Source organism: Elgaria multicarinata, chromosome 2 (genome assembly GCF_023053635.1).
Source record: "Elgaria multicarinata webbii isolate HBS135686 ecotype San Diego chromosome 2, rElgMul1.1.pri, whole genome shotgun sequence".
In the NCBI taxonomy this organism is placed as follows: domain Eukaryota; kingdom Metazoa; phylum Chordata; class Lepidosauria; order Squamata; family Anguidae; genus Elgaria; species Elgaria multicarinata.
The window spans coordinates 44,540,283-44,751,455 of NC_086172.1; the positions used below are offsets into that span (position 1 = coordinate 44,540,283).

General features: G+C 41.8%; 1 protein-coding gene across 3 annotated transcripts; it reads left to right on the top strand.

The window, feature by feature from the left end:
- Positions 1–60,591: 60,591 nt before the first annotated feature.
- Positions 60,592–192,389, top strand: STK39 (serine/threonine kinase 39). 3 transcript variants are annotated; one of them, XM_063116429.1, is made up of 18 exons: positions 60,592–60,772; positions 107,843–107,955; positions 110,965–111,073; positions 112,442–112,583; positions 113,712–113,767; positions 121,811–121,920; positions 122,009–122,110; positions 124,584–124,717; positions 127,083–127,131; positions 127,226–127,291; positions 147,331–147,453; positions 147,556–147,588; positions 148,606–148,668; positions 149,550–149,617; positions 172,819–172,871; positions 178,512–178,580; positions 187,082–187,146; positions 191,822–192,389. In XM_063116429.1, the coding sequence occupies exons 1-18, from the start codon at positions 60,592–60,594 to the stop codon at positions 191,894–191,896; spliced, it is 1,611 nt and encodes a 536-aa protein (XP_062972499.1). In that variant the 3' UTR covers positions 191,897–192,389. The 3 variants fall into 3 exon arrangements, with proteins under 3 accessions (XP_062972499.1, XP_062972500.1, XP_062972501.1); XM_063116430.1 differs by having other exon boundaries at positions 60,685–60,765; XM_063116431.1 differs by lacking the exon at positions 178,512–178,580 and having other exon boundaries at positions 60,685–60,765.
- Positions 192,390–211,173: the final 18,784 nt, after the last annotated feature.

The window sequence follows — 211,173 nt, forward strand, 5'->3', positions numbered from 1 at the left end:
TTTCAACTCAGCATTATCATTGTTATCCCTTATTGGTACTATTAGCTGTTGTTTTAAATGGTTTTAAACAGGGCTCTTCAACATGGGGCCCGTGGGCACCAGTTTGTCCATGGGCATCGCCCTTGGCACCCACCAGGCGCCTTACTATTCCCAGTTTTTATTTTATTTTTCATTATTTTTCTTAATTTTTAAAATGGGAGGCTGTCATGTCGCATAGCGAAGGGTGGCCCTCCAGAGCCATCTTTATTTGGGTTCAAAAGTGTGGTTTTGTGTTTTGGAGTTCAGACACCCCACTCACCCACCTCTGCCTTGTTCTTAGGTAGGTTGTTTTTCTTTTCGTCTCACCAGTTTTTGTTGTTTATTCGTTCAGTCGTTTCCGACTCTTCGTGACTTCATGGACCAGCCCACGCCAGAGCTTTCTGTCAGCTGTCGCCACCCCTAGCTCCCCCAAGGTCAAGTCTGTCACCTCCAGAATATCATCCATCCATCTTGCCCTTGGTCGGCCCCTCTTCCTTTTGCCTTCCACTTTCCCTAGCATCAGCCTCTTCTCCAGGGTATCCTGTCTTCTCATTATGTGGCCAAAGTACTTCAGTTTTGCCTTTAATACCATTCCCTCAAGTGAGCAGTCTGGCTTTATTTCCTGGAGTATGGACTGGTTTGATCTTCTTGCAGTCCAAGGCACTCTCAGAATTTTCCTCCAGCACCACAGTTCAAAAGCGTCTATCTTCCTTCGCTCAGCTTTCCTTATGGTCCAGCTCTCGCAGCCATAGGTTACTACGGGGAATACCATTGCTTTAACTATGCGGACCTTTGTTGTCAGTGTGGTGTCTCTGCTCTTAACTATTTTATCAAGATTTGTCATTGCTCTCCTCCCAAGAAGTAAACGTCTTCTGATTTCCTGGCTGCAGTCAGCATCTGCAGTAATCTTTGCGCCCAGAAATACAAAGTCTGTCACTGCCTCCACGTTTTCTCCCTCTATTTGCCAGTTATCAATCAAGCTAGTTGCCATAATCTTGGTTTTTTTGAGGTTTAACTGCAACCCGGCTTTTGCACTTTCTTCTTTCACCTTTGTCATAAGGATCCTCAGCTCCTCCTCGCTTTCAGCCATCAAAGTGGTGTCATCTGCATATCTGAGATTGTTAATGTTTCTTCCTGCAATTTTAACTCCAGCCTTGGATTCGTCAAGCCCAGCACGTCGCATGATGTGTTCTGCATACAAGTTGAATAGATAAGGTGAGAGTATGCAACCCTGCCGTACTCCTTTCCCAATCTTAAACCAGTCCGTTGTTCCGTGGTCTGTTCTTACCGTTGCTACTTGTTCGTTATACAGATTCCTCAGGAGGCAGACCAGATGACTTGGTATCCCCATACCACCAAGAACTTGCCACAGTTTGTTATGATCCACACAGTCAAAGGCTTTAGAATAGTCGATAAAACAGAAATAGATGTTTTTCTGGAACTCCTTGGCTTTCTCCATTATCCAGCGGATATTGGCAATTTGGTCTCTAGTTCCTCTGCCTTTTCTAAACCCAGCTTGTACATCTGGCAATTCTCGCTCCATGAATTGCTGGAGTCTACCTTGCAGGATCTTGAGCATTACCTTGCTGGCATGTGAAATAAGTGCCACTGTCCGATAGTTTGAACATTCTTTAGTGTTTCCCTTTTTTGGTATGGGGATATAAGTTGATTTTTTCCAGTCTGATGGCCATTCTTGTGTTCTCCAAATTTGCTGGCATATGGCATGCATCACCTTGACAGCATCATCTTGCAATATTTTAAACAGTTCAGCTGGGATACCATCGTCTCCTGCTGCCTTGTTATTGGCAATGCTTCTTAAGGCCCATTCAACCTCACTCTTCAGGATGTCTGGCTCTAACTCACTGACCTCACCATCTGAGCTATCCCCGATATTATTATCCTTCCTATACAGATCTTCCGTATATTCTTGCCACCTTTTCTTGATCTCTTCTGTTTCTGTTAGGTCCTTGCCATCTTTGTTTTTGATCATACCCATTTTTGCCTGGAATTTGCCACCGATGTTTCTAATTTTCTGGAAGAGGTCTCTTGTCCTTCTACCTTCTGGGAAATGAGTGTTTTGTGACTGGCCATGGCCGCTATGGTAGCCATTTTATGAATGGGCAGCCCACCCCCACCAACAACCGATTAGTGAGAATGCCTGTGACACACTACTCTCAAAATTCCAAGTGTGCCCACTGACCCAAATATGTTATAGAATCATAGAATAGTAGAGTTGGAAGGGGCCTATAAGACCATTGAATCCAACCCCCCACTCAGTGCAGGAATCCACCCTAAAGCATACCTGACAGGTGGTTGTCCAGCTACCGCTTGTAGGCCTCTAGTGTGGGAGAGCCCACAACCTCCCTAGGTAACTGGTTCCATTGTCGCACTGCTCTAACAGTCAGGAATTTTTTCCTGATGTCCAGCTGAAATCTGGCTTCCTGTAACTTGAGCCCGTTATTCCATGTCCTGCACTCTGGGAGGATCGAGAAGAGATCCTGACCCTCCTCTGTGTGACAACCTTTCAAGTATTTGAAGAGTGCTATCATGTGTCCCCCTCAATCTTCTCTTCTCCAGGCTAAACATGCCCAGTTCTTTCAGTCTCTCTTCATAGGGCTTTGTTTCCAGACCCCTAATCATCCTCATTGCCCTCCTCTGAACATGCTCCAGCTTGTCTGCATCCTTCTTGAAAAAACTTCATTTTTGCATGTTAGGTTGCTGTTGGTTTTAATCTTTTTATTATTTCCAAACACCAGTAAATAAAAAACACTAAAAAACAAAATATACGTATAAACACTAAAAAACAAAATATACGTATAAAGACACACCCACAAAAATGAGACAAAACAAAATCAAACAAAACACCAAATAAAATGTTCTTCCAATATTCTCCTCAGCAAAAATATATAACAACGTTGTCATTATTATTATTTTTCTTTATCACTGTCAAATCCAAATCTCTAATTTCTCTCTCAACATTTTCTACACTATTGGTTGAATCCACAGACATACAAGTCATTTTTTTCTTGTCCCTGTATATCTGTGTTTCCTTTCGGTAATTTACTTTACTTTCCCCTTTTGTTCTTAACTCAGAGAAAAGAGATTGTCTCACCCTTATGTTGTAAGTAAGTAATTCTTTTCTTCTGTTGAGGTGAATATCACTGACTTTTTAAGTTGTATTTCATGATAAGTTGTTGTTGTCAGTGGTGAATGCCAATGGACTTTGCATCTTGAAACTTCACAGAGATCAAAATCTTCAAAACGATCATGGAAGATGATTCCCAAGCACTGCACGTTCCCAGCTTTGCTTAGCAGTTTTTTTGTCAGCAAATAATTGTCTGGGAAATAAACCTCGCGTAAGACAGCCAGCGAGCTATGTTAGTTTGGTTTCCCTGCTATTCCCTTTGATCTAGAGAATTTTGCTCGGCTGAGAAGTCCTTCCAGCCATCAATCGGGTCGTTTTGTCTCCCCGTTTGGCACGGAGCTTCAGCCCAACATTGCTTCTTCCACCACGGAAGCGGTGTTTCCTCGCATGTTAGGTTGCTGTTAAGGCTAAGAGGAGCAGGCATGCTTGTACCTTAATAGCCAAAGAGTTACAAATCTTTGAATGCTGTCTACCTGTATACACAGAACATATTTATCAATATTACTTTTATTTTTACTAATCAGTCAACTGCTCAACAATTCTAATAGGATTCTATGGAAAAGGGTGAAAACTGATGTAATATAGAAGGAGAACTTGACACACATTCCTCATCACAGGATGAGCCTGGCTTTATCCCTTTTTTTGCAATTTGACTGATGGACGTGCATACCACCAAACTGTGTGCTGCTTCAGCAGTGAGCCTCCCCCCTCCTCATTTTTAAGGGAGCATCTCATTCATCGCCTTATTAATTAACAAAATGAAACTTCTTTAAAAAATGCAAAACCTTTCTGATGATTTGGGGAAAGGATTGATAACGACATCATAAGCACTAGCTAATCGCTGCTGTGCACAGTTGGCTCTTGCTGTAAATGTTTTAGACCTCAAGCTTGGAAAGGGAAAATATATTTAGATTTAACAAATAAGACACTGCAACAAAAATGTTGCAGCTTGGAGGATTTCTGTTCAGGGTTCCAGCCACTCCAATTTGTAAAATCCATTTTGGTTTTATTTCTTGGGGAGTAGGTATAGGGCTCCATCACACCAGCATTTTATCACACTATCATCATGCCTGGTTTGCCGTTTTGCAGCGTGGTACTCACATGATGTAATGCCTGTCCTGCAGTCACCCTGCCTCTTCCCCTCTATGTCTTTTGTTGGGGGGGGGTGCTTTGAAGGGAGGTCTTGCTGATGAAAGAGGAGGGAGGGGTGGTTCTCTTCCTCCAGCACACTGTGTCGAACAAATGGGCTTGTGCTGACTCATTTGAACAACAAGAACCAATGAACTGGAGGGAGAAGGGGCGGGGTGGAGTGGGAGAGCAAACAAGCAAAAGGAGATTTTACCAGGTCAGTGGCGATACCACAAACACACAAAAAAGGGACCATTAGCTTGACCCTCTAATGAAACAGGTGGAAATCGTGGAGTTAAACCGGGGTGGGGGGAAGTAGGTGTGATGGAACCCATAGAGATGCTTGTACCCATTGAATTATGATTGCTTTATTTTTCTTTATTTTTCCCTCTTATTAAAAAAATGTAAGAGTGGGTGAAATCTGAACAATTAGACTACAAGATGTACAATTTAGTAGTATAATATACCACTTTTTATTCATCAAACAAAAGTGACAGGTCAGTGGGGTACACTTGTGGCCCCTATTTGGGGGCCACAGGCCCCCCTACTTTTAGGGGCCCAAGAAAAAAACTGTTTTCAGGGGTTTAGGGCTCCTGGGGCCCTTCCTGGAGGTCTCCCCACATCCCCGGGACCCCACTCCAGCTGGCATTTTGTTTTTGGGCCGCCATTTTGTGCATGATGGGTTTTGGGGTGGGTTGTGACCCCTCTATACGCTCATCTCATTGGCCCCGACCTTTTGGAAAGGGTTTCAGGTATCCCAAGGCGCTGGACGATGCTTGGGACTCAGGAGCTCGTCCCTCTACCCTGCTATTCTGTGAATGGTGACCCAAGTTTGCCCCCCCCCCCGATTGGCTAGCACTGTTTTGGCGCACATTTTTTAAAAGGGGGCTCTCAACCAATAGGAAACCGTAAAAGGTTATGCCCAGGGCCCTTTCTCAGCAACTTGAGCACTGTCACAAAGCCCTAGAACCACTATACAGTAGTATTTTATTAGGCTAGCAAAACAGAATAGAACTGTGAATACAATGATATAAAAAGGTAGTAATTCATTAAAAGTACAAGCAATTAACTAAATTGTACATGTCCCTCTCATAATAATATAAAATTAAAACATTGTCACAAAGTGAAGTTTTCATTAATTTCAATGAAACAAGAGTACATCTTTTGATCTGAAATGGACTTCCAGAGTGATTGTATTGATATAAAAAGGTAGTAATTAATTTAAAGTACGAGCAATTAATTAAATTGTACTTTGTACATGCATAATAATATAAAATTAAAATATTGTCATACATTATTAAAAGGCATCATATTATATAAATATAATAATATAAAAAGCTAGTAATTAATTAAAAGTACAAGTAGATAAGTTTAAAGCATAAAACAAACAGTATAAAACATGATATAAAATATAATATAAAAGCACAAGCAGGATAAAATCAGCAGCAGTGCAGAAATAAAATTTAAAACAGCAAAGTTAAAATTAAATTTATAATATTTATCAAGCAGTATAAAATATGATATAAAATACAATATAAAAGCACAACCTGGCTAAAATCAACAGCAGTACAGAAATACAAATTTAAAACAGCAAAGTTAAAATTAAATTTTGCTATCCATATACTCTCTCTCTCTTAAAATTCCTTCTCTTGGATGCCTGTGAACGCTTATGTGTTTTAAAAGGTTGTTTATTTATTTATTTATTTATTTATTTAAGGATTTTTATGCCGCCATTCAGCCAAAAAAGGCTCTCACGGCGGCTTACAAAAGTATTTCTTGACAGACCCTGCCCACAGGCTTACAATCTAAAAGACATGACACAAAAGGAAAGGGGATTGGGAGGGAGGAGGAGGAGGGGGGGGAAAGGAAAGCAAATTCAGGCACTACAATCTTAGTAGTTTGTTGTTTCTTTCTTTCTTTCTTTCTTTCTTCTGGTCTTAGCAGAAAAGGACTATGGGGCGGGGGCCGATGACTCAGGAGGTGGGTTTTGGAGCAGCAGCATAAAGTTGGGGATATTATTAAAGCATTAATGCTTCTTATCATTAGAAGGAAGACCAACGGTCAAACATGGACTATTGGCCAGGTCAGAGAATCTATCTAACTAATATTACTGTGTGTGGTGGGAGGGATGGAGAGAGGGAGGCTGTTGCAGCCGTGTGCTTTAAAAGTAGCAGGGGGGTTATCGCAAGTGGGAAGCCAGGGAACAGAGTTGCTGCTTATTCAGGACCTTTATGTGTATTGGGGAGGGGGGAGAAGCGTGAGGGGCTGCTCCTGTGTGTGTGTGTCTGAGAGAGGGCTGCAGCTAGAAGATAGCGTTTCTTTGCTGTGTGTGTTAGGCTCCTGTTTTAGGAAGCATGGGGCTTTTCACACAGAGTCATAGACCCTACTTTCAAGCACCACCAATCCTGCCTCCCCCACCGCTGCACCCTGCTCCTCCTACTGCCCCCAACCCCTGTCATTTTAGTAAATATGTGGCTTTTTACACATCCCTTGCCCCTTCTCTCCCTGCACCAACACACTGTCCCCTCATTTTGCATCCCTGCTCCCCACCCCATAGGTTCGCACAAACCCAGACCCATACAATCCACCAACCTCAACAAACCCCTACCCTGCATCCTGCTCCCCAGCCCATAGGTTTACACTCTATACCCTCTGCACCAACCCCGGTTGTTTTAGTACATGTGGCTTTTTACACATCCCTTGCCTCTTCACACTGCTCCCCTGCTCCCCATAACATAGGTTCACACAAACTCAGGTACCCCTGCTCCACTGCCCCACCCCTCTTTCCTCCACCCTGCAAAAACTGCTCCACTTATTGCCCCCAACCCCTGCCCCATATGGCTTTTCACACACTCCCTGCACCAACCCTCTTTCCCCTCAGCTTGCACCCCTGCTCCCCAACCCATAGGTTCACACTCAATAGCCTCTCTACCACCACCCTCATCACCCCAGAGTCATTTTAGGTTCACAAAAGCCCAGACCCAATGCTCTATAGCCTCTCCACCAACCCCACTATCTTACACCCCAACCCCTGTTTGCCCACCCCATAGGTTCACACTCTATAGCCTCTTCACCAACCCATGCCCCATCTGACTTTTCACACACACCCTTACTCCCTCCAACACCCCAACCCATAGGTTCACACTCTATAGCCTCTGTACCAACCCCATTATCCTGCAACCCATAGGTTCACACAAGCACAGCTACCCCATACACTCTATAGCCTCTCCACCACGTCCACTATCCTGCACACCTGCTCCCCCCAAACCCAGCCCCTCTCCTCCCACCCTACAACCACTGCTCCCATCATCCACACAAACTGCCCCCCTACTGCCCTCAACCCTGTCATTTTAGTAAATGTGGCTTTTTACACAACCCCTGCCCCTTCACACCTTGCACCAACCCTCTTTCCCCTCATCTTGCACCTCTGTTCCCCCACCCCATAGGTTCACACAAACCCAGACTCAAGGCTCCCAGCTAATCCATACACATCCACTGCACCCACCCCTCTTTCCCCACCCTGCAAACCCTGATCCCCCTACTGCCCCCACCCCTGCCCCATTTGAGTAAGCATGTGGCTTTTTGCACAAACACATTCACATCCCCCTGCCCCTGAGCAGACATTCAATTTATTTTTCCCACTGTAATAGGTTCTCACCTAACGAAACAACGGCAACACTCTCTGGCAAGAAATGCAGTCTGTATCTTATCAATAAATGCTCTGATATGATGCAGATAGCTGAGGAAGAATAAAATGATGTTTAGTTACATGCAGAACAGCAGTGAGTATCATGATCAGACAAACTGTGCAATTATCCTTGGAATTTAAAAGGAAGCCAAGGATAAAAAGTAAATTAAATAAAGTTAAATATTACAAGAAATAGCGCCAGTTAGTTTAAAGAGAAGTTCCCACAAAAGATTAAACCCCGCATTTTATGTAAGTTTTTTTAAAAAAATAAAGTTTCCTTCTAGCGATAAGTGGCCAGAAGAAATATTAATGGCTTAAATCCAAAGAACTGCAAGGAGTGTTTCCACATGCACAACTATCTAAAATCTGTCTAAATTTATTTCTAGGCCTCTGTACACCCTGAAAGCCATTTCTGAAGCCCTTTCAGAATCAATGTGGGGTAGGGGGCTTCACCTGTGAAATTGGGTGGACAGGGAACAGCAGCATGCACATATCCCATGCATGAGTGGAAGCGTCCCCTACTTGCACAAGGATCCTTAGCATCCAAACCTGTGTTGTAAGCACTGAGCGTTGCAAAACCTCTCTGAAAGTAGCTTTAATTGACTTTAGCTTTTATATAAATATTACTTTCAGACTACAGCAGTTTGTCCTGTTCTCATTGATAATCCAGTCCGACGCAGACTTGCTTTCGTGGCTGCTGTGGAGTTACTCTGAGATGGCAGGTACCTCCCTTGTGTCTGTTGTGTCAGGAGTGCTTATCAGAGATTAACCAACAGCGCAGCAGCGTTTGACACTCCTGCACGGCTCCTGAGTGCCTTCCCTCCTGAAAGAAAAATACTCACATCACGTAGAGTTTTCTTCAGCAAAGATTTTACTGAGGCATATACGTATAACGTTCCCATACAAAATCTTCCAGCATACACTACAACCAATGACCCTTAACAACTGCACAAACCAGGTCACCTCACTACATAACTCAGACAATGCGGCAAATTCTGCTTCACATGATAACGTTGCCACAAACATTTGTTTTCTTGACTTCCAGGTTATAAGCGAGTTACCAAACATGATTATCATTCCGCTGGTAGACTTTTGGTCTTCCAGACAACCAGCCCAGTCTCTGTCAACAAAACATTAAAGTGTTTTGTTTTCCCCAGACGATAGCCGTAGACAGAGATTTTGTGTGGCCTTCAGATATCTCAGCAATCGTTTTACACCCTGCCAAGCCTCAACTGTTGGGTTAGACACTTGTTGGCTGAGAATACCTACAGCGCAAGCAATGTCTGGCCTTGACCACTGGCTTAGGTATAATAAACTACCAATTACTGATTGATATAACTCAGGGTCTTTGAAACTCTCATTCCCTATGATCTGATGAAAATCTGTGGCCATAGGACTCTGTACAACCTTACAATCTTGCATTCCACAGAGATCTAGCAGTTTTACAATTTTTTGTTTTTGACTGAGCAAATAACTTCCATAATCAGTTTTTGTTATTTCTACACCCAAGTAATGATTGACTTCACCCAAAGATTTCAACTTATAAAAACTTTCCAGTTGGCTTGTGAGCTTCTGAATGTGGCCCGTGGAACTACCTCCCACCAGTAGATCATCCACAAATGCCAAAACAAACATATAATCTTTACCTGTACCTCTCGTGTACAAGCATGAGTTTGCAATGCTCCGCTTGAAACCCATTTCACTCACCAATGTGGAATTTAGGCAATTGTTCCAGCATCTGGCACTTTGTTTTAAACCATACACAGCCTTTTTCAGTAGCGAAACCTTGTCTGGCTGTTTTTCAAAACCAGGTGGCTGCTTCATATATCTCTCTTCCTCGAGCTCTGCATTTAGATATGCAGTGTCAAAGTCAAAATGATGCACTATTTGCCAGTAGTGTGGGTGGGGTGGCATTTGCAGTTCTATTCCAGGCAGAAACATGTCTTGGCTTGACCCTGATGTTACTGTGGTACAAAACTGATATGTTCATAGCATGGCTAGAGACTAAGTTTGTAGTATAGATAGGCCTTAGCAGCAACACTTAACACCAGCCGAATTGTTTCAGCTTTACAGGTGGGTGAAAAAGTTTCATCGTAATTCATCCCTTTCATTTGGCTGAACCCCTTGGCAACAAGACGTGCCTTACATTTTGTGTTGCCAGAAACAAGATTTTTTCTTTTATACACCAAACGACATAATACAGCTTTCTGCCCTTCCGGCAGCTGTGTTAGAACAAACACTTTGTTTTTCCGAAAGCTGTCCAGCTCCGCCTCCATTGCTTTAAACCACTCATTTTTTTCTTGGTCAGACAACTGTAACACCTCCTCAAATGTTTGAGGTTCGTAGTTAACCATGCACACACGTACCTCCTCACCATAGCGTTGTGGGGGTACACCTTTGTTTGCATGTTCAGATCTCCTGGAACAACTGTGCCGTTGCTTTGTTCCCTGCCCCCACCCCACCCTGCTTTCAGAAGACGGAGGCAAAGAATCTGCTATGGGGGTATCGGGTTTCACTGGGCTAGGTGTTAACCCATTCCTCCCCTCCCCTTCATTTTGTCTAACCTTTACACACTGTGGACTATCTGGGAAGCGAAATAACATTTCAGGGTTTGCGTGCACCGTCTCCTAGTTTTGTTCTTCAAAGTCAGCAGACCTTGATACCAGACCCTTTCCGTGCCCCAGGGAAAAACGTCAAGACTTAGTTGTAATTCTCTGATAACCAACAAATCTCAGTTTGATTGTTTTCGGCTCTCCCTTTTTCCTTTGACATTTTGGAATACGCACATAAGCCCACAATCCCCAGGTGCGCAAATGAGATAGATCAGGTTGTTTGCCCATTAACACACAAAATGGGGTATTTTCAATTACACTAGACCACATTCTGTTATTAGCTGACAGGAATGCTTCTCCCCAAAATTCCTGTCCCACTCCAGTATCAAGCAACAAAGCAACTTTGATATTTTGCAATACACCTCCACGTCTCACAATAGCACCATTCTGCCATGGAGCATGGGGATTGATTAACCTGTGCGTTACTCTGTTACTTCTAAACCATCTTAAGAATTCATTGCTTGTGAATTCACCACCACGGTCACTCTGAATTTGAAGGACTCATTTCTGAAACCATTTCTCAGCCCAAGTCACCCAGCTTCTAAACGCATTAAAAGCCTCAGATATTTGTTTCAGTAGGTAGCACCAACTGAATCTAGATTTATCGTCCAGAATCACCAGGACATAACACGCTCCACCCTGACTGGGAGCGAATGGTCCAATCAGGTCGATGTGAACCAGTTCAAACAGCTCTTGTGACACTCTGTCACTTTTTTTGTTCACAGGCTTCATCTTCGATTTAGATTGTTTACACACAGCACAATCCAGAAACCGCTTGCACTCCTTCATTTTTAACCCCTTACACATAGAAGGTATTTTTTTCTAGAACCTTGAAACTTGCGTGTCCCAGACGTCTATGCAAGACATGAACACAGTTGTCATGGATAGAGGAATTACCTGTTTGGGCCACCAATGTGTTCATATAAAACAAGCCATTCTGTAAATGTCCTTGAGAGCATATCTGTCCCTCCTTCTCCACACGGCAGGCATTTCCTTCAAAAACCACAATACATCCTAGGTTTGTCAGGCTAGAGATGGAGAAAAGACAAAACTCAAGGTTGGGGACATATAACACAGATTGCAACTCCCTTCCAAGACAAGATAAAGCCCTACATGGCTTGGGACCACAATACCTGATGGAACGCCTCTCCCGACATGAACCTACCCGTACACTACGCTCAACATCTAAGGTCCTCCTCCAAGTGCCTACTCCGAGGGAAGCTCGGAGGATGGCAACAAGGGAGAGGGCCTTTTCAGTGGTTGCCCCCCGACTGTGGAATGATCTCCCCGATGAGGCTCGCCTGGCGCCAACATTGTTATCTTTTCGGCGCCAGGTCAAGACTTTTCTCTTCTCCCAGGCATTTTTAACAGCATTTTAACAGCATTTAACAACGTTAAGTTTGTTTTTAATGGACCCCACAATTGTTGTTTTTAAATGGATACTGTTGTTTTTATACTGTTTTTATGTTTTTTTAAAAAAAATTGTATACTTTTAATGTTTACTATTTTTAAATGTTGTAAACCGCCCAGAGAGCTTCGCCTGTGGGGCGGTATATAAATGTAATTAATTAAATAAATAAATAAATAAATAAAGATACATAGCACACGCCTTCTGCTTCCATGGCTGACTTCCGTCCATCTGCCAGCGTGACTGAATCGACAGATGTGGCTTCCAGGCTGACGAACGCTCAGGGATCATTGCAAATGGTTCTGCTGCTTGCAGAGTCAATTAGCCAGACTTCCTTATGAGTAGCCCCATTGCAACTCACCGTCACAGACACAAACTGCGCGTAACGCGCCGGCTCATCTTAGCTTCCAGACTGAACTCACTTTTTCCCAGGCTGCAGCTTCACCCAGCAAAACTTATATTTATTTTATTTATTTATTACACTTATATACCGCCCCCATAGCCAGGGCTCTCTGGGCGGTTTACAGAAATTAAATAAACTTCTGAATATGCCCTTCTTTGCCACATCGATAACATCTCCGTGTAGCAAGCGCTCTTTCCACTCTTTCCGTCAGGAAATGCTTAGCCACTTTGGTGGGCTGGCCCCTTCCATGTGATTCATGGTCGAATTTCCTCTCCCGTCCGTTCTCCGCTTGTCGCTCACCACACCTCTGCTCCTCTTGCAAAAGGCGTCCGGTTACATAGTTTAAGTTAAGGTCATCTGGCCTCATGCACTCCATGCCCATGTCCAGAACATTCCAGCTTTTAGGCAGAGAATTTAGGATTATATAAACCTTATTCTCCTCTGTTAAGGGCATGCCGACCTCTTGTAACTGAACAAACAGAGAACGTAATGCTTGCAAATGCTTTGACAAGCTTTCTCCTTCACGCAACTTGAAACGGTAAAGCTGTCGCTCATTCTGGAGCTTGCTGTCTCTCACACATAAATCTGCCTCAGCTTGTCCCAGCACTCCCATGCCATATCTTCTCTGGATATATGTACAAGCTGGCTGTCTTCGAGGCAAAGAACGATATTTGCCTTGGCTCTTTCCTCAAGTGCGTCCCAAGCTTCCGCTTCCTCTGCATTTTGGGCACCAGGACGTGGGACATGTATGACATTCCAGCAACCATCTCTTCTTAGGAACGTTTCCACCTTAAATGACCATGTAAGGTAGTTCCGTTCATTCAACCTCTCCACGGGAACACCGCCTCCTCCTAGATTAAGCTGTACTATCCTTGCTGACCAGACCTGGACCACAGCTGGAGCTGGAGCCTTTTCTGAGCGCTCTGAACCGCTCAGACTTCCAGACTCAGCTTCCTTCTCTTCCAGCATTCGAGGGACAAAGCAATTCGACTTTCACTCAGCCGCGTTCTCTCAGACTTCCACAACAGGAGAATTGCTGTCTGGGCCCATAACCTGTCAGGAGTGCTTATCAGAGATTAACCAACAGCGCAGCAGCGTTTGACTCTCCTGCACGGCTCCTGAGGTGCCTTTCCTCCCGAAAGAAAAATACTCACACCATGCAGTTTTCTTCAGCAACGATTTTACTGAGGCATATACATATAACGTTCCCATACAAAATCTTCCAGCATACACTACAACCAACGACCAGCACCAACCAACCACACCTACATTACATATGTACAGCTTTATATACATTTCATACACAGCATTGCATCAGCCAATTATCCAATTATCAGATGAGTCAGGAGGCCACCAGTCTTGTCCTTGACATTTACAGTCCAGCACTGATGGGTAACACCTGTGTGAAACACTATGCCAATGTCCAGTTTTGCTTTTCACTCCAGGGCTCTTCTGCGGATAAATCCCCCCCCCGACATGTTGGAGGTGCCGTTTTTGCTACATTCACACTAGCATGGGAAAACCTGGATCTGGGTTAGAAAGAATGGTTAGAAGGAATGATTTACACACACTGATGACACTACTCCAAAAATGTTTCATACGACCTTCCTCTTGTCATTTTCTTTGGGTATAAATTCTTAGGAATAGGTTATTCTGCTCAGTGTGTATTATACCAGGTCACTGAGTCTGTCCTTTTCTCTCTTTGCTTGCTCCACCTCTGAACTGTCATACTAACGTACTTATGGTTCCTTACTAACACTATAAATAGCGGAAAGGTAAAATCAATACATTTTCACAACCCAGTTTCACAACCCTGAATCACTTTTAGTCAGGTTTGGCTGTCTTTATCCTGAGAACTGGTTTCTATTTCCCCACACTCTATATTGCTGGAGCTGGGAGTTGCTAAGACTAGGTGGGCGAGACATCTTTGCTTAATAAATTTTAATAGTTATGCAGTATTTGGTCAAGATGTAAAGTTAGATCCATAGCAGTAAGTAAAATTGCAAACCCACAAAGTTGTTCATTCAAATCCAAGTATACAGACTTCACTGTTACAGATGTTATCTTTAACACAATGCGTCCAGGTAGCTATGGCAAGTTGCAGAAGTGGAAATGGATAACGCTAGAGGAGGAAGGGGAAAGCAATAGAGTATAAGCATAATAGAGTTCAGAGTAATATCCTGGTTGGTCACAAATAATTGGGAAAATGCTGAGGGCACAAGATTACTCTCAGGGTTCCCAGTTTTTAGTTACGAATTAAAAATGGGGTGGAAGTTTCAAACCACTTAGGCATGTTTGAGTACCAACTTTTCCAGGGGAAGCTAATGGATGATGCATCCAAATGAGTTTCTGACACAAGTGGTACTCATAGCTAGGATGGGAAGATTCTACAGAACTTAAATGTTACTAGGGCCCCCAGAGCCATTGCAATTTGGTTTAAAATAGAATTTGAAAATAGAGAGCCTAAAAATGAAGCTTCTAAAAAGGTTTTAAGAGATAACTAAAAATTGTTGCACTTGCCTCGAGCTTTGGTAGCAATTTCGAAGTGCTGTAGGATTCCCTACTTGACTACTACCATTGGACACAAAACCGGGAATTTGTACACAGGTCACATTGGGCCTGTTCAGACAACATCCTAAAGCCATGGATAGGCTGCTAACCCTTTTGCAAATGGTTAGTGAGCATGTTTAAACTGTGGTTATCGAGCCACCTTGCTTAGGAATGGTTCACATGACACGCTAAGTCACGGTTCACATGACACACTAAACCATAATGCTTAGCTCAAAATGCTTAACCATCGTGGCTTAGTGTGCTGTCTGAACAGAGTTGTAGCCCTGCAAGGCACCAAAAATCAAAGCAAGGAATTGACAGGATGTGTTGCATTATGTATGGAACCTGACTTTGGACTCAATGGACACTTCCCAGGGTGTAACCCTTTCTTTTTGGGTATACAAGGCAGATGGATCTCTCTAGTCTAGATTTGTAGAGCCTTATTGTCCGTCCCCTGACTGGAATTGTTTAGTGGTTTCCTAGCTTTTGCATATTTTTAACCCCATTCTAAAAGGTTGAAATGCCTCTTTTAAGGCTTACTTAATGGTAGTAAGAGAGTATTATGCTAAAATATGATTATTTTTTTTGGGGGGGGTATTTTTGTACTGAAATGCAGACACCTCCCCACCAGAACTTCTCTGAAATTTATCATTAACAACTTTATTACGGTCATCGACCAGAGATTACACATGCACGAGAGTAGGGCAAAATTACATACAGATTTGAAAAGTATGCCGCAGAATCAATTCTGGAGAGACCTTATTCTCATAGCATTCAAAAAGAATTTTCCAAATGCCTCGATTGTGTCTCTGTCCTCTGTGGCCCTGAAGCAATGAAGCAGTGCATTAATTTCTAAACTGGTGTCAAATAATAATTTCTCTCTAATCTTTGTATAAAAACAACAGAGTAAAACGTGGACAACCGATTCAGTTTCATTGCTTCCACATGGGCACAAGCGATAATGAAAAGTAATTGTCCCTTAAGAAACAAATACAAAATATCTATAATAATTATAGAAGTAGCACTACTAATGTACTCCCCGCTAGTTACTTCCAACTTTAAAAGCTTTATAAAATAACTATCCAGCTTGATTGATAACTGGCCAATAGAGGGAGAAAACGTGGAGGCAGTGACAGACTTTGTATTTCTGGGCGCAAAGATTACTGCAGACACTGACTGCAGCCAGGAAATCAGAAGACGTTGACTTCTTGGGAGGAGAATAATGACAAATCTTGATAAAATAGTTAAGAGCAGAGACACCACACTGACAACAAAGGTCCGCATAGTTAAGGCAATGGTATTCCCCGTAGTAACCTATGGCTGCGAGAGTTGGACCATAAGGAAAGCTGAGCAAAGGAAGATAGATGCTTTTGAACTGAGGTGTTGGAGGAAAATTCTGAGAGTGCCTTGGACTGCAAGAAGATCAAACCAATCCGTACTCCAGGAAATCAAGCCAGACTGTTCACTTGAGGGAATGGTATTAAAGGCAAAACTGAAGTACTTTGGCCACATAATGAGAAGACAGGTCACCCTGGAGAAGATGCTGATGCTGGGGAAAGTGGAAGGCAAAAGGAAGAGGGGCCGACCAAGGGCAAGATGGATGGATGATATTCTGGAGGTGACAGACTTGACCTTGGGGGAACTAGGGGTGGCAATGGCCGACAGAAAGCTCTGGCGTGGGCTGGTTCATGAAGTCTCGAAGAGTCGGAAGCGACTGAACGAATAAACAACAAACATCCAGGTTAAAAAACAAGCTGAGGTGTAGTTTATTGTATCAGGCTACTTGGATAAGGACACAAGGTGCTTTTGGAATATGGTATCTAAAGCTTTATCTGATAAGAAGGCACCTGACTGTTGTAACTCTCTTCTCTGAAATTGTATTTGTGGCCCTTAGGTTGAAAGAGGTTTCATATCCCTGCACTAGGCAAATGAGCCAATAAAGAATGTGGAATGATGGCTTTAGAAGTTTGGGGTAGGAACCAGAGTGCAGCAGGAAAGGATCACAAGAAGGGATCTTGGATAGCAGGTGCATCCAGGATAATCTTAGAGCTGAGCTATGCCTAAAAGTGTAAGGGATGCCTTAGCAAAAAGATTGAACATCTGACTCCCAAACTTGAAGGTAGTGGATTCCTGCATTGAGCAGGGGGTTGGACTCAATGGCCTTATAGGCCCCTTCCAACTCTACTATTCTATGAAGGTTTGGAAATAGGGACATGAATGGCCTTGCGACTGGACTCGGGATGAGGCAGAACAAAGGGAACAATCAATTGACTCTGCGTCATGAAAAGAACTTTCATAGAGATTCCTTGCCATTTGGTTTAGTTAAATCTAACTGGCTGTGCAGGGTGAGAGCTGTGCAATAGAAGATAATTTGCTAATGGGATTTTTTTAAAAAAGGTGTCACAAAGGGTACTCAGGTGGCATCTAAATATATGTTGATCTGTTTGGTGGGTGAGAATGCTTCAGGATTGGGGTATACTTCCCACCTAAGCTCTGGATTAGTTAATTTAAAGGCAACTTCATGGGTTGCTGGCTGAGCCGTAACTCAGCAGTCAGGTAGGCATTTGTATATTTCCATAGTTTCTTGGGAGCAATTCCTTTTAATCTAGTCAATGGAGAAAACACACATACAAGTGTATCATTCCTGGCAGTTTTCCATGCATGTGGTTCTTCTGGATTTTCAGGAACAAAATGGATTCTTGAGCCAAAGTGTCAGGATTGTGTTGACACAATTTCAAAACACAACTTTACATATACAGAGAGCCAGTGGGCCAGTTTGCTTGGCTGGATCATTGTGGGTTAACTACTACTAATCGAGGGTTATTATGCAAGGGTTGTTGAATAACCCACAATGGCTGAGTTTGCATTGCATAATGAAAAAAGTGGCCACATGTGCCCGGCTCCTCATTGGTTAAGTAAACCATACCATGACCCAGCCAGGTCAGTTGAGTCTGAATGTATCTGCAACAGGACTTGCAAAAGGAAGGAGACTCAAAAGCAGGGACAGTTGGTTTTTTCCCTGAAGTGGACTTTCCTGTCCTTTAAGTCTGAGGAAGGATGTTAGAGTCATATATTTAGAACTTATTGACTTGTAAGAAAATATTCCGGGGCTGGGGACGGGGTGGGGACTGCAATTTGTCTTGTAGTTCTGCTAATGCACCAATAATGGGTATCTTACTTCAGGACAGGATACTGCAGAAGAGACGCAATGCCCATACAATTGTTATAGTTCATTGTTGATATTAGCAAGAGTTGTTTTATTTTGACCAATTGGCTACCTCCTGAAGAACAGGAGGTAATAAAGATCAAATTCAATGGGAGTTTGCAACAGAAATCTGAAGGAGGACACTGTGGAAAGAATACCGATGACGACAGCCCTAGAACTATCCAGTGCAACTGAAACTTAAGAGTAAACTTTGCTGCAATAAATCTTATACATTTAAAAACAGTGTGTGATCTGGACTTAAAGCCAGATACTGCCTCTCAGTGTTTGACTTTTGACAAAACTGAATAGTAGTGCCTCTGGCAGGATCTACACTACTGCTTTAAAACTGTTTATAATAGTATGGCAACTGTTGGGGCCCAAGACACACTCCATATATAGTTTTCAAACCGTTTTCAAAGTGTCATATCCTGCTTGGTGTAGATCTGGCCTCTGAGACATGTCCAGGGTTTTATTTATTTATTTCATTACATTTATATACCGCCCCATAGCCAGAACTCGCTGGGTGGTTTACAGAAGTTAAAAACAGTGAACATTAAAAACAAGTATACAAAATTTAAAACCATCAAGAACATAAAAACAACAATATCCTTTTTAAAACAACTATTCTGGGGTTAAGTAAGGGCAAACAAACTCAGCATATGTTGTTAACTGCCTGGGAAAAGAGAAAGCTCTTGACTTGGCGCCGAAAAGATAACAATGTTGGCACCAGTTGAGCCTCATCTGGGAGGTCATTCCATAATTGGGGGACCACCACTGAAAAGGCCCTCTCCCTTGTTGCCTTGTTTTGTTTCCTTGCTTAAAAAGTTCATTGATGGATTGAGCATTAATTAGACCAGGGCACAGCCCGATGAATGAATGTTGTTTTTATAGTGCCCAGAGTATACAAAATACTGTTGTTTTTATGTTTTTGATGGTTTTAAAATTTTGTATACTTTTCAGTGTTTACCATTTTTAACTGTTGTAAACCACCCAGAGAGCTTCAGCTGTGGAGTGGTATATAAATGTAATAAATATATAAAATAAAATATATATGTCCTGGAAGGTTTCTGTAGGCTAGTGCTGATGCTACTACATGGACAATTACCCCTCCCACCACCTCAGCCTGCCCCAACAAAGAGGGCCTTGTAACCGGGAATGCTTTCATTTCATGTCTGGAAAAACAAATCCCTCATAGACTGTCCTTCTACTTTGAACTGAGAATATGCCAGCAATGGGTAGAGCCATCCTACACTTACATTACACCAGGACTGGAGATAATGCTGCTGTATCCAGGGTCCAGGAGAGGAGGGAGGAAAACAGACATCCCAAAAATACAAAAATGGTGTAAAAATGCCCCCAGAGACTACGAGAACACAGCCACGGCCCACCAATCCAGGACCATGCTAGTGACAACACCCACATGCTCCTTTATGCAGAGGAAGCCAATGAACCCATGACCATTGGGGGCGCCAGGACACCCCCTGCATGACCACACATACAACACAGTGCCACCGTGGTCTACTCCATCAGCCCCAATGGCACAGCCAGCAATGACTGCCCATCATGCTACTGCAAGTGCCCAGGCATGCCTATCAGCAGAGGTTTGGCTATGATCTCACATCCCTACAGGCAGGGGCCAGGGCACCCAACAAGGGTGGGTGCAGGAGCCTTCAGTTGCTCATTCCATAGAGGGCATGGGGGTGGAAGCAAGAGTGGGGGGTTCAAGCCCCACCAGGAGGAAGGGAGATAGGAAATGCTCCCACTTACATTTTGCATGCCTGGGGAAAAAAGTAATGTCAGGGAGAAAGTTGCTGGGACTCCAACCCACTCTACAAACTCCACAGAGGAGTTCCCTAACCGCTCTGCCATAGCAGCAGACAGGCATTGCACACATTCTATTTATTTACCGTATTTCTTCGATTCTAAGACACCATCGTTTGTAAGACGCACACTAATTTCACTACCACCAACAGAAAAAAAGCTTTGATTCTAAGAAATAATAAACGCACCCACGATTCTAAGACGCACCCTGTTTTTAGAGATGTTTATATGGGGAAAAAAGTGTGCCTTAGAATCGAAGAAATACGGTATTTACATTTCTATCCTGTCAAATAGCCGAAGCTCTCTGGGCAGTTCACATAATGAGGCATTTGTTTTGCCTCCGCTGCCCCAACACTCTGTCCGGTCATAGATAGGGATGTGTAAAAAAACCCACTCCATCGAGATTTTTAATGGATATGCATGATCCCCCTCTCCCGGAACCAAACACGGAAATGAGTGCCATTTACTATCGGGAAGGGTTTTTTGTCTGACAACATGTGCACATTTTTAAAATGCGCAAAAACACGGTATACGTTTCTTAAATGTGCACAAGTGCATAGGTAGATGCATTCATCTTAAAAATATGCAGAAAAATCTGTACAGTTTTTTTTTCCATTTTACAAAAAGCAAAAAAACAAACAAAACCCAACCCTTGGACAAAACCAGCACAGAAAGGACATGGGGAAAGAAGGACGTCTGCAGAAACAGACTTCATGCACAGGAGTTGCAGGAGGCAGGGTGGAACAGCTCACGTTTCACGTGAAGGAGTGCCTGGTCTGAACCAGGACACAACCCCATAGGGGGACAGGCCCCCACGTCCAAGAACAGCTACGCCAATCAGCAGTATTGCCTGCAAGGGCCACACAGCCCTTTTGGCCACTTCTTCCCCAGCAGCCCATGTGACAACCCCCCTTCTCTACATTGCCTGATAGCCCAGGTAGCATCCCAGCAGGTCTCATCCATCATCCCTCAAGACATATCCCTGTCTGAATGCTACTGCTCCTCAGCCCATCAAGGTCCCTGGCCCTGCCTTCAGAGTCCCATCATGAGTCCAGCTGAAGACAGATCATATTACGGGGCAGGAAAGGGATCCCCACCTAGTCTTCACTGAGCAGGGTCTGAGATGGGGGAGATTCTGAAATGGAATTTCAGCAAGGCTCCTGGGCCTTGGACAGTGGCTTTACTGGCAGGAAGGGTAGTGTCAGGTGCTGTTCCATGGTAGGAACATCACCTGTTCCATAACTGTCTGCCCTGGAGCTGGCAAGGTTACAGGAGCTGCTGGCATCAAGTAGACTGACATACTAAAACAAATGACAGTACTTGCCCATAGGGAAAGCGTACTTGCCCATAGAGAAACATCGGATAATACATGTCCGTAGGGAAAATATACTTCCCCATAGGAAAATCATGCTTGCCAATAGGGAAACAGGATGGTAATTGCGCATAAGGAAATCATACCTGCCCATAGAGAAACTAAGGATATTGTTTGGCCATAGAGAAACCATTCTGGGGTTGGTTGTAGTTAAGGAAGATCCCCATCCCCCTCACTGCTGAGAGTTCCCAGTCCTTAGCAAAAGGATGGGACTCCTGGACCTGATGCTTTACCTTTCATGAAGTCGTGGTAATGGGGTCTGCTCAGTAGTGGTAGGCTGAAATTGACAAGGGCGCGACGGATCTTTCTGCCCGGCTCTGGTGGCTCAGAGCAACCTTTCCTGGGGCTTTGTTTTAGGAGATTGGCCATGTCCCTTTGAGGTGCCAGCGTATGTGGCATCTGGAGAAGCTCAAAGCAGTTACTGGCATATCCAATTCACTTCTCACCCTCCCCAAGTGTCTGCCTTAAGGATTGTTTCAGAAAAAAGAGCCTAAAGCTTTCTAACCATCGTTCAGCTTTAAGTGTGTTTTGGAAACCATTAAGCTTGTCGATCGTATGATTTCCTCAATAAAAGAAGTCTCACTGATGTGAGTGTCTCGTGATGTGAGTGTCTCTTGCCAGCATGTGTGAATGCCAAAGGGAAAAGGCACGAACACAACAAATAGCAAAAGAAGTATGGAATGTCATATCCCAGCTAATATCTGGGAAAATCATTTTTGTGCTATCTTTAGTGACGGCCACACATCAAATTTCTCCCCTGTCTGCCTCCGGACACCCCTAAGGGCCTTGCTAGACCCAGCCGGATAAGCCGGCAGGGAGGCGGGGCGACGGCGCGCTAACATTAGCACGCGCCGCCCAGCCTCCTAGACGGCCGACGCGCAGGGACTACGGAAGCCCTGCAGTGTCGGCCATTTTTGTTGTTGTTGTTAAAGGGACCACGTGCGCCCCGAAGACTCCGGACAAGGTAAGGTTTTTTTTTTACTTAAGCCCCCCCATCCGCCCTCCCTCCCTGTCCCCGTCCTGTGTGTCGCCCTCCACCCTCCCGTGTGTTGCGTGTCGCCCTCCGCCCCCTCGCCCTCCCGTGTGGCGCGTGTGGCGCCCTCCACCCCCTCACCCTCCCATGTGGCGCATATGTCGCCCTCCGCCCCCTCGCCCTCCCGTGTGGCGCGTGTGGTGCCCTCCACCATCCCCCTCTCCTGCCGGTCCGGCCTTCCCCCCCATCTCCCCCCCGGATGCCCCTGGCCTGATGGGCACAGCGCTGAGCGCTGTGCCCAGCCACAGACCTTGCTAGACGTTCCGCAGCCCTGGCCTCAGGCCGGGGCTGCGGAAAAGGCGCGCCATAAGCGACTTCGCTTATGGCGCATTAAGGCAGGCTTCAGTGTGGCCTGGGCCCGGATTCCCCTGTGCGGCATCTGGACGCACAGCAGGGAAACTGGGTCTCAAAGCGCGCTAAGGCCTTGTCTAGCAAGGCCCCAAGTGGCCCAATGTTGACACCAACACTTATTACTCTAGCTAAAGTTGGGCAAGGCTCCTGGTCCAGATGGTATTCCTTCAGAGATGCTGAAATGTAATATCAGCTGGTGGACCCTATTGCTGGCTTCTCTTTTTTCCCTTATATATAAAAAAGCTGGTTTAATTCCCGCAGCCTAACTAAAGGCCTTGGTCATTTCAATTCACAAAAAAGGCCGAAAAGATGATTCACATAGCTACCAGCCTATCAGTCTCTGATCTATAGTCAGGAAGTTTTATGCTAGTTTTCTAAACCTCAAACTAAAAGCATGGATTAGTGATAATAACATTCTGGGAGAAGAGCAGATCGGCTTTAAAGCTGATTGCTCCACTCTCAATCACTGTCTGGTACTGGCCCATTTGGCACATAAACATTCCGTACCAAAAGGAGGCAAACCATTCACAGCTTTTATCCATTTAAAATCTGCATTTGATTCAATATCTTGTGATCGGTCTCTGGAGAGAACAGAACAGTATTCTGTTGAAAGAAGACTTATGTTTTTGTTTCAGTCCCTGTACTACAATACATCTGCCCAGGTTTGATGCAGTAAGCAAGGACATTTCACAAATGACATTGTCTCCTCACGAGATGTTAGACAAGGAGGTGTTCTTGCCCCTGCCTTATTTAATCTACACTTGGCAGTCTGCCCCTATTCGCCTCTATGCTGATGATGCCATTCTGATTTCTCAGACTTGTTTGGGCCTGAAGAGATTTCTGAGTGGCTTTTCTGAATACTGTAAAAAAAAATCTTTTAACAATTAGCTACTCAAAATCTAAAGAACTGGTCTTTTCTAGGAGGAAGGTAATATTACACTGGTCTATGGGGAAAATAGAATTGATCAAGTTGATTCATATAAATACCTGGGCATATCGTTCCATGAAGCTCTAAGTTGGAGAATGCATGAAAAATATGCCAAGGCCAAAGCTGAACAAAATATGGGTGCGCTAATCCAGTTCTTCACGAAGGGTGGGAATTTTTTTACCAGCAGCCACCCGGGTTTTTAAAGCCAAAACTGTGTCTCAGGTTCTGTTTGGGGCTCTAATCTGGTTCCCTCACTCTAAGAGTTCTCTTGAAGGAATTCAACACCTTTTCCTCAGGTTAATATTTGGTGTTCCCAGGTGTATTTCTGGAGCTGCCCTTAATCTGGAGGCTGGGCTAAACTCATTAAAAAGCTTTAGTGTGGATATATTCTGTACACTTTGGGCTCCGTTGCTGCCTTGTGCTTACTCCCAACTCTTTGACCTCCAAGTTATTGTCATATTCCTTTGAATCTCCTTGGACAAATCTATGGTACAAAAAGTCACCATGGTAGGGCTTTCTCCCTGCTACTTGCTATCCATGGACTTAGAAAGTACCAAATCGACTGTTAAACAGAGATTACTGGACATAGACTACCAGGAGCTCCAAGGAGCTGCATGGGGACCATGTTCCCCTCAGTCATTGGGTTTACCAGGTCACTCCTGCAAACATGGAATGCCATACTTGGGATAGCTAACTATCCTTCAATATAGGAAAGCATTCTCCTTAGCAAGGTTCAATGTTCTCCCCACCAAGCTATTAGAGGGCAGATCCAAGAAAATCCCAATGAATTATAGATGCTGCCCCTGTAATAATGCTGAGGTGGAGTCCATCTTACATGTTCTAGTCTACTGCAGTTATTACCAAGAGACCAGGAAAGACCTAATATGTCCTATTATACAGTGTTTCCTTGCTCGCTGTTTAGAGTCTCTTATGATTATTTTACTCCAGGACACCAATAAGTCTATTACTGAGCAAGTGGCCAAATTTCAGAATCTGGCTATTCTCATTAGACCACTCATGGATATTTGATCATTTCTTTAAATTTGTTGATTAGCATTTTTACAGATTTTGTATCCTTCCTTTTTACCATCATGTATGGTTAGGGTTAGGGTTACTTACTAACATGTAAGTACGCGTGTGTACTTACATGTTATAATAATGGTCTGTTGACTGCAAGTAAAAATTGATTGAATAAAAGAAAAAGAGTGGCAAAACAAGGAAGTCAATGATGGTGGTGCACCTAACTGAAGAAAGGTGTTCCCTGAGAGATAAATGTCATGTAAAGTCCTTTATTCCAATAATGGATGCCAATGAAGTCAACCTGAATAAAAGAGCAATCGTATAAGATAACGCTGCAAAAAGATTTACATTTTTGATTGATCTAGAAGCCTCAGAAGAACAGTTGTGTGAAGGTGTAAACCTTCTGGTGAAAGACCATCCTGATGATGTTGAAGTCAACCTGGTTGGGGAAATAAACCCTTTCCATACTTATGTCAAGCAAAATTATTCAGATCAAGGACACTTATGCCACCAGAATCTTTATCAGATCATCTTACAAGATAAGTTTCATTTGGCTTTCCCTAAATAAAGTAATATTGTGGCTATTTTTGAGTCTACTGGTAACAAATTCCTTGGGAGCAAAGTCATTTTCACAACTGAAAATGATTAAGAATGAACTGTGTACATCAATGCTGCAAGAAAAGCTGTCTTCACTAAGCATCTTGTACATAGAAAATGATAAGCTTCATCCTTTATCATTTGGCAACATCATCCATGACTTTGCTCTTTTAAAATCACGAAAGAAAATGTTTTTAATTTGATGTGCAAAGAGAAACAATGGTCTAAGTTACTTTGCTGCTTCCATTTGCTAAGTGTTAATCTGTGTAAACTTCTTGTGTTCCGTTATGTTAAAAGTCTTCAATTTCATACAAGCTAGGTAAGAAATCATAAGGTATTTTAATTTACAGGTATACAATAATGAATACAGGATTACTGCAAGTTTGTATATGTTTGTAACACTTGTATTATTTTTTCTTTACAAGTTGCATTGCTACTTCTGTTAACTAAGTTCTGATCTCTGTAATTGCTCAAGTCTTCAGTTTCCTAAGTGCTGATTAAGAAATCAGAAGGTATTTGATAATACATATAAAGCTTTTTGCAAGAAGTATGTTTTATTTAGGTTTTATTGCATCTTTGCCTTTGTCTATATGCAAATATAATGGTTTATCATTTATTTTTTCATTACCCTTTCTGTTATAATTTAATACACTTTTTAATTTGTATGGTATGGAGCCTCTGAATTCTGTCATGGCTCAGTTTTCTCATGGGCTTGAACTGAAATTGTAACGGATGTCAGGGTCCACCTGACAGCCCTGCAAGGTAGGCTCCTGGACTAAACGTCCTGAACTCCCAGGCAACCTACCACCCTAGCCTTGTCCACAACCGGGATGAGCCAGATGTTCAGGGAATAACACACAGACACACATTTAGGGACCAAAGCAAATTTATTGCAATCACTAAAACTAGCACGTAAGGCATGTAAGAGGTAAAAAGCCTCTTAAAAAGGGAAAGGGAAAGAGGGAAGGGAAATGAGGAAAAGGGATTGAGGTAGGGAGGTGAGGAAAAGCTCCAGCACTTAGCCATTTCCCCAATAAACAATCAAACGTCCCCACACCCAGCCAAAATGACAGCTAGCCTTCTCCAAGATACCCACACACATTAAAACATTAAAAAATCTCTCTAACTCTGAGCAACCCACTCCTGGGTGCCTCGGACCTGATCTTTCCACTTGACATACGCACACACCACCAAGAAAGATGGAGGGTCTTTTTCATGGGGCTTTTTATCTCTTCTTTTGCCCTCCAGCCCCATGACCCTTATTAACCAACCCGTGCCCTTCTTGGGCAACCAAACTCTATAATTGTAGAATCTGCTCAGGGCCGCTCCCAACGAGTCCACTCTGCTCCAGTTGATAGAGAAGGCAGGAGACTAGATCACATGGGCAGGAGGCTCTATTCATCAGCATCGTTAAGCCTAAAGGTCTCTAATTATCAAGCAATGATGGCGAGATACCAATATTTCCTGCTAGAAAAAATTGTATCGCAATACAATATCTTAATGATGATCAAAGGGAACTTACTCGTGTAAGTTTTCTCCAATGAGGCCATGCAACTTGTGAAATAACAAATCAGTACAGCAAAACATCAGGCTGAATGTGGTGTGAAGCTGATTGTCGGTGCGGTAGCACTGCGATGCCATGTCTGGCTGAGGTCTGCAGGGCTTTCACAAGAGGCTAGGACCCGCATAGAAGATCTTCCTTTTGATGGGGAAGGTCTTTTCAATTCTAAGACCGATGAGGCCATGGATTTGGTACAGAAAGCCAAAACTATGGCTAAGAAAATGGGTTTGAATCCTCCAACTCAGCAATTCAAACCAAGACGCTGGTAACGTCAACCATAATCCGAATAGTCTTTTCCCCACTCACTGCGGTAATGGCAGCCATCATCATCTTGGCCCTGTGGGGAAGAAGAAGGACCGAAGGGACAGGAGCAGGCAGAAGTAACATCGGGGCCTGCTCCTGCTGGACTCTTCCCCCCCCCCACAGGGCAAACTGCCATCTTGGCCCTGTGGGGAAGAAGAAGGACCGAGGGGACAGGAGCAGGCAGAAGTAACATCGGGGCCTGCTCCTGCTGGACTCTTCCCCCACCCCCACAGGGCAAACTGCCATCTTGGCCCTGTGGGGAAGAGGAAGGACCGAGGGGACAGGAGCAGGCAGAAGTAACATCGGGGCCTGCTCCTGTTGGACTCTTCCCCCCCCCACAGGGCAAACTGCCATCTTGGCCCTGTGGGGAAGAAGAAGGACCGAGGGGACAGGAGCAGGCAGAAGTAACATCGGGGCCTGCTCCTGCTGGACTCTTCCCCCCCCCCACAGGGCAAACTGCCATCTTGGCCCTGTGGGGAAGAAGAAGGACCGAGGGGACAGGAGCAGGCAGAAGTAACATCGGGGCCTGCTCCTGCTGGACTCTTCCCCCACCCCCACAGGGCAAACTGCCATCTTGGCCCTGTGGGGAAGAAGAAGGACCGAGGGGACAGGAGCAGGCAGAAGTAACATCGGGGCCTGCTCCTGTTGGACTCTTCCCCCCCCAAAGGGCAAACTGCCATCTTGGCCCTGTGGGGAAGAAGAAGGACCGAGGGGACAGGAGCAGGCAGAAGTAACATCGGGGCCTGCTCCTGTTGGACTCTTCCCCCCCCCCACAGGGCAAACTGCCATCTTGGCCCTGTGGGGAAGAAGAAGGACCGAGGGGACAGGAGCAGGCAGAAGTAACATCGGGGCCTGCTCCTGCTGGACACTCTCTCTCTCTCTCTCTCTCTCTCTCTCTCTCTCTTTCTCTCTCCTCCCTCCCTCCCTCCTTGACTCCTTTTCCTTGTGTGTCATGTCTTTATTAGATTGTAAGCCTGAGGGCAGGGACTGTCTTTTTTGCTAAGCCCCTCCGAGAGCCTTTTTTGGCTGAGGAGCGGGGTATAAGTATGATAAATAAATAAATAAAAAAATATCCGCGTTTCCAAAATGATCGAAGATTTCAGCAAAACCACCAACCACAACAGCAGAAGCAAAACAAGGGGTAGTTTTCAACATCTCGCCCTCCATACCAAAGGCGTAAAAGCGACTTTGGTGACAAATGGCGTCTTTGACTCAATTACCACTCTGTTTGGTCAACGCCTCCCAAAGTTTATTTCAGCATGGGCACAGATCACTACAGACGCATGGGTCATCTCTATCATTTCAGAGGGATATTGAATAGAATTCGATACCCTTCCACCTTTAGGCATCTTCAAGATGACTGCACCATCAACACCTTTGAGAGCAGAAGTGATGACTTTGTTAGAGAAGGGTGCCATCACCCTAGTACCAGCATCACAACTGAGCCGAGGATTTTATTCCTGGTACTTCACTGTCCCCAAGGAAAATGGGAATCTCCGACCCATATTAGTTCTTCGTGATCTCAACGCATTTATATCACCCAAGAAATTTCGGATGATCTCTCTAGCGGGAATCCTGCCATTTCTAATCGAACACGCATGGTTTGCCTCAATCGATTTAAAGGATGCCTACTTCCACATCAATATACATGCCCAGAGCCAAAAATACCTACGGTTTGCTATAGGGCATCAAGCATTCCAATTCAGGGTTCTACCCTTCGGGCTATTGACAGCACCACGCGTGTTCACCAAGTGTATGGCCGTGATTTCTGCATACCTAAGACAAAAGAGAATCCAAATTTACACATACATAGACGATTGGTTTGTGGTAGCAAACTCCCATCAATCTCTGATCAGCAATTTGGCCACTATACAAAATCTTCTTGAAGATCTAGGATTGTACATAAACAGGGAAAAGTCATGCTTGACCCCCAAGAGAAGCATAAAATTCATTGGAGCTCTACTCGATGCAACCCACGGCAGAGCTTTTTTGCCTCTGGACAGGGCAAAGACCATAATAAATTTGGCTCAACGGATAATGGCATGAAACAAGGTCAAAGCCATTACAATACAAAGAATCTTAGGTCTCATGGCAGCCACTACAATGGTTGTTCCGTTCGCTCGACTAAAGATGTGTACGACCCTGCTCTGGTTTACCAGAGCTCACAACCCAACAAACAACGCAAGACACGTTTCCCTTCTAGTACCACTGAACGTGTCGAGGTCCCTTCGATGGTGGACATCGACGCAGAACCTACTGATTGGAATTCCCTTCCTGCTACCGACGCCCACAGGAGTCATCACAACCAATGCATCCAATACAGGATGGGTCGCCCATTACAGGAACTTGAAAGTACAAGGTTTCTGGACACACAAAGACAAGAGCAGGCATATCAACCTGCTGGAATTGCTCGCTGTCGAGAAAGCAATCAAGGCTTTCCAAAACCAGTTATATGGCCAACATATCCAGATAACTTCAGACAACACTATGGTGGTGTTTCACAAAAACAAGCAAGGGGGAACCAAGTCAATGCCGTTGGTTCAAACAACTATTAGGATATTGGAATGGTGCATCACTTGGGGCATCACCATCACCGCAGTCCACATTGCAGGGGAACACAATCACCTGGCAGACCAATTGAGCAGGACTGTGAGCACTGTCCACGAATGGCAAATCCATCCACAAGTGATCAGTGCCATCTTTGAAATGTGGGGAACCCCTTCCATCGATTTATTTGCCACGGCACACAACAGCATCTGCAAACTTTTCTGCAGCAGAGCGGGGATAGGACGTCACTCATTAGGGGATGCCTAATGTAAGTCAGTACAACCTACTTGTTTTTAACTGTGCCTTTAAAATTTCCTTTTTTAAATACTCCCACCCATCCTGCACTCCTTTTCTCATTAGGCTCACTTGCCACGGGACCTTACTTATCATAGTTCTGAGTTTATTAAAATCAGCTTTCCTAAAATCCAGAGTACATGTATGGCTACACTCAACTTTTGTCAAGAATTCAAGTGGGACATGGTCACTTTCCCGTAACTGCCACTTTATCCACTAAGTCATCCCTATTGGTCAATATCAAGTCAAGGATTGCCGATCCTCTAGTTCCTTCCTCCACTTTCTGTAGGAGAAAGTTATCACCCACACATCAGGAATTTCTTGGAAGGGCTGCTTTTGGCAGTATTGGTCTCCCAACAGATATCAGGGTAATTGAAGTCCCCCATCACTACTACATCACACTTCCTTGAAACACTGGCATTTTGTTTCTCAAAAGTTTCGTCCTCATCTTCTCCTTGATTGGGTGGTCGGTAGTAGACTTCGATTATCATGTTCTTTTTATTCCTTGCCCCATTTATTTTAATCCAGATGCTCTTGATGGGGCTCGCAGTCTGATCCGCCTGTATTTCTGTGCAGGGATAGGTATTTTTAACATATAGTGCAACTCCACCTCCCTTTCTGTTTCTTCTGTTCTTTTTGAACAAGTAATATCCTTCAATTGCTATATTCCAGTCATGGGAGTCATCCCACCAAGTTTCAGTTATACCTATCAAGTCGTATTTGCCTTCATGTAATAAGAGTTCAAGTTCATTCTGTTTGTTTCCCATGCTCTGGGCATTAGTATATAGACATCGAAGACCATGTGTTTTATAGTCTGGCTTTGTTCCTACATTGTTGCGGACACTATTTTGGGGCACTATTGGAGCTGTTCTCTGTACTGTGGTGCATAGGCCTTCATCCATTGTTGCCTCAACGTTTACGTCTCCCGCCCCCTGGTAACATTCAGTTTAAAGCCCTCCTGATCAAATTCTTCATGCTGTGGCCGAACACATGAGGTAATAGGGTGTGTTGTTAATTGAGGAACTCCACAACCTATTAACCACATAATTGGCAGTTAGCATTGCTTCACCCCAGAAGTAGGCTTGAAGCCCCGAGTCTGTCATCATTGAATCTTTCATGGTTTGAAGAACTGCATTTCTACACTCAGGCACTCCATTTTGCCATGGGGAATGAGGTGCAGTTCACCTGGCTGAGATCCCTTTTCTTCTTAGCCACTTCTGAAAAACATCAGCCATGAACTCACCTCCTCTATCTCACTGCAATTGCTTAACTCTGGTTGAGAATTTTCTCTCCATCCAATTCACCCAATTTTGGAACACCTTAAAGGTTTCACTCTTGTTGTGTAGCAAATAACAAAAACCATATCTGCTATAATAATCTACCAACACCAGGACATACCTTGCCCCTCCTAGTGTCTTACCCAATGGCCGAATTAAATCTGTGTGAACTAATTCAAAAATTTGTTTTGTGACTCTGTCACTCTTCCTTCCAATTGGAGCAACTTTGGATTTCGCCAATTTACAGGTGGTGCAGTCGAGAAATTGGTCACATGATTTTACCTTCAAACCAAGACACGTATCGGGCATCTTGCTTAACACTTTAAAGCTAGCATGCCCCAAGCGTCTATGTAACAAGTGCACACAGTTATCATGCATAGGCTTATTTTCAAAAACATATTTTACATCTCCAGAAACATTAGAACCTTTTTGAAGCATTTCATACAAATTGTTTTTTAATTCTCCTTTAGCTAGCAGATTATTCCCTTCTAGTACTTTGCATTGCTTGTCAGAAAACAAAACAGTATACCCTTCTTTATCCCAACAAGATACACTAATCAAGTTGTACTCTAAAGACGGTACACAAAGCACATTATTTACATTTTTCCAAGACAAGGGATAAATAAAGAACCTTCACCAAGGACATTGGAAGATTTTCCGTCTGCCAGCGTCACCGATTTCTGGTGTGGAGAATGCAAACTTGCAAACAGCTCCTTTCTGTTTGCAATGTGCTGGCTGGAACCACTGTCCATTAGCCAAACGTCATTGGGCTCTTCTACGGCAATCTTGACCACGGAGATCTTGGGCCTCACTTTCTTCTTCTGTGGTGCAGGCTTTTTCTCCACTGGTACTGGACAATCTCTCTGCAGGTGCTTTCTTGATCCACAACAAAAACAAAACTGAACAGCAAACGCCTTATTTTCATCCTGGGTCGCTGCCAATTCGGTGGAAGAATACTTTGGTTTGGCAGACTGCCTCATGCTCCCGTTACTGGACTCAAGCCGCTTATCATCTCTCCAACTTTGCTCTTCTATCAAGCGCCCAGTTAAGTAGTGGAGTGTGAGCTGAGTCTCTGGCATAGCCTCCAAGGCTAGGACAAAATTGTCCCATGAATCATCTAAGGAACTGAGTCCTACATATACTTTATGTGACTCTGCAAAGTTCATGCCTCGCTCCTCCAAGTCCATAAAGAGCTTACGCATCAGGTTGATGTGGTCAGACACACTTGACCCTGACTGCAGACGTGCTCTATACAACTTGCGAGTTAGCAAGACTTTACTTGCAGCAGTGTCTTGCACATAGATTGCTCTCAAGGCGTTCCAACATGTTTGTGCTGAAGTTAGCCCTCTCACATGGATCAGCCAGCTGTCTTCCAAGCACAGAATAATATTTGCTAATGCCTTCTCATTGTTCCTTTCCTGCTCTTCATCTGCCTGGTCTGGGGGGTTGCTTACAGCATTCCACAGATTCTCCCTCCGGAGATAGTGCTCTATTTTGCAGCCAGGGCCGGTGTGACCATAGAGGCACCTCAGGTGGCCGCCTAGAGCACCAAGCTAAGAGAGGCGCCGGCTGGGCGGCGGGCGCAGCGCGCGCAGCACTCATACACGCGTTGGCTGTGAGCCGAGGATTCAGCTAGCCGGGCCTGGGTGGTTGAGATGGTGCGTGCCCCGTGCCCGCCCGGCACAGCTGAAGTAAAGCCAGGGACAGTGGGGTGGGGGGCAGCTCCACGTTCGGACTTCCCAAACGTGCCTGGAAGCCGCCCTCCCAGCAGAGCTGCTCTAGCTGCACGCATGTGCGGCCTCTTCTCTCCCCGCCCCGACGCTCCTCCTCCTCCTCCTCCCCCAGAATGGTTCTGGTTTTGTCCAAGAGGGCCAGACAGCCAGCGCCCCGATCTCGCCCGCCCGCCCGATCTCGCCGTCCACCGCCCCACGAAGCGCCTTCCTCCTCCTGCTCCTCCTCACCTGCTCGCTCGGCTCTGGGCTGCTTCTTTGTTGTTCTGAAAAGAAAAGAATAGTGATATTTTGTATCCTTTCTTGCCTCAGAGATCATGACCAATGTGTTTGAGGTTGGCAGGCAGTCCCCCACTTTACAGTTACCACTGGATAAAGATACTGAATTGCATACTGCTAATTGCTGCTGTGAGGGCACTTTTTTGTTTACTGGTTCTTCTGCCTCAGCTGCTTTCATCCCTTGTCTTCAACTCTGGCTTTTGTTGCATTTCCCAGAAATCTTTATTTCTGAATGCAGATGAATTAGTAGGATTTTTGTTTGTGTTTTGTAATGCTAATCCAAGAAGCCTTGAGCAGTCTGATGAAAAACCTGATTGAGTTGTAATCTCAATATTTTCAATGGAATAATCTGTAGACTTTTGCCAAATGACTTTGGCTTGTAACACTTTGTGTGTAGGATGATTTCCCAAGGGCTGGTTGGATCATGGGGGAGAATATTTGGCAATGTGGGTATGTGAGGGCAAGGAGAAAAGAAGATGGGTATTGCAATCTTAACACAGCCCTAGATGGGATCCACAACTCTCTCTCTCTCTCTCTCTCTCTCTCTCTCTCTCTCTCTCCCTCTCCCTGTCATGTCTAACCCTACTGCTCCTGTTTTGAGAGAAGATGTTTCAGGTAATCAATAAGAATCAGATTCAGAACTAGAAGACGCAGCGCTAGACACCAGCCAGCCTGTACCATGGGGGAGGAAGCTCTCATGGGCGATTCCCCAATTGGGAGTTAGCCCTCTCCAGAGCTTATCTCCTCAAGGCCAAATCCTACACACTCAGTGGGAAGTGAGGTTTTCTTCCAGAGGAGAGCATCTTGACAAGCTAGCTGATGCTACGGTCCGCTGGAAGCTGAAACACACAGCGCGGAAGGAAGGCGTGAGAAAGTCGGTTCAATTACGCCAGAATTGAACCACACCAAGCTCTCTGAAGTTTTGGGTGTTTGGAAAGTGGCTTTCTATTCTTCTTGAGCTGACAATTGTATTGCTTAGTTTGCATCATTTTGCCTAGGGGGACATTTCCAAGAGATTAGACTCTTTTCAGGTAGAAGAGACTTTGTTGTTTAATAAAAGCTTTGTTGATTACTTATCAAGCCTTGTCATTTGCCTCCCAGTTTTCTGAGAAACATGACATTCCCCCTCTTCAGCACTGCAAACAGACCCTGCAAACAGCTCTACATGTGCTTTTTAAAGTCCTGGATCAACTTAAAGCCTTTTATCCTAAAGTTCCTAGAAAGTATATAATTAAGTCCCTAACAAGTATGTAAATTTCGAACTGAGCACAATGATCAGAGATCAGCAGGAAAACAACAACAAAACATTTGTAAAAGATGGAACTTTTGGCTACCAGGAGGAGGCCCTTCTCTGCTGTGGCACCCCGGCTGTGGAATGAGCTCCCTAAGGAGGTTCGCTTGGCACCTATATTATATGCTTTTAGACACCAGGTGAAGACCTTTTTATTCTCCCAGCATTTTAACAGTCTATAAATAAATTTTAACTTGGTGTTTTAAATTTGTAATTTTGCATTGCTGCTGTTTTTATCTGGTTGAGCTTTTATATTGTATTTTATATTATGGTTTTATACTGTTGTTTTATACTTTGAATGTTTTTAATTTTTGTGAACCGCCCAGAGAGCTCCGGCTATTGGGCAGTATAGAAATGTAATAAATAAATAAATAAATAAATAAATAAACTACAGAACCTGAGGAGAGAGTGTTTGCAAAAGATGAGGCAACAATGGATGAAGGCCAATGCACCACAGCACGGAGAACAGCTCCAATAGTGCCCCCAAATAGTGTCCGCAACAATGTAGGAACAAAGCCAGACTATAAAACACATGGTCTTCGATGTCTATATACTAATGCCCAGAGCATGGGAAACAAACAAAATGAACTTGAACTCTTATTACATGAAGGCAAATACGACTTGATAGGTATAACTGAAACTTGGCGGGATGACTCCCATGACTGGAATATAGCAATTGAAGGATATAACTTGTTCAAAAAGAACAGAAGAAATAGAAAGGGAGGTGGAGTTGCACCATATGTTAAAAATACCTGAAATGGTGGTTCAACTGCTTAATGAGGATGGCAAATTGATAACAGATGACAAAGAAAAGGCTGAACTGCTCAATTCCTACTTTTCCTCAGTCTTCTCCCAAAAGCGGGTCTATGACCCCCTAGAAAAAGTGAAGCAGAAGTTGAGGGGGCAGGATTACAGTTTGAGATTGATAAACAAATGATCAAAAAACACCTAATTTCCTTGAATGAGTTCAAATCTCCAGGGCCCGATGAACTGCATCCTAGAGTAATGAAAGAGCTAGCATAAGAACTCTCAAAACCTTTGTCTATTATCTTTGCAAAATCATGGCAGATGGGTGAGGTGCCGGATGACTGGAGGAGGGCTGTCATGCCCTGCATGGAAATGGAGTCGGGAGATGAGGGGGAGCTGGCAGAGGCTGGACCCAGTGCAGAGGGGCCTGGCTCAGGGAATGAGAATAGACTGGCAGAGGCTGTGGCAGAGCCTCAGGGAGAGGTGCCAAGGCCAGCAGGAACCTCTGCCAGCTCTGAGGGCCTGATGCCGGCAAAGACTCTGGAGGAGCCGCAGGGATCTGAGGAAGAGACGGAAAAGCCTGGTTTCAGCCAGTTACGGGCAGAGAAGGCCACCAGACGCCGGTCTAGCCGTCTCCAACAGAAACGCCAGGCAATCAGAAATCAGCTGCGAAACTCTGACTCAGCACTCTGACTGAGGATAAAAGAGCAGGCGGGAGCCCTGCCAAATTGTCTCCCGCCTGCTCTTTTATCCTCAGTCAGAGTGCTGAGTCAGAGTTTCGCAGCTGATCTCTCCCACGGGGATCAATGGGACTTAGAAGTACTTAATTTTATGCTATTCTTGGTTTTTTGTTTTTCAAATGTGAGTGAAAAATGTTGCACAAACTTGGGCAGGATCTACACTACTGCTTTAAAACAGTTTATAACGATATTGACAACTGCTGGGGCCCAGGATACACACCATATACAGTTTTCAAACTGTTTAATTGCCTAAGCACCACATTTGGAGGCAAAATGGGGAGTGATATATAATGGGAAACGGTATATAAATATTGTAAATAAATAAATAAAACTTACAAATCTTATATTATGCTTGCAACTTGCCCTATCAGCTGTGCTAAGGGTGGCTCTCAGAAATTTTGTCAATATCTGCTCACAATCTAAATACTAAATTTGGATGTCTTGTGGGGCAAACTAAAACACATTCTTTCCGCTTAGTAATGTTTTCTTGTCTGTGCTACTTCCCCTTGTACAAAAATAAAACTCTATTATGACACAGAACTGACCCTTTCTTTTAAAAGGTGTATCAAATACACTGCATTTGCTCCATACAGAGCTTGTTATAAAAAGGGTCCAATCCCAGGATCCTCCAATCCACAGTAGGTGGATATATGACAATGGTTACAATTCACTGATCAAAATCCAATGTTGATACTCTTTAATACTTAGTTGGCAAAGAACACTTGTGCTTGTGAGGACTGCCCACTGCTGGAATAACCAAGAATTACTATCCATTTTATAGAATTATTACGTAGTTCGATTTATGAAAAGCTTTTAACAGTATTTCAGAGTTCTTCCAACCCAGGTACTATAAAACTTGGAATACACAATCTGTTCAGTAATGCTTTGTGTTGTACTGAAGGTTGTAAGAGAAGCTGAATTAATCAAATAGTTTAGGAAAATTAGATGATCAGGGACTATTCTGAGCATGGGCTATTCTAGAATTTTGCCTGGTATTGACATCAGTCTGGTCTAGAGTTTTCTGGATTCACTTTCAGAATTAGTGGGTTTTTTTGCAATAAACATTGAGGGTGCAAAAAGTCCTGCAACTCCCAGCGTGCCCCAGCCAATCACTTTGTCACTAAAATTAGTCTATGAGCTCCAAAAAGGAATTAATGTTCTCATATGCAACCAAAACTCCTACGCACACTAAACACATGAGGCAGAAGACCAAGTAGAGACCCATAAACCTCCTTGCATGGGATCCAAAGGTGGGGAAGTTAACTTAATAGTACACCCGGGGACTAAATCAAGAGAGGTTTTGTTCATAGGGGTTTGATTTTCAAGGTCTTCCAGACCAGTTGGAGCATTCGACTCATAAAAGTTAACGACTGGAGCTCAAAAAGCCTCTCTTTTCCCCAAGGGAGAGTTCTTCCAAACACCTCCCTGGCTTCCAGCGCCCTGCCTTCCTTGGCAGGTATATCTTCCCCAAGTTCTTTGCTCTTTCAATCCCTTCTCTTGCCTTTCTTCCTCTCTGTTTGGGCTTGCCTCCTTGGTCATCTGTGTTCGTGGGCAATCTTGCTCTCCCCGCCGATGCCGCCCTCCTTCCCTTACGGTCTACCTTTTATCCTCCCTGCTCCTTTCCCCCTCCCTGCCGCCACCCTCCCACTGCAGGTGAGGCTCACTGGGCCTGATGGGGCCAGCTGCAGGCGCCCAACGGCTGGCAACACCCTCTGTTTGAACCCTCACCATCCGCAGCCTCTCTGTCCTTGCCCTTCCTGCTGTTTTGGGAGCCTGGGCAGGTGCAAGGAAAACCTGTGATCCCATGAGTGACTTGTGAGGCATTTGGTAAGAGGTGGCGAACCCCGCTGATCCCTCACAGCCTTCAGGACGATCCACCGGGATCCCTGGAAAAGTATCATTCAAATTCAGTCCTATCCTCTGAGATCCTTCCCCTACCAGTTCTGTTTCTGATCCAGGTGCCTGCTTTCCATGGGCCCAGTTTCTATGCAAAACCACTGCTTTGGTTTGCCACTGCAGCAAATTTGGAGGTGTCTGCAGGGGGCAGTGGAGGCTGCAGAACTAAATAGGCCAATTGGGGGGGGGCGCATTGCGCACTCCTGGTTTAGCAGAACAGTTCGTGATGCTTGGAGGTGGCTACTTTGAGAATCTAGGATTTCACCACATTTGCCACCACCACCACTACTCCTGTCTCGTTGGCCAGATGCTCCCTTTTACCTCCCTCCTAACAATTCAGGTTCTGCACATGCACAATGAGGACAGCTCCACACTTGATGCATCAAACCTGTACGCCACAACAAACACATAACGTGTGGACGACACGCATGTATCCATGTTCATGCATCTTTAAAACTAGGAAGACCCTATGAAAAGGAGGACGGGGCTCCTGCATCTTTAACAGCTGCATAGAAAAGAGAATTTCCGCAGTGTCATTTGTATATATGGAGAACCTGGTGAAATTCCCTCTTCATCACAACAATTAAAGTGCAGTAGCTATATTAGAGTGACCAGATACAAAACTGGGCAGGGCACCTGCAGCTTTAACTGTTGTGATGAAGACGAAATTCACCAGGTTCTCCATATATACAAATGACACCTGCTAAAATTCCCTTTTCGATACAACTGTTAGTTACAGGAGCCCTGTCCTCCTTTTCATATGGTCACCCTATTTAAAACATCTGCGTACATTGGTCTGAGCTCCCTAGCCCAACCAGAGTTCCCAGATGTGTACATACAGTGTTAAAACATGCATGTCCATAAATGTATATCATCCACTCCTTTGACGGCCTCCATGTGCATTGTGGAACTGTCATAACTTAAGCCAGGGCACTTTCCTAACTTAGATAAAACATACTTTGAGCAATTCCAGCATCCTGCCACAAGAGGACACTGTAGTAAGCTAATGATAATTTCTGGAGCCATGTAAGCTGCAGTTACGGGTCACTTTCCTGAACTCAGTTGTGTCAGTGCTGTTGTTACCATGGCAAGAGCAGAAACAGGCTCCATGATATCCAGCGACTTCAGTTGACCGATAACAGCACTGAGTCATTCACACCAAGTGAATTACCTCAATTACAGGCACTCCAAAATGTAAATATCAGTCCCGGGGCAAAAGATGGATGCATAATTTAGCATTGCTCCTGGAATAAAGAGCCTCGTGTGGCGCAGAGCAGTAAAGTAGCAGTTTCTGCAGCTGAAACTCTCGCCATGGCCTGAGTTTGATCCCAGCGGAAGCTGGTTTCAGGCAGCCGGCTCGGGTCGACTCAGCCTTCCATCCTCCCAAGGTCGGTAAAATGAGTACCCAGCTAGCTGGGGGAAAGGGAATAACAGCCGGGGAAGGCAACGGTAAACCACCCCGCTATAAGGCCTGCCAAGAAAATGTCAATGAAAGCTGGCGTCCCTCCAAGAGTCAGTAATGACTCAGTGCTTGCATGAGAGGTTCCTTTCCTGGAATAAAGCATGCCTAACACTGTGATAGAAGTCCAGAAGAACGTGTTGATACATGAACTCTCTGCCAATGCCACTCCATTAAAACAACAACAAAATCATATGATCCTATAAAGAAGCAATCACCTTTCCCCCCCTGGTGTTTATCAACTATTTGGTTTAACATGACCTTGATTTGTCATAAACCCTTTGGGTTCTGTTCACCCACGTGCAAACAGACTTCTACTTATACAACAGTACTCCTCCTTTGTTGCCTCCCTGCTGCACCCCCAACCTTCCAAAACACATATACACACATACATAGGGGATGCTTGTGGGGGGTGGGGGAGAGGAAGAATTGGTTCCACCAGCAGCGTCTGTTACCTGGGGGCTGGCTATACATAGGGAAAGCCCCGTGCTGGCTGTGGATCTGTGCTGCATTGGTTAGACGACGCAAGTGCAGGTTCGCAGCCACCGTGGGCTTCCCTGTGATGCTGCAGTTTGAAAAAGTTGGGGTAAATTGGGGTTTTACTCCAACTTTTTCAAAGGGAGCGATGTCAATATAAGGCTTCCACCATGTAACGTTGCTGCAGGAGCAACTAGGGTCAACCCAGGGGTGGAGCCAGGTGGAAGGCGAGCAGCAATTGGCCGACCCAGATGGCCGCCCAGAAACCCACGCTCTGTCCTTGGTGTTGGGATTACCCGCCACCGCACGGGAGAGAAAAGGTGTGAGGTTGAAGAGGGAGCCAGTGCCAACTCAGCACCGGGAAAACAGCCCCCTCAATACAAGCCTTAGGGTACAATCCTATGCATGTTTAGACAGAAAAAAATCCTACCAATTCCCAGAATTCACCAGCCGGCATGGGGGGAAATCCTACAAAAGTAGTCCTGCAACAAAGAGGTCCCAACATACCCCAGCCAGCGTGGTGGGCTGGGGAATGCTGGGAGTTGTAAGACTTTCTTTTCTGTCTAAACATGTATAGGATTGCATCATTCGTCCCTATATATAGCTATCTATCGTTTGCTTCTAGAAGTAATTGCTAGCTACAGAATCGACAATTATTAATTATCAAAAAGGCGCTGCATAACATTAAGCAAAGACTGTTTGATTCATGCATTTTTAAGAGGTCTCTTAGTGCTTTTAGCTCAGCTTTCAGTTATGAAGATTTCCCAAGGTGAAGCAAATGTTCTACAAGAAGAAATTAAACTACTACACATTTTCCACTGGCAGGTAAACTTTTGCAAATTTTAAATGCATTGCAGGGAGCAGGACCTTCCCCTTTGGCATCACTCTGCCCTACCAATGCCACTCCTAACTTCAGCCCAATTCAGGGAGACATCGGCAAAGCAACCTGTACACCCATGGTTTTTTTTTACTTGCTTGAGCAGGCTTTTGATTGTAGGAATTTCTTGAACCAATTCTCCATCTGAAAATCTATGCCTGCTTTCCTACGAAGCTTTGCATTTAAAATAATAATCAGGGACTTACCCCAATTTTTTAGGCTGGAGTAAGGCGAACACAGCTCTTCCACCATCTAACTTTGCTCCAGCATCAATGCAGAGGGACTTCTGGGCAGAAGGTGACCGCTGATTGATCGCTGTCCATCCGGGCAGAGGGCAAGGGTTGCTGGCGAGTCACATAGCCACCAGAAACCCTGTGCTCTCCCTCTGCTTCCGGATTATCCACCACCACCCTGCCACAGAGAAAGTGTGGGTTTTTAGCAAAAGCGGCAGCAACCCAGTGCCATATAGGTCGCCCCCATGCCTATAAGGGTTACCTAAACAGTTAATACACACATGTAACCTGGTCAACTCTGGCTATACAGGTCACACCATTGCCCAGTTCTTGATGAGGGCTTGGTCTGCACACACAAAACTTGCACAAACGTTAGGAAACCACCAAATGATTGATTATTGGGGGAAGGGGGCATGATTCTTTGAGGAACCCTAGAGGGCCAGATTGGTACCCCAGAGGCACAGATTTGGCCCTTGGGCCTAACAAGTTCCCCACCCTTGTTCTATGGCTTTGTTCTGAAAAGACTAGAGAGGAACCCTGACTGAATGGGTTGGTGACTATAGGAAGAGGGTGCAAGAGAAGAGCTAACTCGGGGAGAGGGCTGAGAAACCAAATCCCAGCCTCACTTCCCAGAAGGGAAGTCTGTCTGAAAACCAAAGTTGAGAAATTTTCCATGTGAAAACAGTATGGGGGCAATAGATTGCTATGGATCTCATGTGTAAACAGTGTGTGTAGGGTCCTAGCCTTAATGGCTGTTAATGACTGCTAATGTGTTTACTAGGTCATGATGGCACTTGGTGAATGGAGCATTTTTCCAACCATGGTTTGGAATTGGACAACTCAGAATTTACACTGAGTAGCTTGATTAAGATAGTGACTAAGTAATCGGAGAGACATTTTCAAGTCCCAGAGCCCGTTTCTTGAATACCATGAAGTTGCTCCTGATGATTTAATCGGTCAGCAAGTGTTAGTGATAGCTCTTATGCCCTGGCTAATCCTTAACCTTTGCTTAGCCAATCTTCCAGGAGAAAATGGAGATTGTAGAGTTAAGGCAAATCACAAAAAATAAGAGGACAACTCAATATCTCTGTTATAAGGAAGGAAAGAGCTTCACGTGTGTTGACTTTTGAACACAACAACTGAACATATTCTATTGATGAATAATAATGAATAACAACAAGGGCTTTCAGTCCAGGGGAGGCTCATGTCAGTGAAAGGAGGGGAGGCTAATTTTTATAGTTTTCCCTCCCCACTGCAGACCCCTGCATGGACTTTCACATTGTTCCAGTGTGTCTCCTAATCCTTCAGAGTAGATTTCCAGGGGCACAGGAACTCCATTTATAGAAACATAGGATCCAAACTGACACCTATTATTATTTTTATTATTGTTGTTGCGATGATGATGATTACAATAGTGCTCTTATTGCTAAAACTAAAGAAAAATATCAATGAACCAAGTTTCGGCTTTTAATTATGTGGTGGGAGAAAGGGGGTATCTAAGTTCCAGCAGTGTAGGCAGGGACAAAAGATTGCTTGGACTGAACACCAACATAAGGGCTGTCACCACCCCTTATGTCCAACTCAGCCTGAGCCAGGAGACTCTCAGACCTTACAGAACATCCACAAGGCTTATGAAACAGGGGCCCATACAAGCACCCTCTATTTCAACATCCTGAAACTAGCAATAACCAAGATGGAAGCTCTGGACTTTACCGAGACTATGAGCTCCATCACACTTGCGATTTATCGCGCACTCGCCATGCCTAATATGTGGTTTTGCAGCCTGGAACTCACATGATGTCATCCTCGTCCTGCACTCATTTCGCCACTTCTCCTCCATGCTTGGTTTCTTGTTGGAGTGGGGAAGTCTGGATTATTTTCCCTCCCTGCAAAATAAATGCGCCCCTCCCTTCATGTATTGCTGTCGTTGAGTTCTATCTGACCATCCGTTCTTTGTTGGGAGCGTGTGTGTCTAAGGGCGGTCTCACTAACAAAAGAGGAGGGCAGGGTGGTTCTCTGCTCAACCGTGAAGGGGGGGAGAGAGAGGTCCCATTTAACTCTATGTTCTCACCCTACTTGCCCACAGCTCTTCCATTTTTAAAGATAAGAAAGTTTTACTGTGGCCTTGCAGCCAGAGAAGGTATGGCCTGAGACAGCACCCCCAAGTGGCCTAACAAAGATGTGCAGGCCCAATCTTACGGAATGCAGGCTGCCCAAATACAGAATAAGAAAAATGGATTTCTTGACAAATTAATATTCCACTTCCTCTATAAGACTAGATTTTAGAGGCATAAAAGATTCCACCAGTCTAGTGTTTTCACTTGTGATAGAGTTGCGTCATGCCATGACAAACTTTCAGTGTCCTTTCCGAATTTCTCTGTCTCTCTGAGTCCAGATGAAGCTTTTATGCATCTTTCATGGAATTTTAGGGGCGGGGGCTCCAGATGGCACTGGCCTTTTCTACTCCTAAGGATTATCCCAAGAAAATGGAGGGATTGTCCCTGCCTGCTCCCGGGATCTCCTGTGTGTCACTTGGATGCACAGGGATGATCCAGGGATGATCCTGGAGGAAAAGGCAGGTGTAGAAACGGCCTCTGTCTTCCATTCATAACCCTCCAGCATTTCCCCACTGATTCTTCTCTCTCTTTTTCTTACCACTGAAAGTCCATTAAGGAGAAAAAGACAGACCAGCCACATAGGCCTTCTAGCTGATCGTGCCTGAAGTCTGCACCCTCTCTGTTTTCAGAAAGTTGACATAGTTTGACAGGGATCATGGGGAGTGCAGTTGTTGGTAAGTAAACATGGATGAAACTCAACTTTCTAGTCCTTTTAAAATAAAAATGGTATGGGTGAAGTGATAGCTGACAGGGCTGGAAAAGGAATACACAATATATTCAGATTGCTTAAGATGCAGGGCTGGAAAAGAAATACACAATATATTCCGATTGCTTAAAATGTAGGTAGCATCTGCTCCCTCATTGTAATCTCATTTGATATTAGTTATTAATGAAGTTATAAGAAGACCAACTCAAGCAGACGTGCTAAGATCCCATAGCAACCACTCCCATTCTGAGATGAGGCTGTGTTCTGACTAGACATCTGTCCAAATTGTGAAATCCCAACATTCAGTCTCATATTCAATCTCACGTCTGGAGGACAGCATTTTCCACAACCTCTTTGTCTTTTGCATGGAAATCAGCCAAGAGCCCTTGGACTGAGCTGACCTTTCCTGTTATCGAAGTGTACGCAGGATCATCACAGCAGCCAGAAGCTGCAAAGAACTACTTAGTGACCAGGTCCAATCACCTCCAAAAGCCAGGCTACAATTCTGCAGGCCCGGCAGGTGTGTCTGGGAGGACCAACCAGTTGAGAAATTGGGGACTGCAGAAGAAGCAGAGCTGTGCTGGAGAGACCACAAGGAAGTGGCTTTGTTACAGAAAGCTCCATCACACCTGGGGGAAAAAATGCTGGCTACCGTGGCTTCTCCACTCCTGGTTTCCTCGCTCAGTTACTTCCTGTTTGAAAACAGGAAGTAAACAATGAGTACAAGGCCCATTCAGTCCAGCGCTGTAATCATGTTGCTTCTCCCACACACAGCAGGAGAGAGAACTTTTTCTGGTTTTTCTTGCTGCACAAGGAAGGCCAGAAGGGGCGGAAAGTGCAAGAGACACAGATGAGGGACCTGTGAAAAATCCGTGAGTGCTCACTAATGAGCATGCAATAAAACGCTCATCCGATGGAGCTCTGAGTCAGTGAGATAGCTGACATGACTGCGCAAACCCTACTGGGAATCACAAAGCATAACCCTGCACATGGCAGGCACTGGATGCAGAGATTCTGCATGTACACTCAGTGAGACTGTTGATCTGCCACGCTGGTAGGGGATGATGGGAATTGTAGTCCGACACCTGGAGGGCCCCAGGTTGAGGGACGGTTGCCTTATACTATGCCTTCTCTCAAAGTTAACACTGTGATATGGGCATCTGGTTGTGTGTGTGTTTAACTCATCATTGCATTAATTTTAATGTTTTGCTATATTATTGATTTTTATCCTTGTTTGTAACCCATCCTGGGGAAATTATTTATTTATTTATTTATTCCATTTCTATACTGCCCAATAGCCAAAGCTCTCTGGGCAGTTCACCAAAAAAAAAAAAAGTTTTTCTTTTTGTTTTTGAAGGGGAATAAATATCATCCAAAGATCTGGGATCTCAAAACTCGAAGGAGTCAGCAGTAGGGCTGTGTGGATCTTGTTAAATCCATGCCAACTGTGTTTTGCGGATTGTTGGGCGTCTTTCATTCTGTAGTCCATTCATTGGCAGAATCAGTTTTTTCAAACCACAATTTAGTTCTGCTTGCTCTAATTCGCATTAGTACGAATGTACATTAGTTAATGCAAATTAGTAATGTGAATTAGAGCAAATCCCTTCCAAAAGTGAAATCCACAGCATCCGTGTTTGCTGTGGAATCATCCTCCCGAAAATGGCAAGAGAGACAGCTTTGAGCATGGTTTGAAATAGCACATTGCCATAGTGGAACACGTACGCTGGATCTTTTCTTAGCAATAGCTGTTGTGTATGACAAAAAAGAAAAGAAAGAGTACTGATGGGAGAACTTTCATTGTATCCATGGAAAGATGTGGAGGAGCTCCATACACTTCAGGAAAAATTGGATTTGGGGTGCAACTGGTTCTCCATCAGGGGTTGGTGACTAAATACGGCCAATGAAAGGGATATGGTGATAATAGGTATAATTTATTAAATGCCTAAAAATAAAGATGCTGCACAATGTGTAACATAAAATTGACAATGACAATTCTCTGCCTTCTGTCTTCTAAACGTTCTAAAATAAACAGACAGAAGAGGAAAAGGGAGGAAGAGGGAGGGAGGGAGAGAGAGAGAGAGAGAGAGAGAGAGAGAGAGAGAAATGTAGATACCACTACATACAAATTCAGGAGCTAATCAGAATAAAATTATAAGATTATTTATTAATTTATTTATTGCATTTATATTCTGCCTTTTTTCCTCCAAGGAACCCAAGACAGCGTACATAATCCTTTTTATCTCCATTTTATCCTCACGACAATAACCCTGTGTTGTAGGTTGGGCTGAGAGTCTGTCTGCCCCAGAGTCACCCAGTGAGCTTCCGTGGCCAAGTGGGGACTGGAACCCGGATCTCCCGGCCCCCAGTCCAACACTCTAACCACTATACCTCACTGGCTCATTAGTGAAGGACGTGATCCTTTACTAATGATACAAGGACAATAGCAGAGGTGGGGAACCACAGGCCCCAGGGCTTTTCCCATGTTGTCTGGTTCCTGGATCACCTCATTGTGTTGCCTATGGTAGGGTGACCAACTGTCAGGATTTCCCCGGATTTGTCCTGGTTGTTGTTCTTTCCATGGTGTCAGGGGGGATTTTCTATAATTTTCAATTATGTCCTGGAATGACACACCTTCCTCTTTAAGGCTGCCATTAGCATGGCAGGAGGGAGTGACATGCTTTCTTGAGGCACATCATTCCCCCACCCCGAGCTCCAACTGAGGTCTTAAAGGGGAAAGTGGGTCATTCGTGGACATTATAGAAAAGGCCCCAATTGGAGTGGATGGTGGTGGTGCAGAATGAAATCCTTTCCCCTCCTCCACTCCAATCGGGTTCTTTAAGGTGGAGGGGGAATAACGTACTTTCTGCAGGACTCAGAAAGCTGCTTCCACACACACACACTAGGTGTCCTCTTTTTTGGTTTCCCAAATATGGTCACCCTAGCCTATGGCCCAGCGCTGACAATTCTACTGAGTCAAGCCGTTGGTCCATCTAGCTGGGTGGCAACTTTTCTCCAAGGAGCTTTCTAGAGGAGACATTTAAAATGGCCGCGGCAAAAAATCAACCAATCAATCAGCACAATAAGTAAGAGACCAAAGCTTCTAAAATAGAAGATCACTTGAGGAGTAAGCTTGCAAGGTACAGAGAAGGAAGAGCAGAGAACACCGTTTATGCAAAAAAGATTTTAAATCGGTGCCTTATGTATTTAGAAAGGTAAGTTTAAAATGGAAGCTCCCATATGCATAATTCAGATTCCCCCCCCCATCCCTTTCCATCTCTTTCCAAAATGCACAAGTGGTGGCCCAATGCTTTCCCAGGCACAACTCATATGCATTTGGAAGAGATGCAATTTAAACATGCGGGCACCCTTTAAAATGGATGCTATACACATTTTTTTTTACTTGGTTCCAACTACAAAATAGATAACATGGAGCACCCCTTACAGTGAGGGAGGTAGCAAGAGACTAGCAAATATTCATGTCATCATTTCAAAATGCCTTGTGCTGATTTCGAAGAGTTTACTCAAGCAATCGCAAGACTTGCAAAGCACATGGGTTGGTATATGAATTTAATGATCAACAGATTCCAGCCCAGGGTGCCATATGAAAAGCCATAAACAATGTTAAGTCGCGTATAATGAAGAAATGCTGTAATAACATACATTCCAGAGCCTGATGTCTCATTAAAAAGAATGGCTCTATTTATGTTGCAAGCAAACAGAGCTATTGAGGCTGTTACCGCTTTACACATTGCAGGGTTCACAATTTCTGCTCGCAGATGGAAGGTTTATTAAGTCAGAGCTACAAAATAGAGAATACATCTACAACGCCTAATTGAATTGGCCAGAATATAGGTGAAGCCTGGGAAAACTAATCACACTCATGCTCTGGTCAATAAAGTGTGGCTAAAAAGGATGTCTTAGTACTGATTAGGGATGCTTGCACAAATAACTGTATCCTCAGCCCACTGAAGGAAGGGGATTTGTTCAAAGTAATTCTATTTGGGTCAGGCAAAGATCTCTTTTCAGAACCTTGTGGTTCCCCTAGACACCCTGCAGAAGATACCATCATATTTTCATGGGATTGTGGGGTTCATCAGATGAGTGTTTTATTGCACGTTCGCTACTGCCCACTCACATTTTTTCGTCTGCCTGTTAGACGATGCTGTCCGCCTCCCGCGTGCCTTTTTCCCATCACAAAATGGACCCCTTTTAATACGACTTTTTTATTTTTAGGAAATGGAATGTGCTGTCAGTTCCTGCTGTGTGCAAGAAAAGCGGTGTGATAAAAACAGCCCCTGAATGGACCAGGTGGTCTTTATTTACGTCCTCTTTCTTCTCTGGGGTGAAAGAGGAAATATTGTGGGACAGGAGCAGGGGTGGAGAAGCGATGGTAGGAAACTGCAATTCTCTCCCCCATCCCCCACCCCCCATCTGATGATGCTCTGTAGGTCAAATTGACCCTTCTAGGAAACAAAGCACTTGAGGAACTGATTTCACATATCCCAGTATTTATCAGAAATGAATGGGCTCAAGCCAGTGCCAGAAAGGAATGGAAACAACTGAATACGTGGTTAATTTGGATTTCTCTCTCTCTCCCTATTTAGCTTCTTTTTCTTCTAAGCTGCAGTGGTTGTAGTATGTGTGTGTGTTTGTATGACAGAGAGGATGGTGTCTAGTGTGTGGTGAGTTGTGAATGAATGGGTGTCTAGGTTTGTGTGAATGTATGTGTGTGGGAGAGAGTGAATGACTGTAGCTCTGTATACTTTGCACTTTGGCCTCACCGTCTACCAGCATGTGGCACTGACAGATTTCCATGGAGATAATTCAGCCCTCCAGCCCCCCCCCCCAATTCTCCACATCTGTACTAAAGCAGTCAATGATCTAGTTCATGTGACACAGTAAGCCACTGTGGGTTAATACACCCACGGGGCTCTATGACATGTGCTGGCTGCCATTTTGAATATGCAAGCCACAGCTTGTTGTGTCATGCAAACCCTGGAGGCATCTTGGGTTTTTTGAGGGATAAACAACACTTAGATGACTCTAGAAGAAGCCACGGGTTATCTGAGGGTTGTTTAACCCTAAAATAACCCATAATGCCAGGGTTGACACAAAATGACAAGCTGCAGAATGCTCCTGCTGCAGCTTGCATATTCAAAATGGTGGCTGAAATATGTTTCGGAACCCTGTGGATGAATTAACCCATGGTGGCTTGTCATGATTTACAAACCAGCCCAATGTATCTTGAATGCTTTTATATGACTACACTTACAAAAGCTGGTCCAATAAAATCTATGTTATGTTACCTCTTTTCAATAAAGGAAATAGTGTGTAGGTGCTTATGTATAAGTAGGGAGGGAAAGACCTGGAGAACTAGTTTCTGTCTTTAGAAGTCATTTCTAAGGCTCACATATAATTTTGTGTCTAGTATATTAAGCTGATTCTGATTAAGAAGTTGTATCTGGTTGTAAATTGCCTTCATAAAGTTAATAGTCCCAGGGGGTCAAATAAATGCACACGTACTATCAAAGAGAGAACAATAATATAGTTCAGCAAGTACATCTTCACACAATGTATAATTAACATATAGAATCAACTGCTACAAGATGTTGTAATGGCCATGTGCTTAGGTGGCTTTAAAAAGGGATTAGACAAATTCTTGGTGGATAGCTCTATCGATGGCTATTAATCAAGACGGCTATATGGAACCATTGGGTAGGGCCGGCAGCTGGAGGACTGTTCCTGCTGTGTCTGCTGTGTCCTCCTATGGATCCCTATTCAATTTTGCCTTTATTGCTTGAGACGTTAGAGTGCGCCTGGGCACATGCAGCACACTCCTTGCGCATGCCTATGATTGAGAACCTGCAGCCAGGACTGGGGAAACCCAGGTTCTAATACCCACTCAGCCATGAAGTTCAGTGGGTGGCTTTGAACCAGTCCCTGACTCTCAGCCTAACATACCTCACAGGGTTGTTGTGAGGATAATGGAGAGGAGGACGACGACCATATAAGCGTCTTGGCCTTTCTTGGAAGAAAGGAATAAAATAATAACAACAACAACCTGCATTAAATACAATGTAATGTATAGTTTGTGGCTGCTTCCAGTGGGATGTTTTTCATACACAAATGGCACTTCTGGGTAGGAAAAAGCATGCAAACTGCATAGAGATTGCTATATGTGAAAGTTGTACACGTATATTTCACTGCATGAACAGATGGCAAAATAGCAGGCTACAATTATTGTAAAATTATTGTTGTGTATGTTCCACCACTGGCCATTGGAGGGCTCCAGTAAACATGTTAGCTCAGAACAAGCAATCAATATGTCTGCCTAATAAACTACCTCAATTCAGAGATGTGTCTGTATTCTGTATTCATGAAATAGGGACTTACAAACAAAAGAATCTGCATGACATCGTACATATTTCATACATGGGAGCTACTAATATAAGGAAAATGCTGCCTTTGGAGAGGATCTTACTGTGTATAGTTTCCAAGATTTTCTCCTTAATTTCTGATACCTGAAGTTGGTAATAAAAACATTAATAAATGTAAGTCTTTATAGAAACTGTCGTGGCAATGTAGTTGACATGACATGTTTTATTCCATTACCAGTCAAAAATGGGGAGTTTTCAAATACAAACTGAAATATTATGGCCCATCATCATTCATTACTTATACCATTAGTCACCTTTCCAATGTTCTACCTGCAGGCTTATGATCTGATAAAATGATGACGCACAAGGGAAAAGGATCAGGAGGGAAGAAAGATAAGAATAACAATGATAAAGCATTATTCTAAAATACTGTAGTCATTTAGAAACCTAGAAGGGGAACTCCTGCATATATCTCTGTATTATCCCCCTACATTATCCCCTTATTTTGCTTTAGATGGTCTGTCCTACTGAACATCATGTCAATAATAGGACTTGAAAGCACAGAAATATTTCAGGGTGGAGATGGGGAGGCAAGGGGTTTTCTACATGAGGCATTTATTGTGTGCTTGTCATTGCCTACTTATGGTTGTTTGCAGGTTCTTTAGATGAGCCTAGCCCCAGCACTGGACCAGCACCCTTGTCTATTAGAGCCCTACATTCCAGGGAGCCAATGCGCCAATGTTGACAACGTGCCAGTTAATAATGAAGTGTGCTGTACATAGGGCTACCATTGTACCTAGTTTGGAAACTTCAATTAGTTCAAAATTTGGTCACCAGTACATCTAGGGGTGAGCATATTACCTCAACATTAAAATCACTCCATCGGCTGCCAGTTAGTTTTTGGGCAAAGTACAAAGTGTTTAAAGCCCTATATGGGAAATTCACCTACAGTGGTTTCTTGTTACGTGCAAACCAGGCCTTTGTCTTGCCTGCCAGGCCAATTTATAAAGCAGTGATTTCTTTCTCCTCTCTCTCTCTTTCCACACCCTCCTTTTCAAGGTTGTGCTCCCATACAAAAGGAATAATTTAGTGGAGTGCAAACTCCACTTCTTTCTGGAGTCCACCAGGGAGACAAATGAAAGGTGAGGGACCTGCAGCGGGAGGAGAGTAAAGCCTTAGCTAGACCTAAGGTTTATCCCGGGATTGTCTCGGGGTCATCCCTGTTCATGTAAATGACATACAGCATATCCTGGGAGTAGGCAGGGATGACCTGGGGATGACCCCGGGATAAACCTTATGTCTAGCTAAGGCCTAAGTAAGTCTAAGTTCTAAAAGGAAATGTCTGCACCTGTTGGGATGTACTATATTGGGACAAGGGTTTGGGAAATACCATTTGCAGGAAGGCCAGGGAACATGGCCCTCTTAGTGCCTGTTGTTCCAGGTTTGCCCCCCCCCCCTCTAATGCTGGTAGCATCTGGAACTCTCTTCCTCTCTGCAATGCAAGGCAACCTCAGGATTTATTTAGTTTTGTAATTCTATTTCTGAGGTGCCACACAGCAACCCAGAGAGGTGTGAATTACTGTTTTCCTCATAACATTAAGCCCCATGTGTACCTTGTGCTTTCAGATATTTATTTATTTAAAATATTTATATCCCTCCCTATATCATTAAGATCTCAGGGCGGCGTACAGATAAAAACATACAGTATAAAACAATAAATATACACAGTTAAAAACAAATTACACCATGATCCAAGTTAAAACAATATATAATTTAAAAGCAATAGTTAAAACGGTTAAAACAATGTGCCAGTGAGTTTAACCATCAAAGGCTTTGTTAAAAAGCCATGTTTTTACTTGGCATCGAAATGAAATCAATGTTGGTGCCAATCAGGCCTTCCACAGGCCTCCATTCATTATTGCAATCAGACTAGATAAACAGGAACTTGCTTTTCTGATAACATAGGAAGTGCATTTAACGTCCGCCAGATTGTGCCTGATGGGGTGATGAAGGCAGCGTGAGGTGGCTCAGGTGGGAAATGCTCTGCCACCCCTCCCACTTCTCTGAGGGGGCGGGGCTTCAGGAAAGGGCCTCAGGAAGCCTCCACCAGATGGGTAGGGAAATGTACTGTGCTGAACTGGTTCCCCGTCTGTAATCGAGCACTTGTGTGATCTTATGTGGATTGCAGCTGCTTCACTTGTCCCATTCACTTCAATACATGGGACACATCTGAAAAGTAAAATGTGTATGACACTTTCCTCCACTGAAATGAATGAGACAGTCCTTGCAGGTGGATCTGCCCTATTGTAACATCAAAATGTAAATACTACGAAGTTGGGAAAAGTCCGCCTATATTAATGGGTGGTAAAGCTTAAATTTATTTATGGTCTCCATATTTCATAGTCTACTTTGTTGTGCTGACTTACCAACCCTAATTATACAATATAATTCACTTCATTCTATACAAAGTCAGTTTCTCATATGATGTACAATATACAGAGGACAGGATTTGAATGTAAATGTTCATCTGTCTCCTAATTGCTATACATATACCATTATTTAATTGTTCAATATTTTACTTCTTTCAAACAATGAATTTATGAAAGGCAATTCATATGTAAGCAGTCAGTACAAACAGCAGCCTTCTATACTCAGCTTTCTTTTTCAATTGTAGAATTAGAAGCAGCAAAATATACCATTTGAAAGTATTATAAATCCTAATTATTTGAATATGTGCCAAGCGGGGAAGAAAGCTGTCCATAATTCTAGAATTATATGTAGCAGCAGAAGAAAAAGAACCCAAAGGCACTTGCTTGGCTAAATATACTGCAGTCTATGCCATTTGTGTTAGAATTCTAGGGATAAGTATTTTCTTGAAATTGAATGTCTGAATTTCACATAAAGTGACATCAGAGTGGTTGTCCCTTAAGAACATAAAAAGAGCCCTGCTGGATCAGACCAAAGACTTATCTAGTCCAGCACTCTGTTGGCACAGTGGCCGACCAGATGCTTATGGGAAACCCACAAGCAAAACTTGAGTGCAGCAGCACCCTTCCGTTTATATTCCCCAGCAACTGGTTTATATAGGCATACTGCCTCAGATGCTGAGGTAGCACATAGCCATCAGGAGCAGTAGCTATTGATAACCTTACCCTCTCAATGTGCCTTTCTCATCAATATGGCACTGTGGTCTCTGGCCACTGCTGTTCACATCAGTGCACCCACATTCACAGTGCAATCCTATGCATGTTCACTCAGAAATAAGCCCCAATGATTTCAATAGGACTTACTCCCCAGTAAGCAGGCATAGCATTGGAACCATAATAGTAGAATTGCATAGGAAAACTTAGTGTGGAAAGAACTTTTAGGAATAATTGTGCCGTAAATCACCGGCGTTAAACCCAATAAGCAGGAGGGAAATGTCAACAAACAGTCCATAGTCGAAAGCCAAAGTATCCATTAGAAGTCGAATCGAACAACACTGGATTCAGGAAAGTGTCAAAGAATAGTCAGCGTCTGGTCCAATCTCATAAGGTTGGATTTAGGCCTCTGGATAAAACTTTATAGATCTTGGGATTCAGAAGATCATATACATTTAAAACTGTTGATAAACAAAACAGGTCCAAGCTAGTAAGTAACATAGCATCATCTACACAGCAATTTATAGTGTTTTCTTTTTTAAAACCTGAATGAAAATGGAGGAGTTGGCTGGTGTCCACCAAGTGGAGAGTAACCCATTTTTCTGTGTTGATTGATTGTATTTTCCCCAGGCAATCGTTGGCAGAAAAGTGGTCTTTACTAACAATGACTGTGCGCAGATTTGACATGCAAATTTACAACATGGTATCAACACCAACATGTCAAATTCTTATAGCTCAATTACGTACATGTTTATACAAAAGTAAATACCATTGGGCTCCACAGGGAAGTAAGCATTCATAGGATTGCATCTATAAACTTATTCCAGTATCTTTTGTTAATTTGTATTGGCCAGCATTCCTAGTTCACAGATGTTAAAAGTGTTTTTATTACATTTTTACAAGTAAATAGGGAAATCCATATTATATTTATTCCATTAAATATTTTTTACCATCTATACAGGATCATCTGTCACGGCAGCTAACTATCATATCTATATATTTTAAAACAACCCCTTGCCTACTTCCATCATAATTACAAATAAACATCAAAAAGCAAAATTCAGCACAAATAATCTAGAAGAGTGACAAAAACATACAGGACTACCTAAGAGGAGCAAAACAAACTATCAGTTTCCCCTCTAGGGGGCTGTCTTCACAGTGTCAAGTTGGCACTGCTCTGCCGCCAAACCTCACAGTTTGTCGCTAGTAATCTATGAAGGGTGGCAGTGCAGGCTTTCTGACAGCCATTAGGCTTTCTGGGCCTGCCCCCTGCCTGGGTGATGGCAACCAATCAGGGGGCGTCACCCGCCCAGCCACACTTCTGGAGTGAGGATAGACGGGTATGCGTCTTACGTGCCTCACTCCAGAGAAAATGTCAGGTTAATTCCTCAACTTTTCTTCTCCGCAGCTTCGCCAGAAAGCCCTGGTGTGGGTATGTGATGGCTGCTGCATCGTGTAATTGACACAACGCCACCGCGCACCCACCCTGGGGCTTTCCATGTGTTTAGACAGCATGTTGAAATAGAGAAAAGAGGTGACCTATCCACTTTTGGCCCCACCCACTACTGACATGCATCCCATGGCAGATCATGTGCAAGGCAATGTGGCTCATGACAGAAAAAAGGTTACCCATCCCCGGTTTCCTCAGTAACCGAAAAATCTTAAAAGTATGTATTTAAAGTAAGTCCCATTGAGTTGAGGTTTGGGATTGCAGGCCGGAGCTGCAATCGTATACCTTACCTGGAAATAAGTCCCATTGATGGCCCAGTAGACACATATGGGATTGCACTATAAATCATATCACTCCCTTGCATGCATTTGAACTGGCAGCACTGAGCGTTATTTTCTGTGAGAGAGCCCTTCGTGGGGAAGAACACTGCCATGACAAGTTTGTTTGTTGAAATCCTACAGATGCAGCAACCCCAGATTTTTTTTGGGGGGGCAGATGGGGTGAGGAGCGGAGCTGAGAGTGAATGAGTGGGGGAAGCAAGGGAGAGATAGAGCAGAGGTTGAACATGAAGAAGCTAAATGGATTTAGAAAAACAGCAAGATTCTGTAATATTCATAAATTGTGTCTTTTCAGTACACTTCAGATTCTTTTGGAATTTAATTTTTACATTTAATGCCAGACCACCTTGACCGCCTCCCCCACAACAGTAAAATCACTTCTGGGGTCTCTGTACAGATTTAAGATTTTTTGTGAACAGCAACAATCTCCTAAAGGGGATTTTGTGTTTTTAATAGCTGCCCATCAGGCAGAAATTCTTCAACTGCCGTATTGCCAACTCTGGCAATTGCTTTAGTGCACTTGTGCCCAATTTATTTTGAGAGACCTTAAAACCTTAACCCGCCCCCCCACAGTAACCCTGTTCAATTTTTCTGTTGAATTTCTGTCTGCGATAGAGCTGATAGAGTGATAAACTAGTCTCTGTCAAGCAAAAGAAGATGATAACTCTAAGAGCACAAGGGACAGAGGCTGTGTATCAGTAATATCCAGTTCAAACTAAGGTTGCCTTATACCTTATATACACACAGAGAGAAACAGAAGCACTTGTGTGTGTGTGGTGGAATTCACAGAAGTCTTCATTCAAGAAGACTAGTGTGATTTCTTAAACAAGCTCTCTTGCCTGTGAAGCCTCAACAAAAATACAAAAAACAAAGCTGTGCTGCTGGCCAAAAGAAAACTGACAAAATCTATATTAGGTAATACCGTTTCTAGGCCAACTCAGTCATCAAAATATTATTATTATTATTTATTTATATAGCACCATCAATGTACATGGTGCTGTACAGAGTAAAACAGTAAATAGCAAGACCCTGCCGCATAGGCTTACATTCTAATAAAATCATAATAAAACAATAAGGAGGGGAAGAGAATGCAAACAGGCACAGGGTAGGGTAAACAGGCACTGGGTAGGGTAAAACTAACAGTATAAAGTCAGAAATAAAGTATAAAGTATAAAGTATAATGTCAGAAATATGCAAGCTTTAGAAATCTCCAGATCTGTTCATCAGGCAAGATGTTACAAAAGCAGGTTAGTGGGGAAGGCTGGGTGGAGAGAGAAGGCTGACTTGATGCTGAAAATCATGATGACAGACATTCTGGCCGGGTTCAGACAACATGCTAATCAATGGTTGACTTCTATTTTGTTCCTATTACCCGCCCCTCCCTGGTTGATTAGCGTGTCGTCCAAACCCAGCCCATGACTTCAACATTAAGGGCACAGTCCTATGCATTCGCCAGCCAGCATGGGAGTTGTAGTACTTCCCCCCCCTTTCTAAACATTGCACTCTGTTAGCCTTTCCCGTCTCTCCTGTTCCCACTCCTATCCACCCACAATCTGCTTTTTTGTACTGTCTTACCTGATGAAGAGATCTGGAGAACTCAAAAGCTTGCATATATTTTGTGACTTTTGTGTTGGCCTAAGAAAGGTATTACAATAGTATAGATCAATTTTTTTTAAAAAAAAAATGCTCTCATTAAGGACTTCAGCTTACAAACCCTTGACAAATATTTCTCCTGCCCCCTTTTCATATTCTATTTATCTTTTTTATCTTATACACAGGGACTGTTTTAACATGGCCTTCCCACTACTCAGTCTATTTTATTAGGAACCAGGATTCTATTATCAGTTGTTCTCATCTGTGTCTCTATTTGCTGTTGAGTCTCATGATCCCTAAATGATGCCCAGCATTATTTTGACATAACCTTCAAATATCTGTCAGTAATAAGCAAGATTAAAGCATAAGGTCTTTCAGAACATGGATTATATTACACTTTTAATAAATGAATGTGCTAAAGTACAATCTAATTAAGGAATAAGGTTTGGATGAAAAAGAGTACTAAACACACATATTCCAGTTTTCAATAGCTTTTATGATGATGGCATATTCCTTATTGGGGATATTATAAACTCAGTGATGCAGAGAAAGGGTACCAGAAAGTTGTCACTCGGATTGAAACAGAAATACAATTAGCAACCCTGCAGTAGAACTTTTAGAACTCCCAACCATGAAGCGGCTTTTTTATCATCATTGTCACACCTTTGTGTAATTGGAGAAGTGCTATAAAGATTTTATCTAACTTGTTTCAGCTGATTAAACCTGTCATTTCCCTACCACTGCTACAGCACCGTGCATATCACTTAGCAATTAAGATGACTTAGGTGAAGAACATGGGCACCACTGCAGATACACATGTTCACCTACCTAAAAACTGTTTAAACATAAGAATGTGTCCTCAGTGTGCATAAAACGGATCTCCTGGGCTGATATGGAAAAGTAAACTCACATGCTGATGTCAAACGGAAAGACTACATTCGCCTCACAGGAAATAGACTGGTTCTCACACATTTGGCCCCTTTGTTCAGGGCTAGATGACAAACACAGCAATAGCTAGGTACTGGCTCTTAAAGGAAATGTAGTTTCCCCTGAAAAAGCTCTTGCAAAAAAACAAAAAACAAAATAGATACTGATGCACCAAATAATTTCTCTGCTGCTCCGAATGACTGTATCTGTTTCTGCCAGATTTACAGTGCAATTATATGCATGCTTAACTTGCTTCTGAGTAAACCTGTAGAAGATTGCACTGTACAACTTTCGCTGGGTTCAAAAACTGGACTTGATATAACTTGGGAAGAGGGATTTCACAGGAGCCAGGCCAGAAAAACAACAACGGTGGCAAATTGTACTTTTAGACAAGTGTGTTGTGTCACTGTCCGTTGTAATTCCCATTACCTAAATCTGGCCCTGTTAATATAGAATTGTGTGTGAACTATAGCTAAGCACATATGCAGTCCTCGGATTGAGCCACATGCATGGACGGGTGTTTTCCTTCAGTATTGGAAACAGCTGGTACCTAGAAAGTGGCATTGCTGAACTCTCTAAGGATGTGATTGGTCTGCCAGAGTACATATGTCCACCTACCTCATATTTCCAGTTATGGAACAGGTTGCTGTGAATCAAGCCAGATTGTAGGAGAACAGGGTACCACATCTTTAAAAGACTTCACTTGTCTTTTATTAAAGGTTTTTTAATAAAGTTATACGATTCCTTATACAAATATGAACACAAAAAATAGGCATTCGCCACTGAATGACATCTAAAAACAAAGAGCTGAAGCTGAAGCATGCATGAAGCTCATTCCCTGACTTAAAAATCTTCACTTCCTAAATATGTAACAATCTGAAAATATTACTCATCAGGAAAGTGATGGCACTCTGCATATGCTCAGAAATACCCCCTTTTTTTTACATTGCCAGGGCTGTGCCCTGGGACTAGTTACATGTTTCTGCCATAACTCCCATACTGCTACAGTGGGTTGTATGCAATAACAGTCTAACTTAAGTCCCATTCATTTCAATGGGACTACTCTAAGTAGGACTAATATTGGCTGCACCCCGGAGTCTGCTTCACTACAGGTCAGTATTTCATTGTCTTTTTTTTAATGCCTACAAGGTGATTAATATAGTAACCCCACACCTGTGAACATGACTGCTGCTCCACTGTTATGTCATAGTGGAGCAATGGCTAGATTTAAATTATGGGCTACCGTATGACAATTTCTCAGAAAACCTTTCCAACTGTAAAGCATATCAATGAATTCACACCTGCTAACAGATCAATTTAAATGAGAACTACGGGAAAGAAAACCTGAAACGATGATGGAATGAATGGGTACATACAGATGGATAAGATAACTTTCACAAAAATTAAAGGTTAGACTGGAAGATTTTAGAGGAAAATGAACACAATGTAATGCAAACCATCACTTTTCAAAATCTATTTATAAAATAATGATTCACCCACGTTAGACTAGGCACAATTCACGCAAAGGGAGAAAGAAAAAGCAATCTCAACTGGAATTTAAGGACTTCATAAACCACGTGAAAATTTACTTTCAAATCTTCACACCTCTACATTAAATAGAAAAGCTATGTTGAACAGAATGTAGAAATAAAAACCGGTCCAGATGCTGTTAACAACATTCACAAACGATACTGCGAAAACACTAAAAAGGTGTTTTCACTCACTTATAGAAACACCGTCAAATGCTGTGTGCATTTGTGTGAGGCCTAAATTTTCAACCTTGCACATACTACAGCCGTGTAATCTGGTTGATTATGATATTGACCTAGAAGTTATTTATAAGTAATATTGTCACTGCAAAACTTGCAAACAAACAAGCAACGTCCAGAAAGTACCACTTAGGGCACAATCCTATGCGCAATCCTTTTCGACAAAAAAGGCCTACAATTCCCAGCATTCCCAAGCCAGCTGGGGAATGCTGGGAGTTGTAGGCCTTTTTTCTGTCGAAACGCGCATAGGATTGCGCCTTTATAGTACTGACATCTTTTCATAAGTTAAATGCCCAAAGCAGGGATGGATGGTGGGAACCAAGGGGATGACCAGCTCGCCTTTGAGTATTTTAATTCCACCATATATGTAGGATTAATCTCTTTATGCTCAGGAAAGCAACAGAACTCCCCTCTCCCTGCTCCACTACTTTCTTCACTGAAAGGAAATTGGTTACCCACACTGAGCAGGAAAAAAAACATCCAGGCGTGTATTAAAGAGAAACTGATTTGATTTCAGTTAAGCAATACTGAGCATAGGTCCTAGGGGATGCGAGGGGCAGCTTGGCTCCCCACGTTTCTGGCGCCCGCTTCCTCGTCTCCAAAACGAGTTCTAAAAAGCCCCCTTTCATGCCCATCACATCTCTCTGAACGCAGCCCAATCCTTCGCACGCCGGCTCGGAAGCAGTTCCCGCAATGTTCGGGCGCGTACTCCGAAACAAGGCTCTATAATACTACCCATTGAATCACTGGGGCTCGCTCGTAAGTAGACGTGCACCGGGGGATCGGGCTGTCTGTTACAAGCCTTTGAAGTGTGATCCATGCGCTTCCTCAAGCATAGTTCGCAAGCTTGTCTTCCACACCCGACTTTCCGGCCGTGTGCGTGTGTGGCTATTCGCTCATGATCAAGGGCTGTCAAGTCGATCGATTGGCGATTTTCAGGTCGTCTGGCTACTTCTGCTTCCATCGCGTGGAGCAGCCGCAGCCGCCAGCGGCAGTTCCGAGCTCAGCCTCCGCCCCTCGGTGCGCTCCCTCCTCCTCCTCCCGCCCCCCCCCCCCCGCCGTGTGGCTGGCAGGCGGGCAGGATGGGAGAGAGGGAGGGAATGAGCGAGCTGCAGATGAGGGTTAAAGGTGCTGCCGGCAGGGAAGTTTGAAGAAGGTCGCCGCTTGCGCGCTCCAGCAGCATCATGGCGGAGCAGAGCGACTCGCCGGTTCACGTCCAGCAGCCGCCACAGCCGCCGCTGCCAACGCCGCCACAGCCGGCGCCGGCTGCATCGCCTCCGACTCCTGCGCCCGCTCCCGCTCCGGCACCCCAAGCCGTCGGCTGGCCCATTTGCCGGGACGCCTATGAACTGCAGGAGGTGATCGGTCAGTGGCACACAGAGGCAGCGGCTCCCGCCGCCGTGGGAGGCGGGTGGGTGACTAAGGGGAGAGCAGGCAGGCAGGGATGCCTCGTCAGCCGGCTTTGGGGCCTACCGGCGTTTGGTGCTGCTGAAACCCGGAGGCTCTCATTGCGGCGGATGCGCCCGGCACTGCAGTGCCTGATGCTGCTGCAAACTTGACTTCCTCCTCCTCCTCCAGGCACTAGCGGCGGCTGCTGAGAACCCTTTTCTCTCTCTCTCTCTCTCCCCTCCCTCGTTGCAACCTCGTTGGAAGGAGGAGGAGAAGCGGGGGTGGGGTCGTTCTAGAATGCTGAGGGCTAGCTCCTTGCCTGCCTGCCTTGCGGGGTGCGGCACCACAAGCCACCCACCCACCCAGTATTCCCCACGCTCTCCCCTCCCCGTGCACTCTCTGGCTGAGTTCGGACGACACTCTAATCAACTGGGGGAGGGGGGTAATAGGAACAGAATGGGAAACAACCGTTGATTAGCGTGTCGTCCGAACTCAGCCTCTCTCCTCTCTCTCATCGGAGTTTTCTCCTAAGTATTGTGGCTTATGCGATCGTGAATCAGATCGCCCCGAAATTGCCATAGCACTTCCCCACCCCCGGTCTTTTTGGAGTATCGTAGGCGCCCAACTTGCTCCCACCCCTCGCTTTTATTATCACGCCCGAGAGGCGAGATGTAACAAATGGGTGGCCTTTCCTAATCGCTCCCCATCCCCCTCCGGTTACATCGCTTGTCGAGCTGCAGCGTCTCGCTGATATATATCCCAAAACCGTATATCCATTTTAGATTGCTTTTTACAATTTTCTACAAATCTTCCTACCGACGGACTTCAGTTTCGGCTCTTCTTTCCCTCTCCCAAATCTTTTAATCCCTGCCCCACCCTTTTGGCATAATTTTATATTCCTTCCTTCTTAGGCAGTGTTCTTTCCTTTCCTTTTATTCGAATGGCATCGCTGTTGCGATTATAGCTTCACATTTTCGTTGTGGTCCATCGCCCCCCCCCCCCCTTAACCAGGTTAATGTAAGGATCTTGGCCTAGTCCACTACACTAATTTTATGTAGAAGTATTGTTAGCACAACCTGCTATTTTCTTTTATGTTCCTGAGAGGCTGCTCACAAAAAGCCCACTTAGGGGAGGGGGTAGAGGTTATTTGGTCGTTTGGTTTGCTCACTAGATTATGTATAGATAACTCAGCTAAAAACCTGCAAGTACAGCAGAAACTCTAGGCTAAATCCAGGAGTACCATGGCTTTGTAAGCTAGGCCATATCCAGCAGCAGTAACTCCAGTTGGGTAAGCACTGTCTCCAGATCATCTTGCAGTTGTTTTAATATTGATGGCCACCAACTGCTGAAACGTCGAAAATGACATAAAGGGGGAAAAGCAAGAGCCAGCTTTCCTTGCGCTGCATTAACTTGGGCACATGTAGATTTTCCTACATGAATCTACATGAAGCTAAGAATGGACTCGATGCCCTTTTAGGTCCCTTCCAACTCTGCTATTCTATGATTCTGTGAACTATTAAGGAGAAACCATATCTCTTCTCTCCCTCCCTCTTCCGTTTCTTAGCATTTTAACTTGCTCTTTGTCATCCTTGTGCTTTGCCCTCTTACAATGACACTAAAACATGAAGGATGCCGTGCAAGGTGTCTAAACTATTCTGTTTTCTGCTCTGGCAGACATCTCCAAGAGATTTCTCTCCCAGAGTGTGGCATACTGCAGATGCACTTGTGGATTGACAGCAGCTGGAGGATTGTAAAGGGAGAAATAACAGAATTACTTTGTAAAAACGGCTTGCCTGCTTCTTAAAGGCTTAAGCTGCAATCCTATACACACACTTTCCTGGCAGTAAGTCCCATTAAACTCAGTAAGGCTTATTAGTGAGTAGATACATATAGGATTGCACTATTGTTAATTAGATGCTCACAAACATTCTTATAAAAGCATAATTGTTTTTAAGGTGAACACATCAAGAGAACATTCCAGGGACGGTAAGATAATAATACCATCAGCACCAACAAATGTGGTATGCCAGCTTTTAAGTTACATGCAACTTTCCCTCGAGCTGGAATTCTTTGGAAAAAGGAAATAGAAAGGGGAAATTAGTTCTACATGACAGCATGAGATAAGACCTTTCTGCTTTGGTTTCAGCCTTACAGTGGCCACAGAGAAATCTCTTGCAGAGTAACTATGTTAGAACCATGCCTTGTATTGAAAATCTTGCCTTACAAAGAAGCGTTTCTGGAACGAGAACCCAATGGAAGATCTGCCTTGGGAAATATAAAAGCCAGCCAATAATTGGTCAGTTCCTCTAATTGGGGCTTACAGGTCTCTTGTAAGGCAGAGAACAGAGGCTGTAGGTTAGGAGTTAACAATCCATTTGCATTTATGCTAGTATATCTGGAAGCCACTGAGATTGCACTATTGCAAGAGATCAGTGAACTGCTTCTTACAAAGAAGTCCTAAGCATATTTACTTGGAAGTAAGTTCTACTGGGTTCAGCGAACCTTGTTCCCTATAAGTGTGTTTAGTGTTGCAGCCTGAATTCCCCGCTTATAATGATCCTTCCAAAAGTCTTACTATACCCCAAGTTCAATCCCGGAAAAGCTGTGTGCCTAAGTCCCAAAGTTCTAAATGAATTATGGAGTGTATTACTTAAATCAAGATGACTTAATTTATAACCTGGCGGATTTAAATCCAAGTTTCTAATTTAGATTGACTGAACAAGCATGGATATTAATTGGTTGCTATAACAAGTGCAGATTTTAACATGTTGATTTTTGTATTCAAATCTGATTTCATTTAAACCAGGCGCTCTCTTTAAGAGATACTTTATAAATGAACTTTTAAAACAAACTTTCTCTCTCAGTCTTTTCCTTAATCCATCCCTGTATATGTCATGCCTTGCTTTACAAACAAGGAAGATGAGGGCCTTGACTAGTCATTTTAAACTTAACTTCTTCTGACATTAGTTGAACATGTGAAATTCTTAATCTTGGCTCATGCAAAAAGATGTTTGGTACTAATGATCACGTGTATCTCTGTAGATTGTACATTTGGAAGGATATTCAGATGGATCTTAATTTAATCCAGAGGAATGTTGCTTTGAATTAGCTTTGCACTGACCAGGCCACAAAATAGTTTATTCGTGTAGACACAAATGTAGTTGAGAGGTGAGTTTGGCAAATCTTTTGTCCTGGTAGAGTGGTTAACTCTGGGGTTGCTTAAAAGCATGGTTTTATTCTAGTGTAACAATCATGATTACTGACAGAAGCATATTTGAGAGGTCAAAGTCAAGTGCCAGAAGCAAAGTATTTAATTTTTACAGGTCTAATCCAGATGGCACTTAGTATACTGGTTTTGGTTTTGTTTGTTCTCCATATGTAATAGCTTGTAATGGGTTTCCCATTGGCATTTCGTTCATTTCCATTGATGGTGGTGGGGCCTACAGCTAAAGAGTGGCCTCAGGGAGGTCACACAACATTTGAATTGGTGCATAAATACCTTGTACTTAAAACAGGTGTCAAAGCAGCTTTCTGAGATTCCCCAAATAGCCATGCCCCTTCCTCCTGACTGCTGACTGGTTGGTGTTTTACTGGCATTTGTACAATTACCCTCTCTTCCCCCATCCCCATTCGGAAAGGCTGAAATGCCTCTCCTAAGTCTTATTTACTGGAAGTAAGAACTTTGAGATAAAATAGGCTGGTATTTTTGGTGTGCTGCCTCTACACATAGGCCCAACTCAGAAAGTAATGTGCCCCCGAGCTCTTCTGTGAAATGGAATTCTGCCATCAGACTGAAAGAGTTTAGATACTGCTAACTTTAACCAAGAGTGTCCAGTATGCACTTACTACGGTGGTGAGACTTAACCTATTCTGGGCGATCAGTTTGCTTCAGGCAAGAATGTTCATTGCACGTAGCCCTGCCATGGTTGACTTCAAGAGTCTCAACAGCTGTTACTAGCGCTTGTCCAGAAGAAGAGAGATGAGAAGCAGTGGAACAGGGGTGGGGGCAGATCACTGGGCCCACAATCCGATACCTGCCTGAGGACTTCTGGAAGCTGCCAAGCAGAGCTCAAGAGATTGTATATATTTGTACTTGTAAAACCAGGAGCCCCGTAGTCCATCGTCTCCTTCCATATATACCTGCTTGGACCCTAAGATCAACTTCATTGGTCCTTCTCCAGGAGCCCCTGCCAAAGGAAATGCATGGCTACTAAGAAAAGGGCCTTTTCTGTTGTGGCACTCCAGTTGTGAAATGAGCTTTCCAGAGAGGCTCGCCTGGTGCCTACATTGTGCTCTTTCCAATGCCTGTTGAAGACTTTATTTCCCCAGTATTAAAACAGTCAGTTTCTGTTTTAAATCCGGGGTTATTTTAGCTTTTTACTTCTATTTTATACTGTAGTTTTAAACTTTTATAGTACCTCTTACATTGTATTTTATGGTTTTAATTGTTATGAACTGCTCAGAGAGTTGGATGACTGTTGAACAATTTAGTCCTGTAATAAATAAATCCATAGTTATAATACCTAGATTTTTTGTATGCAAAGTGCTTGTGAATCTGGCTCAGCATAATTTGAGAGTAGTAGGGCTTCCAGCATCCAGGACTCCTGTAAATCTGGCTGTTTGTTCTGCTTCAATCATGGTGAGGTAATTTAGGAAATCTTGTAACTCCTCCCTCTACCCCACATGAAAACCCTCCTCATCCCCTGGATTACCAAAAATGTGCTTTGGGATACTGTACTGTTGCATCAAAGGACACATATTGAGCACTGGGACTTATAAAATTTCCTCTTAGAAGCTAGGTGAAGAAGGTCTGTTTGTTCAGGTTTTCTTTTCTAGGAGTTTCCCACAGTACTAGCTCCTTGTCTGTAGTTCACTATAGTTACTTGAAGAGTTAGTGATTTCTCTCGTGGATTAATATGCAGTCTCCTAGGGAGTTGTTAATACAGTTGGCAGACTGGTAGGTTACTTGCAGCTTAAATAGGAGGTAACAGCAGTCTTCTATTTTAGGTTTTGGTTAAACACAGAGGAGTGACTTTGGGAAGGGAGGGGGTAACTATGTACTCTTAGCCACATGCATTCAAGCTGGGACTAGATTAATTCTTGACAACTGTGTTATGATTTTAAGTATAGCCCAAGCTACATGCTTGACAACTGTCATTAAGCTTCCCATCCTTCAAGAAACAGCTGTTTAGTTTTTACACAGATGTTCATCTGTATTTATCTGAGTTCTGCTCATGTGGGTAAAGTTAAGCAAATACTTATGTGGATACTTTTTAAAAATTTATTTATGAGGATGCAGTTCAAGTGAACATCCTGATAATGTTCAGCTTGTTTGCAGGAAAGCATATGGCAATAACTAATGCCGTTTTATTTTCGCAGTTAATTTAAAGCTGCAATCTTCATATGGAGTTGTTCTGAGGCAATAAACATGAGAACAAAGGAAAACAGCATTCTGTGATCCTACAAAAGTTGTTCAAGAGGGTTTTCTTAACTCTATGCTGTTTATATTTTTTTTTGGAGTGGGGGTGGGATAAGAATATGTTTCCCAGTTTTCCCTCAAAGGAGGATTATATTCAATGATGAAATTGTATAAAGGTGTCTCAGTATCCTCTGCTTTCAGGACATAGTTGTTGCTTTGAAATGGATGGAGGGATCCTGGGAAGAGAAAGGGCAGGATCTGTTTTGGTAATGATCTCATGAACAGACATTTGAGAAAGCCTGTGCCTCTTCACCTTTAAGTGAGGATGACACTTCTTTTTAACAACTTCTGCGAATGGTCTAGGACTTACACTGAAGCAGCTATGTGCACCCATGGCCTGAGAACAGCAGCATGTTAGTTTAATTATCCACATGCATAGAACCATAGAATCAAAGAACAGCAGAGTTGGAAGAGACCTACAAGGCCATCGAGTCCAACCCCCTGCTCAGTGCAGGAATCCACCCTAAAGCATCCCTGACAGATGCTTGTCCAGCTGCTTCTTGAATGCCTCTAGTGTGGGAGAGCCCACAACCTTCCTAGGTAACTGGTTCCATTGTCGTACTGCTCTAACAGTCAGGAAGTTTTTCCTGATGTCCAGCTGGAATCTGGCTTCCTTTAACTTGAGCCCGTTATTCCGTGTCCTGCACTCTGGGAGGATCGAGAAGAGATCCTGGCCCTCCTCTGTGTGACAACCTTTTAAGTATTTGAAGAGTGCTATCATGTCTCCCCTCAATCTTCTCTTCTCCAGGCTAAACATGCCCAGTTCTTTCAGTCTCTCTTCATAGGGCTTTGTTTCCAGACCCCTGATCATCCTGGTTGCATTGTGAATCTTGCCATGGCTGGTGTCACTGTTAAAGGCCCAGCTCCCTGGGGCCTAAATTTTCGATAAGGGTCTTAAAATAATAATCTGGCTTGGCAAATACTTCTGTACACTTTTACAATATTAGTCTTGCATATAATTTTGTAACCAGTTCTCAGGCTGATGTTCTCCTTGCCGGTTAGGCCAAGGCTGTGAAGTGGAGTGTAGATGCAACTAATGTACTATTGCCATCATCCTTTTTTTCTGGCTGTAGGAAAGAGCAGTGCTTTGGCTGGAAGTGGCACGGAAGAGAAAATGGTTGTGAGAGGCTGGTCAGGTAACAGGTAGAGTTGGCCACTCAGTTGGTCATGTGAGTAGGGGGTCGCTCTTTATTCCAAGCAAACTACATGGCTGTGCTGTGCCTTCCGTTGCTACCTTTATGGCGATCTCTGCTTTGAAGAAAACCATGTCTGTGTCATTGACAGTTTGATTGAGAAGAAATATAACCACAGTTTAATATTTTGGACTTAAATCGGTCACAGCTTCTCTCCATCCCTTCCCCCCCCCCCAGGGCATTTTATAACAGCATTTCATAATGTTTGAATGGCTGATTCCTCCTTTGGAATCTTTCATTAACATTCATATGAAATTTAATTGAAGCTGTATTGTACTACTATTTGTTTTAGTTTTGAGCTCGGATTGAAAGGCTTTTATAGCTTTCAGGTGCTGGTCCTCTTTGCTTGTTGAATGAAAATAATCTACAGTAAATTCGCCAGAGTATAATGTTAAAAAATTCAAGCAGAGTGGAATTACTTTGTTTGTCCTTCTGTCCTTGTTTTACTGTAATAGTGCATCTTTTCTTTTTATTTGGCCTAATGTTTAGTGTCCTTTCATCTTCTCAGGGCTCAGGCTTTTTTCCTGTGTGTATTGGCACTTTTTTTCTTTGTTTTTAAGGCTTGGATTAGTTAAACATAAAGAAAAATAACTTAATATAGCTTTAATCACTTGCATTACTTGTATCTTGGTGCAAGCAAAAGCTGTTATGCATAAACCATAACCCTCTTCCCAGATCGCTAGATTCTCTTGGGAGAATACTTGCTACTGGCATACATATGACAGATGCATGTAAAACAAAAGAGACGTGTTATCTAATGAAGTTGTAGATTCAAGAAGGCCCTAACTTGTGTACGTGTAACTGGTGTACATAGCTTGCAAGGACCCATACTTCATGGAGCAATTAATACTATTAAAATATTGTTTAACAAAAGCTTAGACTTTTGTTTGAGTATACTTGTTGTCAGTGTGGATTTGGACAATGCTAGCTTTGCGAAGATTGGCACTGGATAATGCAACCGGATTCTTCTTCCTGACAGCTGTATCTGTAACCAGCTGCAGTATCCTTACTAATTATATTGTCTGAGGTAACTGCAGCCAGATGGAACTGGCTCTGGAGGGGCAAGTGAATACACAGTCATATGCTTGAGGGAAAGGATCAGCTATCCTGGGATAATAGGTGCCCTGAATGCACTCTACTTTCAAATGCAAAACTTCCTAGAATAATAATAATAATAATAATAATAATAATAATAATAATAATAATAATAATTATTGAGGAGCAGCAAGAGAAGGAGAAGGCGGTGGCATAATAATATCTAGTAGTACGTTTTCGAGCAGGGGTTGGGAGTGTGTGGTCCTCAGGTATTGTTGGACTGCAACTCCCCTTAGCCCTAACCAGCATACTCAATCGGAGAGCCACACATCTGGTGGGTCACACTTGCTCCACCCCTGTTTTATTACATAAGGCTCTTTGGAACACATTCTGTCTCTGTAATCCTTACAACAACCTTGCCAGGTAGTTCAGTATCATCCCCTTGTGGCAGGTGTTCGAGGCAGGGGGCTGAGGCTGGCTTGCCAAAGGCTATCTAGTGAAGTAATGCCTGCCTGCCTGCCTGCCATGCATGTGGGATGTGTGCGGCCGCCATTTTGAGTATGCAGCTCCAGCTTGGGGGTTGTTGTATTGTGTGAATCTAACAAGCTTGGGTTATGTGAGGGTTAAACATAACATGATCATATTGTGCCAGTATTTTTCCATCTGCACTAGCTTCCAGTCCATTTCCAGGGCTGATTCAGACTGCTGGAACTAACATTCAAAGCCCTAAGCAGCTTGGGGCCAGGCTACTGAAGGATCGTTTCCTCCCATATACACCTGCCCAGACTCTAAGGTCAGCTTCAGCGGTCCTTCGGGAGGCTCTGCCAAAGGAACAGAGGTGGGTGGCTACTAAGAAGAGGGCCTTTTTTTACTGTGGCGCCCTGGTTGTGGAATGAGCTTCCCAGAGAGGTTCACCTGGTATATACATTGTACTTGTTTTGGTGCCAGGTGAAGACCTTTTCCTTTTTCCAAGTATTTTAGTTCTTCAGTTTAATATCTGGCATTGTATTTTTAATTTTTGCACTACTGCTAGCTTCTGTTTGGTGATTATTTTTTATAATACACTCCCCAGGTTCACTCAGCATGACAACTCCCAGGCGGGGCTTGCATATGCATATTGGTGCCTAGGGGTGCCACGGCTCATTGTGGATTAAATAACCCATGGTGAGACGTGGCATGTCGATTGAATCCATTCAATAACTTAGTTCATGAGATGTTGTTAACAAGCACAGCCAATTATAATAGCTCTGGTGATGGTGCTTGATAACAGCATCCAACATAGGATTCTACATGTGTGGAGCGGAAATATATGGGCTATTGATTCAAATGCTGCCAACGTCAGCTTTTCCCAGCTTGATGCCCACCAGATGCGTTAGGCTACAACTCGCATCATTCCCAGCCAACATGGCAATTGATCACGCTGGCTGGGGATGATGAGAGTTGTAGGCTGTCACATCTGGGGGATACCAAGTTGGGGAAGGCTGGCTTGCGTGTTCCCCCCTGCATAAGTAGAATCCTTCGGTTGAGCTGCCAGGAGAGTGATTGCACTGCCATTGCACTGTTCTTTGTAAGCATGTTGTTGATTGGTATATTTGAATAGAGGGGAAGAAATACTTAAATCAATCTCTCCCCTTCCTTCTCATTGTTTATAGAAGTGCTTTTCTTTTCAGAGGCTTCCAGGGTGTTCTGGAAAGAACCTAAGTGAAGATTTTAAAAATCAATTACTTATGAAATAGGTGGCAGATTAATTGTTATGGCGCCTGTGGGGTTAATGTTTCTACTTTGTCCCCTGGGTATGTGACCTGACTTGACTAGTTGGAGTGCCCTGTATGCTGAATTAATATTGATTTTATTCCTGTTGTATGATTAATTACAACTCGTAAATTATCTAATTAGACTAATTACATCTCAATACTCAGTGGACAGATGCTGCTTTGTGAACATCCTGATAAGATAAGAAGTCCAGGAGTTTTGACAGAAGTGTATTTAATGCTAGGAAGGAAGCTTTCCAGGTGAAGATAAAATGGTCTCCATCTTCGTGTGTGTATGTTAGATACATAATCCTGCTTTCTCCCTAAGAAGGCACACAAGGTGACCTTGTGCTAACACTGATTGGTGCCAAAACTGCCCCATCACTATGTGATGAAGTATATATGCATATAGAGGTTGCAGAAACCGCCCTTTTATGAGGTGTTGTCTTCAGGTGGCAGATTTTGGGTGCCATTGAAGGCCATAGAAAGGGAGACGCAATCACTCATGAACATCTGTACACGACTTACTGAAATAAATGGAAACTGCCCTAGAGCACTACTTGTGCTGCTCTCATTTCAATGGGGTTTGCTCAGAATGAACATCATAGTAGATGGTGCCCCGTTCCAGTTAGCTGGAGGGATATGCTGCTTGAATTTTCCATCCAAGTCTTCCCTGTGCTGGAGCACCAGAAAGATATTGTGCTATTTCTGTCCTAGCCATCTGGCATCGATTGTAAGCCCCCTAGGCAGGAATCATATACCTCCTGTCCTCTATACAGTGCCTGTGATACTATTGAGAGCAAATGTCAGTACTGCTACTACAAGCATAAAAATTTTACATGGAATATTCAGACTGCCACACCCATATTAAGTCTTAAAAAGTATGGTGCCATAGGGATGGATGGTATGCTAGCGTACTAAATAGGACCTTAGAAAGGTGCTGGAATGAGAGTGAAAGACAGCGATTACTAGTAACTTCGTAAAACCTCTTGATGGTTTGATCCTACTTGTATTTTCTCAAAGGTTTGCATAGAAATGCAGTCTAAATAATTTACGCTGGCACAGTTTTCAGCAACAGTTTCAAAATGTTGAATCTCTTTTCCTGTGGTTCTCTTTCTCCGTTGTCTATTCGTTTGCTTTTTTAAAAAAATCTTCCTAATACTGAATTATTTTAGCATAAATTGACTCTTATTAAGAAGTCATGGTTGGTTCTTGCGTTGTATTAGAAAACCTTCAGTATTGGTTATCTATTTCCTATCTTCTTTAGTACTCCAGTTTCTATGGAATATTTTCTAGATATCCAAAACAGCATTTAATTAATGTCTTGTGGTGCTAAAGTTGAGATATTTGCCTTGATATCTTAAAATGTAACATTAAGAAATGCCAGGATGAAAAAAAATTATAGGAGGTCACACAAGCTGAAAACATATACTCACTTACATAGGAGTCAGAGTGAACTAAATGAGACTTACTTCTGTGTAGTCATGTACAGAATTGCTCTAGTAGGCGGTAATCCTATACCCACTTACGTGAAAATAAGCCTTGTTGAAATCAATGGAATTTCTTTTGAGTAGACATAACATAGGTTTGCGCTATTAGACTAGAATAGATAATCTTAAATTACTGGTATAAGTGACATGAAGTATGTTGCCATAGTTGTTAGGATCTCTCTTGTAGACGGCAATGCCTTGGTTTTCCATCTTCTTGTAAAGAAATCTTACCTTCTCTGTAAACAGCGGGAGTTAAAGTTCAAAATTGCATGTTATATTTCCAGACCCTGTATCAAAGAATATAAAGTTTGAATGTAATCTGGATATTACAGGTTGGTAGGAAAGAAATTCCTGGGGGACTCTGAATCTGAAGAAGAAGAACCAGGAATTTATCAGCCAACACAGGAACTGGGGGTTGAGGTTCTCCAAGACTCTTCAGGAGTCAAGGATGAATCTTCCCACGAGCTTATTGGCAAGAATGCAGATGGCTCAGGGACCATGCTTCCCTCCTGAGAACTCAGCCCCTGTCTGAGGGAGAGGGGACATCGGAGTTGACTGATCCCAGAGTCTGCTGCAGGGTCAAGCAGGGGGAGTTGAAAGGAGGTGGGAGGCAGTCCCTTAGGGTAGTGGCCCATGAGAGGCTCTTCCCGAAAGATTCTCCCTGAGCTAAAGTGCCTGTTGGATTATAGGAAACATGTTCTGTTTTAGTTGAAGGCAACTGCCTAGCTTTGTTAGCCAAATTAAGCTTAGAGGGTAGCTCCAAGGATTTACACTCTCTTCAGGTATGAAGAGATGTTTATTTGTTGAATAAATCTTTGTGGATTACACAGTAGATGCCTTTATTGTCTCGCATCAGCGGGAGGGCTTGGAATCATGACACAGCCTGAGAACCTCTTTCCATTGTTGCCAGGAGCCTAAAGCCCTCACTGGGGCAAATTTGTTTGTAATTATTATTATTTGAAAAGGTCTGTAATTATTTAATTTATTTATTACATTTATATCCTGCCTTTTTTCCTCCAAGGAACCCAAGGCGGCATACATAATCCTCTCCATTTCTATCCTCACAACGTGAGGTAGGTTGGACTGAGAGGCCGTGACTGGTCCAAAGTCACCCAGTGAGCTTCCATGGTAAAGTGGGGCCAACAAATCAGATCTCCCGACTCATAGTCCAACACTCTAGCCACACTGTAATGAAGGAGTATGATAGGGTTGGGCAATTAGTGGCCCTCCAGATGTTGGACTTTGAGCTCTATCAGACAAGCAGTTTTTTGCATGCTCGTTACTGTGCACTCAACGGATTTTTGCTGGTCCCTGTCATGACATCGTCTGTCTCCTGCATGTCTCCCGCCCCTTCTAGCCTTTTGCACCACAAAAAAAAAAAAAAAAAAAAAAAAAAACCAAACACCCCAATAAGTCTAACTTAAAGACAGAAGTTGTTGCTATCTCCTGCTGTGTGCAGGAGAAGCAGCATGATCAAAACGGCCCACTGAATGGGCCACGTGCACATTCTTTACTTTCTCTTTCAAAAGAGGAAGTAATGAGGGACAAACACGCGGACGGAGAAGCAACAGTAAGCAAATACGATTTCCCCGTGTGATGACACTCTACAACTCTCAGTATGCCTTGCCATTGGCTGTGCTGGCTAAGGCTGATGGGAGTTGTAGGCATAAACACCTGGAGGGCCTACAAGATGCCCACCATTGGAGTAGGTACTGGGCTTCAAGCCTGCCTGAGAGTATTTATTTATTTACCACTCCCTATCCAAGGATGGTCTGTCTTAGAATCTTTGCTCTTTCCACCTAAGTATGTGTAAATAGGTTGTGATTGGGTCTAGTACGCTACATCATCATCATTATTATTAGTAGTAGGTCTGGTACACTACAATACATGTGTAATTATTACTTCTGGGAGTCTGTCCTGATACTGAAAACTGATCCCAGGTTGAACTCTGCTTGTACTAACAGCAATAGAAAGGAGAACCATCAGGCTTCCAGTCCTCCTATTTCGTTTCCTGTGCCATGGTTATTCCATGCTTTTTGTTGCTTTTCAGATGTGCTCCCGATGTTGCCTGCTTTAGAAATGTATTCCCTACACAGTGGGTGCTTTCAGGTTAAGCTTTTATCCTGCTGTTGCCCTGCCTCTTTCACATATTTTTTTTTGGGTGGGGGCAGGGGACCAGACTTTGTTGTCTTCTACTCGTAATGTCCCTTGTTTGCCCACCATTGCTTCTGCCATTCCCTTTACTTCAGAAAACCCTATAAGGAGAAAAAGATGGAAGACCTGCACAGTGCCTTCTATTTGGCAGTGCTAGGACCCCTCTGTCCAAAAGCACCCCATATATATGAGACCTAGGAGTGATGATGGGGGACAGATGACAGATGGGAGCTGGACAACCATCTGTCAGGGATGCTTTAGGGTGGATTCCTGCATTGAGCAGGGGGTTGGACTCGATGGCCTTGTAGGCCCCTTCCAACTCTACTATTCTATGATTCTATGAACAGTTTCTGGTCTTAAACGATTTATTAGATGTTGGAGGGTTTTTTAAAAAAACGAGTAATAACTGCCGTTTGTTCAGCTTTTTCCATCCCAATAATTCTGTTCTATGGACTGCATTGTATACAGCAACTCTAGAGGCCTTGGACTATAGTAAATTCTGATGCAGACTCTTTGGGGGATAAATGAATAAGTGGTTTCTCCTCCTCTTTCATGCACCTCCCCTCCACTTGGGATTGAGACTCATTAATTCGGGCAGAGGCTTTTTGTTTTTGTTTTTCAGTTCTAGTTTTGTTTTTTTCTCACTGCTAGAATGTACTCTCTTGCTGCCTTAATATAGTGCATTTTAGCTTTGGTAATCTATGCCAGTGAAAAAAGACGGGAGGCTTCTACTGGCACTCAGCCTGGAAGGCTAATTAACTAGAGGAGGGGCTAGTATTTTTCCAGTATCTCTCTCGGGGGAGTGGGGAGAGAGCTACATTTAGTATAATTTTTATAAAAGAAACATTATTTCAAGATTATTTTCCCAGTAAAGCTCCTCCTCCTCCTTGCTTTTAGCAAACAAACTTCACTGAAAGTAAGTGAGGAGTGGATGTTGAATCTCCTAAAAAAGGATTAAATAGTAAACTCAAATATGTAGCTGACATTTATTCAGATTTCATACTTAGGTACAGTATTTATTTTTGCACTCTTTGTACCAGCTAGTAGCATGTGCCTGACTTGTTCCTATTACTGGAGTATATCATCCAAAATGGGCCTATGTAAATGCATATCTGATTTTTAAATTTTAAAAATTTAAAAATCAGGGTTGTGACTAGAAATTTATGCTTGACATCTAGGAAAACTTGGTGTTGAGAGCTAGAGCTGTACAATGGCTGAAACCATGTAGATTTGGAACAACTTGCATAGGGGTAGTCTCTTGCAGCAACGAACAGCTAAGAACCTTTAAAGACTAACAAATTAATTATGACATAAGCTTTTGTGGACTAGAAGCCCACTTCATCAGAAGAATGGAATTGGAGAACCATCTCCTGTACTGGCTAGTCTGTAAATGCTTATGCCATAATAGTCTTCAAAGGCGCCATGAGACTCTTTGTAAATTTGGAAGTAGCTGAACATTTATTTTCTGGGTGCAAGGGAAAGATAATGTACACACATACATACACGCAGAGAGAGAGAGAGAGAGAGAGAAGTTGCGATATTGGAAAATGCTGGTTGTTAGAATCCATGCAAAACAGATTGTTCATGCCACTTGCTTTGTAGACCATCTAGGGGAGAGCACTTAAGCTGAATACGTGTTTTGGGTATTTTTTTCTTTTTATCTTGCGGATGATAGAAGTATTTTTTAAAGTTGTATTTGTAAAATATAGTAAATTATACAAATCTTCCCATGCACATGGTGGGAGTATTAAAATGTGTTCAGGATAGTTCATAATCTAAAGCCGACAGGTATTAAATATTAGATCAGAAACATTATCTTTACAAGCTACTAGGAAAGCCAGGCCAAATAAAGTCTCATATTCTCTACCTCAGGTCACTGATGCTCCCCCTGCCACTTCCCAGAAAAGTATCCAACCTCTTTGCCTCTGAAGACTGGCATTGTGTGGTTGTGGGTAAAGAAAGGGTGGTGGACCAGTTCCTGTCTGTGGGCCTGACATTGTCTATATCTCCCAAAAGATGTTTGATGTGGTTTGTGTGTGTGTACACACATAGAGTAGTGTACCACACTTGTGCAGCAGACATAAAAGACTTCTGTAACTGGTTGACAGTTCAAATGTTGCAACAAGATACAGAAGAGGCAGTGTCTCTGGAATAAAGAATCCCAGGCTGGGGGCAGAGAGAGAGATAAACATATGTGTGTGTGTTTGTATATACATGTACACATTCTCACATATAGACACACACACTTAACAACAAATCAGCATTTTATTAGCATTAATTTGTTTCTTGTCCAATTCAGCATGGGCTGTGATCTTAAAATCATCAAGATGAAACTATCTGTGCTTCTAATAACTCCTAAGAAATATTGGAAAGCCCTACTGTTCAGGCAATTGATAAGTTTTAGTAGAATGGACAGGGAGACTTGATGTTTTTTCCTCCTCTTCCCTTCACCTCTCCAGTGAGACGAACGATACTACAAATTAACATGGTTGCATATTTCCGTTAAGGATTGATGAGCTAGTGGGTCCTTAATTTCAAAGGCACATTAAAATACCTGCTTCCTGTTTCAAAACTCATAGAGTGCAGAAGAATTCTACCTGTTAACCAGTCTGAGGCAATATATCCAAGATCATGAAATACAAATTAATTACCCATAATGCATCCTTGACTACTTTATTGCATCAAGGTGGTTAAATGGTGATTCTCCCCCCTTTCGCAGTCCAAACTGTATTTCAGATTATGGTTATGGGTTGAGTGACTGTGATTGAGCCTGGGTTAGAAACTATTCCAGTTTATTTACTGTTGTATTAAAAAGGTGCGACTGTATTTGCCAGTGACATTTTTTGGGCCAAATCAAATATTATGGGCAGCTACATTCGTCTTTACATAAAGTGGAGAATCTGGTTTTATTTTATTTTGTGAAACAGAAGGATGAGTGCAGGTCAGTGGAGTTGAACGTTCTCACCCCAACCCTGCTGCCACCACCGTTCTTCATTCTATTGCTTGAAATGCTTTCATCCTCAGCCTCAATTCTGGCCAGGGGAGAAAGTACTATAGGTAACTAGCACTTTCTTCCCTTGCCAGAATCGAGTGTGTAGCCTATGGGCCACATGCTACCCTCACATCCCCAATGTCCCCTAAATTTGGGGGTACCCCCAAAAATCTAAATTTATTTATTTATTTAAACAAAATGCTGTCCACAGCTGCAACAGAGTGCCAAAATTAGCTTGTTCGTAAGCTGTGTAGCAACTCTGGATGCCATTTTATTTTTTAATTATTATTCCCCCCCCCTATTTTTGGCACTCATGGGGGGATGTTTGTGCGGCCTGCGGGTCATGGGGTCCAGCGGGCAAAAATATTCCATGTACCTTCCAAAGTTGCCCACCCATTGTTTAAACATTTATAGCCCACCTTTTTGCCTTGTTTTATGCAGGTAGCTTACAATTTAGCGATCTTCACAAAAGCAACAGTAACGACAAAATAATAATAAATAATAAATAATAATAAATAATAATTAATAATTTATTTCGCCCCCTCTGGAAAAATCTAAAACAAAAACCCAGTAAAGCATCAGCAACCAAAATCTATTTAATAAAAATACTGGAAGCCTTGGAAAAAGTATTCCATAATTTGGGTATCATCACTGGGAAGACACTTTGCTTCTAACTTCTGAAGGTGGGGATATTCGGGACAGGGCCTCCATAGAATATTGTAATGCATGAGTAAGTTCATGTGGGAGAAGATGTGGTCCTTGAGATAACCCAACCCTAGACCATTTATGGCTTTAAAGCTAAGTACTAGCTGTTTCCATTGCACGTGAAAACAAACTGATAGCCTCTAGGATTTGTTAAACATATGTGAGATGTGATGGGTTTTGTAAAGTTCAGACAGTAATCTGGTTACCTTATTCTTAGCCAGTTTGTTTTTAAATGGAATCATTTGCAAAGCATTGTGGAGGCTGCCAAAGCATGAATAATAGTAGAAAGGATCGTGATCACTACGGGAACACCAACTAAAGTTGGAGGGTTCAGCTTTCACTTAATTTTGATGTAAAAATAGGACCATCCTGCTATATATATGAACAGTGCAGACAGAAGAACAACAAATGTGGCTGTCCCCCTCATTTCTAGTTTGGCCCTGAAAAGGTGAACATCTTTTGATTAATTTTGAATTCTCTTTTCATCCGAAACTGCAATATTTTTTTAAAAAATGAATAAATCTTACAAAAATGTATTGTCAAACTTTTTTGTTTAAATGTTATCTACATTTTTCAGAGTATTGTAAAGCAAATGTCCCAAAGTCTGTTCAGTTTTAACAAAAATCATTCCTAACATTTTAAGCTGGGTCACAGCTTAATGGGAAGCTTAATGGATTGGCATGCTACAGAAATTTAGGATAGAATGAAATGAGAGCTCTGTCATCTTAACTGATTAAATGGAGCAATCCTAACCCGCAAGATCTAGCTTGCTGGAAGGGGTTAGGATGAGACGCAGGGGAGCGCTATCACTTACAGAACAGAAATGGGCAGCAATGAATACTTCTCAAAACCCGCACCCACTTGTTTCTTCTCTCCTGGCCACAATGAGCTGGTAAGGTTTGCATGAGGTTTTAGATCTGCTGTTACATTCTCTAACAACCCCACTTTGGGTTGCATTGAAAGGCAGAATCCAACGCAGGACTTTTTGCTTTGGAAGCAGTAGAATAAATACCTGTCAAGGGTTTACATTGCTATAAACTTGCATCGGTTTGACAATGCTCAGAACCTCAAATATCTCAGAGATCAGATGAACTCAGAAAATCAAGTAACAGAAGAGATAATAAGGAAAATACAGGAATTGGCTAGCAATACAGGAATGGGCTAATTAATTTGCTTACACATTCAAGCTTGTTTGCTAACCTTCAACACTGTTTTGTGAATAGTCCTTTGGTTGAGTCCTGACTAGTTATCTTTTAGTGACTAAATGGGCCTAAAGTTTCTTACCATTAAAATCATAACTAATTTAAATGCCATGGATTTCAATGGGATTAAATCATGCCTAGTCTGGATCCAACCCACTGTAATTACTTTTACATTTGAGGTTTAAATCAATTAACACAGTCTGTATTTCTTTCATTTTATTTCCCTATAACCCACCAGGGTTGGCAACTTGTAGCCCTCCAGGTGTTTCAGGCTACATCAGCTGGCCAATGGTGAAGGAGGTTGTAGGCCCAAACACCTGGAGGATCACAAGTTGCCCATTCCTGCTCTAACTTCACTGCTAATGATTCTCTCTCTCTTGGTGATATATATATCGTCACCTATGTGTGTGTGTATATATACCTGCCAAGTCAGGGTAGCATTTCATGCATCTGATGAAGAGGACTCTAGTGCACAATTTATGACTCATCCTATAGCTGAAGCTCTCAGGGCAACGTACATAATAAAAGCAAAAACAATACTACCAATCATAAAAAACCAATAATAAAGCGTATGTCATAATATTTGTGTTAGTCTTTAACATGCCAAAAGTCTCTTTGTTTTTGCTGTATGAGAGTTAACAAAAGAGTGAAAGGAGGCAGGGTACAGACGTGGCAATGAATAGAGCCAAGGCTTTGAAAGGATTGTGGGTGAAGAGAGAGGAAGAAAGGGGTGAAAGGAAAGAGGTGAGACCAAAACCAGATGGAGCTGACACTTGATGAGTTACTTGGCTGTATCCCAGTTTTATGGTCACACTTGATATCCATTCATGACATTTGGTGTGTGTTTCTTGTGAGTCTATTATTCCCATGCTATCATAGATCTCAGAAATATGGACAACTATGAAAAAGTGTGTGTTTGTGAGAGGGGACGGGGACACACATCAACTTTTTTTGTTTTGCTTTTGACAGACAATGGACCTGTATAAATAATGGATGAACAACTGGAAAAAATAAATAATTTCTTGGTCTGTATGAAGAGTGAGCTTTGAGTTTGGAATTGATAAGCTACCTTTCACATTAACCCTCACACCGTATTAAATTATATTAAAAATTCATCACTACATATCACAGTCCGTGAAATGGCAATCTGAAAATATAACAGCATTATGACAGCAGCAGTTAAGCAAAATTAGCAGAATAAAACACTATAAATATATTTAAAAAGAAGCAAATAATATTAAAACAGCATTAAAATGTCAAATACAAGTTTGAAGCAAGTCTTTAAAGCCCATTTAAGAGTTATCAGTATAGGGGTTGTGTTGTTATCAACATAAGGGAGAGAGTTCCATAAGTTTGGGGCAACCACTGAAAAGGCCCTCTCTTGAGTACCTGCCTGTCTAATGCTTCCTGAAGGGAGACCTGCAAAGCAGGGCTTCAAAAGGCCGATCTTAAGGCATGGGTGATTTCAAATAATTTGAAGATTCTTGAAATAACTTGGTTTCAGCTTGATAAAAATTAAGTAAAGGTATTAAAGAGGCTTGCCCAGTGTGGTGTAGTGGCTAAAGTGTTGGACTGGGAGTTGGGAGATCTGGGTGAAACCCATTGGGTGACTTTGGGCTAGTCACAGACTCTCAGCCCAACCAACCTCACAGGATTGTTGTTGTGAGGATAAAATGGAGAGGAGGAGGATTATGTATGCCACCTTGGGTTTCTTGGAGGAAAAAAGCGGGAAATAAATATTGATATAAATATTAAGTATTTCTGCTGAAAGAAGCATATTGGAAGGATCATCTGTAGGTAGAATACTCGAGTGATATGACCAGCGGTTAGATTCCTGATAGTGTAAGGTGTTGTATTTGCCATAAAAAGGATAGAAGGCAGGATGTGTGCAGATCACCTCACTTGGTGATCTACATGGAGAAGGGTGACAAGACCAAGATTTGCTGCCATGTATTGACACAAGTAGTACTCACAGCAGGGGTACACAAACAACCTTTCCAGCCCCAAGGGCATGTGACATGCACACAGGCACAGACATAGACAAGATGAAGCAGGTGCTATATTAACCAGCCCTTGAATTAGGGGTGGCTAATTTGTGGCACTCCATGTGTTTTGGCCTACGATTCCCATCATCCTTCACCATTGGCTATGCTGGCTAGGGCTGATAGGAGTTCTAGGACATCTGGAGGGCCACAGCTTGCCCACCCCTGCTTATAGATAATGATAGGGCAGTTGGTGCATTTACAAATCGGATAATAAGGTACCTGGAAAGAATATAAGGGAGTTTACTTAGGGAACTTCTATACTACCATCCATCACAAATATATTTGGGTGGTTAAAAATAAAAATATATAAAATGCAGCATACATAAAATAATGATAAGGTTGCATCAGCATCAAATGATTTTTTTTTTAATTGTGAGACACATATTCCCAGTGCTGCAGATGTGATGTCTGGCTTTGTTCTAATGCTTTCAAATTTCAGTTTAAAAGGATGTGAGTTTTGTGAACGTTTTGGACTGTGAGATGGTAAATGAATAAAATGGCTTAACAAAAGTGGCCAAAGGAGTTCTTGCAACTGAGCTTCAAGAAGTGGATGCTCCAGGTTTGCTAATAACTCCTGTCTGCAACAACGAGGTGTTCAGTGTTTCAATTGCATCATTGCTGACTACATTGAGTCACTTGCAGGTCATGGTATTTCTTGGTGGAACAATGAGCTACATCACCAGAGAGAAACCTGTGATTGTTAACACAATCGCCTTATCTTTCATTCTTGGATGAGTCAAAAACATCTGGTCTTGGCTGGTGAGTGGCTGCTTTTAAGAAGATCTTATCTGATTATGTAAAGGGAGATTAAAGTCAGTTCAGGAGTGGTTGTCTTGGCTTAAAAAGTGCATGAGTGTGAAAAAGGAGTGGGGTGTAGAAGGGAGTGACATGGCTATTTCTCACGGTAGTACATGACAGGTCTCTGATATTCAGAGTATTCAACGAGTTCAGCCCTTCCCAATCCAGTGCCCTCCATGTGTTTTGGACTACAGCACTAATCATTCCCAAGCATTGGCCACAGTGGCTGGGGCTGATGGAAGTTGTAGTTCAAAACATCCAAAGGCCACCAGTTGAGGAAAGCTGAACTAGCCGATTTACTGGCTGTAATGCCTCAAAACAATATCTGACAGGAAAAGTTAGTTTCCTGACTTCTACTGCTTATTTTCTTTAGTACTATCTGTCTTCTAGTTCTAGTACTAGAACTTCCACTCTAGAAATTATATGGGGATTCCCACTCAGGCACTAAAGCAGACCTAGACCTACTTAGCTTCAGCAAGATGGCTTCTCAATTCCTGGGTTGTTTGTTTCGCTCCTCCTTCACCTGCTCCCTCCCTGTATCCCAAATGCCTTTGTGGTGCTGTAGTACTGTCATGTGGAGTGACTGGGTTTTTTGACCATTCTTGCTCATTGCCTCTGTAGCCTGGTGAAACAACCCATGAGCAACTCACGGTTCTGGTTTCAAACGTAACTACAGTCCATGGTTCGTTTATGGCTCGTTCCAAGTTCGTCTCTCCTAACTTAGTTCCTATTCGGTGTCTCCCCTCTTCTCAGCTGCCTTTTTCGTGTTCCTTATGGAACTGTCGCTCTGTTGCTTCTAAGGCCCCTGTCATTCAGGACTTGTTTATCTCTAGGTCTCTCCACCTCCTTGCTCTTACTGAAACCTGGCTTCCTGCCCATGATACCGCCATCTCTGCTGCCCTCTCTCTTGGAGGACTCTCTTTCTCTCACACTAGTCGCCCAGAGGGTCGGGGTGGTTGTGTGGGTCTTTTATTATCTAGTTTGTGCCAGTTCCAGCCTCTTTCCATTCCACCTTCACATTGTTTTTCCTCCTTTGAGGTACATGTGGTGAGGCTTTTCGCTCCAGTGCGACTGCGGATTGCAGTTTTGTACCGCCCCCAGGCTCGTCCTCAAAATTTATCTCTGATTTTGATTCGTGGCTGTCCTTTTTCCTCTCTGATAACTGTCCTACTCTTATTTTGGGTGATTTCAATATTCATGTGGATGACCCTCAAGACGCTGCAGCTCTACGATTTCGCTCATTATCTTCCTCTTATGATCTTAAGCTTTGGTCTGATGTACCCACACATTCCCTTGGACACTGTCTGGATCTTGTTCTCACTCGGAATTGCTCTGTTTTGGACTTTTCTACTGCTCACTTTCCGTTGTCAGATCATCACCTAGTTTCTTTCAATATTACTCATAATCCTCCTCCTTCACGTCCCGCTTCCCGCTCTTGTCGTGACTTGCAATCTATCAATTATGAGGCTTTTTCTCAGTCTCTAGCCTCCTCTCTTCCTTCTGTCTTTTCGGCTGTCTCCTTGGACTCAGCTGTCTCCTCTTTTAATTCCTCCTTATCTTCAACTCTTGATACTCTTGCTCCATCTACAACTCGGATAGTTCGCCCTTCTCAACCCCAACCGTGGCTCACCTCTTTCCTCCACTACCTTCGCTCTTGTTCCCGGGCAGCTGAACGCCTTTGGCGTAGGACCAGGGACTGGGCGGACTTTGTCCATTACAAATTTGAACTCTCCTTTTTCTCTTCTGCCATTTCATTGGCCAAACAGCTGTATTACGCAACGTTGATCCAGTCAAATGCTAGGCATCCTCAGCGGCTCTTTGCGTCCTTCAATTCTCTCCTGAAGCCTAATCCACCATCTCTCCCCACCTCTCTGTCTGCTAATAACTTTGCCTCTTTTTTCAATGCTAAAATCCAAACTATTCGCTCTGATCTGGCCAGCTCTGCTCCTCTTCCAGTTCCTGTTCCTCATCTGTCAGTTCCTCCTGCAAATTTCTCTGCGTTTCCTTCGGTCTCAGCTGATGAACTGTCTACAATACTGCGCTCTTCGAAGCCCTCCACTTGTTCTCGTGATCCGATTCCCTCTCGCGTCTTTATTAACCTTATCCCTGCTATCCTCCCTTCCTTGCTTCATATTATTAATTTTTCTCTGTCCTCTGGTTCATTTCCTTCTGCTTTTAAACATGCTACAGTCTCTCCCATTCTCAAGAAACCTACTCTTGATAGGCTATCTCTGTCTAACTACCGACCTGTCTCTTTGTTGCCATTTGTTTCAAAGATCCTGGAGCGTGTGGTCTACTCTCGTTGTCTTGATTTTCTTTCTAGTAACTCTGCTCTGGATCCTTTTCAATCTGGATTCCGTCCTTTGCATTCCACTGAAACAGCCCTTACTAAGATTACCAATGATCTTCTTACTGCCTAGTCTAAAGGCCATTATTCCGTTCTTATTCTCCTTGATCTAACTGCAGCCTTTGACACGGTTGATCATGATCTTCTTTTAGATTCCCTTCATGACCTTGGATTTTGTGGCTCTGTCTATAACTGGTTTGCCTCCTATCTAGCGGGTCGCTCTTTCAGTGTGTTGGCTAATGGCAGCTTGTCTTCTTCTTTTCCCCTTTCTGTAGGGGTTCCGCAAGGCTCGGTGCTTGGTCCGCTGTTGTTTTCTTTATACATGTTGCCCTTGGGTAATCTTATTCAATCTCATGGCCTCCAATATCATCTGTATGCCGATGATACACAATTATATCTTTCTTCTCCGGATCTTTCTCCTGATGTTCACGATCGTATCTCGGCATGTCTCTCAGATATCTCAGCTTGGTTGTTTCATCGTCGTTTGAAACTTAATATGGCAAAGACTGAATTGCTTGTTTTTCCTCCTAAACCTTCTCCTCATCTCTCATTCTCTCTTACTGTCAATGATGTTACACTTACTCCAGTCAAGGAAGCTCGTAGTCTTGGCTTTATATTTGATTCCTCGCTCTCCTTTATTCCTCATATTGAGGCAGTAGCTAAATTCTGTCATTTTTTCCTGTATAATATTGTCAGGATTCGATCATTTTTGTCTGTCTCTTCTGCCAAGACTCTTGTTCATGCATTGGTTATTTCTCGGTTGGACTACTGCAACCTTCTTCTCACTGGCCTTCCTTCTTCTCACATCAGTCCGTTGGTTTCTGTTCACCACCCTGCTGCTAAGATCATCTTCTTGGCTCGCCGCTCTGACCATGTTACTCTGCTTCTGAAATCTCTTCATTGGCTTCCAATTCACTTCAGAATCCAATATAAACTTCTCCTGTTGACCTACAAAGCTTTTCACTGTCTAGCTCCTTCCTATCTCTCCTCTCTCATCTCACACTATTGCCCCGCTCGTGCTCTTCGCTCCTCTGATGCCATGTTTCTCGCCTGCCCAAGGGTCTCTACTTCCCTTGCTCGGCTTCGTCCATTTTCTTCTGCTGCCCCTTATGCCTGGAACGCTCTTCCAGAACATTTGAGAACTACAAGTTCAACTGCAGCTTTTAAAGCTCAGCTAAAAACTTTTCTTTTTCCTAAAGCTTTTAAAACTTGATTTTGTTCTGACTTTATACTGTTAGTTTTACCCTACCCAGTGCCTGTTTACCCTACCCTGTGCCTGTTTGCATTCCCTTCCCCTCCTTATTGTTTTATTATGATTTTATTAGAATGTAAGCCTATGCGGCAGGGTCTTGCTATTTACTGTTTTACTCTGTACAGCACCATGTACATTGATGGTGCTATATAAATAATAATAATAATAATAATAATAATAATAATAATAATATAATGGTTTAAACAATCAGGGTTCACAACCCAACAGTAAACATGATTTCTCCTTCTGGGTTGTTTGTGGCTAACACATCATGGTTTGTTAGCACGTCTCAGTTCGCACATCACGCCAAACCAGAATTCATAACACATGGGTTAAATAAACTATGAGTTAGTGTTATGTGCAAAACAGTTCTTAGAGTCTTTTCTTCCAAACTGAACTCCTGTTCTTGCTATTTGTAGCACACACCTCTGTGCACAGGTCACTGCTTCCTTCCCCCACCCCTTCCCCCAAAGTAATTTTTCAACATTTAAAATATTGCCCTTGCCCTTAAAAAAAGCGGGGAGGTGAGGGTTTGTGGGAGGTTACACAAGGCACACTACTGACTTGGCATTCAGTCCAAGTCAGGTGGATTGCAAGGGCAAGAAGAAGCCAGGCTTGAACCATAGGAGAAAAACACACACAGCCACTTCTGCCTGTCTGTGTGCACCCTGTGTTAATGCTAGGCATACCAAGTTTTTCTAGTTTACCCATGAATTTTCATAGCTTCTTGCCAATAGCCTAGACCATACCTGGAGGCATTGAGGCACTTCGAATATTATAACACATTTTCAAGGTAAGGTGTTTAAATATTTAAAAGCAAGAAGCATATATTGCAGCAAATAGAACAAGAGTCAATAAAAATGTAATGCTGCATCTTGTTCTCCATTCCTGATTGCAATAAAATTAAAAATTCTGGTCTAGATAAGCAGTTTCCTATGTATGGTGTCTGAGAGGTCTTGTTTACTTGAGAAATAGGTGCATGGGTAGAGCTTTGGGTTTGTACAGGAAATGTAGAAGTGTGTCCTGAACATACCCTCTGACAACTTTGATTCTGATCTCTCAGCCTTCAAGATAGATACTGCTTTGTGTTGTCTATTGCATCTTTCCTGGCTCCCTTCGGAGATTGGTGTGAAGAACAAAGATTATTGACCTAAGTATGCACAACCTGAATTCAATATGTCAGCCTGCAGGGTATATATTGTATAGTATTGTATCTTGCATTTCTTCCTGCCTCCTTTTGCCCTCTGAAAATAGGTTTGTTCCCAATTTTATTCTGATATCTTAACTCTGAACATGATTGTGTTACAAACGGATGGAAAGACAAGTCCCACTTTGTTCACCCATCCAATAACCAGAGGATCCAAGCAATAAACACATGTACTCTTAGCCAATAATAGTGTCCTTACAACATCCACTTGGAGCATGGGAAATGTTCCGTTTCGGCAGTCATGCATATTTCCTCTTTCTTAACATTGGTTAAGTGAATCATTTTCCTATTACATCAAAGACTTATGTAATCCATTACTAGATGGTGAATGTGAGAAATTAAATGGTTCCCCTCTATAGGCTGGAGGCCTGGAGAAAAAGAATGCATAGTGGCCTCAGATGCAAACTGATGGAAGAATGGAATATTTCCATGTCCTCTGGCTGAAACAGGAAGGGGACTTCACAAGGAAGGTGATCTGATAGGTGTTAGATCTTTAAATGGAGGTGGAAAATTGGTCTCATATTTAGTTTGTAAAATGCAGATATTCAGCACTGGGGTTTAGCTCGATGGGCATCCCCCATTTTCATGCAGTCTGTTTTTGAATGTCAAGTTTATATTTCTGTACCAAGGATTAATTATTTGTCCTCTATGGAATTGTTACAGCTTTTATCTGTGTTACCATCCTACTCCCCTACAGCGGAGGAAGGCAGTGACTCAGCAGACAATAAAACAGTGAAATTATTTTTAAAAGGGGTGCTCAACCCCTAGTGAACACTTTAGAAGCAGTTATGTGTGGAGTATTCTTCCCCCGCCCTGTACTTATTTCAGCTGAAGGTGAGAATTGAATTCAAGACAGATGTTTGAAGGAACCAATTCCAACTCCACATAGTGTAGCAGCTTGTCTCTTAGTCTCAAAGTGGCTCACCTGTGACCGCGTCTGGTTTCTGTATAGTGCTCCCCATTGTCCGGAGAAGCAAATGTGAAAAGAGGCATTTCAGATTTTCTTTTTTAACCTCTACATTTCCATTTGCAGAACCTGAACTTGCTCTTTCTGGATCTTAAAAAAATGGAACATGAAATAGAGTGTCTAATGATCCCCCTCATTCAGTTAACTTCATGCCGTCCTATTCTGCCTCTCAGCCAATAGTGAGAGCTGCCTGCTTTCCAGTCTGACAAAGGCTACAAGGCCTTCATATCTCCAGGGGACTCTACACATCTTGTGCCTGAAGGCCTAATTTCATGGACATCCCTTATCCTCTACCTGTGCCAGGAGTGGGCCACTTATGGCAGGAGTCCCCAACCCCCGGGCCACGGACCAGTACCGGTCTGTGGCCTGTTAGGAATCGGGCCACGCAGGTGAGCTGCTTTCACCCACCCACCCCCACACCCACCCCATCAAACCTGGGCGCGGGACGCAATCTCGCCTGCCCAGCCGAAGCAAAGCCAGGACACTGGGGTGGGGTGGGGCGGCTTCAGAACAGCGCGCCCGGCCGGAAGCTGCTCTGGGAGAGCGACTTCTGGGTGTGCCATTCTGAAGCCGCCCACCCGCCCACGTCCTGGCTTCGCTTCAGCTGAGCGCCCACCTAGCCAAAGCAAAGCCAGGACGCTGGAGTGGGCGGGGGGCGAGGGGAGGCTTCCCAAAACCATCCCCTCAACACCCCCCCCCCGGTCCCTGGTGCCAAAAAGGTTGGGGACAGCTGACTTATTGCCTTTGGGACATTTTGGCCTGAAATTCCTATCATCCCTCACCATTGGCTATGCTGGCTAGGGCTGATGGGAATTGTAGGCCAAAACATCTGGAAACCCACAAGTTGCCCATCCACGTTCTACACAGCCTTGTATCTACTGAAGTTCCCTGCTTCATCTTCCCTATTGCTTTTGCGATTTTGTCATGGATTTTTCATGTTGCGATTCAGGGGATTAATTTATAAATTCATTATAAATAACTATTTGGCTCTTTAAAGGATTTCCTGCTTGATCATCTGGAAGCAAGTATTTAAATACCTTTAAAAATGGTACAGTTGGTTCTGCTGTGCCATATGTGTGTGTGGATAGGTGGGATAATATGTGTGTGTATACACCCAGACCCACACCCACACACATTGTGGACTAGTGACTGTTACAGAGATATTTGCAAGGTTAATGCATCTTTCTATTTACAATTTTAGCCATTCCTTTTCATCTTGTTAAATTGGTCAGTCTTATTTGTGTTGCAGCTGCTTGTTACTGGAGTACGTCCCCAAGTAATTCTGAGGTAACAGGAATTGCTGGAAATGTACTTAGTGGTATTTTGGTGGCATGGCTAGTCATGCTGAGCTGTTAACACATTTTGTGTTCTTGCCATACTTTATACAGGAGAACTCTACCAGTTCCCCAGATCTTTAATAAGCACATAAAGTCAGTGCAGAATGGCAGGTGCTCTCCATCGTATGAATCAATACATAGCAACACTGAAGAATTTTTTATTGCCTCCTGCTCTGGAAATTGTACAGGGAAAGTGGGGGTGGGGGGACATGAGCTCTGGGAAGGAAATACAACTCGGTTGTACAGCACATGCTTTGCATATCAAAGATTCCAGGTTCAATTTCTGGCAGCTCCAGGTAGGATGGGAAATGCCCTCTTTTCTGAAACCCTGGAAAGCTGCTTCCAGTCAGAGGAGGCAGTACTGAGCTACATCTGATGTGGTATAAGACAGCTTCCTATGTGAGAGACTTTCATTATATCTCCATTATATCTCCCCACTAGGTGATTCTCCCCATCCCCCAAATCTTGTTATGAATAAGACTCACGTCAAACTCTCACCAATTTTGTAACAGTTCTTTACTAGTCAAAACTGCCTTACTGTTTGCTTGGGTATGTATGTTCCAGAGTTTGGTTAAAATCCTTGAACCTCAGCACATGTTGAACCTTATTCACTGAATTGTGCTTCACAGGCTTCTGTCAGGTTGTGTCCTTTAGAGTGTAGGAAATGTTCATACAAATAGGTCCAGAGAGGAATTTCAGGTAAAAATAGGGAAGATACTAACAAGCCAAACATATATATTATTCATTCATGCATTTATCTATTTGTTAGTATTTATATTCCACCTTATTTGATAAAAAGCTATCAAGGCAGTGTACAGTAATTTAATACAATAAAACCTGAACATAACCTGAACATAAAAACAACAACAAAAAACCAAGAACATTAGCAAAAGTAAAACATTAAGACAGCTACATAATTTAAAGGCTTAACTGAAAAGACATGTCTTTGCATCCTTTCAAAAACCAGGAGAGTGAGGGCAAATCGTGGTTCTTGAGGGATCACATTCCACAGTTTGGGGGTAACACAGGACAAAGACCTTTTACATGTGCCTGACAAACAGGCCTCTGCAAATCTTCAAGAGCACCTTTCGGGCAAATCTTACGAACCGGGAAGATGCATAACAAGGTGGTCCCTTATAGTCTTTCAAAAGAGCCATATTGAGAAAATGTGGAAAGCTATACAAACGTTGATATTGACAGAACTGGGGCAGGGGAGAGAATGAAAAAGGAGAGCTGGAATACTTAGAAATAGGCTGTATTATATGAAAATTGAAGTACAAATGTGGGGCTTGCAATCGGCTGCGTAAAGTTTGTGATGCAGGTTGCAAATCAGGAAATCTAATTAGCTTTTGACAAAATAAGGAGGATTTTGTTTGTTTGTTAAGTATCTCTGTTAGATATTGGAAATGGACATTTTGCTTTAGATTTTGTATCTGAGAATTTGTACGTGGTCGATACTGTTGTATTTCACAGGTTGGTCACAAGTTTTAGAGAAAAGCTACTGAACGTTGCACCAACAATAAAAATTCCGCCCCGTGTGACTATACAGGAAACCAAAACGTTGCAGTCAGAGAACTAGCTAGTTAGTTGAAACTGATGTATGAAACACTCCTTCCCGTTTCAGCTCATTGCCCCCTTGTCCCACTTCCGTGAGGCAGCCTGTATCTTGGTGATCATCGCTAGTACTCCTGTCCGCCCACGCTTTGCCTTTCTTCAAGTCTCCTTCTCTCTTATCTTTTCTTCAGGTTTCCCCCCTGCTCAGTCTGTTATATTAATTTAAAATACTTCTGTACCATCTTTAATCAACGATTTTAAGGCAGTCTACAAAAATTCAACAAGTAAATACATACAAACCAGTCACCAGGTAAAGTGCCCTTTAATCATTTAAAAATATGTGAGATAGTAATGATTTTAAATGCCTGGTTAATATTTTTTTAAAAGGTTATTCTTGGGGTGTAAAGTTGGCAGCAGCCGTACCTCTCTTTGAAGGGCATTCAATAGCTGGGATGCCACCAGTGGAGGCCGGTGGCTCTGATGTCCGTGGGGGTGGTGAATCCGCTCTGGGTTTCTGCCCGAACCAGTCAGAACTCTAAAGGAGCTACACAAGATGTGGAGTTCTGACTGAAACCCAGGTCTTAGCTAGACCTAAGGTTTATCCTGGGATCGTCCTGGGGTCATCCCTGTTCATGTAAACGACACACAGGATATCCCGGGAGCAGGCGGGGACGACCCCGGGATGACCCCGCGATAAACCTTAGGTATAGCTAAGGCCCCTGAGTGGATCCATTGCCCCACCGACGTTGGTTTACCAGTCTTCACTGGATGGCCCTACGGGAAAAGCTCTCATAACAAGCATCACATCTGAGGGATGTGGAGAAGGGTGCTGGCCTTAGCATCTTAACTTGCATGGAGTTAATGTGGGCATTGCCTACTCTGTACCATTCTTCTGGCCATCTTGCCTCTGGCCGGCGGATGGCTTGAATATTCCATGCCATCATTCCAGTTCAGCCATTTGGCTTCAGAGGCTTCACCACTACACACACACAATATAATATAGACTACTGCCCCTGCTAAAATGTTAGCTGGCTCTTATGTACAGCTGTCACATAGTGTCTTATTCCTCAAGCACAGTTATTTTTCATGTATCTTGATTTATATCACTCTCTCCAAGCCTGCTAGTGCATAGTTGGGTGATGTCAGCTGACTGGGCCTTAACCATGTCCTGGTCCTCCGGAGCAATACACTGGAGTTTGTTTTGGTCATGGTGTGTCAAGCAAATCAGTATTTTTTGCTGCTGGTGGGAAGGGAGTGTTCTCCTTCGTACTATCACCTTACTTGCATCTTTCCTCCTTTCCTTACCTCATCTGTGTTGGGCCCTTGGAAAGTAGGGCAGGGTGTGTGTGTGTGTGTGTGTGTGAGAGAGAGAGATCTGTCGTCTTGTGGCACACGTTTTTGCAAAAAGATGTAAAGGATAAAATTGTGTCTCTTTAGCAGTGGAAGTTTTACAACTTGGCTAGTCTTACTTTTGTAGACTTGATAGGCTGCCTGCGGTGCAGGGGTCCTGCAGATGTCTAGCCAGTAATGAAACCTGCTTTGCTAAAATTAAGCCCCTTTAATATATAGTCTCCTGCAGTGTGGCATGTCACCAATCCTGTGTTGCACTGGAGCCTGCAACAAGCAACATCCAAACTCTACCTGACCTGCTCTTGCCTTTTTAAATATCCTGTTTGAGCGAGGAAGAGGTCCGGACTGAAAGATGGGACAAGAAGAGATATCACTAGAGTGAACAAGCAGGCTAAGATGAACTTGAAACAAGCTGTAGCTGTGTTTGTTTTTTTCCAAAATTGATAAAGCAGCCTATTTAGTTGTGTGATTTTTTTTTCAAGAGCAGGGACTGTAAGACAAATGGGCTTTGTGTGCCTTAGAACTGAAAGAACAGAATGTGATGGAATCTGAGCACCAAGCTCTCTTTGCATTTAGAACTTTGAAAGTTTCATGTCCGAGTGTGTGGTAGGCAATGCTTCCACTGGGTCTGCATGGACGTTGAGACGACCAAACAGTGTTAGGATCTATTCAGGATAGCATGCCTTACTTCTGTGCTGTTGACACATGTTTTAACTACAGAAGTGCATAATATTTTATTTCTCACCCCTCTTTCTTTCCCTCTTCCTGCCCCGAGGCTCATGTTCAGTGAATTCATGGAGATGGGGAATATCTCAGAATTTTCTTGGCTGTGCTTGCTACTGTACAAATACACACACTCTCCTGTAGGCAGAGGCATCCTGGGATAGGAAAAAAGAACTTTTTAAAAAAGAAATGAAAGAAGAATAGGAGAACACTTCTTTTAAACTGTTCTCTGAAATAAACAGCACAATGTTGGAGAACATTCAGGAATTAATAAGTATGTGTGAACTGTTTGTGGGAACATAAAAAATGCCTTATACTAACTATCACTAGGCAGAATAGGAAGACATTTCTTTGTGGCAGGTTTCTGTTTCTTACAATAAATAAATAAGCCAGGCTATTGGTCCATCTAGCCCAATATTATCTGACACAGGTGATTAGAGGAGGAATAGCACAGATAAGGGATTGGGTTGATGATTGATTTGTAAAGCTGATGTAAATAAATGGTAATCTATAAGGGTACTTGTGACCTAAGAGAATGTGTCTTGCTTGTAATGTTGCTAAACTTGTGGTAACCATAGAATAAGTGAAAGGGAAATGCAAGGCAGCTGGGGAAAAAAAAAAAAGGCCCGGGAGGCCTCAAAAAAGCAAAAACCCTCAGAAGCAAACCTGGTGTCAGATGGAGTATATATTGAATACAAATGCTCAATTTGTCTTAACAGATGTTGCCTTGAAGGGCAACTGCAAATGAAGATAGCTGCATAATACAGTTAATTGGAAAAATGTACACAAATTGTGCTCCAAATCAAAAGTCAACGGCAATAAAACAATGGGTTAATACTGGGGCCCCAATATGCTGCCTGTGGATACCTCTTTTTGTGCCCACAAGGCTCCCCATCCCTCCTGAATTTTAAGAAATTATTAACATTTATTTACAATTATTTTTTAACTGGGAGTTTGCATGCTGCAAAGCAAAGTGCTATCTTCCAGTACCGTCTTTATTTGGGTGCAGAAGAGTCGGTTTTTGGGTTGGAGCTCAGACTCCTACCTCTGCTTTGTACTCAACTTCTTGGACTTTTTACTTTTCTTTTAGTCCCACCAGTTTGCCTTCTGGGAAATGAGTTTTTTGTGAACAGTCAAACCCACCATGGTAACCTTTTATGAATGAACAAGGCTCCTATAGCAGCTATTTTGTGAGAATGCCCAGGACAGTTTCTCAAAATTAAAAATGAGCCCATCAATCTGTGAAGGTTGTGCAGTGTTGGTTGCCACAGAGGCAAATAATGTCACTATTGGGATGATTTGCTTGCATTAGATTACTTTATTGACATAAGGTTGTATCCAATGTTATTCCTACTTAGAGAGGTCATTGAAATGAATGGGTTTTAAGTTAGTCATGGCCAAAGTCCCCTTCATTTCACTGGGTCTGCTCTAAGTGGGACTAACATTGGATACAACTCAGAGAGGGATATATAGTGCTCTAGTCTAACCAATTTCAGTGCTACTTTTTTGCATGGATGTATTGAATGTGGCCATGGCAAAAAAACCTCACATTTTTTTCACAGCATACACACTGCACTGGCAATTTATTTCAGTTTACCCAGCCGTCTCTGCTATGTAAACACCCAAAATGGTTGTGTGAATCGTCTGTGAAGGGGTAGCTGGCAAGAAAAAGTATTTGTTCAGTTGACACTGAAAGTTGCACTGCTTTCGTGAGTGAAATGGAGCTATAGATCTTGCCTCCCTCTTCATTCTTTCCCATGTTTCTAGAAGGAAAAAAAATGATGCTTAATTTTGTAGGCAAACAGTGGAAAGCAAACACTATATGCAGGATGTTTACTTAAGTGAAACCAAGGAACTATATGCCAAGGTCTTAGGGATGGATCACTGCAAGACAAACTTCATTTTCTAAGAGTGTTCTGGTTTGCCTGGTGGTATGATGATCTATTGTTTTAATTTGAATCTCCTAAATCAGCAGAAAGGGCACGGGTTCTCTTCTGCCAGCCCTAACCCAAGGGAAGGGATTTGTTTTAAGGGGGCAGAGTTACCCAAATACATTTCTGCTAAAAGAAAATGGCTGACTGGGGCTGCAGTCACATAAACAAAGGTGATCATTGTTAAGGTCCTTCTGAAAACTGTGTGCCTTATTTATGTACTCTTTTGATAAAATCTTAGTGCCTTGGCATTCATTGGCCCGGTGAGATCAGGTTCTTCCTTATTACTTTCTTAGCAGTTAGTTAGAATATTGTCTGCTGGGGGCAGGGGGATTTTGAATCCGGAGAAAAAATCCATAAATGTTCTCACTACTCTAATTAGTTTATTGATTGTTTCATTGACCACATTTCTGTATCTCTCAATAATAATAATAATAATAATAATAATAAATTTGTTTCTTGTCCGCCTCTCCACTTTGATTGAGGCGGGGAACAACAGTAAATAATAAAATACATAATACTCAATTAAAACATAATATACATTGTTAAAAACATCCTAAAAACATTTTAAGAACATCTCTTTGGAGGATTCATAAAGTTTGTTTGACATGTTGACTAAACTGGAAAAAAAAGTGCCACATTAATTTTACTTGCTGAAATATCTCCATTTCCCTCTCAATAGCTAAAAGTAGTAGGATTGTAATACTTGATTAAGGCCTTAGGTAGACCTACCATAAAGTCTGGGGGAGAGGAGGGGAGACCTTGCGTTGTGAATAACGCGAGATCTCGCCCCCGTTTACACGTAAGGCGTGACGACCTCAAGAAGAGAGGTGTCGCACCCACCATTTTTGTTATTTTTAAAGGGCCGGCAGAGCACAAGCGCTCGAGCAACATAAAGAAAGGTTTTGTGTTTTTTTGTTGTTTAATTGATTTCCCCGCTCCCCCCACCCTAGCCCTGATGGGCACAGTGCTCCTGAGGAGCTCTGCGCCCTGTGTACGGCTCCTGGCTCTGCGGCAACGGGCCACACCTTCCGTGGTCCCAGGCTCAGCCCAGGACCGTGGAAAAAGCGGGCCCAAAGTGTAGGGCTGTATCCCGGGGCCAGGGAGGTATTTTATTTATCTAAATGATTTATATACTGTTGTTCAACAAAGCTTCCAGATTCATTTAGAAAAAGCAAGATAAAATACATACAAAGTAATAAATATCAGCATATTTTTTAAAGGAAAAAAGAATAAAAGAAGGAGAATAAAAAATTCCTAAAAAATAAACGTCTTGGCCCTGGGTGAGTCTCCTTGGGGAAGTAATTTCACAGATGGGGCACCTTCACTGAGAAGGTTCTCTGACTGTCAACTGCTTTATCTTGGATGGCAAGGACACCTGGAGGGGAGACCCTCTGAAGATAATCTCATTAGATGGGCAGGTTGGTATAGGAGCAGAGTTGCTTCAGGTACTTGGGTCCTAAACCATGTAGAGCTTTAAAGATAAGTACTAGCACTTTGAATTGCGCTTGGAAAGATTGGAAGCCAATGAAGTTCTTTCAGTACAGGCAAGATATGTTCCCAACCAATTGGTCCTGTAGCAGCTGTATTTTCGAATCAGCTGCAATTTCTGAACATCAAAAGCAAAGGCAGCCCTCCCCCAACATGTTATAATAGTCAATTCTCAATGTATTGTATCCATCGATTACCTTACTAATTTAACTTGATGAAGCAACATTTTTCTTTGGAAAAATATGGCTTTGGAAAAAGTACTGCTGTCTTCCTGATTTCAAAAGCAAGAGGGCTAGATTTTTAAATCTGAAATAGACTTTAGGCCACACAGGCATACCCAGAGCTTCAACCCTGTGGTTTGTCTACCTAAAGCTAATAAAAATTATGCAAAGGCAAGTCGTAACTAGATCTAAAACCTTGTTACGAACACACTTTTCACCTGTTTTGACTACAGATTTATATCTCAAACTGGCTTTTATTAAGCGGAATAGAAATTTTGCTAGCTTCTATAGAACCTCTTTTGTTTCTTCAGTACTGAACGAAGGAGATAAAAATACAAAATAACCCCAGATGAGTTCCTGATTCAGCATTTTCCTGATGAACCTTTTTATTAACCCAAGGTAAAAGAAATGGAAATGTATGCTTTAACGAAGCAAGGGACAACTACCCAGGTTCTCGTTTCTGTTTTGTTGACTGCAGTTTATTCTGGGATGTCCTTAGAAAGTATTAGAAATGTGTGAAGTACAAATGTCATGACGATGTGATTAATTCCAAGAGTGCTGTCAAATATCTATTGAAGTGTATTTATTTCTTGCCTGGGGTGTTTTTGTTCAGCATGTATAATTTGGTCCATAATCTCTAAAGTGGGGCAAGTGACACACTCATGGTTTGAGAGAACACCACTTTCAGTGTGAGCTGGCCAAATTGGTTTTTACTCAAACAGGGTTCTGGTACATGTAAAGTTGAAATAATTGCGTGAGTGAAATGAGGCCTTTGCTTTAATTCTGGAGTGTTAGTAACAGTACAGTGAGCACTGAAATATTGGAATAAGAGTTGATGTTTATGTTTGGGATACAATTTTACCTCACAAGTTTCAATACCAACTCCCTTCCTTCCATTTTCAAGGGTACGCCAAGGAAAGATGTCATATATTCTAGTGCATTCGGAAGCAATGCTAACCCGTTATTCAGCCTTCTTAGAACAAGTCCTGAAGAACTTTGGCTCCCTCCTCACATTCCCCTTGTCGTGACTAGAAGCTTCTGCTCCTGTTTCACCCGAGCGCTGCAAAATAGGATTGCAGACCTGCCATGGTTTTACGAGGTTGCTAAGAAGGCATATAATACTTGACTCTTGTAGAGTAGTTTTATTACCCTCAGAATAACAAAGATCTGACAAGTAGTAAGGGGGAAATAGTGAGAAATAGCAAGGGAAACTTAAATGTTTATGAAAAATTGAAGGATGGAACACAAACTATGTTGATATATGGAGATACTAAAACTTAGCGTAGGTAATAGCATTTCTCCAAGTCAGCCTTCTCGAATCTGAAGCACTCCAGATATGTTGGACTCCAACTCATGTCATGGCTAATGGCTGGCAGTGATGGAAGTTGCAGTCCAACACATCTGGAGGGCAGCAGGTTGGGGAAGACTGCTTAAAAAGGAGGAGGAGGAGGAGGTCCTAAGTTCAGTTTGCTGCAACCCCACAATCATTTCTACATACCCTATTTCTTTGATTCTAAGACGCACTTTCCCCCCCCCCATATAAACATCTCTAAAAATGGGGTGCGTCTTAGAATCCCAGGTGTGTCTTAGGTTTTTTTTTTCTGTTGGTGGTACTGAAATTAGTGTGCGTCTTACAATTGATGGCGTCTTACAATCGAAGAAATACGGTATGTACGTTTCTACATATATTCCATCTTATCTGCTTTGGGAGAATGAGAATTTCACTTGCACTTTCTGCTTGCTTAGGGAGGATGTGGTGTTAAGCTTTGTGTGATGTAGCTCTCAATTTCCTTGCTTTTTGGTAAGCAGTAGGTTTTCTCATTTATTGAACAGGTACATTAAAGGCGTAATTCTATGCATGCTTAGGCAGAAAAAGCCCTACAATTCCCAGTATCCCCCAGCTGATTGGAGCATGATGATAGTTGTAGGACTTTTTTCTGTCTAAACAAGCATAGGATTGTACCTCAAATGCAGTAATATTGCTATATCATAGCTGTGGTTCTTGAGGCTGTGGCACTGGCTTGCCATGTTGATATTGTATAACATGGTTGGAGTCCATTCTAGGAAGCTTAAAACTGTTATTCAAGGAAGGTCCCTTCTGGCCATTTAATTCAGTAATAATGGGTTTTGGGTTATAGCAGCTTTTGTCTGTGTTTGGCTGGTGCAGCGAACATCTTCTCACTATTTAAGTTTTTTCTACCCTCTTGGTCCCTTTCAGTCATCACTCGGCTTGACTTGTTCATGACTGGCAGTTGTTTGTGTTGCTTTGAAACAATTAGCAAAATAATGAATTCCTAGGTCTGTGTGCACTTGGGAGAAATGAATACTTGGTTTCCAGCTGTGCTCCATAGACGTTTATAGACGTTGACAGCCGCAGACTTCAGTGTGGCAGGCTTGTAGAGTGGCTGAGAGGTAATGTTAAGGAATTAATTCCATCACCCCTCTTTCACTGAATTGGCTGAAAAGCAGAATATAATCAGTACCTTTGTGAAAACCATTTTTCTTCCACAGCTGAAGAATAAATATCTGCTTATTTTGCAGTAATTTAGGTAATAAACTAGTTCTTCATTGTGGTACCTGAGTTCCATCTAGTCATGCTATTGTTTTGTTGCCAGATTTTTTTGATTTTTTAAAAAAATATTTTGTATTTTATTTTTTATTTATCTACTGCAGTTCTAATCCTCCCAATAATTAATGTTTTCTGGGGAAATTACAACCTGTTAAAAAACTAAAATTCTAAAACAGTTAAAAATATAAATTACAATTCACATATTTAAAAGAATAAAATGCAGTATAATAACCAGGAAACAGCACAGTAATCGATGAAACAGCCATAATAGCCTAGCAGTAAGTCTTTAAAAATGCCTGGGAGAAAAGAAAGGTCTTTGCCTGGTGCCAGAAAGATAACAGCGAACCTCTTCAGGGAGTTTATTCCATAAACCTCTCCCACCCACTAACCCACCCCCTGCTACCGTTCTGGTCTGGATCTGGCCCTTTGTGCTAATTCTGGAGTAAAAGGGCGGGGGGGGGGGGGGGGAGAGACACAGCTGCTAGCAATATTTTCAAAGTAACATATGCTTTGACCCAGGTGTCAAACCATTTGGCAAGCTAGATTAGATTTTCAATGCTTCTATTTTTTTTCAGAAAGGGGAGAAGACTGAAGACAGGAATAATGTTAATCTAGAATTCTGTTGTAGTCCTTGCATTAGGCTGAGTTGTGGCCTAAGCCCTCCTAATACTTTTTGGGGGTTGACCGGGTAAGAGTGACTGACGTGGCAAAGTCTCCATGCAATGATCCTACCGCTATTTTTTTGTAATCTCTGAGTGTGTTGTTGTTTTTTTAAAAACTGTGTCCAATTCTTTGAAGTCTGTCTTTAATTGCTGGGGCGGGGGAAGCTAATTGTTCCCAAGATAGAACACTCTTAGTTGCCTGACACTTTTTTCAAGCTGCCAATCCACAATACTCTTTCTGATCTCGCTGATTCTGAACACTAACTCCAACCTATTAATATTAAAATGGGCTCGGTTCTCCGGTGGAGGAAGGTAGCCAGCTAATTCAGGTAAATGAGAAGCAGCTTGTGTGCCTCTTTCACAGCACAGTTGTATCCTTTTACATCTGGAAGATCCGCTCTGTAAATGCCTTTGGGATTGAACAGGAAGAACACTATTATCTTTGCCAATGGATCATATGTTCCCCTGTCAATACTACCTTCAGCTAGCAGGAAAGGAATACAGAGAGCTACTGCAGAAGTTGGCTGGAGTCTGCAAAACAGGAACACTGTGATGAGTGGATGGCTTAAAAGTCTGCTCCATGCTTCATCGTCAAGCAAAGCAGCAGACATTACTACTGGTAATGAAGTATCATAGAATCATAGAATAGCAGAGTTGGAAGGGGCCTACAAGGCCATCGAGTCCAACCCCCTGCTCAATGCAGGAATCCACCCTAAAGCATCCCTGACAGATGCTTGTCCAGCTGCCTCTTGAATGCCTCTAGTGTGGGAGAGCCCACAACCTCCCGAGGTAACTGATTCCATTGTCGCACTGCTCTAACAGTCAGGAAGTTTTTCCTGATGTCCAGCTGGAATCTGGCTTCCTTTAACTTGAGCCCGTTATTCCGTGTCCTGCACTCTGGGAGGATCGAGAAGAGATCCTGGCCCTCCTCTGTGTGACAACCTTTTAAGTATTTGAAGAGTGCTCTCATGTCTCCCCTCAATCTTCTCTTCTCCAGGCTGAACATGCCCAGTTCTTTCAGTCTCTCTTCATAGGGCTTTGTTGAGCAGGGTGCATCCTGTTCCTGTCACTTGTAGGGTGCTAGAGCTGGACCTTGAAGTTACTTCTGTGTTCCTTGCTAGCAGTTTTGAAAGGCAATTGCCAACGTGGAAACAAGTTTCAGAATAAATTCACCCCAGGTAACTGCAATACATAGACAGGCCAGCAGTTCAAAGGGAGTGCAACTCAAACAATATATGATTTGCAGAGCCTAATGCTTTTAAGTGCATAGGCCAGCTTTTGGCACCCATTTGTGACTAATACTCTATATCCTGTAATAGGAGTTACTTACCCTTTAAATGTCCCCTAAACATTCTTAACACCTCTTTGTTCTTGTTTAGTCAGTATAATTATGGGGTTGGAAAAGGCCACCTTCATGCTACTGTTTAAATCCACTATATTTCTCATTAGGTGTGTGGAGACTGGGGCCAGATCTACACTACTGCTTTAAAGCGCTTTATAACAGTTATAAAGCGCTTTAACTGCTTTAAAGCGCTATAAAACTGTTATAAAGCGCTTTAAAGCAATAGTGTAGATCCGGCCTGGGACGCAAATACTCAGGACCCAATCCAATGAACTAAAGCAAGTTGTGTCCACATTTCTAGGGGCACCTGTATACAATGTAATCTGGTGAGCTCTCACATCTGGGGTAATTTGGTTATCTGCATCATTCTGCTAAGTGGTAAAGAGCATTTTACCCCATAGTGGTGGTGGGGAAACTAGGATAGACTGCCTGGTGTGAAGAAAAGGAGGGGTTTGCCCTGGCTCCCAGCAGTATAGGCAGGGACAAACAATTACCTAGGTAAACTGCCACTACCCCTTATGCCTGCTTCAGACTGAGCCAGATTTTACAGGATACTCCTAGGGATTAAGAAATAAAGTCAGCACCTTCCATTTCAAGCCCTAGACCTAAAACTTTAAACAGTAGCAATTTGCCAAGCAGAAGATTCAGGATTTAGTACGAAGGCTTACTTGGAAGGAATCGCACACAATTCTTGATCTAAGTGTTAAATTTATTTAGACTGGAAAAGGGGAAAATGGAATTAAAAAAGCATATAAGAACCAGAGTAACTTTTCAAAACAATACTTCAGGCAGAAAATAATTAAAAAAATACTTCTACCTGTCCATACATACCTAAGACATACCTTTTTATCTCCAACTGTGATACAGAGAATCACGCCAAAAACAAGACAGGGATGAAAACATATGAAATCAAATGAAGATGAAGAGAAAGGGCAGCAGTCAGACGCCACCCCCACCCCCGACTTTATACTCAGGAGCATTTGACAAATGTGAGGTTAGCCTCCGTATCCAATCACTAGCTGGCCAAATAGTTTCCCTGGGCTTTGGGAGTTTGGGGGTTGGATTGGTGAAAGTTCTCATAGAAACATCGTAGAAATAATTCAATCTAATTGGCAAGAGTCCTGCTCCAGCCTTGAAGCTGAAGCAGCACAAGATAACACACACAGGTGGTAGTTTAACGATTGCGTGCAGGCCCATCTTCATGAAATGGAGTTTTTACAGGCAGCTAGAACACAAACGGAAAATGGATTTCTTGATACCTGGTAAATTGGTTGTCTGTGTCACTTTGAAGGGCAAGCTGTGACCCAAGTATGGTCTTGCTGAATTTGCTGACAGCTAGGCAGGAATTGTGTAGCTGTGTTCTCTTATAGGAACTTCCTTGTTGAGTGAGAGTTGAGTGAGACATATTGAAAGAGACTTATGAGGCTTGATTAACAATGACCTATTGTGATCTATTGTTTATATAATGGTCTAATGACTAGCTCTTTCTGATAGTGTGCCAGGACAATCCTTTTGTACCATGCAAGGTGGAATATGTAACAGTTAAGCCTGTTGTAGCACCTGCAGAATTGGTCTCATCCACTCTTTTTAGACTGGTACATTGTTCAGTAGCTTAGAATATGGAATTTCTAAGGGCCAACACAGACATTGCTTTAAATGTGTGTCTAGCAGCTATGTGCTCTTTTCATGTTCACTCTTAGAGTAGGTTCAGGATCTGAACCTTTAAAGTCCCCCCCCCCCCCAATGCTGGAGTCCTGATCTAGATCAGGGCCCCTGTGCCTACTGTAGAGGTTTTTTTTTATTATTTTAAGGAGAAATTGCTCCTAGGCACAAGTTTAAGGAAACGTCTGCTTTGGCCCTTAGGCAGGTATAATATCTAAGGTCTACATCAGATGTAGAATCTTGTCTGCTAGATGATAAATAGGACTAGGGGCTGCGTTTTTAAGTTTTTGGGGACTTGGAGTACATCCACCGCAACATGTTTGTGACGTGCCACATTTAGTTTTGCTAAATGTCACGGTTGGCTCTGTTTTTGTGGGGAAGAGATCAACTTTTTTTTCCAAGGGACAAGGCACGTCTTGTTTAATACTTACAATATACCCTCCTCACTTTTTTTTTTTTTTTTGCATGCTTGCGGAACAGCAGGGGGTTATACTGGGATTTTTAGGTAATAAAAGTGATGTGAGTCATGTACTCTGGTGGGCTGGGTGAGGGCAAAAGAGGAGAAAAGTTTCATGAGATGCACTCTCTGCTGCATTTAAGCAGACAGTGGGCCACTCCCTGCCCTGCAAGAGACCTGGTCTCCCTTTTCCCACCACCTCCCCAGTTAGCCTGCATAGACTATGTCTAAACTTGGGGTTCTAATCTGTAGTAAAGCGCATATGGAGAAGGAATCAGTACTGAAGACGTCTCTCCATTGACTCTCCATGAATATTGACAGCTTCTTGAGACCAACTATTTTCAACAGACAATTTGGCCTGAAGCTTTCCTGTAGAACTGCTACTGGAGTCTTCCTCTCGCAGCAGATGTTCTCAGCATCTGCCTTCCGGGATTATAGTTATTCTGCTTCTTGAGCCTCTTCTCTTCAATGCTGCTGAGAGCCTCTTCTCTGGCTGGCTTTAGTTTCAAAACTGATTCTTGGGATGTGGTGCTTGGTCTTTTATTCACTCCACCCAGAACCCTTTAACTCAGAGGTGGGCAACTTCCATGGGTTTCAGGACCACATTTTCCCCACTGGGGGCCACACCTTTGCTTGCCACTGAATTTGGTGTGGAGGCAAAAAAGTGGTAATTTTGCTTGAAAATTAGGAACCAGAGCTCCAGGAGTGCAGTTCTCGCTTGCTCCCCCCATGTCTTGTTTTCAAGCAGAATTACTTCATTTTTATAGTGGGGGCTGTAGTGTTTGCACTGCTATCCAACTGAGAATTCGCTTTCTCTAAGGCTTTCGTCAACCTCATGCAGGAATCATCTTCTCTCACACACACTGGGTTTCGCTGCCACCAGGACCTTTAATGTTCAGGCCCAACCCTTGACTCAATCCTCTATCTGTGAGGACACACAGACTTTACTCTATAACCTTGTACTGTTCCCTTTATTATCTCTCTCTTATGTAGCCTAGAGCAGAAGGCATAGGATTTTATAAGCAAAGAAAGCTTCATGAATTACAATAATAAATTGTTGAATAATAAGCAAGTAACAGTTAATGGCTCTATCAATATATGTTCTTCCAAATACATTACTCCAATAATCGCTTTCTCAAACAATCCTTGCACAATCACCACAGACCTTCACTGAATCCTTAACCCACTCACTCTCTCCTTCCCAAAATCCTAACTCTGATCTAAACCCAATCTCACCCCTATCTTATCCCAATTCATCTCATTCTGTCCTGTCTCTCTCATCTCATCCCTGTTTCTGATCTAACTCCTCTGTAATCCTGTCCCTGTCTGCCTCACAAAGGCTCAGCACCTGTTTTATATAGCACACACATACTGCACCCGGTCCTTTTCACTCTCTCAGCCAGTCAGCTCACACCTGCAAATCCACCATTCTCACCCTAGACATACTTACCAAAGCGTAGATCTATAACAAGAATACACAGGTATATACATAAACTCAGTCTGTACAGATGTGCAGCAGAGGCTGCCGAAAAGGCTATTGGGGTACATGTGGCCTGCAGGCAGTGCGTTGCCTACTCCTGCTCTACTGAATCCCATTTTGATATCTGGCAGACTACCACTCCGTTATACCTGCCTATGCTAGCCAATGAGTGCAGTTGAAATGTTGCCTTATGGTCCTGTCACTGCCCGACATTTGCTGCCATCCTTGATTCCACTATTCAGTATAAAAACAAAGGGACTGAACATGGTTGCTTCCTTAGTAACAGTTAAACACTTGTCATTTTCTAGATTTATTTATTTATTTATTGCATTTATATCCTGTCTTTTTCCTCCAAGGAACCCAAGGTGGCGTACATAATCCTCCTCCTCTCTACGTTATTCTCACAACAACAACAACCACCCTGTGTGGTAGTCTGGGCTGAGAGTCTGTGACTGGCCCAAAGTCACCCAGTGGGTTTCCATGGCCAAGTGAGATTAGAACTCGGGTCTTCTGATTCCCAGTCCAACACTTTAGCCACTAAACCACACTGGCTTTGTGCTGATATGCTGTAATATAGATAGCAATGGCTGAAACCAATTTTTCCTTGATACTGATTTGGCTTATGCTCATATTTTGTGGCACATTGCTTTACAGCGATTCCTCTTTCTTTGGGCCTTTTCCCCCCTGCTGATATGTCTGTCCCACTTGAGAGCAAGTCTTCTCAGTAGGAAAATCCTGGTGTCTTAATGTAGTGTTGGACTCACCTGCTAGAACAGGAACTCTTTTCTCAAGAGTCTTGTTCTTGAGAACTATTATGTGAGTCTTGTGAACCTAAATGCATTTATGCTGAAGTGTCCTGTTAATGTTCTATAATTACAGATTAGGATTGTGATCTGAAGTCTGTATGCTTGGGTATATTGCAGTAACTTTTCTCCACTGTGCAAACAGAGCTTCAGAAACTGGGTGCACTCAATCTTGGTTTCCACATTTCTTTGAATGGTTAAAAATTATCGGGGGAGAAAATGGTTCAATGGATTGGAGTATATCAGAGCACTTGTTGCTATATTGTAGTGTTGGTTTTGTCTGTGTATTTTGGTAATGTAACCAAGTGGATATGCTAAGTTAAAGCTTTGTCTTCAAAGCGTGGCAGAGTGAAAATTGCATACAAAACATCCTACTTCTAAATAAGTAGGCAAACATCAATTAAAAAAAAGACAATAACTTCTAGTCATGCGGTATTGTGTCAGTTCCGTTGTTGGGAGGGAAGAGCACCCTATTGTTCTGGATTAGGCACGTAACTGAATTACCATTGTAAAGCCTTTGTAACAAAAGGCTTTTTATGCACACATTGTATTAATTTCACAGGCAGTGTTTGAGAAGGCCAGTTGGGGCATCTCTAAAATGTGTCCGTTCACTGGTAGAATTTAAACATAATAATAAGTGGTCTTAACGGTAACATCAACATCTGATTTATGAATTATGCAAGTCTTACGTATAGGAGTACTGAGGGTCATGTGTTATTTTAAAACTTGGTTTATCCACGGATGATGATGATGAGGAGGAGGAGGAGGAGGAGGAGGAGAATGGTAAAGTCCTTGCAAAATATTCCTCTTTGCTTTTACAAATTACTAGCTTGCATCAAAAGGATGCACTCATTTGGAAGCTGCTATGTAAGAAGGCTGCTTCTAGGACAGACCTGAACAAGGAACAGTGTTTTGCTAACTGGATTCTGGATTTTTTTTTTCTCCTTTCAAAAAATAATTCTGGTAGTCCTTATAAAGCGCTTCCATATTTTTGCAGTGAAGGCAGTTATGCCAGCCTCTTCTGCAATGTCTAGGGAAGGGGTAGGGGCCTCCAGTTTTGTTGGACTACAGTTTTCACTACCCCTAGATAGCATAGCCAATGGTGAGGGAAAATGGGAGTTGCAATCCATGTTCCCCATTCCTTTTCTACATTTCAACAAATCAATATCTCCATCAGTTCTCTTAAATTAAATAACCCTTTGCCTAGTAGTCACCTCAAATGAATTTGAATCTAAAATGCATTTCCTTCAAGCTCTGCTTTATTCATTAAGCTTTTGTTTGCAGTCTGTTGGGTAGGGAAGTATGTCAGTGAAACTGCAGGCAGGAGAGTCCAGAGTATGCAATTGTGAAGAGGCAGAAGTTGTGTAACTTGAAAATGAGCCCTCTTGCTTGGGCTGACCTAACTCTCTCTCTGCTGAGAGTATGGAAAACTACTAAAGAGATTAAAGCATACCAAATTAAGCTTGTTCAGTGTAAACTTTTCAACTGGACTGTTCTATCGTATTGTTATAAGTGCTGTTCTATTGCAAGAAGAATAGCGTGACATCAAACTTTTTCTACTAGTGAAGGGAGAACTGAAAATGGGGAATGAATCAATACAGCAGTGAGAAAACGTTTGTGAACCCTTTAGGATTGTCACATATTTCCAACCTAAAATGTTATTAGATCTTAATCTAACCCCATAATTCTAGATAACCTGATTAAACAAATGACACACAAACACAATGTAATTATAGAACTTTCTTTGCCAGATTCTCAGAATAAGTGGGAACTAGATAGTATAGAGGAAGTCAGGGTCCACCTGACAACCCTGTGAGGTAGGCTCTTGGACCAAACGTCTTAAACTCCCAAACAACCCACCTCCCTGCCTTGTCCACAACCAGGACGAGCCAGATGTTCATGGGAATAACACACAGACACACATCCAGGGACCAAAGCAATTATATTGCAATCACTAAAACCTAACACATAAGGCTTTGGTTGATAAAACAGCTTCCTAAGACAAAGGAAGGGAAAGAATAGGGAAAGCTCTAATACTTAACCATTAACCCAAGAAGCAGTAATACATCCCCACACCCAGCTGAACGACAGCTGGCCTTCTCCAGAGTACCCACACACGTTAAAACATACAAAACCTTTCTAACTCCGGGCAACCCCCTCCTGGTTGCCACGGACCTGATCTTCCCACTTGACATACACACGCGTCTCCAAGAAAGATGGAGGGCCTTCTTCATAGAGCTTTTCATCTCTTTTTGGGACCCTCGGTCCCATGACCTTAGCAGACCAACCAGTGCCCTTCTTGGGCTCTTGCCCACCGTCTCCCATAGGAGCCAAGCCACCTCTTGTTCCCATAGCTGAATCCCGTTAGTTTGTCCACCGCCCAGGTGCCGGTGGGACTCGAACTGACTCGAGGCAGAGATGACCTTGGCTGACAGCCACCAGAACCTGGCACAGCCAGTTTGAAACTTTAGACCATAGATCAGGCATAGGGGCAGATTTTACAACCCCACAGCAACAGTGAAGTTAAAGGCACAGATTTGCACGCCTGTCCTTCACAGATAGATCACCAGTAATTGGCTTACCGGTGGACTGCTTACATTTTTAAAGACCTTGCTCTATGATACATATAGAATGCTTGGACAAAAAAAAATTCCTTTGGCTGTGCATTGCAAGGGGAGCGGGGAGAGGTGGGCAAACTCATTAACCTTGATAGCCATTGCTGATCTCCACAGTGAGGAAGCCCCCGAGAAGCTCCTGAGGAATCCCAGGGTTTTGTGGGACACTGTTTGAAAATTACTGTTATTAATAGTCAGCTCTAAACACCTTTCTTTCTTTTGTGTCTTTCAGGTAGTGGTGCTACAGCCGTAGTCCAAGCAGCACTATGCAAACCCAGGCAAGAACGTGTAGCAATAAAAAGAATCAACTTAGAAAAATGCCAGACCAGTATGGATGAATTACTTGTAAGTAAACGAAGCAAATATATCTACTTATTTCCATAAATTTCTAAAATTCTTTATCCTAATCTGAAAAAGACCACATGGATATATTTGCTGAAGGCTGTAATGAATGCTTCATTTTAAGCATTTAATTTCCTCTCTGGTTTGTCTTTAATAAGAGAGGAAAGTTCCAGAGCTCTATCACACCAGCATTTGTGGCATACAAAGGACTCAGATGATGCCATCCATGTCCTGCCTTAATCTTGCCTCTTCCCCCCCCTCTTTGCGAGGTTTCCAAGTGCAGGGAAGGAACAGTTTTTCTAGCAATGCGCTCGACCCTCTACGTGTATTTTTATCCCATCATACACAATCCGATGTTCTGAGGGCGGGCAGCATTGCTGATGAAAGGGAGGGGGCATGCCAGAGCGAGGTGTCCCTGTGAACAACCAATAGGTTGTAAGGGGAGGTACAAATGAGATCTGCGGGGTGGGGGGAAACAGCGATTCCGAGGAGAGGGGTGAAGATGAATGAAACGTAAGGCTTTCAAACGCTAAGTAAATGGAGGGGGATAATACAAGGGTGTGATGGAGCTCCCACTTGCAGAGACTACAGCTCTGTGGTTAAACTTGATTTTGAGGCTTTGTTTAGAAATTACTTTATTATTGTGTGTCAGTGTGTAAGCTTCAGATGAATTTGGAGATAATGCAGCTTCATGGATTCACATTAATTTTTGTCAGCTTGTTTACAATCAGATATTTTGGCTGGAGATCCACTGATTGAATAATATTTGGAAATCTTTTGTTTGATTTCCCCCTTCCCTTCCCCCTCCTCAGAAAAATAGAGCCTACAACTTGTACTTGTTGTACTACTGTTATTGAGTAGCATTTCAGCTGCCCCTGTTCAATACAAACAACTGAAGCAAGCGCAGAGCCTGTTTAAGATATGTCCATTGCCTTCTAAACATGATTTACTTATTGCATTACTCCCTCGTTCAACCTTTCAACTGAGAAGGTTTTCTTTCAGTGAGTTTCTAGGAAGGTGAGTTCTCTGATAAGTTGTGTTGGTTTTGGCTACATGGGTTTTTGATGCCTTGTCATCTCTACATCTCCAATGTATTGTAAGTGCTACCTACCAATGGGCCCATATGCTTCAGGAATCCAGTACTTGGGCCCATCCCTTAGTTCTTTCTACTGTCTACCTCCTCATTGACCCAGAAATGTCCTTTTTCTTCCAGGGCTTGTTTTTTCTCTTGCTCAGTATTCAGAGTACTTGTGCGTAGTGTTTCATCTTAGCGTCTTGCCAAATTCATTAATTGGAACAACCTGTCCTGGCAATTTGATTTCATTGTTCTGCAATTGAGACATCACATGTCTACTGCATGGCAGGGCATTTAAAGAGTGCAATTCTTCTACTTGAGGTGCTTCCTACACGCACTTAAGTTCTTACAAGATTTTTTTAAAAAAACCCTCATATTTAAAAGAAACGGTAAAAGAGAACTGCTTCAGGGATGGAAGCGGGGGCAGGGAAGATGTATCTTTGTGACCTCGCAGGCATCCAACAATCAATGCTGTTCAGGCTTTTGCTTGAAAGCTTGCAGGACTAATTTTTCAGAGTTTGATCCTGGAGGTGGAAAGGTAAATTTTTAATTAGATATGGTGAGGCCACTTGCAAAACTCTGCTGCCTTAAAATTATTGCTCTTTACCGTTCGAAGGCAATCACCCTTCTCAGGCATAAGAAAAATGACTATTGTATGTGGTAAACAAAATTTAAAAAAGGAGGGCTTTGTCTTACCCCCAAAAAAAGGGTGTGTGTATTGTACCTAAAAATTCAACGGCTTGGAGCAAAGGTGTTGTATGTAAAAATTCAACTGTTCAGAGCAATCCACTTCTTTAGGGATGCTTTGAGCTAGGATTGGGAGAGAATTTTTTTGTATTTTAATGTGATCTTTCCTGATTTTGTATTTTCGAATCACTATGGGAACCAAATTCAGGTATCCTTTGAAATGTACACTTCTCTGATAAAAAAATGCACACAGAAATGTGTGTTTTAGGGAAAATGTTATTGAAAATGAACTATATTAGAAAAATCGCTTGCAGAAAATGTGCATATTAGGCAAAAACGCACACAAAAATGCATGTATTAGGAGACGTACACAAAAATATTTATGAATTGTCATGCAAACTTAAATGTTTTCAATATTTGACATGAATCGAAGATTGGAAAAATGGGAAACTGAGAAAAATCACAGTTGACCATCGTCCATCCCTACTTTGAACAAAGAAAGACATATTTAAACCTAAAAAAAGAAGGAGAAGAAAGAAAACAGATTGCATAATAAGTACTAATTCAAGTGTTCTGTCTCTAGGATACAAAAAACCTTTTTTGAGAAAACATGCTGCTGATAAAAAATTAAAATAAAGCACATTGCTAGCATTCAAACTGATTCACAAGGAAAAACTTTCATGCAAATATTATAATGAAACTCATAAGATTAATATTTTTTATCTCTAAAGAATCTTTCACTTGGGACTGGAGAAATAGCAGTATTTTTCTTGAACCGTAAAGGGTTATATCGAATCAAACATAATGGCTTCTGTTAGAGGAATAATTATGACTCCCTCTGTGCATCCTCAAAGTCTGCTTTTTAGGGATGGTGGACAATAAATATTGTTAAAATGTAAAGTTGTTTCCTACCAAAACTATTTCATCAAATAATGGAATAGCGGCCAGTTGATAAGTTTCCTCTGCTTTGCCTTTTTATGTTTTTAAGAAAAGTCTTACTCTTAAAATTGTCCTTCGAGTTCCAAAATGTATTCAACTTGAGGTTTATAACTTTCAGTGTTTGAGAATGTTTGTACATATTTTTCCTCTTTGTGAGTACTAATTTTTAAAAGATGTCCATTCTAGAACATAATTTCCCAGAGTCTACAAATGTATAACACCCCCACCCCACCCTGTTGAATAGCTAGAATAACTTTCATTAAAAAAATGTCTTTGCCAAAATACTATGTCATATTTTGCATTACTTATAGAAAGAAATTCAAGCCATGAGTCAATGCAACCATCCCAACATAGTTACATATTATACATCTTTTGTGGTCAAGGATGAGCTTTGGTTGGTTATGAAACTGCTTAGCGGAGGTAAGTCTATGTCTTATAATTTATTTATTTATTTATTTATTTATTTATTTTATTACATTTATATACTGCCCCATAGTTCAAGCTCTCAGGGCGGTTTACAAAAGTTAAAAACAATGAACATTTAAAATAGATATAAAAAAATGTAAAACCATCAAAAGCATAAAAACAATATCTATTTAAAGACAATTTCAATTTAAAACAACTATTCTGGAGTCAATTAAAAATCCAGCATATGTTGTTAACTGCCAGAGAGAAGAGAAAAGTCTTAACCTTGCGCCGAAAAGATAACAATGTTGGCACCAGGTGAGCCTTGTTGGGGAGATCATTCCATAATTGGGGGGCCACCACTGAGAAGGCCCTCTCCCTTGTTGCCATCCTTCGAGCTTCCCTAAGTTAACTAAGATAATGTGGTAGTATATTTATATTATCTTACCTAATCAATCTGTGACCTTCAAGCACTGAAATAAAGTGTTTGATTCCTTTGGTAGCATTCTTCTTTTTATCTTCCACTTCAAGCTTGCTCTTATGCTGGTGAAGCACATTATCTAAAACTCTTCAATAAATCTGTAATAATATTATTAACTAAATCTTTCAATAACAGTGCTTACTTTGTATTTGTAGTAGATGTTTTTTTAAAAAAGAATTTCTAAATAAATCTATTTGCTACATATTTTTAGGTAGGCCTGAGCTGAAAAACGGAGTGGGTGGTGGGATTTTTTTTTTGCAAGAAGGTTTTGTCTGCTGTGAAAGTGCATAATGTTTTGGCGATTTTGAAAGTGGGGAGAGTGCTGAAGAAGTTAGGCAAAAATGCTCCCTGTTTCACAGCGAGGATAATGCTGATGCCCTTATTCTGAACTGGCTTCATGATCTTGAGATAGTTAAATGTGATTGGCTACATAGGCCCCATTCAGACAACATGCTAAACCATGCTGCTTAAACACAAAATGGTTACTGGCATTCCGTTAACCATTTTGTGGTTAAGCAGCATGGTTTAGCATGTTGTCGGAACGGGACCATAGTGTCATATGATGTTGCCCTGCTCACTATGTGGTTTGGCTGAGATCCTATCCCAGAAAGAAGCAGCCCAGGTTTTAAAGAAAAACATGACATTGAAGCATCTGTCAAATGGGCAGTGAAAAGGTGATTGTATCTGTTCAGAGAACAGCTTGGCTCATCTGAAACCGCAACTTCCATGCCAAAAAGTGTTCGTGGGAGAACTTTCAGCACAACCAGCTCTATACATATGAGAAGGTTTAGACTACAAATCAGAAAAGCTTAAGTGTATATAATTGATCTTGAATTGCAAGATGATTCCTAAAGAGATTTAACTTCCTTTCTCTTTTGTAACCTTGTTTTCTCCAATTGTAGGCTCAATGCTGGATATAATTAAGTATGTTGTCAACAGAGGAGAGCACAAGAGTGGTGTTCTTGAGGAGTCAATAATAGCAACAATTCTTAAAGAGGTTTTGGAAGGCTTGGACTATCTACACAGGAATGGACAAATTCACAGGTACAACATGTGTCTTATGGGTCGTTGCAATGCAATTTCTCTTTCATGATTTACTTCCTTTCTGATTGGTTCCCAGAACTTGATGATTTGCCTGTTGTTTAGGGAAGCAGGGAGAAAAATGAAGATGTTGAGCTGAGGTGCTTCATGTCTTGGTAGTCACTTTGGCTCTCTTCCATTACATCAGGAATAGGCAACCTTTGGCCCTCCAGATTTCACCTATATATCCCAGCATCCCTTAACATTGGCTATGCTGGCTAAGGCTGATGGGAGTTGTGGCTGCCAGATGGTTTGGCCTACAAGTTGCCCGCTCCTGCCTTACTTTATCTTCAAAGTTAAACTGGGGAAAATCGTGAACCTGGGAGGTGACTTCATGGCACTGGGTTGGCGCCACATCCCTGAGAAACCCTGTGCTGTCTCTCCCCCAGGGTGGCGTCAGGTAATCCCAACACCAAGGAGGAAGTGTGGTGTTTCTGGGCAGTCATCTAGGAAACGGAGCTGCCCCCGCCCTCTTCCTGGTGGAAGGCAACCAATCACAGGTCGCTTTCCACAAGGCAGTGCCTGGCCATGCCTCCGCTGCGACTCTGGAACAAAACAGAGGGGCTGTCCTGACACCATCTTGCACGTCCTCGCCTTGCTTTGGAGAAAAAAGTCGGGGTATGTCCCCAACTTTTTTCCTTGAAAGCTTTGGCAGAAAGCCCTGGTGTGGGTGCGTGATTACAGTGGCGTTGCATAATCGACGCAGCGCCACCACGCACCCACCCTGGGGCTTTCCGAGCATTTAGAAAGCCTCTGGTTTAGCTGTAGCAGACTGGGCGCAGTGCAAAGGGTGTATTGAAGTTCTATATTATATATAAGGAAGCTTTGTTCTGTAATCTGTAGCACTGCAGAGACTTTTAGCCCAGCATGTAATCTAAATGAGAAGCTTTAACTGAGTGGCATAATATCAATTTTTTACAATCTCATTTTAAAAGTGCCAATTTCTCCATTAATGAGAAGATCATATAATCAGCATGTTTTGAGTGATTTTTAATTTATCCTGTGGCATGTTTCTCCACAAATATTCCATTGAGTGTGTTCATATGCTCATTTACCTGAACTTAAATACTTCCTATTTGTTCATGTTTATAGGGATTTAAAAGCTGGTAATATTCTTCTGGGTGAAGATGGCTCTGTACAAATAGCAGGTAATAATCATTATCATCAAAGTGTCAAAATGTGTACGGAGAATCTGAAATGTGCTAAGAGAACCAATTAACATTTTTAAAAGGTTAAAATTCATCAGATTGAAGAGCATGGTATTCATTTGGCAGGCCCCCACACTAAAGCATTCAGTGTTCATAGCAAAACGTTTCTGTGGTAGGTGTCAGTGAATTTTGCAAGGCATATAGTGCTAATGTAGGAGTGGCGGTTAAGGATGTGAGCTGGCAATCCTCTGTTCAAAATTCCCTTCCTGCCATGAACTTACTAGAGGGTCTTAGGTAACACCCCCTTTTTTCAGTATGGGAATAATATTGATCTTGCCTGTATGTAGTGACATTACGAATAGAAGAGTGAACGGTTTTTGAGTTAAAGTTATAAGGGCGCAATCCTATGTATATTTAGACAAAAATAAGCCCTACGTCTCCCAGAATGTTGGGAGGTGTAGGACTTACTGCTGTTTAAACTTGCATAGGATTGCACCTTAAATGAAATATTTATTTTTACCATGGCCTCTATCAATATCGTGAAGTGCTTCCCCTTGCTGTTCTCACCACTGAAGTCTGCCCCCCCCCCCCGCCCTCTTCAGCCGAGATCTCTTTCAGATTGTCCCTTAATCCTCTGGAGCAGATTTGGGTGTGCAGGGAGCATGTTAGGTGTGGAGGAGAATCCATTCAGCCAGTGGTTTTCATTCTGTTAGTGAACAGACAGTTCTGGATGCACCCCCATTGGTCCATTGCTCTAAGAAGAGGAAAAACCAGATGCTTCGTTTCCTTAGCCTTCTAACTTAGCATTCAAGATTCACAGGGAACGTTTTTCATTGACAAGCCTTGGCAATTCGAATTTGTACCTGTTTTGTATGTTGTTGAAAGATTCTGCCAAGTTAATTCAGCATGGCTACTTACTAATCCATCATGTGATCTATGTTCCACAGTAAGGAAGGCCGTGTATACTTTGTGCTTTCACGTTGGCACAGTGTTAAGGTGTTAACGGCATAAGAAAAGTTGAAGTTCTGTGAATTGTTTAAACTGTGTACATTGCTGTGCGTGTATGTGTTTTCATAATTTTGCTTTGCAAGACAGAGTGATGAAGAGTTTGACAAGCTGCTGAAGTCCCACCTTTAGGACAATGGAAATCTGCTTATCAGCATTTTGGCTCTGAGCCTTCACCAGGTGTTGCCCTACAACTTGGAAGCAGTCTTAAATATTTGCAGCTTGTGACTGACATGAAATACATGTAGCATGTCAAGTCATTGGTCTGGTTTGGACAATCCTATCTTGGCTTAAGGTGACATATGAAAGAGCTTCTTTGCCCACACATGCAGTCCATTCAGTCTCCTTTCATAACATGAGCAATCAAACCAGGAAGCCTCTAATTAACCATAGTTCCCTGTTTGTATGAAACAGGAAACTATGGTTACCATCTTCAAAACAAGCCAGTATATTGGAGCACAGTTTGAATTCTGGTTTGTTCTAAAGATGCTAATGATAACCTCTGATGAAGCAGGACATTATAGGTAATTAGTTTTTGGAGGGGTAACCACCAAGCAGCCACATCACATCTCAGTCAAAACGCACGGCTCCCATCGCTTCTCTGTCGTCGCTCTGACATCATCGCTTCCTGAAAACAGGAAGTAATTAGGCCCATTAGCAGCAACCGGACTTTTTCTGGGGGGGATTGCGGCGCAAGAAAAGCCAGAAGGGGCTGAAGACGCACGAGAGGCAGACGACAACATGTCTGCAATCCGAGTGCCCAGTAACGAGCGTGCAGTAAAATGCTCGTTGGATGGAGCTTTTAGTCTAATCCACCAAAAAAGGGTCATTGTGGTTAAAGACCGCTAGAGTCCTCTTTATCAGATGCATGAAGTATAAACCTAAATTGGCATACCCACAGGTTGGGTGAAGGGAACGGAAAGGAATGAAATCAAGTCAGAGGCAAACAAAATGGAAAAAGAACAGACCGTGTTGGTTTTGTAAGAGATTACAGTAGTTAAAAGTGATTAGCGTTACAATTTATGATAAGGCAGTGTTGACGATAACACAAGCATCCTGGCATTGGTAAACTAACTAATAAATGGAATGTGATAAAAATCCATAATCTTTATTCAAAGCTCAGGTGATAGAATTCTGGAATGAAGGGGCTATTTATTAAGTCAAGATACAGTTGTCCCAAAGTGTCCATTGTCTTAGGGTTAACATAAATATAGAAGAAAACCTGCCTAATATACTTGTGGTACCTTCCCCCCTCCCCCATTTTCCATGTATATACACTACTTTAATTTATTATTTTGAGTCCACAGGTGTGTGTTTGTGTGTATGTGTATAACAACTGTGTTAGTTTAAAATTCTGGGAAGATTTTTTGTGTTGGGAACTTGAGGCTCAAATAGGAATATTAAGACCTAACCAGTGTTGAGGTTGCCAATGTTCGTAACCATAGTTCTGTTGGAGAAAGTTTGTTTATGACCTGAGATTTATGGTGGTCTGGTCTGGTCTCCCCACCACCACCACCTCCCCAATAAATCCTAATCTCTTCAATTCTTGACTTTCCCTTTCCCCTCTAGCTACACCTAGAACTCTTGCCATTTAACATGCTGGGAAGGAAACTGAGGGTCTTGCTTCAGTAAAACAGAATGCAGCTACTTACACTGGTGTCAGTTTGTTTCAAGTACCAGTGAGCTTGAACTGGTTGCATAAGCAGAGCAATTTCATTAGTAGAGTCTAAAAAGAAGCTGATAAAGGTTCTTTGCATCTAGTGAAAGTGTGTTGTGTTCTTCTGATTGGTGTCTCACAAAGAGCTTTTTGATAAAGCTGCTCTTTATCTTTCTGGAGAGCTGCATTTTCTTCCTTCGTGGTATGCTTGAAATTCCTTTGCTCTCCTACTGTTTCAGTTCTGGTTGTAGGCTTCTTGATATGAATCTCTTTGGAGAAATCAAGGCAGTTCATACCAAAAAAATTAAAAAAGAACGAAAAAAGGCGTGCACAGGCTTTGAGGATTTGGTGTATCTTTAGGCACACTTTTTGCTTTTTTGTTAAATTGGGCTTTTTAAATAGTGATGCATACAGACTCGCTGTGTAGAGGCTAGTGTTAAAAAGAAAACCATCCCCATTGTGGCTGACAGCTACATGGCTTTGGCATCCATTCAGAATTTCTGGTCAATATACCTCTGCCCCTTTCCCAGCATGGTTGAGGTGATGTCTCGGATGTCATGCGAGCTCCGAAGATGTTCAGAGTGCCTCCAAAGGACAACATGATTGAAAGGATGACCCTCTCCTCTCTTTGGAGTCAGAAAGAAAACGTTTTATCATCTCTCAACGTTGAGGGGTAGGGGAACGTTTGGAGCAGGGCATGGCATTTGCTTGTTAGAAAGTTGCATGGCATTACACCACTTCAGAATGTAGATGGGCGATCGCACACTTGCTTTCATCAACATTTACACAGACTTAAACCATAAAATGCTGATAAGATTTGCTAGAGTGTACACTCTCCCATTTAAGTAATGTGAGAAGCAGCCTTGAATATCTGAACAAATCAGCTTGCTGCTCTGGTTGCAAAAATGATACAGTAAGGGCCAGTGAATGTTACGGTTAATGGTGTGGTGCTGAAAGGCCGAAGTGGTACTTCCATGTAAACCCAACAACTAAGAGCTGTGACTGAGAATGTTGTTTAGGTAAGTGTAGATTTTAGCATTGCAGCCCAGTTGTCACCAAGAAACTGCTTTTGTTTGAGTTTAACAGAGTGCAGTGTTTAAAATCATGTCAGTGTCATTGGAACTAGTGAGATAATTCTTCTTATTGGTGTAGACAAAAACTTGGGTTTGTCACATTTTTGTGTTTGTGTTTTCTGAGGTTTGATCTATCTCCCCAGGTACAAAAAGAGAGTTTAAGGTGTATATTAAAATAAAACACAAGGAAAACAGTTATTTGAATTTAATTATTTTACTGGTTTAAAGCAGCTCTTGTCAAAAAATGAAAAAGCTTACTGTGAAGGGTGGCTTTATTACATGCTTGTTTTATGTTTAGTAGCTGGATGTGTCTGAGATGTGCAGCTCATATTTAATAACTCATAATAAAGAGTTGTGAAATCTCAGACTTCACAACAGCCCATATTCCCTGCTCCCCTTACAAACATTTTAAAGATTTATGACACAGTTCAGCAAAGATTGCTGCCAATTCGGCAGAAGCCTCCGAACCCCAAGGTTTCCAAAAATCCTACACCCTGCTGGGCTGTTGCTGGCAGGGCAGGAAGAGCGACAAAGGCGATTTTGCCTCCTGTTCGTTCTCACAAAAAAAACCCAAACCCGACTAGATGGGCTTTTGAGCTGTTTTGCTCACTTATCACAGGTGGGTGGGTATGGCAACTGACTAGCCTTTTCTTTCCCTTCCCCACCTTTTCAACCTCTACCGGAACACCAATCCCCTATCGACGTGCCTGGTCACTGAGGTCATCCAAGGAAATGCTCCTTGTGGTTCCGCATAGACCTGTCATCTGATTCGAGTTCACCAGGGGAAGAGCCTTCAGTGTGGTGGCCCCTCTCCTATGGAATTCCCTGCCTCTGGAGGTCAAGCAGCCGCCAACTTTGTATTCCTTCCAGTGCCTCCTGAAAACATCATTGTTCCTTGAAGCCGTCCCTTAATGACCAGCTGTGGTTTATTTTGCACTTTGTTTCTTTTTAAAATCTACTTTTAATGTGTTTTGATTTTGTTTTTATTCTATCTGTTCACTGCTCCATAATTTTGAATGAGGAGCGGTATATAAATATTGTAAATAAATAAATAAAACTGCAACCTCTATGAGGTTGTCTGAGGTGACCATGGAAAGCAGCTGATGCTGCCCTTTCCACAGCAGCTGTGTGGGAGGGGGCAAGGATATGATGTCATATTCCCCCTCTCTAGGTCTTAGAAGAGTGTCTATGGCTGTCATGTTTCTCAAAAACCTCCTGCCTTCTTGGGAGACATTAACAAGGTTTGCTAAGTAATCTACAAAGCTTTATTCAAGCAATAGACATTTCTTCCCACCCGGAGAAAGTCTAATCTGTAGGAACTTTCCCCTAGGCAAAACTATGCAAACTTTCAAGAAGAATGGAAAGCCCTTTCTTCAGACGTGTTAACTTCAGAGAGACTAGTTCTGAGGCAGCTTCTGACGGAATGTGAGCTGGGCTGACTTTCTCTCGCCATCATTTAGCGCCGCCCGTTTTAGTCTGCGGCGTACTCTACGATCGGCTAACCTCTCCATGCACTCCCCCTCAGAAGAATGTTGGCTTCCTACTGACTGTGTATTATTTGCCCTTGACGAGATAAGCTCTGGAGAGGGTTCACTCTTAGCTGGTGAAGAGCCCGTGAGAGCTTTCTCCCCCACTGGTACAGGCTGGCCTGTTCCTGGCGTCGACTCCTCTACTTCAGAGTCTGATTCTGATTGATCACCTGAAATTCCTTCTTCCAAACCAGGGGGAGCAGGGATAGACATGACAATGGCCTTGGGAGGGGAAATCAGAAACATCCTATGGTCCCTGGGACACTCTCCTAGGGACCATAGGATTGGTTGGTTAGTTGGCCTTCCTAATTTTTCTGCATGTGTCTTTAGTCTTAACACATGAGTGCACTCTTGCATGTCTTAGCAGCATTTCAAGGTGGATGCAGATGTAATGTTGACGAGGTAATGGACACACTTATTGACGGTTTTCAAAGCGTCACTTCTCAGGGAGCATTTTTGTGGAATACAAAACGAGTACATCAAATACAAAGAGTACACATACATTTCATAGCAATCTTCCTTTTTTTTGTGAAAGTGGGTTCACATGTTACGGTTTTGCTTTGTATAGTTCAGTAATTTGATAGCCTTTGGCTCCCTCTTCATTCCTTATAGCAGATCTGAACACTTCTAAACAAAGTGTGCACCTAAGACTGGTTGGTGGGTTTCAATCCAGGTTTAGTACTAACAGTAAATATAGTACAGGGAACTTTGTATCTATTTCTTTCTTTTATTGATACAAATATAAATTTTCAACTAAAATTTATTTATTTATTAAATTTATATACCATCCCATAGCTAAAGCTCTCTGGGCGGTTTACAAAAGTTAAATACAAGTAGTAAAGTATTCAAAAGCAATTAATGTAATATTTCTTAAGGATTTTTTTGCTGTTACAAAAGAGAGCATTGCTGAGAGCAATTTGCTTATTGAGACTTCTCTATAGAATTGTCTGGCGGTAACACAGGAATGGGCTTTGATATCAAAGAAGCTATCTTTTCCCCAAATCAGACCATATTTATACAGTTTCTAAATATTACCTCACTGCCAATATACCAATACTATTTTCTGTTTCATAAATCGAAGTTCACAGTTTGCCTTCTAAAGGAACCTTTCATGATCAAAACACACATACAAAAACTTAAAACATACACTTGTCAAGTCAGATACAATTAATTATGATATATGTCTTTGGCAAAGCTTTTTCTTACTCAGAGGTTTACTAATTAAATCGAAGTACATTAATTTTTCTAGACATCTCTATATAAGACTTAATGTTTATACCTTGCACAATATTTTTTTGCTCATTACATTCACTCTGTCTCTGAATAATATAGTTTGATGTCTCTCTTTTCATCTTTGGTGATGAGTTATAATTCAGTATTTTCTCTTTGGATATTATCCAAACTGCTTTGCCAATTACATTTTACTAACTTTTACCTAAAGTTCATAGTGAGTCCCCTTCATATCTTCCCTACTGGTATCACTTACATTTTTTTTTAATTCTCTAGATTCCCAGTTACCTTTTATGCAGCATGCTTAATTGCCTGGAACTTTCAGCTCTAAGACAAGACAAGACAAGACAGCTTTTACTTTTTGAAGGAGGTAGAAATAGTCACTTTCCGCAGTAATAATTTTGAGCACATTGAGGACTGTGCCACCAACCTTTTGTGGCAGATCCTGGACACATGTGCCTTTTTGACATCATTCAGTACCTAAGTGTTTTCAAATATCATTATTTGCATTCGATTACCAAATACCTTGAAGTGGCCTTTTATATTCTTTTTAAAATTATACTAATTGAGATTTAAGGGAGGCAAAATTAAATTGGTTGCAAATCTGCATTGTAATTGACTACAAACTGTCATGCCTCTCAGTGTGGGGCTGAATCACGTGTGTGTGTACTTAATTTAGTACTTTTTAGTAGATGAAACACAGCTGAATATGTAATGATCTCTTCCACACGTTCAAGTTATTGTTTGGTGTCATAGTTGTCAACATACATGTGAACATTAAACATATGTGTTTACTTGGTTTGAACATACATGTATGCTTGGTTTGGCCTAAAATTCTTTTGACGCAAGAGTGGCCTGAGTGAAGCTACGGGAACTATTGATAGCTTTTTGTCCATTTGTTACCCTTCTGCTTCCTATCAACACCTGGTTGGCCACTATAGGAAATGGTCCATGTAGTCCAAAATCTCTTGGGTCTGATCCAGCAGGGCTGCTCTTCCGTTCAAAGTGGCCCCTTTATTTGCATGCACAGCTGCTACACTTGACTTGCCACACTTGATGTCTTAATCAGTTTCTCCCACAACACTCACATGATTATTAACGTTCTTTCTCTCATCTTGCAAGTTCATACATAACTTGAAGCAGAATACGAATTAACTATGTAAGCTTCGCCTTTTTCCTCCTACTCCTTGGAACTTTGATGCATGCCTAAAAATAAGTCTTTAAATTCTCAATGGAATGTGTGGAAATGCTGACCCAAAACGCTAGATTGAAAGAAATAGCCTTCTTGTTAGTGTTTGTGGTTAATGTATATTTTAATACATTAGGCCAAATATTGCTTAAAAGGTATGATTCATAAGGGAGAGAGGCGTTGTAGGAGTTACAACACTTCTATAAACTGCATAGTGTTACATCTACTGAGAAAACAGTACTTCACAGCTTCATTTAAATGGAAGCTTCATACTTTTATGTAGAATCAGAGTTAAAATAGCATAGTTACCACACCATGCTAATCAAATACTAAAAGGATTTCTGTCTTTTCTATTTCTAGACTTTGGTGTTAGTGCATTTTTAGCCACAGGAGGTGATGTTACTCGTAACAAAGTAAGAAAGACGTTTGTTGGTACTCCGTGTTGGATGGCTCCTGAAGTCATGGAACAGGTACGTAAATTATGATTCTTGTGTGACAACTTCAGTTAAGAGTTTTAGTGCTATATTAACTTGTCTGTTTTATGTTTTCCTGCAATAGGTGAGGGGCTATGACTTCAAGGCTGATATCTGGAGCTTCGGAATAACAGCCATTGAATTAGCAACAGGAGCTGCACCTTACCACAAATATCCTCCAATGAAAGTAATCATATTTGGAAACTTAGCATAAAAAATAATGTTGCCAAAATAAAAAGTAATTTAGGTTTCTTATATTAGTTCTAGAACTATGCGAGTAGAACCTGCAACAACATGAATATCGTTACCTAGGAAAAACAGTGGTTCTGTTCAGGGTGTCAGCTAGCCATGCCCTCCTTTGTGATTCTGTAAGCTGTAAGAGACTGAAGCAGTGCAATTCATTATCTTTTTCCCTCACTAGTCCCCCCACTAACACTCAGCATATTTTGCAGCTTCTGGAGACCACCAAGTATGGTCAGTCCTCACTGGGCAGGATTTTTGGGGTGCTGCTGCTGTCTCCTTTTGGGATTAAACAAAAATGTTTTGAACTTCTGCATGTCCCTATCATTCACCTGAGCCTGCTGATACTTTCCTGTTTCTCTGTGGCCCTGTTTTTGGCTCCAGTCCAGCCAGCACTTAACCACCTGAGTACATTATTAGAAAGAATTGATGGATATTTTAAAAATGTTCAAATTTAGGCAAGGTGTCTGGGCCAATGCTTGCTGGTTATTTACGTATGAACAAGTAAAACATGATCCTCAGAATTCTGTCATCTAGTTATATCAATTTTGAATAAGACTCCTGCTGACACCAGAGTGAAAATCAGCATCAGATTGGCATATCATTATGTCGGCAATGCTGTACAATTTAGAAATGCAAACCTCAACCTTCACATTCTCGATTTATTCACGGAAAATGAGCTTTTACTTATGGGGAACAAGCTAGTGTTTTGGTTTACACTGCCTGATTGCTCCCATTCGGCTCCTCCTGCCAGCAATAGTGGCTAAACAAACTATGGATTGAGAGTCCAAATTGGGATCCCAAAGGCAAACTCTGCCTTATGATTCTTCAAATACCTAGGATCCAGCACCACCTATTTAAGAACTAGGGATGAATATAGCATTTTATATTCCTAAGCGACAGCCTTAAACCTATGGGTGCCTGAACAGTCAGATACTTTGAATATTTTCAGCCCTACTCCCATATCATACTACATTTTTCAAAAGCATGTCTTATGTTTCTCCTTTCCCCCCTCCCCACATTCGAAAGTAAAATTGCAGAATAACGGATTGACGAATAAGTCGCTATAGCAGTATGCCTGATTTCTGTGAAATGGTATGCCTGTTTGGTTAATTATACTTCACTAAAGCGTGGAGATTTTGAGCCTGGACTACTGCAGACATAACTAAGAGAACCATAGGGTCCCATGTCACTTCCCTTCCCTCTCCAGCATGAATTTCCTCTGCTGGCTAGGGATGTATGAAAAAAAATGTTTCAGTTAATTTTTGATCAGGATTGACCCAGTTCTCAGCTTCCAGACTGAATGTGGGCTCGGACTGAACACAGACTCAAATGTAAACTGCAATCAAAGTCTGTACATTTTTGAGCTTGCAGTGTGATTTGCAGACTCCCCCCCCACACACACTAATGTGTTTGACAGCATGCGTGCATTTGAAAAAATTGTTTTAAAAATGTGTATAAACACACCTTAACCAATGGAGAAGAAGAATGCATACATTTCAAAGAGGCACACAATTGAAAAACACACACACAAATATCCATGAAATTTCCTGCCAAAAGACTAAAACCAAGATTGCAGTCTGATGCAGAAATAGGATGGAATGACCTTTGAGGTGGAATTTGGAAAATTTAAAGTTTGCGTTTTGCTTGTACTCCTTGTTAGAGCTTATTTTAAAAGCTTGCTAGTTTTCAAAACTCTAGTTAACAAACTTTAGTTACTGTTAATCATAGTTAACTATGGTTAAGTCCTGTGCTATTCTGCAGTCCATTCTTTTGAGAGCATGGTGGTCAACACTCCCCCCCCCCCCCCGCCAACCACTTAGACTCATTTTGGATCTTTGAATTTATCATTCCCGGTCAAGAAGCTATCCCCCTTTAATATCTGACTTCAAAAGTCCTAGTATATGTTCTATAAAGGTGTGTGGCTATTCAGAGTCAAGAACCTTATATTCTGTTCTGGGGGGGCCTCCTGTATCGGGTGACCATATGAAAAGGAGGACAGGGCTCCTGTATCTTTAACAGTTGCATCGAAAAGGGAATTTCAGCAGGTGTCATTTTTATGCATGCAGCAACTGGTGAAATTCCCTCTTCATCACCACAGTTAAAGCTGCAGGTGCCCTGCCCTCTTTTAAATCTGGTCACTGCTCCTGCAGCTTTAACTGTGGTGATGAAGAGGGAATTTTACCAGGTTCTCCAGATATACAAATGACACCTGCTGAAATTCCGTTTTCTATGCAACTGTTAAAGATGCAGGAGCCCTGTCCTCCTTTTCATATGGTCACCCTACTCCTGTATGTTTCTAAATTACAGATTGGTATTTATGACATAGACCTTGTAAATGAATATGAGTTAAAAGCAGTTGTTGAACTTATTTGGTTGGCTGAGACCATTTTTTCTTCTCGCTTTTGGTTTTAAAATAGGTGTTAATGCTGACATTGCAAAACGACCCTCCAATATTGGAAACGGGTGTGGAAGATAAGGAAATGACAAAGAAGTATGGAAAGTCCTTTAGAAAACTAATTTCACTGTGTCTTCAGAAAGATCCTTCTAAAAGGTATGTTTCTTTAAAAGAAAAAAATGAGTGAAAATGGTAGGTTGGCCTTTTTCTAGAGATGGGTAATCTAGCTTTGTTTAACTCAGAAGTTCTCTGATTTCTTCTGTATTATTTATTTATTTATTTTATTGCATTTTTATACAGCCCAATAGCCAAAGCTCTCTGGGCGGTTCGCAAAAATTAAAATCATTCAAAGTATAAAACAACAGTATAAAAACATGATATAAAATAAAATATAAAAGCACAACCAGCATAAAATCAGCAGCAGTGCAGAAATACACAATTTAAAATAGAAATTTAAAACAGCAAAGCTAAAATTAATTTATAGACTGTTAAAATACTGAGAGAATAAAAAGGTCTTCACCTGGCATCTGAAAGAATATAGTGTAGGTGCCCGGCGAACCTCCTTAGGGAGCTCATTCCACAGCCGAGGTGCCACAGCAGAGAAGGCCCTCCTCCTGGTAGCCACCTGCCTCACTTCCTTTGGCAGGGGCTGTAAATAAATAAACAAACAAATAAATAAATAAAGGGGAGAGCTCTCAGATATTCTTTCTGAGCCAATCATAGGGATCGGGGAAAATTAACTATCTGTTTCTGCCAGCCCTTCATATCCAAAGCCATCACCTACAGCTCTCATGTTCAAAATACACTCAACCTCCTCTTTTCATACCTTTTTAAGGGCTGATGGCAGGAGCAACAGTGTAGGTGTGTAGTGAGATATGTGAGCAATTCTCCCCCCGCCCTTCCCTCCTTCTTTCTCCATTGCCCTGACATGCCAAATACCAGCACCCAGCTCTAGGTCCTGATTGGGGGAGCGCATGACATGTAGTTCTCCCAAAAGTTACTGTAGTTGTTTTGGAGCATGGAGGGTGATGGAGACTGGCAGGTGAACGAAACTGGGAATTATTCTCTGAAAATCTGAGTTACTAGAGAAGAATTTGGGGAGGTTTAAATTTTTTGCCTTTTATTGAGTTGGGATGTCATGAGGTGCTAAAGTTTTTTTCTGAGCCTGGCTTTCGAGAACTTCACCAGCATCTCTAGTTTTTAATTTAGTATAGTGTATCTACAATGAAGGGATGGGCCACCTCTGGGGGTCCAGGGGCCAATTCCCCCACAGAACGCACTGGGAGCTGCTCTGCCGAATCTGCTGCCAACTCTTTGATGTTGCTGTAAAACTAAACACTGGGGAGTGCGTGCCATGTTTTACAACTCAACTCCATGTTTTTTTTGGCCACTGCTTCCACAGCAAATTCAGTGGGGATGGGAGGATGGCCGGGTGGGGGGGCATATGCGGCCTGTGTGTTGCTCAACCTGCTAAAATTTGAATAAGCTTTTCTCAAGATAAAGTATGTTCCATTGGTTCGCTACTGTGATCTTATTTGAATGAATTGAAATAAGCCATGTATCTTTTTATTTATTTGTTTTTAACCAGCACAAATAGAGCAGTTGTGATCACAACTGAGAAGTGGGGTGGGGGTGGGGTGGGGTTCTTGTGCTTAAAATGAATAGATGAGGGGTGAGTGTGCACAAGCTAACCTTGTACATTGCCAGGAGTCTCTGGTTTTCTTCTCTTCTACTCTGGGGACTATTTGCATATGGTCTCTGATTCCTTGGCCTTTTACTTTCTCTGTACTCATCTACACCAAGCAGAATATAGCACTATATAGCACTATGAAAGTGGTATATAAAAGGCAGGAGCCACACCAAGCAGGATATAGTGGTATGAAAGCAGTATATGGTATGTGTTAATGGGCCTCAACAGTTGTCAGTGCACTTCAATACCACTATAAAGCAGTAGTGTGGCTTCTGCCTTTTATATACTGCTTTCATACCACTTTCATAGTGGAATATCCTGCTTGTCGTAAATGAGGCCTCTGATTCAGTCTAAATCCCCAGTGCACATGCTTAAGAGCCAACATAAGTATACAGAACAGGGCAGGTAGTATTTATTTTAAAGTATCTATTGTTTCTTGCCTAAAATAGTAAATAGGGTAAAAAAAATATTAAGGCAATATTTTGGTCCCTCTCTAAGGAGTAATTCTGCACTTTTCAATGAACAGTTGGTACAGATTGACAATGCATTTACATCAAGCTGTTTAAAGCAGCTTTTTTGATCAGGAGGGTAAATTAGAAAGCACACGTTTCTAGATTGTAAGGTGTTTTACCTTTCTGGATACCATTCTGGATACCTATCACCAAAACAAAAATAGGTTTAGTTATCGGAAGTCTTATGTTCAGAAAGTTCTAACATCATCTAGCAATGCTACTTACGTTAACATTAGCGAAGAACAAGGTCCAGGATTGTCTGTATTGAAAGACATCTTTCTGTGCCTGCTCTGTTCTAACCTTTTAATCTATCTTTCAGGCCTACAGCAGCTGAACTTTTAAAATGCAAATTCTTCCAAAAAGCGAAGGTAAAATACGTAATCCTACATATAAATCTGCTTTGTCTTAATAACATTGTGAATTTGGGTCTGGCCTTAATTGTAACATTGTTGTCTTTTCCAGACTAGAGAATACTTGATTGAGAAACTGCTTACAAAGACACCTGACATAGGACAAAGAGCAAAAAAGGTAAGGTTCCTTATATATTAATTCCTTAGACAGTGGAAGCCCTAGTGAGCCTCTCTGCAAAAGAGTGTTGCTCTAGCCAAAGGAGAGTTCAGGAGCAAGCCATACTGATGGTTGGCTTTCAGAGCACATTCAGATTCGAAGTAAATACTTTTTAGAATTCGACATCCTAAACATGAAATACATGGCAGATATTGCCTACAGTGCTGATAATTTGGGTGAGGTGAGTGGTTAGAGCGATTCGGACACAGTTTAGCCATGCTGAACGGACCAGTGTGGCCCCTAAGAGCAGTGCTGTTAATCTGTTGCATGGCAGCTGGATCCTGTCCTGACAAACTTTCTTCAGCCCAAAGAACAGCACTAGGACAGATGCTGGTATTGGCCCAGCTTTGTGCTAGGCAGGGAGGGATTGGATATCCTAGGACTGACCTGGGTTAGTAGCATTTTACTCCCTGGGCTGGTAGCCAAGTCATCTGTTGCAAGAACAGACAACGTGTGTGTGTGTGTGTGTGTGTGTGTGCGTGCGCGTGCGTGCATGTGTGTGTGTATGTGGATAAAGCAGCAAAGTGGTAATCCTAGAAACATGTAACATCTATTAGATCCATTCCTGAAATAATTGAATGGAATCTGGGACTTCCCCTCTGGCAATTTTGGATTTTTCCCCCCACTGAGCTGCTGCAATATTTGGGAAAAAGAAAAAGCTCTCTCAAAATCTGACTGAGAGAAAGGAAAAATAATAATTGTGGGCCTACTTGCAGGTCTAGGGCCAAAATATACATTACCTGAAACCACCACCAGTCCACATCTCTTCTCCCTGTTCTCCCAGTAATGTTTAGTTCAGCCTTCCCCAACCTAGGTCCCTCCAGATGTTGTGAACTACAACTCCTATCATCCCCAGTGGTCAAGGCTTATGGAGGTAGTAGTCTAAACATCTGAAGGAACAAAAGTGGGTGAAGACTAATTTACTTTAAGTTGCTATACTACCTTTTAGTGGACGAATGCCAACAGTGCTTATTGGTGATAATTAGTTCTAAATGTGAAAGCTGAGGCACTGCAATGTTTTTCTTCTCCACCTAGAGTAAAGGTGACAGGCTTATTATATTCACAACTGTAAATGATATAATGTGCAGAGCTGTTGTCTTAAACATTTTCAAAATGCTGCTTTTAATTTGGTGACTGAAGAGTGAACTCTTAAATGGAATTTCCCACCAGTAAAGATAAAACAAGTTTTTAATGTCTAGAAATTACCGCCAGCATTTCCTTGCTCCCTGCTCCACAATGTGGTCATCTGTATAGCTGGGTGTGTGTGTGTGAGAGAGAATGCTGAAAATGATGACGTCGTGTTACATATCTGCTTGGACTAGACATTACTGAGGCAGCAGATGGATGAGATCCACACCTTTTGGGTAATGTCTAATTTAGGCCATTGTGTGTCATTGGGAAAAGAGAAACAAAAGAAATTCAAACCAGTCCGTGTTCAAAACGTTTTTGAACCTGGTGAATTGTGACAGAATAACACTTACCGCACAACAAAGCCATTGTCTCTTTACTATTTCAGGCACTTAAAGATTTTAATTTAAAAATGGTATAAATGTTCTTATGGTTGTATTTTTGGCGAAGGCCATAAAAACCTTTTTTATTTTTAAGCTTCATATCACTTCCTTTCTTCAGCCTATAATGCTTGGTATATATCCCCTTAAACCCTTTCTAACTTCATGGCCACCTTCTTCTCCAAATATATGTCACTTTTGTGATGGGCCCTAATAGAGGCATAGCAGAACTGTTTTCATTACTTTTCCACACATTGATTCCAGTATGGAGGAAACTATTTCTAGCAGTTGTATTACGGACAGATAAGGTGTGTGTTCAGAGATGGCCACTAGATGGAGTTAATGGATTGTCCATTATCTTTTCCAGCTTGCTTGTAGATGCATTCACATTAAATAACTCCTGATTATGGTAGCATTTCCTTGCCAAATGATTTTTGGATCTTAGCACACAGTTGACCTGTTACCTTTTAGTGGATGAATAGCAACGCTGCTTATTGGTGATAATTACTCCTAAATTTGAAAGTCAAAAATCTCAATAGTTTTCTTCCCTGCCTGAAATAAAGATAGTAGGCTTATTTTCAGAGTTGTAAGCAGGGCTGTTGCAAATGCTGCTTTTAATTTGAGGAGAGGGAGTGAGAATTCTTCAGTGGAGTTTCCCACCTTTAAAGATAAATCATTTTTTAAAAGCCTAGCAATTATTTAAGATGTGTTCTTTTTCCTTTTCTTTAAAATAAACAGCTAAGTATACATCTAAAAATAGAGCAACACTATTTTTTTGCTTTCTGTTAGCAGGAAAGGTTTCACAGGCAAGTAAATGGCAGTATTACCTGTTGGAGATAATTTTTCTCTCATTACATATTTTTGAAGGTGTCTGCTATTCTCTTGAATAATTAAAATAAACAGAGGTTGTGGTCTAGCCAATATTAAGCATTGGCAAGTCTAAAATTGCAATGTGAGACATTTAAACATGGCCATAATTCTCCCATCGAATTAATAAGACTTGAAAGTGCAAAGTCTGGACTGCAACTCCTATCAGTCATAACTAGTATAGCCAATGTTGATGGATGATGGGAGTTGTAGTCCAACAATATCTGGAAGGCCACAGGTTCCCCATCCCTGTCCTAGGCAGAGAAGCCATAGTTAAATGGAACGACTCTGCCTAGTAAGCACTGTTTGAGCTCCAGATGGTGGATTAATTATAATTCTTCTTTGTGGTCTCTGTGCATCACACATATGGGCCTCTGCACCTGTGCAGAGCATCGTTTGGGAAACATTCCATAGCTGAGGAGAACAGTTTTGGCAGAAACCCCTCCCCTGCATGTCCCACCTGTTCCCTCAGTTGTTCTTCCTTAAATCTCCGTAAGGTTTTAGACAGTGATACCGGAAGGCCTGCATCCTCCCATATGAGCTGGTCTACATATTAAGGCCTCAGTGTCTGTCACAAATTTATGTTTGGTTGGAACAAGGCTGTGCCTGGGCTCTAGAACCTCCTGCCCAGAAAGGTCTGCCTTGCCCCTTCCTTAATGGCCAATTGATGCATTGTAACAACAACAACAACAACAACCCTTCTCTTTAGGAAGCCTTTGGGGGCTTTAGAAGCCTCGGTGTTACAATTGTGAACCGCCCAGAGAGCTCTGGCTATTGGGCGGTATAGAAATGCAATAAATAAATAAATAAATAAAATAAATTTGACTTTCCAGGAAAGGTGGTTTTTTTTTTAATATAATTTAAATAGTTCCTACCAGAACTAATATAGTTTCCCAGGCAGTGTAAATTGCTTGCATGAGTCTCCTTGATTTTTTTTTTTATCATTATAGCTGCTGCTTTTAATGGTTTTTTATCAGCTTTTATCTCCTACTCTTTTATTTTTATTGTATTAATGTTATTTGCTTCAAGCTTCCCACCCCCGCCCCTTTTAAAAGAATGGCAGGCTATAAATACTTTGAATAAATACCTTTCTAACATAAACTGCAGTTGGTACAGGTTGCAAGAACCTTGAATGGCTGTTTTAGTTAAAAATGTATGTATTACAGATGTTCTTCGTCTCTGGTGCCTTGCGCTTTACATAATTTTGAATCCTTCTAAATTAACATTGTTTTTTAGAGACTCTTTCAGGTGATTCTAATAAATTGGCTTACCCCACATTTTGCTTCCCATGCTTGCTTTAATGCAGGGGAGGGCAGCTTCTCCCAGGTCCCTGCTGTGGACCATAGTATGCAGGATGCCATGAAGTTCATGGGGTGCCGTCCAAAAGAGCCAAAAATGCTCATTTGCCATTGAAATTCAGCCGTAAACTGCTCTGTAGCGCTGCAGAGTACAACAGTGTTGTTTCCAAACTAACTGTAACCCTTTTGGTGCTCTGTAGCAGCTGCATAAACTAGCCAAATTAAGCTACAGTTGGCACTTTGGGCACTCCATTGCTGCTACAGATGCCAGCCTTTTAAAAAGAAAAAATGAAATATTTGGGAGTGGTGGGTGGCGGGGAGAAACAATGGGCCCTGTTTTAATGTGAGAGGTGGGCTGGTAGGATGTGGAATGCCCAGGGTTGAGCCTAGAGGCAAGGCCTAGATTCCTTCCAGAGTCTGTTCTTGTTAGGTATCTCTGGGCATGTCTACACCAGCCCTATATCCTGGGATTGTCCCGGGATTGTTCCTGTGCATCCAAATGCCAAGTGCAAAAGCAAGGAAAACCCCGTGGGGAGTAAAAAATAGCCAAAGGCTATTGAACCAAGTAATCTTCAAACATAAATATTAGCAAAAGTTTTATTAAAGTGCCAAGGTGCCTACGCATTTCGAACACAGTTGCGTTCTTCCTCAGGGCTTTATCTAAAAAACAAAGAAATCCTTTGTATCATAATATTTACAATTAGAGGCATTTTACAAGTATCTGTGCCTTAAAAAATTATAATATCTAATTAGAAAAACTTTAAAACCATATGTATAACCAGACATACAAATTGCAATCAAAAAGGTGTAATACATCATCATTCAGCTAATTAGAGTATATATGCAAATCACATCAATTAAAATCACATCAATTAAAAGATTTATCATTCTGGGTTATAGAAATAATCAAGAATAAATCTGATAGGATCCTTTTAGAGAGAGAGTCCAGATGGATCATCAGGCTTAATACAATCAACCCCTCTGCCCTCAATGAGTCTTTGGAACTATCGGCATTGTTATAAGAAACATCTGTTTCCAACTAGTTGTCAAGGTCTCTTTTCCCTCTAGATATATCTCACTTCTTCCTGTATCATGCTAGTCTAGCAGCTTTCTGTAGACAACTTCACGAATGCTGTAAGTAAATACTGTTGTTTGTTATTGTAACATAAGATGATTTGTTCCTAGTTGGTATAAAGTTTGCATATATACGCTAATTAGCTGAATGATGATGTATTACACCTTTTTGATTGCAATTTGTATGTCTGGTTATACATATGGTTTTAAAGTTTTTCTAATTAGATATTATAAATTTTTAAGTTACAGATACTTGTAAAATGCCTCTAATTGTAAATATTATGATACAAAGGACTTCTTTGTTTTTTAGATAAAGCCCTGAGGAAGAACGCAACTGCGTTCGAAATGCATAGGCACCTTGGCACTTTAATAAAACTTTTGCTAATATTTATGTTTGAAGATTACTTGGTTCCACCCTTGCCTTTGGCTATTTTTTACTCATCCAAATGCCACACAGGGTTTCTAGGGAGCAGGCAGGGATGATCCTTCCATTTCCCTGGGATAACCCTTAGGTGTAGAAAGGGCCTTTGTCTGCCTCGGTTGAAATACCTGACCATATTGTGGGTTAAACTGATTTTAGATTAGGCTGAACAGCAAATTCTCTTTTCTAATCCAATCGAACAGTCATGCTTAGTAGGTAGAAAGTAGAGGAGGGATTTTGTTTCCCACTTAGATACCTGGCTTTTTGGTCTCAGGTTTAAAAAATCAATTTTGGTTTAAGACAGCTGGTATATTTTCACTTATCTTGTATCAGCCTTTCCCAGCATGGTGTCCAAGATGTTTTGGACAGCATCTCCCCTGAGTCCCAGCCAGCTGGGCCTGTGGTTGCATATGATAAAAGTTGTTGTCCTCAATATTTGGAGGCATCAAGTTTGGGGACACTTGTCCGATGTCAGGGCTGGAGAATGTTGGTCACTCCAGATGTTATTATTATTATTATTATTATTTATTTATTTATATAGCACCATCAATGTACATGGTGCTGTACAGATAACACAGTAAATGTTGTTGGACTGCAACTCCCATCAGTCATAACTAGTATAGCCAATGTTGATGGATGATGGGAGTTGTAGTCCAACAATATCTGGAAGGCCACAGGTTCTCCATCCCTGTCCTAGGCAATAGTTGACCATTGTAAGTAATTCTGAACTCCTGAATGCTAGCTGTGTAGCTTTTTGCATGAGCTCTTGATCTGCTCTGCTTCAAGAGTGTTGCTTAACTTGACCTAATATGTTATTCTTAGATCACAAAAGCTATTTTTCACTTAACGAGAATGATGTAGTTTTTATTTACAACTGCCCATTATTTAACTATGATTATACAGAGAAGCAATAGTTAAGGATAATTATTTCTTCTGTAGTTTAGTACTAAAACATACAGCAGAGGGCAGCAGTGCACTTAATATTGGTTGAAAAGAAAAGTACAGATAAAGGATTGGATCTTCCATGTTAAAAGAGTTACTTTATGATTTAAATGAAATTATAGTGGTGCTAAAATTGCTAACTTAGGGCGCAATTCTGTGCATGTTTAGATGGAAAAGCATGGCTGGCTGAGGAAGGCTGGGAGTTGTAGGACGCTTTTCTGTCCATTCATGCAAAGGATTGGGCCCTTGAAAGATTTATCCCCTTTCAATTCTTGTCTATTGCATGCTATTGCAGAAGCAACTATATAAGTAATGTGGAACACACTGGATTGGAACCAAAGTTATGGTAGTGAAAAAAGTACAACAGATAGTGGCATTTATTTATGTTATTTACAAGATTCATATGCTGCTTCATATCTAACAGGATTCCTGAGTAGTTAACAATAAAAGAAAAAACCAATATCTATAAAGCTGAAAATATGTGTGTTGGATGTATGTCCAGAAATGTTTACCTACTTCCAGATGAGTTAGAAACTTGAAATTTGGCACACCGATATGTCTATACAGTGTACCAGAAAAACCTAAAAACATGAAATTTTGGGTTTTAAGTATTTTTAAGAATTTAATAAAAAAACCTAGGCTTACACCTACAACTCCCAGCATGCCTTGTCAGAACACCCAGTATGCCTTGGGTGGGAGGCCAGACTTACCAGCCTTTGACAGCCATTGTGAGTGTATTGGCAGTCACTGTGTGCCTTTCACAACCCAGACTCCCAAGGTCGGTCTCGAGCAGTCAACCCAATTCTACATAAAAGGAAACAACCCTTCCACCCACCATACGTGGTTTTAAAATCATAACTAGATAAAACAGCATGACTTTGAGATTCTGAACGTGCTCAAAGGCACCCTGTCTTGATATCGCTGTTTTCTCAGAATCTGGGGGAGGCACTCTGCAAATGCCCAGAAACAGGTCCGATGAAGAGGGGCAAGTGCCCAGCCCTTCAGCACGAGCTCCTGATGGAGCACTTGGTGAGTGAGAAGCGCAGTCCAAGCAGGACTTGGCTGGATCTGGCCACGGCCACTGACAGCTGCTTACCTTCCCTCCTCGGTGATAGTACTCTTTGACGATCTATTGAGGAGCAGCATTGGCAATGAGAGGAGGGAAGCGCCTCTAAGAGAATGCGGGCACCTGCAGGCTACCAAAGGCATGCTGGGAGGTGTAGTACTGGCACGTAGAGTGGCTGATTTTAAATAAAGCATGGGTTAGCAAACCAGATCACTATCTCTCAATCTTAAGTCCACTCCCACTTTCCTGACCTCTCAGTAACTGTCTTTATTCTCCTTTCCTCAACTGCATTTCTCCACTGCCACTCACCCTGACCACCATTCCATTTTAGCCTCAGCTGTCAGTCATTCCTCCATTCACTCTTCTGTTTTAATGGTATAGTCAGGCTTTCATGTAAAAATCATAAAATGTATTCAATAATTCATGCATCTGTCTTGGAATGTTATGGTTTACTTATAACAGGAAAAACAAACAAACAACCGCAGCATTAAAAAAATCATCAAGTTAAAAGGCCTTATGGGGGAAAAGAAATTCACTTGGCACTGGAACGCCATTAATGCAGTCACTAGGCCGGCTGGCCTGGGAAAAAGAAATTCATAAGCAGGTTGCCACAACTAGGAAGGCCCGCTCTCCAGTTGTCTCCCACCACTCCTCAGATGGTGTTCAAAGATTAACATGTTATTCAGGGACCTAGGCTAATGCCTACAACTCCCAGTATGCCTCAGGCAGGAGGGAAGACTTATTGGGGTTTGGCGCCCATCATCTGGAAGTGGCTTGCCATTCTGGGCCTGAAGGGAGAGCGCTAGGAGCCGGCTGCCTCAGTTGCTAGGCACAATTGGGAGCGGGAGAGAAGGAAGGCACAGCTCCGAGCCCGTCACTGATGTCAATGACCAAGCTAACCTTCAGTCAGTCAGCCGGCCTCCTTATGGCCTACTACGGGACCCAGCTATGCAGTGTAGCGTGGACCGGCTTAGCCAGACTTCACTTCCCGTGAGCCTCCTCAGCAGGACTCCCGTTGGGCAAGTCAACCACCATGGCAAAAGGCATGCCAGGAGTTGTCGTTTACAATTTGTGCGGAGACAGGGAAAATCTTGGCAGCTTCTTCTTCAGGCCCAAGTAGGCCCAACGAAAGAGGGCAAGTGCCTGGGTTGGCCCCAGTGCTTCAGTACAGCATCCTGCTGGAGCACTTGATGGGCTAGAAGCACTGGCCGAGGCAGGCATAGGCCTTTGACTGGCCATCCTTGGAGGCTTTCCAATGCCCACCAAGAGTCCCGAGCAGAAGATGGTTGAGCGGGCCATGAAGAGCTGTGGTTTCAAGGTGGCCCTGGCCTGCATCGGGGGTGAGAGAGAGAGAGAAAAGATAGAAACAAATTTAATTTGTTTTAAAGTTACCTCAAAGGCCAAGCACCAGCCTACTTTTCGGGATTGACATGAGGATGAGAGAGGAAAAAAGAAACAAATTTAATTCCTCACAGACTTATATTTTTGATGGCCCAAGCAATGCTGGGTATATCAACTAGACAAAATATAAAACTGAAGTATTTAAAATCAAATTATAGCAGTAAAACCATGGCGGTCAATCAGGGAAGGCTTGATTAAATAAAAAACGTCTTCAGCAGGCATCAAAAACAAAACAACATCAGCACGGCCTGATATCTACATGCATGGAGTTCCACAGAGAAGGAGCCACTACCCTGACACCAATTGGATACAACTCACTGAATGTGTTTAATGGGTGCTGTATAGTATTTCACAAATGCTTTCATTGTAGGTCTAAAAATAAAGGCTGAAGAGTCCCTATTATTATACAATGACCATGTTCAGATGACACACTAAGCCACAGTGGTTAAGCATTTTGAGCGAAACATTATGGCTTAGAGTGTGATGTGAACTATGACTTAGCATGTCGTGTGAATCATTCCCAAGTATGGTGGCTACATAATCATGATTTAAACATGCCCACTAACCATTTGCTGCAAAGGGGTTAGCAGCCTTTCAATGGCTTAGCGTGTTGTCTGAACAGACCCAGTATTATAAGGCATGTTGATAAACTATAGTCCTGTAGTTTTAAGAGAACAGCATCTCCATGTTAAGGTTGTTTTGTTGTTGTTCGGTTTTAGAGTAGCGGACGAGGGCTTCCAAGTATAATATGACAGTTGCCCAAGTCTTGAGCCATACATTAGATTGCGTGTCACTATTCTCTTTCTAGCATGTGCTTATGTATAGAGCTTGAGGCTAGAACAATGTACTGCTGCCCTGGAGTTGTTGAATAGTGTTTGAGTTGTGGAATAGTATTTGAGGATTAAATATTGGCATTGTTCAGCAGATCACTGGAAAGGTTCTGGGAAACAGGACTGCCTTCCCCTCCCATTTTAGCAGAGTGTGCTTCATTACACTCAGTCACTTGTTGAAATGTTATTCAGAGAGTAAACAGCTAGCTTGAGCTACCAACCTATATTAGGTGTACAGATTTTTAAAATGTAAAGTAATGATTTTCTTACTACTGGTTATATGAATGAAAACTAAATTTAGGAATTCTAGAGCATTTATATGACTTTCTTCCCCCTTCTCTTGTGCTCTTTGTAAACTGCCCAGAGAGCTTCGGCTATGGGGCGGTATATAAATGCATAAATAAATAAATAAATAAATGTGTGTGCATGTATTCCATTTTTGCTTTTGTGCTCTGCTTCAGCTGGAGAAAAGTCATTGGGACATAATTAAGTTCACCACTAGAGGGGGCAGTCAGAACAAATAATTTCGGAGCCTAGATTGAAATAGGGATGTACGAAAAGTTTGTTCCTGTTCGCAGATCGTGCGAACATGCCACATTCGCAACCCCAAACACAAATGTTAATAGGAGCACAATTCTTAGAAAATGTTTCCAATTTCCCGAACTTGTGTTTCCATTAAAAAGTTTGCACTTGCACAAATGCGGGCTTCCGAATACGTGTGAAGGCACACTTGCTTAAATCCTTCCATCCATATTTTCACACTTTTAGGTGAAAATGCGAGTTTTAAAAAAATGCGTACTTTTTTTTTATTTTCAAAAACGTGCATTTTTCCTGATTGGTGGTATGGGGGTTGGGGGAGGCGACGCTTGCGTTCAGGAACGCAAACAAGGTGAAGCAATCTTCGAGGAAGAATTCAGAGAACCTCAATGGATTCGAACATTCCATGTTTGGCCTTCCCTAGTTTAAATGAAATACACACCAGGTTGTCAGATTTTGGTTTAATGTAGAACAGAAAAACGAGGCAACTACTGATTGCCATTATTTTTAGATCCCTTACCTTTAATTGTTGTTTTTGTTTTTGCATGTTTTACCATTGCAAATTCTTGTAATTCAATATTTAATTGGAAAAGTAGAAGATGTCCTGGTAAGGTTTCTCAGGAAAACTTGTTAGAGGGATACAATTTCCATTCCCCCCTCCCAAGGTCGTCGGAGTGACTACAGCTTCAGGAGTGGGAAGCTACCATATCCTGTCATTCTCCCAAGAACCACAGGGTTGTTCCCTTTATATATTTGTCAGAGATAAAACATGCATCCCTTTAATTTCCTCATTTGCAAAGAGGAAACCAATCCAGTGTTTCAAAATCTCAAATTATTTTTGAAAATCATTATTGCCAAGCACAGTAAAAATGGCAATTTACATTTATTTCCCTTTTTAAAACGACATTCCCTCTCCCATAACTTTTTATGGTTAATAACAAGCAACAGTGTGACATCATCAGTAAAAAATAAAAATAAAAATGAAAGGACCACTGTTAAAAGCATTTTTACTCTTTCTCCATAAATTCTCCTAATTGCCTTAATTAAATGGGATGATATTCATTTTTTATAAACATCTTTTATGGTAATTTAAATGTATTTAATTACAACTGAACAAATGAATATTTGATGAGTTGCTTGTACTGCAACAATGGCTTCAATTTGTGTGTACTCTATATTGAATTGCAGTAGTTTATATCTGAATGAACCAAGTTTCATAATCCAAGACTGCTTTTAAATAATTGTGTTTTTCTAGTTTAAAAAAATAAAAAAGTAGTGGTGGTTCTGGAGCTGCTGCTTAAAACTGACAATTTACATTCTTCAATAGGGATTGAAAAATCAGTTATGTCTAATCGTACAGTGATCTGGGAATTTTTTGTTTGTTTGTTTAATACCTAAGTATTTTCAAGCTTTTCCATCCATGCCCTTGGGTTTCCACCTAATGGTAATGTTGGCTCCTATCAGTTTTCATTCTAATATAAAGATATTTAGAATAACTTTTTTCTATCCTTGCTTATGAAAGCAATGTGCGGAGCCCTTTTTACATCTATGCGGATTCTAAAAAAGCCCCACTTGCATACCAACTATGAGATTTCAGACCAGTCCAGTCTTTCTTGAGATCTGTTTGCCGCTCATTCCATTACAATTCAGCAACTGACGGCCACAAGCACAGTGAACCCCAAATTATAAATGTCTAAGTCACTCTGCTGTAAGTTTTCTTAACCTGGTGTGGCTTGTTCACCTGCCAAGTGGAGAGAGGAATTTCACACGTTGAGGGTGTCATATAACGCAAAGTAAAATGGCTGTCTGTGGGCTTGTGGTGCGGCTGGAACTAACATAGCTTTGCATCTCACCATCGATTTCAGTACTGAGGCAGCATAAGCTCCAATACTAAATTTTAAAGAGGTAAAGAGAATGATACTCCATCCTGCCATCACCACCTACCTGTGAGGCATGGAGTTAAAGGAAAGAGATGGTGTGTACAAGGTTCAGTACTATAATGTAGGTGAGGAAAGGCTTGTGGCAAACTTAATTCACAAGAAGGTTGGAGAATGAAGTGCATCCACAGATGAAAGCCTTAAGGTAAATGTGACGCTGAGTTGTCTATTGGCCTTCACTTCCTATAGCAGTAGGTTTTCTTGGCCAGGTAACTGGTTCTCTTTCTGAATGGCGCACCTGTTTTCTGACCCTTCAAACACGTAATATGGGAAGCCTTTACGTGTATTCAGTCTGTTAGAGCTGGTCGAGGCCGTTTCCCTTTAAGCAGCATTTCCCCAGCTTGATCTCTTTTTGCTTAAAGCTTGATCTCTTTTTGCCTGATGGGAGAATTAAGTGGGCAGGTGCTCCTACTCCTCCCTTGCTCAAGACGACTAAATGTGGGTTTTGTCCCGGCTCCTCGCAAGGAACCAGGACCCATCGGGGGTGGGTGGGTAAAAATTAATATTTTTTACAAAAATTCTTACTTTTTCGGTGGAGCGCTCCTGCGCTTTTTTCCGATTAAAAAAAAAAATCCAAAATGGCAGGCGTGACGTCCTCTTCCTCCTGGGATGTCGCGCACCGCATGTAGACGAGGGGGATGATCTTGCGATCATAAAATTGCGAGATCATCCCCCTTCACCCCCCTCGTCTAGCCATGCCCTAGGTCAGCAAGCTTTTTACTTGTTTTCTTTAGTGCCTAGTTTTTTCCCCTTCTTGTTTTCTGTCCGATCCTATTCTATTCTAATAATATTTTTTGTCTCTTAATTCGGGAACTGGAAGTTTATTCCAAACCAAGCTCAGGAGAAGGTTTCCATCCCCCTCCACACAGCCTAGACCATCTTTCCCCAACCGGGCGTGCCTTCCAGACATTTTGGACTACAACTTCCATTGGTCATACCTGCAGGGGCTGATGAGAGTTGAAGTCCAAGACATCCAGAGGGGAAGGGTGGCCTATACTATTTGGGCATATGCCACCGAATCGGCTGAGGAGGTAGGTAGGTTAAGGCAGGCCATGGATTAGCCAATGGAAACCAGGGGCTTGGCTGGCTGTCCACCTACTCTCAGGTAGTATATCTCAAAAACTGGGTGCTTGTCCCATCTCAAGGGTGTTAAGTAGGACCACATGGTGGCAGTTTTCTCATCATGGCTGGCAAAACAAACCCCAAATCATACAATACGTATGTAACAGCATAGAGAGCTTGTGGAAGAGACGTGTCTTTTCTGTGTTTATTGACTTGTTGCTCCTTGACATTTTCCGGTGTCTGCTGTCCTGTGTCCCTGCCTCATTTGAGATGGGGTTAGTTTCTGACAAGCTGCCTAATCCTAAAGGTGACCTTCGGGATCTTCGCCCACGCCCACGTGAGACCCCCTGCAGTCGTATTTGCTGCCCTGAATTGCTATCTTTTCTTTTTAATAGCAGAACTAACCGACAAAATGACCTTTGTTAGAAAATGTCTGGTGTCTTCTCACATACACACTGCTTGAATTATAGCCAAAAAAAGTGGCGGAGGGAGGGAGGGGGGAGAAATCACACAAAAGCGCTTCCAGACCTGGTAGAAACTTGTTTTTATTGTATGGGTAACTTGCTTTTTGCCACTTTCTGTCATTGTGGTGGGCTTTCCCCCTCCCCCTCTAATTTGCCCTGCATTCTCTGTTCCGGCTTACATTCATATTGTCTTCTTCCACAGCTGTGGTGTTGCTGGCAGAAGCTTGTGCATTCCCGCCCCCCCCTCCCTACACTAACAGCTTTCTCTTGCAGATTACAGTGTGCTGAACTGCTTTTGTGTTAGGTACAGTTTAAATGTCAGCCGTTGAAATTCATTTTTTTATCACCTGTATGTTCTTCTGATTCATGTGAACGGCGTCCTCTAATATGTGTTAATTTGTCTTTATAAGAGTGAAGGTTCTTATTGTTTTCTTTATTAAAGTTGCAAATAAGTTCCCCTTTCATGCTGGAAGCAGCTTTTGTTACTGGGAGATAATAGGACCAAAATTAGAAGCTCTATTTTTTCCCTCCCCCTCTGCCAAATGAATGTTAATTCTGGTGCATGCTATGACACAACATGTCCTGTTTCCAGTACCAGAATTATCTAAAACAAAGGGGATGGAAAGGGTGGCTTTGCATTTTCACTATGACATCCTCAACAAAACCACAACGCATCTGCTGCTTCTCCTCTTCCACCCATTACCAGCGGCCGCTAGTGTCCTCTACTTAGCCATGTGGCAGCTATTGCAGCAGCCTTTTTCTCCAGTCGCCTTTTAAGGGGACAGAGATGAGTAAAAAGCACATTGGACTTACTTTAAAACCACTGGATATTATGCTTTAGGAGTACTTGGAGGACAAGGAAGAAAGGAGCACTGGCAGTATTGTTTTTTGTTATTTATTGAAAATATTTATATCCTGCCTTTCTGCCTGATAATAGGCATCTAATGTAGCTGACAAAAGTAAAAATCAGTATATAATATATTTATTTTTTTATTTATTTATTACATCTTTATACCGCCCAATAGCCGAAGCTCACCTTATATGCTGGTGCTGTTTCAATATCTGTTCTTTGAAGTTTCCTTCCTGGGTCCTGTTTGATTCCTTTTGAGGATGACAAATGATATGAGTGCCTAATCATGGGAATAGGTCATTATTAGTATGAGGAGAACAACCCACGGCAGTAAACACCTTCATAGTTTCCAGATCTCAGTTGTCTTCTTCTTTTTATGACTCCTTAATGATGTCTAAAACAGTTAGGGCCTCTCTATTACTTAATCCAGGGATGGGAAATCTCTTCCCGTAGAGGCTTGGACTCCATCTGTGGGCCCCTGCCTCTTGGAGGCTACTGGGGTTGGGGTGAGAAGAGCAATCCCTGCTGTTATCTCTGACCAATGATTAGAGACAACCGTGGGGATTTCCTCGTGCGCCAGTTGGGAGGGCAAGTGACATGCAGAGAAATTCCTGCTCCTAATTCCGATCACTGGTAATGGGCAGATTCACTTTACTTGTTCTCCACTTGTCCTTCCAATTGGAGGGGGAGTAGCTAAGTTCTTTACCTGCCCTGCGTATTCCCCAATGTGGGAAGGTGTGGGGCAGGCAAAACTGCTGTGGTGCGGGACAGAAGAGCTCTCCTTCTGCCAGTGTTTCTGTCATGGTGGGTTTGGTGCACAGTGGCTTTCCCCGGCCAGGCTTCCTCCAGTGTGAATCAAAGCCAAATGACCTCAGCTGAGTGGGTGAAATAACCTTTTCAGAGCAGCTTTGCTGTAAACATAAGTGGCATATTTATGTATGTAAGGAATAATTTATAGTTCCCTCCCTGAGACCCAAAACTTTATAGCAGTGTTTCCCCAGATTAACCTTAAAAGAGTAATTGAATTCTTGCTATTCACATTTCCCAATCAAAGGGATGGTGATATAAACATCGACCATGGTTATGTCCAAGGGAGAAGGGAGGTTGGCTGCCCCTGCATGGCTTTGTGCTGAAAGCAACAGTAGAATATATAAAATTATGCTTATGTATGTATGCCTTTTGTTTTGGCATCTTTTTGTTCCATGAATAATGTACAAATGTAGTATATCAGGATATTGCATTGTATCTAGCGCAATAAGGGGGACTTTTATAATGGTGAGACACAAAAGAGCAGCAAAAACGATAAAAATGAATAATTAAATGTGTTTTAACTGCCCAGAAGAGCATGGTTAAGAATGCATGTCATTTGTCATCCTCAAAAGGAAACAAACAGAACTCAGAAGTGTTGCTTCTGATCGTCCATTCAACAACCCAGCCTAACACTTCCCTTGAGAAAAAGCAATTCTCAGGCATTTTTAGTAGAAATATTTGGAAGAAGAAAATCTAGACACATCCCCTTTATACATGGAAGTAGCACAAACATTTTAAATTCTTAAGTGTGATCTTAGGTAAAAGCAACCAAATGAAATCACTGGTGTATCTCCCCCCCCCCCCCGCCCCATGGTTTAACGATGAAAGGATAAGAAACTTAAGTTGCAATTTAAGGAAGGCTGTGGGATCTCTATTACCAAAACCTATAAAACTGTCTTAGACCATATATGGGAGAGGTGTCCAGAGTATGTGGCTGCTTCTCAAGGTCTTTTGGTCAAACAAAGAAGCAACCACATGATGATCCATTTATGTAGCAGGTCTGTGAGTTGGCAGCATAATTTTATTGTGGTGCAGGGAAGCATTTTATTGCAGTATAGGGAAATCCTGCATGGTCAGCAGTAGGACCTGCTACTGAGCCGCTATGCGTATCAACTCGAAATGTGGAGAAGCTTTCCACATAATAGGGAGTATCATGGCCTTGAGTGTTTATTGGACCTTAATTCCTGATATAATAATTTTTGTTTGTATTTAAATTCATGCCTTGGAGATGCAGCATTTTGATAGCATCTCTTTGTGTAATATTATTTATTAAATTTATATACCGCCCCATAGCTGAAGCTCTCTGGGCGGTTTACAAAAGTTAAAAACAGTGAACATTGAAAAGTATACAAAATTTTAAACCATCAAAAATATAAAAACAACAGTATAAAACAGTATCCATTTTAAACAACAACAGTTCTAGAAGATAACTGATAAACTCTTCATGTTTTCCGCTAAGGTATGAAGCCTGAAGTTCCCCTTTGGACCAAATGGCTAATGGTGATAGGAGCCATCCTCTAAAGAAATTCAGGACAGTAACAATATTTTGTTGCAATAGTTGATGATTTTTCTTTCCTTTAATTATGGTCACACACATGTTCCTGCTGGTAATAGTTATCTACCATTTATGTACATTTCAGCCCAGGTCCACTTTCAGAGAGAGGAAAAAAAGCTTTAAAAAAAGCTTAGGTTCAGGAAGAGGTCTATTAAGGAGCAGGGTTAAGGTACTGGATATGGAATAAGGGTTGAAGGATATGTCATATTTCAGAGACATGTTGCTTGCTGTCATTCTGTGGAAGGCAGCCTAGATTTTCTTCGTGTAATGTCTAAGTTGTATACTGGATTAATTTCTTTTTGTTTGTTTTTTATTTTATTTTTAAATTTTAAACATCACAAACACAAAATCTTTACACAATATATGATACATACAAACAAAGGTATACACAAAAAAACTACACTAAAATACAATAAAAAAATTTAAGGATGAGGTTAATATATATTTTGGGCCCTCTTCATGCCAGAAATGCCAACTAACTTCTTAATTACTATTAATATGTTAATCAAATTCAATTCTTTCTTATGACTTATCTGAATCTCATACATTGGATTCACAGAATCATACTCCATTTCTCTCTAATTCTTTAATTACAATTAATACATCAATCAAATTTACTTCTTCTCTTTTTTATTTTCTCTTTTTTTTCTTTTCTTTCCATGTCTTAATACTAAAATCCACAAACAAATACATCATTTTTCTCTGCACTCTTGCAAATATTCTATCAAAGGTTTCCATTCCAACATAAACATAGTTGTTGCTCTTTCTCTCATTATCGCTGTGAGTTTTGCCATCACTGCCAATTCCAGCATCTTCAACTTCCATTCATCTGTTGTTGGTATTGTTTCATTTTTGTGCATATAACAGTCTTGTTGCCGCTATCATGTACAAAAATAAAGTTCCCCCCTTCTCTTTTAGTTGTTTGTCCATTAATCTGAGTAAGAAAGCTTCCGGTTTCATTTCTATATTTGTCTTTATTATTTTTTGAATTGAAGAATGTATTTGGGTCCAAAATGTTTTGGCTTTTTTACAAGTCTACCTAAGATGATAAAAAGTTCCTTCTTCCTTGCGTTTCCAACATTTTCCTGAGGCACACTTACACATTTTAGCTAATTTTACAGGTGACATATACCATCTGTACATTGTCTTACAAAAATTATCTTTAAGTCTTGCACATAATGTAAATTTTAAACACTTTCCCCACATACTTTCCCACTATTCCATTAAGATGATATGTCCAAAATTTTGTGCCCATATTATCATACAGATTAATTTCTTTTTGTTGACCACCTTGAGATGTTGGTAAAAAGGTAGAACGTAAACCCCTCAATAAAGAAAGTACTGGATTGTCATTCTGAATAGAGAGTCTGTGGCGTTCATAATCCAACCACACCTTTTTTAATGGATAGTTCCCCCTTCTCATCGATCTGTATGTAATGCTGGCTGCTTCTACTATTGCGTAAAGCTTCCTTCTCTCTCTCCTCCACCACCAAAACAAGTTTCTCAGTAAACCCTTGGCAATTCAAACTAATTAATGAAAACAAACAAACAAACACATACTCTAGTGTATCTGCTGATTATCGAGCAGTGCTTTTAGTCACCTTGTGAGCGCTGAGAATTTTTGTCAAGGAGTCTGGTGATACATTTTTTGATCAAGCAGGCTGAGTCATAATCCCTGGAAAACTAATAAGATACTGGAAGTGTGCTGTAGCATCAGGGTGCATCTTGACTTTTAATTCTAATATGTAGGGTACATTATACTTGTCTGCATGATCTCCATGCATTTGCAGTCTGTTGCCCGGATACTTTTCTTAACATGAATGAATCTGCTTTGAATCTTACACATCAGATGCAGCTACTTACAAAGATGCGAACTTGACTGGAAAGGTCAAAAAGGCTGTTGTGTAGGCTTTATCACTCTCTTTTGTTGTTGGTATTTTTCTATCTTCATTATTCCCTTTACCTATAATAAATCTGTTTGAGATGCAAATACATGTGGAAATGGGGAGGCAAACACAGACGCAGCTTGGAACCTTGTTTATGTCTCGAAGTTTAATATCTGTATGATCACAAGGACAGCTTGAATTGCTTCAGGCTGAATTCCTTCTCTGTGTGCACACCGAGGAAGGGAAGAGATTAAGGGCCAAACCTAAGATGATACATTAAATGCATAATTGTATTATTAGTATACCTTTTAAAAAATAAATAAATAAAAATAAGCAGCCATGGGGGCCTTTTGCCAGGTGAAAACCCTCCCATGAAGCTGTTATGGGTGGTAATAACATCTTGAGTAGGCAGCTTGTTCACTGCAAACCTGGCGCTCCGCCCCATAGTTCCAATATTGATCACACACACACCCCGGCAGCTGGTATTCATTAAAAAAATGGAGATACAATCATGCATTTAAGGGATGATTAATACTTTTTTAAACAAGGTACTAGCCTGTTTGCCCACAAATACATGGGCTTAAAATACACAAATACATGGGCTTAAAACGCTTCTTATCTGTTGTTCTTAATGCAGCTGCTACTTTAAAGGCAAACAGCAAATGGTTTGCTAACTTTCCTTTGCATTTCACTTGAATTGTCACCTTTTAATTATTCGGCTTAGGAGCGGCCTGGAGAAAGCAAAACTGAACAAGGGAATATGGGCTGGCTTGTGAGTCACTGTAACAGTTGACAGGCCTCATGCAGTGATCGGCTCTTTAAAACATACATGAAATAAAAGCACTCGCCACTGGGTACAGAGCATGTGTGATTTTTCTGGGTTTTCTTTTGGGGTTGTTTGGTCTTTCGGGAGGGACCAGATTCTCACTGGATATGTGATGCAAATCAGCACCTGATCATCTGGGAGCCACTTGTACTACCTCCAGGTTACTAGGCGAGTGGTTATTTTCAAGCCTGGTATCTAATATTCTGGTGATCAATGTGCACAGATTCGGTTCTGCTGAATTTGTAATAATAGCGTCCTCTAGAGCAGAGTAGGCAGAAAGTAGAGCTCAAGATTTTTTGGGACTTCAACTGCCAACGTTTCTGACCATTTGCCATGCTGGCAAGAGCTTCTGGGATTTAGTCCAAAACTACCTTCTCTCTACCCCTGCTATAGAGCCTTCCTTGATTATCTGTAACTTATTCTTAAAAGCCAGGCCTTAGGTTGGACTATCAGAATTGGCCTTTGGTTGTCAGTCTTTATTCTACAAGAAAAATAATTCTGTGAGCCTTTGAGAGCCTGTGGGATGAGCACTGTGCAGTATAAATATTTTAAAAAATATGTATTTTTTCACCTTTTATATATTGATCAAAGCAAAAACAAGAGGACATTAGAAGAAAAACATAACGAGGGAGAAAAACATTTTCTTTTGTTCTTGTGTTTTCTTAGGTTAGGAGAGTACCGGGATCTAGTGGCCATCTCCACAAGACAGAAGACGGGGATTGGGAATGGAGTGATGATGAAATGGATGAAAAGAGTGAAGAGGGCAAAGCTGCTTTTTCCCAAGAAAAGGTGACTCTTGTTAACTATGTGATTATTGTACTTTACTAATGAAAACATTCTTCATTATGACATTTAACATGCAACTAGTAACTATGGTTGCTTGTCTTCTAGTCACGAAGAGTAAAAGAGGAAGAGAATGCTGTGGTAAATATCTCTGTTTATTTTTCTTACGTTTTGATTAAGTAGATGTTAACTCTAAAATTCAGCAGTATTTTACAACTTGAAGTTCTTGGTCTGTTTTTCTCCTCTTCGGCACAGGAGCAAAATATATAAAATATGCAGAAGATGTAGATTTTAGGGGGGGAAGTATAAAAATAGGACACGGCTTTTCTTAAACTGATTTGAAAAGGCAGTGTGCTAAATTAACTAATATCATTCATGCATAGTTCTACAGTACTAGTAGTTTTAAGAGGATTATATTTATTTAACTTTTTGTATGATACTTTTAAAGTAACATCAAAGTGACTTGAACCTGTAAAATTGAAATCTAATAGCAGAATATAAGCCCATTTTTAACAAATCAAAAAGTCACTCGATTTTCATAGCAACATAGGAAGCTGCCTTGTACTGAGTCAAACCATTGATCCATCTAGCCCAGTGTTGTCAACACTGACTGGCAGCAATGGCTCTCCAAGGGGCTGTCTGTTCTAAGCCCCGCAGTGGCTTAGAACTGCGTTGCAGTTATACGACACAGACTCACAGCCACCATAGGGCTTTTTGTCAAAGCTGCATGGTAAAAAAAAGTCGAGAACTTACCCCGCAAGATTTCAGGCAGAATGGTTTCCTGCCGTTCTGTAGATGCCAGAGACTGAATCTGAGACTTTCTGCATGCAAAGCATGTGGTTACCATTCCTTTCTCCCTTCTTTCTGGAGACCCCTGAGCTCACAGAAATATGTTTGGGTGGGTGGGTACCCCAGAGCACAGGGGGATGCAGGAGAAAGGAGGAATTTGCAGAAAATTGCCTCCCTCTCCCTTCAATTCATAGATGCCTCTGCTGGATTAAAGAGCCTTCCCAAATGGAAGATCAGCCTTGGATACAACACACTGTGTTTTATTCTTGATTTTAAAGTTCTTCCTTGAAGTTGTGTGATGTTGATGCATTAAAACAAAGTAAAAAATGCTTTGTGCTTTCTTCTAAAGATTTCAAATCTTTTAAACAGATTTCCATGAATTCCAGCAATATCCCTGATCAAATACAGAATCTGTCTATAAAAAGTCCTCAGGTACTGTCAACTATTTAAATAATTTAAATGTGGGTTAGGTGGACGGTGTGGGTGGATTTGTACAATCAAATTGACATGGTGATTGTGTGGTCTGAGTAGATTTGGCATCTGGTGAAGTATTCTCATGATAGCTTCCCTGCCATTCCAGCTTGCAATTTACTAGAGATTGTGTCATAACACATCTTTTTCAACATCTGTCAGATATTCCGTCTATGTATTAACCATGCAAAGTTGGTTGTGTGCATTGGCCTTGAGAAAAATGGTTATTATGGTTAAGGAGTAGAAATTGTGTCCCTCTTCGAAAAGTCACTGCCAGCTAAGGTGAAATATCAGCTATAGGTGCTCAATCTTATATTTTATATGTTGAAGATAGAAACAAAGTCCATTGCTAGGTTTCTGATTAAATGTAATGCTCCGTTAAACTAGCAGGCAGCATAGTTAATACCACTGCATTAAGCTGTGAGAATAGCTTCAAACAAGCACACTTAAAGGTTTAAATTCTCAGTTTATCAGATTAATTTGGAGAATAGATTTAACTGGTTGCATTGTATCGCCCATTAGCTGAAGCTCTCTGAGCAGTTTATAACACAAAGCTTAAAATAATACAATACAGTAACATAGTAAAACATAATATAAAACCATAAGTTTAAAACAGAATCAAATCAAGGTAATAACCAAGATAACTGTACTCATTACCTTCTTAATTTACACCACTTCAATATCTGGATTTGAGTTGTTCTTTGTAAGATTAGTGGTTACTCCAGGGTCAAACAGGATAACTACCTTAAGAAATTTGACCCTATCTCAGTTGTCAACCCCTTCCAAAATGATGTGTTACACCTCTTACAAACGCGTACTACCCTCTCTTTTAAAAAATTTAGACTCGACCTGCTGTTAGCAATGAATATGGTGAAGTTCCATGTGCAGTGAATCTTGTTTTAAGACTAAGGTAAGAAGCTTCATCTATTTATTTTCATATCGGGGTGTTTTTTTTTGGTGTGGTCAGCTCTATCCATTATTCCCATCATTAAACTTTCATAATATTAGCAGAAAATAAGTGTTAACACAGTTAGTCTCCCAGTATGACCAATATGAATGGTGTTCCCATGACTAATTGCTCTCTTTTAATTGCTTAGTAAAATAGAAAGGGGGAAAAGAAATACTAAATATGAATGTAGCTTCAGGCTAAAGGTACCCTTCATTAAGTATTTTCTTTCCCCCCCTCCTTTTTCATTCCGTTGCAGGATCACAGTGAGAGATTTTTAATGAGTTTCTTTCACACTTCAGCAGTCAACCTCTGACGGAAATAAACCGCGCTGTATTACAACTTGTCTGCTTAGAACATTTTTACTGGGCAGGTTTGATCAGCAGCTGAGGAGGGGAAATGACTGATATATTTTCAAAGAACTCTCAGCCTTTTAGAAAAAGATACAAATATGGTGTCAGACTTTATAGTTCTTTAGAAGTAGACAAACATTGCTTTCCTTTTTTTTTTTTTAAAAAAAAAAAAGGGTTTGTAGCCTCTTAATTGCTTCTTAACTAGCAAGTTTTTCAGAGGCCTAATTAATTTTCACAAAGCTAGCTTAACATGCTTTTCATGTCGTCCTAACCTAGTTTCTCCTCTAACCTAACCTAAAATAACAGGGAAAACCGAAACTTCTTCAAAGTTGATCTGCTTTATTCCTTCTTTCATTGGAAGGAGGTGGTAATTTCCCCCCATTGACATCATAATATGGTACTGTGAGAAAGTTGAATGATCGTCTCTTAGCAGTAACCTCTTGGAACTGGAGAGAAATCATAGATCTGGAAGATCTGCCTACAAATGCTTCTGTCCTCCTTTTTTACATGCTAGTTTCTCATGCCATGTGGCCCTGCAAAAGCCGTTTAGCAGGTGCTAAGAGTATCCTTTTTTTATTCTATTTTGTTTCACCTCCAGTGTAGTCTGTGAAATGAAGAGTTGGACATTTTTCTTCTGAGAGGAGATGTTAGAGTTCCAAGTGTAAATAGAGATTGTTCATTTCACCAGAAGATGCTCACACAACTTATTTTGCCAAGTATGAAAAGAGGAAGCAAAATTCACTCAGGGTTTTCTCTTGTTACTCTATCCCTCCCCTTTCTAAGGCATGCCCTAGCCAATTGGGAGACCTGGGCTAGAGCTACACTACTGCTTTATAGTGGTATTGAAGTGCATTGATAACTATGAGGGCACATTATACATTCCATCTACTGCTTTTGTTGTGTTATTCCCTGCTTTTTATTCCTCATTATCCAAAATACTGCAACAAATGTTGTTGTGTGTCCTACAAGATATAAATGCGCAAAAGGGATATAACGTTACCATGATGAGATTGTAATGATTTGACACAAGGTGTATATCTGGCCTGAGAGGCAGAAAGATGCTGCAGGCTCTTGTTCCCTGTCCCCTTTCTCACTTGAATCCCCTCTCTACAACCTCCATTGGTGATTGCGTTTGAAATTTCCCTTTAGCGTGCCTGACCAGATATCTTCGTAATGAACCAAAACTCTTCTCTAGAGACCCGTTGCTCACTCATTCCATCACCGCCTAATTTATTTATGTTAAATGTAGCAATCTGCCCTCAATGCACACCTTTCTCTACCTGTGAACTTAACTGACTAGAGGATGATATCCTCATCTTCTACCTTCCACTATATTTTGCTCTCTCAGTACTTCAGGATAACTTTTGTTTTGGCTCTATACAAATTCTTGTATACAGATTTTGAATACAAAAGAAGATGCAGCCTTTGAATCTGGTTGGTCAAAGCCCGTTCAGGTGCTCGGAAAGAGGACAGTGCTGCCCTAGATATGTATGTGGAGGGATGGCTTGATGGAAACCACCCTATATCAAAATCTCCCTCCACATGCTAAGCTTAGCACTAGTGGAAGTGGCACAATCCCTTCAGGACTCGTCCAGGTGCCTGCCTGGTGATGGTTGGGAATCTGCTCTGTTCCAGGCTAGAAGGGCATCTTCTGTGAGTGGCTGTGGTTTGAGTTTACTCGTCTTTTGTGGTCCCTCCTTTCCCTTTCTGGTGCATTTGTCGATAGCAGTTCATGCTTATTGGTACATTTTAATCCACAACAACATTTCCCATCTTAGCAAGCCTCCTTCTCAGGGAGAGGAGTGGAGAAGGAGAACAATGGGCCCTTCGGCTCACAGGGGCTTAATGTAGTCTCTCTTCTTTCTTCCTGCAGTATTTAAAGCACACTTTGTCTTCAAGGCACTGCAGCTTTCAGCATGATGGTGCTGATCTCGAAGACCAGTAGCCAAATGTGAAAATAATGCCTGAAATGGGCATTGATGGCAAACATTCCTCCTCTTCCTCATTATTATTATAAAGCACCATCAATGTACATTGCATTGTACAAAGAGCAAACCAATAAAACAATTCCCTGCTCAAATGGCTAACAATATAAAAATGTAAAATGAAAGTTAATAGTAGTTAAAACTGAGGGGGAATGCAGGGGGTAGAAAAGGGACAAAAAGAAAAGTTTTTAACTAAGCCTTAAAGACTGAGATTGATGGAGCAGTCCGCAGATACTCCAGAAGGCAGTCGAGGAGCGAAGATCCCTGGAAAGGGGTATAATGAGAGAGAAGAGCGGAAAGATAAGGGGCTAAATCCTGTAGTGCTTTAAAAGTTAGAACAAGGAGCTTGTGTTACATCCTAAAGGGGATAGGGAGCCAATGAAGGGACTTCAAGGGTGGGGTGACGTGGTCATAGTGGTGGGCCAGATAAATGATCTTAGCTGCAGAGTGCTGGACAGAAATCAGTGAACTAATGTGAGCCTGAAGGAGACCAGTCAGGAGACGATTACAGCAGTCGAGCTGAGAAATAACCAAAGCATGGACTAAAGTCATTGCAGAGGGAACAGTTAAAAAAAAAAGGTCTGATTTTAGTTACGTTATAAAGGAAAAAATGACATGACTTTGTAACAGCCTCAATATGAGGAACAAAGGAAGAGAAGAGTAAAAAATGAAACCAAGGCTGTGTCCCTGCTCTATGGGACAGAGAGAACATTGTGCACAGTAATAGAAAGTGTATATTGGGATGAAAGTTTAGGAGGAAAAATGAGCAGTTCAGTCTTGGTCATATTAAATTTCAGGCAACGAGGAACACCAACTGAGAGGGGAAATGAGGAAGATATAAAACCTCCAAATATCACATTAAAAGAATGACCTGACAAATAAGAAACAAACCAACTAAGAACAAAATCAGAAAACCCCAGATCTTGGAAAGAGTCCAACAAAAGTTCGTGATCAACTGCTCCAAAGGCTTCAGAAAGATCGAGCAAGATAAGGATAGAATAGAGGCTTAGTTGCAAGAAGATCACAAGTGATCTTTGTGAGGGTCATCTCAGTGGAGTGCAAAGACCGAAATCCAGATTGAAATGGGTCCAGAGCAGAGGTTTGAGAAAGCAAGTCAAGGCAGCGCTGGTAAACAGCACGTTACAGGACTTTTGAGATGAAAGGTAGCAAAGAAACGGGATAGTAATTAAAGAGGGAAGGCAAATCAAGGGTGGGCTTCTTAAGAATCGGAGGGAAAATAAGCGTGCTTGTATGCAGCAGAGAGCGAGCCAGAAGAGAGAGAGAGAGAGGCCTGAGCTAGACTGGACTTTTTCGTGGGGCAAATCCTGGGATCGTCCCTGTGCGTTCACATGACGCACAGGGTATCCTGGGATAAAGGAGGGATCATCCCTCCCTTGCCCTGGGATAGAGCCCTCCCCTTTGGGCCTGCTTCTTCCGCGGTCCTGGGCTGAGCCGGAGACCGCGGAACGTGTGGCCCGTTGCCGCGGTTTGACCTGGCTCCTCACGATTACTCACGAGGAGTCAGGAGCGCTGTGCCCATAGGGGTTAGGGTGGGGGGAGCGGGGAAACTAAATTAAATTTTAAAAAACCACTTACCTTCAGCTCACAAGCGTTCGTGCGCTGCTTCTCCTTTAAAAAATAAAAAAATGGCGGGCGCGACGCCTCTCCTCCTGAGGTCGTTGCACCTCACATGTAAACGGAGGAGGGATCTCGCGTTAAACACAACGCAAGACCTTCCCTCCTCCATCCTGGATTATAAGGTAGGTCTAGCTAAGGCCAGAGAGAGAGAGATTAATAATGTGAAGGAGAGAAGGAAGAACTGTTAATGGTTAGCTCCTCAATGACCTAGTAAGCTAGGCTTTCTCACCCTTTGATCCAGCATTTGAATCTCTGTACCCATCCAGGTCTTGAGGTTATTCACCATTTTACCCTGTAATTCTGTACACAGTTGACTTACTTCTGAGTAAATGTGCATAGGATGTTTGTTAGTCTGTTTCTTATTCTCTTTCTCTCCTCCCCAGAGAAAACTATTTGAGCACTGTAGGGAAAAAGAGGTTTAGTTTTTATTGTAACTCCTTTTATTGTAACTTCACATTGTGGGCCTTGTGTAGAAGTCTGTGTACATTCTTCTTCCAGAAGGAAAGGGCAGGCAATGTTTCTATTCCAGCTGAATTTACAACAGCAGTCGAAGATAAGGGGTTTTATTTGTGCTACTTCTCTATTTGTTATAGAGAAATGGTCCAGCCACCATAGAAACTGCATAACTTGTGCTGCTATTCACAGAATATGCAGTTTGGTGGCTTTTTCTTTTTAAAGCTTTAGTAGTAAATCTAGTCGCCACGAACAAAAGCTTGAGAGCACAGTAAGATACAACTATTCTATCACATGTGTTCAGTCTCGCTCTTCCTTCTGTCACTCTTTTCTACATAGAAAGAGATGCTTACATTTTGTCCCCACACAGGCAAGATCTCTCAGTTTTATGTGATCTGTTTTGTAATGTGTTGTGTTGAGCTGTATTAATACCAAGTTTAAGCAGCTAAATTCTCTTATGATCTTTGGCTTTACACACTACCTGCTGAGCTGATCATTAAAACTAGTTGTTGATATGATATGGAGTGCACCTTAGAGTTGCCTTCCCCAACCTGGTAACCTCCAGGTATTTTGGACTGCAACTCCCAGCAACTTTTAGCTGTCCATGCTAGCTGGGGATGCTGGGAGTTGTAGTCCAACACATCTGGAGGACACCGGGTTGGGGAGGGCTGTGCTAGGGTCTGTTAAGATGAGAGCTAATTTTGCCAAGGAGTAATTAAACCAGCCACTACATGTTAAACATATTCTCTTGGGAAGTCTTCTGGTTTTATGATCAGTCTTCAAATAAATCTGATAGGGAATTTCTGTTGCCTAGGGCAATGGATATTATGATACAGAGATTTTTCCTGGAATATGGCATGGGATATATTACCTGCTGATCATGGATTCCAGGAACAATGTGCCACCAAGGAAATGATAAGTTTACAAAGTTCCTGGTATTAAAACAGAGCTTTTAGATATAGGACTCTATGGTCAGGCATGTCTTTTCATCATGTACTTTAAAATCTTAAACATTTTTTACATCTGATATAAGGGAATTAAACATACAAAATACATAGTGGTTACAAGGAACACTTAGTTTAAGAACTTTTAGTTTTAAGAATAGTGCCTTTAAAGATTTTAAGTTTCTTACCCCACGACATTTCTGAGCTGGGAGCAAAATGGCAACCTGTGAGAACTGATGTTTGGTTCTGAAGTTCCTGGATTTTGCCTCTCATATTTAAACGATTTCTCTTTATACTCTTACATGATTTTTTTTTTACAAAGAACACAAAAGATAGAACTTCAAAGCAGCACACTCTGACCATGAGTTATTATTTCCCCCCAAATTCCCAGTTTTCTTACTGTGATCACACCTTTTTCCTAACTTGCCTTTCCTGAGTGCAGCTGGGGAAATTTCATCTTTGCCATAGCAGGATCCTAGGTCAGTGAAAAGTCACAGCATGTCAGCACAAATGCTTTTGTTAGAATGCCTTGCTAGAATCAAAATAATTCAAACGTAATACAATATGTCTTAACATTCCATTTGTGTCTTTATAAAAGTTATAAAGTGATGAGAGGTAAGCATATGAGAGATATATGTAGAAGACAAATAACTCTAATTTGGATAATTGTTTGCAAGGGGGCCTATTAGGCAGGTTGGTGGAGGAAATTTTCACATGCAAAGGCTTCTGGGGCAAACTTTTGTCACAGGATGCATTTTAAAATAATGGTTGCTTTATTCTAAATGATGGGACCTCTTCTTTAAAAATGATCTTGTAAAGGAAAGCAGATAGACTGCGCTGTGTAGAAGACACATGGATGAAGTAGTGGAGAAGGGAGTAATTTTAGTTGTTTTTATGATGCACTAAAGTTAAAAGACAAGGGGCCTTGGCTGACACCTGGAGAAGGGAGGAAGACAGATAGCCCGGGTTGGGCGCCAGGACACCAAACCTTATCTGCCAAAAGGCCTTGAGTGATCACAGGGTAGAGGGAGGTGTGAAGCGGAGGCAATAGAACAGAGCCCAAAGGGGACAGAGGGACTGAGAGGGGAAAACGAGTATAAGTTGGGGCCCACCCCTAATGCCTGGTGTGTCTGTTTTCTGGCAAGGAGGAGAGGAAGAACTGTGATGTGGGGGCCAGGCCTTTACAAATCTATCCTTCAAACCGCTAGTGACAAACTCTTCTAAAGATATTTGTTAGGTTCTAAGTGAAGCAGTTCACTGTGTAAAATTGGTAATGTGCAATAAATAGCAATTGTTATCTATTTCCCTTACCTCTCAATTATTGGAATCAAAATCCTTGGTTTTTGGTTGAAGTTAAAGCAGGTTTTTACCAAGCTCATGCATGAACACACTTTCAGAGTTTATCAAGTGTGCACAGAGAGGACAGTACTAGTGGATATAATCCAGCTTTTCCCCTCCATGTGAACGGAGAATTGTTTTGTGAAATGCATAGAATGTGGTGCATCAAGAATTTCTATGGTCAGTAATGAGGCACCGATGCTGAAGGGTTCCTGTCTTACCAGGTTGTCCTTATAGCTGTTGCCTTAAACATCTCCCTTTATAGAACTCCACACTGGGCTACTAGAGAAATACTGGTAGCTAGAGAAGATTGAATTGTAGTGGCGGTGCTGTGGGTGTAGTTGTGATGTATGCAAAGCATACAGTAATTAATTGAAATACTTTTCTGTCAAGTCTCCAAACGTGTATGATGCCTGTTAAATGGGAGAGGGAGGGGGGGAATCTGACCGTGCGTTCCAGAAACTCTTTCGCAATGTTTGTGCTCCTGCTTTAATTTGCACGATTTGGCTATATGTTTTTTTCTTGGCATTCTGTGATAAAAAGAAAAACCCACCACTGCCCTCTTAATACGTAGCTAGAAGACGATTCTGCGTCATCAGCCGGTGGTATGTTCGTTATGATTTTTTATAATGCGTCCTTTATCTCTGATTAACTTTGGGAATCACATAGATCTGCTGTGGCACCCCGGCTGTGGAATGAGCTCCCTAAGGAGGTTCGCTTGGCACCTACATTATATGCTTTTAGACGCCAGGTGAAGACCTTTTTATTCTCCCAACATTTTAACAATCTATAAATTTTAAATAACATGGTTTTAAATTTGTAATTTTGCATTGCTGCTGTTTTTATCTGGTTGAGCTTTTAAATTGTATTTTATATTATGGTTTTATACTGTTGTTTTATACTTTGAATGGTTTTAATTTTTGTGAACCGCCCAGAGAGCTCCGGCTATTGGGCGGTATAGAAATGTAATAAATAAATGTAATAAATAAATAAATAAGATCCAGAATGCTTAAGCTAGAATAGTAGCGAATGTTTTGGCTGCAGGAATGAACTCTGCTATACGTAGACTTTAGCTAATAAGGCTTGGTGAGACAATGGATTCTCTTAATGGTTTCTATTATTCACTAAGTTGAGTGAGTTGAACATAATTGCATAACATGAATATAAACTAGTATGAAAACAAAAGCCATGTTTTCCTTTTAGTGGAATTCTGAATTGTGGAACATAGTTTCAAAGTAAGTATATTAAAGTCATTCATTTTGGACAATGGGAAGTACATATGCACACACATATCAATCTTCTTTTTATAATTTTGTATACTTATGTCCTGGGGTTTTTTTACTTCCAGTTGGAGGTGCCCAACTGTTTTGCTTACTGCTTTGCTTACATTCCAAAATGGTAAAATCACCTAGTAAAACAATGAGGAAAATGAGTCAAAGCTGTAATAGACCAAGAAAGCAACAATAAAACCAAAAGCTGAAACAAAAGGAGAAGCCAGGCCTGAATAAAAGGAATCAGCAACTAACACATGTGATAGATAAAAGGGTTTTGGAAAATGAATATCTCCAAGTGGCACTGTAACACTGGAAAGTGGTGGACAAATTTCCTGAGGCAGGGAGTTCCATAGATTTGGTACCATAACATAAAAGCCCTTATGTATGTCCTTACCAGATATACTTTGGAATACAGAGGAAAATTCAGAAGAGGTTCTCATCAGTTTACTTTCAGGAGCCCACAGATTCATATGGTTCAGGTTCTCTATGGTCTGAAGTTGGTTTAATAAACTGGCTTGTTCCATAGTTCCTTGTCTTGATAGCTCATGCCATGAAAGGACTGTGTGCGTGGGCAAAAGGCTGCTCAGAACTCAGATACAATTGTCCAAATTCAGCCACTGGAATGCAGCTCTGGGCAGCAACTTAGTCTCTGCAATAACATGGAGTTTAACCTATAGTCATAGAAACAAGATAGGTTCTCAGATGAAATTTCAACCTATACAAGTTTATCAAATGTGCAAGAACACAAACTTTTACCAATGTACTCAATTTTATTAAAAGTTATTTTCAGTACACTTTCATTTGACTTCTAGAAAGTCTCTCTTCCCCCCATCTCCCTTTCAGGTATATTGCATCATTTTTATCAAGGTTTCCCTGAACAGTAAAACTTAAATCAAACCATGATAACATATCTTATAGTAAAATTGACTTTGTGACACTCTATCAGTAAATCACCATCCACAGAGACAGTGAACTCATTATAGTGGCCTTGAAATAGAAGTTGGGAGAACTGTAAAAGATTAATTTTATATTTCTCCATCTTTTGTTCTTGTGAAGGGGAAAAAAACCCCTTTTTGAGCATCCAGGGATTAATATATTCATCTGCCCCCACAAATGTTACATAATAACGGGGGCTGTGTTTAACTTCTGCAATTATTTCTAGAATGAAGAGCAGACTGAAGAAAAACAAGCAATACAATTATAAAAGAGGCTTGGGAATAACTAAAAAAGAGGTAGAGTTTAAAGAAACAGTCATTGATAACAATATTACAGTGCCCCTACCCTATCCCAGCAAAATTCTGAGGGTACATAACTGGATACAGAAAACTTTGATGCAACCAGAATAGGAGATTTAAGAAACGGGGTGGTGGTGGAGGAGAGTGATGGATGAGATAAGGAGGAGTGGAACATGGGGTGGAGAACAAGCCAGCTTGCCTCTACTGCAGTATCCAACCTGCTCGAGTTGCCTGCATCTGGCAACTGCATCGAGTTGCCCAATCTGAAGCTTTACCTTGGTAGGGAGCTTTCCTTTTGAGTGTCTCATTTTTCGGGCTCATGAGCTGAGGCCAGGGTCTTTACTATTTACCATGCCTGTAATGGTGTCATCTGCATGGTGGAGAAATTTGCAGCATTCCAATTTGACCAAAACCAGGACATGTGGCATGAACACTTGAGGAATGTACACCGACCAAAGATCCAGTTCAGAGGCCAATTTGAAGGCATAAGAACATAAGAAGTTCCATGCTGGATCAGACCAAGGGTCCATCTAGACCAGCACTCTGTTCACATAGTGGCCAACCAGCCATTGGCCAGGGACCAACAAAGCAGGACATGGTGCAACAGCACCCTCCCACCCATGTTCCCCAGGAACTGGTGCATACAGGCTTACTGCCTCAAATACTGGCAGTAGCGCATAACCATCAGGACTAATAGCCATTGATAACCTTTGCCTCCAGGAATTCTGCTTTGCCTTGGGTATTGAACCTGAGTCGAGAGTTGGAAATCTGAGGCTTTGTGCCTTTCACCGACTATCATGGCAAATTTTATAAAATGGCTATTATGGCTTCTCTGTTTGTTAGAATTGGTTGAAATTGGCAGCCATAGTGGCGGAGATTACGCTTTCCCAATTTCAGAATAATAGGTGTAGGGTTTTTGCCTTTACTTTTTTATTTTATTTTTAAGGGAATGGCTGATAACTTTTTTTATTTCTTGGCAGAATTGGATGAAATTGGCAGGGGCAGTTGCCGTTTTATAGGTGACGAAACCTGCCATGTTTGAGATGAAAGTGCAGGGATTCTCATGCAAGATCAGCATTTACATTTTGAAAGTATCCAAAAAATGACACATTTAAACCCCCCCTCCCCAACCCTATGAACATGGCTCTGAAAAAAGTTAGTCAGCATTGAGGATGACCCTCAGTAAGAAACTTTCCAAGTTTCAGAAGGATAGGTGCAAGAGCTAAGGGACTTATGATAATTGGAAACCAATTTGAGGCCTTTAAAATATATATAGTGAAGCGTGGTGGTGTTAGAAAGGCAGACATTGTGAACAAAGCCTTGTGCAGGGTCAAGCTTCATTTTTTGTCACTTCAGAGACAAGCTCGCTTCATCTCAGGAAGCGCCAGAAATGGTTTGGGCTTCAGCAGAATCTGATGCATAGCTCTAACACACTGCAGTTGTAGTTCTTGCATTGCTCCCCTCCATTGATATGTGCAGAGGAAACTCTCAGATATTTCAAAATTGGCAAAGACCATTCTGTTAGTTGTTACATGGAAACTGAGTCTATATCTCTAAACAGAAGAAAGTGATAGAGCTGAAAGACAAAGTAAAAAGTATGGGTATGCAGAACCGCAAATTAAAACAGGTGCCTTAGGCCTTAACTAGACCTAAGATTTATCCCGCGATCCTCCCGGGGTCATCCCTGTTCATGTAAATGACACATAGGGGATCCTGGGAGCAGGCAAGGACGACCCCAGGACAATCCCGGATAAACCTTAGGTCTAGCTAAGACCTTAAAGTCCAATGTATGTGCTTTTTGCAGTATGAATGAGCTTAAGGGCATATCAACACTCCTCGCTTCAACAAATAAAACATTCTCTTTATTTTATTTTTAAGTAGATGGATTGTTTTGGGGTATTTTAATGGAAGGACTGCTATATCTTAAAAAAATCTTATTAAAAAGCAAGGTATCCATTAATGGCAAAATCCAAACAAGTATATGTACAAATCACAGCCTGCTCCTAAAGATTAGGTTGGTTGAGATTCTGCATTAGATTTATGTACTTAGGAATACATCTGACCTTTCCCTCAAATTGTGTCAATTTGTACACACTTCTTTGTTGTCTGAATTTCCCTCAAAATGGATGCAGGTTGCTGACATGAAGGAAAATCTGTACATGCATGGAGGATGGAAGTCCTATCCTTCTGAGCTGTGTATTTTAAGTTGGGGGTTCCAGTTCTCCCCACTAAACCTCATTAGGGAAAAGGAAATTCCTTGACATCTAATCTCCCAGTTGCAATGCAGATAGGTAGGATGTTCTTCTTACTCATAGCTTCACCAAGTCATGTCTGAACAAGGAAGTCCGTTCTCTTAAAGTCTGAGAAGGCGCCTATCAAGTACCCAGGAAAGAGTGCAGATTTTCATTGAATCATATTCTGTAGGTTTCTATATGTGAACAACGTCACCATTGTCTTTAGGCACATGGAATGCAAGACTGCTTGAATATTTCTTTGCTCTCTGACAGTATGTTGACCATCACTTGTCATTGATTCTGCTGCTGTTCTGAAGGATGCTGATTATTGGCCTAGTTGTTGAGTTTTTGGGTGATCTCTCTCTCTCTCTCTCTCTCTCTCTCTCTCTCTCACACACACACACACACACACACACACAGAGTTATCTTTCTTGAAACTTGGTCAAGGAGTCCCTAAAGCAAATTAAATACACCAGTAATTGTAAATGCTGTGTAGCTTATTGGCAAACTTTGGGAACTACTCAAAGTGATATCCTCTGAAATCCGTCATAACAAACCACTGCTGTTGAGAATACTTAGGCAATGACTGTGCCAAATTAGGGTGACCTGATTAGAATGACATTTTAACATGTTTAAAATTAGTAGTGCTAAATGATACTGAAACCAGCATTATGGAATCTCAGCACTGTTGAACAAGCCAATGTAATATCTACAGGCGATCTGCCATCTTCAATCATGGAGGACAGCCATCATCGTAAGTAGATAATTTAGAAAAATTAGAGTTCTCAACCCCACCCCACCCAAGTCTGAATAGTTGGAAGAGCCTAATGATGATAAAGAACAAGCATGAGTTTGCAGCAATCTTTTGTATTCCACAAGGGCTTCTGTAAATTAAGAAAAGTGTGAAAATAAGCATAAATCCAGTATAAATATATACATCCGGATTCTAATTGTTTCAGTCAGCATAGTACTTGAGGTCTGAACTTATCTTAGCCCTCCTTAAGGGCATATCAACACTGCAAACCTGTATTTATTTTTGTGTTAGCTGGGGCTGTTGTGTCTTTCCTGCAAAGAATCATGAGGATTGTGGTTGATAACTTCTAACCTCCTCATGAAGCTACAGGGCTAGAAGGGTGGGTGGGGAGGGAGAGTATGAGATACTGTTACACCAATTTAAGTTTGGTCTAGACATGCAACAAGTAAAAAAGCTCTTCAAAAGTCCACTAATTTTTAAAATTGCAGTAAATTACAAGGACTCTGTAGATGAGTTATTTCTGGAATATTTTTACTGTGGCTTGGATACTGAAATCTAGTATGTGGGAACCTGCTCTTGCGAAGCTCACATTGGCAAAAGGTTATTGTCACAATCTCCCCCTAACGGCTGCAGTCTCCAGACTAACTGCAGCTTGTCATGACATTTGAGCCCAGGTAAACTGTGTGGTTAGTCTTAACTATGGTTAGGTTACAAACAAGCCATCTTCAGACAGTAACTGCCTTGTTTTAACTAACCATCTTGCACGTAATAAGCCTATCTTCTGGTTTGTTTGTTTTCTTTGCTTATACTGTTATATAGATAGCATATTTAATTTTTTAAAAATTCCATTTCTATCATATCTTTTAATTAGATGCTGCTTAGGGAAGAAACATCTCACTTAGTACATTTACATGCAATCCTGTAACAAGTTGCCGGGGAGAAAGCCTCATTGAACTCCATAGGTCTTACCTCTGAGTAGATCTGCCTAGGATTGCGCTGCTAGTAGATTGTATGGTGGCTGTAAACTGGCTCTGTGGATTAATCTATAATTTCTGGTAATCGTCTCAAATAGTCAGGACTATCACGTAGTAGTTGTTATTGATCACAAGTGGCATGTCAGTGTGGTGTAGTGGCATAATAATAATAATAACAACAACAACAATAAATTTCTTACCCACCTCTCCGATTGGATCAACAATAAGCATAAAATACTGATTAAAAACATGGTATACACAGTTTAAAAACATCCTAAAAGCATCCTAAAACATACTAAAATATCCTAAAATTCTACTGGATAGGCCTGCGGGAAGAGATCAGTCTTGACAGCCTTCTTGAATGCTAAAAGACTATCAAGCTGACGAATCTCCTCCAGCAGGTCATTCCACAGTCTGGGAGCAGCAGAAGAGAAGGTCCTCTGGGTTATGGTTGTCTTTGCTGACTGAAGTAGATTCTTCCCAGAGGACCTAAGTGTGCGGGGCGGACTGTGTTGGACTGGGAGTCGGGAGATCCGGGTTCTAGTCCCCACTCAGCCATGGAAACCCACTGGGTGACTTTGGGCCAATCACAGACTCTCAGCCCAACCCACCTCACAGGGTTGTTGTTGTGAGGATAAAATTGAAAGGAGGAGGAGGATTGTGTACACCGCCTTGGGTTCCTTGCAGGAAAAAAGGTGGGATATAAATGCAATAATAAATAAATAAATAAATAAATAAATAAATAAATAAATGTATGTCTGAAGTCACCATCAACCTATTGTGTGTGGGTTCTTGATGGTGATGACGATACTTTAAAAGAACTATCCCTTTTATCCCTACTTATACATACAGAAACAAATAAGAGGAAAATATAAAACTGTGTCTTCACATTAGCAGTGCAGAAAACTGTTCACACAGGGAAAAATTTGCCTCAGACCTGAGGTGCTATGGCTGCTGTTGTTGATGGGTTCAATCACAGCAGTACCAGAATCATTTCCAGCTGGGTGAGAGAGTTAATGAGTAGAGATTCAAAGCAACTGCAAGCATATCTTTACATTTAATTGGTGAGCCTCTTGAAATTATTGAAACCTTTCCACAACTATTTTTACTCAAGAGTTCCTGGATAAAAAATACCAATGGTACATGCTGTTTCCACGTAGAAATGTAGAAGAAACCCACTCACCAGGGAAGTTTATTTCTTTGTGTATACTTTGGTGGCATTCAGCAGCTACTATATTACTTTTACATACTCATTACTCTCCCCCTTGTGTAGAGGCCAGTGTTGCAAGTGGCAAAGAGCATCATGTTCTATTATTAATTGAAAGTCAAAGATCCTTTTACCTTCTTTAGGGAGTTTACAAAGTTAAAAAAAAATAATAAGTATGCCAAGTTAAGCTTTAGTCCAGGTATTTTTGGAAACTTAAAACCACAATATAAAGTTTCCATAGTTTATACTTGAAGTTGTACTTTATGGTTTTAATTTTTGTGAACTGCACAGAGAACTTCGGTTATTGGGCAGTACAGAAATGAAATGAAATGAATAAATAAATATTTTCTGTCCCATGAAGACTCAGGGCTAGAACATGCTACGTGTTGGCCTGGAGGGAAATAGCCATCTGTGAGAGCTGAACGTAATCCGATAATGCAACACTGTTTCTTGTGGTGTGCACAACCTTTCCTTCGTCCAACACTTGTTTGCAATCTAGCAGGTTTTGAGGATTTTTGACGTGCTATCCAGAATGCTGCAGATCTGCATGATTGAAGATGGCAGTGGAATATGTTTGTGTCTCAGTGTTGGGGGGAAATATTTACATCTATAGCCATGCAGTCTGATCTACAGGATGTAGGCCCAAATGTGTGTTGCACTGAGTCCAGTGAGATTTACTCCTGTGTAGCTGTGTTTAGGATTGCAGCCACGTAGCACTGTCTTACCACATTTTTACTCAGGAGATTATTTTAAAGTAGGTGTGCATAGGATCGAAGGCTTAGATACATGACCTGTATGCAGCCACAGCCTATATGCTGCTTGAGTTTTCTGGAAGGAAGAAGTGGTAACTCAATCGCTATCAGCCCAAATCCAGCCCTTTGGGGTTCCCAGCATTTGCAGTCCCATCCCCCCGATTTTGAAAGGTCGAAATGCTTCTCCTGAGGCTCAGTGACTGGCAGTAAGAGCTTGGAGCTACAATAGGCTGGTATTTTTTTGTATACTTGGCTCTATCCATTTTCGCCCACCACTGGGACACAACTCCCAGGAGCTTCAAAATTGAATTTGGCCCTCAGGCTGAAAGAGGTTCAACATTCCTGAGGTAGAAGAATTTGTTTATGGGTGAATTATTTTTAAAAAGAAGAAAATTGGGCTATACTATAGAAGAATTATATTTAAAACTTTGGCAATAGGAGAATCAGTAGAACTGCTGTGGTATGACGGGTTCTGTCAGTCTGATGTATCATCATCATCATCATCATCATCATCTTGGTCCTTTGTAAGTATGGGAATGGATGAACCAGTCTGTAGAAAATCAAGCCACCAAAAATTATTAGAGAGTCTATTTAACTGCAATGAGAAATTCTAATGTGATTGACTACTAGTCAATATTTCATGATACAAATGTGGAACTACCCCAGTAATTTCCTACCACAATGAGTGATATATATGAATTGGACTCTTTATTTCTTATCCAGGGAAAAAGTAGAGGACAGTTTTGATTCTCTTAGGAGGAGAGGTTAATGAGTTTTCCCCTGCCTTTTTATGCTTTCCAAGGACTGAAAATGTGATTAGAATTTATCCACTAAATTAAGCCATAAATGCACTCTGCCCTAATAACTTTTTATCGAACATCACTATTTTAAGTACGAAAGGGTCTTACACAACTAGCTACAGACTTCATTTTTAGATTTGAGTCAGTTTTGTAGTGCAAAACGTTTGGTACAGGGGAGGAATAGCTCCTGCTTCTGCATTTCAAGTGGATTTTTAGAAGCTGGGAAGAAAAATAATATTCAGAAAGCCAAGAGAACAAAATTGATAATTACATTTTTTGCTCTTGTGATTTCGAAAAATCATGCCTGAAGTATGGTCCTAGACCATAATTGATGTGCTGAGCTAGCTTTCCTCAACTTAGTACCCTCTTGATGTTTTGGATTTCAATGCCATCAGTCCCAGCAAGTATGGACAGTGGCTGGGAATGCTGGGACTTGTGTTCTAAAGTATCTGTAGGGCATGAGGTGTCAGACATTTGGCTGACGCAAGCCTAGGGAGGAAGTCTGGGATTCCCCAGCAAACTCCTTTCCCACAAAAGACACGGGGCAATCTGAGCAGTCAGTCCTGTTGCAGGGATACCTCACTTGAGGTACCCAGAAACTTCTTTGACCCCATCCTGAGCCCTGCTGTGGTTCCTGACTCTCCGCTTTCGAGAGAACTGGTGGCAATAGACCAGGTGGGGTGCACAGTGTCATTGTTGGAACATCCACCTGGCTGCCACATGACCCTTTTGCTCATGGTATGCTTAACAGGAAGGGCCTATTTGGGAGACAGAGTCTACTTGGAGAAGGAAGACACAGCTATAGCCACTGAGGCAGCTGCTCCTGCTGGATCAGGAGCTTCCTGTATATAAGCCCTCAGTCTTCTCCAAGACCTTTGTTGGGTTGTCAGCTCTCATTGTCTTCCTCATTTAGAACCTAAGTTTGGAGAAGGCTGTGCTAAGCAGGATTATTTGAACTTCACTGGGTTCAGATGGCATGACTTTTTGCTGATCCCGCCCATATGAATGTCCACACAGGGGAGTAAATACTCGTATGTAAAATTGAACCCACAGTGAGTCATTTCATATGATTGTTTCCAAGTATAAAATCAGGTATTATTATTATTATTTATTTATATAGCACCATCAATGTACATGGTGCTGTACAATCTTAGGCCTTGGTGCAATAGATTTTGCATGTCTAGGCTATATTTGAACATTACAATACCATGTAGACATGCAGGAGTGTTGGATGTGGGGCAAGCTCACAGTTACTTCCATATGTTTGGGCTGGATCGGGAAATGGTATTATCTGATTTAGTCCACTAAAATCGTCTAGCTTAAGCATAGACTCTCTCAAGAAGTCATTATTTTAACCTTGTTTTTTCCCCATTGTTAAACTGTATTCTGGAGTGATCAGATTCATAGCTACCATGTCTTGGAAAGTGTTGACTCTGTCATTTGGTTTCCGTAATGCAATAAATATTGATCTCCACTTTTATGGGGTTACTGCAGAAGATTGCCTTGAGTGCCATTTTTTTTATAGAAAAGTGGGGCATAAATCAAATAAATAATAAAATAAATGTTATTGGCACAGTCTTATAAATCAGATTATTTTTGCTTAATTGAACTCTAGCCTTGTGATAAGAATTAATTTTATACTGACTTGAATAACTTTCTTAATTATATGGAATAGTCATTATGTTAACTTACTACACTGATTAATGTAATTCATCTTCCTTTTTTGTCATTTTTTTGAAATAGGAAGATCTGTTTTGGGGGAGGAAAATTAAAGGAATTAATAAGGAAAGCCCTCAAAACACCCACAAGTAAATGAGAAAGTAGCTGCAAAAAGTTTTCAGAATAACTGCTGATTTAATGGCACTTTTCTGAGAATTTTTCAATTGCTCGCAACTGAAAGTAGATGAAAAAAGTTTTTTTCCAGCTTTTCTGATGTGGCAGGAATGAGAAATCTGGAGCTGAGGGCAAGAATTTTAAGAATACAAATCATAGCTTCCATTTAAAAAATTCTAAAAAAAATCTCCTTTTACTTAAATAGTTGAAAGATAGAAGTAATTGTAATTGTTTAGATTAAAGCACACCCTTCCCCAGTCCTTTTCCTCCAGATGTGTCATGCTACAATTCCCAATATCCCCAGCTAGAATGGTTGACATGCTGGTTGCGGAGTATGGGAGTTGTAATCCCAACATAATAATAATAATAATAATAATAATAATAATAATAATAATAATAATGATGATGATGATAATAGGGTGACCATATGAAAAGGAGGACAGGGCTCCTGTATCTTTAACAGGTGTCTTGAAAAGGGAATTTCAGCAGGTGTCATTTGTATTTATGAAGAACCTGGTGAAATTTCCTCTTCATCACAACAGTTAAAGCTGCAGGTGCCCTGCCCTCTCTTAAATCTCGTTACTCTAGTATAGCTCCTGCACCTTTAACTGTGGTGATGAAGAGGGAATTTCACCAGGTTCTCCATATATACAAATAACACCTGCTGAAATTCCTTTTTCTGTACAGTTGTTAAAGATACAGGAGCCCTGTCCTCCTTTTCACATGGTCACCCTAAATAATAATAATAATAATAATAATAATTTATTTCTTACCCGCCTCTCCACTTGGATCGAGGCGGGGAACAACAGCGAATATAAAACACATAAAAACTGATTAAAACATAGTATACATGATTAAAACAGCCTAAAAACATCCTAAAAACATTCTAAAATTCCACTGGATAGGCCTTGTGCCAGGTTGGGGAAGGCTGAAGTAAGTGATTAAAGAAATGTTGATTTAACCAGAAGACACCTTTTTTAAATCAGTTAGCAGATTTTATTTTATTTTTAAATTGTCCATATTGGAAGTATTCACACAACCTGCAGAAAGCAAACTCAGCCTTAAGAGGTCTTTCCTACTCTGTGCGAGAGAACACAGAATGTCTCATCTAAGATCACACTTATTGTAACATACATGTGTACATCATTTATTTTTTAAAAAAGTTTATTTTCTTTAGAATTACTGTTTTTCTCAGACACACATTTATGGATTTAATAAAATTAAAATGTGTGACTCAACTAAAATTTCTAAACTTGGGTGACAGCCCTAATTGTAATATAATATAAAGATCTTTAATGTATTCAAAAATTCATTCATTTGATGTCTAAATAAATTAATTAATACAGTATACATGGCGCCTGTTTATTCTTGTGGCTGGACATGCCTTAAATCCAATGTTGCATAAGTGGGCTTAGACTCGTGTAACGGGGCTTCCCTTTGCTCTTCTCTTCTGCGCACACTCAAATTTGCTCTGGAGCTTCCCCCAACCTTCCATAAAAGATGGGGATTGGGAGTGGAAACCTGTTTTTGTTCCATTGGTGGATGGCCAGGTTGGATACAACCCCATATATCCTCAGTTTCAAATTGAGTTTGAGACACTGGTTTGACTGTGTTAACAAACTAAGTACGATATTCATTTGAATTGTATACCATGACATTGAAAAGTTTATATTTTATGTTGCACAACATTTGTGCCTAATCTGGAATTGGTGTGTTGGTAACTTTGGAACATAGGGATTTGAGCATAAGATTTAACAGAGTGCTTCAGTGCATGAAACTGCCTACTGGTGGATCATACTTTGGAAATTACATTCCTAAAGAGTGTTTTGAAGTGTGAATGAGGCTGGCATTTGCAATACTTGGCAATATGAATCCATCCATAGTGCATCTTAAGTTGCGAATTGTCTTGGAGTAAGAAAATCAATTTTTGCTATCTAAGTTTAGGGTACAAATAACACATTCCGCCATCCTGGCTGAGAAGAAGAGGAGAATGGAAGATGATTTTAATAGGAAAAGAGAACTTTTAGAATACAGCAGCTATGTGGTTGCCTGTCACTGCCACTTTATAGCAACTGCACAAAAGAGCAAGTTATAGCTTGTGTACCAGTTTACTATGTCTATCAGCGCTGGCTATGTAATTTACCTTGTTGCCAGGTGGTCTCAAGCGACCATTAATTATGTAGCAACCATTTTGTAAGAAGAAATCTTTGGCAAGCTGCCTTATACCAAGTCAGACCATTGGTCCATCTAGCACAGTATTGGCTACGTTGACTGGCAGCAGTTCTCCAGGGTTGCTTGTGTTATACTTATTAGATTATTGCACAAGGGGACAGATGCATATTCTGCCTCTCAGGCCCAATTAAAATAGCCACACCTTCTCATTCCAAAGGAAATTCTCAGTTTTGAGTAATAACAGTTCCTGCCTCTCTAGGGAAAGGTTGATGTAGCATCTTAAGAAATTCTGTTTCTCTGATGCTGTTGAGAGGATAGTTTGGGCATCAGATAAATGAGTTTTAATAGAATAGTTAAGTTCATCTATTTTATTTATAATCTATGGGCTCACACCAGATACCACTAGCTTCATTGTGTATATTGATCTCTTAAAGGACTCACACTAAGCAGGGGGTCAATAAGCCTTCCACCTCATGGAGAACATTTAGCCTCATGTGGTCCAAGTGTTTTCCACACCCCAACATTTGTAGGGATAAATCTAGTAGTATAGGAACAAGGGATGTCTTCAGCTGCTTTCCTCTACATCAGGGGTGGGCAATTTATGGCCCTCCAGATGTTTTAGACTTCAACTCCTATCATCCCTCACCATGGATAGCCACGAGTTGCCCACCCTGGCACTAGGTTCTTGCATAGTTCTGATATTGGCTTGATTTGGCCTTAAAGAGGAGTAAACACAATTGGAAGTTTCCAGTTTCCATCCTTCAAAATAAAAGAAACTAAAAGGAAGTAAGTGAAAGAGGCTAGGTGGTTATGTGCTGTATGCAAATACATTCTGCTTAATGCATTAAGCTGCTGAAGAAAGCAAGTGAACTTGACCACTGCATGGTTAATAATCAGAACAGTCTTGCATGCTCCTTTTGCCGCATAATGCTACACTACATAATATCCATTTGATCAGAATAAGGAATGCAATAACAAGAAATTAATTCACCTTTTGAATTGTGCCTGCTGTCCTTAGCAGCTGGATACTTCTTTTGCTATGCTCGTTTTGCAAAAGTTGTATCTGTTGCCTTGCCGATCCATTTTTGTTGTTCTTGCGTGATCCTGTTTTTGTGACTGTGTGACATTTTCTTAATATGTGTTTAGCAAGTGATAATAGTTCTGAGTCATGGCTGAGTGTGCCTGGGTGTTGGATTTAGTTTTCCCACAGCAAGACTTCATGGCCTGGTACACTGAAATATGAGTCTGCTTACAGTTTTCATGCTGAGGAACAGAAGAATAATGGACCGCAAAACACATTTCACTGCTATTAGCTTTTCAAGCAGATTGAGCTATTCGCTAGGAGGAAAAAGTGTGTGATGGCAATTATGCTTGTATCTGGTCTTTGCCCACTTGCTGTTTCCCAAAATGAGATGGTTGTCGTCTCTCTTTCTCACTCTCTCTTTCCTCAACCACCTCTGTCCTGGAGCAAAGGAGCTTATTTTATTGATTCTGGAAATTATCAGCCAAGACTAAACTGGAAATGAAGATTAGCCACATTGTCAGAATGTAAAGAAGTGGCTTATGATGTGTTGGAAATGTGCTCCATCATGCATGGGGAAATTGACATTGAATTGGGAGAAATGGTAAAATAGATTAAAAAATTGAATAGAAAAGAGTTATCAGTGAAGCTAACTACCTGTCTACTTGAAGGCATATTCTAGAAGGGATTGTCAGTATTAATCTGTCCTTATGTAATATGCCTCCTTATATAGGACGCTATTACAAAACCAGTTGTGCCACTAAGTAATTCATTCTTGTACTAGCAAAATGCCCGTTGCTGTGACTCGACTGACAGGGAAAAAAGGGTCCTGTTTATCACAGGAGAGTGTCTCTGGCTGCGCAATCCTCTTTTTAGTGAAAGGTGAGGAGAGGAAGAAGTAGGTTTTCCTTCCAATGCGATGGGTCACCAAGAACATTTTACTTCCTCCCATCCAAGTGCCCCCATAGGAATGAGGGACTGCCATGGTAACTGATACTGCCCTGAAGGAGCTAAATCCAGTGACCCATTCTTTCTTTCTTTTTTTTTCCAGATGATCTGTTTTTGCTTCCCATCCTGCCCAATAGCGTTGGCTGATTTCTGGAATTCTGTATACAAATAAAGCTTTGAAGTTCTTGATATCTTTGAATAGGATTGAAGTTGATCTTATAGCACACAAATCCCCCCCTCTGTCTTTTAATCTTATTCCTCTTCAGTTCACTGATGGCACACAAAATAAATATCATCCCAAAATAGCATCTGAAAGGTAGCAAGGTAATGTCAGGTTCTGGGTCCTGATGGCTAGTCTTCCATAGCTCGATGGCACAGTATAGGTCTTACATGTATGAGATTCTAAACCAGGGGTCGTGGTGTGGTGTCCCAAAGGCACCAGTGTGTCCCCCAACACCTTTTTTGGTGCCCAACGTAAGCCCTCAAGCCCTCCCACTTAAAAACACACACAACAAACCACATTTTCTTACTGGCAGCTGAGATTGCTGTGAAATAGGTTTCTGTTGGTGCTGAAAATTATCAGTTCAAAGGAGCTGTTTAGTGTTTGTGGTTCAAATCCCACCTCTGCTTTGTTTTCAGTGTCTGGGGCAGGTTTCTTCTCTTTTACCATACCTCCTGTGGCCGCTGTTTTGTGGTGGTGTCCAGGACTGTTTCTCAAATTGCGAAATGTGCCCACAGCCCCAAAAAGGTTGCCTGTCGATATTCTGAACAAGCAAAGCTGTTAGGCTGGGAAGGAGAGGTAGAAATGTGAGGGAGAAACTCAGCCCAGCTAAATAGGATCTGAACTGGAAGGACCTCTGGCTGTGATCATAGCCCACAACTATTCAGGAAAGAGAATTCTGGGCTATATGTGACCTCTTCCCCCCCCCCCCCAATGGTTCAAAATGAAGCCTCTCTCTCTTTCCCTGTCAGATACTGTTTCATCCATAATACTGAATGTAAAAGTGACCATTTCTAGATTTATCTTTAAAATGCAATATGTTTAATTTTTTTTCTTCCAGGATTTTCTTTACATTGGTACCCTTATGCACTCGCAATGCACTTGGGGGAAGGGAAGGCCATAAAACTGTAAAATACTGCCTGTGTATTAACAGCAACTTATTTATGAAGCTTGAATACATTTAGAGTGCACAACGCGCACTTCATTACATTTTGATGTGTTTACCGTGGCTCTTTTTCCCTCCCTCCAGGAATTCCAGAAAGGAACTTAATGACATACGATTTGAGTTTACTCCAGGCAGAGGTAAGACTTTTAATTGAAATTATGCTTTTATGGCTCCAAATGGTATTTCGGAAATTGATTTCTGTTTTATAGTTTTAATATAAATTAGCACTATGAAATCGCTTGTACCAACCAAATGTTTTATATTACACTACTTAACCAAAATAAAAGTAGTGCCAAGTATTTAAATTTTTAGTGGCATGGTTGTGGAGTGTTTGGTCCAAGGCAGAAGGTACTGTGGAGGTAGAGAGCCCTCTGCCAGTTTCTCTTGATCTAAGGAAATATAGCCCAAAGCCAATCTGACCTAAGAGATTTACAGCATATCCATTATTGATGCAACCATCTAATTGCTATGTCAAGTGTGGAGTGGTAAACCAAATTACTGAGGGCATGCCAATGTTGCTGTGTAAAATCTGGGAACCCTGGCACACTCTTGAGTTTATAATGTGAAGCACCAGTTAGCTGCATGAAGTGTAGAGCTACCCAAAAGTCTGAACAGTTCAAAAAGCCATTGATGTCTATAAATCACGAGATGAGTTTAAACACTTGCCTTTTATATACTAAAACTCCCCAGGGACTCACAAAGGGCATTCCTTCACCTCGATAATAGCACCTCCCTCTGGCGCACATAGGCAGGATCAAACTGTTGCTTCTTCCGGAGAGGAGCCTCCCTGACCAGCTCTGTCTAGCGAGCCATGAAGTTGGGCGAGCTGGTGCTCTTAAAAGCCCTGTTGCTTAGTAGCTTTTCCTCCCTCTTTCTTTCATTCTTCTCTATCTCCCTCCTTCCCCATCTGACAATCTTAGACAGGGACTGGGGTTTATTCCCACTTAGAGTCCTAGGACCGGGGTTGGAAGTCGTCTCCCCCCCACTCCGGTGGGTGGGCTGCCTGCAGCCATTTGGCCATCAGGAAGCAAATGCCTTCCGGGCCCAGCCCTGGCAGCAGGTGGGCAGCAGCCGAAGCAACCTGCTGGAGCAGGCCATTCACGCCCACAGCTCTGATGTCTCTCCCCTCTCTATAGGGTAGGAAGCGGATGCAGCACTCCCAATTTTGGCCACTGGCCTGTTCATCTAAATCCATCGAACAAGGGAAACGACAGCTTTGTCCTTCCAGTACCCTGATCAAGGCAAAAGGGGAGGGGGGAATCCAAGGTGGACTCAGTAGAACCTGAGTCCCACTTGGACCCAAGTGATAAAGAAGAAGGTATACTGGAAACAGATGCCTCCTAGGCCAGGCTTTTTTCATCAGCCTCTTCCCTGCACTTTTGATCAAAGCATCTTGCAGGCACCAGGTCTCTGGGGAAGCTCTGAAATCACAGTTAGCAGGCAGCTTGAGACAACAATGCGGAGAAGACAAAAGTCTGCCAAGCCCATATCTATTTGTCTTCCTGAATCCTTCGAGGAAACTTGGAAGTCAGAATGGGCTACCCCCTCTAAGCCAAAAGCAGTTCATAAGCTAATCAACAAGCTTTATTCTCTCCCAATTTGGAGTTCCAAGTTCCTGTTGTTGATGTCCCTTTGGTAGCCTTCACCTCCAATGTGGCAAACAGGGAAGGGATCCGTGTAAAATATGTGTAGAAGAGGCATTTCACAAAGATTTTGAAGCATCTTACTTGCTTTGGTGACTAACTCCTTTTTCTTTAGAGCAGTTTTTCTTGGGCGGAAGACACAGAAAGGGCCAACACTGCCTTCAAGCTCTCAAGGACCGCTTTAAGAAAATAGCTTTTACAGCAGCCTTACTGGTACACTCTCCTCTGGACACTTTTCAATTCAGTGGCAGAGCTGTTATTTCCATCACACTGGCCCAAAGTAATATTTGGCTGCATCACTGGGATATGGATCCTTGTTCTCAGCCTCAGCTATCTAACTTTCCTTTTGAGGATGCTGAGCTATTCGGGGGACTCTTGGACACTCTCTTGGTGGAAACCAAGGATAAGGGAAAAAGCACTACTGATGGGCAAGAAAGAAGAATGCAAACTAAGTCAACAATTCTCCTTTCATTCCCATAAAGAACACTTCTTAGAACCTCTCATCTGGAGGATTTAAACTCAGACAGAAACTGTCTTCAATTACTCCTCAAACAGCAAGAAGGGAAATAAAGTCAGCTAGCTCCAATGGCCATTGTTTTGCCAAATCAATAGTGGAAGCAATATCCAAAGCAGTGTTTCTCACATCCCTAGATCTCTAAGAGGCTTATCTCCACTTCCCCACCAAGGAATCTCAACGTTGCTACCTGTGGTTCTTTTGATAACAAACACTATCCTTCAGCCTCTCCTCTGGTCCTTGAGAGTTCACCAAGATCCTGGTGGCTCTTTTGTCACACCTCAGGAAGCAGATTATAAAGCTACACCCACACCGCGGCAGCGTTTTGATCCTCATGCCATCTCTCCACAAGAGCCTGCAGGACATCCAGACCATGCTAACCAGTCTGCAAACCCACAGGTTTGTAGCGAACATGAAGAGCCATTTAGTATCTACATAATGGATCATCCATCTGGGTATTACCCTGAACATGACGGAATACAGGATGTTCCTTACAAAGGAACATTGCTTAAACATTGAAGTCTTTGCTCTTCAAGCTTCTGAGACTGAAGCAGATGATCTCATGGAGCTGAATCATCTCCTGGGGATCTTGGTGTCTTGCCAGGAACTGGTATCCTGGGCACACCTTCACACCAGACCACTGCAATGTCATCTTTTACCCTTTATTACAATAGTCACAGCTATCTGAGAATTCCTGCCAAGTTAAAAGAGGAAGTGCCAAGTTGGAAAAAAACCCCTAAGATTGGACAACTGGAAGCAGGACACTCTCTGGATGTGCCTTCCAGGAGGACACTCGGCACATATGCCAGTCTGTTAGGGTGGGGAACCCACATAGGAAAGAAATCACCCAGGAGACCTGGATGGAATCAGAGAGACACCACATCATACATTGACTTGAGCTGAAAGCAGCCTTTTCGGGCCTTTGAGCTTTCCATGTGACAATCAGAAAAGACAATATCACAGCCAAGGTATATGTGAACAAACAAGGAGGTACTAAATGTGCATCCTTCAACAAGCTAGCTAAGAAGCTGCTAACCTGGGCAGAGGGCCACACCGAATCCATAGTGGGGGAACATCTGTCTAAAGTGAACAATCTGACCTTGGACTGGCTGAACTGGCAAGTGCTCAGGAAATCCAAGGGGACTCTAAATCCTCAGATATTCTAGAAACTGGTTCTCCAGTTCAGTCAATTGAGGACAGATCTGTTTGCCATCCTAGAAAGTGCTCAGGCTCCTAAGTTCATCTCAAGGTTTCCATGCCAGGTAGTAGGAACAAATGTTATGGGAGAACAAAGACCATTGGGGCTTCGTTATGCCTTACCTATGATTCCGTTCTTGTCAAGGGTAATTCACGAGATCAATAGAACTGTGGAAAAGGTTATTCTTATTGCTCCACACTAGCCCGGGCAACTGTGGTTTCAGAAGCTTGCAGACTCGGTAGCATCTTCCCCACAGAAGGGACTTACTGTTTCAGAGGCTGGTGCTTGATCGTAGACCAGAGTTCTTCCAGGTGATACCTTGGAGGATAATGGCAGTAACTGAAGAACCTTGGTTATCTGACAAAGGTTCTTTGAACCTTGTTGGCATCCAGAAGGGGCTCTACCTACAGGATATATCACATTACGTGGAAGACCTTCTCGACATGGTGCAAGGACAACGGGAAAGACTCTGGAGGGAGTTCAAGAAGTCTTGCGGTTCCTTCAGGTGGGGCTGTCTTAGTACAAACACCATCAAATGATAGGCAGCTCTCAACAGTGTTTTGGGATGAGAAGGCCAGCCATTTCCACCCTTTCCATCTGAAAAGGCTCTTGAGGGGTGGGGATTGCTCTCTTTTGTCTTCCAGCAGTCCACCATTTCCCCCACTTGGAATCTTATATTGTGTCTTACTAATCTTACAGTTATGTACTTCGCGTAGTTCCTCTGTTCTTTCCTTCTCTGAGGAGTTTCTCCACTCTGCCAGGGTGGCTCCTCTCTGTGAAAAGCAACAGTTTGGCCCAGCTTACGTGCTCCAGAGGAAGGCATGATTCTGGAGGTGAAGGAATGCCCTTTGTGAGGCTCTGAGAACAGAAATTCACAGTAAGGCCAATTTCTGGTGTGTTTTTTTTTCAAAATCACATGATTAAGACATTATCTAAAGCTATTGTAAGTTTAAGCTTTTAATCAAGAAAAAGGCTGCATGTACTCATGAGAACCGTGTGCTCAGCTAGACTTTCCTTTGAGAGATTTTTTTTATTGCAGCATGACTGTCAGCCAAAGACACAAACCACTTTTTTCTAAAAGAAAAAATTGTGCATCAGCATGTGTCTGGCTATCAGAGCTTCTGTGGTGAGGTCGCTTGAAACATCCAGCTGTGCACATGATTCTCCCTTGAGCATGCATATAGTTGCATTTTTAAACTGTGGCATCAAGTGCCACCATGTAATTGTAACAACCCATGATTCTATATGTGCAATTATCAACGATTCTATATGCGCAAGTGTTGTACTAGCTGTTGCGCAAGCTGTTCTCCAAATCGTTGCACAAGGCATTACATAACTCATTACGACTTTGTTAGACTAGGTGTTGCTTGCATTAGCTATGCTAATTCTAACAGCAGTTATGCAACTGCTAGCAGAAGGATGCCAACTTCTGTTATTTTTTCAGTAATATAACATTAGATATAACCCAGAATTAGGACAAACAGCACTAAGTCTAACAACATTGTAATGATGTGGACAATGATTTGCAGAAGGCCTTGTGCAGCACCTTGTACAACAGCTTGTTGAATTCCTTGTGGCAGTCACTTGTGCAGAACTTTACGCACAATGGCTTTGGGCATCCCTTGGGCTCAACAGCTTGGGCAGCACCTTGCCCAGTCGCTTGCACAGGCAGAATCAGCGTATTGGATTTGACATTTGTATAGGGATAAGACCAGGATTTCCATAAGTATTGGAAGCTTTGTGCTGAATGTCATCATTGGATACAATCCAATTATACGGGAATGTGTTGATTCCCGATATGATTGCTGAAACGTCTTAGCTTTTGAAGGATGACACAGACCAGGAAAAACACTTAGAATTCCCCCAATATACAGCCACTTTATATATTAATCAGCACCTCTAGGCCAGGATCACACCCTCCCTTTCCACGGGAGGATGCTTGTTTGTTAAAATGCTGCCCTTCCATTGCATTTTATATAGGCCCAGCACAAGTGTGTCCTTCCCAAGCTATTTATAAGCTTGGCTCTAGGTGTTCCTTGTGAATGGAAGGCTCCGTTAAAAGCGAGAGAACGGGGAGGACCCTGCGGCAAGCAACCCCTATTGATTTCTTAGATTTTCGCATTCATTCCAGTGAGGATATCGAATTACATACAAAGAAATTCCAGTGGCTAAATGAAGGCACTTCATAGGATTTGTGAAGAATTAAACGATTAACCCTGTGGAGTTCTGTCGAGTAGAAAATGAGAACTAGCAGTGGCAAAACACAAGGTGTCTCTAATGAAGGTAGTTTTGATTTAAGCACATTTTGGTAATGGGTGCTCATGGATTAAATATACTTTTAAAACAATTTGCCCAGGCATATTGGTTTTTGTTTTTCTGGTTTTATCATGACTAACGCATATTCATTTCACGTTTTGCACAGACACAGCAGATGGTGTATCTCAAGAGCTGTTCTCTGCAGGCCTGGTTGATGGCCACGATGTAGTTATAGGTAAATTATGTTTCATTCTGAAATTATGCAGTTGCTACAACTCAATGGAATAAATGGATACAGGCTCATTCACAACCTCTCCTGTCCTTGGCTTTTTGCAAAAAGGCCCTTGGTTAGCGAAATCTTTCTTTACTGCCATCTATTCACAAGAGAATCAGCAGTACCTCTGATATGCATTGGGAATAGTTTAAGCACTTTAATGTGGCTTAACAGAGAACTGTTCTTTTTCTTTTTTAGCTTTACTGTTCATCTTTGGCTCGTGATGGAGTTTTTACTATTCAGTAACCAATTCAGATTCATTTTAAAATGCTTTTGTATCTGTGGTATTAAGACCTATGCATGTAGTTCTAAAAATATGTGCTTCTGTTCTCTCTCCCCACTCCTGCCCTCCATCACTCAGAGTGAGATCTTTGTGTAACTGCACCTTATAAAAGCACCAACCTATCTTTTGGGCCTCGTCATCCTTAATGACTTCAGTAAGTCAGAAAAAACATGGTTTCCTTAATGTTTACCATAACATTTCCTGTTGGGAGGATATCTTGCGAATGAGAGAGTGCGCAACTGTCTCTGATCTGAAAACAGAGCCTATTGGATATAATCATTAAAGGGAGAAGATTTCTACTATGTTTTAAATTAGTCCTGCCTCTGGTGGGGAAGTCAAGGCTTTGTTCTGATAATCCTAAACCTGGAAAATCTCCAGGTTTAGTTTAATTGAGAGGGCAGAAAGAGTGAGTGAGTGAGTGCTTGTCACTCCATTCCCATTCTCTTAACTCGTAATGTTGTTTGCACTGGGCCTTAATCCTTATTGGGGAAAATAGACCTCTCTCCTCTTAATCAGAGGACATGCGCACACAGCCTACGTCCTTTTAGAAACTGTGTACAAGGGAGGGCACCCAGTACTTGGCTTCCTGCCTTTCATGGGTGGTGAGAGGCATACCATAGCAGGTACAGAACACTTGCGGTTCTACTTAAACCCTTTCCAAAAACTAAGGAACTGCATTAAACATTTGACTGAAATTAAGCTGGAAAAATCACATTCCTTTGGAAGTTCAGTTTTTATTCTTGTAAGGAGAAAATTAGAAGCCATGGGGGAAACTATGCCAAATGTGGAAGTAAGGCTACTTGCTTGTTGTATACACCTCTCGATTTATTGAAATGTCTACCTGTCTCCCCTTGCAAAATCTTGTTCTAGGTATTTTGTAGAGGGAAGGTTATAGACTAGCTTTCCTTGCACAACCTGGTGCGCTCCAGATACATTGGACTCTAACCCCCACTATCCCCAGCCAGTATGTCCGTGCTGACTGGGGATGGTGAGAGTTGTAGTTTGGAGGGCACCAGTTGAGGAAGGCTGGTATAGAGATTAGTTCAGTTAACCTTATTTTTAGGAAAAACAGATTCTATCAGTTCTTTTCCTCAAGCCCCACTTGAAAGCAGCTGATAAATTGCATTCCACTTTTCAGCTGAAGCATGCAGAAATTCAGCCTGTCCATAATGTGAGTGAAAACAAAATTCTGAGTTCTGTGAAAGCCTGGTGAGATTTGTTCTTGCCATAGATTATTTTAAAAATACATCTTGGGAACTATAGGAGTGGGAAGTTAGGAGAATGTGGTGATGGGTAGCATTAATCTCTGGCGCTTTTTCCTGATGTTATACCAACCATTTTCCAGAGGTAATCTGGAAGCATAGGACAGAATCCAATTCAACACTAGTGATTTGTATTAGTGCAAGTGCCAAATTGGGTATGCCCATATCCCGCAACACACATTTACGTGGAAAGCTTAATTGCCGTGTTCATGGCTAAGAACTGTTTAAAAGAATTCAAGCATGCTATTCGATTATTCATGAAGTTTTGACTCCGGTTGCCTGAGGTCAAGCAAAGTATTACTTGAAGGTTGAAATAACAATAGCTCTTGGCTATTTGGCTGGAGATGGAAGAGAGACCAGGCCTTGCACTTGTGCTATGATTTTTCACTCTTTCCCCTAAAAGAAATCAAGAGGAGTGAATAGCACTTCTAACTGCATTTGCTTGGGTCCATTGTTTGTTGTATCTGCCATTGACCCTTCAGTCTACATTCAGATTGTAAGTTTTACATGTAGGAACTTACCTTTTGTTTTTGGTATTCCGTAAAGCAGTATTTAGCCTGATGGTACTAACAAAAATAATATTGATAATCCCTTTCCCAGAGCAGAACCATCCACACATTTACCTTGCTTGTTAATTCCTTCACAGATTAATTCTTAGAATAGTAGTAAACAAACTGCCCTATGTCAGATGGTTCCACAGTGTTACGGTAGAGATGAAGGGGAACTGCGCCTCCAAGCCCAAAAGATATCCCAAGCTCATTTCAGACGAACCTGGGGGAAATCTCCACAACCTTATCGATCATCTTTGCAAACATTCTCCAACTTTTGTAGCTGGACCTTAGAGCCAGAACAGTAAGCACTAAGAAGGTCCCTTTTTGGACCTAGATGACTACATTTGACTTCCTAGGGAGTGGCATTCCCAAAACAATCTCTTGTTGAGCATCTGTTGGGCATTGAGTTCTTTTCTGTATCCTTGGTCATAGCGGGGGATGGAAAAGAAGAGCAGTGACACAGGATGGTCTTTTGAAAGGACATGAGCTGTGAGAGTGGTTTTTTTTTTTATCTCACAAGACTTGTGCCAGTAGTGATCACAACTTTCCAAGTACCTTGGGTAGCAGCCCAATGGTATACATGTGGATAATGACTCAAATATTGGATCTACTGACTTCTAGAGGCATTGAGAGCATTGTGTTGCCACCTGAAACTCACTGTTCTTGAAAACAAAGACGGTAATCTGAAGGTGACGTGGCACAACCAAAGGCACAGTTACAAGATGGGGGATACTTGGCTCAGCAATACTACAAACGAGAAGGATCTTGGAATTGTTGTAGATTGCAAGCTGAATATGAGCCAACAGTGCGATATGGCTGCAAGAAAGGCAAATGCTATTTTATTATTGTTATTATTATTTATTTATATAGCACCATCAATGTACATGGTGCTGTACAGAGTAAAACAGTAAATAGCAAGACCCTGCCGCATAGGCTTACATTCTAATAAAATCATAATAAAACAATAAGGAGGGGAAGAGAATGCAAACAGGCACATTTGGGCTGCATTAATAGAAGTATCGCTTCCAAATCACGTGAGGTACTGGTTCCTCTCTATTTGGCCCTGGTTAGGCCTCATCTAGAGTATTGCGTCCAGTTCTGGGCTCCACAATTCAAGAAGGATGCAGACAAGCTGGAGCGTGTTCAGAGGAGGGCAACCAGGATGATCAGGGGTCTGGAAACAAAGCCCTATGAAGAGAGACTGAAAGAACTGGGCATGTTTAGCCTGGAGAAGAGAAGATTGAGGGGAGACATGATAGCACTCTTCAAATACTTAAAAGGTTGTCACACAGAGGAGGGCCAGGATCTCTTCTCGATCCTCCCAGAGTGCAGGACACGGAATAATGGACTCAAGTTAAAGGAAGCCAGATTCCAGCTGGACATCAGGAAAAACTTCCTGACTGTTAGAGCAGTGCGACAATGGAATCAGTTACCTAGGGAGGTTGTGGGCTCTCCCACACTAGAGGCCTTCAAGAGGCAGCTGGACAAGCATCTGTCGGGGATGCTTTAGGGTGGATTCCTGCATTGAGCAGGGGGTTGGACTCGATGGCCTTGTAGGCCCCTTCCAACTCTGCTATTCTATGATTCTATGTAGTTGGGCCAATGGGAGGAACTCTCAGTGTGATACCATCATCCCCAAGAGCTTTGCCAGGGGAATGAGTCTTCTTGAGGGTTGCTTGTGTCTTGAATTTCCATATCTCATGAGAGAGTGGGAGAGCCTCCAAATTAAATTTTATTCCTGGATATGCTAAACTGAGTCCCGGCAACTCTGAGTCCAGTTGTACTCATCTTTTGTACCACCTTTGTCATGCTCCCACTGGTGGAATCCTCAGGGAGCTCATAGAATAGCCCATGAAGAACACTACAGTACTGCCCACGTCAGAAGTCCAAGAGGAGCCTGGGCCCTCAGGAGAAATGGCCACAGGTCCATCCCCACAAGAGGTGGTGGACTACCTCTGAGGTAGAGGCAGAGCAACCCCAAGTCCTCAAGAGTTAGGCCAGAGGAATCTCTGTGAGGAGGAGAGCCTGTTTACACAGGAGAACTTCACGTGAGCAAGCCTCTTCTGACAATCATAGAATCATAGAATAGTAGAGTTGGAAGGGGCCTATAAGGCCATCGAGTCCAACCCCCGCTCAATGCAGGAATCCACCTTAAAGCATACCCAACAGATGGTTGTTCAGCTGCCTCTTTAATGTAGGACTTTTGCCAGAGGGCCTGTGATGAACTACAACTGAGCTCTAAGTGGTGCTCTGGGAGCTTAGGCTATATAAACTTTCAGTTCCAGACTAGCCACAACTGGAAACAAAGTCTTGCTATCAGCTCCAGTGACTTGTACCCTTGTTCTCTGACCTTGCTCCATGACTGACTCTTCGTGCTACTGGCCTTTAGGCTCCTGCCCAACTCTGCTTCTTGAACTGCATCTGTGTCTGTCTGTTTATCTCCATTTGGACCTTGGCCATGGCTCAGATCTCTGTTTTGGAACTCACTCTCTTCCTCTTGTCTGGCACTGTGCCTTTGGCCATTGTCTATTTATTGACTACTCCTGCCTAGAACTGCTTTTTTTGCTGAAGTGATACCTCTCTGCTTGACCTTTGCCTGTTCATTGACTTGGGCTCTGGCCTTTTATTTGCCTTATCACTGAATGTAACCCGGCTGCAGGAGGACAACCTTTTAATGTCCACATTCTGATTCCCTTGTGTCCCGCATATAAGTGTACTGTGCTTTCTCAGCGCCAAATTAGACATAGTGCAAAATGTGTGGCATTACAACAAGAGGGGGTGGAACTGGATGCATGGCTCCCATCTTCAGGTGGGGTTCCAGCTGATTGAATGGTCCTTCTTACCAAGAAAAAATAAACCTCTCCACTTTGGAAAACTAGATGGTCAGGATGAACTAGAGCACTTCCTATATTTTTGTTTGGAGAACTAATTAGCCAGGTGAGCCTCCACCTTCAGCCCAGGCATAGGTTTTACCACCTTAGTGTGAAACTAGGGACTTGTTTCTTGGGTTCTAAATGAAAACTTTCTGTTCTTAACTGACTGCCATTGTGTCATTTTGAGAGTGAAGTGCAGAATTTTTATAAACACAATTTATAAACATATATAAGGGGAACGAAGTATGCAGCCTTATACTGAACCATTGGGTAATCAAGCCTCCTATGAGTGGTAGTGGCTCCCCAGGGTTTCAACAAGATTATTTCCCAACTCTACCTGGGAAAAGGGATTGAATCTCAGATCTCCTGCAAGCAGAGCATGGGCTCTATCACTGAGCTACATCCTTTCCCCATAAAATAAGGGCTACCATAGGAAGTTGCCTTATACTGAATCAGAACATTCATATCTAGCTTGGTGTTGCATACACTGACTGGCAGTGTCTCTCCAGAGTTTCAGGCAGGGGGTATTGGGGACTGCACCTGGGGCCAGCCATTTGCATGCAAAGTGTGTGCTCTACTACTATGCTACAACTGGTACTGACAAACTGGATATGAAATCTCTGGTATAAAATAATTGTAAATACCACCGGAGGAACGTTCTGTCCTGTCCTGTTTTGCCTATGGGATTTATAAAGCTGCCTTTACTCTTTGAATTTACTCTGAATATCTATTCAGGGTAATAGAATCTTATGCTTTGGTAAGCAAGAGGTGTTAAAATAGTGTACAAAATAGATTTCTGGAAAGACCAAGTAAAGAGGAATTGTTTGTTAGGCTTTGTGCAATGTACTTTAAAAAGAAAAAAAAAACCATAAAAGGTTAAGTGAAATGGCACACTATAACATAATTTCTTAGTGGTGCAGAAAGACCCCCTGCAGGTTGGTCAGATATCTGAGAGTGAACTTGCTTAAGGATATAAAAATAACAGTGTTCTCTCTTTTGAAAAATCCCATGGTGAGTTATTTTGTGACTTAGTTTGCTTTTATATGTAAAAGTTGCTGGCTTCAGTTTATATTTTAAAAAGAGATCAAAGTATCTACATACAGTCTCTCCCTAATTTGCAATGGCATTTGTAGTTTAAGCACAAGAGAATATTGTAAAGCTTTTGAAGACTTGCCATTTTTTTTATCTTGCATCATTTTCTTTGCCTATTTATTCTCTCATCTTACACACCTCTGTCTCTCGATACATTCATCTAGTTGAAGGTTGAGCTTCAATTTCTTTTTGTGCAAATTTCCATCCTGTTCATTAAAGTCCCATGATAAGTTACAGAAACCCATGATTGCATCAGATAAATGGGTGGGTGGGGGGGGAATGGAGAATCTCAAAACACCTTTGCAAAGAACCAGGAAGCAATTTTGAATTGTTTGCTCATAACGCTTAGAGCTTAGCTATTTCACATTACACTCATCAGGTGAGAACACGAACCACCCAGCCTGTTGAGAAGTTGAAATATTCCCCTAATGACAGGCAGAAAACACAATAAGGGGTTCATAGTCAAATTCACAGGGGAGAAGAAATTGCTGGCTGTCATGGTTTACTGTCTATGTCGTCTCTCTTTTCTCAGAGGTTAATTTTTCCTAGGAACTGAGAGGGTGGAGGTTAGGGAATGGGATCCGGAGAGGTTTCACATGAGGAATATAGTACCACTCTCTGTCTCTTTCATATTATTTGACATTAGATATCATTAAACCTATGTGGTGTAGTTTAATAATCTGATTGAAATCTGAGTTTATAATAAAGATTAAAATATAATTCTAGTAAACATATAAGTAGAATAGAAACAGAATTACCCTAATAAATGACAGCTAATTGGGATGGATGATGATGATGATGATGATGATGATGATGGAAATAACAGGATTAGAAAGATTCCTGTTAATACTGAAACCATTAATGTCTCTTTGGGAAGGAAGGAGCAATGACATTTGAAACCAAAGGAGGGGATTTTAAAAGCACTTGATCTATACAATCAAACTTAGTTATTATTATTTATTTATATAGCACCATCAATGTACATGGTGCTGTACAGATAACACAGTAAATAGCAAGACCCTGCCGCATTGGGGTGGAGCATTTATGACATGGATGACACTGACATGCTGCCAGAAAATCTGAACGATACGTCTATTGTAACGTCTGCAAATACTGCATGGGGGCATCACAACCATATCATGGGAAGTACTTGTAAATGTTGGTGGGGATATGGTGGTGGACTTGCCACTGGAATACCATTTGTGACATTGTCTTCTACTCTTAGAGCAGACATAAGAACATAAGAAGTGCCCTGCTGGATCAGACCGAGGGTCCACCTAGTCCAGCACTCTGTTCACACAGCGGCCAGCCAGCCGTCGGCCAGGGATGAACAAGCAGGACATGGTGCAACAGCACCTTCCCACCCATGTTCTCTATTCACTCAAATAGAGGTAGCACATAACCATTAGGGCTAATAGCCATTGATAGCCTTCTCCTCCAGGAATGTATCCAGAGAGCTTCAGCTATTGGGCGGTATAGGAATGCAATAAATAAATAAATAATAAAATAAAATAAATAATAACCCCCCTTTTAAAGCCATCTAAATTGGTGGCCATCACGACATCTCGTGGTAGTGAATTTCATAATTTATGTGCTGTGTGAAGAGGTACTTCCTTTTGTTTGTCCTGAATTTCCCATCAATCAGCTTCATTGGATGACCCCAGGTTCTAGTATAATTATTATTATTTATTTATTTATTGCATTTCTATACCGCCCAATAGCCGAAGCTCTCTGGGTGGTTTACAACAACAACAACAATAATAAATTTCTTACCCGCCTCTCCACTTGGATCGAGGCAGGGAACAACCGTGAATATAAAACACATTAAAAACTGATTAAAAATATAGCAGACATGACTAAAACATCCGTATTTTGTGAAAGGGAGAAAAATTTCTCCCTATCCACCTCCTCCACACCATGCATAATTTTGTACACCTCTATCATGTCTCCCCTACGTAATTTGTAACACCAGCTACGTACTACAGCCTGTCAGGTGCTCACTAACCCCTCACTGCCACCCATATTTACTGTCCCACAGCAATGGGTTTATCAAGTCCATGGTGGGGCACCAGACATGGCTGCATGATGGATCACATGTTGTGCAGATCTTAAATAAGTTTACCCCCACTTATAGAGATAAGCTGTTATCTCAGGAATCAGACAGTTCCAGCTAACCATTTTTTCCCCTTTCTGTAGTAATCTCTTTTCTTCCTGTGGGAAATCTCAGGCCCAAGGGCCAAATCTAGCTCTCGAGCGTTCTCCAGATGGCCTAACCTTCTTTCCCCCAGACACCGATTGTTTGCTGGTTTTCTGCTTCTTATAAATAAATGCCTTTAGTTATTAACTGTATACAGCATCACTTTCTGTGTATTCCACTGTTTTCATGCTTTGTTTTTCACAGTTGCTGCTAATTTACAAAAAATAGTAGATGACCCCAAGGCCTTGAAAACATTAACCTTTAAGCTGGTAAGTAAAGTACTGTTACCGATTAAAATAATGTAAGTAAATAGAAAGCAATTACTGATTTCAGCCAGGTTTTCTTAATTTCTAGTGCTTTATTAGCTGCCTTTCTGCTCTGAACACTGACCTTTTCAACGTTTTATTACCCTACACAAACTGAAAGAGGAAAATGGAAAACACTTTTAATGGCCTTTTTAAAATTCACTAACTGGAAAGAATATTGCACCAAAAAAAGAAAAGAAAAAAAAGCTTTACTTCAAAGTGTGGTAAGCTTGTAAAGCCTGGCATATATCCACAGGTTCAACAGCTGCTCTTGAAGTCATTATTATTATTATTATTATTTATTTATTTATTTATATAGCACCATCAATGTACATGGTGCTGACTGTCCAAGTCATATGGCTATTGATGCTTCAAGTTTATTAGCTGACAATGGCCAATGCATTCTGATTGGAACCAGTTGAACTAATGGGCATGGAGTAGCTAATTTACAACAAAGTAGACAGCAATGCACAGAGGGGAATTGGCATTCTTCTGTGTAAAAGAGCTCTGTGTTTGGGAATTGTAGGAAGGGCTGCATATTTCCTGAGGTCCACAGTGCAGTAATGGACATGCACACAATTCATGTCCTTTAGCTGCTGTTGCATGTACTGATGGTTTGCAATGCTTACACAGCATGCTCCTTCCCACTCTACCATATTGGGGCTGATTTACACATACACATACTAATTCTCTATGCTCTGTAACTTGCAGATAACAATCTGAATGGCTTCTGTAGGTACATGATGGCTTGGATCTTAAGATAAATTAACTTAGGGTGCAATCCTATGCATGTTGACACAGAAAAAGAGTCCTACAATTCTCAGCATGCCCCAGCTGAAGGGATGCTGAGAGATGTAGGAGTTTTAGCTGTCTAAATATGCATCGGATTGTGTCCTGAAGGATGTTCACAAAAGAGAAGTTTGCCATTCTCCCCCTTCCCAAGCTGCTCCATTGAACAGCTTTCTGGAGGGTTGGGGACTCTTCTGAACAATGTGGATTGGAGGGCCTGGAGGGCTCTTGGGGGAGGGGGAAAACTCCCCAAATCTCATGGAGAACTGCCCAATTATGAGTGATCTCCTCTACCCCCAGCAGCCTCCCTACTAGGAGGATCCCATATGTTCTGCTTATTTCAGAAGGAGGACAGATAGAAGCAATAGAGCTTTGGCTATTGGGCAGTATAAAAATGTAATAAATAAATGGGGAAATGTGAGAATTTATGTAGCACTGTCATGTGCCCAGAAAGATTACTTCTTTTGAAGCTGTGCTAGAGTCCTGGAATATCTTAGGAGTGTTATGTAGGTGAAAATTGATGCATTTTTCTAGTGGTGCATTTTATAGGAACCAAACTGGGGAACTTGGAGCTAAAACGATTTTACTGTCCCCAGCAACATAGGCTTAACAAGAATTGTACAGAAATTTAGAATGGACCACAGTGCCTGCTGGTGCCCAAGTTACTAAGATCTATTTAGAAAGCCGGGACTGAAGGTGGGTGGGAGGGATTAATGTGGAAATATGTAATGTGATGGAAAACAGTGGTGGAATGCTCCAATTTATTTATTTATTTATTTTATTTTATTGCATTTATATACCGCCCCATAGCCAAAGCTTTCTGGGCAGTTTACCAAAGTTAAAAACAGTAAACAAGCAAGGGACTATCAAATAAAGCCATCAAATTACAATAATAGCCACTTGTGGCCAGGCTGCATTTCAGTGGTATGACATAGCCAGTGAATGAATGTAATTGGTGCATCCGGGAAATAATTTAGGATGAATGGCATTCAGGTTACTCAAAATAAGCATGATGGCAATAGAAGCAATTGCCTTAGCAATTGAAGCCCTCATCTATACGACAGCTGAATGGCTTCTCATTAAATTTTAACCCTTGTTTTTGCTGATTCGAATTAGTCAGCGAGCGTCACAGTGCAGCAGCAACAGTGATTTATATCAAGTGTGCTTGATGCTGCGCACATTCTCACATAGGAGGGACAAGTAACACAGTAAATTCTAAATGCGGAGATCCGCATATTTATATGGGTGAAAGGAGAGGCCAGTGTGGTGTTGCCCTGCAGGGTCATGCCCCGGGTTGCAGCCCAGCACCTGAACTAACCCCCAAGGGTCTCTCCACTCACCCACCCAGCTTCCTTCTCCCACCGGCTGCACGTCACCAGCATTTGCTGTCAAAACTGCAAGCAGTCATTGGAGGAGACAGCTGCCCAGCTCAGACTTTCCCGTCCCACCAGCCTCATCCTTTTGCCTTTCAGACACACACACACACACACACTTATATGGGTGAAAGGAGAGGCCAGTGTGCTGTTGCCCTACAGAGTTGCAGCCCAGCACTACCCCCCCCCCCCAAGGAATTGTCGCTGCTCCCCAGAGCACAGCGGCATCAGTGGGGAAAGGAATGAGTGTACTTGAACGAGGCAGCAGACAAGGGCGAGTGGGGACATTTTGCTCGCTGCCTGTTCACCATCTTTGTTGTCAAATTCAAGTTGAAAACGTCGGGAAAGAACAATAGGTGGAAAGGAGGGAAATCGGCCAATCACATCGAAGCTACGGCCACATGTCATAATGCAATTTACCCCCAAGGACACATAACCGTAATGCGATGCAAAGTTGGACGTTAGCCTAAAAGTCACTGTAAAATGGAAATCCAAATATGCGCGTTATCGCGGGTAAAAGCCGCCGCTGAGTCATGTGTCCAAAAACGAGAATCTCCGCATTTACCTCAGTATAAAGAGCCCGTTTAGATGTGCCCCAATATGAGTGCAGAGAATTTCTAGAGATGCAGAATGGGTTTATAGTGGAGTAGCCTCAGCTGGAGCTTGCAGTCAGCAAATCTCAGCAAATTGTTCTCTTTTTCACTACTTGCTGTATTACAGTATGTATACTCCAGGAGGCTTGTGTTCTATAGTCTTTATTAGAGGACCCCTTTCTGCTCTTAGGATAAGTGGTGCACTTTATGTATTTGGCATACACGGAGTGCCTTTGCATAGAAACTGCATTACTTTTAATCATCATTATAAGGGTCAATAAGAGATTGAGGTTTAGATGGAAGAGAAAAACAGAACTTACAAATATTTGTCTTTTCTACAAGCGTTTTTTGTGGAATTGTATTGGCTTACTTAACGAAATATTATTTTAGAGGATCCCCAAAGTGGGGTTCTACTGACTTAGGCATAATTGGGGACTTATAAAGTAGCAATGGAAAGTGCCAGGCATCTAATGCATGTCCATTTTAAGGCTCTTCTCTTGGTATAAGCAGTCAACACTGCAATTTTAGGCATAAAAGGTATTCAACTACCAAAAAGATAAGGCATCTTTACCGCTGTGATCATTGAACATCGTAACAAAACATTTAGCTTATTTATTATTTATTGATGCCGTTCCTTAAACTGTTTTACCAATAAAATTGTTTCTCAGCTTTACCCTATGGAAAGTAACAAAACTGCATGGAAATAGCAAGTGTGTTTGTGCCCATTTTAGCAAAAAATATTTATGGATGCACAGCTTTTTGAATGCTGTGTTGCAAAAGGGAATCATTTATATCGCAGGTTTATGGCAAAGGCCAAAACACAAACAAAAAACGCAGCAGGAGCATACAAGAGGAACCTGTTTCTAAAATCAGTAATAATAAAAGAAACAAAATCTTTTCTGCCCGTAGAAGTAGTCCATACAAAAACAGCTTAAAAGGCACATGTTCACAGAGCAATTAGGACATATTAACACTTCTGGGAGCATTGGCACAGGGTAGTTAATTGCCGAAGTGCTGAATGCACGTTCTTGACAATTGTATCAGTCTCTGTTGTTTAAAGCGTTGGACAACTATGACTTATTTTTCACAAAACTAGCATGCCCTAAGGAGGGAGAGGGTTGTGTGTGTCTTCAAGTTGTTGGTTTAATTACTAATATTGATTCAAAGATCTGTCTTCTAGATAAAATAAATGTGAACTTCAGTTAATGAAGGTCAGGTACATTAATACAATTTTGTTTACTAGGAAATGAACTAAGGCTGACTTTCGGTGGGGGAACTGTCTTAAAATAAAAGACACCATCTTTTATTTTAAGATGTATAGAACATGATTTTATGCTTAAACTAATCAGACTCTCATAAAACACACAGGTCAACCCCTACTTAAATAGGGCCCCCTGTTGCTACTATTAATTACCCATACGGATGCCTTCACAACATCCCCAGTCTTACAGATACCTTCCGTCATCTGCATATATGCAGATTTTATTTATGTCTCATATAAGTAAAAATTATCCTGCAAGCATGTATGAGGGACCATTTCTTGGCAGGGAACAGTTCAGTTATCTAAACCAGGAGTGGGCAGAATGTAGTTCTCCAGATGTTTTGGACTTTCATCTCCTAGCATTCCTAACCACTGGTCATGTTGGCAGGGGCTTCTGGGAGCTGGTTCAAACACCTTAGGCCCACCCCTGACCTAAACCACCCATCATCACACATTTGCCACGTAGGTGTCAGAACTATCATTGGGAAGGAACGTAAGTAGTTGAGCTATGGTTTTAAGGTTAAACAGATGTTTAGTTCCTCTGGATGTTAAAGTTCTCCATACATATATTGAAATTTTTTTGTGGGGGGGGTCCCCTCTCTTCTCCTACTTTTCCCCCCCAGGCTTCTGGCTGTGATGGTACTGAGATCCCGGATGAGGTAAAACTGATTGGGTTTGCTCAGTTAAGTGTGAGCTGATGCCAAACACTGGACCCCCAGCAAAATGGTGGAGATTGCAAAGAGGCCAGCTTTCCATTGCGAAGGAAAATTTTCAAGCACCACACACTGAGTTCTGCTTCATTCTATAGCAATTCACCAAGTTGGAACAAGCAAAGCCCACAGCAACACTGCTCCTGCTAACATTCCAAAAGCTACTAAATGTGTCTCTAGCAATCAGTTCGGATTTCCCTGAAGTAAAAACAGACGGATTGGAAATGCACTCAGGTGGCCGTATCCATTGGTTACAAAAGGAATTTCCTATCAGAGCTTTTTCTTCTTTAATTAAAAAGAATCCAGTAATAACTATTTTAGTGGATAATACTGACTCTCTTCTGTTGTATGTAGAAATGAACATAATTATAAATGCTAGGGTTTATTAGCCAAACTTGAATTCCTGTTTTAAAATCAACTGTGAATTTTATTTTTCCCCTCCCCATATTTATGCATTGTACATCCTAGCTGTAACAAATGTTTCTTTCTCCCCCCCCCCCCCCCCATTTCTTGATTTATGTGCTACTTATAGTTTAAACATGTTTGTTTAAAGAGAGTTTCAGGTTTATCTTTGAAGTATTTCTCACGATCTCTAGTTTCTGAACTGATGTAGGCATTTCATTTTGGTTTTGTTTGGTTTGTGTATCCTTTTAGAAATCCGTAATGGGATTGTCAAGGGTGTGGGAGGTGCCTTGCAGATATTAATGTTCTAAGATTGTGCCTGAAGCTGTGCGGATCTGAGCTCATTTCATTTCTAGACCCACTACATCTAGATCTCCGAGCAATGAGGAAGATGTACTGTAGCAGAGACATGATAAAAATAAGTATGCCTACATTCTGCTTTGTTGGGGGACTCTACAAACTGAAACCTCTTATAAACAGTTGCCATTAAGCTAAAATGCCTTTAATTTGCCCACCTCTGATTTGGCTTATCTTTAAGGGATAGGAATTGTTTTATATTGATAAAACTTGAAGAGAATCCGAGCTTTACTTGAAATTCTGCAGAACACCCAAGTGAGGAGTGCAAATAATAAGAAAGGGCTCTGTGCAATGACTTAAAAGTTGAAAGAAACAAAATTCTGTTACAAAAATTTTAAATACTTCTGATCGAAGTAGTCGTACGCTTAACCTGTGGCATAGATATTTTGGAGCTAGTGAACGTTATAAGGATTCTCTAATCTGAAGCATATTTTCAGAGAAGTGGGTTTCTGGGATGTTTCCTTGTTAAACCACTTCCTTGCTAAACTTAGATAAATGGCAGCTCTCTAACATATGGGGGAAATGGCAAATGTGTTATTTAAGAGTTATTTATAATGCCTTGTCATAAATGTTTGAGGTGTTCTAGAGCCATTTGCATACAACTCAGTGTAATTCCATTCCATTCTATTGTTTACACAATGATTACTCAAAGACTGACTGCAGAGGTAAAAGGAAAATAAAACTGTATTGCACAAGCAGGTTGTTGACTTTACTTTAATGGTGACTCTACATTATTTTAAGTCAGAATTTCTCTCTCAACCCCCATCTCACCATCCCACACCGGTTGCCTCCAGATTTAAATTGAAAGCACTTCTGGGCAGGGAACAGCTGTTTTCGTTAATCCACAAAGCACCATTCCCGTTAATGATACTACATAAATAAGGTGTGTGTGTGTGTGGGGGGGGGGGTGTTTACTGGGCATAACAAGAAGATTTCTTTCTGTTTGGCCACTTGGAACATGCGGCATGTGCCAGCACTGCAAGCAGACGTATAGTTTTCCTTTCTGGCTTTTGCCTTTGGTCTAAAGGTTATCTGACATTATAGGATTTATGGGATTGAAAGCATTAATGCAAACACTCCTATTCCAGATGTAGAGTCTGATTATGGAAATGCCTTTTTTTTCATGCTTAGATTCTCTTTTGTTTTGAGGCTGACCTCTGGCATTGAAAACTGTTTCTAACATGATCCCTAGCCATCATGGCTCAAACTTCTGGTTTTGGGTGGGGGTGTAAATGGGGATGTCTGTTTTTAGCTCTGTGACATAGTCTTCCTTGTAAAATAGCTGTCAGACGGGCAACATAATTGTTTAGTTTATTTGATAAGTAAAAGAATACTCTAACACTGCTTGTCTTCTGTAAGTAGGGCCTTGGTTTCCTGTGTTCTATTATTATTATTATTATTATTATTATTATTATTATTATTATTACCATTTATATACCACCCCATAGCCAAAACTTTCTGGACAGTTTACAAAAGTTAAAAACAGTGAACATTAAAAACAAATATACAAAATTTAAAACCATAAAAAGCATAAAATACAAACAAAAACAGACAATATTCGTTTGGGGTTAGTTAAAAAACTCCGCTATGTTTTTAAAGAGTGGAAAGGGGAATTGTTTGAGGCTTTTTCCTCTTTGGTTTTTCTTTTTTTAAAAGAATAATAATAATTCTGACATCCAATAATAATCCTTTTTACCCATTGCGTTGAGTGTCTGAGATTATCAGATTTTCTAGTTTTTGAAATATATATTGAAATCCCTGATGTGGGCAAGCAGGCTACTACTTTCTATGCACTTGTTTGCAAGGCCCTTGACAGAGCTAGTTGTATGCTTACAAGACAACTTTCCTTTCCTTTCAATGCCCCCCTCCCCATATTTGTATATTCCTCCTCTGCACATTACAATAGCTTAAGACAGGAGGTGGTTTGGGGGGAACCAGGTTGAATCTGTCTTAAACTGTGTGGCTGAGCTCTGTGTAGTTCCAAGCTGTTTATGGAATTCCATGTGAGTAGGCCTTACTTCCATACCAGGAAGGCTAGAAATATGGGAATGTTCTTCCTGACATACTTGTGAATGGGAGAGCCTTTTATTTATTTTATTTATTACATTTATATCCTGCCTTTTTTCCTCGAAGGAACCCAAGGCGGCATACATAATCCTCCTCCTCTCCATTTTATTCTCACAACAACCCTGTGAGGTAGGTTGGGCTTAGAGTCTGTGACTGGCTCAAAGTCACCCAGTGAGCTTCCGTGGCCTAGGGGGGACTAGAACCCGGATCTCCCGATTCCCAGTCCAACACTAGCCACTACACCACACTGGCTCTGCTAGAACCTCTATCTTAGGGGTAAGCAACCTGGTGCCTTCCAGATATATTCGACTACAATTCTTAGCCCCAGCCAGCCTGGCCAATGGTAAGAAATTTCGGGATTTGTAGTCCAAAACATGGCACCATATGGCCCAGACCTTCACTATGTCACCATCATGGCATGTATGAATGTAGTAGTCATGTCTGGACTGGCCTGCCGTAATACCCTCTACATGGGGCCGCCTTTGAAGACTGTTTAGAAACTTCAGCTATTGCAGAATGCCTGAATATTAGTGAGGGCACAATAGTCAGGCCACGTGAGTTGTTGGTGCATTTCTGAGCCCCATTTTGAAGTGCTGGTTTTAACCTTTAAGGATTTTAAACAGTTTATGGTCAAGTTCTTTGTGCCAGCCTGCCTGGATTTTGACGTCAGCTGCTGGAGCCCTGTGCCCATGCTCACCAAAACAATCACACTGGTGAACACTAGGGAGTGGGCTCTCATAGGTCTGGCCCCATGCTGGTAGAAAGCATTGCAAACTGGGGTGCATTGGGGGGCCTTATTATAGGCCTTGAGAAGCGCTCTTAAGACGCACTTGTTTTTCTGGCCTTTTCTTAAGATACGTTTTATAGACAGCTGAACTGAGATAGTTTTAACTACTGTTGTTTAAATATTTATTGGTCTTGTATTTTGCTGAATGGTATGTGTTTAGTTTGTTGTTGTTGTTGTTGTTTTTATTAATGGTTGACTTTGTAAGTTTATTGTTACTTCTGTTTTATCAATTTATGGAAGCTGCCTTGAGATACAAGTAACTTTAAAATAAATAAAGGATAGGATTAGTAGAGTTTGGTGCAGAGGCAAAACAATAAAGCTATTTAAACGTTACTGTCAGGAGAATAAGGCCACTGCTGACTATCTCAAAATGAGATTAAAAGCCGCTGTCTGGCACAGACAAATGATCAAGGAAAAACAAATATGCTCAGCTGAACTAAGCATATGCACAGGAAATCAAACACATTTGGCCTTCTTTATGAACCAGTTGACAATTTTGCTATTTAAAAAAAAAAAACCATCAGAAGAATTCAGATGCATAAGCAGCAACTGTACTATTAGCACACTATATACATTATCACCAATGTTGTGTAAAAAGTCTCTTAACTGCAATGTGGTAAGTCTCTTAACTGCTTATGTAATAATATCAAATTAAGGGATACAGTTTATTCCTAAGCATATTTATTCAGGAGTACTCTTCTGTTTTCAGTGGAACATACTTGAGAGTCTTTCTTCAGGTGTGTGTGTGTGTTTCAAGAAACATAGGTGGTCCTAGTGGGAGTATCCTCACAACAAATTGGCAGTGGTTGCTTGAACTTCTCACATGCAACCTTATATCTGAGTACATAAAGTGGAAATTTAAAATAAGACTACAATTATAAGTATGCTTGCTTGAAACCTAACTCCCAGCTAGGTGTGGGAACAGGACCGGCCCTTCTATAAAGCAGGGTGAATCACCAGCCTCAGGTGGTGATACATCAGCGAATTGCTTCTCCCCCTTGCGAGAAAGTGCCCCCACTGCAGCACCACAGTAGGTGCTCTGGAGTGACCTCCTGATTGTTCTCCCTCTAGGTGAAAATATGTATTATTATTTTTATAAGCCATGCTTTAAAATGTATGTCTCCCCCCAAAATACACATTTTCATGCTTTAGTCATTGGGGCAAGAAGTACACACTTTCACTTTCACTTTTATATTTACTATATGAATGAAAAGAAAGATTGCAAATGAAAATGGGAGCAAGGCATATCAAGCTTCAAAGTGGAATTTGGGGAATCTCAGCCAGCTCGAGCATCTCTGCTTCTCCCATCAATATTTAGAGGTGTGTCTTTGTGTCTGTCTATCACCTACCCAGATGAATTCTAGAAAACTTGAACATTTGCACAATCTTTTGTGTCATTTTAGTTCATAAGGTATACCCTAAATTTGGATCTCTCTCTCTCTCTCTCTCTCTCTCTCTCTCTCTCTCTCTCTCTCTCTGTCGGCATTGTGGCTACCTAGATATGTAGTTAGTTATGCAGAAGTTGCTGCTGCAGAATTCAGAGTTTTCTTTCACCCCCTGGTTGTTTGCCTGCATTCTCTAATAAGAGAGAAATACTAGCAGCTGTTTGATTGCAGTATCTCTGCCAGAGACATCAGGAGGGGAGAGACAGTGGACTTAACTCAGCAAGAGTGCATGCTGTCAACTGTGCACGGTATTACTAAGGCATGGCAGCACCAACTGTGCTCTTGCTACCTATCTAAGGGCAATCAGTCATCTAAAACACTACTGGAGTTTGATGTCAATTTTTTAGAATTATTACTGAATTATAATAATGTACACATTGAAATGTACGCATTGCTTCCAACTGCAAAAAGCATTTTCAAAGCAACTTACACACATAAATAAAGAAAACCATAATTAATATAACAGAAGGAAGCTGAAATCAATATAAACCATAATAACATTGATTTTAAAAAATCTGCTGGTTTAAGACCAGAGTTAAGGCTATCTCATGTTACTGTATTTCTTCGATTCTAAGACGCACTTTTCCCCCCATTTAAAATCTCTAAAAACGGGGTGCGTCTTAGAATCGCCGGTGCGATTATTATTCTTAGAATCAAAGCTTTTTTTCTGTTGGTGGTACTGAAATTAGCGTGTGTCTTACAATCGATGGCGTCTTACAATTGAAGAAATACGGTAGCTCAAGCTCCACAAAGCCAGGAAATTGGAAACTAAGGCTGATGACTTAACAGACCTGCCCCGTGATCAGCAATGATGTTGTGCAATGTCACAAATTGTGACTATTTGTGCAAATCACAGGTCCTGGGGGGAAAACACACACATCTATTTAATGTGTTCAAAAATCCCCAAACATTTTCGGAATAGGGGGCGGGGGGCGGGAGAGAGATATGCCACGGTCCACCATTGCTTTTGGGAATCAAACACTGCAAAATCCCATCAGGCTTAAATGGAATGGAATTTCCAGCATCACTCATCCTCAGCCAGAGCCTGTATCTCATTCACCACATTTCAGGTATAGTACTATAACCCCCTGATTAAATTGTAGCACAGCAAAAAGTCTTCCTTTAACTAGTGGAAGAGTTTGCTTTACAGCACTAATAATTTATTTCCTTTTGTGCATAATTATTTGAATCTAACCCTCTATGTAATAATCTTGCAGGAATAATCGTGTTAGTTACCTGAACTCCATATATAGCTACTATTGACAACAGAGGCCACACGTTCATACCCAGAGAGAGAAAGCATATCAAGTAGAAAGTCAACAGCATTCTCAAAATTAAACTACAGCAGCTAACGTTCATTTGTGTGTTAATGATCAGTGTAGAGGCATGAAAGCTTTCAAAGGTTTTCCTGAATATGCAGAATAAAGTATTGGTCTCGTTAAAGCTGTTCATAAGAGAAATAATCAAAGTCTTGCAAATATAAATCTTGTAGATTTAAATAACTAGGGAGGAACACAAAACAGGTTTGAAGTGACAGCTGCTTAAAAATGTTAGCACTTCCATGCAGAAAATTACTGTGCAACTTCATGTAGCTCAGAGAGAGCCAATGGTTGACCTTCTTATGGGCGAGATCCAGACAGGTTTATCTGGCCCTGATGTCCCAATGGCAGAAATTATGGCAGAAAGTTTGTCCCCAGTTTCACTTGTAAGAGCAAAGATTCCTCGTCCCCCCGCCCGCCCGCCTGCCCCCCAGTTCTAAAGAATATGCACATTCCATACTTCTCTGTTGCATCTGTGTTGATTTGGGGTGACATTTGTTGGTGGTTTTGCACTTCCACAAAGCAGAGCACCCAATTTTTGCTGATACCTTGCTACCCAGTGCCGCCCTCCCCCAAGCCTTCTGAAAACCCTCCACAAGAGTATGGGATATATTACTGAGGGCCGTAATAGCTTGAAGGGACTGATTTCATAGCCGGCATCCTGGCTATGGAATCCTCACCTGATAGGGATTCAGCTGTCTCCCACTCTGTCGTTCAGGTGCCAGTTAAAGAACCATTTATGCAGGCTTTGGTGGGGTATAGGCAAATGCTGTATTTGTTTTTCCTGATTTGATTGACTGTGTTGGTGGGTATTTTATTATTTATTTGTGATTACAGAGTCGTGGTTTTAATGTTTTAATTTTTGTGAACCGCCCAGAGAGCTTCGGCTATTAGGCGGTATAAAAATGTAATAAATAAATGAATAAATAAATAAATAATGTTTATGTGCAGTGCTGCATTTTCTATCGTTTGTTAGCCACCCTGTGCTGTTTGTGAGGAAGGGTGGGTTACAAATGAAATAAATAAATAACATTGGGTGCGCTGCCTTATGCAGGTGAAAGTGCTTTCCACTAATGCAAAGCCCCCTGTTCAATATAGCCCACTGGATGTAACATGAAGGCCACATCCATACTTGTAAGTAAGGAAAGCTATTAGGGAACAAATGCAGGCAGGCATCTGGAGAAGCATTTGTTTCTCTCTCTTTTCTCTTTAAAAAAGTTCAGCAAAAACATTGCTATGAACACTTCTAATTATATATAATATGAATAATTAATGCTAACTAGGGTGACCATATGAAAAGGAGGACAGGGCTCCTGTATCTTTAACAGTTGCATAGAAAAGGGAATTTCAGCAGGTGTCATTTGTATATATGGGGAACCGGGTGAATTTCCTCTTCATCACAACAGTTAAAGCTGCAGGTGCCCTGCCCTCTTTTGTATCTGGTCAATCTTGTATAGCTCCTCCTTTTCATATGGTCACCCTAATGCTAACCAAACAACAACAACAAGAAGAGTTAAAATCACAATACATTGACCTGGTTTGCAGGCTCAAAATCATCTACCATGGTACGTGCTGGCTGACATTACAATATTCAACCCCCAATCATGGGCTGTCACATTGTGTGAACCTGGCTGGCAGGGGTTAAGTGACCCTTGAACAACCTTTGCGTAACCCTACAACACTGTGTTTAATCTTTGCATTAACCTCTGCCAGCCGGGTTCACACAACATGACAACCACAGGTTGGGCTGTTTGAGCGTGGTAATTGACCCATTATTTTATATTACCGTATTTCTTCGATTCTAAGACGCCATCGATTGTAAGACGCACACTAATTTCAGAACCACCAACAGAAAAAAAGCTTTGAGTCTAAGAAATAAATGCACCCGTGATTCTAAGATGCACCCTGTTTTTAGAGATGTTTATACGGGGGGAAAATGTGTCTTAGAATCGAAGAAATACGGTAACAGTGGAAGAGCTGGTCATTCCTAATGAAGAGCATTACACATTATGTATCATATTGCTGTTTGCACAGACTGGGAACTCTGGTTTTCCAAGACATGCACAATTCCATTGGCAGGCGGACCAATAGGCATGAACTGGACCATTTCATGAGGTGATCTCCATACAGCTTGCATGTTGTTTTTTCCCTGCCCTTTCCAGGTTAATGGGAGTGTGTTGCATTGATAGAGCAGAGTGTTTTTCTATGTATGAAATCCAGTGATACAAGTGGCCTTGGGTCGATTTCTAATTCATGAAGCAGAAAATGAAGCCCATGTATTTGGAACTTGAAAAGTATACAGTAACTTGATAGAGATATGAAGTTGAGCGTTTGACAGGCAGCTGTGGAGGAATGGGAATATACCAGGAGGCAAGAGTTACGTTAGTAAGCTGCCATTCCAAAATGGAAGGCCTTTCAAATGCCAGATTTACATATCTCAGCTGTGAAATGGAGGATCAGCAAGAACGCTCAAGTGACAATCAAACGTTAGATGTGGACAGTCGCTTGGCTGTATAATTGCAAGTGTGTCTCGCTAGTTGTGCTGGGGCTAATGAGCCTGTTGTGCAATTAGTATAAAATTTGGCCCTGCTGCTTTGCGTCGGCATTTAATCAATCAAGAGCCGGATAAAGGTCAGAAGGAAGCCGCCAAACCCTTCTGCTCCTTCTGAAAATATTCGCCTTTCCTTGGTTGTGGCCTTTCTTGCCAAGCTCCCAATTCTTTGGAGGGCAAGCATCATCTCAGGCTTTGAAATCCCCTTCCCAAATTGCATTACGTGGTTGAACAGTCCATGTGGGTCTGGCTGGTTCATACCTTTTCAATATCCGATGTCTCTTGCCACACAAACTGAGCTTCTTAGAAGGGGTCAGGCCCTGAGGTACTGTAGGAAACGAACTCCCTTGGGAGGGGAGATAAATGAACCGTTTGATCATTCTTACCTGCAGCCTGGGAAACTTTTATTTTTATTCCCTAAAAATATTTATTACTTTAATATCTTGCCCTTCCTCCAAGACACTTGATTGATTAGCCCATTTTATCTTCACTGTGAAGAGAGTGACTGGCCCCAAGTCAGCCAGTGAGCCTTGTGACTGAGCGGTGACTCAATCCCAGGCCTCCCCAGTCCCAATCCAACCATTACTCTAACCGCTTCACTGGTTCTCCAAAAGGCAGAGGCTTTCCTGCACCAGCTCTCTTGTGGAGCCTGATCCCTTGTGTGGTGAAGCTCAGATTGTGTGGCAAAAGATGTCGGATATTGAAAAGTTATAAGAGCCTCACATGTGCAGACTATTTGAACACAGGACCATGGGGTGAGAAACCTTTTTTGGCCTGTGAGCCATACTGGGTCCAGGCAAACATATGCCAGCAGTGGGCGGGGCCTTCCACTCACTCACTCATAAAACCCATTCACTTGCTCCAATAACCTTTCTCACGACACAGCAGGGAAATGCTCTGTTCAACATCTGGCTGGGATGCGAGACAAGGCTTTCATAGGTCCGAGGAGTCTTGGGACTACATTTCCCAACAGGCCTGTGACCCGTGTCTCTTGAGACAATGTCCAGGTTGTTGGGCCCTCTCTCTGGGTTCCAGACTCCAGCCCTAGCACCCAGCTACTCACACATCCTCATTTTCATTTGGGAATTGATGGGGGTTATAAGATGTATCTCTATTCTTTTGATTTAGGGCTAGGATAGCTCTTACACATAAAAAATAGAGATCTAGAAATTACCCTGCAGTTTCGATTTTAGGGCAGAGATTCACAATTTCATTGGGTATTTTTTTTCCCCCTGAAAAACATTTTGTGCCAGTAATCTTTTTTCTTTTTTAAAAAATGTTTGTCAGCTTTGTTTTCTCAGGCTGCTTCTTCCTGGATTGGACACATGCACATTTCCACCCAATCAGAGATCTTCACACTATGACCAGAATATAGAGAAAAGATTCTGCACTATATCTTTATTATCTAACAGTAGACGTGTAGGATCTACTTGTTCCTTAAATCTGTGCTCGTGAAACTAACTTCATTTTTTATGCATCCTTACTTCTCTACTAATGAACTGCAGGATTTGCCCACATAAGCCAAAAAAGAAGAAGAACCTTTTTCCAATGTGAGAAAATTTCTTTTGTTTTTACTTGTCTTTCATTTACATGATGGCCCAACTGATGAGATATCCAGATTTAATAGCTGAGCAATCCGACACTCTGTAATTCATTTTGCCACTGTGAATAAACTCAACCTTACAGGGTACATAAAAACTGTGGTTTTATGGCTGTTTTTATGATTGCTGGATTGCTACTTGTCAAGCTTATCTGCATAGCCGAGGCAATCAGACCTGCCAAATGAAACCAAGTTAACAGAGAACTCCACAATTATGGGAGACCGGGGCAATGCTGGATCATCATGCAGATGAGATGTTGAAGAGATTCGTTCAGAAGGCATTGTGCCCATAAGCAAAAGTTTGCTAAATGCAAAGACGGCATGTTTTCTAGTCTCTTCCATATAATCCGTATGTGGATCAGCTCCCGCTGCCTGTTAAATGAACACGCCTTTGAAAACAGCACCGTCCTGTTTTTCTCTGTAGGGGACACAGACGGCGATTATGGCCATTTATGTGAAGAATATGGAGTTATGAGACAATTACATTCTCCTAGAATATTTTGTGTTCATTCCTCCCATCCACCTGTTTCCCTGCCTGTATTACTTTTCAAATCCACCATTTTTTATCTTCCTTTGTTTACACTTGCAAAATCTATTCAGCTCCAAAGGGGGTTTAGGGAGTTGGTGTTATTCAGATGTTTATTAAACAATGTCGGTATAGATGAGCCTTTTATCACACAAGGTACCTCACATCTGTACCTGACAGGTAGCATCCTCCTCCTTGATGCTCAAGCTGCTCACGGGTGAGAGAACTCATCTCTGAGTAGTTTGGCTGCCTCTGGTGGCTCAATAATGTGTGGAAATAAAAAATTAAGCTTTTTTTTTTTTTTCTATGTTCACTTGCTATGTCTATAGCTGAGCAGTTCCAAAACTCTTTAGTCTCTTGCATCTGTTCACAAGAAAAATGCAACATTCTTTCATTTGAAATTCCTGGGTGTGTTTATCATCCCTCTGCTGTGGCTGCCAAATCATGCTCTCTTCAAAGTTAAGTGGAATTAAGGTAAGTCGGGAAAGCGTCTCACTTTGGATAAGAATGGCTTGGCTTTCCAAGCAGAAATATTAAAAGATAATCCAGAAGTAATGAAGTGGGCTAAGGCATGATTTATAAGAGAGAACGTAAGTTATTTTAAAGATTAAGAGGGACAAACGATAAATCATGATTCCCACTTGCAAAACACTATGTGGGAGTTGGGACAAATTAATGAGTCGAGGAGAAACTGAAATGTCTGTGTGCTCGTGTTAGTGGAAAACTTGAGAGAGAGAGAGATCATGCTGGGGACAGCAATTTGGCACATTTTGCCAATAGATAGCTTCATAGCCACGCTGCTGCCTTTAACTTGTTATGTTTTACTTTGATATTAAAAAGTCATGTACTAGTCCAGTAATAATAATAAAGGCAGAAAACTCAAATATCATAGTTTTTTACTCTTGTGGTTTACTGTTAGAAGAACTCCTTATACATGTGCATAAAAACAAATAAGAGAACTGAATCTCTGGCGGAGGGAGGGGAGGGTCAGTGCCGGCTCTGTGTTTCAGAAGACCCTTGGGGAAGACACCCTCAATGCCCCCCCCCCAGTGAGTCTGAGTTCTCATTTCCATTGTCACCAGCTACTATTGCTCTTCATCCTCTAGTCTTTCTCATAATTGCTACCACTTACTTGCTTGACAAGCCTCATGTGGCGCAGAGCGGTAAAGCAGCAGTTTCTGCAGCTGAAACTCTCCCCACGGCCTGAGTTGGATCCCAGCAGAAGCCGGTTTCAGGCAGCCGGCTCGGGGCGACTCAGCCTTCCATCCTCCTGAGGTCGGTAAAATAAGTACCCAGTTAGCTGGGGGAAAGGTAATCATGGCCGGGGAAGGCAACGGCAAACCACCCCGCTATAAGGCCTGCCAAGAAAACGTCAGCGAAAGCTGGTGTCCCTCCAAGAGTCAATAATGACTCAGTGCTTGCACGAGAGGTTCCTTTCCTTTTTTTTTACTTGCTTGACAGCGGGCTGGGTCGCACAAGAACTTGTGACCATGGCTTGTTGCATTGTCTGAACCTGGTGAAGGTGGCTTGTCAGCATTCTGTCTAACGCAAACTTTCTCTGAAAAACAGGCTGCAATCCTATGTACACTTACAAAGGGATTTACTTCTGCGTCAATATGCATTGAATTGGGCTGTAATCCACCTTTCCCCCCCCCAATCAGTTTGGCATTATTTGTTCCTTCCCCCCTCTCCCTGGATACGTCATCCCACTTAATTGACAGTCACCACAGGATAACGTTGCAACATTACATAGCTTAACATTAGATTGCCAGACAAATTTGGCTACATGCTGCTGCTGTCGCAGAGGCCAATATGAATGGTTTTGCAAGGAATGCCAACACTTGTCTAAAAAGCTCGACTCTTGTAAAAACTACCAACACTTGATATCCTTGAGCTATTTTTATTCCATTAAGGGGGGGATATATCCATTTATAAGGTGTTCATTTTACAAACCTGTCTTATAAACCCATCCCGAAGGCTTCAGGGAAGGCCCAGTGGGACTTATTAGGAAGTATTTTAGACTTGCAGCCTTATGGTTTCTGATGTAAATGAAATCTTATCCATGCTACTGTGGGAGCTTCTAGTATGTGTGGCCAGACTTTATGCTGTACCCCTTCCTGATGAACAGGTGAAGCAGGAAACCTTGTGATCAGCCTTGGGGAATCTCTCCTCCTAGTCATTTCAGTTTTTGAGGCAAACTTTACTTCCAAGAGAGACAGGTGTGAGAGGAACAGAGCAGGTGAAACACGTTGACAAAAAGAGCATCTTAGCTCAGTCATTGAGACCAGCTGTCTGAGGATGAATTCAGACAACCAACTTACCATGTGAGAAAAGTGGAGAAGTTCCTTGTTTCTTAAGGATGAGCTAAAGTGCAGCTGTACCACAGCTGTAGTCCACCATGATTATTGTTGTACAGCACCTAGTTAATGGAGCACTGTGCTGTAAGGACCAAACACTGCATCTGTTGCTGCAGCATTTTATCACAACTTCACGGTTTGTTCTCTACAGAAATGTATGTTTTATTCTGTTTTCATGCTCTTAAAAGTTAACTCATGCTGGCAATGGTGGTGTTTGCATTAGTTTCCAAATACGTATATGTAAGAAGCTACGGGTGGGTGGAAATTTGGCTTGGTTCACCACTCCACCTGAAAGTAATTGTGGCATTCCTGAAGGAGGTGGGAGCCAGCCGTCAGGTACAGCTAATGAGCCCAAGCTGCAAAGGGGAAAATATAAGCTGTCCAAAGACAGGAGGAAGATGGTGATGGATGGAGAAGATGAGGAATCCTGTGTGTACAATAGACAAGCACATTTTGTTTTGAGAGATTGTAGGACGTGGTAAGAAGGAGAGATGGGCTAATTGACCCTGGGACTATGTATTAGTAACTTGTCAGCCTCTGTATCTTCTTTAAGCAAGCTAGAAAATATTTAGCTTCCTGAAAGAGCTTAGAAAGACTAAACCAACTCTGAGAGGCACTATCTTTAATAGCTTTTCACAGTGTATAAAATGTCATTTTAAAACATTACCTATTTATTTTTAATGGATTATCCATTGTGCATGCACGCAATGCAAACAACAACTGAGAAATGAGGAGAAATTGATCCTGAATAATTTCCTCTGCCATATCCCAAAAATTACATATAACAACCATTTCCCTTAAAGCAGCAATACATTGGTCTGTAGTTTCTCCTTGCATCTTTCTCCACTGGTGAAAATATATTGCATTCTGCCTCAATATTAACGTTAGACAAAAAAAATCCCTTAAAGCAGTCAAAGCTGTCTCATATTTATCATCCACAACAAGCAAATTATAGAAGATTCTCTGAGCTTCTACTCCCAAGGAACAGATGAGTAATACATTCTTCCTTGCCTCTGGATATTCCTCATCAGCGATAGATAGCACAGAGGTATCAAACATTCTAATTCAAGAAGCAAACGAAATCAAAGGCTCATCAAGTTTTGGAGAGTCAAAAGCAGACAAGTCAAATGTTGTATTATAAGAATTCCCAAACAGCAGAAACAAATAGTTGAAGCTTTTCATTGTATGCACTCACTGAAACTAGAAGCAACACAGCCACTCTTTAACCACCCGAACCTGGGCAGGATCTATACTACTGCTTTAAAATGGTTTATAACAGTAGTGACTACTGTTGGGGCCCAGGATACAGTTTTCAAACCATTTTCAAAGTGTCATATCCTGTTTGGTGTAGATGTTAGGGTGACCAGATGACCTGGAAAACTCCTGAGACTTCCGGAAAAATGGGGATCTCAGGGGCAACTGGGACTGACCCCCAATTTGCCGTGGAAAGGCCTGGCCCCCAGCCCTGTCTGTTGCTTCTTGTCGCACATCCGGGGCTTTTTTTGCCAGCGTGTTGGCGGCGACAAAGAAAAGCCCCAGATGGAGGCGAGGGGCGGGGCTGGAGGCTGCATTCCCAGAAGTGTGGGAACTCCACCTACAGCTCCGCCTGTTGCCTCTCAGTGCGCATCCAGGACTTTTCTTGGCCGGCACAAAGGCGCCGACCAAGAAAAGCCTCGGATTGATGCAAGGCGACAGGCGGGGCTGGAGGCCACATTCCCGGAAGTGCGGGAACGCGGCCTCCAGCCCAGCTCATCGCACATCCGGGACTTTTCTTGGTCGGCGCAATGGCGCCAGCCAAGAAAAGCCTTGGATCGACGCAAGGTTACGGGTGGGGCTGGAGGCTGCGTTCCCGCATCATACATCCAGGACTTTGCTTGGCTGATGCAATGGTGCCGACCAAGAAAAGCCTCAAATCGACATGAGGCGAGTGGCTGGGGGCTGTGTGCAGGAACTTCCAGCAACGCAGCTTCCGGCACACACTCACACACACCCCGGCGTTGAAGAAGAGAAAGGGGAAGCAGCAGCAGCAACAGCAGAAGCAGCAAGTAGAAGGTAAGACTAAGGTGTGTGTGTGTGTGTGAGAGAGAGAGGGAGTGTATGGGTAAGGGTGCCTGATTGTTTGTGTTTTGGAATGGGTGATCCTATGTGTGTGTGTGTGTATTGATGTGATGATGTCTGAATGGGATGCCTGGTCGTTTGACTATGAATGGATGCATGTTTGCAGTGTGTGGGGTGGAGGGCTGTAGTTTGCTGCAATTTGTGGGGGATGATTTGGAGGTGATATTCCTATTAAATAATGCATTTTGACCCATAGACCTTCCTCCAATTTGTTTGATATAATTGGCATGATGTATATTTTGTAACAATGGCTGATAATTGTCTATCATTCTTAAAAATCTTTTAAAAATCAGCAGGGTTGCCATTATTATTGTTATCATCATTATTTATCTCTCTTTTCTTGCTCGTGGTTATTTTTCTAGATGAACATGATGGGCTTTGCCAAATCATGCTGTCTTTTACTAATTCAGAAATTTCCTGACTATTGAACATGTTTCAAGGATGACTGATTTCTGGATGTTGGCGTGCATGTAGGTTTTCTCTAACAAAAATATGATGTGATGCTGGTGACTGATATGACTAACTTAATAATTGTAACTTTTTCCTGTTGCCATAGCTCTTTAATTTACATAGCCAGTGGTGTTTCCCCTCCTTTTTCTGCAACATTTTTGTCATTAGGTATGGCTATGTCAATGAGGTGAGTGTGTTTTTCTTGGTCATTTTTGACTGTTATGCCTGGTTGAAGTTGAAACAAGCTAAGAGGTGCTAGCCTTTAGATCATTTTGTTCCATGGCTAATGTTTGCAGGGTAATAGTAGTTTATACTCTTTCTGAATACTTGTTTGTTATACTAGATTTTGCTGTACTTGTCAACTACTTCATTTGTTCAGTGGTAGCAGTATGCTGAATGTGTGAGTATGGATATGAGAAAGGTGATGGGGAAAGAGTGTTAAATGTTAGGAAAGGTGAGACTATGGTCATCCAGTGAAGGATTTGCAGTCAGAAAAGATATTGGAGGGAAGGGGAGACTGTATCACAGAGAGTATAGCAAAAGCTTCAAAGTACAGCAAAAGCTACAGAAGTAGAAATGAGTGAAGTTAATTTCAGATACATTGAATGTCTTATTTGTTCTTTATTCCAGTGATTTTAACATAAAGATGTTATGTAGAATAGGTTTGTCTTAATTGTGTGGTGTGAAATCAGACCTGTGACCAAGGCCATGTTTGGGTGGGCCCGCCCCCTTGGGGGCTGGGCATGTTGGTTGGCATGCCCCTTTGTGGACTGGACATGTTGGTGAGCACACCCCCTTGGGGGCTGGACATGTTGGTGGGCACGCCCCCTTGGGGGCAGCCTTGTTGTCTCTTTTTTGGATTCTAAAATATGGTCACCCTAGTAGATGTGGCCCTGCTCTTTGCTTCCTCTTCCTTGCTGTTTATTTATTTAACATTTTTCTTGGCTGGCATTTAGGGCAGGAGCCCTCTCAAGGTGGCATACGACAATAAAACTCGCAGAATAAAAACTATTACAGTAATAAAAACAGTAAAAACAGCAAACATTCGAAAAACACACAAATATCAGCATAAAACAAAACTGTAAGGAAGTCCAGAGTAAAGTTGTAAGTCTTCAGGGCCTTCCTAAAAGCCAGCAATGATGGGGCCTGGCAGAACCCTGGTGGCAACTTATTCCAGAGGTGTGGGGCCACTGCAGAAAAGGCCCTCTCTTTTTATGTCCTGAACTATACACAAGGTGCATTAGGATGTACTGGTAGATCTCTGGGTGATCTGTAGTAGATTGGCAAGTTTCCAGCTCTCAGTTGTTTAACAATAGCAATAACAATAGCAATGACCTTTTCCACCTAAATTAGGCTGCTGAAATGAAGAAAGTTTAGAGTAATCAGGAATCAGGAATTTTGTTCAGGAATCAGCGCTTTTGTTCAGGAATCCGGAATCAGGAATGGACTTTTGCTCAGTTTAATTCTGCTATAGAAAACAAATTCCTAAGCTCAATATGTTCTCAGAGGTACCCTGTTCTTTAATTTTAAAAGTGTGTATTTTGCACCTGGCTCTGGTTGATGGAGTTCTAGTAAAAAGCAAAATAGACCTGACAAACCTGAAATCGGTCCATTCCTGAACTCATATACTCAACAGTTCACCTGGTACAATACCATATGTTTTTGTAGCCACTTATTGGAGTATGAATCTTTTGTCATATTTTGTAAATGCCTATATGTATTAAAGCAACTGCTTATGACACAAAATGACACCAGTTGAGTGATATTAATGAGAACATGAAATGAAGCAAGGAAGCATAGCTAAAGGTGTGCCTAAAATACTCAGTCACATTACAATATCATAAATCATTCCTTTGTTCTATCTCAACCTACTTTATATTATCCCCTTTCTCTACTGCCACATCATCTTACGGCCCACCAGAAAGGAAACATATGTTTCTAGCACATTTTGCTTTTAGTACAACACTGTTAAAGCTGGCTCTACTTATTAAAAAAATATTAATCTGCAGCCCAAATTCTTACGAGCATCTGCCATTCTTAGTCCTGTTGACCTCAGAAGGCATATGGAGGAGTTTGAATGTGATTCTCTGTTGATTTCACCAAGGCCTCTGGCTTTGTCACACCATATGGACTCTTTCAGTTCTGCCTAATACCTTTTGGACTTATAAATACTTCAAGTACCTTCCAAAGGGTTGTTAATGAACACATTACAGTATTTACATTTGCTTTTCTAAAACATGAGAGGAACATTTGTCAAGTCTAGAAAGGATTCTAAGACCATTCAAAGAGTCCAAATTTAAACTTGCAGGCAACAAATGCCAGTTTGCAAGAAGCCTCATGATGTACTTGGGACATAATATCAGCAAGAAAATCCCCATTACTACATGTAATTAAAACCTGGAAGGTGCCAACAACCCCGAAAGAGGCAGAAAGATTCTTTGGTCTCTGAATTCTACAGAAGATTTGTAAAAGGTTTCTCAGAGACTGCTGCACGATCATATCATCTAACAAAGAACAACTTTGTGTGCAAGGCAGACTCCAAAAAGCATTTAAGATGCTGAAAAGAGGTCTGCATAATTATGCAATTTATAAATTTCCAGACTTTCCTGCTCTTGTAACCTGCAACACCTCAAAGTTTGCCTTGGATTTTGTACTAGAATAAATGAGTAGCAAAGACACAGACTGGAACCTTTTGGCAGCTGGAAATTAAATGAAAGAGAATATAATACTTTCAAAACGGTTTGAAAACGGTATATGTAATGTGTCCTAGGCCTGAACAGTTGTCAAAACCACTATAAACAGTTATAAATCAGTAGTGTAGATCCTGTCCTGATATTCAGCAACAGAATTGGAATGTTTGGCCCTGAGATCTTGATGATATAGGGCAGGATAGAAATGTTTTAAATAAATAAATAAATAAATTGTGGAGGTTCTCAAAACTTATTGAATATAGAATTCGCAGCATGCATGGACAGTACTGCTTTTCAGTGGCTACTTGCAAAGCATATTCTAAAACATGGATCCAAAAACTGTCTGGGTATGCCTGCACAATTCCTCATAAACGTGGAAAGCAGAATGTAGCTATAGATGCTCTTAGCCATATAGGAACAGTGAAAATAAATACATCCCGGTCCTTGGAAGACATTTGCTAGGACTGATGTAATGACCCTGAGCTGAGTATAGTATGTCAACAGAAGTATTAAATAGACGTAGATGGGGGGAAATTTGGCCCAATTCAGAAAAAAAGTGCCCATTAATTCTCTTTCAAACTCGTTTATGGGGGTAG

Excerpts from the sequence above, each read along its gene's own strand:
- STK39 (XM_063116429.1), top strand. The coding sequence starts at position 60,592 with ATGGCGGAGCAGAGCGACTCGCCGGTTCACGTCCAGCAGCCGCCACAG. Across the intron at positions 111,074-112,441 it reads TATGAAACTGCTTAGCGGAG|GCTCAATGCTGGATATAATT; the intron begins GTAAGTCTATGT and ends CTCCAATTGTAG. Across the intron at positions 121,921-122,008 it reads CTCCTGAAGTCATGGAACAG|GTGAGGGGCTATGACTTCAA; the intron begins GTACGTAAATTA and ends TTCCTGCAATAG.